This window comes from Myodes glareolus, chromosome 10, assembly GCF_982192425.1.
Source record: "Myodes glareolus chromosome 10, mMyoGla1.1, whole genome shotgun sequence".
NCBI lineage: Eukaryota > Metazoa > Chordata > Mammalia > Rodentia > Cricetidae > Myodes > Myodes glareolus.
This window is the reverse complement of record NC_142035.1, coordinates 18,235,091-18,453,799: the sequence shown is the minus strand read 5'-3', so window position 1 is coordinate 18,453,799 and position 218,709 is coordinate 18,235,091. Positions and strand designations below refer to the sequence as shown.

The window sequence follows — 218,709 nt, the reverse complement described above, 5'->3', positions numbered from 1 at the left end:
TTTTCTGTGTATGAAACCCAAACCACAGATTCACAGAACCACCAGGTAGCCTCAGCCTTAAGCTCCTTTCTGCCAATCTCACTTCTATAGTAAGTTGTCAACTTTGACATTCTTTTCTAAATATTACTTAAGCTGCATACAGTCATTTTCTTAAAGGGATTTTAAAAAATTAATTCTAAGAACTGACTTTTATTTCAGACCTTGGAAGTCCCTCCTTTAATGAGACATTCTCAACTTGTTTTGAACAAAAGAACACTTCTTGGAGAACATACTACCCTGAAATGACTTCACTAACACTAGTTTTGGATGCTTATAAGTAGTTCCCTGACAAATCAGTAAACAGAAGAAATTTAACAGACTTACCAATTATTTCCCACAACCCCAAGTAAGCAGCCTTTTCAAAATTACCAAATAGATATTTTTAGACTTAATTATGCTTACATATTATTTTATTTATTTATTCAGTTATTTATTTATTTATTTAAGAAAAACATTGAAATACTTAGGGAAAACAAGCGATCATCAGTTAACAATTGCAAAAGCTGGGGCTAGTGGTATAGCTCAGGTAGGAAGGGCACTTGGCCCTAGGGTCTGTCTCCAACACCATAAAATCACCAACAAAAAAAAAAACCTTCAACATAACTCCCAAAGCTGGATAGAGGCTCACTGTACCTACTGAATCCTTATGACATGTTTAAAACAATGCACTGATTGTTATGAAGACCCTTAGCATATATCTGTGGAAGACATGTCTTTGTCACGTTAAGCTATAAATTATGCTTACTTAGATTAAAATTCCCAGTGGCTGCATTTCTGCCCTATTTACTGTCTGGGTAGAGTTATAAGGAGTATATTTTTCAAACTCAAACTTCATGCTTACAATGGGTGCATCTTGGGGCTAGAGAGATGCCTCAGTGGTTAAGAACACTTACTACTCTTGGACCCACATGTTGGCTCCCAACCTTCCAGGCAACTCCAGTTCCAGGTGATCCAATAACCTCCCCTCACTTCCATGGGCACCAGTCACACAACTGGTGTACATACATACAGGTTTGGTTTTTTTTTAAAAAAAAAAAGGTAGGTACAACTTATGTGTAAATTACTCTTCAATAAGGCTAGGCTTTCAGAAGCAGCAAGAGCAATGTGCTTTGATAACATTGGATGATTCTCCATGTGGTTCTCATGGTAAAAAAAAGACAGACTCCAAGGTTCATGCAAAGTTTACTGGTAGGACTGCGAATGGGGGAATCACTATTCATAAATAAATGGCTTTCAGTAATACTATTCAAAGTATACATGTCACTAAAACCCATGGCATTTTAATCATGCATCTCTAAAATTTTGGTACTTCCTTTGCAGAAACACTCCTCGAATACCCTGGGGTACTCTTACTATGAAAAGGAGTTCACATCATTTGGAAAAGCTGTATCTTCATATATCTTCAGCACCTCTCACTTTGTTCTCTCCCCACAATCACTAACGCATCTAGATAAGGCCTTTCTTGCTCCCAGCACCTTTGTCATACTGAGCTTGGCATACAAGCATTTCTGTAACCACTTCTGCAACAGGCTTGATCTGTTCCTGCCCTGCTGACTCTAGAAGCCATAGTAGGGGTGTGTGTGCTGGAAGAAAGGGTAGGGGAGTAAAAAGCAAGGCCCCCGTGGCCTCAGTTTCCCCTGTCTTCCCTGCCACACTTTAGTGAACAGTCACTGTGCCCTGCCATTCCCAGATGAGGAGAGCAGATGGGAACAGTCAGACTACAGCAAAGCAGCTAGGGCTGTGCAGAGTCTGTGGAGCTGTTGGGACAGGTGTAGTTTGTAACGAGTAAAATAACATGAAGTTCCTTTAAGAGACTGAGAATGCAACTTAAGGAGGGAACCAGGAGATTATGATATTAGAAGAGGTGGAGCCATAGATGTGGGGGTCAGAGGACAAGAGTTTATACTGCAGGTTGGGGTGCAGCTCAAGGTTCACTGAGGGCAAGGTGTGCACTTTAGGAAGTGCTTGCTGTGTGCACACCCAACACAGTAGAGTAAATAAAAGGGATAAGGAAAAGAACAGCTGTATGCATGGATTAGCCAGACATTTCAAGTCTGTGTCTCCCTTTGTGAAAGGAGTGTCATCAACTATGCTTTTGAGTCACAACTTCTACAGTTGCTCAAGGTCATTCATGATAAGAAACAAATTACAAGTGTGTTAGCACTTGGTGCTAGCCTGCTGAGAACACCCTCTGTTATTTCAATCAAATACATATCCATGTGAGAATCTTTTCTTAAAATTTATTTCCAGGAAAATTTTACCCCTTTTCCAAGTAACCAGTTAGCAAACATTGAGAGTTATTGCTTTAGCTGCTAGAAAGTTCATGCACATTTGATTTTCAACCATTGCAACTCTGTCACCATATCAACCATATTTTGATCCCTCTTTTATAATCACATCCTCCATTGCAGTAACAGTATTTTTGTTCTTTTGTATTTAATTACTCTATTTTTCTTTAAGAGCTTGGTGTGGTGGTGCCTATTGATATTGATAGCTCAATTTGTGGGAGGTTGGGAAAACCTCGAATTTAAGGTCAGCCTGGGTTATACAGCAAGACTTCACCTCAAGAAAAATGTAGCCAACAGTTTGCCTGGTTCCCATTCAAAGAAAGACTTGTCTTCTGGAAGAGGTGTCAACAGAAAACCAGCTACCAGTCTCTAAGATCACAAAGAGCCATGAGGCTGAGGATGAACTTTACCCAGAACAATGAGTATACATTTGAGGCTAGTCCCTGGAGGTTGGTGAGGCTGTGCCCACTCCTATTTATTTCCTTCCTGTTCCCTCTACAACGCTGACCTTAGGGCTGCTCACTAATAAGCATTCTACCCTCTAACTGGCCAGAGTCAATATCAAAAAAAAAAAATAAAAAAACCCAGCCAGCAGGCATGCATAGCTGCTCACACTTGTAATCAATCCCAGCAAGGCTGAGAGGCTGAAGCAGGAGGATTGCTAAATTCAAGACTAGCCTGGGCTGCAGAGACTGTCTCAAACAAAACAAAACCCAGTTTTGGCAAACTTCACAAAATAAGTAGGCAGAAAATAGAGACAATGACATAGCTCAGTGGATAAAGGTACTTGCTGCTAAACCTGATGACCTGAATGCAATCCCTAGGACCTCCATCCTAGAAGGAAAGATCCAGTTCCCAGAAACTGTCCTTTGGCCTCTCTACACATGTGCCACGGTTTACACACACACACACAATAAATAAATGTTAAAAAAAATAGACAACAGCTGGTAGCAATGTTCAGAAAGGTGAAGACTCAGGAAAAAACATTGGTATTACATGGTAGGCAGCACAGCACTGACAGACGCCTGGCTGCCTGGGTTAGTGTTTATCTCAGACACCTGTTAGCTGTGTGACCCTGAGGTGGTGCCAGTTGCCCTTGTTGAGCTCGAACTCAAGATCCTCCTGCATCAGCCTCCAAGTTCTAGGACTTGGGAGTGTGCCACTGTGCTAAGAAAGGTCTCAGTTTTGTTAAATGGGGATTGACAGAATCTCATAGAGCTGTAATTAGTCACATTCATGATATGCTTACCACAGTACTAAGTGGTTATTAAATACAGTATCTGTGAGATCAAATCCACAGGTCAGAGGGGCAGTTGGGCAGTCTCTCAGACTCTACGCACAGGCTTGGTATAAGCTAAGGCATGCTGAAGCATGAGTGTTTCCAGAAATACAATCAAGCGGGAAGCAGGGCTAGTCCGAGTGATGTCACAGGCGGGTGCCTTGTGTGGTGCCAGAGCTGCTCCTCCCAGACAGCGCAAATGCATATGTTACCAGTGACACCTACGCATCCTTATATATGCTGAGCTGGGGGAAGCCCACAGTGGCCACACCCTGTGTGTGCCCTACTTTTCCCAAACTTCCTTTGGTGGAAGGAGACACCTAAGGCCTGGGAAGCTAATAAGTCCCATGAGGAAATGGGGCCCTGTTCCCTGATTACAGGCCTGGCAAACAAATCGCTGTTAGAAGGGATTCATGGAGCCACTGGGGGTCTTGTTTTATGTACACAAGAACAAAAGGTTTGGGCTGGACACTGGGAAGCTCCCAGAAAAGGATTTTAAAAGTGAATTGAAGTCTTATAGGCTGTTGGAGTTTGCACAGAAAGCTCAACAATTGTTATAACATTTAAGAAGGGCCTCTTAGGAGAACTGACAAGACCACGCAAGCTGCGAAGGTCCTATTCAGCCCCATTTGTTTTCTTGATATCATCCTGGCTTATCATTCCCCTCCACCGAGTAAACCCCAGCATCCTTTCTAGCCTAGGGCCTTTGTATATACTATTACTTTTGCCTGGAAAGTACTTTCCTCCAGCCCACCTTTAAAATGCATTTAATCTTCTTATATTCTTTGGTCTTTCTTGAAGCCCTATAGACATAGACATGCCTCCTCTTACCTACACTGATTGGGCAGCTAGTGACAGACCACCAAGATTTACCTCAGCTAGTGGCTCTCTCGTGAAACAGAAACACATGGAATCAGGTTCCACGAGTTACGTGGCCTCACTTCGTCATGCTGCTCTGAAACCTTATTTGAGGATAATATGAGCATTAGTTGTGTAAGCCAGGGTCAAGCATTGGGTCAATTCCAGTTCCCTCATTCCTACATTAAAGGCCTGTCACTAGGTGGCAGTCAGTCCATCTCAACTACCCCATCCCTTAGGACAAAATTCCTCACTATTACACTGAATTCTGAGATTCTTGAGGGCAACACTGGAGGGAAACAGCATACAGGTCACCACTTCAGCAAGGCAAAGCTGGAGGTGGCCCAGCTGGGTGGGTGGGTTTGCTGAACACACGTGCTCACAAGTTCTAGTCTCCTAAAACCCAGGGCAGTTTTTCAGTACCCGCGGGCTGTTCTGTGGCCCGCGATGCTACTATCCAGAGCTGCATAGTAGCTAGCTGCCCGCCTAACTGCTCAACACTGGCAGACACCCTAGGTTTACGGTGCTGTTCAGAGAATGGCCTTAGGAAGACAGGTTTTAAATATATTCAACAGCCGCCGACGGGTGGGGAGCAGAGCGAAGCGTCAGTGGTGAGAGATGAAGCAGGAGCGAGAGGCAGGGGGAGACAAGGACTGCTGGGCCATGAAGGCAGTGCTGATTTGAAGCACAGTGGGAATTCTCGTGCGCAGTAAAAAGGATCACAACTTAATTCCATTTTAGTGGTAAATCCTGAAGGATAGATGCAGGCAAGACCCAAGAGGACAGTGTACGGAGGGGGATGATGGGGCCTCGGGTTCATGGGCTGAGAGGAGAGAGCTCCCAAGTCAAGAGGGAAGGAAAAGCCTCAGCGGATTACCTAGGGGTGAGGCCGAGGAAAAGGGGCTCCCGGCAAAGTGAGGTCTTTCCACTTTACTGCCTAGCAGGGAGGGGTGAAGCCAGTGAAAGGAGCTATGTGATGAGGATGGCAAAGCTGTGGTGCCGATAATGGTATGCCAGGGTCGGGGGAGGTCAGGGGAGAGCCAGGATTGGCGTCACCTGTGTCTGCGCAGAGGCGAAGCCAGCGGAAGGGTCGGCTCGACCTGACAACTGGCCCAGCACTGAGTCCAGAGGACAGCAAGCTTCTGGGGCGAGGAAGGATCCGCGCCGGGGCAGAAACACAAAGCTGAGGAAAAACCAGTGTCGGAAAAGCATCCGCAGGTAGGGTGCGGGCGGAGCGTGAGGCGGGCAGCGGCTCACGCATGAGAGGCCGCGAAGGCCACAGAGCCCGCGGCCGAGGGTCTCAGGGCCCGACCCACGCCTGCAGGGTCTCTTCCCGCGAGGACATCATCGAAGGCCACCCTGGGACCAGTTCGCTTAACCCTCCTGAGAGACGCCTGTGGCGAGGGGGCGGGGCGGGCAGGCTGTCACTCATGGCCCGCTAGCCAATCCGCGGGTGCGCCCCTCCCCGGAGAGGGTACGCGGCTGGTCCGCCCCCGCCCCCGCCGCCGCCGCCGCCACCGCGGGTGTAAGGCGGCCCGCCTGGCGCGGCTTCCTCCGCCAGGCAGCCCGCCCAGGTAACCGGGTTCGGCGGGCGGGCCGGGGGTCGCGCCGCGCCCTCACTCCCCGAGAGACGTGCACACCGCGGCCGGGTCCGTGCGGGAGGGAGGCCTGTGTGCGCGCCTGACTGACTGACGGGCCGCAGCCTGTGGGCGGGGTTGCGTGCGTGACGGGCAGCCGTGCCCCGCGCCGTGTCAGGACCCGCGCAGGGAAAGCTGCGGGCCGGAGAGACAGGTCCTCCCGCCGAGGCCTGCCCTGGGTGGCGGGGCGCAGGCGCGGCGGCGGGCGGGGGTCGTCCCCAGGAGCGCCTTTGTTCCCGGCGCGCTGAGGGCGGAGCCTCGCCCCGCCCCGCCCCCGCGCTCAGTCCCCGCCCCGTGTCCGCCCGCAGGAGTCGCCACCGGGTCCCGCTTGCCTCCCTGGCTGCCGCCTCCGCCGCCCCGGGCCCGCCAGCCTGCGTCTCCGAGGTCGCTGCAGCATGGCGGGCGCCGCGACCCCTTGCGCCAATGGCTGCGGGCCCGGCGCGCCCTCCGAAGCCGAGGTGCTGCACCTTTGCCGCAGCCTCGAGGTGGGCACCGTCATGACTTTGTTCTACTCCAAGAAGTCGCAGCGGCCGGAACGGAAGACCTTCCAGGTCAAATTGGAGACGCGCCAGATCACATGGAGTCGCGGCGCCGACAAGATCGAGGGGTCCAGTAAGTGCGCCCCTGTCCGGCTTGGCTCGCGCCCGCCCGCTTCCCAAACACTTGGGTAAACTTTCGGGCCTCGCTCCTCGCGCCTGGTCTCCGCCTAGTCCCTGGTGAACACTCTGGGAGGGGGGCATCCGGGTCTTGGATCACCTGATAGGACACCCCCTCCCCACAGAGGGGAGTGTTCCAGGCACTTTGCCCCGAGGCCTAAAAAGTCCTCACTGTCTAGACAAGTGGAGCGGGATTCTGGCCCCTAGAACCGGGCCGCTGTCAGCAGCGGTGAGGGAAAGCCAGGCAGGGGCCCCTCACCCAGCCTGAGGACCTGGGGGAGCGACAAGGCCTTCCTGCCCACTGCCATTTCTCCAGAGAGTGCTGTCTGTGAAAGTCTGAGAGCTCCAGGACGGGCACAAGAACCCCTGGAATCCCCATGTAGAACTTAGGCAGATGTTGAGCCAGCTAGGGCTGGTTTTGGAGCATAGCGGGGCCTACTCATCTCCCTCTTGGAGACAGGGAAGAATGTGGTCCTTTGGGAGGGTGGGAGTAGAAAAACTGAAAGAAGACAGTGGCCGTTCCCCCCCCCCCCTTGCTTCTTTTGTCCCAAGTCTGAGTTTTGGAGGTTTGTGTTACTAGGCAGACATCCAGAGCTATCGCCTGGGCTCTTGGTAAAACGACGGGGACCCTTTACTCTTACAAGCTTGTAACAAGGAGCTTGGCCTCAGAAGGGCTCCTAGGGCCTTGGGGTCAGGTACTCTTGACAACCCTTTGTGTTGGATGTTCTAGTGACCTTAGGGGAGCCCAGAGTTGCTCCCCTGGTTTCCTGCCTCAGGCCTGAATTTGGAGGGTTTATACAAGTCTCTGCTGGGAAGAGTGAAGAAGAGGTTTTAAGAAACCTCAGCTCTTCTGAGAGTCATTCTCCTTGGTGTGGGGCTGGATGAGCATGCAGCTCTGGCCTCCCAGCTGAGATGCTGTCTTTGCAGCTCCAGGCTTTGAATTGGTTCTTGCAAGGACCCCCAAAGAGACTATGATTGGAGAGATCTAGTCTCAGAACCAGGTCTGTGTTGGGGTTTGGGGGAGGTCGTCAGGAAGTAATAACGGAGAGAAGGTTCCACAGATCTTCCTGGGTATGATGTACGTGTGCGTAGATGGGTGAGGAGATGAGGAGGAAGGAAGGTTTTTGTGGTAAGGCAGCCATTATCAACTATAAACTTCAGGTCTGACACAGCCACCAGACAGAAGTGGCACCTAGCATCAGGGCCTCATCAGCCTGACCTCCGCTGGAAGAACATTTCGGTGATTTAAGAAACCATGGTTTCGAGTGTTGTGGAATGGAGACTGCAGTTAGTTTGGGAGGTCATCATCCAGACATCAGGTTGCAGGCATGGCCACCTCTTACATTTCTAGTCTGTCCTCTGTTTAAGTGGAGGCATTAGTTCTCTGGTAGCTAGCTCTTGATAATAGCTGCATTGTAAGCATGCGTGTGAGCAGTCGGCAGTAGGTGTATATAGCCCAGTGCTTGAAGACAGGTGTGCATTTGATCAGTTTGTTAGCTCTGTGTCACCCAGCCGGGTACTCTCCTTCTCTCAGCCTTGCTTCCTCTGGAAGTTAGTGTGTTTACTGTAAGTGCTCCTTCTTGGAAGGGAGATAGTTGGAGTGAAGTAAGCGTTAACTATCTTATAGATGTGAGCTGACATTGCAGAGGCTTTAAAAACAGTTGTTAGTAGCAATGCCATGGTAGATGACGCTGTCCTCCTAGACCCTGGGTTGGGGCTCTGAGGGAGGTCTAATATGGCTCTTTTTTTTTTCTTCGAGACAGGGTTGACTTTGTGTATCTTTGGAGCCTGTTTTGCTCTTATAGCTGGCCTTGAACTCACAGGGATCCGCTTGCCTCTGCCTCCCGAGTGCTGGGATGAAAGGTGTGCGCCACCACCGCCCGGCCTCTAATGTGGCTCTTAAGAAAGAGCTGGGAGGAAGGAGGGCTGAGAGAGTAGAGTACACACCACTCAGCATAAAAGAATAAACTATGATTTTGTCACACGCCCGTTCACTCATCCTACACGTTTAAACCATGTTTCTGTAGAGAAAATGTTTGGAGTTTTGTATGTACATTGGATGTCTTTGTAAGTTGGAGCCTGGACAGAAATAAGAGGTTTGGGGTTTGGAGAGGAGACCAGCTAGTCCATTTTGTCCCACTCAGGTCTTTGAGGGCTGGAGACAGGAATGCAGAGGACCTCATTTTCCCAGACCTGCAAGGGTCACCCAGAGATATGCAGGTTTTCATTGAGCCTAGCCCTTTGCTCTTTGGGGCCCATTTTGAAGGCTGGGAGCCTGCCCCACTTCTGTCTGTTTGTACCTCACTACCTTGGTGGGTTCTCATCCTTGTAGCCTCCTGCAGATTGTAAGAAAGGTTGAGTTGCCAGCTGGGTCCTCTACCACCTGCTCAGATGCCTCGGGTGTTTGACTTTTTGCTGATAACCCTAGCCCTCCCTGCCTGAGGAGGGAGAAAGGCGGCCACTGCCTTCAGGGTGTTGTGGCCCTGAAGGACAGACTGCCATTCCCTAACCCTGTGTTCTCTCACTTTGGCACTAGTGAAACAAATGAACATCTTCTGATGTGAGGCAGCAGCATGGCTTGGAAGAGGCGGAAGGTGCTTTGTGTGTGTGTGTGTGTGTGTGTGTGTGTGTGTGACCAGAATTAGACTTGGGGTTGGCATTTATGTTGCAGAATTTCGGTGAGTTAAAAGCAGTCATAGACTTCCTGCCCAGTGCTAAAGAGACTTTTCACTCTGGCTGCCTGGCCAATCTTTACAGGGACTGTGTTCTCAGGTTGTGTTGGCAGCGGATCTTGGCCCCATGTTTTCTGTAACCTTTGTTGCTCCTTGTAAGAAGAAACCTCCATGTTTAGACGGTAAAGACCTCTGGAGCATCTGCGTCCTATACAGCTCTCCTAGGCTCTGGCTCTGTAGTTTTTCATACAGTGCCTCTGTAGTGGGACAGTTGAGACCCATGCTTAGTTGAGGACCGCTGTTGGTCCCGTAGCTCCAGTGGAGACTAATGGTATGCTGTGATTGCTGGGACATGGCTCCTGTAGTTGAGGGCGCCTGGCTGGTGAGGAATAGGCCTCTGCTCTATCACCTAGCTGCTCTTTGTGCTGGCTAGGTACTTCCAGTGAGAGAGCTCCAACAGCATGTGCCGGACGTTCCAGAGCTAGCCATCCCTGCCATGTGTTTCCTTTTTGTCTCATTTTTCCAGGGGAAGTCAGACCTCTTTCTGTTTCCTCAGTACCCCACGTTTGTCTGGTGTGAGTTTCCAGGTCTCCCGTCCAGTGGGGGCTTTGTTTTCTCTGAACCTGCTTCACAGATGACTAGCAAAGCTGAGCAAACCCAGAATGAGGAAGCCCGGCACCTCTAGCTTCTCTCAGGACTTTGTGTTGGGAAGGGGTGGTCTATGTAGATGCATAGGCTTGAGTGGGAGTTTAGAGATCTTGACCATCAGCATTGCTTCAGGTGGCTCTTTAGCAGATTGGCATTTATTTGTTCAATAGACATTGTTTGCATACCCCTTACTTGAGGAGACAGGACCAGAGTGCAGTGATGAGAAAAACAGAAGAGTGGGGCTGAGTGCAGAGTTGAGGAGTTGGCTGCACTGGGCAGCGAACTCCGTGCTCAGCTCACCTGCTCTGCGGTCTCGACCCTGTACTTAGCCTTCTGAGCTTCTCATCTAGGAACAGTTTGTGTAAGGAATGGAAGATTATTTGTGTAAAGTACTTGACATCAAGTGTGGTGTCTGTGGAATCTGACAGGAGAGAGGATTTAGTCCCCAGCAGGACCAGCTTAGAAGAGATGTGTGTGTGTTGTAGTCAGAGGCTGGTGCATGGCCATCAAGTCTTTTGGTAAAGGGCAAGAAGCTGTAGTTCTCAGCCGTGCCTCTGTGGTCGGTGCTTTTTGCTACCATGGGCATTTGCGCGGAGAAAAGACAGTTGGCTGGGAGCTGTGGCTTGGGTGAAGACATTGTGTTGGTTTGTTTCTGAGCCAGTTCAACATTGAATTGGTCTCGCTATCTGCATGATAGAGGACACCCAGCCTTCCAGGAAGTGCTCTGCCACAGCCCAGAGTGGTAGGGCTACATCCGCTTCTACTACCTCAGTGTTTCTTTCCACTCTGTCTCCTTTCCTATGGAGCATGGTTTCAAGGGCAGTGTATCCTAGGCTGAATATATCGGAGGAAGCGGGAAGTCCTGAAGTTATAGAAGCCTGCTGTTTGCTCTTGCTCCTCTCTGCTCTCTCATGAAGAGAAGTCAATGTGTAAACTTAGGAGAGTCTCTGGAGGGTGTGGGATAGGAATGAATGTTTTGGTGCACCGTGTAGTCACTGCCTTGGAGGAATCTCTGATAGTAACAAGGAATGCCTGGGTGTTCTTGGGCAGCGAGCCCTACCCTTGTGGTAACTGAGCTGTGACTACTCAGATGTGTTCTTCTGACCCTAGGTAAGTAAGTTACTTTTTAGCTTCTTGGCCTGTTCTATAAAACAATTCTTAGCCAGGTGTGGCAAGTTCAAAGCCATCTTGGCTACATTGTGAGTTATATTATAGACCAGCCTAGGCTACAGAGTGAGACCAGTCTCAAAAAACAAAAGACAGACAGCAGAATTCTTCTTCCTGGCGTTTAGGTTAAGGCTAACAAAGTAAGATTGTATATAAGATAAGAGATTTTTGTAAAAATGGCCAGCACAGCCTTTGATGCCTACGGACTCTTAGGTATGCCTTCCCTCCGCTCTCATCTTAGTCAACAGCCGCATTCTGCTTTCCACCGAGTGTTACTGGGAGCCCGTTGTCGCCTTGAGTTTGGGTACAGAGAACAGGGCATCAGAAGGATCTGGTATTAGAATGGTACGCGGTGCGTTTTCTCATTCCTAGCTCCATGCGTTCAGGGAAGGAGGAATTGTCCCTGTCGCAGAGAGAAGCAAACAGGTCCCGAGAGTGAGGTCATGGAGTAAGTTTACAGTTCAGTGTGGGATTTATAATTCCTCCTATAGTGTTGTTTATTCTCCCACTCTGGGAAACTAACAATAAGGTGGACCATTCTATAGATACGCGACCTCTATTCTGTGCTCTGGCCAAATGTGTTTACCCAGCCCAGGCTTTCATCTGTGGAGAAGCTAGATACTTGTCACCTCCATACTGGTGGCTCCTGCTCTTGTTCTGGCCAGGGGTACTTAGATAGCCATCTTAGATACCTAGCCTTTCCAGACCTTCCCTCCTACAGTGAAGGTACTGTCTACCATGGAAGCCAGAGCACCTCATCCCTGGACTTGCTCTCACTAGTTCCTGCTAACAGCCCATCAGCACTTCTCCCAAGAAAAAGGTCAAGAGGCACCTTCCCAGGGTCTCCTCACAACAGACTCCAGGGTGCCTGTACTCCTGTACACCAGGTGTTGGGTGGGCCTAGCTGCTATGTGCTGGGTACACTGAGCTGCCAGTTTATGGCATTAGCAGATCACTAAATGGGTTGCTCTTCATGGCAACACAGCCACTTTCCTTAAGAATGGAGGGAGCAGAGAGGCTGGAGAGATCGCTCAGTGGTTAGAGCAGTGGCTTCTCTTCAGAGGTCTCAGGTGTAATTCCCAGCACCCATGTGGTGTCTTAGCAGGGAATCTAATGCCCTTTCCTGGCCTCCATGGGCATTGCATGCAGACATGCATTCAGACAAATATTCATATATATAAAATAAGCACATATCTATAATAAGCATGCATTAGGGCAAATATTCATGTATATAAAATAAAAATACATCTCAATTAAAAAAAAAAAGAAGCCTGGCTTCCTTGGGCCTCACTGGATAACTAAGCAAGGCACCACGTGTGCTCTGACTTCTCGCTGTGGCAAGCATTGTTAAGTCTAGTAGCGAACGTACAGTTAGGGCAGATACAGCCAGACAAATAATTACAGGGTGTGGGGAGTGCTGTGCCGGGAAACAAGCATGGCCCCTCTGTCCAAAGGGTGGTTGAGGGCCTGCTGCAAGGACAAAGGCCCTGACCGTGGGCTGGTGGCTTTATGCTAGCTACACGTACCGTCCAGCTACGCTGTCACTGTCTTTGGAGAGTGGCCTCGGTGCTCTAGGTTAGCCCTGGGGTGCTGACCTGAACACTGTGGGCAAACTAGACTACAGAGGAATGGGGAGCCTTTCTATGTAAAGCTAGGTACCGTGTGATGACCTTTGAGAAATTCTTAACAGTTAGACTTTGAAGCCCTTATATAATGTCCCTGCCCTTAGACGTTACTTGAGTTTCCCCCTGGGCATCATCTGTTGTGGCTTTAGTGTTTCTCCTATAACTGCAGAAGTAGAGCATCTTAAAGCCTTTTGCATGACTGTTCCCACAGCTCCATGGCTTCATATGTGGAGCCTCCAGAGAGTTGGGAATCCAGGCTCCTGGAGGCTTCTAGAGAATCTGCTTGTTGGCCCCCAGAGAGCAGAGAAAGGAGTACTAGGCCATGAACTGAATCCTGGGGAGCTGTGGGGAGAGATGGTGGGGACAGTGGAGTAGATTTCAAGTGTCTTACTTGCAGTCCTGGCTCAGGCTGTGGTGCTCTCTCCCTCTCCTTTCAAGGAGAGTTTTGAGGTGGTGCTGGGGCTAGCCTCTTGAGAGGCTGTAGTGGCTTTGTGCCCAGCACAAGTATGAGTGCTCTACCCTCACCTCTTAGGAACCAGGCCCATCCTGGGGGAAGCAGGGAGGGGCTACTTTTTATAGCCCGCATAGAGGCTTTGTGTATAGGCTCTGCTGCTTCCTTCCGGCTCTGGCCCTTCCCGTGTTGGCCAGAGGCCCTGGCTTCAGCAAAATTCAGGAGTAAATGGGGTGAGGCTTTCTCCAGTAGAAGACGGGCATCTCCTTTATTGAACCCAGGCTAGGCAAAGAGAACTTGCTCTTGGGGCATTTGCCGTCCGGAACATGCAGCATATTTAATCTGGGCTGACATGAGGCAGTCTTGCTCATACACTGCTGAGGACTGAGCTGGAGGGCCCAATGGAGTTGGCCTCTCTCTCTGGCAGTTCACCCTGCTCCGTAGAGTCCCCTTCCCATTGACTGAAACATCAGCACTGGGTAGAGGCTCTTGTGATGCTTGGAAGCAGAACATAGACAGATGAAGAGTGCACTAGTCGAACTGGGGAGAGACCATGGATAGCCCACAGCCGGTGAGACACCATTTGTCTGTGGAACTAATTTTTCTTCAGCTCAGGAGGGGCATTCGTTTTGAGATTGGCTTCTAGGAGACAATGCTGAGTTGCAGTCTTGTGAAGTGATTCTTGAGGACCTGTACCGGAGGGTCGGAGTGTCCTTGGCTTGGCCATAGCTGTGCTAAGAATAAGGCTGTGTAGGTAGATGTGGGTGTATGCTGGGGAGATTCTAGCCTCAGGCTCAGCTAGTAGGCCTAAGTTCATAGGGTGATTAGCCTAAGAAAGGGGAGGAAAGCCTCAGTTAGTCACAGGTCCCACAGGTTTCTCAGCCTCTAGAGGTCATAGGTCAGCACAGTTCCCTCATTTGACAGGTTGGGGTATCTACCCAGGCAGTGATGACCCTTCTGAGACTCTGCAGACCCCCCCCCCATGGTTCCACCTGATGCTTCACAAATTGGAGCAGCTTTTTTCTTTCCACCCAGTCACTTCTCCACCCACAACATATCTACCAGGGAGGTTCGAAGGTGACAGTGGCACTTTGTCAGGGTTTTGTGGCAGTCCCCTCGAGTCCGGGAATGATCTGAGAGCAAAGTACCTGGTCCAGACTGCTCCCAGGAGGCTGTCCTCAGATTTCTGCACTGAGAACCTGAAGTTCTGTACTAGGATGTGCATCGGTGGGGGATGGGGTGAGAGGTTACTAAAACTGGGGGTAGGGTCACAAGGTCTCTCTTACTTGAGAGGCGGAGAGAATTTCAAAGGATCTAATCTAAGCTTCCTGGGTAGACAGAGAGTGAGTTCCCCTGTGGGTTGAAGACAGAGACTAGATCTTTCTCTGGGGCCTTGCTTCTTTAGGAATAAAAGGGGAGTGGCTTGGACTGGTAAGACCCAGGGAGTGTGGCAGGTGCTGTGGAGGGGCTGGGCCACACAGCTCTAAGACAGGAAAAACTTCTTGGGGTATAAAGAAATAAGACTTCTGCATCATAAGACATCACCAGGCCTCCAATTTGAAGACTTCCTTTGTCATTGAGATTTAACCCCTGTGACCACAGACTGACTCTACTTGCACAAGCAAAAGGTGAGAAAGCTTAACTGAGGAGTTTTGCCAAGAGAAGCTCTGAAGCTGCTGTACTCCTCTGTGGGACAGAGATCCCAGACTCTCCTTCCCCTCCTAACCTACTGCCTGTCCTCTGCCCTCTGGGAGGGCCTTGCAGAGCCGTCTGCAAGCATCAGAGGCTGGAGGTCTCACCTGCTGGGCAGGGGCAGGTTGGTCAGCCAAGACTCTGATTATAATTTCCTTTCCTTGCACCACATGTTTAATTCCTGCTAGGCATGGAGCAGTGCAGACATGGTTTATGTCCTCAAGGAATTTACAGAAAACAGCCAGACAGCCTAAAACACACTTGAGAACTGAGAGAGATATAGCTTAGTGGGTAAACACACTTGCCATGGAAGCCCAACGATCTTTAACCACTGGAACCCATAGTTACCCTCTGCCTCCCCAAGTGTCATGGGATGTGTGCACCCTCACAGATCTCACACACACACACACACACACACAAACCAATAAATTTAAAACAATGCACATGAGACTTTCGCTGTAAGAGTGACACAAAGCAGCATGTATGGTGCAGCTTGGAGTCCTGCCATCCTCCCTGTGTTGCTCCCACTTGGCGGCTTCCCACAGGGATCCCAAGGCAGCACAGAACACAAGCCCAGGGCACATGCAGCTTGGCACTGAAATATCTTTGGCTCTGCCACTTGCCAACTGTCACCTTGAGTAGGATCATTAGCCACTCTGTGCTCAGTGTCCTTGCTTGGAAAATGGGAACCCTAATACTTGCTTCATAGTATTAGTTGTAAGGATGAAATAACACAGTTTAATTAAGAGCTTTATGTAACATGCACAGCAAATGTGCAAAAGATTAGTGACAGGATGCCAGATGTCACTCTTGCTGTTGCTGCCCTCCCCACCCAACAGAGACAACGACCTCATCCTCTGTGCTTTGCAGTTTCTGAGAAATGTCTGTCTGTAGGCTCTGTTTAACATAATCTTCCTAGCACGGTATAAAAGCTTCAGCACCTTACATGATGTCCTTCTTACAGTTGCTCATTGTGAATGAAAGAGTCAGCTGAACTTGAAGGGTTGGATTGGGGGTTGGTGAGAAACAAAGGAATCAAAAAAACTTCAGAGCGTGTGTATGAAGTCAGGAAACAACTTGGGGGAGTTGGTTTTCTCCTTCCACCTGTGGGTCCTGGGGACTGAACTCAGGTCACCAGGCTTGACAATAAGTGCCTTTTCCTGTTGAGCCATATTGCTAGGCCTGAGAAAAAGAAATCTTTGAAAGTTTTCAGTTCATGTACCTGTTTGAATGGTAATATGGTATATCCAGAGAAGCCTAGGGTTTTGGATGAGAGAAGACAATATTTGGCTTGAAGTTTGTCTTTGGGGTATGTGTGGGTATGTGTGTGTGTGTGTGTGTGTGTGTGTGTGTGTGTGTGTGTGTGTAGGAATAGGAAGTGAGCAGTTGGGATGTAGTGCCAGACATTTAGAGGCTAGTGATGTTGTGTGAAGCAGAAGGAGTTACAGCCGTGGCCATGACTGGCCATGACTGTCACTGAGATGGCAGAACACCAGAAGAGGAGAGGACTCTGGCTCATGTTTAATGGCAGTTGGCCTGTAGCTCACAAAGAAGCAAGAAGGTCTGGGCAAGGTTGTGTGGAGAAAGTCAAGAGCAGAACACCAAAGAGAGGGGCGGTTGTGGGCACACAGCAGCACAGATGTCTCCCCGCTGTTCCATTCTCTGCATGACCTCATAGTTATCTGCTTCCCCATCTGTTTCCTTGTTAGGCTGGGATTTTCTGAGGGGCAGGAACTCAATGCCTATTGATATGTTTCCCCAGGACCCAGCTCAGGGGGCCTGGTGTGGAGGAGATAGATGCTGGTAACTAACAGTCACAGAACAAGTGAGTGAACCTCAAGTGACGGTGAGGTCTCTTCAGGCTCTGTCTTCTGTATGGTGCCGTCTTTCCTCTCTTCCCTCCCTTTGGGACTTGCATATGCTGTTACCATTGAAATAAGCTAGGCTTTAGGAAAGAGTGCTGCCTGCCTAGGCAGTGTGAAGCCCTCTGACCTTTCTTTTACTCCATATACCCAATACCAGAGTTAGCACTACCATGGGGACACTGCAGAGCCCCATCTGCCATGAATCACCATTTGATGAAACCCCTTGGGCCCTCCATTCCTCATTTACCTAAAGAGAAGAGTCATCTGGAATCTAGTCTCTAGGGGGCTTGCATGTTGGTGAGGATTGTGTGCTATGCAGCTGTAACCTGAAGCAATTTGTACATTGCAAAGCAAGGTCCCATGTAGGGATCCCATGGACCTCTATCCAGCTGTCTGAATGGCTGTTTCCTGTTTACCAAGGTAGGAAAGAAGCTGAATTCAGTTAGGCCCAGCTGCTCTTCTCAGTCAGGGTGTTGGAGGCAGTCTCTTGTGCTGTAACCTGGTTTGGCTAAGGTTCCAAGGAGGGGTTTTGTCCCTTTTGTCCACAGTTGCTGGTGTGGCAGCAGCTGCTTTTGCTGCACAGGCACAGGAAGGGCAGTGTGTCATGGTGCCGTCTTCCTTTGCCATGTGATCCCATGACCGTATATGTGGAGATATCTATCTGTGGGGCTGTTTAGAAAGTGGCTCTGCCGGAGGTGGGGAATTCTAGGACAAGAGCTCTGGCCCAGAGTCTTGGGTCTTAATTAAGGTTTTGGGTTTTGTTCCTTGGTTCCCAGGGTCTGTATACTGAAGATCCCTAAAAAGGGTTATTCCCTTTCTCTAGTGCTCCTCATGTCCTGGGTTGTAGACTGCTCACCTGTTGCCCATCTCTGCAGTGGATACACAGGATGACTGTCCTGTGCTGGGCAGGAGAGCTGACTGCAGGCATGTGCTGAGCCTGATGGCTGGGAAGTAGGGCCTGCCCTCAGGAGTTGGGCTCCACAGAGCCCTCTTCTCCACTTCCCAGCTTCAGGTGTATCTGCCATTTAGCTTGTCACTGTAGCGGCCCCATCTCTTCTGCTGTCCGAGGTGTGGGAGTCTCTTCTGCAGAAGCTGGTTCTCATCCAGCCCTGAGTGTTACCTTCATAGTGCTTGGGGTGCCTCAGATGAGAAGTCTGTGTAGACCCAGCTGTCTTGGGACCTACTCTGGAGGCCAGGCTGGCCTCGAACTCACAGAGATCACCTGCCTCTGCCTCTGAGTGCTGGGATTAAAGGTATGTGCCGCCCAGTCTTTTAAAGGGACACTACCTGGCATTCTTAGCATGTCCTGAAAGTTTGTGCTGTTTGTAAACCTCGTCAAGATCCAGATGCTGTGCACTGATCTTGAAGGCTACGGCTGCTCCCTAGTCTTCAGAGTCTCAGGTCAGAAGTCTGTCCCTGGACTGAGGAATACAGAGAAGACAGGAGAGGAGGAGATGGACAGGGAGTAAGTGGCCTTTTCAGAGCCTCTGGCCTCATTGTACACTTTGATTTTACAAATTTAGTCTTGAGTCATCTGCCTCAGATCTTAGAGATGGCTCCAAATGCCAGGCAGCAAAAAAACATTTCAACTCCTACCAAACCCAAAGTCTAAAAGATTGGAATGGTGGGGCCAATGGGGCTAATGCCCCAAGTGGGTGTTGGGGAGTGGCATGTGCACCCTCTCACTGATACCCTTATTATTGGTCTCTTTGTTTTTCTGGACTGTACCACTGAAATATACATGCCTTCACTGTAGGAGTGTGCAGGTTGGGGTGTTGCAGGCTCAGGAAGCAGGTTCTTAGCTCTTCTTTGCATATGCTAATCAGAACATGAGTCCTGCTCCCCACAAAGTATTCATAAGGCCCACTTGTGAGCTAAGAAATGGTTTCTTGGGTTCAGGAAGGTGGCCTTTATCTTCATAAAACTCCTGAAGGTTTGAGTTTGCCCTCTGTACAGAGTCCTAGCAGGCTGCTGTGTTAATCTTCTCTAGGTCTATTTTTTCATAAGCCCCATGCCAATAACACTAAGTATAAAGACATGTGCTTCCCAGCAAGGCCCTTACCTTGTAAAGTGGAGGAATCCACTGTTTTCCATTTGGGAAACTGAACCTGAAAGAGTGAAGGACTGCCAGAACCTCACAGCTGGACCTGAAGGGCCCTGTAGTTCTTGGTTTTCCTTGCTAGGCCTGGCAGCTTCAGAAGCAGATGATCAGAGCAGGCTTTCTGAGGGCGCAGGAGTAGGTAGATCTCCAGAGGGGCACCGAGGAGCACAGATACCCAGGATTCTGCCTGGTATACCCGACTATCTGACCTCAGAGCCACCGTGTGATGCTAGTCCTTAGCACAGGTGTGGGTGGTTCCTCACAATCCAAATCCCTGTGAAAAAAGCCTGTTCATAGTACCTCAAACCTGTGATCTCAACATTCTAAAGGCTAAATTCTGGAGAATTGCAAGATCCAGGGCTATCTCAAAAAAGAAAAACAGAAGTAACAAAACAAAAACTTTTTTTTAATAAGTTTTTTGCTTTCTTTTTAAGAGTTTATGAAGATTAAGTGTAAAGAATTGGGTGTCCCTTACTTCCCTGACAGCCGAGGCCATTCCTAAAGCCTTGGTCAGCCTTCTTACTTGGCCTGGAGCCCTGGTCCTTGGAGGAGTGCATCCATGGAAGCTCCCGATAGACTGTGCTAGCTAGGCTGTGCCCCTTCAGGTCAGGGTAAACCCTCAATTGGGCCATTGTCATCCTAGTTCCCCTGACTGTGGAAAATCTGCTTTTGATTTCAGAACATATCTTCTCTTCACTTTCCCAGCCCTTGGACATCAGGGACCTCTCAGTGTCCTGGATTTTCCTTTCCCCAGTGTTCCTCTTAATACTCTTCTTCCATAGTTTTTAGCGAGAAGGGAATGCTGGCTCATGCGGCTCCAGACATAGGGAATGAACATCCAAGCATTTGTACACACACACACACACACACACAGAGAGAGAGAGAGAGAGAGAGAGAGTCATTCTTGACATACAGAAGGTCTCACCCAGACCATGACTGGGCTGACAACTAAAGCAGAGGTATGTCTGATTAGGGGAGTCTCTTCCCTGTGTTGGTAGCTCCTGGGAACCAGCCTACACTCTCTTAGATAAGAAGAATGGCAATGTTTATCCTAGATGCAGGAGGACCAGTAGAGATTACACAGGATGTGCTTTCAAGGGTCTGGTAGACTATTTCTTTGCTGTTAGGTCTTTTCCAATCTGCTTCTGACTTCATAGACTTAGAAAGCATCAGGGTCATGCTATTGGAGGAGGAGCAGAGGGTCAGTGTGGTCAGTGTGGGCTTAGAAGGATGGTATGCCTGGCCTTCCTGCTCTATGCCTGCCTGCTCCTTGTCTAACCACTTGCCCCCTCTGACTTTGGATTGGACTCTGCAAATGTGCCTATAACACAGAGCAGGTTAGGGCTTTCCTGGGGCCCATGGACTTTGTGGACATATATACATATGTGCATATGTTTTGTACAGATACGTATAGGAGAACCACATGTAGTCTAACCATGAGCCTTGACTTTTTAACTGCCTGCCTATTGTATACATACATTATTATATATAGCCTGTGGGATCTGGTGGGCAGCAGCAGGAAAGGCCCTAACTGGATCATGCATAGGTGGGTGGGTGCGCACGCACACACAACACACACACATGAGAACGTGTGGGAGGGGAATGATAGCTTTGCACTGGAAGAATATTTTAGTTTCTGTTTCAAGGGGCAGAGTTTGTGGTGGTTGTGTGGTATATGATGTAGGCATTTCCCCCAATGGAAGCTCTTTGGTCACAGAAGGGGTAAGACAAAAGCTCCAGATAAAGCTCTGGGCCCTATCATGAGAACCTCAGAAGCTATAAAAGGAGTGGGTTCGTGGTGGGTTAGCAGTGGGTATCCTCAGGAGGGGAGTGTATGAGCCTATAGGACCAGGTGTTCAAATAAATGTTTTGTGGTTCAGAAGAGTCAGGAAGGATGGGGAGTTGGTGAGAATTCTTTGACCAACAGCAAAGTCAGGGCTTCCTGCTGGAGGAGAGACCTGAGGGCTTGGTGGGGGACAGAACTGGATCCAGGCAAAGCCAGTCTGTTTGTGGTAGCAGAGCAGGGGATAGGGCCACAAGTGATGTCACAGTTCCAGGTGGGACAGATGGTGGCTGCTGTGGCTGGCTCAAGGGACAAGACAGGAAAACTGCAAGTTGCTGATGGGGACTTTGGGATGTTCAGGCTATCCTGGTGTTCAGAACTAGAATCTAAGGGTAATTAGTCAGAAGGAGGACTGGTCAGAACATTTTAAGGCATTCCCAAGCTGAGGGAAAGCTCCGTATCAAGCCTGAATCTCCCTTCCTGGGCTGTGTTTGCCTCTTTCCAGGCTTGCAGCTCACTCAGGAATGGACTAGGTGTTCAGTTGGGGCAGCTGTGGCAGGACCTCTCACACCTAAAGAGGCTCAGAGTCCACACCAGAGCAAGTGATGGCCAAGGAACAGCTCCCTCCATGTGGTATACTTAATCCCTGCACTCTCAGCGTCACTTTGGTCTTGCCAGTGTCCTCTCTGATGCTCTTAGCACCTGCAGAAGTGGAGCAGTGGGTGCGGGACAGCTGTCACTCTGCCAAGACTCACAGTTAACCTGGGTGCATGCAGCCCACCACTGCACTGTCCTGAGAAAACTGAGTTAGTTGGTGAATACCAAGCCTCACCAGCACAGGATGCCTGGCATTCTTGGACAGCCTTGTTCTTAGCCAGAACTAGAACTTTGCTAAGACTGGTATGGACATGTCTTTGGGGTGTGGGTCATTTCAGGATTTGCCAGTTTTCTGGGCCTGATCCAAGGTTCTGTCTGGGACTCTGAGACCAATCTAGACTTGCCCAGCCTTGCCTCTAGGACTTACAATTGGGTCTGCATGTGTATTGTGTTAGAAAGTGATCCACAAGGAACTGCCTTGGATCCTTATTTTTCCTTCTGGAGTTCAGTTCTGCTCCAGGTGTAGGAACAGGTGTATAGCCTGTACTCCCAGCAATGGAACAAAGATAGGGATGGAATAACACATCTACCTCCCTGTCCCCAAAGAGTCTTAGCCTTAAAAAAATTAAAAAAAAAAAAAAAAGAAAAGAAAGCCTACTAGATAAGCTCAGCTCTTTCTGTCACCTAGGATAACCATGAGTGGGTTCAGTTTGTCTCTTTGTGTTCCATTCACTGAGTGGAAAGTGTGGAAGTAACTGAGAGGTACGGGTTATGAGAACCTCCACCTGACCTTGGCCTTTTACTACCTTCCCAGTTGATATCCGTGAGATCAAGGAGATCCGTCCAGGGAAGACATCACGGGACTTTGACCGCTACCAAGAAGATCCTGCCTTCCGGCCAGACCAATCACACTGCTTTGTCATCCTCTATGGAATGGAATTCCGCCTGAAGACCCTGAGCCTGCAAGGTGGGAGTTGGGCTTAGAGGACGTGGGGTGCAGGTAAAGAGGGAGGATGTGCCCTTAGAGCTCAGCTTTTGCTCTGCTCACAGCCACATCTGAGGATGAAGTGAACATGTGGATCAAAGGCTTAACTTGGCTGATGGAGGATACATTGCAGGCAGCCACACCCCTGCAAATTGAGAGGTAAGACTCCTCTTCATGTGGTTAAGACCAGATGTCTTGGAGCCAGGGGAAAGGAGGCAGAGACCTCTCCACAGACAGTAACTGCTCTTCTCCCCAGGCCTTCCCTTAATTGGAAAAAGACCTCACCTCGGGCTTCTCTCTGCAGGTGGCTCCGGAAGCAGTTCTATTCAGTGGATCGGAACCGTGAGGATCGGTAGGTGCTGCGCTGAGGTGTGTGCCCAGAGCAATTGTGCATTTGAGCCAGAGGGCCCACAGAACTGAGCTACCTTGAGAGAGTTAGGGGTTCTGACACAGTAGGTCACACTCAGAGAGTGGGATACATCTCTGGCTCTGGGTCCTAGGAGGGTGGCTGGCAGTGCAACCAGAAGGACCAAGAGATGGAGGAAGCAAAGATCAAATGGCATGCATGCTCTATATGCAGCTTGTATTGTTGCAAGGCTCTCTGATAGTTCTCAGAAGCTGGAAGTCATGGGAGGTAAAGAAGAGCGACCTGCTCTGGCTTAGAGTTTGCTCAGTGTCCTTGATAGCGTTTCTATTGCTATGATGAGACACTATGACCAAAGCAGCTGGGGGAGGAAAGGTTTTTTTCTGCTTACACTTCCATAGTACTGCTCATCAATGAAGGAAGTCAGGGTAGGAACTCAAGCAGGGCAGGAATCTCGAGGCAGGAGCTGATGCAGAGGCCATACAGAGGTGCTTGCTTACCTGCTTGCTCCCCATGGCTTGCTCAGCATGCTTTCTTTTTTTTTTCTTCTTTTTCTTTTTTTTTTTTTTCTTCCCCAAGACAGGGTTTCTCAGTGTAGCTTTGGAGCCTGTCCTGGAGCTCACTCTGCAGACCAGGCTGGCCTCAAACTCACAGAGATCCACCTGCCTCTGCCTCTGCCTCTCGAGTGCTTGGATTAAAGGTGTATACCACTACTGCCTGGCTCAGCCTGCTTTCTTATCGAACCCAGGACCACCAGCCCAGAGTTGCCCCCCTACCCACCCACAAGGGACTGGGCCTAATTCTCACAAGTATCACTAATTAATAAAATGACCCACAGGCTTGCCTACAGCTGCATTTTATGAAGGCATTTTCTCAGTTGAGGACCCCTGCTCTCCCTATGGCTCTAGCTTGTGACAAGTTGACAGAAAACTAACCAGCACACTCAAGATCCTACTGCTGAGTACAGGGTTAAGGCACTGTTCCACCGTTCTGGGTGGAGCACGAGAGGGCTTGGGTTGGAGTAATAATGGTAGGAATTAGTTGGATTTTAACTATATTGTTTAAAATTATATTAAAAAGAACTTTCTAATCTGATTTTTGGATGCAGAGAGAAGAGTCAGAGATTGAGATTTTGACTTGAGCAATTGGATAGTGAAATTGCCATTGGCTGAGACAGGAAGACAGTGGGAGGAACACATTGTTGGAGCTTGGGGTTCAGTGTGGGTGTAAGTTCTATGATGTGTAGTAGATGTCCAGGTAGAGATAAGGCATCACCAAGCAGGTAGGATGAGTCCAGATGAGGGGCTGGGAGTAGTAACACAGATGTGTGTACAGGTGGAGTGGAAAGTCTTGGGGTAGAGACAGTCACTCAAGGGACTCACATAGCAAGAAACATGGAGAGGCCCAGTGGCTGACTCCAGACTAGTACCACATGAGAAGCTAAGGAGCGGGAGTACGTTTACCCTCCTGATTGGTAACATTGTAGGAATAGCAGCTTCAGCCCAGTCAGGGCATAAAGGGAGTAAGTGCTGGTGAGTCTTGTAAGAGTGCCATGATGGAGGCAGCAACAGTTAGAGAAGCGGAGGGGAAGACAAAAGGAACAGCTGGTTTGTATGCAGATAGGAAAAGGTAAGAACCAAGTGTAGCCACAGGGCAATTGGTAATGAAAAAATCCCCAGACTATCTTGATACAAAATATACAGCTTTAATAAACAGAAGTAAGACTTACAACAGCTTACACCAGAATCCGCAGGAGCCAGGCGGAAAAAGAGAGCTAGCGGAGCTCGCTTGCTAGGTTTATAGGCAGGCTTTTGCCTGAGGGTGGCACGCCCCAAAAACAGAATATGATTGGCTGAACTCCCCTATCAACCAAGGCTTTTGTCTCATTGGTGGAAAATGGGACCTCTTGACAGCACCTACTTGGCTGACTTAGGTTCAAATGCCCCATGCAGAACAAACACTGACTCTAGAGCTGGGTCATGACCCCTTTGGGGGTCAAAGGGTCTTTTCACAGGGGTTGCCTAAGACCATCTTTATATTCGAGATTTACATTACAATTCATAACAGTAGCAAAATTATAGTTATGAAGTAGCAATGAAAATAATTTTTATGGTTGGGGGTCACCACAGCCTGAAGAAATGTGTTAAAGGCATTAGGAAGGTTGAGAGCCACTGCTCTAGAACATTCAACCCTATTGGTGCAGCTCTAAGCCTAAGGGAATTTTGGTCCTTCCTGCCTAGCCCTTAGGCCAAAGGAGGAAGTATGCCCCCAGTACACACTCCCCGGAGAGCATCCCTTTCCATCTTGTTCATCCTATTGACAGGTCCTTGTCCTAGCTCCCATGCCTAGAAAGTAGCTCTCTCTGACATTTTTTTCTGGAGCCAGCTCACTGTTCAGCCTCAGGAGTATGCCCAGGCAGCAGCAGTTACCTGTGGCTAAGCATGTCCATACTTTCCTCCCTGCTGTTTATTCTGGGGTGTAGGTGAGCCTAGGGGCTGTGGATCCCAGGATAACCCAGTAGGTGGTAAACATCGTGAGCGGGCACTGCCCTGCTCTTTACAGGCAGGCAAGATCAGAACTGTGGGCAGCTGCTGGAGATGGCTTATCCATCCCCTCTTGCCTGACTTACTTTCCTGAGCTTGATCACTTCTAGAATATTGAGCTTTTCTTTATTCACATGCAGAAATTGAGACCCAGAGAAAGGAAGACTTCCATCTGTCACACCATGAACTTTGACCCAGTGTTGCCCTTAGGACTGCAGGTTCCCAGAGTATAGCTGTTTACTTGTCCAGCCTCAGGTGTGCTCAGCCTACAGGTCAAAAGGATACTCTTTTTTTCCCTCAGTATATCAGCCAAGGACTTGAAGAACATGCTGTCACAGGTCAACTACCGGGTCCCCAACATGCGCTTCCTACGAGAACGGCTGACGGTAATGGACACTTGGGGCTATCTACTGGTGGGGCAGGGAAAGCCAGCAGCTCCTCATAAGGGGCCTGACTGGCAGTTCTGCTCTGTACCATGTAGGACCTAGAACAGCGCAGCGGGGACATCACCTACGGGCAGTTTGCTCAGCTGTACCGCAGCCTCATGTACAGCGCCCAGAAGACGGTGCATGAGCCTCTTGCCCTCCCCTGCCCTTGCCCCAGTTCCTCCCTCTACCTCCTAATCCTGCTGCCCTGCCTAGGGGCTTTTGTGCCATGCCATTACTCCAGCATCCCCCTTCCCCTGGACATCTGCTTCCCTAGCCTTTTCTAAGAGCCCCTTTCTTGCATGGTCTGCCAGAGCTCTCTCCCTGACCAGATTCTGTTTCCTGCAGATGGACCTCCCTTTCTTGGAAACCAGCAATTTGAGGTTTGGTTTGGAACTGCCGGTTGGGGTTCTTCTCTGGGTGGTTCCAGATCCAGTGGGAAGCATTTGGGGTGGGGGTGAGGCATGGTAAACCCTCGGGTGTCTCCATTAGCTGGGAGTTGCAAGGGGCCCCTTGTGGACTGATATGTCAGCCAGTTGCCAGGCACTTCCGTTCTTTCTCTGCAGGACTGGAGAGCGACCGGAGCTCTGCCGGGTGTCCCTTTCTGAGTTCCAGCAGTTCCTCCTTGAGTACCAGGGGGTATGACTGGGCCAGGGGGTGAGGCTGAAGGGTGGGTTCATCATTGGAGGCTTCTTCCATGACTCCTTCTACCCAGCAGGAGCTGTGGGCTGTCGACCGGCTCCAGGTGCAGGAATTCATGCTCAGCTTCCTTCGAGACCCCTTGCGAGAGATTGAGGAGCCATACTTCTTCTTGGATGAGGTGAGTTTCACATTTCCCACCATTCTGTTAGAGAAACAGGTGGAGTGACCAGAACCCTCCTGTGCCCTAGAAGCTGTTGCTGCAACCCTACTGCCCGTTTTGCCAGCACAGCTGAGAATGAATGCACTTTTGTGCATCCACTTCCATCCCAAGTATGGCAGCCAGGACATACTCTCTTTTTCCTCCACATCCATTCCTGTAGTTTGTCACCTTTCTGTTCTCCAAAGAGAACAGTGTGTGGAACTCCCAGCTGGACGCTGTGTGCTCAGACACCATGAACAACCCTCTCTCTCACTACTGGATCTCTTCCTCACATAACACGTGAGTATACCTCTCTCTGTTCATCCAGCCTCTTCCAGGGAGGAAGGCACACCTCATACATGTCTCTTCTTTCTTAACCAGATACCTGACTGGGGACCAGTTCTCTAGTGAATCCTCCCTAGAAGCCTATGCTCGCTGCCTGAGGATGGGCTGTCGCTGCATTGAGTGTGCGTTGGGGCTAGGGGTTGGAGAGGGAAAGTAGAAGGCCTGCCTGTTTGACCATGATGGTGTTCCCTAGTGGACTGCTGGGACGGCCCAGATGGAATGCCAGTCATTTACCATGGGCATACTCTCACCACCAAGATCAAGTTCTCAGATGTCCTGAACACCATCAAGGAGCATGCTTTCGTAGCCTCAGAGTAAGTAGGTGTGGAGGACATGAGCAACCTCTAGAAGGCCCTCTCACTCCTGGGACCCCTCACATGGCTTGCCCCCACTCCTGTCTCTACTATTCTTGCTCAGTTTTCTACGATCTTGCGTCTGTTCCCTGCATCTCTGGCTAGCATTCAAGTTCATTTCATCCTCAAAAACATTTCTATACCTGGTCTCAGGTCAGCTCCCTTCCTTTCATTGCCCAAAAAAGAATGTGTTCCCTATGAGCTGTTCTTAGTTGCTAACAACCACCAAGCCTGCAGTCCCCAATCTCTCAAAGCACAGAAAGGCTCCTCACGCCACATCTGGAGGCTGCTTCTCATCTTCCCTGATCTACCTGGTGTGGAATGTCTTTTGACAGGGCAGCCTCATAATTAGACGTAGTGCTCCCTTCTGCAGCACTTGCCACTGGTTCCCACTGCCTCCTTGCTGCTTCCTGATGTGCCCTCCACGTGGTTGCCCCTTTTCCGAGGGATCCTGTGGCTAAAAAGCTCCAGGCCCTTGGCTCCTATCATCCATCCTGTGAGGAACTATTTGGACTGAGGTCTGGCCTGGCATGACTGTAGCATCAGCGTCACTGTACATACCCTTTGTCCTTCAGATACCCGGTCATCCTGTCCATCGAGGACCACTGCAGCATTGCCCAGCAGAGAAACATGGCTCAGCACTTCAAAAAGGTGCTTGGCGACATTCTCCTTACCAAACCTGTGGACATTGCTGCTGATGGACTTCCTTCACCCAACCAGCTCAAAAGAAAGATCCTTATTAAGGTGTGGCAAAATTGGTAGGTGAAGCCCTGAAGTAAGAGATGGGACTAGGTATGGAATGGTTTTCTATGACCTGGTCTGCCTCCACAGCACAAGAAGCTGGCTGAGGGCAGTGCCTATGAGGAGGTGCCTACTTCTGTGATGTACTCTGAGAATGACATCAGTAACTCCATCAAGAATGGTATCCTCTACTTGGAGGACCCCGTGAATCATGTGAGGTCTAGCTGAGCCTGGACATGGTGGGGACAGGTGTTGTACTCTGGCTCACAGGTCTTTTTTGATCTGTCCCAGGAATGGTATCCCCACTACTTTGTTCTGACTAGCAGCAAGATCTACTACTCTGAGGAGACCAGCAATGACCAGGGCAATGAAGATGAAGAGGAGCCTAAGGAGGTAGAATTGTTCAGGGGTGTGGGTTCAGTCTGATGAGAACTGGGTAGTCACTGGGTATCTCTGCTCTTGTCCTTCTGTCTAGGCCAGCAGCAGCACAGAGCTACACTCCAGTGAGAAGTGGTTCCACGGGAAGCTTGGGGCTGGGCGCGATGGGCGGCACATTGCCGAGCGCCTGCTCACTGAGTACTGCATCGAGACTGGGGCTCCTGACGGTTCCTTCTTAGTACGAGAAAGTGAGACCTTCGTGGGGGACTACACGCTGTCTTTCTGGTAACCCACATCTAGCACTGTTCCTGTGTTTAGTCCATGCGTGTAATAGACAGAGCACCATAGATAACTAGTTAACATTTCAGCCTTGGGTCCAGGTTTTTGTTGGAACATAATTCTTTTCCTGCGCAGGCATTGTGTACTTAAACGTGTGTTTTTGATCTCTATGTCCTATAGGGCTGCCCATTATCCAAGGTTCTTTGGCCTCTGTTTTTGAAACTTAATGTCTTGCCTAGTTATGTAATATTTGGAGCTCTGACTTGTTTTTCATGCCTTTCTCACCCTGTCTTTCCTCAGGCGGAATGGGAAAGTCCAGCACTGCCGTATCCACTCCCGGCAGGATGCTGGGACTCCTAAGTTCTTCTTGACAGATAACCTTGTCTTCGACTCTCTCTATGACCTCATTACACACTATCAGCAAGTACCACTGCGCTGCAATGAGTTTGAGATGCGCCTTTCAGAGCCTGTCCCACAGACGAATGCCCATGAGAGCAAAGAGTAAGGAAAGAGACAGGGAGGTGAGTGGGGACTGGGTCATTCTAGTCAGGGCCTGACTCTGCTGGTTTTCAGGTGGTACCACGCTAGCCTGACCAGAGCTCAGGCTGAACATATGCTGATGCGCGTGCCCCGTGATGGGGCCTTCCTGGTGCGGAAACGCAATGAACCCAACTCATATGCCATCTCTTTCCGGTGAGGTCTGCTGGATGGGTGTGGGTTCTTGCTGGGGTCTAGCTGTCTGCCACACTAACTGTCCTGTCATTGTGAAGGGCTGAGGGAAAGATCAAGCATTGCCGAGTACAGCAGGAAGGCCAGACTGTGATGCTGGGGAACTCCGAGTTTGACAGCCTGGTTGACCTCATCAGTTACTATGAGAAGCACCCCCTGTACCGCAAAATGAAGCTGCGCTACCCCATCAATGAGGAAGCACTGGAGAAGATTGGGACAGCTGTGAGAAGGCTGCACGGGGGCGGGGGCATAACAGTATAGTTAGAGGACATCTATGATTTAACAGTCTCTTCATGTGCTAAAAATGAGTCCTGGGTATTTGGGAGTTCACATGGAGGCTCTGGGAGAAACTGGGAGCCATGATGTATAGCTAGAGTGAGTGGAACCCGAGCTGTGCCTGGGCGTCAGACAAGATTCTCTTGAGCGAAGAGGTCGGTACCAAGGTCTGGGAGCTTACATGGGGAGAGGTGTGCTGGGCAGAGGGCAGGCTAGGTACAATTGTATAGATGCCTCAGACCTGCAGGAGACTCTGGAGGGAAGACCCAGGTTTTCCAAGGAAGAGGGTTTGCTGGACCTCTTCCTGACCTTGGGCTCAACCATTGAACAACTCACTGAGGATGTGCTGGTGGCAGCTCAGCAGCAGGCAACTCAGGAGTAGTTGGCATTTGAGTCTTCAGGGGCCAAGGTGATGGATCTCAGGTATAGAGTACAGAAAGGAGGGTGAGGCCAAGTCCCTAAAGCCACCCTTATTCCCTTTGAGTCAGGGGGTTCCAGTAGGCCAAGTGCCAATAAACTGGGGTAGAAATCAGGCAAGTGGGAGCTAGCAGCTGCTTTTATCTCAGTTCTAGGGCATTAACAGATCATAATATGTCCTGTTTCCAGGAACCTGATTATGGGGCACTGTATGAGGGCCGCAACCCTGGCTTCTATGTGGAAGCAAACCCTATGCCAACTTTCAAGGTAAATATCTGACACAGGAAGCCAGGAGGAAGGAAGGGTCCCCTTCTGCTTGGGGCTTATATTTCTGTATTCTGGGCCTTGTGTGGTTTGGAGAATTTAAGTAGTGGTTGTGGTTTTCTGAGACTAAGAGGTTGTATGAGATGTGTGGCTGACAAATGACCATAGCTCTTCCAAGGTTGAACCACTCTCTAGTCCCTGGGTTCTGGCCTTTCGTCACTGTTCCCGCAGAATGACCTCTGTCTTTCATGGTAGTAGAACGGGCTAGATGGCACACTGGCCAGTCTTTCCCTTCATCATGAAGATCTGTTAGACTGGATCTTCTTGGTTTGTCCCTTATTCTCTCTCTTCAACAGCCAAAGTGCCATCAGAGATGAGTGAGGGTCCTGACTATGTAGGGAGGTACACAGGACTGCACTTATTCTCCTATTCCCCACCCCCTTGACTCCTAGGAGCAGGCCCAGGGCAGAACTCCAAAGGCTTCACCTCGGTGGCCAGGAGGTTACCTGGAGAAAGCCCTCTGTCTTCCTATCCCGCTTGCCCTGGAACTCCCCCTCAGGCTGCATTGAGAACTGGGTCTAGGAATACTTGCTCACAGTGATAGATCCCTCCCACTAGCATAAGCCCGGGCACGTGTGTGTGTACATTGCTGCACTGGGGTAAGTGATGGAGAGTGCCCATCTGCTTTACTCCGCACAATCCTATTGTCTCACCTCTGCAGTGTGCAGTGAAAGCCCTCTTTGATTACAAGGCCCAGAGAGAGGATGAGCTGACATTTACCAAGAGTGCCATCATACAGAATGTGGAAAAGCAAGATGGTGGCTGGTAAGCCAGGCCCTCCAGGCTGGAGATCCTGTGGCATGGTGGGATGGAAGTCCAGGGCCTTTGTGGAGCTGACACTGAGAGTACTGTGACAGAATGCTTTGAGAGTATCCGTCTCGTGTTCAGTAGTATTGTCTGACCTATCTGTGGGAGTTTGGGGTGGTTGCTAGAGTCCGTGCCCTATGGCTCCCACAGGTGGCGAGGGGACTATGGTGGGAAGAAGCAGCTGTGGTTCCCCTCAAACTATGTGGAAGAGATGATCAACCCAGCAATTCTGGAGCCAGAGAGGGAGGTATGTCTGGAACGACAATGTCACAGCTTTTCCTGTCCCCAGGAACTCTTTCGTGTGTCCTGTCACATGTGAGCCAGTCACACATCCTATGTGGCCACAATCCTAGTCTCCCTTGTACCTATGTCACACTGGCTGGTCATGAGCATATCCAAAAGACAGTCGTACCCACACAAAAATTCCCTCACTTGTGCATGCAGTAGCCATGCTGACTAGCCTGTGGCTTTGCTTTTTACAGCACCTGGATGAGAACAGCCCACTGGGGGACTTGCTGAGAGGGGTCTTAGATGTGCCAGCCTGTCAGATTGGTGAGTTCCCATTTCTATCTCTTGATTCCTCTGGTGTTGGGGTATCTTTGCAGTTCCCCCTGCTCCTGAGGAGGAAGCCAATGGCTGAGTCCCCAGAGACTATTATATTCTGGAAACTCCAGGCTCCCTTGTCATCCCCAGCTTTTGCTCTGCATGCTTACCCTGTGCCAGATACAGTAGAATCAGAAGTTGGCAGGGCTCCTGAGTACAAGCTGACATCAGTCCTAATGGTTTAGGCCATAGGGTTGTGACAGAGGCTTGAAGACGGGGTAGAGCAGGGGTTAAAAGGCCTGGCCCCAAGCAAGAGCTATGAGTCACAGCTGCATTGGAGCCTTGGTTCCACCACAGCTACTGTGACAGTCCGACTACAGTCACCTCTGTAAATTGTATCTCTATACCAGTTGTGCCTGCTTACAAAGTGTGGCCAGGAAGAAACGGAATGAATTCCTTTGAGCCAGTGTCTTAAGGCAGTGTCTCAACTGTGGGTCATGACCCCTTCGGGGGGGTGCTTATCAGACATTCACATTTCAGTTCATAACAGTAGCAAAAGTAGTTTTGAAGTAACAATGCCAATATTTTTATGGTTGGGGTCACCAGAGCATGAGGAACTGTAGTAGAGGGTGGCAGCATTAGGAAGATTGAGAACCACTGCCCTACAATGTGGGGGACAAAGAGAACATTCCTAGCCCTGTATTATTTACCCTCAACAGCCATTCGTCCTGAAGGCAAGAACAACCGGCTCTTCGTCTTCTCCATCAGCATGCCATCGGTGGCTCACTGGTCCCTAGATGTTGCAGCTGACTCACAGGAGGAGCTGCAAGACTGGGTGAAAAAGATCCGGGAAGTGGCCCAGACTGCAGATGCCAGGGTGAGAACTGCCACAGCTTGGAAGGTGGTGTTGGGGCCTGGGAGGGCAGCATTTGGGCCTGTCAAGGAGTGAAGGCCTCAACTCCTCTACCAGCTCCTCTGGAAGAGACAGCATACTGCTGGTTGCTGTTGTGGCCTGGCCTTAGATAAGGGACCCAGAAGAATAGACTCAAGACAGAAGTGTGATGTACATAGGAAGAGTTGAACAGGAGATACTCTGGATCACCTGAATGAGTCTTCATAAGCTCCTGGGCTGGCAGCAGGAATAAAATCAGGCTAGAAGAGATGAAGTGGTGAAGATAGGAAGAGAACTGAGGTAAACGTCTGTGACAGAGAACGTGCCTGGAACAGCAGGCAGAGAAATTCCAGTTCTCCATGGTTGTGGCCTGTGCTGTACTGAGGGCTGCATAGGTGCAGTAACAATCTGTAGTTATCCATTGGCTTTAGCAGCAGCAGATATTCCTAGTGACACTATTGAGGTCTGCTAGTGGCGTGACTAGGTTGGCAGTGGGTGGCAGGAAGTCTGGAGTGGCTAGCCATGAAAAGCTGGGAGTTGGAGTTTGTGGACAGTGAGTAGTCTACATTTACTTGGAAAGACCAGCTTTCTAGAGGAAGCCTGGCTTCTGCCATTGAGCCTGGTGAAGCACCTGCAGATGTACAGGACCTTCTGCTTTGAGGCTGCTCCTCTAGTGCATTTGGTGAGCAGATCTGTGCCTGATTTAGAGAATAGATACCTTGAGCCAAGCAGGGAAGGGCTGAGATGCAGAGGATTTTATCAGTGTTTCCTGGAGGGCAAGGCATTGAAAGAACCACTAGTTGAAGGGCTAGATCCTGGGTCTAGACTAGACAGAGAAGGTAGAGTATAAATAGAGGAGCCACTGATTGAGGAAGGTGGACACAGCAGAGTCAGGGGTCTCAGCAGGCTGCCGCTGAGCTAGGTCTGGGAGGAGGAAGATGGTGTTGCTGTGGAGGAACTGAGGTGGTAAAGATCATCTTAGGCACAGACATTGCCAAGTGGGCTTAAGGCCTAAGTGCTTCAGGGAATCAGAAAGCAGCGTTTTTGCTGAAGGATGAGACTGGGTAAAGAATGATCAGAAAGCATTACTGGGAAGGCCTTGCCCACCTTGAGCTTCCTGTGAGGTCATCTGGAACATAAGATATGGTGAGGCTTCTATCCCAAGAGGGTTGGGGAACAAGTGTGTCCTTGGGGACAAAGGAAAAGAACAATTTTGAGCTGAAACTGGGAACCAGTAGTTTTGTTTACTCTCTGATGATATTTGAAAGGTACAAGAGGAGGGGAGGGCCGCCCCAGAACACCTGAAGTATGGATGTACACAGGCTGGCATGAGCTTTCTTCTCACGGGCAGAGCTCTAGCCTGGGCCTTATATGTCTTACCAGCTCACTGAGGGGAAGATGATGGAAAGGAGGAAGAAGATTGCCCTGGAGCTTTCTGAGCTTGTGGTCTACTGCCGGCCTGTTCCCTTTGATGAAGAGAGTAAGGCGGGGTCAGATGTGGTGTGCGTGTGTACAGAGGGCTAGTGGTATGCGAGTGGTGTCTAATACCCTCTCATAGACAAACTGCCCAAGGAGTCTGCTCTGTACACGTTCTCACTGTTTGGCTTAGAGATTGGCACAGAACGTGCTTGTTACCGGGACATGTCCTCCTTTCCGGAAACCAAGGCTGAGAAGTATGTGAACAAGGCTAAAGGCAAGAAGTTCCTTCAGTACAATCGGCTGCAACTCTCTCGAATCTACCCCAAGGGACAGAGGCTGGATTCTTCCAATTACGATCCTTTGCCCATGTGGATCTGTGGCAGCCAGCTTGTAGCACTCAATTTTCAGACTCCAGGTGAGAGGGGCCTCAGTGGGTGCGGAGAGACACTTAGGGCAGGTTCACTGGAACACACTTATCCCACTCTTCCAGACAAGCCTATGCAGATGAACCAGGCCCTCTTCATGGCCGGTGGGCATTGTGGCTATGTGCTGCAGCCAAGCACCATGAGAGACGAAGCCTTTGACCCCTTTGACAAGAGCAGCCTACGAGGCCTGGAACCCTGTGTCATCTGCATTGAGGTAGGCGTATTAATCTGGTTACTTCAGGGAAGGGAAAGGTTTATGAGGGATATTGATACCAAACTTGCTAAGAAGTTGGGGACCAAATGGTTCCATCTAAGTGGGGAAGGGCACCAGAGCCAGAGGTAAGCAGCATTTTCTGCCTTGAGTTGGGGAAAGGAACTATTGGACTATTCTTTAAATATATATAATGTATACAATATTCTGTCTGGCATGTATGCCTGCAGGCTAGAAGAGGGCACCAGACCTCATTACAGATGGTTGTGAAGCCACCATGTGGTTGCTGGGAATTGAACTCAGGACCTTTGGAAGAGCAGGCAATGCTCTTAACTGCTAAGCCATCTCTCCAGCCCCTGGACTATTCTTGAGCTTGAAGCAGAACTATCTTAAATGGAAAGGTCCTCTGTGAGGGTTGGGATCCCAGAAGTCGTCGGGCTGACCATGGCCAGTTTTTGCACAAGAGTCAGGCTGTCCATTTAAGGCTAACTATGAAAAGTCACTACCTGGCTGGAAGAATCCGGTCAGAGTAGCAAAAATCAGGCTTGCGGGGGCATGTGATGAGCTAGGCTCCTGTCTGCAGGAGCAAGCAAAACCTGGTTTTTCCAGAGCACGACCAGCTGCCTATCTGCCATTCCCGGTCCCTAGAATAGAGCTCCCAAGTGCATGTCTGATAAAAAGTTATAACAAGGGTCAAGCCAACCCTTGTTGTGGAAATCAGCCGGGGTGGCCTGAACAGTGGAAAGAATAAGGACAGCGTGTGGCCTGGTTGACCCACCTAGGAGTACAGAGCCATAGACATCGATGGCCATGACTGCTACTTTCCAGCCTTTTTCTCCTATGGGAGTTTAGAAGTCCCACATCAGAACAGATGTGGATTTAACATGAAATGGACTGCAAAATGCATACAACACTTGGCTTAAAGTTCAAATTTTTATACCCAACAGCTTGCTCTGGATTGAAACAGTGAAAGGCCTAATGGGTAGCACTGTCAGGGCCCAGTAGGGGGCATACTGCCTCCATGGCACATTTGCTCCCCAGGCTTCTGCTGTGAGGATGTTGGGAGCAGGAAGGCTGTCATTACCCCATCTTTACTGCCTGCCTTACAGGTGCTGGGGGCCAGGCATCTGCCGAAGAATGGCCGAGGTATTGTATGTCCTTTTGTGGAAATTGAGGTGGCTGGAGCAGAATACGACAGCATCAAGCAAAAGACAGAGTTTGTAGGTCAGTCAGCGTTCCTCCATTACCAGTCATTCTCCTGGGGGTGACAAAGACCTCTCTCTACCAGTCAGCCAACCTCTTGATGTGGCCTGAGCTTTTGCCCTTGCTTCCACAGTGGACAATGGACTGAACCCCGTGTGGCCGGCTAAGCCCTTCCACTTCCAGATCAGTAACCCTGAGTTTGCCTTTCTACGCTTTGTGGTGTATGAGGAAGACATGTTTAGTGACCAGAACTTCTTGGCTCAGGCTACTTTCCCAGTAAAAGGCCTGAAGACAGGTAAGGGATCTTCCTTGACATGCTGTTCTTTGGTCTTACTGTCAGGGTGGAACTGATCCACTTGCCTGACACGTGCTGGGCTGAGAGCCAGGTGTTTCTCCTAGGATACAGAGCAGTGCCTTTGAAGAACAACTACAGTGAAGACCTGGAGTTGGCCTCCCTGCTCATCAAGATCGAAGTTTTCCCTGCTAAGGTAACGACAGCACAGTGAGCAGAGAAACCCACCCCACCCCCAGGTGTAGAAGAGACCTCAACTTCTGTGCACTTCCCCCTTGCTGAGCAGGAGAATGGTGACCTCAGTCCCTTCAGTGGTACATCACTACGGGAACGGGTCTCAGATGCCTCCAGCCAGCTGTTCCATGTTCGGGCCCGGGAAGGCTCCTTTGAAGCCCGATACCAGCAGCCATTTGAGGACTTCCGCATCTCCCAGGAGCATCTCGCAGACCATTTTGACAGTCGGGAACGAAGGTGAGGGTGGTGAAGGGGAAGTTGACCAGTGTGGGAACTTGGAGGAAGGGTGTTAGAGCCAGAAAGAACAGCACTATGTGTTAGGTCAATCCTTTGGCAGCTTTCTCCTGTGTGGAAAAGTGATAACTGTGTTTCTTTGGGTTGTCCTATCTGGCTACAAGGTCAGTAAGAATGCTTCACTTCTGTTCAGGGCCCCAAGAAGGACTCGGGTCAATGGAGACAACCGCCTCTAGTCGTGCCCCCACCTTGTTGGAGAGCAGCAGGTGCTGCCCATCTTGTGGAATGCCATGAACTAGGTTCTCTGGGAGCGGCCCACTGTAAAGCCTTCCTGGTCTCGCAGCCTGGAGCCTGGATTCCAGCGGTGAAGGCTAGACAAAACCAAGCCATTAATGAGATGTATTGTTTTGGGCCTCAAAGCCCAGCTCTGGGTGAAGGCAAAAAACTGTACTGTGTCTAGCATTAAGCACACATATCTGGCCCTGAATATGGAGGTGGGTCCTTCCATCTTGGGCCAGGATCAGGGCTGAAGCCCCTTGGAGAGAGAAGTTGCCACAGTTGGTGGCATAGGAGGCTTCAAGGAGCTGTTGACATTCCTGAGAGTGGAGGAGGAAGAAGAGCCTTGCTGGGCTAGGGAAACAAAGTTTACATTGTCCTGTAGCTTTAAACCCACAGCTGGTCAGGGTGAAAGAGTAGATGCCCTGCAGTTTGGCCCTGGATGGAGCCAGGACAGAAGAATGCAGGGCCTAAGGAGAAGGCTCTGCCCTGCCTGAGGAGGAAGACACAGCACAAGGGCACATTGCCCATGGCTGGGGATGCCACCCAGCCTGAAAGATACAGGGGATCATGATAAAAATAGCAGTATTATTTTTTCCTCTTCTTGGTGGTATTGTAACTAAGTTATTCAGTCCTGCCCCTCACCCTGGAAGGGGAGCCCCAGCATAGAGCCTTTGGAAACAGTTGTTCTATGGGGTGCAGGAAGAGAGAAGAGCAACGCCTACCCTGGTGAGCTTTTTTGTTTTATGGCAAGGAAGACTCAGTATGCTTTCCCTTAGTAATGAAATGGAGAATAGGTAGGTGGAATAAGGCAGTAGGTACCAAATGAAGCCACTGCTAGGCACAGCTTCTGTGTCACTGGTAAAAAGATGCAGAGGAGATGGGAAGGCTGGGAAGGCAGCCTTACCTCTGAAAACAGAGGCTGGGGTCCAGGCCCGTGGGCATAAAGGTGCCTCAGCATAGCCAGCATTCAGCACACACAAACCCACTGCCCACATTTGGGCTCAGGGTTGGCCATTTGCTAGTTCTGCTGCCCTCTTAAGATCTGACTGCCAAATAAATCATCCTCATGTCCTTTTTAACTTGTTTGTTTCTTGGGGGCTCAGGAAAGCATGGTGATTGACTGAGAATAGAAGCAAGTGGTATGGCATTCTTGGAGACTTCTGAAACACGAAGCTCTTCCATGAGTCTCTGAAATGTGAGGTCACCTCTGCCATTTCATCTTCTAGTGGTACAGCTGAAGTTCACCCCACCTAGGAGCAAGTTCAATCTCTAGTGCACAGAACCCTGTTTTTAAAAAGTAATGTTTGGATATGTGCTGCCAGTTGCTACTCTACTTGCCTCTCGACCTGCCAGCCTCTGTACTTACAACGTGCTGCTCAAAAGGCCTGACTATTCCCAGGGCTCTCCTACAGCACTTTCCTGGAGCGGGACAAAAACTACGGCCCAGTGAGCAGTGTGCACCCTGTGCTGAACTAGCTCCTTGGGTCACACAGCACTAAGCACCTGAGTGCTGGCTGGTCTTTAGTGGTCATCTAAAGCAGTAGTCTGAACCTGTGGGTTGTGACCCCTTTGGGTTTACATATCATACATTATGTAACAGTAACAAAATTAGTTAAGAAATAGCAAAGGAATTATTTTATGGTTGGGGATCCCACAGGAGGTACTGTAAAGTTTTCCTATACTAGCATAGAAGGGAAGAATCCTCCCCTACAAAAATAGTGAGTGGGATGTATCAGGAGCTTTGAGTTCACACTTGAGTCTGTGGCCCAGGAGAACGTAGGAGCCGTGTCTGTTGGTCCTCAGTGTTGATGTGCTTGCTGCTAAGCACTTTCTCAATAGATACCTCTATTTCATGAACAAGTCTTCCGGGAGAGGCTCAGCTCTGCCTTCCTTGAGCAGCTTCATAGACTGTGGTTCTCTCGTTTTGGCACCTTACCACATTTCCTTTCCAGCTGTGTTTTGATCCTTTCCTCAGTGGAACAGACTTAGGATCAGTTTCATCTCTTAAGTTCTTCAGGTGATCCTGACTACTGTTGACCAACACAGAACACCCAGCAAAGGGGAAAAATGTTAGAGAGAAATGACCTGGGCCTTAATGTCTTGGCACCTGATGCATGTTGTATGTCCCTACATGTGACAGCTTGTGTGACACTGCCTTCATCCAGTGGGTTGTGACCTGTAGAGTCTCAGCTATGTGGTGCTTAATCACACCCTCGGGTGCATCTGAGAAATACTGACACTGGGGCCTTGTATGGATATTCACAGACTCCTTGGGGCATGAAAATGAGTGCTCAGGGTAAAAACCACCGGCTTTGGCAGAAGAAACCAAAAGAGTGGGGTTGGAAATGAAGTCAGTGGTACTAGGAACACAAGCCAGGAGAAGTGTCCTTGTTTTTGGCTAGCAGGCCAAGGACAAGTAAAGAGGGGTCACTAGTGAACACTTACCAAGAGAGCACTGACTACAACGTCAGGGGCATTCTTCGTCCTGCCACAGACTGAAAACACGGGTTAGAAGGCAGAAACAGTTTGCAGCCTTTACTAAGAAAATTCATTTACAGGTAGCTGTGCCCTTAGCAAGAAGAGCTGGGGCTCACTCCTGGTCAGACTCACCCTGAACTTCAGCTGAGGACTGAAACTGGACAATCCTCATTCACCTTGTCCATTATCAGATCTATTGAAAAGTGGGGAGTGAGTGTGAAGTTACTTTACAAAACTAACTTAGTGACCAAAACAAGCCCAGCCTGCCTTATATTTTAATGAAATGGATCTGGTCCTTAGAGGCTTCTCCAGAGGACGTATGCCAGCCTGTTCTTACTAGGAATCGTGTAGCTCCCAGGTAGCTGCCGTCACTATCTCCACCCAGTGTGTTCTGGATCTGTCCACCAGGACCTCAGGAGACAGCTCCATGGTTTTACACTACCTTAGTCAAGTTACCTGGTCCTTTACACCCAACACAAAGCAGCTCCTTGAGGACCCAACTGGCCTTGGAAGGAGCAGGCCCTGATGCTGTTTAACTGCTACCCCTTGTTCTTTACCAGGTGGGTTTCTTTTAGGAGCCCTTTTTCCTTATGTGATAGATAGGCCAGTGTGGTCATCCCAACACAAAATTTCAGTTGCTTTGAGTCTTGGAGGTGTGGGTTTGACCCTGGTCCTCTAGAAGGTTCCTAGGTCTTCCTACCTAGTGACATGCCTTCCTTAGCAAATGGCATGTTCTGCTGACAACTCTTCTCACCAGAAAAAGGAACACAAGAAAACTTGCCCATGTCCTGTGGCTCTAAGATCAGACTTGGCTGACTCAGCAGGGTTTTAAACTCCATAGTTGTTTCACAGGGGGCCGCCAGACAAGTGAATGGAATGTCTTCCCGGGCGCTGAGGAAAGCCCCAACATCAATCGATTTTAAAGTTGGATTTGCAAAAACAAATAAATCAATAGAAGGGTTTTGACCTTTTTATTAATTCCCCCCACCACACACACATACACAGTCAGCAGATAAGAAATGTCTGTACATTTTTATTTAGGAACAGTCAAAAGATTGGAAGTACCACTGAGGCCAATTTCAAACTACATAAGCAGTTTTGCCCCTCATCCCATCCCTTATCCAAATTTGCAGATACAAAATCTAAGAAATGTGCAATTTGCATCTTAGAAATAGCAGCATCCCCATGGGGGACCTTATGTGGAGGTCAGCCACACACCTCCCACCACACACAGCCCACACCAAAGGCCAAGGCCGTCTTTCTATTCAGATGTTTCTCAGGGTAAAGGATTCCCACATTCCAGCAAGGTGTGGCCCATGCCTGCCTGTAACTCAGTGCTTGGGAGGCAGAGGCAAGAAGAATGTCCAAGTCTAAGGCCAGTCTGGTCTACAAAGTGAGTTTCAGACCAGCCAGGGCCACACAGAAAATTCCCACTCCACAAAGGCCTATGTGACAGACAAGCTATTTCTCAATTTCCTCTCATAGCTGGTCACAGTAGCAGGTGACTCTTGATTAGCACCAGGGTGATCACTTCAGCTGTTCCTGGGAGACAGGAAGCAGACCAAAGGCAGACTGTTAAGTCATCCCCCAGTCACAGTTCTCAGCAGTATGGCCCCTGAGGACAAAGCCATCCACACTGAGATCAGAACATAAAGCAGGTGCTGGAGGACCAGGAACCAGGACATTGTCAGCAAGGAGTCTGCAGGTCCTTGGCAGCCTCCCCAACTTCCCCAAGGGCTGTGTTAGAACAACTCAAAGAACAATAGTCAGCAGGGGCCAGAGAAAGGTTGGCCAGTTTTCTCTGTTTAATAACATTATGACACAGTCTGACCTTCCTGGCAAAACTGAACAAAGCAGGCTACTCAGAAGCATGGGCAAGAGATCTCTGCCCTAGTGACCACTGCTGCCCTCGGCCCACCCAATTCCACAAGGAGCAACCCAACTCACGCTGGAACTCTGCTGGCTCTCACTGCGGCCAACCTCCTCACATGGAGCCCTGACCCTGAGCTAACAAAGCCACATGAACAAGACTAAGCTGTGTGGGCAGGAGCTAGGGACAAGATCTCTAAGCACAAACTGCGGGTTAACAGGGACCACTTTATAATAGATTTTCACTGGATGGAAATGTCTTTTCGGGGACTTGCTTGGGAAGGATCAAGCACTGGCAACCCTTTCTATATTCAGTGTCTGAGCAGGCTTTATCATAGACATTTTACCTTCAACTCCACTTGTATAGAGTAATTCTAAATCACCCACCTTCCATAGAAGGGAATACGTGTCAAAAGACATTGGCCAAGAAAAGCTATTAACACACAGGTGCCCATCTATGTGTGCAGTACACCGCTCTCTTGACAAAAGAGGCACTGATAGCAGGTAAATGTGCAGGTCCCTGTTGGGTGTCCTGACTTGCCATCCGCCCACCCTTATAAACAGCAGGAAGACATCATGCAGCCAACAGTCCCTGCCAAATAGCTAGCTGTTTTCTCCCTGTTCTGCCTGGTTCCTGCCAGAGTAAGAGCAAGGTCTAGCTCAAGGAGGGCAGAGACAACAGAGCAGTAACTATACTGAACCCATTCAGCCCTGCAATCCATATAAGAGACAGAACCAAAGGAAGCAGGTACTTATTTCAGTCCTTCGGCAACCGGGGTCTGCCTTAGTCTCATTTCTACCCTTGCTCCAGACTTCAGAGGGCTTGAGAAGAGGTGTTCCTACTAGACCTGAGCTAGAAAAACCTGTATTTTTCAAGTCTAGAGGTCTGGATCCATAGGATTGCTGGCTAGTGTTGACAAGCATTCACACCCCAAAGCAGGTTCTCAGTCCTAAGACCATAGACCCAGTGAGCTTCATGACCAAGTGCAGGTTCTGGGCTCTGAGTGCACCTAGGTTTGTCACTCCACACAGCCACCCTTAGTGGCCAGGCACTAGGAACACAGACTGCAGCAAAAATGGATCCTGAGTACTCAGTTTCATTTGGATTCCTTCTGAAAACCCAGGTCGTGATCAAAACAGCGAGTAATCTGATCAGTTCTGTCACACCACTCAGTCAATGCCAAACCCGGCTGTTCCACTGAAGGCCCAGCAGCCTCATGAGCCCTGGAGTATACTGTGCAGTCATTTGCCTGCTCCACTGAACCAAGGCAGAACAAACTGCAGTGTGGCTAATTCAGGTTGAAGTCTAGGAAAGGGCTATGCTTAGAGAAAACCTGTGGGCTCCAGTGCTAGAACACATGGAAATCACCCCCTAAAGGTCTGGGAAGGATGGTGGTGAGCAGTGTGCTCTTGAGAAAAAGAACAGGGAGTTAAGTTAGGGATGCTAAAGAGGGGGTGGTTCCAGTCTGGAGTAAGGAAAACCAGGCACCTTGCTAAACCTTGGCCAGGATGAGCTAACCAAAGATCTTTGTGTATCTAGAAGACTTTCAGACAGATGAGCCTTGCGAATGAATTCCATATAAATTCCTACGCAAAGATGGATGGAACCAACAATCTTCTCTGGGAAACAGCCAGTAAAGGTGGGAGCTTTAGGAAAAACACAGATTCTAAGTTTTGTTTTAGGATTTTCTTCTTAGCTCATTTCCGAACTGACTTGAGCTGCTCCAATCTGAGGATTTTGGTCCATACAGTGACTAGGAAAATGAAAGGCAATGGCTCAAGACAGGGATAACTTAACAGTCCCCTGGGGGACAATACAAGAGACTCTAACCAGAAAGGCTGCCTCCCATGCTCCACACAAGGCAGTTGTGTGACAGGTGTCCTAGAGCCAACAGGGAGGAAGGGGCACAGGTGTGGCATTAGCTACTGACAGAGTAAGTAAACTTTCTGAGAGCTATCTGGGCCTGGAGAGTGCTAAGCTTCCTGGTAGGAGACATTTAAGGTCAGATGGGAACAGACTGGAGGGCACAGGCAGATATCTACTGGGTCTCACTCAATTATTCTGCTTCCAGAGGGAGGGATGCCTCAGGCTAAGGTATTCTGTTCACCTGAAAGCTGCTACCACTCAGCCAAGAGAAAAGTAAAAGAGCAGTCACTAGTGTCCTCAAAGTGCTGGCAAGCCACCCAGGGAAAGGGCTTCCCACGTTGACACACCCAATTCCCAAAAGAAAAATCTCTATGATCAAAAAATATTTGGATCAAATAATATACAAAACCTATAGTTCAGATTTCTGTTAGAATGGGATGTGGTTTAAAACTGATCTTACAACCCTGTGTAAGTAGAAAAAAATAAAACATAATACAGACAACAAAGAACACTTAGCGTTTACTGCCTCTGGTAAGTCCAAGTGAATGGTGAATGCAAATGATGTGGCAAGACTCATCTGACAGTGCAAGCTTTGTCAGGAGAAGCACATCCCATCCCACCTCTGTACAAGGCCACTGTGATCTATCACATAGCAGCCACAGACCTAGTAGCCGCCAGCTTACACCCTCCTTCTCTGTCAGTGCACTCCTGCTTGGTGCCCAGAGAGCTCTTCTCTGAAGCACCTGCTCCATGACCACCTACCTCCTCATAATTACCTACCAACATAAGGTCCAAGCCACAACTTCCCTCCCCCATCCCAAAGCAAAGGAAGAAACAAGGTCCATTTCATCTGTTTTGTTTCTTACCTGGGCAGTCTTGCCATCACCAGCTCTGAGAAAGGTATGCTGGGCCAGTGTTACTGCAACTTCCCATCCAGATGACTGCCTGGTGCTCTAGTCCAGGCTGCTATCTGTGTCCAGCATAGTGTCCACCAAGTAATTTAATTTTTATGTTCCTTGTCAATTGTTCAGACCTTTTCATAGACTCTACCATTCAGCTAGTGCAGCAGGGCTGTATAGGTGAAGCCAGCAGGCATCTGGGCTCAGGTGAGACACAGGTGCTTTCTTAGACAAGATGGCTTCCTCGGCTGCTCCAGCTGCCCAGTGTATTGTCATCTCTTCACACATAGGCTGCTTCCCCCTTGGGCATCCACATGAAACTCATGTGTATATGAGATGTGTTTGTGTAAGTATCAAATAAGTATGTGTACTGTATATGTGGATATGCCGATCTGCACGTAAACAAACACTGAAGGAAAACTTTCAGATGTCTGTTCTCTGAAGGAAAGCAGTCACTCACCATTCTTTCCAATTCCTCGAGGTTTGGGGCCAAATAATTTCTCCCCCCAAACGGAAAGGATACAAAAATAGACTGCAAAACTTGCCAAGTAGTCAAAAAAACCCCACTCTGAGACAAATGTGAGGTCATCCCTATGGGGACAGGAAAGGCAAGAGAAACATCTTATAATGGTTCCAGGGCTCTGGGTTCCAGAGAAAGCCCTCTTTCCTAGAAGGCTGAAGGCCGCCATGCTTGTCTCAGACTACGCAAAGCCTACTGCTCCCTGTGAGGGGAGCCAAGACAACACCTAGAAGTTAACCGCTGTTTCTTGGTCAAAATTCTTGCCCTGCCTGTGGCTCTACTGGTGGAGTTTCCAAGAGGTAAGTGGGGTCATGGATAACACATCCTGTTTGTTATCTTTGTCTCTCCCCTGCCCTGCTTTATCCACTGCTCTTGGAGAAGCCAGCCTTGGAGACACGGAAGCTTTAATATTTAGCACAGCTCCATAAGCAAAGTTTTCCATTGTTTCAAAGGCACCTTTTCTTGTGATTTTAATCCAAAGGACACAAGGCTTAGGCAAAAGTAAATTCTTGTTTCCCAGGTTGGGAATATAAATTTAAAACTTTAAAAACACCTCACAGGAACCTATCCAGTGATGTCCAGCACCTCTGGATCACGAAACCAGTAGTTGGTCAGGCCCTTGGTGTGTGGCAGGTCTTTGTTTTCAAGACCACTCCAGCTCTAGTCATTTAAAAACTCCCACACACTTCAGCCTCACTCTTCCTACCAGCCAGAGTGTACTTCCTTCTGACCCGCAGGAGGCATTGAGAGCACTATGGTGACCAAAGCCACAGCAACTGGCTCTACCCTGCCCACTTTCCTTTTTCTCTAAAGGAGTCTGAATTGAAGGGCTGAAGGGAGCATACAGGTCAGTACTCTAGGCTCTACAAAAATGGCCTCTTTAGCTGATCTGATAATGGAGAAGTTGGTCCATGATTCAAGCGCCATGAAAAATCAGAATTGCAGTTAACTAACGAGAGTGATAAGCATCCAGTAGTAATCTCATAGCTGGGCTGTTTTCAGAACTGAGGATAACAGTAGGCTCTATCAACCAGAACACAGGCAAGCCTTGCATGAAATGTGGCTTGCCTCCACTCAATGTTGCGGGTCTCTTCAACAGTTCTGTTCCCTTGAGAAGGCAAGAAGGACTGGGCCTCAAGCAGTTCTGAGCACACCCGTAACTCCTGCTCCTTACAGAAGATGTGGACCCCTATGGTCTCAGCTTCCCAGAGAACGGACATGGCATTGTTAGAGCTGTACTGCTTTGCTAACCCGAGTTCCTGTGGATTGAGAGTGTCTGTAGTTGGATGATTTATTAAATGTATATAGGCAGCTGTATATGCTAAAAACTTGATTCTAGGTCTATGTAATCTGAACTGCTTTGTCTCCGGGAGGCAAAGGAGAGGTCCTGCACAGTGGGAGGATGGGCTGATGAGAACCCCTTGCTACTTGCTTAGAAGTGTCAGGCAGAGGATGGTTAGGGCAGCGGCAGGTTCCAGGCTCAGTGAGGCCTCCAAAGTCTCTCTTGGGTGCCTGGCAGCTGGCCATCAAAATGATGCACGGCAGATTTGGCCCTTCCACATGGTAGACAGCATCCCAGACTGGTCGGTTCTTCACAGTAATCAGAACAAATTCAGTCTGTTTCTGAGGAGAAAACACATACCTGTCACTCTATGGCAGCTACAACTTGTACAGTTCCCAGGAATTCCCAGTCTGTCCTCACTCTCCTGGATAGTATCACTGGTCTTAGGGATTCCTTAATTCCATAAGTAATACCATGTCCTCTCATTCACCAGTCTGAGGGAAGGTAAAAGAGCAGAGTGTGGGTTAAGGACAGAGTGCTGGCTGAATCTGACAAGGCCTTTCGACTTCCTGGCCTCCTGTTAATCACCTAGCCCATCCCATCACCACAACCACAGACCCCTGATGCCTGCTACCCCTGTATTCTAACAGTTAATCCTGCATCCTGGCCCCTAAAAGCCCTGAGCTCTGGCATCTTGGTACCTCATATCTTCGTTTATAAAGGTCAGGGCAGCTGATCATAAGAATCTCATCCCTTATGTACAGATTGGGTCTTTCCACTGAGGCTGTGGAGGAGCATAAGAAGCCAGGGTACAGATAACAGAAGCCTTGGAGGCAGTGCTGCCACTAGAGTACGGCTGCCCTTACCATGTCTGCTCTGTTCTGCCATGCCTGTTATTTCCACCCTCTCATCCCATCTCCAGCCTAAAAAAAAAAATCTTGGTACAATATACCTAACACTAAATTTCTCATTACAGCCATATGGCTCAGTAGTATTATGTACATTTCAGTTATGAACCCTCACCGTTTTCAGAAAGTTTTCAGCACCATAAACAGAAGTTATGTATCCACTATTCAGTAACTACCAATTCTACTCTGAGAAGTAACCTGTATTATACCTTCAATTTAATTGATTGATTGATTGATTGAGACAGGGCATCATTGTATAGACCAGAGCTTGCTTCAAACTTTCAGTTCTCCTACTTCAGCCTCCAGAATGGTGATATTACATCTTTAAAAAGATTTTAAAATCTTTAAAAAAAAACTTTGTTTTGCTGTTTTGAGATAGGGTCTTGCTATATATCCCAGGCTGGCCTGGAATTCATAATCTTGTCTCTGCTTCCTAAATACTGATTTAGAGGTATGAGCCATCATGCATGCCTGGCTCAACATCTTCAAATGTTGATGTAGTCCAATTTATTTTTGTTGCCAGTGCTTTTGCTGTCATAATTAAGAAACCTCTGCCTGCTGGGCAGTGGTAGCACACACTTTTAAGCCCAGCACTAGTGAGGCAAAGGCAGGCAGATCTCTGTGAATTTGAGGCCAGCCTGGTTTACAAAGCAAGTTCTAGGACAGCCAGAGCTGTTACACAGAGAAACTCTGTCTCAAAAGAAAGGGAGGAGGAGAGAGGGAGGGAAGCGGGGTGGGGGGAGACAGACAGACAGAAGAAACCTCTGCCTAATCCAAGGTCTGGAAGGTTTTCATCTGTATTTTTTTAAGTGTTTTATCACTTTTGCTTGGCAGATCCATTGATCCATTTATATCTATTATTTCTATAATATTTTCCTTTCCCTAAACTAACCAGGACCTGACTATATCTTAGTCTAGCCTCAAATTTGCAGTAGGCCTCCTGCTTCCACCTCGCATGTGCTAAGATTACAGGCATGAGTTACCATACCTGGTTAAGTTTCTATTGATTTTAAAGTCTTCCATTTCCTTACTGATTTTGTTTGATTTCTGCTTCTTTGTGTGTGTGTGTGTGTGTGTGTGTGTGTGTGTGTGTGTGTGTGTGTTGAGAATTTCTCACTATATTGTCATGTCTAGTCATAAACTCAGTGAACTCAAGGGGATCTTCCTGCCTTGGGCCTATGCTATCTTACCTAGCTTCTTTGTGGGTTTTATGTTCAGTACCGAAAATTCAGTATAAAAGTCTCCAAGTATTTTTGCTTATTTCCCTTTAATTCTGTCCATTTTTTCTTTATATACTTTTGGACTAGTGTGTATATTAATAACTGCTAAAACTTGTATCAGACATTTTAACATATAATATCCTTATCTGTCATAAATGTTTCATTCAAAGTATTTGCTCTCACCATAATAAAGCTATATTGGCTTTCTCTGTACTTACTCTTTGTCTGACTATCTGAGGCAGGAAAGCACTGGAGACAGTTTGGCTTGGGACTCCATTTGGTTTTGATTATGCACACACAATACCCCGGTTGCAGTAATGCACTTGGCAGCCTAGTTCCTTCATCTGCATGTGCTATACACACATACCCTTCTCCAAATTGCACCTTACAACCTAAGAAACTTCAATACCCCACCTACATTAGGCTGCATGTGCTCCCATTTGAACCTTGGTATGCTCCCTGATGTTGATAGTTTCTATTCAGTCTATTCTCAACTTATATGGGTATGAGAGTAGAAGGGCCAGTCTGGCTTGAAGTGGTTGTGGGTGCATGCGCAGTAAGATAAAACTATGTCTCCTAGTAATATCTCATGGAGAATCCCCTATTTACCATTTCATGTCTCTGTATAATTGGTTGGGCATATAGTTAAAACAAATGAATTGTGGGAAAGGACATGCAGAGAAATGATTATATAGTCTAATATACTAATCAAGACAGAGAACCACCCAAGTGTACCTGTTAGTAACCAGCTTCTCCTTCTCTTGAACCCCATAAAGGAATCCTGGGACAACAATCAGGGCTCATGAGTGTTCTCACTTGTGTAGCGTGCTGTCAATCACGACAGTGTCTCCCTGGAGAACCTGCGGTATTGCTTTGCTTCTAATGAAGTTATCTTGCTGCTTCTGCACATCTGTGTGGTCCTTGATTTTCAGTTCTTTGGATAAAAGACCAGGAGCCTGGAAACATCTTGGCAAGGATCCCAACCACTGGTAATTTTCCTCTATCCTTTACCTTCCACTTCTTTTTTGTCCCTGTATTGTAAGTGAATCTCTTATAGATAGTATATAGATGATTCTGGTTTGGTTTCATCCAATCTACCAATCTTTGTCTTTAGAACAATTTAATCCATTGGTGTTGCACATGATTACTGATAAAGAAGGATTATTCTTGACATTCAGCTACTTGTTTCTTTCTTAGTGTTAATTTTTCAAACCTCCCTTATTGCCTTTTTGGATATTTACTTATTTTTCTCAGTGTACTCAGCTTGACTCCTTTATATTTTTGTTATTTTCTAGATTAACTTGAGGATTGTCACTAACACCTAAGACTTGAAGGAATCTAACCTGATATCACTCAGTTTCCATGTTTCTCCCCCCTTGCTATTCACTGCATTGTTATTAGTGACTCAGGCTTCATCTTCATGTTACTAACACAGATTTGTACTTTATATAAAGTATGCCTTTAAAATCATACAGGGAAAATAGAAAAATGCAAACCAACTTAAAAGTACAATGGTACTGGCATTATATTTACCTATAAAACTACTTTTATTATGGTTATTTTTTTCTTGTGGCTTCAAATTACTATTCAGTGTTATTCCATTTCAGCCTGAAGGGCTCTTGGTAGCATCTCCAGTAGGATAACCTATCAGTAATGAACTTTAGCTTTTGTTCATCTGGAAATGACTCAACTGCCTTCCTCTTTCAGGACTTCAGATGCATCCTTCCTCAACCATTAACCTTATTGAGGATCCCTTATGTAATGAGTTATTTTTCACTAAGTTTACCCCATTTGGGACTCACTAAATTCCTCGGGTGTTTATGTTCATATCTTTCATCTTATTTGTTAAGTTTTCTGCCATTACTTCTTTAGATAGTCTTTCTGCCTCTTTCTTTCTCCTAGAATCTTACAACACATAGGTTCATGTCCCACAGACCCCTTTAGTTTCTACTGTCCTTTTTGTTTTCTGTGCTTCTGAGTAATTTCATCATCTCTTCAAGTCCTCTGACCCCTTCCTTCTTGCTCAAATCCGATGAACAGCCTCTCTAGTCAACTTCTTATCTCAGTGATTATACTGTTTTGCTTTGGAATGTGGTGTGTTTTTATAGTTTGTACCTCTTTAGCTAAGAGTGACATTCTATTCCTCTCTGCTCTTTCCCATGGATTCCTGTATTTCACTGAACAGACAGAGGGTAGTTGAACTGACATCTTTAACCAGTAATTCCAATGCCTAGACTTCCTCAGGAGCAGTTATCTGTCAAACTTTTCTTGTTAAAAGACATACTTTCCTTTTTCTTTTCATATTTTGCAATTTTCTACTGCAAACTGGACCTTCTAAGTACAGTGTGTGGTATCTCAAAATGTAATTCAGCGTCCAGAATTGCTGATTTTTGATCACTGAAGGCTGGAACCATCTGAGATTTTTCCAAACTTCCAGTCAAGTGGGTACTCCTCATGCTGTAGGGTCATTGGAGTTTCTGCTGTTGCCTTTGTGTGAACCTAAGATTCTTTAAATGTCTGGATTACTAAAAGGAGGAAGGGCTCTTTTTAAATCCCCCAATGGCTAGGAACCTGCTTCAGCCTACTGGGTTGGGAACAATGACTGGCCTCTACAATGGCAAAAATGCAAAATAAGCTCCATGTTTTGGAGGACAAAAGTCATTACTGCCCACTGTCAAAAACAAGCATCATCAGCAACCTGGACCACAGTTCCCATAACTGCCTGTTGTAGGGGGGTGGAAAGAGGACCACTGCACAGGAAACAGAAACTTACCTAAGTAGGCAAGCCTCTCCACACTCAGTCCTGGATGCTCTGAATGTCCAGCAAAACTCAAAAGTTCCAAAGCAAGGTTTAAGCATACTTTGCTCGGGTTTTTTTGTTTTGTTTTGTTTTGTTGTTGTCATTTGTTTGTGAAGGGATGGGCTGTGTCCTGCTCTGCTGTCTTTATACCGTCACTCTCTGCTCATCGTCATCTCTTTGGATATGACTTCCTGGCCTACTGTCACCACACAAGCACAGAAGTGGGAATAGTGTATGGACACTTAGACCAATATATTCAAAGCCTTCCAGATAAAGGGGAGAGACAATATACTTTTCACTGGAAAAAAGAACAACCCAAACATTAAAAAGCCGTGTCTTATACTGTTGTCACTCCAGGATGTCACTAGTCACCCCAAGAAGTACCGTGGGGACTGAGGAAATGACTCAGCTGGTAAAGTAACTGCCCTATCAGCTGAGGACCCTAGTTCAGATCCCCAGAAACCATGTAAAAAGCCAGACATTGTGTCATACTCTTACAACCTCATCTCCAAGACAATTATAAGGGAAATATAATGCATGTCTGGATAATGTTACTCCTGAAAGTCTACTAAACAAAACCCCCAGTGCCAAATGTGAGATACCACCTTATGAGTTGCTCATGGAGTCAGAGGTACCTCAAATAATACAAGCCATTGCCATTTCTCTTGGTTGCTTGGAACTTAGCTGGAAGCTTTCCCCATGCTGGCTAGCTTCCATAGGGTTGGAAGATATATATGTGTGTGTGTATATATATATATATATACATATATATGTATATATATGCATATGCTGTTGAGGAAGAAAAGGCACCAACAGTCTTAAATAGCTATGAACCCTAAAAACTATAATACCAATCTGTAAGGCAAGATATATCCATTTATGCAATAGTGGCACAACAGGGTAAATAACTGCTTTCTGATTGGATTTTTGGTCCACTCCAGAAAAGGGAACTTGTGTCTGGTAAAAACTCATGGCTAAGGTAGTCTTAGGCCATAGGGGAAAACTTGTTAGTATTGTTTAGCTAAACTGCCATAGCACTGAGCTGCCTAATAAAATGGCTGCTCAAGGTGCTAAGAATAAGGGATGGTTGAGCACTCAGCCCTAAACAGGATGTTTCTACTACCCACTGGAAGGCTCACAGATCATCACAGAAGAGAGGGTAGGAAGAATGTAAGAGCCAGGGCACAGAGGAAAGGAGCTGTGAAATTCTGTCTTCTGAGCCTGGCATACTCAATGCAGTAATAACTTTATAGCAGCTACCTTCAATTGGTCTAAATAAGACTGGGCCTAGGAAGCTGGAAAGATGCCTCAGCAGTTAAAAATACATGATGCTTTTCAGAGGACCTGGGATCAGTTCCCAGCACCCACATGGCAGCACACAACCATCTGTAACTCTAGTTCCAGGGGAATCTGCTGCCCTATTCTGTCATCCAAGGACACCAGTCAAGCATGTGGTACACAGGCACACATGCAGGCAAAACACCCATACACATAAAATTATTTTTTAAGTAGGGGTTGGATACTAGTCCTATCAACAATCATGGATTGGGGAGGACCTCACAGGGCCCTGTTGAAGTACTGACTACTGATGGATTCTGGAGGAGAGGTGGTTATCGCCTTCAGTTGTGTGCCCACTGAGAAGCCACTAGGCTCGAATGGACAGTTCCAAGTCCATGGTCACACAGACTATCCTAGTTAAACTCAGTGGATCACCAAAACAGAAGGGACTGAATTTGTGAAAGTGACTGAGAAGGAGAGAGGATTGGGGTTATAGTAACCAATATGCTTTATATATGTATAATATGACCAAAGAACACATGCAACAAAAATGTTTAAAAAGTAAAGAGGCACACTCTGGTGGATTAGGGTAGGAGTGTGTAAAGAAAAGTAGATCCCTGGAACTCACTAGTCAGTCAGGCCTAGTCAATGAGCTTCAGGTTCAGTGAACAACCTTTTCTCAAAAAAAAAAAAAAAAAGTGGGGGAGTGGGGGTAGAGGATTGAGGGCAATGGAGAAAGGAAAAACATCCAATGTGGACCTCTGACTTCCACACCTGGATGCATACACAAACATATATAAACACATAGGGCTGGAGAGATGGCTCAGCCATTAAAGGCTTGGGTCACAACAGAATATACAAACCCACAGAAAAAAGAAGCAGGAGGCAAGGAGGGGGAAAGAAGAGGAAGAGGGAGGAGGAAAAAAAAAACCCACTGTAAGATATTGAAGTCATCCTTCCAGTAGTGGCTATGTGGCTAGAATTGGTGAGATCAGGGCACTATGGGCTCATACTCCTAACTGCTGACCAGAGACTGGGGTTCTACCAGGTGTTTGCTCCCTGTTTGTTTTGCAAAGCTGAGTTTTACCTTAGTGGGAGCATGAAACAGTCAATTTTCTGAACTGGGGTGATGACCCAGTAAAGCACTTGCCTTGTAAGCATGAAGGCCTAAATTTGATCCCTAGACATTATACACAAAAGCCAGGAGTGATGGCACACACTAATTTCAGTGCTGCTGGGGAGGTGGAGACAGGTGGAGCCCTAGAGTTTGATGATCTACTAGCCTAATGGCCAAGCCCCAAGTCCCAGAAGAAACCTTGTCTAGAAAACAAGCTACATGACTCCGGAGGAAAGATACCCAGGGCTATCAGGCTGATGGTGGTGTATACACCTTTAATCCCAGCACTCAGGATGCAGAGGTAGGTGGATCTCTGGATCTCTGTGAGTTCAAGGCCAGCTTGTTCTACAAGAACTAGTTTCAGGAAAGGAACCAAAGCTACAGAGAGAACCCCTGTCTCAAAAAAGCAAAAAAAAAAAAAAAAAAACAACAACAAAAACAAAAAAAAACCCAGGGTTAACCTCTGGCCTTCCACAGGTACGCATACATGAGCAAACACAAGCACATACCTGTGTGCATGCACACGCGCGCGCGCGCACACACACACACACACACACACACACACACACACAAAGAAAAAGAGGACACTTTTTGCAAGTGTTCACTGGTGGCAACCCTCCCCCTAACACCCATCTACTTAGAAATCCCCCTTTCCTTAAATAAGTGAAGTAACATCATAGTCTTTCAATAAAGGTATTGAAATAAATTGGGCTATTTAGTGAAAGGCAAGAATTTTGTGACTCAAGTAAAAAATAAATAGGGCAGGGAAACCAGGGTTCCTAGATTAAAGCAAACAAAAATGTCCAGGCATTGTACGCAAACAATGCAAACTGTCCAGGAAATACCCAAGGATCTCAGGGCAGAGTGTTGTATTTGGTTGGGCCCCACACAGAAGCAGCAGTCTCCAGGACCAGCTGCACAGCTGTCCAATCCCACAGACACTTCCTAGTCACCGCGGCCCTCCTGCCCCAGCTGGCCAGGCTACATCAGCTTCTGAACACTCTTCCCTCCAGACTGTTTGTTCTGGCTGCTCTGGGATGGGGCGTTTCATCAGGAGACAAATGTGAAGGGATAGTGAAGGAACCGAAAATATAGGAAATCAGAACCTGAAGATGTGACCTTCACAACTGTGTCTTAAAAAAAATCTAATGTTACTTCTGAATACTAAGACACCACCATCCAGAAAAGCCAAAGGATGAAATTCAAGCTTTGGATTTCCTATTTCTTAAAACAGAAGATGATTTTCCATTATGATAAACATTTCTTCCACAACAGGAAAGACAACACAAACCTAAGATAAGATTTTCATTAGGAAACAAAGAGCACTCTGTGGCACCAGAAATTAATCATCAGCTAAGGGCATTTGCTGCTATTGCAAAAGCCCCTGGTTTGATTCCCAGAACCTACATGGCAAGTCAGAATCACCTGTAACCCCAGTTCCAGGGGATCCAGTGCCCGCTACTGACTTTTTTGGGCACATGCATATAAATGAGACCATTAAAGATTCTCTTCTGTCTGCCAATTTGAGTTAAATTTCCTCTGAACTCCTAACCCTGTCTTCCACATAGTGACCAGGATCTTTGTGACTCAGATGACATCTTAATCAATGCTAAGAAATGGCAAAAAAAAAAAAAAAAAAAAGTGTGAGTCCCTTTAAGTTCATTATGTCTCTCCCCTGCACGGATTTAAAACAAAAACACCACCACAAATAAACACAGGAACCAAAACAAAAGTTCAGTTCTCAGCCTTTTAAAAACTTCTATGGCTTCTATTGCCAGCCGATCCCTGGAATTCACTCTTCAGGAATGAATTGCCAGTAGCCTTAGAGGCAACAGTACCTGCCATCCGTACCCACTCTGTGACTGCACCCTCCTTCAGATTCAGAGGACGGCCATGCATGGATCCCATGAGCCCCTTACCGAGCTGACGTCCAGTCTGGGGACTTGAAGTGTCAAAGAGCTCTGAGCTGGCCTCAGGAGCACTTGGCTCCCATGATTCACTGTTCTCAGACATCTCTGAATAGGCATCACCCAGCACTCTATGAACTGCCACAGGCTCTCCAGTTCCAGGGCCCTTGTCCTCACTGCTTGTATCTGCCACAGCCCGGGTCTCTTCACCCATTTTCTCAGCAAACCATTGCTTGACCTGCTGGGCACTCATCTGGGTCTTGTCACAGAGGGTCTGCAAGTCTTCCTCACACAGCATCTTGTGTGTCATGTAATAATCTTGCAGCAGCTCTCGGTTGCCAGGGGCAATGATGAGCAGACCTGGTGGGAAGTTGCCCCTCTTGTAGTCTTCGTACCACTTGAGCTGGCCATTCTTCAGGGCATACCTGCTATCTCCGAACCAGCGTACCACCTCTGGCCGGGGCAGCCCTGTTTGGGCCATGATAGAGTCATAGTCCTGGTTGCTTGGCCACTGTGTCTGGACAAAGAGCTGCCGTAGCAAGTGGCGTTGCTGTGCTGTCTTTTTGTAGCTCACTTTGCCTGGTGGCTGTTCTACTAGCTTGTTTAAGCCATCTTCCTCAGGCTCACAGACACCCAGCCCTGGAAGCTCATTCTTGCCACTGGCTTCAGTGACCCGCAGGTTCTTGAGGTTGATTTTGATGGGGCTGACCTTCCTTTCTGCCAAGGTATGGCTAAGAAACATTTCAGGAGAGCCATTTTCACCAGGAACCCTCAGCTCACTGGCCAACTCTTCATCTCCACCCTCATTTTCAGCACCCTCCTCCTCCTGAGGTACCTGCCCATCAGCCTTCTTGGTCTCCTCAGCATTTACTTTTTTCCGTCTCTCTGAGAACCAGCCATCAATTTCCCTTCGGGTCATTTTGGTTTCACTTCTCAGGCGGTCCAGCTCCTCCTCAGGGGGAAGCGGGTTTTGTGCAAAGCTACTTTCCAGGACTCGCAGCTGCTCTGGGGCTCTCTCTTTGTATTTGGTTGGCGTGAAGTCTGGGGTCTGGTGCCAAGATTGTCGTTTGGTGGCAGGGTGGCTTGCTAGTGAGGTTGCTGTTGGGATACAGGTCACTTCCGGAACTTTGGATGACAGGGAAAAGGGCACCTCTGGCACAGAGTCAATGAGAACAGGGCCATGCTCTCCAGGCATCATGGCCCTAGAGCCCTTCAGGTTCCGGCAGTGGTATCTCCGGTCACTGAACCACTTCCGCACCTCTCTGGTACTGAGACCTGTCACTTTGGTCAGGTGCTCTACTTCACTCTGCCCAGGGAACTGGTTCCGACAGAAGCTTCCTTTCAGAGCTGACAGCTGTTCATGAGACTTCTTGTTTTTGTAGATGCTTGCATCAAGGAAGGCTTGGGAAGTTATGCTGGGGCATGCTGTGAGAAGTGACTGGGCTGCATTGACTACCTTTACAGCTGATGCTGTATTTGAACACACGGTGTTGATGGGTGCCACAGTTGGCTTGGGAACAGATGCAGTTGTCAGAGGGAGAGACGAGCTTGATGCTTGTAACCCATTGGCCATCAATGGCTGAGTGACCAGGAGGCCCCCTGCTGTGCCCTCTGGCTGTCCCACAACATGGCCTGGGAGAGTGGCCTGGATGAGATGCTGTACATTGCCAGTACTGGCAACAAGGGGGGTGTTTAGCACTGTGATAGTGGGTTGAGGCACAGACTGGATGACTGTATTGAACATCTTTTTCCGGGCATCTTCAATCTCCTCAGGAGACCAGCTGATTCCCTGCTTCAGCCTCTGGGCTGTGAACCAGATCTTAAGCTGTTCTTCTGGATACTTGGTCACTACAGTCAAGTAGCAGAGCTCAGCTTTGGTTGGGTAGGGGAATTTGTGGAAGGAGTTTTTCAGAAAGCTGTTGGAGTCCATAGCTGCATTATATGTCGGGATGCTGCTCAGGGGGATCATGACCTTCGGAAGGGCCTTGGATGTGGGCAGGGGCTGGTGGGTATGGTGCTGGGCATGCACTGGGGGCTGCTGCTGGAGGGACAGGAATTGTGCTATACCAGCTGGCAGTACTGGCACCGTTCCTATCAGGGGCCCATTGGCAGCATGTGTGGGCTTTGAGGAGCTAGCAGGTGCCTGACTGACTGGAGCCGCCCCATTGGTGAAAGTGTGGTCCCCCTCTTTAACCTCTGCCTCCCCAGCCAATGGCTTTGGCAAGGCCTCACCCACAGGCTGATTGGGAGCGTTTTCTTTAAGCATATGAATTTTCTTGGCTTCAGCTTTGCCTTTCATTATCTTCATGATTGGTGTCTTGGTAATAATGATTTCAGCCTGTCCATCAGTCCCATCAGTAGTAGACTCACCAGCTAGGTCAGATGTGCTAGTGTTCTCAGGGACATTTTGTTCCACCACTACATGATTGTCTGGCCTGGTCACATTCCACAAAAAGCTGGCTTCCCCTGAGTGACACTTGGCATTGTGTAAGGAAAGCCCCTCAGGGGTTTTTGCCAGGAAACTGCACCCTGTACATATAAAATGTGGGTCTTTATTAAAGTCTGTGTGCTCTGAGTTCATATGCCCTACAAACTGAGTCATGTCCTGGGACCTGAAGTCACAGTCTTTACAGGAATACACATAACCATCCAAAGTGCTCCGGTGCCCATTTGCCAGGGTAGAACCATCAGTGATGCTGGAGTTTGGGGCTGCCTCGCTGCTGGCATCAGGGGCCTCTGAGGGAAGATCCTTCTGGGGACCTTCAGGCAAAGTTTCCACAGGCTGGACCTCTGTGCTGGCACCTTGTAGCACCACGGTCTTAACTGGGATCATGCATGGGGTGGTGGACTTCCTCTTACTGGCCATGGTGACAATCACTCTGGGTGATCAGCAGGCAAGCAGGGCCTTGTAGTACAAATTTCAGCTATTCCATGAGGGCCTGAGAAGTGCTTCTAAAGGTGGCTTTATCGGTTATTTGCAGAAAGCTTCTTTTCCTTGTTAAGCCTGAGGAGGAAGAAAAACTATGATAAAGATCTTGCAGTCTATGAATCTGTTTCTCAGGTCACCACTCATATACCTACTGCTCGCTTACTATCTTATGGGTCTTTTCACAAGAAACTCATGCGTGTGCTTCTTAGCTGTGAGTTCTAAGGCAGGAGTTCCTTGATGTGGGATTCTCCTCTGTATGCTGTGATTACCGCTAATGAATAAAGAAACTGCTTTGACATCTATAGCAGGGCATAATTTAGGTAGGTGGGGAAAACTAAACTGAATGCGGGGAGAAAGAAAGGTGTAGTTAGAAGCCATATAGCCCTGCCGGAGATAGATGCAGGAACTTTTCCCAGTAAGCCACAGTCACGTGGAAATACACAGATTAATAGAAATGGGTTAAATTAATATGTAAGAGTTAGCCAATAAGAAGCTACAGCAAATGGGCCAAGCAATGATTTAATTAATATAGTTTCTTTGTGATTATTTCGGGGCTGAGCAGCCAGGAACCAACAAGCAACCTCACTTCTCACCAACATTCCTTGGAAGCTGTGCTAAGAATGAGCTGGGATGTTCTGTATCATTTGATAAGCTTACATTATATAATTTTTGTTTCTTTTGTTCCCTTTTGCATTTAGTAACTCAGTTTATAAAAAAAGGGGGGGTGGGAAGGAAAACCACCCTCTTTGTATCTAAAAATTAATTCTGACCATTTTGGACTGAGAACAAAAGACCCAGTGTAATTCCTGTTTAAACATTTAAGCCAACAAGGGTTTTCCTTTTCATAGTCTTCCCACATACAAGAACATGAAAATGCCTCTGTCTCCTTCAAACCAGGCCCAGAGACCAAGTCAGTTTCATCCAGGCCTTGCCTTTCCTACCACCTGGATTCCCAAACAAAGCTGTGGTTCCTCCATGTACTTAGGACATTGTCACTTGTGAATTCAAGGATCAGAGGGTCAGGATACCCACATACTCAGTTTGGGTGCAGCAAATAAAGGGAGGCCTCCTTTTATATTCATGTAGTTACTCACAAGAATGTACTTCCTTGTTTTGTATTTTTCATTTTTATTTCTTTTGTTCTTTGTTTGTTTGGTTGGTTTTTTTGTTTGTTTGTTTTGAGACAGGAATTATCTGTGTGGCCTTGACTGTCCTGGATGGAACTCACTTTGTAGACCAGGCTTTTTTTCTTTTTTCTTTTCTTTTTTTTTTTTTTTTTAAAAAAAACTATTTTTTTTTTACTATTTTTTTTTACTATTATATTTACTTACTATTAAATCTTTGATGTGCTTGAAGTTAAACAGAGGGCTTACTTACATGTAAGATAACTGTAGTGCTATTTCAGGAGACACCCTGAGAAGGTGTCCCTGTCACCCTGCCCTGTCTGTTAACAGTCTGTCATCAAGGCCTGCTCTTGAGGAGCCACATCCTGTCTCTGGTGTGCACTCTCTTGTTCCCAAGGGCTTTCTCTTCCTACTGATTCTTAGCTTACATCTATATTCATTTTCTTTCTAAAAGTCTGGCCTTTAAAAATATATATATATATATATATACATCACTATCATTAACTTTCTTTATAGCAAATGTTCAAGCTATAATGACTATAAGTATAGTGATTCTTATATTAAATCAAAATTAGTATCAGTGTTTGGATTTGATATAAAATGTACTTAAAATTTAAACATCTTGATTCAAATTCTTATTAAACAAAGATAAGAAACTATTTTTTGGTTGCTAAATCTAGCCTGATGATCATGATGATAAAAGTAACAAAAATTAAAAAGGCTATGATAAAATAAACACACACCCAGGTCTAACCCTTGTCACTGTTTCCACTACCAACCTATCAATGTCAGGAACAAAGTTACTGAATTTAATTACAATTATATCAATAGTACGTGGAGTTTAAGAAATAATACTACCTAATAATAATTCAATATTTGTGTCTAAATATACACATTTTCAATCATAACATATGTATTTCCTTTTCCTCACACTATCACACACATCTTCTTTGTATGGCTTTCATAATTAAAACATTTACTAACAGTCTAATAATGTGCTGCAGTGGACTTAACTGAATCCTGTCAGTGTCACATGAACTTCAACTTCCAATCCTTAGGGGTCACTGTACAAGAAGATCTCAGCTCATACAGAGTATTTTTCCTTCCATAAGTTATTTCCTGAGGGTAAGTGCTCATAAATAGGTTTATTAGCTTATTTATATAGTACATAATTTCTAAGTACCTTTAAATAGAATTAGCAAATATCCTAAAGTGCTTTAACTAAGTGACAAATATAAGAATGGCACACAATTCTGCTTCTCTAGTGAGCACATCAGCCTTTTGTATAAGCCATGGAAGGCCTCAGACAGAATCAAAGTACAAGTAAAAGAAGAAAATGACAGATCAACAGATTCACCAAAAGTAAAAATGGACTTCAACAGTCACTGTCAATAAAGTTACAAGGTGTGGCTGGAGATGAAGATAGTGTTAGAATGCTTTCTGACATTCATGAGGAACTGAGCTTAAACCTCAGCACAAAAAGGAGCTTTGAAAATAATATATCTGATAAGACATACCTGGAATATATATGAAGATATTTTACAACTTAAGAAAAAGACAATCTAGTTAAAAATGAATAAAGGATTTGGTCAGACTTTTCCCCAAAGACAAACAAATGAAGTGTAAGTACATTTAAAGGAGCTCAATGTTGTCGGAGGCTGTTCGTTCATTTCCCGACCACCCTGACTCGAAATAATCACACAGAAACTATATTATTTGTAATACTGTTTGGCCAATAGCTTAAGCATATTTTTAGCTAGCTCTTATATCCCAAACTAACCCATTTTTATTAATCTGTGTATTGCCATGAGGTCATGCCCTATCGGCAAAGTTTTGGCAGGCTCCAGGGGAGGCGTCCTCTGGCGGTGGCTACATGGCTTCTCGCTCACTCCACCTTCCCCCGACCCCAGCATTTAGTTTAGTTTTCCCGCCTAGCTCTGTTCTGCTAAGCCACTGACTGAAACAGCTTTATTCATTAATCAATAAAAGCAAAACATAGACAGAAAGACTTTCCACACCACTCAGCATTGGCAAACATGGTGGTGCACATCTTTAATCCCAGCACTTGGGAAGAAGAGGCAGGTGGGTCTGTATGAGTTCAAAGTCTGTGTGATCTACAAAGTGAGTTTCAGGACAACCAGAGCTACAGAGTGAGACCCTGTCTCAAAAAATAAAAACAAAACTAATAATAAAATAATCCCCTGTACTGGGCCAGGACAACTACAGCCACACTGTACAGAACAAATACTGATGAGAATGGGAAGAAACTGGAGCGTTCCCTGTTACTAACAAGAATGTAAAATGGTGTAGCTACTTTGAACAAAAGATTTTGGCAATTCTTCAAAAAGCTACATACATAGTTGCTAAATTTATCCAGCAGTTCCACTCCTGGACATACCTAAAAGGGAATGGACTGCCCACACAAAAGCACACACAACTTTACTATCCTCTCCCTGTGGCATCCTTCCTAACGGTAACCGATAAACGGGTCAATGGGTGAAACTTCCAGGTAATAGAATTTTTTATGCCATAAAAGCGATTGGCATTTTTCTGGATTTTGTTTTACTCTTTTGAAGCATGATTTTGCTATATAGTTGGGCTGGAATAAAATTCATGATTCTGTCTCATCCTCTTATGTATTTGCCATAATATCTGGTGGAGGAGAGGTTTAATACATACTGAAACATAATAAACCTGAAAACATTATACTAAGTGAAAGAAAGATGGAGATCCATCAACTGGAAGATGCACCACCAGCTAGAAGAGAGCTTGGGCTCACCACAAGCCCAGACAGCCAGCAGAATTCAGTATCAGGTAATGCAGGACCTTGTCTCCATGACACAAATGCAAAGGCACAGGGTCAGTGCTGCTCTTTGTGATGGGGACTACTGGGTTTCATTGAGTAGCAGGTAAATAATGTCTCCAGTGTTTTATTTAAAAACAATCGGAGCAATAGTACAAGTAGGGGAAGGTGCATGAGCATGTGTGTGTGTGTATGTGTGTATGTGCACGTGTGTATGTGTGTATGTGCACGTGTGCATGAACTCCCAAGGTTGGCATCACATGTCTTCATTGTTAACATTCTACCTTTATATACTGAGGCAGGGTTCCTTGCTGAACCTGGAGATTGCTGTTTTGGCTAGTTTGGCTAGCCAGCTTGCTCTAGGAATACCATGTCCATCACCTGTATGATGTGATTACAGGCTACTGCCACAGTCACCTAACTTTCATGTGGATTTTGGGAATCTGAACTCTGGTCTTCATGCTTGCATGAAAAACGTTTTACCCAATAAGAAATTTGAGTAAGATGATTAAATACATTAGCAATACAAATAAATCATAAATTTCCCCATATGACAGAAATGACTGGTTAGAGAAATGGAGGGAAAGTTCATTTACATTAACAATCAAAGCTCTAAAACTTGAAAAATAAGCACAAAGCTTTAATAAAAACAAAAAAGGAAACCTAGTAAGAGTCAAAGCTTATACCTGAAAGTAAAGATTCAGAACTATAGTGATAGCAGGACTTTCCAGAGCGATGTTGGATTTCAGTGGACTATATATAATCAGTCAAGATATCACCAGACAAATGGAGATGTTGCTGGTATAATCTAGGTGATGAGTATGTGGATGCTTTCCCTATGTCTTTCAATTTTTTCTCTTTGTTCAACACTTTATTTTTAAAAGTGTTGGAGAGAAATGTCCTAAGAATTCTTCATGGAATTTGACAAACTGAATCAGAATTGTCCTTTCAGGAGAAAGGGTAAAAAACAGCTTTACATTTTTGAGACAGAACAGTAAAAGGGGCTTGTTTTTAGCCAGAAACTGAAATTTAAAACTGAATGACTAAAGAGGCATGTTATGAAGATATTTTAACAGATGAAGGGGTTATTAAGTTACTAAATGATCAATATTGATGGATACTTTCTTTTTTATGATTTATTATTATGTATACAACATTCCTTCCATGTACACCTGCATACCAGAAGGGGGCACCAGATCTCATTACAGATGGCTGTGAGCCACCATGTGGCTGCTGGGAATTGAACTCAGGACCTCTGGAAGAGCAGCCAGTGCTCTTAACTGCTGAGCCATCTCTTCAGGCCCTAGGTTACAAAGAGAATAAGCATGATTGTTGGTGGTCATTGGTAGCAGTGGCTAGCACTGTAAACTACAGCTATAAACACTGGACAAAATTCAAGGGTCTATCTCAAGACACCTGTAAAACGTAAGATAAAGTAAAAGGAAAAGAAGTTCAATTGTTCATGAAAAGAAACAATCCCTATGTCTTCATTGCCTTTTAGGCTATCATGGGCCTGCATTTACCGGCCTTGCAAAGAAAAACAGCAGCTGCAGGTGTCTGTGAGAGCTGCAAACACCAGAGGGCTTGCTCTAGAGTCCTGTTTCCTGCACTTTCATCTGTAGAAACTTCTATAGAGCATATATTTTTCCTTTTCTTAGACAAGATGGCTCGCTCATGAGATAGATGATCCTTCTTAACCAAACAAAAATTAGCTCATCAAAATGATACTGCTGGCTGGGTGTGGTGATACATACTTTTTATTCCAGCACTTAGGAGGAGGAGGCAGGTGATTTCTGTGAGTTTGAGGCCACCCTGGTCTCTACATAGAGAGTTCCAAGACAGCCAGGTCTCAGCACAAATTCAAGTCAGACAAAAATCCCAGCACAGAAAAGGGGGAGTGAACACAAAATCCCACCCTTAACCAAGAAGCTGTTTGCAATTGATACCTGCTGGAAGAAGGAAAATTGAGCATTCTCTAATGGAGTGACACTGGATCTATCAACCACACTACAGAAACGCCCCACACTGAAGAATAGTTGGCCAACACAAAATGGAATCCATGACTTTGTATGTTCTTTTTGTTATGCTTTGCTGTTTTTTTGTTCTTTAAATATTTTGATTTTTTTTTTTAGAGAGTGTGAAAAAGAGCATGAAACTGGGAGGGTAGGGAGTTTGAGAGGTTCTGGGAGAAACTGAGGGAAGGAAAGAATATAATCAAAATATGTTATATAAAAAGTTAAAAAGAATAAAAATTATTTTTTAAAAAGAAAATCATAATGTTTTAAAATATCCTTATGTGGCCACCCAGATGGTTCAGTGAGTAAAAGCATTTGTGACTAAAGTCTGACAACTTGAGCCCAATTCCCAGGACTCGGGTGGTGGAAAAGAAACTGACGCCTGCAAACTGTCCTCTGATCTCTACATGCAAGCCATTACATGTGAACACACGCGCGGTGTGTGTGTGTGTGTGTGCAAGAAAATAAAATAAATTCAATTTTGGGTTTTTTTATATTTATTTACTTTTCGTATATGAATGTTTTGCCTGCTTGTCTGTATGTGCACCATGTGCAGCAGGTCAAAAGAGGGCATCATATCCCCAAAGACAGGATCTAGGTATGTGAGCCACTGTGTGGATGCTGGGGCTCAAACCTGGGCATCTGCAAGAGTAGCCAGTGCTCTTAACCTATGAGTCATTCCTCCAGCCCCAATCCAAATGTTTTTTTGTTTGTTTGTTTTTTAATAGTAATCAAAAGAACACTAATAAAAAGGCACAGAATAGGCTTTTAGAATAAGTGCTATGTTCATAATAAACAAAAATTTCATTTGCAAATGAGCTACATCTTATTTGGACTCTGATTCTAAAAAACTAAGAACAAAAAACATTTTTTTAAAAGATGATTTATTTTTATTTTATGTGCATTGATTGGTGTTTTGCCTATATATGTGTCTATATGAGGGTGCTGGATCCCCTGGAACTGGAGCAACAGACAGCTGTAAGCTGTCATGTAGGTGCTGGGAATTGAGACCAGGACCTATGGAAGAGCAGTCAGTACACTTAAATGCAGAGCTACTGCTCCAACACCCCCCAAACCATTTTTTTTAAACAGTCAGAACAATATATACTGGCACTTTAGTTTATTATCCCATGTTTTTTAAAAAACACTCAAAACCCAGTGGTTTAAAGAAAACAGTGTCTTCCTCATGATACTGAGCAGGCTTAGCTGGGAGACTCTTCTGTTCATGGAAGGAAATCTGGAGACCAGGACACAGCGTCCTCTCTCACGTCAGTCACTCCCTGGCTGAGATAGTTAGGACAGGATTCACTCTTCTTATATGGCAGCTTGGGCCTTTCCACAACATAGAAATTAAGAGTAGTCAGAGTTTTTGTATCATAGATGACTTCCAAGAGAGGAAGCTGCCAGTCATCTTAAGAGCTAGATCTGGAACTGCCAGTGTCACCTTTGATACACTCCACTGGTCAAAAATAAGTTATAAGGCCAGTTCCAATTAAAGGGGAGGGGAAACAGATTCCACCGCCTCATTTGAGGGAGAAGCAAAATTTTTATACAGGGAGCAAAGGTAGTATTTTTTCAGCCCCTCTACCAAAATTGGACATTATATGGCATTATGAAACTACTTCTAATGTCTTTGTATGTAACATTGGCATTTTAGTTATGTCAAAACAAAAGTTCCAAATTGGTTAGTATGACACATAAAAATATGAGCAAAACAATCATGTCATAGTGTTTACTTAAGGGGGAAAGAAGCACAAAAGAAAATGGGGACTGGGTATAAATAAGTCTGACCATCCTGCTTCTGCATATAGCTCATTTTTTTTTCATAATAAAAATAAAAATTGAGTTGGGCAATGATGGCACACGCCTTGAATCCCAGCACTCAGGAGACAGAGACAGGCAGATCTCTGTGAGTTCGAGGCCAGCCTGTTCTACAGAGTGAGTTCCAGGACAGTCAGGGCTATTACACAGAGAAACCCTGTCTCAAAAAACGAAACAAAAAATAAATAAATAGAAATTTAAAAACCTGACATAAAAATTTGTATGATCAAGCAAAGCCTTTATATCAACTTCTGAAAACAGTTTTGTTTTAAATGTTTATCTTTCCTTTCCTGGAAATTACTAATTTTAGCCATGACAACCAGATACCACTACTCACCTTCCCACTGCCCAAGCCAACCCTACACAAATCGAATATCATTTTCTGGGGATTTTCCACACTACCAAGAAAACCAAGTTAATGACAATTCCACCATTAAAAAAAACACGATTCTCTCTCTCTCTCCTATTCTATCCTCATTGCCTCCAGGGGATTATTACTGCTCCAACCCTCTTATAACACTGAGAGGCTACTAAGCAAGAAGGGGGATAGGATATGCCTGCCCATCACAGCAGATCTTCATTCTAAGTCCATTTTCCTTTTAAGCTACATTTACCCCGGATCTCTACTAAACAGCAAATATAGTCCCTTTATTTTTACATTTCCTTCCAGGTGGTTCAAAGATTTTACAAACTGAATTAATTATTCCAGTAGCTTTGGTGGGTAACAGTCATTCTTTGTTTTTTCTTTTTGTCATTTTTTACTTTTTCTCTCTTCTACTTTTCTTTTAAAAAATCATAAAAGGGTGCCTTGGTGTTATTATTGTTGAAACACACCATGACCAAATGCTACTTGGGGAGGGAAGGGTTTGTTTGGTTCACACTTGCACATCATAGTCCATCACTGAAGAAAGTCATGACAGGAACTCAAACTAGGTAGGAACCTAGAAGCAGGAGCTAATGCAAAGGCTATGGAGAGTACTGCTCACTGCTTGCTCAGCCTGCTTTCTTATAGAACCCAGGACCACCAGCCCAGGAATAGTACCACCCACAATGGATTGCGTCTTCCCCATCAATCACTTATTAAGAAAGTGCGCTAGGGGCTTTGCTATAACCCATTCTTACAGAAGCAAGTTCTTGATTGAGGCTCTCTTTTCTCTGATGACTCTAGCTTATGACAAATTCACATAAAACTAGCCAGTACAGTATCTATGTAGCCAATCTTACTTTTGTGGGTTTTGACTGATTTTATTACCTTGTAGCCAAAAGACGCATAGGTGCTGAGGCTTCCTTCTCCTCCTCCCACTTAAGCCATTTCAGTGCTCTAAGGTTCCTCAAAGACAGAACCAAGTGCACACAGCAGCCCCAAAATGCCTTACTTGCCTCCTTGTTCTGCTGCCTCCCAGGCCAGTAGACTGAACATAACTGTGATCCTGAAGAGTTCTGCGAAATGTGGAACTTTATCAATAAGGTATAGTTGATCCCAATAGTTTGGCAAAAGATCAGAGTGGATTTTGTAGACTTATCTTGGCTCTTAAGTCATAAGGGTGATCAACCTATTGAGTGGCATTTAATATTGGCTATCAAGAGACAGCAGTAACTTCCTGATAAGATACTAACATCATTCAAAGTATCACTCAAGAAGTGAACATTTATTTAAGTATCTTAGGCCTTCATTTCCAGGCTGAGCCCTGGGCTCTTACAACTTTTCCCCATGCTCAGGCCTGGGGCAGTGCCCTCTTTTGGATGACGGATCTGGAGCTTTTTCATTAGAGAAGACATTAAAAAGCTCAATAGCTTCCTTTCCTTTTTGACAAGTAGAATAAATTTAAAATTTGGCCTGTTGAGTTTACTTATAAAGAAGAGAACCCAAATGACATTAGGAAGGACTTGGAAGCAAGCTTGAGTGGGAGCTGGTTTAATGACAAGAACTAAAAGGACTAGCTGACAACACCTGCAGGTGCTGACCCACTAGGGTCACAGGACTGGGGAGGGAGGACTAAGGAGAAGCATAGGTTTGCTCCCTGAGGAACTCTCACGTCTGCATTGTTCACAGGCACCAAGAGGCAGACACAACCTAATGTCCACTGACAAAGGAATAAAATAAAATAAAAATAAAAGTTATGGATATAGAAAGTGAAATATTATTTAGTCTTTAAAAGGAATGGCACTGCGATACAGTATTGCAACACAGAGGAACCTTGAGATAGCTGAGTGAAATGATTCAGACACAGAAAGGTCAGTAGTTTTCATACCTAAGTAAATTCCTTGTTAGTAGTATTGGTAAAATGATCAATGTGCAGATTGAACGTAATTTTCATCTGCTCGAACTACATTCTGAAATAGGACTTTAACTCATATGAGTTATATTATGAGGCAATACAGATAGCACTGTAATTATTAGAATTCCTACCCTATTCCTAGATTCAATTTATCCATGTATTTAATAACCAAAGACTATCGCTATATGTCAGGCATTATGAACATGGTAGAATTCAAAGAGAGAAAAGGGCAGAAAGTCCAGAAGTGTTAGAAATGTATGCCTGAATACTCAAATGGCCTTATGATAAGATAATCCCAGTTTGCTCAGTCCAGTGGGGGTTCCTTAGCTTACTGGGTCACTTCACCCCATATTTCTCCTCTGAGAGGGGAAAAATGAAACAGAAATTTGACATAGATATGGGGAATAGTCATAGGAGTTGCAAAATGGCAAACACAATTCCCATTAAATTCTCTTCTGGTTGGGCTGCATCTTGAGTGCTTTTTTCGTTTCTAATTGCCACATTCTGAAAAGATGTGCACAAATTTGAATGTGCTCAAAGAATTGAGGATACCGCTTGGTGATAGGATGTGCTCAAAAGAACTGGTCTCCTGAGAGACTGCAAAATGAACTGAGGGTGCTTACACCGTACAGGCAGTTATTAAAGGGTGAGATGATGACCTTCAACCATGAGACAAGGTCAAATAAAGAAAGAGCCTGTTGGCCATGTAGTAAACAGATAACTTTATTCTGCACCTACAAGGGGAGATCAACTAAGACAGCAAACATCACAGCTGGAATAAGCTCTGAGCCCTGGTGACACAAGAGACTGCAGAGAAGGTCAGTAAAGGGGCCCCACCTAGTTTCCCATCTCTGTCACATATCTGGAATGGTCTCGGACTTGATCCCACTACCCCATTATTTTCTTTTTTAAAAAATTTATTTAACTTTCTTTTATGTGCATTGGTGTGAAGGTTTTAGATCCCCTGGAACTGGAGTTACAGACAGTTGTGAGCTGTTGTGTGGGTGCTGGGTATTGAACCTGGGTCCTCTGGAAGAACAGTTAGTGCTCTTAACCACTGAGCCATCTCACACCAGCCCCCCTATTACTTTCTTATTTATTATTTTTAACAACTAATAGTTTCTGGAAAATGTGTCATTTTAGAATTTAGTTAAACTTAACTTTTTTGTTTTGAATTCAAAGAATATTCATAATGTTCAAAAGAAGGCTCATGAAGGCAAGGCTTTCTAGGTCTCACTACTTTATCTTCAAACCAGGAGCAAACACTGACTTGTTTCTCATGATTTTAAGTGCTCATGCACATGCACACACACACATGCACACACAAGCACAGAGTTGTATTTGTATTTTAAAACATATTAGGATTATCTCCTGAAGGTTAGTTTAAGGCAGTATCGAATGCACGCCCCTGTTATTCTTCACAAGTGTGTATTATTCCACTACCTAGATATGCTATAGTTGATTTAACTAGTGAGTGCTTAGGTTGTTTCTCATCTATTGCTGTCCCAGTGCTGATCGTGTATTACATACTTAATATATGTGTGGACTTATCAATAGAATGTGCTCCTCAGCAGAGTGGCTGAGTTGAATAAAGGAGAGAACTTCTATTTTTGTTCGGGGGATCTTACAAAGAGTGGGTGAGAATGCCTGTTTCTGAAGCCCTTTTCCACTTAACACAACGTCAGATGTCTCAGGTTTTCCCAAATAAGCAAAAAGAGAAGCAGATAATTGTTTTCCTCACATGGTGACGAAATGAAGCATTATGTGTCTGATCATGTGAACTTTATAATAAGGTCAATGAAGAGAGTCATCAATGAGACTAAACCTGGAAGTAGGAGGAGGGACACTGGATCTGCAGGGTGAGCCAAGGAAGGGTTTTTATTTTTCTAAATGAATGTTCTTCCGAGGTTCTTGTAAGCATGCCAGTCTACAAGCTATTTAGCCTGTAAACTATGTGGCCTACACTGGAAAAATTCAATTAAAACAAAACAAATGTAATTTCAGAAGTAAAACCACATCCAGAACCACTTATAATGCTTTTTAAAATTTTTAGTTTAAATTTAATAAAGTAATTTACTTTTGTATTTGAAACAAAATTTAGGATTCAAGTCTGTTTCCCGGTAACACATTAACTCTGAAAGAAGCTTTCTCACACCTCCACAGAATGAGTCCTGGACACTGGCCTCTTCTGCTACCCTAGACTTGCTCCCAGCCCCACCTCAACCCCATAAGTCTCACCCCACTCCTATATTTTTTCTGTGGGTTTGAGAGGGTTTTGGCAAAGATTAGAATCTTTTCACTGGGGACACTGGCATTTCACAGCCTCCCTGCTCATTAGCAGTCTGGCCCATTAGCTCCCTCAAACACTGTGAGGAAAACCAGCTCAGTCTTGTTTTCCCCTAGAACAGAAGCCCATTATCAGCAGCCCGAATCTCCTTTTGCATTTTGCATTGCACTTACTAGTTCCACATATGTTTTGGTTAATTGTAATACCATCTTCCTAGTCACTAAGTTGAAGTCTCTGTTTCCATCCATGTAGATACAGCACACATACCCTGTACTTTCAAGTGTTTCCAGAACCCAGCTACCCCTCATTGTCTCCATTTCTCCCAGCCTGATGCCAGCCACTGTCATCTCCTGCCTGGACTACTTTCAAACCCTGATGGGTGTCCCTGTGTTGCTGGTTTTCCTAGCTTATTCTCAGTACAGCCAGTGGAGCCATGCTGAACTGAACATGGGACAGATACTGTCAGTGCTGTATTTATTGTCCTCCTATGGCATTGCCTGTCTCAGAAAAATTTTAACACCATAGTACCCCACCTCACCCCGACAGCTCTTTCACCTCTTCACTTCCTGCTCTCCCTCTACCACTTCTACCATTTCAACATCTGAATGTCAGCTGGTACTTTTGCCTGGAATATGCTTCCCCACATACCCAGATGGTTCACTTCTCCATGTTCCAGTCTATGCCCCAGTGCTGGCGATAGAACACAAGGCTTTGTAAGTGGAAGGTAAGTGCTTTTCCATTGAGCTACATGCCCAACTCCCAGCTCCTCTGTTAGGACTCAGGAGTAGTCGCTATCTGAGACAGTGCCAGTGACCAGGCTCCAGAATAAATACTAAAACAAAGGTGATATTTTCCTGAAAGTGTCCCCTGGAGGTTACATATTTTCTCACATTTCACCTTGGGTAGACAGGCAATTCCAATGGTCTAGGAGAGCAAGGCCCAGGGTATTGGTGAGGAGCCTATTAACCACAGCAGACTGTTGGTTTCTTGAGTTCAGGGATGGCATAAACTTAGTAAATCAAACATACAAGAAGATAATTTTATGTGTGTTCACTACACAACACCATTCTAAAACACCTTTCTATCTGTTGCTAGGTGCTAAGTTCTTTTATCTCTGGAGATGTTCAAATGGAGACTATTTTAACCACCAAGTAGTGGAACACTGAAGGACCCTCACACAGAGATGGCTTGTTGAAATGTGTCATTAAGTACCCTTATCCAGGGGTCTCAGTATTTATACGATGCTCATCCTTCTGAGACTGAAGAATAACATAGCATTTACTTTAGAGGTAATAATATCTGACTGGAACAGGCTATTTATGCTGGTAATTTGTTAGTAACAAAAATTAAGGGATAAAGACAAGTAGAAAGCTTCAGCCCTGAGCCCTCAGTTGAATTACAAGTTTTAAATGCAGAAAAGTATTAAGACCTGTAAGCACTCTGTGGTTATTTTAAAGAAAATGGCCTCTAAAGGGAGTGATGCTATTAGGGTATGTGACCTTGCTGGAGTAGGTGTGGCTCTGTTGGAGGAAGTGTGTCACTGTGGAGGCAGGCTTTGAGGTCTCATATATGCTCAAGCCACACCCTGTATCTCAGACCACTTCCTGTTGCCTGCACAAGATGTAGGACTTTCAGTTCCTTCTCTAGCACCATGTCTGCCTGTATGCTGCTTTGCTTCCAGCCATGATGGTAATGGATTAAACTTCTGAACTAAACTTCTGAAGCGAGTCATCATGATTAAATGTTTTCCTTTTTTAAGAGTTGCTGGAGTCATGGTATCTCTTTACAGCAATAGAAACCCTAACTTAGACACCCTCAGAGGGCAAAACTAATCCAGCTCTGGGCTTGACAGTTCTTTACCATTCACATACATGGGGTTGAACAGATTTGAACTTTGTCTAAGTTCTTTATTTTCAACAGAACTCTGACCACTCCAACCAGCAGACCTGCTGTGTTGCCATAGTCTTACCCCCACACATTCCTGACAGAAGATGTTTTCCTACCTATGCTGTTTGCTGTAGAGTGCTGCTGACTCACTTAGTTTTCTCACTTTGTCCCACTGTGACAGAGTTTTGATTAGATGTAAAAGGAAAAATATAGCTTGCATTCTTATTATTTTATAATATTATTGTTCTATTTATTGATGCATGGGAATGCACACCCAGGAATGACATTTTGTGGGAGTTGTTTTTTTCTTCTACCATGTGGGATCCAGATATTGAACTTGTTAGGCTTGGCAGCAAGCTCCCTTACCTGCTGAGCCATTTTGCTGGGTCACAGCCTGTCATCTGATAATAGTAATAAGCATTGTAACACTGTTATACCCTTTGTGCTGGCTAGTTTTATGTCAAACTGACACAGTTAGAGTCATCATAGAGGAGGGAGCCTCAGTTGAGAAAATACCTTAAGATTGGGCTGTAGACAACCCTTTAGGGATTTTTCTTTAATTAGTGATTGGTGGGGAGGGCCCAGTCCATTGTGGATAAGGTCATCCCTCAGCTGCTAGTTCTGGGTTATGTAAGAAAGTAGGTTGAGCAAGTCAGTAAGCAGCTCTGCTCCATGACCTCTGCATCAGTTCCTGCCTCTAGTCCTGACTTCCTTCAGTGATGGACTATGATGTGGAAGGGCGAGCCAAGCAAACCCTTCCCTCTCCAAGTGGTATTTGGTCACAGTGCTTCATCACAGCAATAGTAATCCTTACTAAGAAAGGAACAAAAATCTAAGACTCCAACAACTAATGAAGCATACATACTCCCATCTCAATCATTGTCCTACATGAGTGTACACATATTGGCACATGCACAAACACATATACACACTCATTCAACAAGAATCTAGAGACAATGTTGAGGATGAGTTCACACAGATACACACACATGCACACTCACACACACTCACCCAGTGGATGAGTCAACTTCCTCAGCAAAGTAGCATGCACTTATTTCCATTCTCTGACATTGAAGGTGCCTCAATCACAAGTTTCTACTGGGCACAATGACCCCACTTGTAACCCCAGAATTTTGAAGAACAGGCAGAAAGATCAATTGTTCGAGGCTATCCTGGGCTATACAGTGATACCCTCTCTCAGAAAAAAAAATAGCTTCTAAAAAATTTCTCTTAATTGTATGTAAGGGGTAGGGAAAATGGCTCAGTGGTTAAGAGCACTGGCAGCTCTTGCAGAGGACCTGGGTTTGGTTCCCAGCATCCAAATGGCAGCTCACATTGCCTGTATTTGGCAGACATTTGGGCAAACATAAAAACTATAAATAAACCTTAAAAATATTGATATTACGTGTCTGCTTTACAAATCCGGCAAAAGTTATATTTGTTTATCTGTCTTTAAATAAAAGGTGTATTGGTTTGTTACTGTTTCAATGATAACCTTAAGCATTAACTAACTTTACTTAAAATACCACTTAACTCCCATAAAACCCAAAAAACATTCCCTTCTATCCTTCCTCTCTCCTATAAACTCAGTCAGCTAGCTAGCCACAGTCCCATTTATTTAACTTCCCTGCTCAGCCTCTAGCTCACTGTAGGAACTGTTCCCTTTTCCCATTCTAATCAAACTACTTGCTCCAGGGGATGTTAAGACCCATACTTGTGCAACCTCACCCATACCACGACTTGGAGTCTTTCCAGATCCGGGTGACTTAAAAAAACACTGGCTCCACCATTTCCACCTACCATTGATAGGTTCCACTCTGACCTGGGTACTTACTCCTCTAGGAAACGAAACAGAAAAACATCCAGGCTTCATTTCTAGAGCCTGGATCTTTACTTCACTCTCACTATCTGTTATAGTCAGTTTGGGTTGCTGCAACAACGATGTCACATGGCAGGTGGCGTATAAATAGAAACTAATTTCTCCCAGCTTTGGAAACATGGAGATCAATTTGAAATCACACTATCTGGTGAGAGCCTGCTTTCTCACAGTCATCATCTCATTATGACCTCATGTGAGAGGAGTCAACGGAAGAGTGTGTGTGGCCTCTTTTGAAAAGGACCAATCCCACTCACTAGGCTTGTCTCCATGGCCTGCTGGCCTTCCAACTGCTCCACTTCCTCATCCTATACTGGGAGTTAGGATTTCAGTGCATAGCTTTTGGGGACACAAACATTCAGACCACTGTACAATCTATCCAGACGTCCAGGAAGAGATCTCTGCATCACTTCCACATCACTTAACCTGCTCTCTTCTTTCCCTTATGTGCTGCATTAGTCAGTTTTATCATTTCTGACAAAAATGGCTGACCAAAACAACTTCAGGAAGTGAATTATTTACTTATCTAATTGCTGTGACAAAAGCACCTTCAGGAAGTTGACCTTGGCTCACAGTGCAGGGTTCAGTCTATCACTCCATGCACTGACTTTTCAATCTGCTCAATATGTCCCTTGATAAGGAGAACTTGAGATTCTGATGTAGTTCAATTTGTCTGTTTAATCACCTTTTGTTTATTCTTTTAGTATCATAAATAAGAAATCATTGCCTAATCTAATATCATATGTATTTTCTCTGTAAACCATTTAAAGTGTCTTATAGTTTTAATTTTTCATTTTGGTCTTTGATCCACACTGCATTTATTTTTTACATATGGCCTAAGTGTCCAGCTTTATCTGCCTGCATAGGGATACCCAGTTTTCCCAGCATCATTTGTTGAAAAGATTTTCCTTGTTCCATTGAAAAGAACAGGTTAGGGGCTGGAGAGATGGCTCAGAGGTTAAGAGCATTGCCTGCTCTTCCAAAGGTCCTGAGTTCAATTCCCAGCAACCACATGGTGGCTCACAACCATCTGTAATGGGGTCTGGTGCCCTCTTCTGGCCTGCAGGCATACACACAGACAGAATATTGTATACATAATAAATAAATAAATATTAAAAAAAGAAAAGAACAGGTTAAAGTTCATCTATGTGTATAATAGTTAATTTCTGGGCTCTCTATTTTATTACATTAATCTATACATTTTCATTAACAATTTTAATATTAAACACACACTGAAATAATATTTTAAATAAATTAAATAATGCTTGAAATTAATTTTGTCTGTTTCCTTTTACTTTTTCAGTGTAACTCCTAGAACACTTAAAACCACACATATGGCTTCCATTCTATTTCTGCTAGTTCTACCATAGATGCTCTAAACAGGAGTCACAGGCAGTGTGGAAAGCAGTTGGAACACTGTAGGATAAACTGATTCTAAGTTCTCTTTCCCTTCTGCTGGCTTGTCATTACAGAACTTATAGAAAGAAAACCACTATGGCAAGCCAGGCAGTGGTGGTGCACGCCTTTAATCCCAGCACTCGGGAGGCAGAGGCAGGCAGATCTCTGTGAGTTCGAGGCCAGCCTGGTCTACAAGAGCTAGTTCCAGGACAGGCTGCAAAAGCTAAAAAAAAAAAAAAAAAAAAAAAAAAAACCTGTCTTGAAAAACAAGAAAAAAAAAGTAAAGAAAAAAGAAAACCACTATGGCTAGTGAGGTTTTTGAGTGGGACAAGGTCAGGCTTCAGAACTTCTTCAATATAGCAGCCATGTGCTACTACCAGGCACTTGAAATATAGTCAGTGTCAATTCAGATTTCTGTAAGTTGTAAAATGCTGACAATACTTCAAAAACTTAGTACAAAGAACAAAATATCTAAGAAGTTGTATCAATTACATATTAAAATAATATGTTAATAGATATGGCTAAATATATAATTATTGTTTGTATTTATACTGTATTTGTATTGTGTATATTTGCACATACGCACATGCATATTTGTAAAAGAAAAGAGATGTGCTTCTGTGGGAGTATCAGAACACTACTTTCAGGACTTGGCTCTGCCATTCCACCATGGGTTCCAGGGGTTGAATTTAGGTATTCAGGCTTACGTGACAAGTACTGTTACCTACTGAGATATCTCACCAGCCCATAATACATATTATTAATATTAACTTATTAGGATTTTTCCTTTTTTCTTCCATGTTATTTCCTTTCTCTCTCTTTCACACACTTCTTTTTCTTTTCTTTTTCTCTTTTGAGACAGAATGTTACTATGCATCACAGGAACTTGCAACTTCCCCACCTCAGTATTAGATTATAAGTATGTGCCACTTTACCCAGATCTATTTTGTTTGGGTTTGTCTGTTTTTCTCAGACAAGTTTTCATGTAACCTAAAGTGGCCTTGAACTCACTATATAGTCAAGGGCGACTTTAGACTCCTGATGCTCCTGCCTCCATCTTCTGACTACTGGGATTACAGATGTATTCCACCATGGTTCTAGCTCTGATGTTGGATGTCCTTCTGTATATGTGTTGCTTTTATTGGTTGAAATCTAAACAGAGATATATAGAGAGAGGGTAGGCAGACTCAGAAGAGGTCATGTACTGTTGAAGAAGACAGATGTGCCAGGAAACTTACCAGTAAGTCACAGCCTTGTGCAGATACATAGATTAACAGAAATGGAGTAATTTAAGGTGTAAGAGATAGTTAATAAGAAGCTAAGCTAATAGGCCAAACAGTGTTGTAATTAATATAAATTAATATAGTTTTGTGTTATTATTTGGGTCTGGGCAGCCGGGAAACGAACGAGCAGTTTCTGCCTACATGGCTCTGCTTATTTTTTTAGTGCTTAGAATTGAACCCAGGGCCTCACTCATGCTAAGAAAGCACTCTACCATTGAGCTCCAGCCCTAATCTTAGAGCTGTAGATTCACAGCAAAATTAAGGAGACAGTACAGTGGTTTCTCCTATATCCAGTCCCTATTCATATGAGTATCCTATAAGTATCCTCCACCAGAACATTACATGTGCTATAACTGATAATCACACAGACCCTGCAGTTTACACCAGGGTCTACTTGCATACTCTATGAGTTTGGGTAAATTGGCTGTATTCATTATTACAGTATCATGCTGTGTTCTACCTATTTATCCTTTCCTGCCCCTGAAAACCACTGATCTTTTTTTTTTTACTATTTACACAATTCTGTCTTTTCTAGACTGCCATAGAATCATAGAGAATGTGGGCTCTTTGGATTGGGTTCTCTGATTAATATGCAATTAAGATTCCCCTTTGGTCTTTTGTTTTTATTTTTGTTTTCCAGACATGGTTTCTCTGTAAAACAGTCCTGGCTGTCCTGGAACTCACTTTGTAGACCAGGCTGGCCTTGAACTCACTGAGATCCGCCTGCTTCTGTCACCTAAATGCTGGGGTTAAAGGCATGTGCCACTACTGCCTGACCTTCTCAGGTCTTTTTACGGCATATAGTTCATATTTATTTTTACTTTAAAAATATAATCTTTTTAAAAGACTTTTAATTATTACTTTTCATTGTACGTACATGTGTGTATGGGGGTGGTTGAAATCTAAACAGGGGTATGCATATGAGTGCAGTGCCCATGGAGACTAGAGAGGCAAACTGGATCTACTGAAGCTGTAGTTACAGGTAAGTTGCCCAAAATGGGTGCTAGAAACTGAACTCAGGCTCTCTTCAAGAATAGCAAGCACTCTTAACTGCTGAGCAATCTCTCTAGTTCCTCTTAAAACATTTAAAACGATATATTCATCTCATGTTATGCTATGGTTGGATGCTCTTTGACTTGGTGTGGGAAGTTTTTCAGAATGTCATTTTCCTGCTTCTCCAACTAGTCACTCAAATACAAACCTGTCATAGTTAAGCCTCTGCTTACTGAAAGTGCTGGCCTCTTTGCTTTTACCTGCAGTAGCATCTTCTTTAATTTACTAAAATCCAATTCAAACAGGACATGTTCAATGAAGGTTTTCAAATTCCCACTGCCCTTAAACCATCTCTTACAGCATATCCATCATAAATTTTAAGCATGTGCCATCTACATTTACTTCCAGATTATCAGGTCCTTGAAGTCAAACCCTACATTTTACTCACTTTTTTCCATCCCCAATCTCTAGCATAGAGTAGAACACATAGTATACCTTCACAGATGCTAAATCAACAGTGACTAAAATAGAAGACAGGATTATCGTCTCATAAAATAAAAGTCACAACAGATAGAAAAGGCTCTCAAAAGTAACAGGCTAAACTGCAAAGTCTATTAACTAACATTTCAATCCAATCAATACCTTAATCAAAAGTATTTAAAATGTGTTATGGTAAAGAGATAGAGAAAATAGACCCAACAGTCAGCACACTGAAATTGACTTGGAAACATGGGGACTAGCCATGGAAATAGGATGACTAAAACCACATTCGATATCCATTAAATGCTGATGGCCTTCCCTACCAGAAAGAGGCATTCAAATGAGCCTTTGATGTAGTTTCCTCAGAAAGCCACCAACATGATTAAAGGGTTTGAAAATGAGATTTATGGGCCATGGCCAGAGGAACAGAGACAACTTTGCCTAGACAAAAGAAAAGGCCGAAGAGTGACTTAATAACCATTTCAATCATTGTTATTACACAGACGACAGTAACCAGATGGTCTCCATTTCCACCAAAGAAAGAATATTGAAAAGTACTTAAGCTGTAACGACAACAAAAAAAGTTTTCTAGTTTTAACAAAGAACCTGACAGTTAAGAACTGAAATACAGTGAAACAGACCCAGGGAGTATGGAGTGTGGCATTTCTGAACCCCTTTATTAGGCTGGAAAGCAGCAAAAGAGAAGGGTGTGTTCAGGCAGTTCTTTGTTGAGAGCAAATTCTCAACTGGCTGCTCCTCAAAACATGTTAACAAACAACCATAAAAATGAAAAAGAAGGTATGAACATTGAAGCACAGCACCCTCTGGTGTACATAACTGTCCTACAAAAACATTCTTGAAATTGTACTTCTCAAAATCTGAGATACAAACTATGACAAAACTTAGACAAATGTACAAAGTTACTAATAGGATCCATTTATCACTGTATCTTCCATTATCAAGCACTAACTACGTACTTCCTTGGGAAGTAAGAAGTACAACAAAGGTAGCCTCAACTCCCAAACTTAGTAAAAACCGGTATCACCCCCATCATCTTTTGGATGCTGCATTAAAAGATTTTGATACATCAGTGGTACCAAAGTCAGCACAAGAACATTCCAAATGTTGAGGTATGATAATACCATCTGCCAAATAATATGACTTTGCCAACATTTGAAGTATATTTATCACATACAAAAGTAATGAAATCACATTCCCCTGTTCTGCTGGGTATAACCCAGCCCTTACTTACTACTTTCTGTGTGCTACCACAATCTTCCCAAAAACATATGATAAAGTCTATTACATAAATACCCTACAACCTGGGATCATTTTCTGCCTTAGGGTTTTAATGCTGTGATAAAACACCATGTCCAAAATCAATTTGGGAAGGAAAGGGTTTATGCCATCTTATGCTTCCAGGTAACAGTCCATCACTGATAGAAGTCAGGGCAAGAACTGAAACAAGGTAGAAACCAAAGCAGAAGCCATGGAGGAGTGCTGCTTACTATCTTGCTCCTCATGAATTGCTCAGACGGCTTTCTTAAGTCATCCAGGACCTGCCCAAGGGCTGGGCCCTCCCACACCAATCACTAAGAAAATGCCTGATTTGTCTATAGGCAAATCATATAGAAGTATTTTTCTCAACCAAGAGTCCCTCTTCCCAAATGACTCTAGATTTTATCAAACTGACATCAAACAAAGCAACTGACTACTTCCTGCATCACAAATACCAATAGGTTAGGTTTACATCTTCCTGAGCTATATGCTCCAAAACTTTTCCCATATCTTTAAGTACAAGAGACATTCAGCCAGTTCAAAATGCCAAAAAATAAGCCAAGAACCTTCTGCAAACTACGTGAAGTGCTATATATCTGAAATGCTAGCAACTGGGAAACTGAGGCTAAAGAATCATCAGTTCAAGGTCACTCTGGGATACGTAGACTCTTTCTCAAGATGAATAAGAAAGAACTATTTTTAAAAATGTTTATTTTTATTTTATGTGTTTGAGTTTTTTGTCTGTCTGTATGTATGTGACCACATTCATGCCTGGTACCCATGAAAGCCAGAAGAGGGTGCTGGACCCCTGGAATTGGAGTTACAGAAGGCTGTTAGAAGCCATGTCTGTGTTGGGAATTGAATCCAGATCTTCTGGAAGAGCAGTAAGTACTATTAACTGCTAAGCCATCTCTCCAGCTCCTAAAAATAATCTCTTACAGTCCTCTCCATATCTTTAGTCATCTTGGTATCAGATGGGAAGTTCATTTTCATGACATACACACTTCTTTCAAGTGACTCACCTTACCAAGAAGATGATGTGTCCTAAATGACATAGTCACAGTTTTGTGAGGGAAACAGATACAGGTTAAAACAGAAGCTCGTAGTTCTATAGGCTAATGGAAAAGGAAAAAACAATGGCAATACTAGAAAACAATTAGCAAGGTGTCCCTCAGGGCATCAGGCAGAGTTCATATCCTAAGAGAACAAGCTCAAATGAATGACAAGGAGTTATACAGGCAGGAGAGATATGTTTTATTCTAGGTGTAAAATCACCAAGGTTTAAAAACAACTAGTCACCTTTGGGAGAATGGAACCATGCAACACACTTTGCCCTATCCAGTCATCTCCTGGGAGGGGGCATAAGAAGAGGACCTGGAGAACATGAACTTGCAAGTAGCACAGCATATGCCTAAGAGACAAACAACATAACAATCATGACCTAGATAGGCTCTGGTTCCACAGGCAGAGAATAGCTGCAAGCACACAGCATGGCTGGGGAGGAATTTCTCCAACATACTTCTCAGTGCCCTTCTGTGGTCCAACCAGCAGCCTCATCCCAGGCCTGTCCTCCATTTCTGTTGCACTGACAACCCTACCTCTGACTTTCTAGTATAAACTTCCTCCCCAACAAGATTTGCATGAAGTTTTATGTCTCCATTACACTATACACATGGAGCTCAAGCAAAGCTTGAAGGCTAAGCTAAGCCATAGCTGACACATGTGACTAGGGTTTCAGGAGCATCTGTGAACTAGACACCACCCTCTGTCTAGTTGGCCTGCTTTGCTCTTTCTCAGTAGCATCTATCCTGCTTTTGGCTAAAACTTTTCCTAGCCCTCTATTTTATATTCATAAGCTATCTTCCACCCTCCAAATGAAGAGAAGGGACAGATATTACTCTCTTCAGTTCAGAGTGACCTAGGTTAAAGTGAAAAACACCAAGCCAAAGAGGTTAGCAGGGAAGTGTCTTCTTGAGTACTCAAAAGAATGTGAGAGTCCTACCTCCTGAGAGAAAAAAGAAACCCAACTCAATTACTGTAAAAATAGGTCACTCACTACTTGAATAGATGGCAGCAAGCCCATTTTGTTTCTGACTCCAATGTCACAAGAAAGGGACTGCCCAGTCTTAGAATAAGTGTTCCATGACCAGCTGGCCACCTTGGCCCGGCCTTCCAGTTGGCATTCTAGAAACAGCACACAGGCCAGGACAGTGTGGCGCTCAGCAAGCCTTTGTCACTGCTGACATGAAATAGCAGAGTTGGTAAGGTTTTTCTATTTTGTTTTGAACAAGTTGAGAGTTCAAGGCTGTCTTGTAAGTCTTTCCTCAAACTTAGCAGTACTTTATTAATAGGGATACAATGAAAAAGAGTTCAACTAGATCACTTCTGTGTGTCCAGACAGCCTTGGTTGGTACAGTATCAAAATTTGGGCTCTGTGGAGGAAAAAAAGCTATTTTGCACAAAGGGTGGGGGAGCTAAGAATTATTGATGGAGAATACTGAATATTGGTAGAACAGTAGTAAATAATGAACATTTTTTGGTAGAAACTTACATAATGCCATTAACTTTTGTTCTCTGTGAAAAACACATGACAAAAAACTAAGTTTGGTAGGTTTACCTAAGTTTATATTTAATCAACCAAACAACAAGTAAAGCCAAGTGTGGAGGCTCGCCTGTAACACCACCTCTTGGGAAACCAAGAGTAAAATCTTGTTTCATAATAAAACAAAAAAAATCAAACTTTAAAAGCATCAAAATATATAGGCAAGTCATTAATTTGCAGAAATGTGTTCTCACAAACAATTTGTGCCTTGCAAAAGTGGAATCCTTCAAGTCCCCAGGCTCCTTTTTCATGATTATAGTCACTGACCTGTTAAAAATTAAAGATTATATATCTACCAAATACCATATGGATTCCAAGTCACAAGTAAGAAGCCCAATTTAAGATGGCCCAAAATAAGGGATGATTCTGGCATACATATGAAAGAAAGTTCAGTGTTGGGTGGCTTCAGTTTGATTTAAGAATTTTGTGATAAAAACAAAGGCTTCTATTTTGTTAGTCATATCCTAAGAGTAGCTTCCCTAATCATGGCTAGCAAACAACTGTCCCAGGCTTTATATCCCCCAACATCTAGGTCAGAAGAAAGGTTGGTTTGGGGGGTAGACCTCTTACAAGACTGAGGAGTGTTTTTTTTTCCCCCAAACTCCTTAGCAAACTTTCTGAATTTCTGGATCATATCCAGCCCTGAAATCTTCTTCTGGCACTAGTGCTACTGAATTCACCTGGAGTAACATGTAGGGTGACATGATTTAATTAAGTAATGAAGACCCAAGGCATGAAGCTTGGAGTGAGACGAATCCTTTTCTTATGAAGATGAAAACAAACATGTCTTGCAGCTGCAGAGAGAGGAGAGGTAGGAGGGATGTGGTGAGAAAGACAATTAGAAAGTTCTCTACCCTTCACCTGGTACATAATTTGACCCTCAGAGTCCTAATAATGAAAGAAATATGCTTTTGAGTGGTACTATTTTCATTATTTAATAAATATTTATGTCTGTACAGAGGCAATTCCTTCGGGGGGGACACTCAAATAGAAGCATTCCCTGGAGCTAGTGTAAGAGAAAACAAGCAGAGGTACAGTGAAATGGATGCAATGGCCATGTGTGCATTGCTCTCTAGGGAATGTAAGGTAGGGAACAGACAGTAGGCTGTTATCAAGTGATGCTGTTTCAGTAGATGGCTCAAGTGATGTGGTCCAGATGCTTCCCTTCAAATGATCTCACTTAGGATCTGTAAGGTAAGGCTTGGCCTATCTTAGACTCCCTATTAAGAATAAGACTCAAGGGCTGGAGAGATGGCTCAGTGGTTAAGAGCATTGCCTGCTCTCACAAAGGTCCTGAGTTCAATTCCCAGCAACCACATGGTGGCTCACAACCATCTGTAATGAGGTCTGGTGCCCTCTTCTGGCCTGCAGGCATACACGCAAAAAGAATATTGTATACATAATAAATAAATTAATTAATTAATAAAAAATGAGACTCAAACACTAAAAACACAACCTCAATTGTTTCAAACTATTGTTATTTCAGACAATCCTTTCAATGGGTACTTCTGTGTAAATATATGTATCTGTCACTTATTTCAAATAAAAAGTTTTAGTGTTACTGGATATTTAGCTCAATGCCAAGATATATGGTAGATGAAGGAAGAATTCATAGCTAACAAAGTACCTGTCTTCAAGCAGAACAACCACTAAACAAAATCACTGTATGCCCTGACCAACTTCCTTATATTTGTTTTCTCATTTGACTTGAGCTTTACAATAATGCCAGGAATTAGATATCAACACAGCTTTACATAATGGGATGCTAAGGCTTCAACAGCTAAGTAACTGTCCCAGATTTCAAAGCTTACATGTTTAACTCGCAGCACAGGTTACTTCTGGCTGACAAGAAGAGAAAAACAAACATCCTATAATAATAAATAGTACAAGAAAGTATATTTTAGTACAGAAGTAAGTCCTGAGATGTAGCATCTACTCTGGGAAGTCAAAGAAGCAAATAGGGTGAGGAGGTACTCCATGTGTTTCTAGTAGCCATGTAACCCCTGTTGATGCTAATGCCTAACCATCAGGCATATCTGTCTCTGAACTCTGACCCTAAAAAAAGATACTGATAAAGTTGAAGATAAATATTTCATATGCTTTAAGGCATTTTTAAAGTTCTTTTTAAAGATCAGCTCTTCCTCTCATATGCACAGACTTCCTCTCTGTTCTAAAGATATAGCTACCCCCAATGAGGTTAACTTTGAAATTCTCGGAATAAATGCTAGATGGGATTTAAAAGTTTATATGATTGTTACATCCCTTTTTCTAAGAGTATATGAAAATGTTTTTTGACTATGTTATCAATTGTGACTAGCCTGCTAATGCTATAGAAAAGGTAATTTATTTCAATATTTGTCTGGATAAAAGGTAATACCATTCCAGTGGTCTATAACCTGTCTCTCTCTCATGCCTCAGCAATTTCACAAAACAATTGACTTTGGTCTAACTTCAGGTCAATGCAGACCTCCTAACCTTCAGGATATGTTTTTAATGTCTTAGTATTCCAAGAAAGGAAAAATGTTTCTACAAGAAATGGCAAGCTGAGTGTAGTGACTTCTAGCAGTATACTGCTAGAAGCTTGAGATCACCCCAGGCTGCGTAAGATTCTGTCATAAAACAAAACATTAGTCACATAGGGGTTGGTGTCCCATGCTTCCATGGAGTAAGGAAAAGCACTAATACTTTGTTTTTATTGTTCATCTATTTATTTTATATCACAGCTACAGCCTTCCCCATCCTCACCTCCCAGTCCTTATCTCCCATTCCCACCCCACCCACCAATCCCCTCTTCTTCCATCTCCATCAACACTAACACTTTTTAGTATTTCTATAGCAAAGGGGATCACGCTCATTAGGTTGACTATTTGGTAGCAACCGGGAATCAAGGTCACTACTACTAGACAATAACAAACAGTGACATTTTCTGTGTCTGTTAATTATCTACTATCTGGAACCATGGCTTCATTTTCCAGTTCTATAACACATTTGAATGTGATAGGCTCATTGCTAATGTCTTTTCATAGTCTCAAACAATCTGAGGAAGCCAACATTGTCACTGTCTTCCTATGTGGAATCTAAAGGTCAGGGAAAGTATAAGCTATGAATCCTTTGCTCTTTCCTCAATGTGCCCCCTTACTCTTCTAATGCCAAGGTTTGGGCCCTTGGAATATTTTTGTTTTATATATATAAACGTTATATAACAACAGCATATTGAATTTGGTGGACAATAATCTGCATTCCGATCAAGCTATTATTCTGCTCTCAAAAGAACAAGTCTTTGTGAGGGGCTATCAAAGCAACAGTGAGAAGGGCTGCAATGAGTGGACAAGGCAGGTAGAAACCTAAGGGAGGACCCACTCTGACTGGGTAAGAAATGAAGGAAGCCTTAAAGGAGGTGAGACCATCAGGGAAAAGGAGCAGCTGCTGAGGTTAGAAATCTCATTAATGTGACAGAGGCAGGCAGGATGACACAAAAAACCCGGAATCAGAGCTTCTCAACCTTGTTATTAATAAAAAATTAGGAACAGGAAGCTCTACATCTGGGAGTAGGGTGCTGTACTGTACACTGTAGTGTATGTCATCACATCCCTGACCTCTACCCATTAGAAATCAGTAGCTTCCCATAACCTCCAGGTAGTGACAATCAATCAAGGTTTGAGACTCTCCCAAATGCCCCAAGGGTATGATTATTTCTTTAGGAAAAGATGTATCAGATAAAGGGTGGCCAAATGGGGGTGGTCTGAGCAGGTGAAGAGAAAGGAGAGGCCTAGAGCTAGAGGAAGGTGAACAAATGCTGCTGCAAGAGTTCTCCCTCACCAAAGTCCTCCAAAGTGGACTCTGACAATGTGGAAGCACACGGAGCCTCAGAAAGAACCCAATATATACCTATTCAAGGCAACTCGAGAAGTAGGCAGCCTGGCAAAATCAAATCCTCTCTTTTGTCTTTTAAGTAAAGTGATATAAGAAAAGAAGACATGGTAATGCTGCAGTAGAGTCAAGAGCCTGGGACTCGTACACCTATTTGGGAAATTTGAAGGTACCAGGATTAGGATTATTGACCTAGGATATGCTTATGAGAGTGATCCACTCTTATCTTCTCAGGCTAGCTCCTTCCTCCCATCTCTCATCCTTAGCCTGTTGTTGCCCAGGAACAGCAGAAAAGGAGTGTGGATACATACTCCTGGGAGGCAGAAAGGAAAAAAAAGGAAGAAGGAGAAGATGAGAGAATTTTGAGGTACTGGATATATAATGATGGAGTTCATGAATGGGACTATATTTCCCAGCAAAAAGAAAAGATGCAGAACTGGGACAAAGGCTGAGAAGAGGTAAATGGAGGAGAAATGAACATTTGCAAATGCTCACCAAGTAGCAATATGGGGAAGGCACATTACATAAGTCACTACATCTAGTGTTGACACTATCACTTAATACCCAAACATGGAACAGACATTAACAGGTTTTCATAACAGAAGTACAAAGAAGCAAATGTGCAAATTAAGGGACCCCACAGTATGACCAGTCTCCCAAGCTTGTTTAGTGGGTTTCTCCTTGCTGTGTCTTTTCACTCCAGTACACCACAAGCCTTTTGTGCCACATGAACTGGCACTGCTTGTGTACAGGTCTGTGAGCTGCCGTGAAATAGAGTGTCAGGCTGCAGTTGGGGTTCCTTGTTCCCAGTGTTCTCTCATGCACCAAGCCTCACAGCTATCAAGAGAGCAAATGAGAGTTAACACTGAGGTAGACAAAGGACCACAGAGGCCCAGCTGTCTGAATTTACAGCAGTACCAATGAGCACTTGCTTACATAACTGCCTCTCCTGCTATGCTCACTGGCCACTAGAGGAAAGCGGAATTGGCTTTCCACTTCTGAGCTATATATAATCCAGACTTTGAACAGGAGACTATGCTACAGCTACAGCTCTGCCAGGTTTGCTTTTGCTTCTTTACTGTCTATCTCCTAGGATCTAACCCTGGAATCTATGTCATCATGACTGAAGGAATAATGAAGCAAACAGAGAACTATTTATTTGTCTTGGGGTTGACAAAAGCTGAGCTCTACAGAATAATCCCCCCTTTTAAGATACAGTTACCTGAAAACTGTGTTTTTTTGAACCCTCTTAGTGCATGTATTTATTAATCAGTGATCCCACATCCTTTCTATTCATGTTAGTCTTAAATGGTTCTTCAGTTTCTGAAGGCCAAAGTGTGTTATTTTCATAAATTGTTACACATACACTGAACATTAAAACTTACATATTTTAGGGCTGGTGAGATGGCTTAGTGGGTAAGGGTGTTTGCCACCAAGTCTGATGACCTACCTGAGTTTGATAACCAAGCACACATGGTGGAAGGATAAAACCAACTGGACAGTGGTCTGCTAACCTGCATACTCACTGTGACACACATGCTCATATACAAAGCAAAATAAAATATAAAATTCAGTCTATCAGTAACATTCATATTTTGCCTGTTTGATTGGGCCTTTTCCCAAAGCAATTCTTACGTAAGGGTGAAATTTCAAGAAATAAAATCATGCTGTTTTATATTATAATATTTAAGAATAAAAAAGCAGATAATCTAAATGTTTCTTGTATTAGCATTAATGCTAGCATCTAAGTATTACTAGATGACTATTTATAGGTGCAAACTCCCAGAAAGAATGTATACAAACTAGACATTTTGAAGCAAGCCTGTAAGTACAGCACTGGGGAAGCAGAAGCAGAGGCAAGAGAATCACTGAAAGTTTGGGGTCAGCATGGTCAACATATGAAGTTCCAGATTAGCCAGGAGCATGGCCCTGTCTCAAATATATATATTGAGACTTGTTCAACACTGGGCTGCTCAGCTGTATCTAGTCCCATCCAAGAATGGGCATACCATTATATTTGGAGTCAGATAAAACTGAGTTCCAACTCTGACTTGGCTGCTTCCTCATACAGGCCACTTGGGTTTGGGGAAAGTATTGAAACTCCCAAATCCCAGTTTTCATTGGTACAATATATAAGCGTAGACGTCATTTAGTTCACTACATTAGACATGACAGTGTGTGTGAGTCACTGACAGCATGTTGTTAGCCTAGGAGACTTCCTGTCTCCTGTTTCCTCCCTGTACTCCTTCTCCACCAAGGTCAGCCCCTAAGCAATGTCCTCTTGTTCTTGCTTGCTGCAAAGACTTCAGCGATCTACACTACCTGCCCCGTCCTCCCCATGAAGTTCTTTATGTCACAACCATATTTGCCTTCCCAGAATTTAGACCACTGTCTCTAGTGACTCCATGCAGGAATCACTTCAGCCTGGCATCATGGTCTTTACTTAGTTTGGTCCAACCTAACATTTCTAGTCTAGTAAGCACAAACCTATTTTTTCTCATCCAATTCTGCCCCAAATCAATCTGCAACTTCTGGTATTTCACAGCTTCACTGCCTATAGGAGAAAATCTAGGTTGTCTCATGCCATGACAGCGATGCATAGTGCACAGTCCCTAGCCATTCCTAGTTTCTCTCCCTTCCCTACTTACTTCACCAGATCCGAGTGTAATTCTACTAGTACCACAAATCCCAGATTGTGTCATTGGTCCCAAACTTTAAACCCACTCCTATTTGACCAGAAACTTTTTTTTTTAAAGGAAGAAAACTTCTTGAGTACACTCCAGGGAACAACACGCTAGGCAATAACCAGGGTTGCTCCAGAACCTTCCCACTGGCCATCTGGCAAACTCCTAAACAGTCTCCAAACCTTATTAAAATGCCCTTATTTCTATCATCCACTATATGACATACTGGGATTTGTGTGCTTTCTGTTACCACTACACCTGCCTCACAGTTGTGTAAGCATGTTTCATGTTTTCTTCTAATTCACTGGCTGCCATCAATGTTTTCCCTCAAGGATGGGCTATCATTCAGCCTTGCAAGATGTAATCAGTCATGGAATGTCTGTATGCTGAGCAGAAGCTGCTCCCATCCTGACAGGCAGATCAGATGAAATGTAGGAGAACATGCCATACATAGTCTGAGGGGACAGTGGAACAGCAAAAGAGAATTTCACTATACTCCTGTTTAAATAGTTAGAATGTTACGTCCACCAGAGCACAGGAAGAAAATCCTTTTCATGTAGTGGTCCCAACTCACTCTAGAAAGTCAATTACATTTACATAAAATCAGTGAAGCTCAAAAGCATGTTTCTCTCCCCAAAACCTCATTCTCTTATGAGTCCTTTGCTCTGTGGAATGAACGTGGTCCTGCCGATGCCAGTTTATGGCTGTGTTTTTCTGCTCACTGAACTGGCTCATTCCTTCAAGAGAACAAACTGTTCTGCGCTGAAGCAGGAATTGGCTGGGTTCTAACAAAAAGATCCCCCCCCCAGTGTTTTTGCAAAAGACCCAAGTCAATTTATAGCCAAGTAACAAAAGGTCAGAAAGGTTAGTTAAGCAATGGGCGTAATTCCTGTGTGTCACAGCCAATAAAGGAAATGGGTGGGAATAAATAGTATGCAATTTTAACCTGAAATCGTTTGTACAAAACTACTATTGTAAACTACATAAAATGGTTCCTGACTTCCAATGTTAGCAATTTCTGATTTTTCAAAGGCGCATTTACAGTGGAAGAACTGAGATGACCTCAAATCCCTCATCTGAAAGAAAAGAATGTAAAAAACACATTTATAAAAAATTGTTTTTCAAATAAATTTAAATGTACATAAAAATTAAATATCTTACAGTTAACTGATGGATACAATTTGCATGGTTGAATTTAAAATAAAATTCCTGTCAAAAGGGAGATGACATTGATCAAAAAGCTAAGAAAAGCCCCTTACAAAACTAACAGTTTGTCTGTCTTAACTTTCAACTCTCACATGTATTATTCATCAAGAGTAAGAACAAGGAAGGGCTGCTTTTAAAGCAGACATGAAAAACACAAACAGCCAAGCAAGGGGAAAACAGTTGATTAAACAGTCTTCCACCGGCCTGTGGAGTAAGAAATCTTTTCAGACCCTAAGGCTACTGCAAAGCCTCCCCAAGAAGCCCCCTGCCCACTTTATAAAGCTTAAAATTGTAACCATTCAAAATAATCATATTATCCAAAAGGTGAATGGCCAAACAGAATAGTGTCATGAGCCAGACAACAAAGATAAGCCCATGAGCTCACATCTTACCTACCTCCTCTACAGTACAATGGGAGCAACACAAGAGTCAATTGAAGGAAGTTGAAAAGACAGAGGAAGGAAGGTGAATGGTTAAAAACCCAGAAACAACACACAGCTGTGCATGTTATGAGAACCCTCCATCATACAACAGAAAAAGGTGGCAGGCTCAAAGTTTCCCAATCCCCAACCTAGCAACAGAAGGCAACCTAAGACTAAATGGGAGCTCTATTGACAATGCTAAGCCAACACCAACTAGCAGGATACTTCAGGATCAGCCGACAATAAATTAGTCTAGGGAAATACCCTCACCTTCTCTACAGGGTCCCCCAAAAGTACCCTTCATCCCAGTGGGACATAAACCTCTCCTCTCCTACATACAGGCACCAGGCAGCATGGCCTTGGGAAACTTCTTACTTAAGATTCCCCCAGCAACACCACAGAAGCTAAGCAAACCAAAGAGTTTGCAATCCACTGGGACTGCTAAACCTAAACAGGGTGACTTAACAGCAGACTTAAATAAGACTCAGATTCTCCCAATGTTATAGAAAAACTGTTCACAACAGTGAAAATCACTGGTCATAACCAGAACCAGGAAAATCACAACCTGAATGCAAAAATATAATCAACTGATACCAAAGCAGACATTTGGTGTAGTAGGTCCTTCTTTTCTTTGTGTGTTGCTCAGTCTCAGAGTTAAAGTGCTGAGTGTGGCTCCTATCTGTCAGCCCCAGAGCTAGCAGAAAATGGTACATCCTCCATTTTGAAATTGGAGAGAGGTGGAGCCAATATCCAGAGCAGCCCACCACTCTGTAGCTCAGAGGCACAACTGATTCAGAGTCACAAGTGGCTCCGCCACGTTGAACTAGGCAGGGCAAGCCCACAGTACCTGTTTTTGACCTAGGAATGTCACAGCTTAGATTCTTAAGTGCTTAGCAATTTAAAAGCACAAAGCAAAAATGTTCCTGGACAGTAAAGAATTACAGACAATGCAATAGGACAGATTCAGACATAAAAGACTTCTAAATGGGTCATAGTATTAGACATACGTAGGCTTAGGAGAGAGAAAAAAAAAAGAATATAGAGAATAAAGTTAATGCCTTAAAAAAAGGGGGGGGTAAAGTCTTTAAAAAGACAGAGTACAGATAGTCATAGATTAAAAGAAATAAAAATAAGCCACATAAAAATGGAAAATTCACAGTCTGGATTATATTTATTGTGTTTTCTTTGAATTTTTTGACTGCAAAGGAGTTAAATACAGAAAGATATTTCATTGTGTGGTCTGCTAAGCTGAACCAGCATATATGTTCTAAAGGTATCATGACTTACAAATTTGGGTCTGAGGATATGGTGCTTTGGAAAAGAGGTTCTTCTTTTGTTTTCACAGAGGATGAGACCCTATGGATTGCTTCTATCCCAATATGGTATGATAAACCATGCCCTCCTGAAAGGGTGCATTGAACACCTTCAGAAAATTACTTCACCCAACTGATGACTGAGATGTACCTAGCACACAGGATACACCATGAAAGACCTGATTAACAGCACCCCCATACAGCAGGAAGCAGTTTGGAGAGAAATAACTGTGCCCATATTTCCAAATATTGTTTATAAATGTTCTTTTACATTTAAAGGGGGATATGATATAGATATGAATAATTTGCATTGGTATAAATTTTGCTTTGTTGTTATAAATTTAAGGTCAATCTTGTTATATGTATATTTCTGCTCTTGATTAAGATATTGTGATTGTGTAATTCACTTAAAAATGTAATGTATAATTAGAAAATATAGGTTGTTAATGGATAATCATTGATAATTGTCAAGCTTGTAGTCATGTTAATTAGATTTTCTAGATATATAGAGATATATTTCAGTTAAATAGGCATTCTTCATATCTTTCAAAGACTACAGAATATGGCATTTAATGTTTTAATAACTTAGGGCTTTTCATGACAATGAGACACATCTGCTCCTGTCAGCACCAATCTACTTCAAGAGGAAGATGGGCATCGGAGAAGCTACTTATGGAGTTTGTTAGCCATTTGGGCAAGAAACTGCTCTTGCCTGGACTGTTGCATAAACTGGACATAAAGAACCTGCAGAGAGAGGACTGCAGAACTTGCCTAAAGGTGAGATGGTTTTTTGGAGTTCCTGATTCATAAAAGAGTCTATGAGACATTCTGCAGGATACAAAAGAAAGCGACTGAACTATCTTTGAAATTTCCTGCTTCATAGAAATGTCTGCTGGATACTAGGGGCCTGAAGGTCGAAGATGGATGCCCCAACGGTACAGAAAACCTTTGGGTGTCTATAAGGAAGCGAGATGTCTCTGTCATTTCTAGAGTTTAGAAGTTGCTTCTTGTTTACTTAAGTAATATTATATCCTTCTGAAGTCTTTGATGGAGCTGAAGAATAGATAGCTATAGTTTTTCTTTGTTATGATAAAAGATAAAATAGATATAAATATTGTGACTGTAATTCTTTCTTGATAACTATTTTGTTATATGTAATTTTACTATGTTAAAATTAAAGTCTTTCTTTTTGTTTAAACAGAAAAAGGGGAAATGCATAGGAGGTCCTTCTTCTCTTTGTGTGTTGCTTTCATTGGTTGAATAAAGAGAATGCCTTTTGATAGGGCAGCCCTTATGTGGGCAGAGTACAGAATGCTGGGAAGAAAGGAAGTGTGGCAGATGCCATGGCTCTCCTCTCTGAGACAGACACTGGTTAAACTCATGCCGGCAAACCACAGTCAAGTGGCAATACACATTAATGGATATGGGTTAAACTAATATGTGAGAGTTAGCCAATAAAAGGTTAGAACTAATGGGCCAGGCAGTGTTTAAAGGAATACAGTTTCCATGTAATTATTTCGGGTAAAGCTAGCTGGGCGACCGGGAGCCGGGCAGGACAAAAAGCAGCCTGCTCCCCTTTTACAACAGTCATTAGAAAAACATCTCAGCATGCAATTATAAGGGCTCCTTCTCTTTATGACAAGATCTCACACAAGTTGTTTTCTGACCTCCATTTATGTGCCATGGCATGCAAAGCTCTCCCTTTAAATAAACACAAGATATAAAAACCTGACTATAAACAAACACTGACTTCTACTTCATGATATGCACAGAAATACTCATGGGAGGGAATGAATCAAAAACACAATGGTTAAATGGTTGAAAAAATGGGGTGAGAAGTACATGAGAAGAAATAATAACAGGTTAGACACAGAAGTAGATACATGGTTTCTCACCATTATATTCTTGCAACTTTACAATGAGTTTGAAAGTTTTTATAGTAAGATGTTAGAAAAAGATCATACTGAAAAATATGGAAGGTGCTCAATACACCTTACTTTACCTCTTACAGCTTTTCCTATAGCTTTCATGCATTTACTCATTCATCTACTAAATCATACTAGGTCATACTGGGACATTGCCTAGCACAATGTTGTTCAACTCCAACCCCTCTGAACTTCAGTTTCCTCACCTACAGTATAATTGTATGTACCTCATGGTGAGAATGGGTGAGGTAATATATAACACAACCCAGTGCCTGGCACATAAGCAATATTCCATAAACACTAGCTGCTGGTATGTGTCACACAGTGGAGAACATGGGCACTACCACACACATTCCAAGTAGTGCTTAAAAGACCTCTATCCCAACTTCATACATGGCTTCCAAATCCAACCCTTTGTGGTTTTAGGCAAAATCTTTAACCTTTCTGTGCCTCATTTTCTCATCTGTGAAACAAGATTATGTGCTATTCTCACAGCATTATTATGATAAACAATAATAAATGTAAAGTGTTTAGGTGATAGCTAGAATGTTAAGCACTGATGTTAAGAAATTCTGGGCACCAGAGGACAAAAAGATGAATGTAAACATCTCAGTCACGTCAGGATAGGAGATGGCCATGTTGGTTAGTCATGGTTTTTACCTGTCACCTATGGTGTGTGCTCCAGGAGAGGCACTATACTAGGTTTGGAAAACTCAAGGGAGAGGCATATGGGGTAAAGAAGGCCAGAATCAGGAATGGTGGCACACACCTGTAATCCTAACACTTCAGAAGTAGAAGCATGAGTTCAAGGTCAGCCTAGGCTATACAGTGAGTTTGAGGCCAAAGATGGTTACATGAAATTATGCTTAAAAAACCCCAAAGATGGGGGGTTGGTGAAAGAGCCAAAGAATACTTCACAGGGAGGATGGTGATTGGAGAACCAGGGCTTGCAGGATGGCATGACAATAGCTCTTAGAACCTCACAAGCCAAGGTGGGCTATCAGATTCACTGCTGACAAGAGGAGTGGGTCAAAGCTCAACTGATATACTGATGAGCTTTGCCCTGAAAAACTAATTGGAAAGAACGACCATTGATTAAAACACTCTGGATGTGGTATTTCCCTCTGTATGCTGTGATTACCATTAATAAATAAAGAAACTGCTTTGGACCTATAGCCGGGCAGAACTTAGGTAGGCAAGGAAGATGGACGTAAATGCTGGGAGAAAGGAGGCGGAGTCAGAGAGAAGCCATGTAGCCCCTCCAGAGCCAGATGGAACTTTAGCCAGTAAGCCACAGCAATGTGGCGATACACAGATTAATAGAAGTGGGTTAAATTAATACGTAAGAGTTAGCCATTAAGAAGCTAGAGCTAATGGGCCAAGCAGTGATTTAATTAATACAGTTTCTGTGTGATTATTTCAGGGGTCTGGGTGGCCAGGAAATGAACAAGCAGGCAAGCAGCCTCCTTCAACAACACTTAACAGAACTGCAAACTATGTCAATCAGTGATGGATTCTTGATTTTTCTTCCTGCTTCAGCTTCTAAAGTATGGAGTGCTAGGATTACAGAATGGGTCTTAATACCTGTCTCTGACTGTATCCATGATTTTGAAAATTTGTAACATCCATGTTTTCTAACTCAAGATATGAGGGCATAGCTTTACTAGATGAAAAGGTCCAGAAGACTCCAACAGAAGGGCCCAGGAAGAGGCTATTAGTGCTGTGGAATCGGGTTGGCAGTACTACTCTAGTTGGTTCACTGCTTTGAGTGAGGTCACAGCTTGGAATCTGACCCAGGAGATTTAATCCAGGAAGAGAGAAATGTCCACACAGCAACAGGGAGAAGCTGGCTCCCTCTGGATGCTATCAGCTGGCCACACTGCCTCTTAGACCTCGCTGGACCTTAGTAAACACATTTTGGATTGTCATATGCACTGAGCAAATCCACTAATATCTTTAACATCATAGTCTGAAGGGAGCAGTCAGGATAAGGGCTGGTTTTATGATCAAAGAACCAAATGTTGCTTCAAAATTATATAACTCAGACTATACATGAAAGGATCTTTCCAATGTTCCTAGAAGGAAGTTAAAACAATAGTTCATTTTAGTATTAAATAAAAAACACATTTATAGCCATCCAGGGCACTTCTAAGGAAGGCAGATGAGCTGGCTGATACAAGTTAGGAGGAACAGTTTCATTGCTTGTGAACCCCATGAGGACAGGACTATGACGAGCTTACTTGCTGCTGTATTAACAGGACCTAACACAGTGCCTGGCATGGAACTATAGCTCACAAAACACCAATTCAACCAAGTATGTCTAATTCAGCTTTCTTAAGTCCAGATTCTTTTCTTTTAGTTCAGCAAGAGATTAATCAAGTCACAACTACGTAGGGAAGAACTGGCTAAACAAGTAAACTCAAGGAAACAAAGTAGACCCCTCAACTATGAGAGGAGATATGATTTCTTGGAGCCTCATTGTTATGTCACTTACCCAGAACCTCTGGGAAACAGAATTTCTGCTAGGCTGCTGCCTCAGAAACAAATTCAAAACGCCTTAAGATCTTCAACCTGTATATCTAGCATGCTCAACTTCACAGAAGCCAGAATGTTTGCCCTGGGTCTGACTTTTCTCTTCTCATGGATAAACCAGATGTTCTGATAGACCCCTCTTCCCCAAATCCAAGACTCCACACAGACTCCTAGGCTGCTCTCCATCTAGACCATGACGTAAATATTTTATAGACCCCTGGCTTTTCAGATTTTTCTATATATAGTGATTTAGTTTAGTTACTTCCCAACAGCAAAGGAGGGACTTCCTAAGCTTCCAGAAGACAGTGTCTTGTCACTTCTGCATGAATATGCTCTAGTTTTCAAGTCATCTTGATCTCAGCAGCAAACACAATATTCAGAGAATTCCATGAAGCTGAAAGAGGTCTTGGAACTCACGGTTCTGTGTAAGTGTGGCTTGGAATTTTTTTCTATTAGGTGCATTATCTTATAATGACTAAATTCATGATCACTTTGCTCTATAAAATATTTAGAGATATTTCTTATCAGCATGGCTTTTCATTACTAACCCTTTAAAAGGGTCTAGAAAATGAAATGGGTTAGAAATGAGCCTAGAGGCAAGTCCATGGAAAGTTACTGGTAGCATCTACTGTTACTGACAAGGATTCAGTCCTAAACTTTCTTTCATATTCTTCAGCCAGTTTCTACTAAGGACCAAACAGGTCCTCTAACCTCATAATAAATTTTCACTTAAAAGATGAAGAAGACAAAGACACAGAACTTTTACTTAAAAAAATCTTATATAGGCTTCTTTTTTCTAAACTTTTTTGATCAAATTTTAGGCCTTTTGAAAGTTACAATAGTTCCATTTCCATACATTCCTGTTGTAGCCTCCCCAATGTTAGTATCTAATATAGTACAGTATATTTAACAGAGCAATTATAGCACAAGGACACTTACTCAACTATGTCTAAAACTATTTTATTCCTAATAGCCAGAAACTGAAAATAACCTAGATATCCCTAAACCAAAGAATGGATAAAGAAAATGTTCATTTTTTAAAAAAAAAAAAGAAAGAAAATGTTCATTTATACAATGGCAGTTGTTAAAAATAATGGCATCATGAAATTTGCAGGCAAATGGATAAAATGAGAGGAAAAAAAAATCACACCGAGTGAGGTAACCCAAATCCAGAAAGAGAAACATAATATGTACTCACTTATAAATAGATATTAGCTGTAAAGTAAAAAATAACAATGCTACAATCCACAAACCTAGAAAGGCTAAGTAATGAGGGCTTATGGGTGATGTAAGGATATCTCTGGGAAGGAGAAATAGAACAGATGTCCATGGTGGACTGGGTGCAGGTGGGATTGGGAACAGGAGGGATCAGGTGAGCTGGGAGAAAATACTGATAGAAACAACTGGAATTGGGGGAGCATTTTAGGGGCAAGGTAGAAACCTAGTGCAAGGAAAGTTCCATGGAATCTACCAGAGTAAACCTAGCCAAGACTCCTAGGGGACATGGAGCCTGATCTGGCCATTTTCTGTAACCAGGCAAGGCTTCAAGTGGAGATACTGGGACACCAACTGAGCCACAAAACCTTTGACCTATACTTTGTCCTGCCTGCAGAGTGTTCTGGGACCAGAGCCTAGCAGAACCATCATAAAAGAGACCAGAGAGACTTCATGCAGCAACTGATGGGAGCAGAGGCAGAGCCCCACCCCCAAATATTAGGAGGAGCTTGGGGAGTTCTGCAAAGAACGGGGAGGAAAGATCGGAGGAACCAGAGGATCAGGGACACCACAAGAACAGGGCCCATAGAATCAACTGATCAGGACTCATGGGAACCAGTAGGGGTCTGACTTAGGTCCTCTGCATATATGTTATGACTGAGTAGTTTGTTGTTCTTGTGGGATTCCTAATAGTGGCAACAGGAGTTGTCTCTGACTCTTTTGCCTGCTTGTGGGTCCCTTTTACCCCTACTGGGTTGCCACATCCAGTTTTGATGCGATGGTATGTGTCTGATCTTAGTCTAGCTTGTTATTCTGTGTTTGGTTGATGTCCCTGGAAGACTTGTACTTTTCTGAGGAGAATGGGAGTGGGGTGATGGTGGAGCAGGAGCAGAGGGGAGATGGGAGGGAGAGACTTGGGGGAGGGGAGGGAGTGGAAACTGCAGTCGAAATGTAATATGTGAGAGAATAAAAATTTTTAAAAATAAAAATAAAAAATAACCAATAGCTATGCATACTGCACTTGGAGGGAGGAGGAGGCTAAAGCTACATGAAACTTACCACCACTACTATCACCCCACCATAAAATAAAACTTTTTAATTAAAAAAATGTTTCACAGTAATAAAAACTAAATATGGCTGTAACAACTCAGGCATTACAGTCTTGTAATTGACATAGTAAGAATTTTGTTAAAATATAGACATACTTCTTGTCCTTGGGAAAAACATTTTTCTCACTTCATCATCCTTTCTAGGTTCCCCTTCATTTTTCTGCAGTCCTGTGGCATCTTTAAAGAGTCATTTATTGCTTCTGCAGTTGCAATTCAGTCCTGTAAAAGAAGTATCACACCATCACCTCATGAGAAAAGAAATCACATTTTAGGAAGCCCAGTTATCTAGTTTCGTTAATCCTTCCTAATTCATTTTCACAGCTCTACTAGGCATGTATAGCTATACTAGGCATGCAGAGAAAAGTGAGAAGATTTACAAGTACTTCAGGGACACTGATGTGAGCTCTGCCCTCTAAGAGCAGAGGCTGGAGCATGTGAACACATTAGTGTTCTCAGTCATCAACACAGGTGATTCATATAAATCTCTGCATCTCCCTGTTCAGTTAAGCTTCAGGTGGCTTGGCAGCAATACTGCATCAGCTGATTAGCATGTGGCTTGACACACACCCCAAGGATGTGCTAATTGTTATGTTCTTCCTTCAAAGCCCTGGGGTTTTTCTGGTATAGACTAGAGACACATGAATGCACACATGTATTCATACACATTCTAGGTTAAGCAACTCTTTTCTCTTTCTCCTCCCCTCTGATCCATGTATCTACATCACTCCATTTTGCCCAGGAGCAATGTTAGGCACCTGGTAATTCTTAGTGAATAAATAAAAGAAACACTTTTCAACAAAATCCATCAAAGTGCTTTATGAGGTCTTAAAATTACTTTAAAAAGTCTTTAAAAAAAAACAGTTCTCTTGAGTTCTATACTCCTTTACCAAAATATTCTCCTCTGTTAAAATGCCAATTAGCAGTGAAATCAACGCAAAGTGAGAATACTAGTAGAAAACTTGGAATTTCCTGCAGTCACACCTTGCTACATTACCAGGGATCAGGACTGTGAACTTCTGTGACTATGAATAGGTTTGACCCTCACAAACAAATCACTAACCAAAGTAGTTACGAGTTATTACCAGCATTCTTGCATCCTTAACATGCACACATGCCTTTCCCACTCCATCAAGCCTTGTTCACAGAGCTTCATCTATGTTAGCATATACAATCTTTATCATGACCTTAGTATGAAAATCCTATTGTTCTAATTACCCAGATGATAATACTCAGGCACAGAGAAGTTGAGTAAATTATTCAAGCCATGTAGTGTGTGCTATGCCACTTTTCATAGGCATGTCTTTCTAAGAAATTTTAATTTTAATTTTCCAGTAAGTTAAAGATTCATCCCTTTTAACTTTTGTTTCCTTGCTCTGCTGGTATGTTTTCTTAAAGTAACTGTCACCAGATTTCTTTTCTTAATTTACAATTTATTAAAAACCTAATTGATAATTCTCCATCTTTTTTATTTTAAAAACTTATCCTATGGGCATCAGAAAAATAAAATCTAGGGGCTGGAGAGATGGCTCAGGGACTAAGAGCACTGGCTACTCTTAGAGATGTCCTGGGTTCAGTTCTCAGAACCCACATGGCAGCTCACAGCCATCTGTAGTTCCTGTTCCAAGGGATACAACATCTGCTCCTATGGGCATCAGGCACACATGTGGTACACAGACATACATGCAGGGAGACAAGACACTCACACATAAAATAAAAGTAAGTAATTTAAAAGAAAAAGAAAAAAGAAAATCTAATGATGATGTGGGAGAATTGTCTGTATTCTGTCAATCATATTTTAATAAAACGCTGATTGGCCAGGCAGGCAGTATAGGCGGGAACACCAGACAGGAAGTAGAGGTGATGCAATGAGAACAGGAGAATTCTAGGAAGCAGGGAGGTTCCCCTTAGCCATTCCTGCGCAGACCATTGAAGAGGCAGCATGGAACCTGCCCTGCTGAGAAAGGTATGGAGCCATGTGCTAACATAGATAAGGATAATGGGGTAACATAAGTTATAAGAGCTAATAAGAAGCCTGACCTAATGGGCCAATCAGTTTATAATCTTATGGAGTCTTGTGTGTGATTTTTGTTGCGAGTTGCCGAATGTGGGGTACCGGGCAGAAAAGATACCCCAACAAGCCGGCCCCCTCATGTTACATATGGCTCCAACGTGTGGACAGCTGTATCTACATAAAGCCTAAGACAGCTTGGAAAGTATTTCTAGAACAAAATAACAGCATTATGCATGGTTTCTTCGTAGCAGCAATTTCTCAGGTCTGCTCTGCTTGCTAGAGGCAAGCAAATGCTCTCGTCTAAGAGAGGCTTCCTGACTCAGCTTTAGCTGCAAAACTTTGTAGCTCATTAAGAGGTCCTGCCATGAAACACTTACACGGTGTTGGTGAAAAACTGAACACATGCTTTTCGGTTTTCAGCCGTAGAAGGAAAAAAGCTGCACTGTTTTAAAATGCCAGCTTTCTGGGCTGTCCTGCCGGGGCAATTTCTGACTCTTTCAGGCAGGCAGTCCGACTGAATATGGTCTGTGAGCCGAATGCTACAGCTTGCTTACTGGCAGGGACCTTGAACCGCCACAGATATGTGGCAATAAAAATGGCTCTTGCGATCCTCTGCCACGAGGCTGTAAAGAAATGGGCTGGATCTAGCCGTCAAAGCCATGGCTCTCCATATTGCAACCCCTAAATGGTTTACCATGTGTTAAAAATATATGCAGGCTAAAGATTAAAGTTCTTATAAATAAAAAAAGAAAAAAGGGAGTAGTTGGATATGGTGGTACACACCTTTAATCCCAATGCCTGGGAGGCAGAGGCATATTGACCTCTGTGACTTCAAGGGGTAGAGGTAGATTGACCTCTATGACTTCAAGGTGTGATAGTGCACACCTTTAATCCCAATGCCTGGGAGGCAGAGACAGACAGATCTCTGAATTCAAGGTGTGGTAGCACACGCCTTTAATCCCAGCACTGGGGAGGCAGAGACACTGAAACTCTATAAATTCAAGGACAGCCTGGTCTACAGAGTTATTCCAGGACAAAGATAGACAAAAAACCTGTCTCAAAAAGTAAAGATAAAAATAAAAAAAGAGGTTAAAATAAAGCCACATAAAAATAAAAAATACACAGAAAATCTTGATACTATATGCTATTATGCTCTCTTTGAATTGTTTAAATGCTGAGAAAGGAGCAACAGCTGCTAAAAGACTTTTGTTTATAAATGGTGCTAAATTAATCCAATATAGATATTTTAAAAATATCTTGGCTTCAAAATTGAAGTCAAAAGGTATGTTACTTTAGAGAAAAGATTCTGCTTTTGTTTCCACAGAAAACGAGAGGCTCTGGATTTATTCAAAGTTAAGAAAAATCACCTTTGACCAAGGGAGGCTACCTAAAAAATCTCCGACAGTAATAGATGGCCCAGATGTCTGAGTTCTATATCCAGAACAGATTCAAGGCTGCTGCCTGAGATGATCAAGACTCCCAGAATACTTCAGTCAGGACTTGATTATAACTCTAAATTTTCTTTAGGTCCCCATAAGACTATCAGCGCCCCCAACCAGCAGGAAGTAGCCTGAAATACTACGCCCACATTCCCAACAAATGGACTATGGGTATTTTCCTTTGTTTAAAAAAAAAAAGAGGAAAATGGTGGTATAGGTGGGTCAACCAGACAGGAAGTGGAGGCAAGGCAATGAGAATAGGAGAAGGCTAGGGAGGAGGAAACTTCCTCAGCCATTCCTGCGCAGACTACCAAAGAGGCAACATGTAAGCTGTCACACTGAGAAAGGTACTGAGCCCGTGTGGCTAACATAGATCAGAATAATGGGTTAAGATAAGTCATAAGAACTAATAAGTAGCCTGACCTAATGGACCAATCAGTTTATAATCTTATGGAGTCCTGTGTGTGATTTTCCTTGGGAGTTGCCACTAAGGGCCAATCAGCTTTATAACTTAATGTAGACTCTATGTGATTTTTCTTTGGGGCTTGCCGACTGTGGGGTACCGGGCGGGAACAGAAACCCCAACAAGCCGGCCCATCATGTTACATATGGCGCCCCACATTGGGTGCCAAATAACGGCGAATCAATCCCACACCAGTTATGTTTTAAGGGGTTATTTATTTTGGGGGGTAAAACTTACATACACCATAAACCGTCAGGAAGGGAGCCTAGTCGCTGGAGCAGGAGCCGGGAGCAGGAGCCCGGACCAAGCACCGGAACCAAGAGGCCCGAGCCGAGATCTGTGGCTCTTTTTAAAAGAGAAATATACCACACCCCAGTGGACTGGTATTTCAGCGGCTATTGGCTGACGGAGCGGAAGGCCCTCCCGCAGCACTGTGGGCTCGTGCTTCAGCGACTATTGGCTGGGTATTTTCCTTTGTTAAAAAAAAAAAAAGAGGGAAATGATGCGGGAGAATTGTCTGTATTCTGTCAATCATATTTTAATAAAACACTGATTGGCCAGGCAGGCAGTATAGGCGGGAACACCAGACAGGAAGTAGAGGTGATGCAATGAGAACAGGAGAATTCTGGGAAGCAGGGAGGTTCCCCTTAGTCATTCCTGCGAAGACCACTGAAGAGGCAGCATGGAACCTGCCCTGCTGAGAAAGGTACGGAGCCATGTGCTAATATAGATAAGGATAATGGGGTAACATAAGTTATAAGAGCTAATAAGAAGCCTGACCTAATGGGCCAATCAGTTTATAATCTTATGGAGTCTTGTGTGTGATTTTCCTTTGGGGCTTGCCGGCTGTGGGGTACTGGGCGGGACAGATACCCCAACAAGCCGGCCCCCTCATGTTACATAATGATATGAAAACCAGAAGCAATTATTATCTTAAGCTATTATACTCACCTCTCTGACTTATTCTATTTATTTTAGCTATTTTGTTATGTTTACCAAATAGCCTCTAACTTTAAAGTCACAAAATAAGCAAGACATTTCTTTACTCCAGTTCAGCTGTCTTGGACACAATGCTTACCATGTAAGAAGCTGCCATCTTCGTTCACTACAGACCAAATGAATACTGTTTGCTTCATAGCTCTAGAATCTTAGAATCTGGATGGTGTATTTGAGTCATAAAATCCATCAGATGGGAGTACACAAGACATTAATGTAAATACATCTAAAAAGGCAAGGACTCAAAAAATAGAACAGTGACTATAGGCCAGAAGCCACTGATGTATTCATAAAGAAAAGCTTCATGACTGACACACATCTGTTTCTGTATGAGAAGCTCTTCTCGCCCTCAGCTCCACCTGACAGAGTGCAACTTAAAATCCAGCCTTCAAAAATTCGAAGCAGGTGGAAGATAAAGAAATCAATGTGTTTAAATTGTGCATAAACTCTCTTGGAAGGAACTGAAAATAGGCTTCCTTATTCCCAGCACCAATTCTACTGGTAACAAAAAGCACTCACAGTGGTTGTAAAGTAACACAAACATTTCTACCAGTGTAGCACAGAAAGAGTCACCAAACATCACTGCAACTTCCTTTCTTACTAAGTCTTTAAGAATTTCTATACACTTTCATAAAATCAAAATTTGCTGCATCTCCAAACAATACAAAATTGTTTTAGACATCCCTTTCAAAGTTAAATAAAGATGATCAATGTCAGACCAGACTACATTTTAAATCATTTAGTCCAGGGTAGAAGCTTTCCAAAGTTAAGAAAATAAAAATGATATATCAAAACTACATTTGTGAGATCACAGAAAGTATATGACATAATTATCTATTCATTATGACATAATTTTTAATTGAAGCAAAATGTGCATAATGTAGTATTAACTACTTTTGAATGCACAGTGTTAGACCATTCACAGTATTGAACAACGATTACTTCTACCTCATCACAAAATATTTTCAACAATTCAAAATGAAACCTGGCACTCAGGTACTTCTAGTACCCCTCCTTAATCCCTAGAAATCACTAATTTGCTTTATTTCTTTGGGTTATTTCTTTTTGTGTGTTGTTCTGGAACTCACTATGTAGCAGACTAGAATAGAACCCACAGAGATCCTTCTGCCTCGTTCTCCTAAGTGCTGGAATTACAAGGTGTGAGCCATGATGCCCAACTTCGTCAGAATAATTCATATAGATGTAATCATGCAACGTGACCCTCCATGCCTGTCTTCTTTCACTTAATTTCGTGTTTCATCTAAATTGTATTATGTGTCACTACTTCATTTATTTTTATGTAAAAAAACATTTGTATGAATCACAATTTTTATTGACTCATGTATTAATGAATACTAGATTATCTCCATCTTTGACCACTGTTAACAGTACTGCTGTTACTAAAACTACTATAAACATTAAATATTTGAAAACATGTTTCCAATTGCTGGGGCACATGATAATTCTGCATTCACCTTTTTAGGGAGCTAACAAACTGTTTACAACAGAAGCTACACTATTTTACATTCCTACCAGCAAAGTATGTGGTGGGGACTCTTCACATCCTCACCAATACTTATAACTTTGAGGATTTATGTTCTGTTCTGTTTCAAGATTGCATTCATCCTACAGGTATGAAGTGGTATGTCACTACGGTCTTGCTGTGCATTTCCTTAATGACTAATGGTGATGACTATCTTTCCATGTGTATAGACATTCATGCATCTTCTTAGGAAAAATGTAATCAAGTCCTTTACCCATATTTTAATTGGGTTTTGTTTTTCAGTTTTAAGATTACAGATAGTTAGCCCCTTAAAAGACTTTCAAATTTTCCTCCTGTTCTGTAAGTTGGTGTGGGACAATTGTATTCTGTCAATTATACTTTAAATAAATGCTGATTGGTCAGTAGCCAGGCAGGAAGTATAGGCAGGACAACCAGACAAGAAGTAGAGGTGGGTCAAGGAATTCTGGGAAGAAAGAAGCCCATTCCTCTGCAGTCCTTCCCCGCCCCCATCAGAGAAGAAGCAAGATGTGACTGCCCCCCTGAAAAAGGTACTGAGCCATGTGGCTAACATAGACAAGAATAATGGACTAATATACATTATAAGAGTTAATAAGAAGCCTGAGCTAATGGGTCAATCAGTTTATAGTTAATGTAGACCTCTGTGTGATTTCTTGGGGACTTAATGATTGCGGGAACTGGGCAGGACAGAAACTCCGACAACAATAAGTTATTTTCATTTACTTGATAAATTATCTCTTGGTCCACAAAAGTATTAAATTTTGATGTACTTCAATTGCCAAATTTTTATTCACTGTTTGGATCCAAGTTCAACAAAATTTACCCATAACCATTAAAATGACTCAAAAGGTAACAGCACGTGTTGCCAAAATCTAACAAACTGAGTTCAAGTAGTAGAACCCACAGTGGGCAGAGAACAGAATCCTAACTGTCCTCTCATCTCGACACTTTTGTCATGGCACACAGATGTTTACCATCACATATACATACAAATAATATTTTTAAATTTTTAAAGATTTGCCTTTGGGGTTGGAGACCTAGTTCAGTATTTAAGAACATTTGTTACCCTTTTAGAAGACTATGCTTGGTTCTCAACACTCACATTGTGGCTCACAACCACCCATAACTCTAGTTCCAAGGAATCTGATGGCCTATTCTGGTCTCCATAGGCACCATGCATGCATGTGATACATGTACATACATGCGGGCAAAACACTCATATACATAAAACCTTTTTAAAAGAGATTTGCTTTATGTCTACTTGAGAGAATATCATTGATTTTGCTCTCATAACTGGGTCTTTGATTCATTTACTATTTAGCATATGGCATTTTGATACAACCTATTTTACATAAAGATATTGAACTGTCTTGATGCCCTTTATTGAAGACAGTATCCTTTCACTGTTGAATACTCTTAACATCACTTTCAAAATTCAATTGGCCATATACACACAGGTTATTTCTGAATTCTCAGTTTTATTCTACTTATCTACATGCCTATTCTTATATCAGTACCACATTGTTTATTATAGCTTCATAGTTAAAGTTGAATCTGAGACATGGAGGTCTCCCAACTTAATTTTTCAAGATTGCTTTGACTATTCATGGTCCTCTGCAATTTCACACAAATGAATAGTCCTTGAAACTCACAGACCAACTTGCACCACTAGCACTTTTAACTGCTGAGCCATCTCTGGCCCCAAGGAAGGGTTTTTCTTTAATTGTCAAATAATAAACTTAATCAACAATAAAAGGAGATTGTTTCTAGATCTAAAACATTAGAGTCTTCTCTGATTAATAAGAAGGGTAGAGTGTGGGGGTGTATTTCAATATTTCAATTACAAAACCTGTTTGTCTATTTTTATTCATTCTTTAAGAACTTCAACAATGCATTTTGATCATACTCATATACCCTACTATTCCAACTCCTCTCAGATCCACACTCATCTTGCTTTTTTGTTTTTGTTTTTCAAGACAGGGTTTCTTTGTGGAACTTGCTTTGTAGACCAGGATGGTGTTGAGCTCACAGAGATCCTCCTGCCTTTGCCTCCCAAGTGCTGGGATTAAAGGCATGCAACACTACACCCAGCTCATCTTGCTTATTTTTAATGACTCATGAAGTCCTATTTGTGCTGCTGAAAAACTCACAGGTATGAGGCCATGCACTGAAGCATTGATAACCTACAAAGAGCCACACTTAAAGAAAACTGACTCTCCTTCCCTAGAAGTCAACTGTTAGTAGCCCCTCAGTTGGAAGCTTAAGAGCTGCTCCCTCCCAACTCCATGCTAGAATGTTGATTGGGTTGATTTTGTGCAGGTCTTATGCAGGCAATCACAATGTCTATAACCAAGAGTTATAGGCTGTTTTGAGTTGCCTGATGTAGATGCTAGGAATGAAACCCAGGTCCTCTGCAAGAACAAACAAGTGCTTTTAACCTCTGAATTGCATCTTCAGCCCAAGGGAAAGCTCTTTTAAAAATGTTTTCTGAAACATTTTTGGCTAAGGTCTGTGAGAAAACTACCATTTGATATTATAGATATTCCTAGGGCTGAACACAATCTGTGTCTTGTTCTCACATCAAAATTTAAACTGAAAGAGATGTGGTAACATAGGAAAAAATAACTGAAGTGCTTTCTAAGACTAGCAACTTCAAGGAAATTGTATAGTCCCCAAAGCACAAGTCATCTGAGATCGGAGACTGGGTTTGTGAAGCAAGGACTGCTGCTGCACCTGTGTCTGGTGTCAGCTTCCTAGAGGCTCCAGAACCAGAGAGTCCTCCTGGCACAGGAAATGGAAAGGGCTGTCTGGACCTGCCACTACCTAATGAGGTCTGTCTTTGGTCAGCCACAATTACCCTCCCTGTAACAATGCTTTTAACAAGATAACTTAGTTGTACCCTGCCTTTCATACTCCGCTACTATAGATGCACTCAGCTCACCTGAACTTAATGCCAAGACTCTGGAATGGGTGAGACATGAGGCTTTCTGGTTAGTGGTAGAACAGAGGAAAAGAAATATTTTATTTATATTTATGCAAACATATGTGTATCTGAAGTATGCATGCACACATGCAGTTACAGGCTGTTGTGAGCTGCCCGAACTCTACAAGAAATGAGCCTAGGTTTCTCAAACCTACAACTCAACCTCTAATCTGGGGTAGTCTGAAGTACCCTAACACAGGAAATTATTTGAGTCTGTGCTTTTCATTTCCAGGAGTTAAGAGTGGGTTTTTGTTTTGCTCTTTAATTTCACTTCTGCTGGAAGGGTAGACAAGGACTGCACAACCAGGGTTTCAAGCACTAGTGATCTCAACCCAAAAAGCTACAGCAGAAGGGAGCCCAGATCAGGCACTCTGGAACACTGGCTAGGGCTGGCTAGGGATCCTTCCAGTGTTGTGACAACTGCTGGGATTTAAATTCATGCACTGGCTTTTCTATTGGATGGTACCTGGGATAGCTTCTTGGATCTTAGCCCTTCCATTCTTTTTCCTTTCTTTCTTTTTTTCTTTCTTAGTAATTGGAGCCCCTCACTGATTTGCAGGCCCACTATTTGTTGTTTAAAAGCTAAATTGCTGATGTGGCCATCTGGGACTTCAGCTCTCTATGGTGGTCCTTGTTATAAGTGTCTGAAAGCCAACCCTTTATTGCAAGGCAAATGCCTGGTTTGCAAGCCCCACCAAACAGGAAAAGGAAAGCAGATGGCATGCAGAGATTTGTGAAACAGCTACAAACTGATCAGGCTCAATGTTAAAGCAGCCAGTATTTGAGTAGATATATGGTCAGTCAACATGAGAATGGATAGACTGTGGTAAAAAAAAAAAAAAGCAGTGGATACTACTCAGCAGTAAAAAATACATACCTAATACATATATCACAGATTGATCTCAAAATCATATTGAACAAATGATCTTAGACCTAAAAGAAAATACAGAATTTTGTCTTATAGAATTTTATGGAAGACCGAAGTAATCTCCGGTGGTAAAGTTTAAAGAGATTACATGTAAATGATGACAAAAGAGGTATGAAAGATCTTTCCCAGGGTTACAAAAATGTCCTACATAATATAGCTTGAGAGTGTGATTACCTTTTTCAAAACTGCACAATTCAAATCTGCATGTTTTCTCTATGTAAATTATATCTTAATTATTAAAAATTAAAAAGTTCAAATATCTTTTTAAAAAAACAACACAAGGGCATTTTTATCATTACTATATGTTTAACAGAAAATTATATAGTCTTAGATCTTCAAGGTCAATTAGATGGCTCTATGAGTGAAAGCATTTGCTACCAAGCCTGACAACCTAAGTTTAATCTCCAAGACCCATGTTCTAGAAGAAGAGAACTGACTCCTGAAAGCTGACCTCCACATGAATTCTATTGCATGCATACACACAAACACACACACAATGAATGCAATTACAATTAAAATACATGGAGCTGTAGAGTTTAACAAGAGGTTAAAAGCACTTCTTGTAAAAGACCAGGGTTCAATTCCCAGCACCCACATGGAAGCTCACCGCCTTCTCAGGCATCTGCATGTATGTGATACACAGTCATACATTAAGGCAAACATATACATAAAAATAATAAGTCTAAAAAATAATATATATATATATCTTTAAGTGAAATGATAATACATCTCTTTAAAGTTGTATGGAAATTTATCCTATTTAATTAATTATTTACTGTGTGTGTATGTGTGTGTGTGTGTGTGTGTGTGTGTGTGTGGTATGCATGAGGGTGCATATGCAGAGACCAGAGGTTAACATCAGGTTTCCTTCTCTATCACTACCCACCTTATTTTTGAGAGTTTCTTTTACTGAACCCAAGGCTCAGCTGTTTCATCTAGAATGGCTAGGTAGAGCTCCAGAGGTCTACCTACCTTGTCACCAATCGTGGAACTGAAGTTATAGGTGAGCACCACAGCATCCAGTTTTTATGTAAGTACTGTGGATCTAAATTCAGGTTTTCATTATTGTGCAATCACTATAACATTGAGCCATCTCCCATTAGCTATCTCCCCGGCCTTCATTTAATAAATTCTAACTTAATTACAAGAACATTTCTTTCCAGTTTCTCTAACTCTAACCTTCCTTCCATGTCAAATATTTTAGGTGTCTTTGAAAGTATAAAGTACAGTATAGAGGATAAACATTAATTTGACTTTTAATATACATAAATAAAACAGAATATAAAGCGAGTGGTCTATATGGAAAACTGAGAGATGCAAAAGTGTACTTAAGTCTATAGAAGGGTGCTCGGTGATAGTCAATTTTGACAGATTTTAGAAACATCTGTATTGGTCAAGCGGTGGTGGCACATGCCTTTAATCCCAGCACTTGGGAGGCATAGACAGGCAGACCTCTGTAAGTTTGATCTACAGAACAAGTCCCAGGACAGACCCCAAAGCTACAGAAGAAATCCTGTCTTGAAAAACAAAACAAACAAAAAGAATAAAGAAACATCTGTATCGGTAAAAATACATCTCTTAATGTTTCCAGAAGCAGTTAGATCATAGAGACTATCACTTGGGATTTATAGTATGGAGGCAGAAATCAGTTGAAGAGGAAGAAGGTGACATGCCCTTAAAGCCTATCTGCTGCCCTGAACTCTTCCTGTATTCCCCTTTCTGCTTCTACTTACCAAGAACAGTCTCTGCCACACATCATGTCATGCCAGATATGTAGAGTAAAACAACCATAACTGACACCATTGAAACTGTCCTAGTCAGGGCTGACATTGCTGTGATGAAACACCATGACCAAAAGTAACTTGGGGAGGAAAGGGTTTATTTCACTCACAATCCCACAGAACACACAGTCCATCATCAGAAGCAGTGAGGGCAGGAATTCAAGCAGGAAGGAACCTGGAGGCAGGAAACTCATGCAGAGGCCATGGATGGGCTTGCTTACCATGGCTTTTCCAGCCTGTTTTGTAATAGAACCTAGGACTGCCAGACCAGGGATAGCACCACCCACAATGGGCTGGGCCCTCCCACACCAATTAATTACTGATTAAGAAAATGCCCTAGCTGGATCTCATGGAGGCATTTTCTCCATCGAGGCTCCTTCCACTCCCAATTAGTCTAGCTTGTGTCAAGTTGACATAAAACTAGCCAGCACAGGAACTATAAGCCAAAATAAACCTTCCTTCCCTTGTTACTGTCAGACATTTTGTTACATCAGTGAGAAAACTGAATCATAATAAAAATCAAAGCAAAATAAGAAAATTAGGGGGCTGGAGAGATGGCTCAGTGATTAAAATTACTGACTTCTTTTCCAGAGGACCACCCCAGTTCAATTCCCAGCACCCACATGGCAGTTCACAACTGTCTGTGACTCCAAGATCTGACACCTTCACACAGACATACATGGAGGCAAAACACCAATTAAATAAAATAAAAATAAATTTTAAAAATTCAAAGGTTAAAGCAATTCCAAAAAATATATGCTACCTAGAGATCAGTACTGTCAATATTTGATCTCTCTCTTTCTCATTCTCTCTCTCTCTCTCACATACACACACACACACACACACACACACACACACACACACTCAAAACAACTAGATAATGTATAGAGTGCTATTTTTACTTTAATGTATGTGACTAACACTTTCCATGTTGTTGAGTATTTTTAGCATGCTTCTCTGGTTAAATATTTTCATGTGATTTTATCATCCACACATTTCTGTGGAACAAGTAGACAATATAAGAATTTTATTTTTGATAACCATATACATATACTTTAGAAACACAGAAAATAACAGAAAGCATAAGGCTGTAATTCAAACCATAATAACAACTATTACTGTGATGTCTCATTGTTCTTTTTACTGTGACTCAATATACTACGGGTATTTTCTCACTCAGCAACATTACACAAACATCACCTCTTTCGTTGCAATATTTTCTTAGCTTTGCCTTATTTGCTCAATTTTGTTAGTTGCATGGATTTATCATAGTTAAAAATTACTACTGTGATGGCTATTATTGGTTGTCAGCTTGACTATATCTGGAATTAACTAAAACCCCAAAATGAGGGAATATCTCTGAGGTATTTTGCTTAGTTTAAGGTGGGAAGACCCACTTCTAATCTTGAACTTCAAGGTAGAAAGACATGCCTTGAATCTAGATTTTTTGAGCTGGGAAAAACCACCTCTAACCTGGGTCACATCTGCTGCTGGAAACCTAACGACGTGGAAGAAGGAAGCTTTTGCTCTTCGTCTGCTTGCTCTCATGCTCACTCTCCCTGGCAAGTCCGTTCCTTCACTGGCATTAGAGCCAACTTCTTCAGGACTCCAGGGTATCCTGAAGACCAGCTGAGACATCCAGCCTCACAGACTGAACACCACTGGATTCTTGGACTTTCCATTCACAGCTAGCCATTGTTGAATTAGCTGGACCACAGCCTTTAAGTAATTCTAATAAAGCCCCTTTATATGTATGTGTGTGTATGTGTGTAGACAGAGAGAATACACACACACTGGGAGAGAGAGAGAGAGAGAGAGAGAGAGAGAGAGAGAGAGAGAGAGAGCGGGAGGGAGGAAGGGAGGGAGGGAGGGAGGGAGGGAGGGAGGGAGAGAGGGAGAGGAGAAAGAAAGATTCATTCTGTTACTCTAGAGAATCCTACTACAACTAAACATCTAAACATGTTTGATTTGGGTTTTAATCTACCTTGTATCATTTTTGCATGTAAATTACTGTCTTCATCCATGATTATTTCCTTAGGATAGGCCTCAAGAATTTGAAGTCAAAGCATTTCTACAAACATTTTTAATACCCATCTTCCCAAGCTACATTGTGGCAGTTTTCATTCCACAAGGAGAATATGAGAATGTCTTCTTACACTCTTGCCTGCATGCAATGTCCTGTTCTCTGTATTTCACACTCTCCACCCCTTCATACACTCCCTACCATAACATCCACACCCATACACACAAACACATTTTGCTAACTTGATACAAAAAAATAGCAGCTTACAAGTGCAAATGCATTTTTTATTAACAGAATGAAGTTGTTTTTCCATTTGGTTAAAATACCCATTGCTTCTCTTCTGTGGCTAGTATGCTAAATTCCTTGGACACTTCTCAGGATAATAAAAAGTGTTAGGAATTTCTGATTCAGCATGTGCAATGTGTATACAGGTGTATCTACCCAAAAATGCATATATGAGGCCAGAGGTGGACAGCTGGTGTCTTCTATTATTCCCCACATTATTTTTTCAGACAGGGACTATCCCTGAACCTGTAACTTACTGTTTTTCAGTTTAACTGGCTGGCCCTGATATCCACCTCACTCTGTACCCATGACATACCAGTAGGGATTACAGACACAGGCCAGTCCCAAACTCTCTACATAGTTTATAGGGCTCTAAACTCATGCTGCACAGCAAGCACTTTATCAACTGAACTCTCTCTCTCCATTTCTTAAAATGCCCCATGTAACATACTAGTTATTATAAGAACAGATATTATAAAATATAAAAGGATGATAGAGTAGCACAGTGTAATAGGGAAAAGTTATCAGAACAGAATGATGACTAAATGGAGGGCTGACTGAGAAGCCAAGGACAGTGGCACTGGGTTTTGATTCTACTCCATGTACTGGTTTTGTGGGAACCTAGTCTGTTTGGATCCTCACCTTCCTAGACCTGGATAGAGAGGAGAGGACCTTGGACTTCCCACAGGGCAGGGAACCCTAACTGCTCTTTGGACTGGAGAGGGAAGAAGAGGGGGAATAGGGGGAGAGGAAGGAAAATGGAAGGAAGGGAGGAGGTGAAAATTTGTAATAATAATAATGATGATGATGATGATGATGATGATGAACAACAACAACAAAAAAGAAAACAAGATATAAAAAACATAAAAAGCAATCAAGATCATGTAGAAAAAACCTCAGTCTTAATCAAGCAGAAAGAAAGGACTCCTAAGACTGTATTTACCCAAAAATAAAAGAAAATTGCTTACCTATGTCCTCATTTATAAATGTTAATAGAACCATACTAATAATCAAACACTAAGAAAAACAGTAGATTAAAAAGTGAGGGCTATAGTTGGTACCGTGCTTGTTTAGCGTGCACAAAGTCCTATATTTGATACCCAGGGCCACATAAAACTGGACATGATGATGCATGCTTGTAATACTAGCATTTGGGAATTGATGCAGAAATATCAGAAATTCAAGGTTATTCTTGGCTACATAATGAGTTCAAAGCCAGCCTGGGGTACAGGAGATGGAAATAAAGAGAACAAGAATTTGGGTTCAAATAAGAGAGAAGGGAAGAAAATAGTAACATAGTTAGCTTAGGTTTCCAAAAAGACCACTCTGGCTTAAATGTCAAATGGATAAGAGTGGAGGCCGGAATACAAGCAGAAAGAGAAAGCAGATGGCTGTTGCAGAAGTCTGCATTAGTGCCACAGTAGACTGCTGGCAATGGAGAGGGTTCTCTGTGTGCTGAAAGCAGGAGGCATCAATAGGCTTCTGGTAGGCTGCACATAAGGAACAGTGTTTAAGGATAGATCTCAACTTTGTGGCTTTAATTACTAAAACCAGGACAGTACTGTTTTACAAAAATGGAGATCACAGGTCAGTTCTGAAGACATCAAAGAAATGTCCAGAAACTTCACAGTTCTTTTATTCAGGATTAATTTTTCTAGATCCTGCAAATATACCAAAGGCAATCATATGATTTATCTCAGCATTCCTATCAAGTATCAATCTTCCTCAACCCATATTTTTTACGTACATTTAACACTAAGATTAATGCCCCAGATGTCTTCTAGGCTTTTAATACCTCTAATGAGGGTCATAGATCAGATATACCCTAGAATACTAAGTCCATTACATACAGTAAAGCAGGACTAGTAGAAACATTTAATACAATTAGCAATTACGCATGGCTACTATTCACTAATATTACCTAAAGATTACTCTTAACTCTAGAAGTTGGTGTGAGTATACTAAAATGTGAATGTATCTCAAAGACACATCACAACGCCTAGATGTTCCATCTCGTTGTGCAGCTACGTGTCTACATACACTCATACACCAGTGGTTTTCTGTACCATGGAAATGGCACATCTCTCCTCTGCATCTGTCCAGTTCTGTAGAGATTCCCAGAGTTCATAATGCAGGGCTTCAGCTTTCCACTGTGAAGCTGGATGTCCTATAACATCAAGACTGTTCATCATAAAGGGCAAAGGTAAGCACCTCTTCCAGGAAGACTAGTCAATGAACACTAACAAAACATATCTATGAGCCAAAGGCAAGCATGAAGAATCACAATCTCGAAGCTCCACAGGAGCGGGAGCCGATCCAGTCCAGAGACATTGGTGGACCAGGATTGAGCCAGCCACCTGGTTCAGAGCAGACCCGAGACAGCAAATTTCACTGGAACAGGTACAGGGGAGTAACGGCTGAGCGCTGAGAGAGTGAGCCAGAGCCAGAGATCACTGAGGGTCCGGACATGAATCTGGGACCTTCAAGAGAGTAGACCTAAGCCAGGACCCCTGAGTCTGGGCATGAATTTAGGAACTCTGAGGAACTAGGCCTGAACCAGGACCTCTGCTGGTCTGGGGGTGAATCTGGGACCTCCAAGGGAGTAGGAAGGAACCAGACATCTCTGCCAGTCCAGGCATGAATGTGGGACCTCAGAGGGAATAGGCAGGAACCAGAAACATCTGCAGGTCCAAGCATGAGTCTGGGACCTCTGAGGGAGTAAGCCCGAGCCAGATCCTCTGCAGGTCTGGGCATACCCAAGCCTGGGAGTTCTGAGGGATTAGACCGGAGCCAGAGACCTTTGCAGGACCAACTGCAAGCCAGGGACCTCTGCAGGAGGAGATCAAGACCAGGATTTACAGAAACAGATCAAAGCCAGTAACCTAGGCCAAAGTAGGCCTGAAATAGTAAACTCCAAGGAAATGGAGCAAAGCCTGGGAGTGCTGAGCAATCTCCAGGAACACGGAATGACCAACAGGGTAACTAGCACTATGGTGCTGACTGTACCATGAGGAACAACCATCCGAACTTTGGATTCACTGGCACCTAGAAGATTAATCAACAGGCATCTCAGACAGCCCCAACCACACCTATTAGAAAAAAAGATGAGTAGAAAAGGTAAGAACACACACAGCACCAGTAAAACCTAAAGACCCTACAACAGCAAAACTTGAACAACCAAATATAGATGAAGCAGAAGAAAATTACCTTAAAAAATAACTTCAGGAGAATGTTTGAAACTCTTAAAGAGAAAATGGGAAATTCCCTCAAAGAAATGGAGGGAAAGACAAAAAAAAAAATATTGGAAGACTTCGGCAAATCCCTTAAAAGAAAACCAAGAAAAAGCAATCAAATATATGAAAGAAACTATTCAAGACTTGAAAACTGAAATAGAGACAATAAAGAAAACACAAGCCGAGGGAATTATAGTAACAGAAATCATGAGAAAACAATCAGGAACCACAAACACAAGCATGAACAACAGAATACAAGAGATGGAAGAGAGAATCTCAAGTGCTGAAGATACAATAGAGGAAATAGACTCATCAGTTAAAGAAAACATTAAGTCTAACAAAAGCTTAACCCAAAATATTCAGGAAATATGGAACACCATGAAAAGACCAGACCTAAGAATGATAGATATAGAAGGAGAAGAAATTCAACTCAAAAGCATAGAAAAAAATGTATTTAACAAAATCATAGAAGAAAACTTTCCCAACCTAAAGAAAGATATGCCTATGAAAATAAAAGAAGCTTACAGAACACCAAACAGACTGGATCAAAAGAAAAAAAAGAGTCTCTTTGCCACATAATAATCAAAACACTAAACATACAGAGTAAAGAAAGAATATTAAGAGCTGCAAAGGAAAAAGGCCAAGTAACATAAGAAGGCAGACCTATCAGAATTATACCTGACTTCTCTTTGGAGACAATGAAAGCCGGAAAGTCATAATCAAGCATTATGCAGATATTAAGAGATCTCGGATGCCAGTCCAGACTACTATACCCAGCAAAACTTTCAATCACCATAGAAGGACAAAACAAGATATTCCATCACAAAACCAGATTTAACAAAGACCTACACAACCACAAACCCAGCCCTACACAAAATACTAGAAGGAAAACTTCAACCCAAGGAAGTTGGCTACACCAACAAAAACACAATTGACAGCCTCACAGCAGTAAACCACAAAGAAGGAAAAAACGCACAAATTAACATCACCAACAATGAAAACTAAATTAACAGGAGAAGGCAATCAATGGTCATTAAATCCCTTAATATAAATGGACTCAACACACCTATAAAAAGGCACAGGCTAACAGATTGCATACAAAAACATAATCCATCCTTCTGCATACAAGAAATATATCTCAACCTCAAAGACATACATCATCTCAGAGTAAAGGGTTGAGAAAAAAAATATTCCAATCATATGGACCTAAGAAAAAAGCAGGTGTAGCTATTCTAATAGCTAAGAAAATAGACTTCAAACTAAAATCAATCAAAAGAGACGAAGAAGGACATTTCATAGTAGTCACAGGAAAAATCCATCAAGAGGAAATCTCAAAACTGAACATCTTTTAGGGTTTACAAGAGACTTGATTATAAAGGGGATCCCAGGTCCAAGGAGAGATCCCCAGATTGTTCTCTGGACAGAGGAGAGGGTGCCTGAACCGGCCTTGGCCCACAACCATACTGATGAATATTTTGCAGATCACCATAGAACCCTCATCTGGCGATGGATGGAGATGGAGGCGGAGACCCACGTTGGAACACTGGACCTAGCTCCCTAGGTCCAAACGAGAGGCAGAAGGAAAGAGAACGTGAGCAAAGAAGGCAAGAGCAGAGGAAACCTTCATCCGACGTTGTATGGCAATACAGACGGAGACCCATATTGGAGCACTGGACTGAGCCCTCCACGGTCCAAATGAGGAGCAGAAGGATGAAGAAAATGAAAAAGAAATCAGGACTGCGAGGGATGCGAGCACCCATTGATACAAGGGGACTGATATAATGAGAGTTCACCAAGGCCAGTTGGACTGGGACTGAATGAGGACGTGATCCAACCAGATTCTCTGAATGTGGCTGGATTCTCTGGATGTGGCTGGCCTGGAGCCTTTCTGAAACGCCACTGACAATGACACTGGGACTTGCTTCCTCTGCATATACTGGATTTTGGCGATCCAGTCTGTTTGGATTCTCACCTTCCCTGGACCTGGAGGGAGGGGGGAGGAACTTGAACTTCCCACAGGGCAGGAAACCCTGACTGCTCTTAGGGATGGAGAGGGAGGAGGAGAGGGAGTGGGGGGAGTGGGAGGGTGTTGGGAGGAGGGGCGGAAATGGAAACTTTTATAATTTAATAAAATTAAAAAAAAACTGAACATCTATGCCCCAAATACAAGGGTACCCTCATATGTAAAAGAAACACTTCTAAAGCTTAAATCATACATTAAACTCCACACACTAATAGTGGGAGACTTCAACACTCCCCTCTCGCCACTGGACAAGTCAGACGGACAAAAAATGAACAGAGAAATAAGGAAACTAACTGATGTTTTGACTCAAATGGACTTAACAGACATCTCTAGAATATTCCATCCAAACAGAAAAGAATATACTTTCTTAGCACCTCATGGAACCTTCTCAAAAATTGACCACATACTCGGTAACAAAACAAACCTCAACAAATACAAAAAAATTGGAATAACCCAATGTATCTTATCAGATCATCATGGTTTAAAACTAGAAGTCAACATCAATACCAATTCCAGAAAGCCCACAAACACATGAAAATTAAACAATGCTCACCTGAATCATCAATGAGTCAAAGAAGAAATAAAGAGAGAAATTAAAGACTTCCTAAAATTCAATGAAAATGACCACACAACATACCCAAATTTATGGGACACAATGAAAGCAGTGTTAAGAGGAAAGTTCATAGCACTATAAAGAAGCTGAAGAAATCCTACACTAGTGAATTAACAGAACATTTGAAAACTTTAGAACAAAAAGAAGCAAACTCACCTAAGAGAACTAGACGGCAGGAAATAATCAAATTTGAAGGGGCGAGGTTGATCGGTAGTTAAAAATTAACCAGACTAGCTTAATATAAAAGATATAGCTTTAATAAACAGAAGGAAGGAAAACTTACAATACCGGGGTTCCAGCAATCTGAAAAAACGCAGGGAGCAAAAGGGAGGGCGCAAGTGCACTTTGATCTTTTATTTGTTTTGTGTGGCCCCAGGGGGACACACCCTACGCAGCAGAATGTGATTGGCTGAGGTTCCCCATCACAAATTGAGAGCTGAAAACAACAAAACAGAAACAAAACAATATAAAGAATTAATGAGACTAAGACTTGGTTCTTCAAGAAAAATCTACAAAATAGACAAAGCTTTATCCAAACTAACCGAAAGGCAGAGAGAGAATATCCAAATTAACAAAATCAGAAATGAAAAGGGGGACATGACAACAGAAATGGGGGAAATCCAGAGAATCATCAGGTCATATGTCGAAAACCTGTACTCCACAAAATTGGAAAACTTAAAGGAAATGGATAACTTTCTGGATAAATATCACTTACCAAAATTAAATCAAGACTAGATAAGCAAATTAATCAGACCTATAACTGTTGAAGAATAGAAACAGTCATCAAAAGTCTCCCAACCAAAAAGAGCCCAGGACCAGATGGTTTCAGCTTAGAATGCTACAATATATTCAAAGAAGAACTAATATCAATACTCCTCAAATTATTCCACACAATAGAAACTGAAACTCTTTTTTTATGAGGCTACAATTACCCTGATACCCAAACCACAGAAAGACATTACTAAGAAAGAGAATTACAAACCAATCTCACTCGTGATCAATGATGCAAAAATACTAAAATACTAGCAAATTGAATCCAAGAACACATTAGAACTATAATCCACCATGATCAAGTCGGCTTCATCCCAGAAATGCAAGGATGGTTCAACATACAAAAATCTGTCAACATAATCGACTATATAAACAAACTGAAAAATAAAAATGCTGAAAAGGCTTTTGACAAAATACAATATCCCGTCATAATAAAGGTCTTGGAGAGAGCAGGGATACAAGGAACATACCTAAACATAATAAAGACAATATACAGCAAGCCAACAGCCAACATCAAACTAAATGAAAAGAAACTCCCAGTGATCCCACTGAAATCAGGAACAAGACAAGGTTGTCCACTCTCCCCATATCTATTCAATATAGTTCTTGAGGTCCTAGCTAGAGCAATAAGACACCAAAGGGAGATCAAGGGGATACAAATCAGAAAAGAAGTCAAACTCTCACTGCTTATTGATGATATGATAGTTTACATAAGCCCAAAAATTCTACCAAGGAACTTCTACAACTCATAAACACTTTCAGTAATGTAGCAGGATACATGATTAACTAAAAAAAAAATCAGTAGCCCTTCTGTACACAGATGATAAAAGGGCTGGGAAAGAAATCAGAGAAACAACACCCTTCACAATAACCACAAATAGCACAAAATATCTCAGAGTAACTCTAACCAAACAAGTGGAAGACTTGTATGACAAGAACTTTAGATCTTTGAAGAAAGAAATTGAAGAAGACATCAGAAAGTTTAAAGATCTCCCATGCTCTTGGGAAGGTAGAATTAACATAGTAAAAATGGCAATCTTACCAAAAGCAATCTACAGATTCAATGTAATACCCATCAGAATCCCAGCAAAATTCTTCACAGATCTCGAAAAAACGGTACTCAACTTCATATGAAAAAGCAAAAAAAACCCAGGATAACCAAAACAATCCTGTATAATAATAGATCTTCTGGAGGCATCACAATCCCTGACTTCAAACTCTACTACAGAGCTACAGTACTTAAAACAGCCTGCTATAAGTATAAGAACTAACAGCAGGACCAACAACTGAATCAAAGACTCGGATATTAATCCACAAACCTTCAAACACCTGATTTTTGACAAAGAAGCAAAAAATATCAATGGAAAAAAGAAAGCATATTTAACAAATGGTGTTGGCATAACTGGATGTCAACATGTAGAAGAATGAAAATAGACCCATATCTATCACCATGTACAAAACTCAAGTCCAAATGGATCAAAGACTTTAACATAAAGTCAGCCACACTGAACCTTATAGAAGAGAAAGCGGGAAGTACACTTGAACGCATTGGCACAGGGAACCGCTTCCTAAATATAACCCCAGCAGCACAGACACTAAGAGAAACAATTAATAAATGGAACCTCCTGAAATGGAAAAGCTTCTGTAAAGCAAAGGACACGGTCAACAAGACAAAACGACAGCCTACAGAATGGGAAAAGATCTTCACTAACCCCACATCAGACAGAGGTCTGATCTCCAAAATATACAAAGAACTCAAGAAACTGGTCATCGAAAGAACAAATAATCCAATAAAATATGGAGTACAGACCTAAACAGAGAACTCTCAACAGAATAATCTAAAACAGCTGAAAGACACTTAAGGAAATGTTCAACATCCTTAGTCATCAGAGAATGCAAGTCAAAAAACTCTGAGATTCCATCTTACACCTGTAAGAATGGCAAAGATCAAAAACACTGATGACAAGTTTTGCTGGTGAGGTTGTGGGGAAAAGGGAACACTTCTGCATTGCTGGTGGAAATGCAGGCTGGTATAGCCCCTTTGGATGCCAGTGTGGCGATTTCTCAGAAAATTAGGAAACAACCTTCCTCAAGACCCAGCAATACCACTTTTGGGTATTACCAAAGGATGCTCAATCGTGCCACAAGGACATGTGCTCAACTATGCTCATAGCAGCTTTGTTTGTCATAGCCAGAACCTAGAAACAACCTAAGTGGCTCTCGACTAAAGAATGGATAAGAAAAATGTGGTACATTTACACAATGGAGTACTACACAGCAGCAAAAAATAACGACATCTTGAATTTTGCAGGAAATGGATGGAGCTAGAAAACATCATTTTGAGTGAGGTAACCCAGACACAGAAAGACAAGTATCATATTACTCACTCATAAACGGATTTTAAACATAAAGCAAAGAAAACCAGCCCACAAATCACAATCCCAGAGAACTTAGGCAACAACGAGGACACTAAGAGAGACTTACATAGATCTAATCCACATGGGAAGTAGAAAAAAAACAAGATCTCCTTAGTAAATTGGGAGCATGGGAACCTTGGGGAAGGGAAGAGGCAAGTAAAGTAGCAGTGCTCAATAAAAATCAAATTTCTCTTATTATCAATAGTAAATAGAAAATCATCTTAAAGGCCTTCAGGGGGACAAAAGACTAGGAGAAAGGTCCAAGTGGACAGCTTTTTACTCTCTACACACATATGTATTTTTGAATATATTAAGCATATATCTGTGAATTAAATGCACAATTTTAAAATATATATATAATACAATTTTGTCTTCCTATAGCAATAGAAATTGTATATGATTCAACTACAAAATATAAAATTCTTATTGCATAATGACTTCTTAAAAATACAGCTATTGATTAAATAAATTAAGTGCTTACTGCATTTGATATTTATAAGGCACCAAGAAGCATGCTACACTAGACTCTACTACTCTCAAGCCACTAACTGTTCTGTGCTCATCTATGCTGTTATAGTTGCTTCAGGTCTCACCTTAAATGCTAGCAATGCGCAAAGCCAGCTTCTTCTCACCATCGGCCAGCTAGCTGCACACTGAATATCAGCTCTTAGATAATCCATTTCCTCCAAAGTTCTGCTTGTCCTAAACCAGATTCATCCTCTCTTTCAGAACTGATTGCCCTTTCCTCCACTGCCCACCTCAGTGTATAAGCAATAACAAAATCTATGTCTTTCCATTCCCACCAGTACTCAATACCCATTAGTTTCCCTTCCTGAAATTTTCATTAATATGCTGGCTATTCAGTTACATCTGTTCAAAGACACAGCCCTTCTCACCAAGACTCCAGTCTCCACCCTCTCTGCATTCCACTCTCTACACTATTCTTGACTTCTTTCCTCTCTTTCTCCCTCTGTCTCTTCTTCCAGTTTTTGGGATTTTGCATCAATCTGACTAAGCAGCCCAGGATGACCTAAAACTAGAAATCTTCCATCTTCAGACTCCTGATTGAAGGTGTGTGTAGGTTTGATATTTCCTGATGGAAATCTGGTCAGTTGTTTTCTTGCTACATAGTGTTCAGGCTCCCTTTCTCAAAACCACAGCATCAAATATATGAATGTTACCATCTGAATCCAGGCTCCTCCCCACCCTTCCCAGCCTCATAGTCCACCAATTTAATCAACACCAAGCTCCAGCTCCACCCACCTACCCCCAACCTGCACAGCAAGTTCTTGCCAGGTTCCTCGGGGTCCTACCACGTTTTCCCCCTGAGTTCTAGGCACACTGCTTCCTCTATATACACTCTCACTTCTCCCTCGATGTGGTTCGCTCTTACTGGTCCTTTAGGCTTGAGCTCAGGCACTTCTGTCTCCAAACATTCCCTAATTACCTCTGCTTCTTCTCTCCAAATACTAGTTTGGTTGTCCTGTTGATTTGTTTTCGCCACTCTGGGGAAATCTGGTATGCTGACCTGTAATTTCCTCTTACTCTTCTCATTCATATCAACTGTACATTACTTGAAGCCAAAGGCCCTGTCTACTGTCCTTTTCCACGGAAGACACACATAACAATAAACACTGGTTATACCTTTCCTTCCTATGATCACCTCATTACTGTCCAATGTAGATGGAAAAAAAGGTGAGGAATAAAGACTAGTCCTACTTCATCTCTGTCTTTACTCCCAAATTTTTCTGTGCCAAATGTTTTAAAACTTTGTAAAAATAAGCCTCCTGAGATGTCATTAATAACGTATTCATTATAAAGCTTTTTAGCTATATAAAGAGCATCCATCCAGCATGTTGAACTCCTTTTCCCTTAGAGAATGGGTAGAAGTGAATTATATTCTGGACATTATTATACTCTAGTGATCCATGGGATAAGAAATTTCCAGAAGTGGAGCTAGGACTGTAACTCAATTGGTAGAGTGCTTTCCCAGCATGCATGAAGCCCTAAGTTTGACCCTCAGTATTGCAAAAACCAGGTGAGAACAGACTAGGCTACATGAGGCCTTGTCAAAGAAAAGAAAATGGTTCTCTGATCCTTCCTCTTCCAGAAACAGCCATATTTTCTCACTTAGTGCCAGTCTCATCCCTAAGACACGATGGTGAGGATCAGAGTAAATAAATTTGACTTGATGAGCACAGATCTCTCAGACTGCCATCAGCTCTGGCAAAATGGACATTGTTACCATTGGTGACCCATTTATTGACCTCAATTACATGGTCTAGAAGTTCTAGTATGATTCTACACAACACAATTTCCACAGTACAGTCAAGACTGAGAATAGGAAACTTATCTTCAATGAAAAGGCCATCTCCATCTTCCAGGAGAGAGATCCCACCAACATCAAATGGGTGATGCTGGTACTGAGTATGTTTTGGGACCTACTGGTGTTTTCACTATCACCAAATAGGTGGGGACCCGCTTAAACTATAGAGCCAAAATGATCATCATCTCTGCCTCTTCTGCTGATACCCTCTTGTTTGTGATAGGTGTGAACCACAAGAAGTATAAAAACTCACACCAGACTGTCAGCATTGTCTCTTGTGCCACCAGCTGTGTATCCCCCACTGCAGGATATTTTATCACATTGTGTGAAGATGTGTCACTATTTTACCTACTAAGACACCTGATTGGTTTAATAAAGAGCTGAACGGCCAATCGCTAAGCAGGAAAGAACATATGGGACTTCTGGGTAGAAAGAGGAACTAAAGGGAATGAATCTATACATACATGCAAGAAATGCCAGTGAGACACTGAGGAAGTTAGACATACAATATGGAGGAGAGGTAACTAGTCATGCGGCAGAGTGTAGATTAATATAAGTGGATTAATTTAAATCTTTTTTAAAATTTATTTATTTATTTATTAAAAATTTCCACCTCCTCCCTGCCTTCCTTTTTCCTCCCCCTTCCCACCTCCCCCTCCCTCTCTAGTCCTAAGAGCAGTCAGGGTTCCCTGCCCCACGGGAAGTCCAAGGTCATCCCCCTCCATCCAGGTCTAGAAAGGTGAGCAGCCAAACAAATCAGGCTCCCACAAAGTCAGTCCACGCAGTAGAATCAAAACCCAGTGATTAATTTAAATCTAAAGAGTTATTTGGGGAAAAAAAACTAAGCTAAGACCAAGCTTTCACAATTAATGAGAAGTTTCCATGTCATTATTGGGAAGCTGAAGGTCCCAAAGAATGTCCAATAAGAAAGTTCAACTACATTCCCCAAGGGTCAAGGTCATCAATAAACAACTTTCATCATTGAAGAACTCATGACCACAGTCCATGCCGTTACCATCACCTAGAAGACTCAGTGTACCTTCTAAGAAACTGTGACATAATAGCCTTGGGGTTGCTTAAAACACCATCCTTAGCTGGGCAGTGGTGCCACACACCTTTGATCCCAGCACTTGGGAGGCAGAGACAGGTGGATCTCTGTGAGTTCGAAGCCAGGCTGGTCTATAAAACAAGTTCCAGGACAGGCTCCAAAGCTACAGAGAAACCCTGTCTTGGACCCCCCCCTCCAAAAAAAAAGAGAACACCATCCTAACATTCACTGGCTCTGAATTCTGAATGAATCCAGAAATAAAAGGGAAGTTCACTGGTGTGTCCACTATGGATCTGACCCACAACCTGGAGAAAGCAGCCAAATATGATAATATCAAGAAGGTGGTAAGCAAACATCAGAGAACCCCCTAAAAAGCATTCTGGGCTACAATGAGGTTCAGGTTGTCTTGTCTCCTGTGACTGTAAAAATGTCATTTGCTCCTCTATTTTTGATGCTTGATGCTGGAGCTGGCACTGCTTTCAAAGACCACTTTTGTCAAGCTCAATTCCTGGTGTCAATGAACTTGGCTACAGCAACAGGGTGGTGAAACCTCATCATCACATGCTCTTGAAAGAATAAGAAACCCTGGACTATTCATCTCAGAAAGAACATGAGAGAAAGAGAGGCTCTCAAATGCTAGAAAGTCCCATCAACTCAGGCTGCCCCAACTCAGCCACCAACACACTAAACATTTCGCTTCACAATCTCTATTTCAGACCCTCAAAAGAAGAGGAAGGGCTTAGGGAGTCCCACTCTTGCATATACTACCAATAAAGTTCACTGTGCTCCCCAAATAAGAAAGAAGAAATTCAAGAAGTATTTTTAAATGATTGTACCCCCACACTTCTTACCAAATGAGTAGAGTCAGGTGACTGTGCTTTTTTTTTTAATGCCACAATTAAGCTATTAGTGGTTATAATAGCACTGGGACACACATTTACGTGAATAATAAAAAAAAACTTTAGGGCTGGAGAGATGGTTCAGACAGATAAAAGAACTGGTTCCTCTTCCAGAGGTCCAGAGTTCAGTTCCCGGCAACCACATAGTGACTCACAACCATCTGTAATGAGATCTTGTGCCCTCTTCTGTCACGCAGGTATGCAGGCAGAACACTGTGTACATAATAAGTAAATCTTTAAAAAAAAAACAAAAAAATTTTAACTCAATCTTTCCATAACTCTTCCATTTTTAGTTTCTTGTGAGATAAAAACTTACCAATTTGTTTAAAAATATTTAGTCATTCTTTGAATTATAAGATTGTGGTGCAGGGAACTGAAAATGAGACATTCACATATAAACCATGACATCATCAGTTATCTAAACTGTATACATGTACAGAGAATGTAAGAACTCAGTCATGCAATGTCTTTTAGATGTTCTACTTTCTATAAAATTTTTGCCTGAATATTATATATAATTCAATATTATTGAAATATATGTAAATAAAATTTTCCATAATGGTATCTAGAAGTACTTTGTATTTTCTTATAGAAGTTAAAAATATAGTTCCCTCAGAAATTATAGTCAAAATTTTAAAGTACTTCAAACTAAATAGTCAAGCATGGTGGTGGGCACCGCTGTTAGTTCCAGCACTCGAAGGTGAGGCAGGCAGATAACTGTGAGTTTCAGGCCAGCCTGACGTATATGGTGAGTTCCAGGACAGCCAGAGCTATATAGTGAGATTCTGTCTCAAAACAACAACAAAAAAAAATAAATTAATTAAATTGGCTTGTTATGAATACCAGCTTATGGAATGAGCAGGTCTGGACAGAACATTAATTTTCTATGTTATTCTAATAAACTCCTGATATTTTTTTTAAGTAAATACTCAGATTTTAAAGAAATGATGCTAACATTAGCGTCAGGATACCTGACTCCCTGGTGTTGCTGTCACTGGCATTTAAAAGGTTGCTGCATAAGTACAGACAAGTCAGCTAATATGCCTGAGGCTTGGTTTCCTCATTTAAATAGTAAAAGAGAGGAACTAAACCACTAACAAGATGATATTACGTTTAGTAAGAAACCATCATCAAAGTATTTTCCAGGAAATCCTGGGTCAATAATCCTATCAAAATAAAGTCATCAAAAAAGACAGAAATAATTTTGCAGTTGGAAGTATGAGATCCAGGGTAAAGTCTGTCCTCTTGTTCTGGCTGTGCTGCCCAATAGCTAGAATCACCTGCTTGTGCTTCTCTATAGGCAGTGCCACCATCAGAAAGTTATGGAACTTTTACAATGTGAGTTTTTTCATTTGCAGAACAGAGATGGCAATGGGGCCTATCTCACAGAATTGATGAGAGCTAGGAAAGGGAATACTTATAAATGCATAGCAGTTTACCTATCGCAGAGTAAAAATTCATCAGTGTTAACTATTGGTACAAGTTGTATTAGCTAATAGAGTCCTTACATTGAAACAAGTAAAAAAAATTACAACAGCATCAGAAAAATAGTCACTGTTTACAATGTACTTTCTGTACATTTGTAAAGTCCTTTAAAGTAAAAATGCATAAAAAAGACCAAAAAAAGCAATAATTTCTGCTTATAATTGGACACATTTAAAGAGACAGCTGTTGTCAATGTGACAGGCTGTAAAATGGCATCTTGCAACCCATTCCTTCCTTTTGCATTCATTTAGGGGTTTGCTACTTTAGGGGTTTAATAATGATCAGTACATGCTAAATTTCTTGGTATTTGTCTGGAAAACCTGTCACCTACACTTACAAATGATAGTTAGCTTGCTATCTAATAATAGTGCAGCCTGAATAATGTCTTAGATAACCTGTCAGATCTTGAATTTGCAGACAAATGGATGGATATAGAAAACATCATATTGAGTGAGGTAACCCAGACTCAGAAAGACAAATATCACATGTACTCATTCAATAGTGGCTTTTAGACATAAAGCAAAGAAAAACCAGCCTACAGTCCACAATCCTAGAGAACCTAGACAACAATGAGGACCTTAAGAGAGACATACATGGATCTAATCTACAAGGGAAGTAGAAAAAGACAAGCTCTCCTGAGTAAATTGGAAGCATGGGGACCTTGGGAGAGGGTAGAAGGGGAGGGGAGAGGAAGGGAGAAGAGTGGATAAAAATATATAGCTCAATAAAAATAAAAAAATAAAAAGGAAATAAGACACTCTCAGTCAGTTCTTTCCTTCACAAAAGTGACATGTTACATTTCCTTATGTCTCACTCTCTGTTAGGCAGATTTTGAGACGGTCCCTAATGATCTCTGCCTCTTGGTATTCATGCTCTTATGTAACCTCTGACGCAATGTGGGCCAGGCTTACTGACTCACTTCTAACAAATACACCAAATGTGGTAGAATGTCACTTCCAAAACCAGGTTATAGAGATGCTCTGGCTTCCATCTTGGGTGTTTTCTTTCCCTCTTCCCTGGATCATGCCTCCTAAGGTAAGCCAACATGAAGTCATGAGACAACCTGGGAGATGGGTGCTTGTGAACAACTAAACCTAGCAACAACAACATTTAAATTCAAATTTAGAGCAAAACAAACACTTTTTTTTCCCCATTTGAGTCTAACTTTAGAGTCTCTTATTGATGAACTTGAAATCTTCTGGATGGTGGTAACTTTTACTCAGTGCCATCATCTCTTTAAAGTGAATGGAGCATATTTGCTCAGTTTTTGTTTTTTTTTTTTTTAAGCAAGCACACAGTTTAAACTATACGCTAATTACAATTTACAAGACAGGAAAAAAGACTTAGATTGCCAACATTTGCTGGAAGGACAGCAATACACAAGGTTATAGGCAGAAATTAGCCTACAAAAGGCTAGTCTTAGCAAGCTAGAACAGTATCTGGAAAAATTACACTGACATAGGCACAATTTGTCATTGATACTCCAGTCCTGTTTAGTTATTGTTGTTTTGTTTTAAAGAAATATTTTTTAAATTATGTGTATGTAGGTGTACAAAGCAAAGCTATGAGGTGTACAAAAGAAGATGTCCAAGGTTGTGGTGGTTTGAATGAAAATGGCCCTCATAGACTCATAGGGAGTGGCACTATTAGGAGGTTTGGCTTGTTGGGGTAGTTGGCTTTGTTTGAGGAAGTGTGCCGTTGGGGACAGGCTTTGAGGTTTCAGAGACTCAAGCCAGGCCCAGTGTCACTCTCTCCCTTCCAGCTGCCTTCCGAACTAGATGTAGAACTCTCAGCTATTTCTTCAGCACCATGTCTGTCTGTATGCAGCCATGCTTCCCACCATGATGACAAAGGACTAAATCTCTGAACTGTAAGCAAGCCCCCAATTAAATGTTTTCCTTTATTAGAGTTACTGTGGTCATGGTGTCTCTTCACAGCAATAGAACACTAACTAAGACAGATGTCCTGGAGCTGCAGTTTCACGTGGTTGTGAGCTGGTGCTGTGAACCAAATTTAGGTCTTCTGCAGGAGCAGTGCTTACTCTTAACCACTGAACTATGTCTCCAGTTCCCTACCAGTCCCACCTTTATATTATCTCTCCATGCTCCCCTTAGTCTATGCCTAGATATTCTCCATCATTAAGGAATGCCTTGCTCAGCCTTGATGGAAAGAGAAGGAGGTTGGTCCTGCCTCAACTAAATGTACCAGGCTTTGTAAACTCCCCATGGGAGGCCTTATATTTTTGGAGGATTGGATGGGGGTGGGTTAGGGATATGCGGGGAAGGGGAGAGCAAGAGGAGGAATGGAAGAGGAAATTGTGGATGGTATGTGAAATGAATAAAAAAAAAATTTTAAAAAAAATGTTCAAAAATAGGTCAACAGTATTTTAGCTCTAGAAATGCAGCATTCTAAATATCTGTAAAGTTCCTTTGAATTTCAGAGTTCTGCAACATTGTTAATTTTGAGTATATATTTTGCAATTATTTAGACTCTTGGAAGAAATGAGAAGCACTTTTAGACAAGTTAATTAATGTATTCTAGAAAATATTTCTAAACATATAACTTTTCAATCATTATTACATCACTGTTGAATGATAACCTAATTCCAATTGTGTTATCCAATGTCAAATCCATGGATGAATGGTTCCAAACTCAATATCAGTCCAATAGAGAGGAAATAAAGACATTCCTTGTTTCACTTCAAATCTGTAAGGAGCTGGTTATATCATGGCACTGAATACAGAGTGATGTCTTCCATTTTGTCCACAAAGCAGGTCTCTGTCTTCTGTGGGTAGCATGCCAAGGATACAATCATGCTGTACCAATAAGGAGTTTGGATATGTCTACCATGTTCTAAAATTTGCCTTTTCCTTTTCAGCAGTTTAATCAATGTTGGTTATAACTGTCACAATTCTTAAACAATCCAATAAGCTCATGAAAGCTTTTTGCACTCCAGGTACAAAGTCACAGAGAAATGAGCCTAATTTGCTCACTATATTCCAAGTGCCTACCAGCAAGCTGAAAAAAAAGTAGCAATTTAAAATCCTGAGTAAAAAGATAAATAATTTTACTCATGTAGGAATTTACCTCCATTCTAATTGCAATTATAACAAAACAAAGAATTCTCTAAAGCAATTAGATAATCCATTAATCAAATAACAATGGACTGTACAAAATAAGTAGATGTACTCAATAGGTCTGCACCTTGGCATAGTAATTATTCTTTGAAATAATAAAAAATTATTGGTAGATCTGGGGATGTACTCAATAGCATACCTACGGCTTAGAATACACAAGGTTCTCTGTTCCATCCCCAAACACACACACACACACACACACACACACACACAAATACAGTCTTAAATGCACTGTTATCTGCCTTATACAAAGAGCAAACAGAAAACACTTTTCTCTCAAGCTAAAAGAGTTCAAAGTTGGCGGGGGGAGGGGAGGGGACATCAGTACTTCTGACCTCTTGTCTTATGTTCTAAAGAATTCACTTGGCTAATCTCAAAGGCTATCATCTACATGAGTATCTTTTCAGTTCAGGAATGTTATTTCAACAATGAATCCATTTTATACAAATTCCAGTAAAATAAAAAAAACTGAATGGCATTAAGATTTCTTATAAGAGAATTTTATCAGTAACAGCATCCTTTATAACCAAATATTTTAAAACTGTTTAGAATAAAGATATAGCTCAGTGATAGAGTGCTTGCCTAGCATGTTAAAGATCCTGGATTCAATTCTCAGTACTACATAAACAATGTTTTTATCCTTTTTGGTAACCTTCTGGTATATGAAAATATTTCCAAAATCCAAAACAAACAAATAACCCAAAACAGTATACATGAATGTTTATCAAATGTCCAAATGACTAGCAACTTGAAAAGATACTGAATGTATAGGATGTAAGAGCTGTTCTGCTCGAAGAAAGAATCCAAATGAACTGAGAAGTGGATATCTCTTAAAAACTAGTGAAATAGCATTCATCTTGTATTCTTTATCGAGTGAGCATCAGAAAGAATCTTCTGAGGGTTTCTATAGGAACTGCTCAGCCATCCAAACACTGATATATTTGCACTCAGGAGCAGTTTAGTCCTGCTACAGGAGTAAGAAGACCCCACAGTATCAGTTTACCTTTGAGAAAATTTGTTACTAAGGTGTAATCTCAGTCTATACTCAGACTTAATCAGAACCTGCATTGTAACTAAATTCTGAAACACATGGAATTGGGAAGTATTGGCAATTTGGAGGGAGGGTTACATAATGTCCCTCCTTGGGACTTCCCTAATGATGAGATATTGAACAGATCATCAAGCCCCAAGTGACACTAAAGTAGAAGAAGGCAACATACACGAGCAATTTGTAAAATACCAGGTTTGACAGTAGCTTATATACAAAGACATAAGCATCCAGGGATTGCTCAACAAATAAAATAGCAATGCACACTTGAACAATTACTGTAAATTACACCACTTCTGGGAAATCTGGCCATGCATGTTATAGTGATTAATAGCCAACAACGGTTATGAGCAATGAAGATCAAGAGAGTCTATCATGAGGAACAGTTGACTAAGAAGCCATCAGGCTGCAGAAGAGCTATGAGTAGACTGTAGTACTAGTCACACATTTCAGGACTGTCTCGGGACATTTCATTCTGCAAATGTGTTTCTGAGCATCTGCTATGTGCTGGGCATTATGCCAAGAATAAGGCTATAGAGATTCAAAAACAAACTACTCTGATTTTTTGGAGGTTTCTGCTTAATGAAAGAAATTTGACTACTATTCTGGAAAAGAGAATTCTAGCCAGTCAAAAGACATTCAAGGAAGCCCCTTCTGTCTGGGTTATAGCTTCTACAGACCTTAACAGACAAAAGTGACTCGGCTCCCCAAGCCTGGAAGGAATGGCTAAGGGTGGGAGAAACCACAACCAGGGCACAGTGCAGGGGACTAGCAGGCCAAGATTAATATTCAAGGGTACAAACTCATGGAAGCTGAACAGTCAACTACTGAATCACCCCTGGGTCAAGGAAGAAATAAAGAAAGAAATTAAAGTCTTCCTAGAATTTAATGAAAATAAAGACACAACATACTCAAACCTATGGGACACAATGAAAGCAGCGCTAAGAGGAAAGTTCATAGCACTAAGTGCCCAATTAAAGAAAATGGAGAAAGCACACATTGGAGACTTAACAGCACACCTGAAAGCTCTGGAAAAAAAAAGAAGCAGAGTCACCCAGGAGGAGTAGAAGACTGGAAATAATCAAACTGAGGACTAAAATCAACAAAATAGAAACACAGAAAACAATCCAAAGAATCAATGAAACAAAAAGTAGGTTCTTGGAGAAAATCAGCAAGATTGACAAACCCCTACCCAAACTAATCAAACGGCAGAGAGAGAACATGCAAATTAATAAGATCAGAAATGAAAAGGGGGACATAACCACAGACACAGAGGAAATTCAGAGAATCATTATATCTTACTACAAAAGCTTATATGCCACAAAGTTGAAAAATGTACAAGAAATGGACTTGTTTTTAGATAAATACCATTTACCAAAGTTAAATCAAGACCAGGTGAACAATCTAAATAGACCTGTTAGTAGCGAAGAAATAGAAGCTGTTATCAAAAACCTCCCTAACAAAAAAAGCCCAGGACCAGATGGTTTCAATGCAGAATTCTACCAGAACTTCCAAGAAGAGCTAATACCTATACTCCTTAATGTATTTCACAATATAGAAACAGAAGAGTCATTGCCAAATTCTTTTTATGAAGCTACAGTTACCCTGATACCAAAACCACACAAAGACACAACCAAGAAAGAGAATTACAGATCAATCTCACTCATGAACATCGAAACAAAAATTCTCAACAAAATACTGGCAAACCAAATCCAAGAACACATTAGAAAAATTATCCATAATGATCAAGTAGGATTCATCCCAGAGATGCAGGGCTGGTTCAACATACACAAATCTATCAATGTAATCCATCATATAAATAAACTGAAAGAAAAAACCATATGATCATTTCATTAGATGCTGAAAAAGCATTTGACAAAATTCAACACCCCTTTATGATAAAGGTATTGGAGAGATTGGGGATACAAGGATCATACTTGAATATAATAAAAGCTATTTACACCAAGCCGACAGTTAACATCAAATTGAATGGAGAGAAACTCAAAGCCATTCCACTAAACTCAGGAACACGACAAGGCTGTCCACTCTCTCCATACCTCTTCAATATAGTGCTTGAAGTTCTAGCAATAGCAATAAGACAACATAAGGGGATCAAGGGAATTCAAATTGGAAAGGAAGAAGTTAAACTCTCATTATTTGCAGATGATATGATAGTGTACATAAGCGACCCCAAAAACTCTACCAAAGAACTCCTACAGCTGATAAACACCTTTAGTAATGTGTCAGGGTACAAGATCAACTCCAAAAAAATCAGTTATCCTCCTATACACAAAGGATAAAGAAGCAGGGAGGGAAATCAGAGAAACTTCACCTTTCACGATAGCCACAAATAGCATAAAATATCTTGGGATAACTCTAACCAAGGAAGTGAAAGACCTATTTGACAAGAACTTTAAGTCTTTGAAGAAAGAAATTGAGGATATCAGAAAATGGAAAGATCTCCCTTGCTCTTGGATTGGGAGGATCAACATAGTAAAAATGGCAATTCTGCCAAAAGCAATCTATAGATTCAATGCAATCCCCATCAAAATCCCATCAAAATTCTTCACAGACCTTGAGAGAACAATAATCAACTTTATATAGAAAAACAAAAAACCCAGGATAGCCAAATCAATCTTATATAATAAAGGAACTTCTGGAGGCATTACCATCCCTGATTTCAAACTCTATTACAGAGCTACAGTATTGAAAACAGCTTGGTATTGGCATATGAACAGAGAAGTCGACCTATGGAATCGAATAGAAGACCCGGATATTAACCCACAAACCTATGAACACCTGATTTTCGACAAGGGAGCTAAAGGTATACAATGGAAGAAGGATAGCATCTTTAACAAATGGTGCTGGCATAACTGGATGTCAACCTGTAGAAGAATGAAAGTAGATCCATATCGATCACCATGCACAAAACTCAAGTCCAAATGGATTAAAGACCTCAACATTAATCTGTCCACTTTGAACCTGATAGAAGAGAAAGTGGGAAGTAGTCTACAAGACATAGGCACAGGAGACCACTTCCTACGTAGAACCCCAGTAGCACAGACAATAAGAGAATCAATGAATAAATGGGACCTCCTGAAACTGAGAAGCTTCTGTAAAGCAAAGGACACTGTCAGTAAGACAAAAAGGCTACCTTCCAACTGGGAGAAGATCTTCACCAACCCCTCATCAGACAAAGGTCTGATCTCCAAAATATACAAAGAACTCAAGAAACTAGACACTAAAACTCTAATTAACCCAATTAAAAAATGGGGTGCTGAACTGAACAGAGATTTCTCAACAGAAGAACTTCAAACAGCCAAAAGACACTTAAGGTCATGCTCAACCTCCTTAACGATCAGAGAAATGCAAATTAAAACAACTTTGAGATAACATCTTACACCTGTCAGAATAGCTAAACTCAAAAACACCAATGATAGCCTATGCTGGAAAGGATGTGGAGTGAGGGGAACACTCATCCATTGTTGGTGGGAATGCAAACTTGTGCAGCCACTGTGGAAATCAGTGTGGTGGTTTCTCAGGAAACTGGGAGTCAACCTCCCTCAGGACCCAGCAATTCCACTCTTGGGAATATACCCAAGAGATGCCCTATCAAAAGCATTTGTTCAACTATGTTCATAGCAGCACTATGTGTAATAGCCAGAACCTGGAAACAGCCTAGGTGCCCTCAACAGAAGAATGGTTAAAGAAGGAGTGGAACATATACACATTAGAGTTCTACTCAGCAGTAAAAAACAATGACATCTTGAATTTTGCATGCAAATGGATGGAAATAGAAAACGCTTTACCAAGTGAGGTAACCCTGACCCAAAAAGAGGAATATGGTATGTACTCACTCATAAGTGGATTCTAGCCATAATTAAAGGTCTTTGAGCCTATAATTCATGATCCTAGAGAAGCTAAATAAGAAGGTGAACCTGAAGAAAATCATATAGTTATCCTCCTGGATACTGGAAGTAGACAAGATTGCCAGGCAAACTTGGGTGCACGGGGGGGGGGGGGGGGGGGGAGGAGTAAGGGGAGATGGTTAGAGAGAAGGGGAGGATTGGGGATAGCTTGGGGGAATGGGATGGGGGGAGGGAGGATGGATGGATATGGGAGCAGGGAATTATATATCTCAACTAAGGGAGCCATTTTAGGGTTTGCAAGAAACTTGATTCTAGAGGGGTTCCCAGGTCCAAAGAGAGGTCTCCAGATTGTTCCCTGGGCAGTAGAGGAGAGGGTGCCTGAACTGGCCTTGGCCCATAATCATACTGATGAAGATTTTGCATATCACCATAGAACCTTCATCTGGCGATGGATGGAGATAGAGACAGAGACCCAGGTTGGAACACTGGACTTAACTCCCTAGGTCCAAATGAGAAACAGAAGGAGGGAGAACGTGAGCAAGGAAGTCAGGATCAGAGGGAACCTTCGTCCGACGATAGATGGAGATTGAGACAGAGACCCACATTGGAGCACGGGACTGAGCCCCCAAGGTCCAAATGAGGAGCAGAAGGAGGGAGAACATGAAAAAGGAAGTCAGGACCGCGATGCGTGCATTCACCCACTGATACAAGGGGATTGATCTAATGAGAGCTCACCAAGGCCAGCTGGACTGGGACTGAACGAGCATGTGATCAAACAGGATTCTCTGAATGTGGCTGACATGGGGGCTGTCTGAGAAGCCATTGATAATGGCACTGGGACTTGTTTCGTCTGCATGTACTGGCTTTTTGGGATCCTAGTCTGTTTGGATGCTCACCTTCCTAGACCTGGAGGGAGGGGGGAGGAACTTGAACTTCCCACAGGGCAGGAAACCCTGACTGCTCTTAGGACTGGAGAGGGAGGAGGAGAGGGAGTGGGGGGAGTGGGAGGGTATTGGGAGGAGGGGAGGAAGTGGAAATTTTTATAAATTAATAAAAAAAATTGGCAAATAAAAGAACAAATGTAAAAAAATAACTGGGGACAATATCATTACTTTAATATAAGATTAACTAAGAACTGTCACATTTAATTTAGCCCAAAACAATGTTTTTAACTTAACCATAGTTCAGATTATCAGTTAGATTTTGTATGTAAATGATATGATGTTAAATTTCCCTTTAGCAATCATTTTTAAAACTTAAAACTTCACATTAACATTTTAAGCAACCATTCTGCTTCCTAACTTAGCTAGTCTCGCTTCTCCCAGCTACCCTTCTACAACCACTCCTCATGTTCCTTGACAGCTTCAGAGCTCTTCACCCACTCTTTAAGATCTCCTAAGGAAATCAGATCTCTTTCCACCCATAGAGAGGGAGGGTTTAACTAGATGCCATAAAGAAAAGCAGCATGTTCAACAAAACAATCAGTCCTTTCCGGAGAAGATTATGATTAATTTTGAAAATCTAACAAGTTTTTAAAAAGGTTAAAGTAAACAATAAACCATTATAAATACTTTTGCAGATTATATAGCAACATGGGAAGTACTTATAGAGATAACCAAAAGGTACAAAGTTGTATAACTCCAGCCTTGTAAAAATTATACATGTAAGAAAAAAGGAGGAAAAGGATATAATTTTAAAGTTATTTTCAAGTGTATTAGGGTATTTTCTTTTTATTTAAAATTTATTTTGGGGGAGCTGGAGAGATGATTCAGAGGCTTACTATTTGACATTCTCATAGAGGACCCAAGCTCTGTTCCAGTACTCATACGGTAATTCATAATCATCTACAATTCCAGATCCCAGGGATCTGATTCCCTCTTCTGATCTTCAAGGGCACCAGGCATGCACATATATACATGCAGGCAAACATATACAAAGAAAACAAATCTTAAAAATTAATTTTTATGTTATTTTAATGAGAGTGATGGGAATTTTAACTCAGGTCCTCATGCTTGCCACCAAGCATTCTTACTCTTCTAAGTAAGCCATCTCCCTAGCACCTTACCTAGAATTTCTGTGTCAGCGTTGCTTTTTTATTTTTTCAAAGAATTATTTACTTTTACTTTATGTGTATGGCATTTTGTCTACATGTGTATCTGTGACCGGCATGTGTACAGTAAATGTGGAGATCAGAAGGAACTCTAAAACTAGAGTTATAGACTGTTGTGAGCCATGTGGCTGAGAACCAAGCCTGAATCCTCTGCAAGAGCAGCAAGTGCTTCTAGCCACTTAGACATCTTTCCAGCCGTATTTTTTTTACTTCCAACACATACTTTTATAATGAAAAGTCTCAGGAAACAAAATAAGAATAACTCATTACTTAGTATAATAATTTTTACATTAATAAGAAATAAAGTGGCAACACTGATGTAACTGATCTTCATGTTTGATTGGGTCTTTGCCCTTTAAATATCTACATATCTGGTATGACATAATGTGTGGCAGAGACTGTTCTTGGTAAGTAGAAGCAGAAAGAGGAGAATACAGGAAGAGTTCAAGGCAGTAGATAGGCCTTAAGGGCATGTCACCTTCCTCTTCCTCTTCAGCTGATTTCTGCCACCATACTATAAATAAGAATACTGACTGCTCTTCCAGAGGACCCATCCATGTTTTTTATTCCCAGCACCCACATGTCAGCTAACAACTGCCTGTAACTCTAGTTCTGGAGGATCTAATGCCCTCTTCTGGCCTCTTTGAACACTACATGAATGTGGAGCACAGACATACATTCAGGCAAAACACTCATTCACATAGAAAATTTTTAATTAAACAAATATTTTTAAAGATCTTTAAGTTTAGAAGCAAGTAAAAACTAAAAAATAATGTCATTCATGTTGTTAGAAGAGGAGGAGGAGAAGAACTCAAGCATTTGTGGGAAGTAAAAAGGACTTTGTTCGGCAACCGCCCATGAACTCTGAGTAAAAGCAAAACTAAATTTCTGGATTCTATTTTCCTTTTCACCTTATTTGATCTTGCTTAACATCACTCATGCCAAGTTGAGTTTTTTTTCCTCCTCTTTTTCCTTGCCCACAGTTAAAAGACTTGAAAGAAGAAAGTACACAGCAGTTCTATTACAGCTCCCTGTCCCCCGGAAATGCCTTGAAATAGAGCTTTCTGGGATGGGGTAAACACCACCCATCACCACCAGAATCACAAGGACTAGCTGAGACTCAGGAGCAAGGTATCTGGGTTGAAATTCTCCACATTTGTAACAAGAAAACAACATACTTACCCCAAAGATAAAATCCTAAGAAAGTCCCTAGTGTATGGTGATGCTCAAGAAATGTTTATCTCATCCTTTTATCCCACTTTCTACCAAAAACACACATATATTTCCCCCACTGTAAAGCATCATGAGTCCTTACACCTTATGTTATCCATGTATCTTCCTTTATCCTTCTCTCTAACATACTCAGACCTTGTGCCCCAATTGACCACTAATGCTAAGTCCCAGAAAAGGCCAAGAGAAGGAAATAGGGGATGAGGAAGGGAATAAGGCTAGGGGAGTTCACTGCATTTCATCTGCTTGCACTCCTCATCCAAAATGTACAGGATCCTCTCAAAGAACCCTCCTCCAAATAAAAATCTCTTCTGGCTTCTTACAGGCACTTTGCATCCACCGTCCCTTTTCAGGTAGGGTAGTAACAGCTCCTCCAGTACCTGAAGTTACTATAATATCTTTATGGTTTCTTCTATAGACAACCTACACCCCTCTAAGATACTTCTCCTGGAATTAGCCTCAGTTGAGAATAACAACATTTCTTTTCAAAATTCCAATAAAATCCCATGCACAGCCTTCCATTTGATATCAAAGGAAAGAAACACTTCCCCTAGTTTGGCTCTAGGCCTCTATAATACATTGAACTTTGACTGGTTTAAGATGAGCTTATAAAGCCTGGAGTGACTGTAGTCACTCAGGATTGAGAAAGAGATTTGACCTCTTTTTACTGTGTCTTGAGACATAGCACACCAAGGGCCTCAACTCTATCAGCACCCACCATGTGCATGCTGCTCCTCTAGATGACCTGGTAAGTTGACAAGAATCTGCCAACATATTTTTTTTTAATTTTTAAATGACATTCCAATGAAGAAGATCAGAAAGCTAACCACTGCATGAAGCACAAGAGAAGAAAGTTGTACAAAGAAAGGAGTGAATAAAGTAGTGGGAGGCAGACTGGGAGCTTGTTGCCTATAAACTATGGGGCAGTCTCAACCTTTCTAAGCCTCTATTTTTTTATCCTTACTAAAATGAGGTCAGTAACATTATACCTGAATGATATTATTATTAACACAGGGCTGCTGCATGGTACTAATAATATCTGTAACAAACTGGTTCTTGTCATCAGACTCAAGTGACATGGGTAAATGAACTCTAGCAGGAAATCAAATTCTATAGCTTTACTGGCATTTTCCCTTTACCCCCCAATTTTAAAACATCTAATTTTTTTAGAGGTAAATATATTACAATATTACCAAATATAATAAAACACACAGGAAACTTGCCAGTTAAAACTCCTGAAATAAAAATATTCCTGGCCTGCAAGATGGCTGAGGATGTAAAGACACTAATCACCAAGCCTGATGACTTGAGTTCTGTCCCCAGAACCCACATGCAGGAAGGAGAAGACCAACTCCTCCAAATTAGCATATGTACCATAACATGTGTACATTCACACACATATGCACAAAATAAATATAATTTTTAAATTCTCTAAGTAAACATTTTGGAAAGCTATACTGACAAGAGTTCCATAAGGGTGGGTTTAAGACAATTGTAAATCAGCAAGTGATGGAGAAAGCAGAAGAATCTATTATGATGACAGTGTAAGAGTCAGAGTAAGAGGGAAGGTTACATTTGCAGAGACTATGGATTCGAAGTGTGGAGAGGAAGACAGGGATAAAAGAGGAGATGATAGCTTTAAGTATCTAAAAGGTAGTATATGGTTGAACAACTAGCTATGAAAAGTGGGTGAATCAAAGTTTCCAAGATAGAGGCTGGTTACCTTTGAGGAAGAATGTTCTTGAGCTAACAGGGAAACATCAGAGGAATTCTCAGCATATCATCAATGGGCATACTAGAAAACTCTATGGTCACTTCCTGAGTGTCTATAATTCCAATGTCTAGTTAAGTCACCAGAAAGAAATATAAGTGATAATAGAAAATGGCTCACATGTGCCAGCATTTCTTATCAGGATACCAACAAACACTTAAGAGAGTAGAGGAAGTGCTCTGAGTTAGTCTGCTGCGTTACAGAGAAAGTTTTACTCCATTTGAGTTATTCTAGCAGCCCTGCAAACAGAAAAAAAAATCCAAGCCAACACTACACTTAAAAAGCACAAGTACAATCTGCTGCACTATTTTGTGTAATGATTCTAAAAATTTAATCAAAAACAAGATAATCTTAATATATATTGATATATTATATAGTAATATGATGTGTTAATATATTAATATATAAATATTCTAAAAATTGTAGCCACTAAAAAGAAAGAGATTCAACATTGTATTTTCTTTGTTCTACCCTCTCTCCCCCAACAAAAAAAAAGGTAGAGTGGCTTTAGAACTAAAAGACAAAAAGAGAGGATTCAAAAGAATAGAAAAACATTAGAGTGAGGTACATGAGTTCAGTGACATTAACTAAACCTTACTGGACTTCTAAATGTTGGACTTGTACACTTGTACACGGACACAGCACCATCTCTGCTCATCTCTTCTCTTTCCCTCTCCACAATGAGCTGGTTAGCAGGAGGCAAGGACATAAAAGAAGAAGCTCATCTTTCATCCAGAGTGTTTGCTGCTTTCCACGGCTATCACAATTCAGCACAGAACATTAGTGCCCATCACCATGGAGGCAATTGTAACGTCAAACCCAGAACTGTGAAATCACAAAATACAAGACACAAGTTCTGGAGAGTGAGCAAGAGAGCAGAGATACCAGTAAGGAACATAAATCTTTACAAGTTCTTTTGAAACAATTCAGATTTTTAAGTCATTTTGTTCCTTTCAGAATATAAAGACAATATCTGATTATTTCAAATTAAACTAATTTCATCTGTCCACAGAAGACATTATACCCAAACCCCGGCCTTTAGACTCAGTGAGAAAAGAATGCTCTATTAAGGGCCATGCAATTAAAAGCAGACACCTTCATAATGAAGTGTGCCTTTCACCTGAAATGAAGAAAGTAATCTTTGGCCTAGATCATGAAGTATTTTGTTGTAATACTACCCTTTGTGCACTATTAGCTGGGCAGACAAACAAGTAAGCCAGGTACTAAGTGCTACAGTAAGTATCCAGTTTATATTATCCAAGAGAAACGAAAGAGGGGTGGTACTTGACACAGTCAGAGAGGTCAGGGAGAGACCTCAAAGGAGGGTCAACTGAGACAGAGCTAGCAAGGCCTGATGGAAAAGAAGTTCATTTTTAGCAGAGGAACATAGGAAATTCAGAAAATTCGGGGCTAGAAGCCTCAAGAAATCGATCATTTCAGGACTGTTCTGAGAACTTAGGACCTGAAAGGTCACAGGCCTGAGGGCCAAATAACAAAAGCATTAAATGGGAAAGCAGCTCCAGGCTGGAATTGCTACAGTGAATGCCCAGGACTTAGCAACCACAAAGAGCCCTGGGTGGCCCTTGCCTGAGACATTTCAGGGAGTTACAGAGTTAGAGAACAGAGGGCTGAGCCACAGGAGGTAAGGAAGTAGAGACCATGGATAAGGCTACCCCCAGGAAGCTAGGCTTAGAACAGACTGGGCTAACAGGAAACACAGATCACATTCTGTTTCCCAGCCAACACCTCTTCTCTGAGCTCCAGACTGGCCTTTGAATTGTTCTTTTCACCTATCTACTACATTGATTTATAGTCTGGCCTCCTCTCTACCTATTCTTCATTCAACAGCAAGATGGGATGATCTTTTCAAAATACAGAAAAGACCATCTTATGTATCACTCAAAATGTATAATAGCTTCCTGCTGCCCTTGGAGTAAAAAAATCTCAACTCCTTGCCAAGTTTGTAAACCCTTGGATGATCTAGGTTCTGCTTCCCTGTCATCTTCTCATCACCTCTCCCTCTTACCTGATCTTACCAATCTACTCTTTTCAAACCCGGAACGTTCTAAGCAGGTTTCACCTTAGGACCCTTGCTCAGACCACTTTTTCCACCTAGAAATATTCCTCTTTTCTTATCCTCCCTCCTTCAACTAAAGCAGTCAAAGGGGAGGTCATCTACAAAGATCTTCTTCTATCCCATGTCCAGGAGGTTCACCTCCAGTCACTTCAACTTTGGCTTCAGTAGTCCAGTCATTCAAGCAGGATTTTCCTGGTTCTCACACTACAGACTTAACTCATTTTTCTCTGTTGCCTAATAGCTGCGTGGGCCTTAAAGGGCAACAGCATCTGCCTCCAGAGCTGTCTGGAAGGTTTCTTTAGAAGGTACGTGAACACCCTAGTTCTCACTTCGATCCTGACTTTTGCAACCACCTGCCTCCACCCAGGAGCCAGTCTTAGGCTCTACAGTCCTTCCCAATCCTCATCTATCCAGGCAGAAGGCCCTCTTCATTCTGTCTTGAAACTGGAGTGAGGTCCTGCCTCACTCTTCCTGGAGTCCTTTCCCACTCTGGGCAAACATTCTTCCTATCCAGCCTCTTCTCAGCTTTTTCTCATTTGGATTTACTCACCAGCTTCCATCCTAAGTGCATAAAAGCCTCAGTCTGTTGTGGGAGTAACTTCCGCTGCCTCAACCAATAGTCGCTGAAGCATGAGCCCACAGTGCAGCGGGGAGCGACTTCAGCTCTGTCAGCCAATAGCTGCTGAAATACCAGCCCACTGGGGCGTGGTATATTTCTCTTTTAAAAAGAGAAGCAGATCCGCATCAGGCCCTCTTGGTTCCGGCTCTTGGTTCCGGTGCTTGGTCCCGGCTCCTGCTCCCGGCTCCTGCTCCAGCGACTAGGCTCCCTTCCTGACGGTTTATGGTATATGTAAGTTTTACCCCCCAAAATAAATAACCCCTTAAAACATAACTGGTGTGGGACTGATTCGCTGATAATTGGCGCCCAACGTTTGGTGTGGGATTGATTCGCTGATATCAGTCTCTCCCTCATCTGTTGGTCACTGATACCCCAGTCAACTTAGAAAACCACAATTTGAAGCCAGCACATATTCATAGGAGTGGGTCTTCTCTTCCACACTATCTGGATTGTAAATGAGTACAAATATGTCTATTTTTTTATCACTGAGGTTTCAGCAGTGTTGTTTATTATATAAGCTAGTGCTTCTCTACTCATAAACTGAGTTTAGGTATCTGAGAGAAGGCAGAGGATATAGCGAGGAAGAAGAAAATTTATACAAGAGCCTGGTGTAAGGATTAGAAATAGCCTAATGGCACAGCATCTATAAATTACTAAACCTCATCAAGAAACTCTAAAATAAAGTTTCTCATTTGACACTCATCATCACCACTCGCTGCTGTTGTTATTATTACAAAGGGTTATAAGTGAAAATAACTTAGAGGGTGAGTCACTAGTAAATGGAGGAGCCAAGACTGAACCACAGTTCAATACATGACTCGCATCAGGTCTCTCAAATCACATTCTAGTGTTATATCAGAGGTACTCTTGGCTGGTGTACAAAGGAGCTGGGATGAAGGGAAAAGGATAAGTAGTCTTGTAGAACTGATCAAAGACTGTGGAAGTCTTTAAATACCAATCTGTGGAGTGTAACTTTCATCAAACAGACAATAGGAAGCAATAACCAACTCCCACTTCCAAGTTACACAACAGTAATTCGATATATCCTCCTTCCTTCAAAGACCTCACTGTACTATCTGCCCTTGACCAGTTAATACCAAAGGCCCACCCACTTCCAAAACAAAATGACTTTTACAAGGGTAAAACTTCAGCTCCTCCTTCCCACAAAGCCAGCACAGTAATCAACCTGGCTCTCATGAACCTGCCAAAGGAGTAAAGATTCACTCACAGGAACACACTCAATCAGTGAGAGAGGATTCACTCTAACAAGATTTTTTTTTTGAGGCAGACTGTAGCACAAATAATAAAAACCCAAAATAGATATTGGGGTTCAAGCTGAAAATCAGAAAAGCAAAGCAGCCAAGTCACTAGAGAGCTCTTACCTCTACCAAGGCTCAGACAAAGCGGCGATCCTGCAATGTTCTCCAACAACCTCATACTCTACACTCCACTAAATTCCTGTCTCTTCCCCTTTATACTCCTCTCTCTGCCCAGCCATATGGTTCCTGTCTTCACCTCCCTAGTGCTGGTATTAAAGGCAGTGATCCCAAATTCTGTGGGAGCTCTGTTACTCTTTTAGACAGATTCAATCTTGTATAGCCCAGGGTGGCCTTGAACTCACAGAGATCCATCTGCCTCTTCACCCCCACACATACCCCACCTCCACACCACCCCCACCTCCACCCCCCCCACAAGTCCTTGGATTAAAAGTGTGTGCCACCACTCCCTAGCCTGTATGGTTGACTAGTATGACTGCTTTGCCCTCTGATCTTCAGGCAAGCTTTATTTATTAAAACACAAATAATATACCACTATAGCGGACCACACAGGAACCAAGAACACAAGAGCTCTCCTGAACAGTGCTTCGCAACTTTTCTGTTAGTCCCTTTGTACTTAGCCATCCTAGAGCAAGAAAGGTTCGAGAGCAGCTGACCCACCCTGCAGGGCTCCATCACCAACCATTCCATTATTTTGGTTTTCCAAATAATCACAAAATCACGAGCCACATCATGATGTTTCGGTCAACAATGAACTGCATATATTATAATGGTTCCATACGATTATGATGAAGCTGAAAATCCCAACTGCATGGGGCTCAGACTATACTTTCAGTTTAAACACACAAATGCTACTGTATCATAGTTACTTCTAGTATTCAGAATGGTAGCATCTGTACATTTTTATAGCTTAGGAACAATAAATTATATCATTATCTTAATCACTGTTCTATTACTGTGAAAAGACACCATGACCAAGACAATTCTTATAAGGAAAGCATTTAATTGGGGGGGGCTTGTCTAAGGTTTTAGGGGCTTAGTCCATTATTGTCACAACAAGACATATGGGAGCAGGGAGCATGGAGGCAGCAGGCAGGTGAAGTAACTAAGAGCTGCATCCTTCTCCGCAGGCAGACAGACAGACACTGGGCATGGCAAAGGCTTTGACTTCAAAGCGCCCCCCACTGCACCATCACCCTTCCCCCCCACCCCGTGACACACTTCCTCCAACAAGATCACACCTCTTAATCTTAAAAAAAAAAGTTCTTTGAGAACCACCACCACCACCTTCTTCTTTAACACCAAGATGCCTGGTACATACCAGGCATTTACAAAAATTGCTTTGCAAACTGAATACTCTTGGTAACTCAAGCATTACAAAGAGTATCACAAAATGGCAGTTTCTGAGGGTTTTTGAACTCTGGGAGAAAAGAAGTGTGATACTAAAAAGATATCAGACTGTTCACAGGCTTTGTCCAGTGTTCCTCTGCTTTAGGAGAAAATGTTTTTCCAAAAGGGAAAGAATACTGTGACTTCTAGGGTTTTTATTTTAAGACAGAATATTTTTATTTTAAAACTGAAAGTTCTTATTACTTGGCATTTGCTAAACTTCCACTACCATTATTTTCTAGGCCTCTCAGTGCATAAAAACAACTGGGTCCCTGAAGTTCAATGGTAAAGCGGGGGAGGGGAGAAAAAGGAAGAGAAGAGGAAGAGAGGGAAGACTGAAACTCATGACTGAAAGATGTGGAGGGTACTGGAATGCAGCTGAGATGTTAACTGGCTCATTAGCTGAAATCTTGGTTTATCTATCTAATAGGAAATAGAAATACAACACAGAACAGAGCAAATCAAAGTTTTAAGCTCAAGGCCCACAGCATCCACTTCCTACAGTCATGGCTGCATTCTTCCCCCAAAAGCTTCAATGTTTGTGTATGACAACCCAGGTGGTAGTTATAGAAATAAGTATCTAACAGGACAGTTCAAGCTCAAAACCTCCTCACAAGGAGTAACAGAAGCTTCTAAGCAGTCTGTCAAGGAGTTCCATTCCTTACAACTACTTGTTTGTAGTGGTCCTCTTGTCATGGAAAAAAAAAACAAATATTCTTAGTAGAAATAAAAGAATAGGGCAGCATGGCTACTGGTATCATGATACTAAGTTCTATTCATATATACATCCCTTACTAATAAAATTCCTTGTGTCTTTGGTATGTTATTAAGTAAATTTTTCTTTTAATCCAGTACCTTCTAAGACAGAATTGAGCGGTTTAAGTTAACTTTATGTGGATCACTAAATTACTAAAACTTGCAAGTCTGTGATAAAAAGTTTTCCAAATTGCACTATTCTTTCCTTGTTTATGAACAAACCAAGCCTGAAGAGCTATTTGTTTTGAATGGGATAACAATAATGATTCATGAGCATCCTTCAGTTAATTTGATAAGCAGAGTTGTTTCTACCCTTACCTGGGTCCCTTCCAGTATGGGTGCCACTAATGAAACATTTCCCAGCTTCTGCTATCAGGTGAACTGTGGAAAATGAGCTACTGAGAGTCAAGGCAAAGGCCCACTACTTCTGGTGTCACCTCTTTTAGACCCAGCAGTCAGCTTTCAGATTCACAGCTGTCCCCCTCCCTTCCAACCCGTGTGCCTTTGTGTGTGTGTGTGTGTGTGTGTGTGTGTGTGTGTGTGTGTGTGTGTGTTTCAAACAGTTTCATGTAGCCCAGTCTTGCTTGAGCTCTACATAGCCTAGGTTAACTTTGGACTCCTGATTCTTCAACCTCCACCTCCTAAATGTGGGATTATGGGCAACCATATTTTTGAAATGCTAGGGATGGAACCCAGGGCTTCGTGTCTGATAGGCTAGCACTCTATCAAATAAATTACATTCCTAGCACTCACATGTTCTTAATCATCATGGACATACTACCCCAAAACAACGTAATTATAAAGAAGTGCCAGGCATATGTATATGGGAGAGGAGTGTTAAATATATATTCTCAAATTCCTCTCCTCCAGATAGTCCCCTGGACCTATGATAGAGTCTGGTGTGTGTGTGTGTGTGTCTGTCTGTCTGTCTGTCTGTCTCTCTCTCTCTCTCTCTCTCTGATTTTGTTTGTTTGTTTGTTTGTTTTTTCAAGACAGGTTTTCTCTGTGTAGCTCTGGCTGTCCTGTCTACTCGCTTTGTAGACCAGGCTGGCCTCGAACTCACAAAGATCCACCTGCCTCTGACTTCTAAGTGCTGGAATTAAAAGTGTATGCCACCACCACCTAGAAGTAGCTCTTATTTTTAACATGGTTTTTATATACATTCTAGAAACACAACAGTGCACGTCACCAGGGCAGACCATTTGAATTACAATGAACTGGGTCAAAACTGACTTCTCCCAGAGACTTTACATCTTCTAGGTCAGATTTTTAACACCCTCCTTTGAACAGAATCCACTGGTAAGTTGAGGCTCCTACATACTAGTTTTAACAGCCCTTGCCTCTTCTACTACTGGGACCTCTATCTCACCTCACTTCCTGAAGACCTAGCTCTTCCTTCTCTCAGTTCCATACATGCTGTCATCCTTCTAATGGCTTATCTAGCCTTACAGACAAATAAAGCAACACTTCAGCTGCTCAGTTATTTAAGCTCCTTGGCATCAGCCATCTTCACTGAGTTCACTTCAATGGTTCATGTCTGTTACAAAACATGGTATCTGTCGTGCCCACTGATTTACTTCAGATCTGAAATCTCCCATGCCCATGTCACTCTAACCACATCCTGTATTATTTGTCACTCCAAACACTCATTCCTTGACTTCATCAACACCTCTAGTCCTTTCTCCTTGCCATGCAGCCTTGACACCCCATCTGTCATGTTAATCACTTTCTGACCAATACCCTCAGTGCCACCTGCTTCACTGTCCTTCTGCCACTCACCCTTAGCAAATCCCAACTCTGGCTCAGTCCAACCATATGCCTTCTTTGTTCCCTAAATTAGACAGTTAAATGCTACTGGTGTCCCAATTAATCAATCTTCTCTCATCTTGATGCTGCCTAGCAAACACAGACATGGTTTCAAACTCAGTCTCCATCCACAACTGGTTGCCAAGATGTTTCTTTTTTCTTTGGCTTCTTCCCACTTATTCTAAGGAAACAACTCCATTCTTTATTGGTTAATTTCTATTGTCAACTTGGTTAGGTTAGTAAACATGTAGGTTATCAGTGAGGTACACATTTCAGTCTGTCTGTGAGGATCTTTCCAGAAAGAATTAACAACAGAGGAAGGCAGTTAGTGAATGTAAGCAACACCCTCACATGAACTAAAGTCCCAACTTAATTAAAAGGGGAAATGGAGAAAGTCAACTTTATGCCAAAATGCATCTTTCTTGGCTTCCTGATTGTGAACTCAATATAGTCGACTAGTTGTCTACACTCTATATCACCATGCCTTCTCTCCATGAAAGACTGTGTCCCTTCTTAAACCTAAGTTGCTTTTAGACAAGTATTTGGTCACAGCAATGAGAAAAGTATACAAAAAGGGTGGAAGCCATTATGCTATCACTCACCTATAAGCAATCCCACTAGAAAATACAACCATGCTTAGAGAGTCCTATCCTGAGCGCTGCCAACTTCATGATACCTGAGCTGGTCAGTTAATGGGGCCCTGTTCATTCGATGATTTGAAGTTCCCTGGAGGAACTGGAGCATTCCCGAAACAAACAGTATGCTGGTGGATAACTTTCTAATGTTTTTATTTTATTTCATGCATATGAGTGGTTTTGCCTGCATGCATGTATGTGTACCATTTGTATACCTCGTGCAGGTGGAGATCAGAAGAAGGCATTAGACCTCCAAGGACTAGTAACAGCAGATGACTGTGAGTCACCATGTGGGTGCTAGGGACAGAATTCAGGTTCTCTGGAAGAGCAGCCAGCTCTTAACCACTGAGGAGTTCTCCAAACCCCCAGTGAGTAATGCTCTAGTAAGGAAAAATAAAATAGAAAAAGTTCTCTCCTCTAAGAATCTTAAAGTCAGAGATGAGTTTGTAAAAAAATAAAAGGGGGAGGAAGCTATCTTGTCTTCTAAGCATAAAACAAGTTTAAATCCAAACATAAAGTTATCATGAATACACAGAATAATTACAAATCCTGATTCAAAACCAGGGTTAGTGAAAGAACACAAAATTATTAACTGTGCATCTTTCATTCTCAACCAAACCATATTTGTAGGTGAGACTACAAGACTTTCCTCCCTTATAATTGATAGTGATTTTCTTGTGTACAATTCTGCTCTTCACAATGACCCTCTAAGATGAGAACTATCTTTTTTCTTTTATATTTACAGTTAAAAAAACTTTTTTTAAAAAAGAAGGGCCAGGTGTTGGGGTGCACACCTTTAATCCCAACACTCTAGAAGCAGAGGCAGGTGGATCTCTATGAGGTTAAGGTCGGCCTGGTCCACATACTGAGTTCCAGGCCATCAGGGTGAGAATCTGTCTCAAAAAAAATGTGAGGAGCAATTAAGAAGGATACTCAAAGTCCAATTCTGTACTCTATACCAACATAAACACATATGTATTGGTATATTCGCACACGTGCAGACACACACACACACACAAAGAAACTTCCCAGAACTACTTAAGACTGTAGCCCAAACATTCTGTTTTTATCTCGCATACATCCTTAAAAACACAACATGAGTAGTATTTAACTATAAAGATCCCAGCATTCCTTGTGTTCCTCATATGCATTCTTCCCTATATTCATGTCAAATGTAGAGATGATTAAGATGAAAGGATGAAAGATCATGTGGATTAAAATCCCAACTCTAGGGGGCTGGAGAGATGGCTCAGAGGTTAAGAGCACTGACTGCTCTTCCAGAGGTCCTGAGTTCAATTCCCAGCAACCACATGGTGACTCACAGTCATCTGTAATGAGATCTGGTGCCCTCTCCTGGTCAGCAAGCAGACAGACAGACAGAACACTGTATACATAATAAATAGAATATATCTTTAAAATAAAACTCCCAACTCTACTACTTTCTCTACTGTGTTACTTTAAACTCCATTTCCTCAATACAAAAAGAAATAGTAACTTAATTATCATTGGACCTTACCAGGTTCTCCCAGTGATTTAGAGTAATGTGTGAATACTTAGCAGTGGACCTTGTACTTAGTAACTCTCAAAAAAGTCAGTTATTATAATCATTATTTAATGAAATTAAAACATTGACCTACAGGATCCTACAAAGAGAGCTACACACCAGAGCCATGCCATAACCAAGGCAAAACTTTCCTCACCCACATACATCTTGCAATCTATTGGGAAAGGGACAGTAAAGAAAGAAACAAACATAAATGAATTTTTGGGATTTTAGTGAAGTGCCTATCAGGAAATGTCTACGTACTGAGATGGGACAATGAGAAGGAAGCTACTATACAAGGGGCCATAAGTAACTGCCATTCTAAAGAAAGTAAATCTTAACCAAGGCTAGATGCTTGAGAAGGAAGGACCTTTCTGGAAAGAGCACCAGGCAGAAAGAAGGTACAAACAAGGAGGAGAACTTGAAATATACGAGGAACTGAAGGTGTTCAGCCTGACAAACATGAGCCATGAGCAGGGACTAGAGAGGACAGCAGGGGCTGGCTGGCACCTCAGAGTAAGCACAGATGTGATTCTACGTATAGTGGGTAGCCACTCAACAAAGAGGTGGTCTGCCCTTGCCTTTTCTCTGGATGCTGTAAAAGAAAGCACGAGTGAAGCTAGAAGACCAGCTAAAAGGCACTGACAGTCCTCCAGAGCTAGGAGAAGAGAATGCCAGATTAGGATCTAGGAGAAAGGATTTAAAATATTCTGGGATGGGCATGAGGGATGGGTCAAGAATGAAGACTATAAATGTGGAAGTTTGAAGAAAGGAAGATGGAGATACCAAGTTGGGTGTTTTGGTGCTTGCTTAGCAAATTCAACGTCCCAAGTTATATCATTAGCATTAGAGAGGAGTGGAGAGACCAGGCAAGTTGTGGACATGTGAGTTTGAGGCAGCAAGCAAAGACAATAGAAAAGCCTGATAGATTAAAAAAAAAATGCAAGCCTCAAGCCAGAAAGAGTGGGAGGCTTAAAGAGGGACTTGTCTCTTTTTAGGGCATACTAAAGACTCGGGTGAGATTATCTGGGGTATGAATATGATGAGAAAAGAATAAAATTCAGGTGTGGTGGTTACGTATTTTTACTCCTAAAACACATGAAGCTGAGGCAGGGGGATTACAAGCTCAAAGCTATCCTGAGCTATATAGTGAGTTCAAAGGCAGCCTCAGCTATATAGCAAGACCCTGTCTCAGAGGAAGAGAGGGCAATCTGAAGTTGAACAGGATTAAGCAATCTCTACAAAAGCAAACAGACCTTTCCCAAAATACATTCGCAACAAATGTCCACTGAAAAAATAAGAATAAAGTTTAACATATTTCCTACAGGCCCTCAACTGAATAAAATTTCCACTTAGGACATACACACTACACCACCACTGAGTTCTTACATATCTGGATTTCTATGACCTCTGTGATGTATTGTTCTAGGCATCATTCAGAGAAAACAGCAAATCTTTTTTTCCCAAATAGTCAAATAAAATTAGCCTATCTGGAGTTCAAACCTTTAAGAATTTTACACCCAACAGTAGACAGTCTTCAAAATTAAAGGAAGCACAATGTCACATTTTCCTACAGATGCTGTTTTCCCCTAAAAGATGAAGCTGGCACGTTCAAATAGTTCAAAGGTTACATGGGAGATGGAAAATACCCAAAGGTCAAGGATTAATTATAAAATGACTCAAAAAAACAAGTAAGCAAGTAAGTGCACCTACAAAGCCATCTAAAAATGATAGGGAGAGAGATGAAAAGAACAGAACTGCCAAGAAAGTAAGTAAATATAACAGCTACTCCCCAAGTGAAAACACATCGAGGCTGTAATTACACCTTTGGGTATCTGAGGACACAAAAAGCTCACTATGCTCTTGAGGCTTACACTATTGCTAAGAACAACCAAACTGGGACACTTTAGGCTTCTCAAAAATTCCCAGTGTGACACAAAGGATAATGCATAAGAAGGAAAATCAGCAACATTTGCCAAAAAATGTTCCTTCTCTCAACTATTCAAGTTAAATCAAGGTTTTCTTTTTTTAGATTTATTGATTTTATGAATGTTTTGCCTGCATGTATGTATGAGCACTGTATGTGTTCCTGGTACCCATGGAGGTCAAAAAATTGTCAGTTCCCCTGGGGCTGGAGTTACAGACAGTTCTAAGCTGCCATGTTGGTGCTGGGACTCAAACCTCAGTCTTCTGCAAGAGCAACAAGTGCTCTCACCTGCGGAGCCAACTCTCCAGCTCTTTTTCCTAATTGTATTACTTTTATTTTATGGATGTTTTGTCTTTCAGTATATCTGTATATCACTCATGTTCCTGGTGCCCACAGATGCCAGTGGAGGGCCTTGGCTCTCCTGGGGCTAGAGTTCCATGTGGGCACTGGAAATAGAATCCTGGTCCTCTGGAAAAGCAGTCAGTGCTTTCAACTGCTGAGCGGTTTCTCCAGCCCCTAAGACTGTCATTCTTTTTAAGATCCCAAGACTCACCTCACAAAATTTTCTAAGATATGTTAAGGAGAGGAAAGTTGCAAAGTTTAAGAATTTGTTATTCCATCTAGTAGCACAAATTCTAATTGTTCTTAATAATAAAAACTTGGTGGCTGAAGAGATGGCTCAGAGGTTAAGTGCACTGGCTGCTCTTCCAGAGGTCCTGAGTTCAATTCCCCACAACTATGCAGTGCCTCACAAGCATCCATAAAGAGATCTGGTGCTCTCTTTTGGCCTGCAGAGATATATGCAGGCAGAACACTGTATACATAATAAAAATATAAATTTAAAAAAAAAAACTCTGAGTCAACTATGAGGGGGTGAAAGCTGAAGGGTCAGAGAAGCAGAGCAGCCAACCACTAGAGAGTCCTTACCTCTACCAGTGCTGAGACCAAAGAGGCGATCCTGTCCTCAGACTGCATCCTCGGACTGATTGCTGCTCAGACTGCTCCTCAGACTGACTGTTTCAGACAGGTGCTTCAGACTGTTTGCTCAGACTGCTCTGAACTCCTGTCTTTTCCTGCCTTATATTCCTCTCTCCGCCCAGTCATATCATTCCTATCTCCACCTCCCTAGTGCTAGGATTAAAGGCATATGATCTCAAGTGCTGGGATTACCTTTGTGTGAGCTCTGTTTCTCTTGAAGATTGGATTAATTTCCAGGGTGGCCTTGAACTTAAACAGAGGCAGAGATCCACCTGCCTCTGTCTCCTGAATGCTGGGATTAGTGTGTGCCACCACTGTCTGGCCTCTAGGGCTAACTAGTGTGACTAGCTCTGCGTTCTGATCTTCAGGCAAGTTTTATTTGTTAGATCATAAACAAAATATCACTACACACCTCATGATATAGCTACCTATCTAGAAGGCTACCAGCAATGTCATATAAATAGATGGACAACTAGTATTCTTCAACTTATTCACTGGGCAAATATTAAGCGCCTATAGTGGGCCGGGACTGTTTAAAACCCTGAAGGTATTTCAGTTAAACAAGGTCTCCTGCTTGCTTGTGAGATAGCAAAGAAAACAGACAACAAGTCAACAAATAAATACTACAAGTGGTGATAAGTACAGCACAGAATGGAAGACAGGGGTGGACAGGAATCCTGAAGAGCTGCTGGGGAAAACCTAAGGACCTAAAGCTAAGGAAACCCACCTTAACTTTATAATATCCAGGCCAGCTGTGTGCACAGAGGCACCGAGGCTGGAGTAAGACTGAAATTTGTAAAAAGACAGCAGAGATCAATTTGGCCGGGTTGGAGACAGGTAGCCCAGCAGGCCTCAGGAAAGTGACTTTCCTGGAGGAGTGCAAGCAGAGAACTCCCATGGCCCAGATTTCTTCCTAAAGGAACGAAATCGGGTAAATGGTTCCTCATGAAAGCAAGACATACCCTTCATCATCTATTTATAGATGGAAGGAAAAGTACATGATAAAAATCATATAGTCTGGTAGCACTTTGAGAGAGGAGAGAGAGAGAGAAGAAAACACATATAATTGGGAACAAAAGACTGAAAAAGGTAAATGCCAAACAAGTTCACTGTGATCATAAGGCTTTTTCCCGTCTGCCTTTGTTATTCAAGTTTTCTGCGTCAAACACAAATCAGAGACAGAAAAACAGAGAAATGGCTTCACACAAGCAAGTGCACACACAGACACGCACACACACACACTGCACCCCCAGTCATGGATGAAGCTAGTCTGAAATCTTACTTCAACTGAAGTGCGGGAAAAACAACAGTGGGAACTTTTTTTTTTTAATTATCACACTTCCCAAGCAATGTTTGCCTGCCACGAATCACTACACAAATCAAGAATGGCCCCGATGTAGCGAGGTCACAAACTCAACTTGGTTAATATGTTTATCATTACATGGCAGCCCTATGCCTTAAAGCAACTTTGATACCATCTCTTGAAGGCACACGTACAAAGGCCCTTTTCGCTCATGTCCTAAGTCTCTTTGATACTCCTTTTCTGTTTCTGGATTTTTCCACTGTATGTCTCTTAGAAGCAAATTAAGCCCGAATCAGTTGTTCCAACTAATGAAGTGTGCTTTTGGCTCTTTTCTCCTCGGTTGAGAATTATCCGGCAAGCTACCAATTGTTTTAGAACACATTTTTGTTAGTTTTGAAATACTGCAATACTAAGTTACCAAAAACAAACAAAAAAATCAAGATAGCAACATATGAGAACACGTATATAAATGGAAAGTGCCATGTTCCTTTTTAATTAAAAAATGTGTGGCCACCTCATGCATAAACATTTTAGGCTATCTAGATAAATATATGTGTTGGCAAGACACCGCTAAAGGCAGAAAGAAACATGCCTTCTCTTCAATAATCCCCTACCCTACCCGAATCACTTAACAGTTTCCTACAGGGCACAATACCACGGCAATCACTGTTCATAAATGCAACTCAAAATGACTCCAGCTCTCAGACTTTCCACCTAAGCCCCGCATCCCACCCACTCCTCAGACACTTCCAACAGGTTTCTCCGAATGAGAACCACCCCCCCCCCAACCGGCAAGGCTTAACAAGTCCCAAACTCTGCTCACACGCCCATCTAGGTATCCCGGAACCCTGGTGTTTCTGCGTGGGGTAGGAGGATTCTACAGTACCCCTAGGTGGTTCGAGTCCCGACGCGCTCTTCCCCAGCGGCACGGGTGGCAGCCGTCCGCAGCGGCCCGCCCGAGTGCGGAGACGCGCGCCCACGGCCAGGCCTCCACCTCCCGCTCCCGCTCGCTCTTCAAACTCTGCGCCGCGCGACCACCTTGACCCGGGACTCCCGGACGCCGAACCCACAGCGAGCGCGGCGCTGACAGATGGGGAGGGCGGGGCGTCAGGGGGAAGGGGCGGGGCCGCTCGGAGCGGGGGGGTTGCTGGCGGCCGGCTGACAGGGCCGGGGCGGGAGCCGGGCCTGGCGGGAAGGGGTTCGCAAACACACAGGGGCTGACAGGCGGGGAGACGCACAGACACGGGGTACTGACAGCTAAGGGGACGACGGGCCTTGGCGAGCGCTCACCTGGCGACGGCGGCACCGGCGGCCCGGCCGCTCTCCCCGCGCTGCGGGCCTCCCTCCCTCCCTGGCGGGTGGGCGGCCAGCCGGCGCAGGCCCCGCGGAGGCGGCAGCGGCGGCAGTGGTGGCGGCGGCGGCGACGCCAGAGCCACGGACTGCTTCTGTGGCGGGGACGAGCTGCACCAACCGACTCCCGACCGCTCGGCCGAGCTCGGTCGTGCTCGGAGGCGTTCGGCTCCGATCGGCCCCTCTCGATTCGGCTGGGGGCGTGGCTCGTTTCCCCTACCCCTCACCCCCCAGCCCAGGTCGCCTCAGGCTTTAGGGGGCGGGGCTTTGGGAACGGGCGCGATCCCCCTGACGTCGCAGGGAGCGGGCCTTATCCAGAGCGCATGCGCCGGCCAGCCACCCGCCTGCCTTCTCTGTGTGGAGGACGAAGTGGGTAGAGGAGGCGGATACGGAGGCGGATGCTGAGGCCCTGTCGGTTCCCTGCCTTTGTGCTCCATAGCCTGGTCCTTCTAGAGGGCAGTCTGGGCAAGGATCCCAAACCCGTGCGGCCCACCTCCTCAGTGCAGTTATTCCAAACCACCAATATTAGGGAGATTTTTTATTTTGACACCGCAAAGGTTTCACTGCAGGTTGTAGTGTAGTAGCCTAAAGGAACTTATGGTCGCCGCTTCCCTAATATCTTAGGATACTAGAGCTTTCAAACACCTGTCCCATCATGTTCATTTTTCACAGCTGCTGTTGGCCTGGGATAGAATCCTGTTTCACGTTCCGGGCTTCTTTTTTATAACGGAACCCCAGTCTGTGGCAAATTTGTTCCGAAAGTAGCCCTCGCCCTTCGAACCCTGATAAACAAACAGCTCTGAAGACTGACTGGGTCCCAATCCCAAACCTGCTTATGTCTAACATCAATTGGCCACAATCTGCCACCCACGAAAGACAGTGAAATATTAGGAGAGATAGGGTAAGTGAGAGGATTAAATGGCAGTCTATATAAAACTTTCTGCACCGCATCTTGACGTTGAGTGTTTAAAACAAGACTGAATTTACAGCTGTGTGTGATGGCCCACAGCTGTAATCTCACTCGAAGAGACTGAAGCAGGAGGATTTCAAGTTCGGGTCAGCCTGAGCTACATAGTAAGACCCTGCCTCAAAGGGGGAAAAAAGTCTGAGTTTATTACAGTTAGTAAACGTATGCAATGTGTCAAATTTAACATGTCCAGAGTCAAACACTAAAACTTGCTCCTTAACATATTGCATATGGTCATCGCACAACCATTACGGTTCACGTCGAGTCTGGCATTTGTAATGACCCGGCCAAACCCGGTCGCAGCCACCTTTCACCTCTCTCTCTTCCAATCATAGCCATCTCAGTCATTAGCAAGCCTGCTGGCCCTACCTTCAGAAGTCTGTACTGGGGATACTACAGGAGCTTTTCCCTTCCCGGCTCCCCTTCGTTACAGCCTGTGCTCAACGCAGCAGCCACAGGGATCCTGCTAAAGCCTAAATCATTTCTATATTGGACATAGTAAAAATCAAAAGCTTTATTCCAGGGGCTCCTAGATCCCATGCAATCTGCTCTTTCTTCTGACAAGTACGTCTCCTTCCTCCTTCCTCAGCCAGCCACACTAGCCTCCTTCCTGCTCCTGCAACAGGAAGGATCTTTGCACTTAGTCTGTCTTCTCCTGGGCACCAGAAAGATGTGTTCTCACTTCAAATTTCTACCCAAAAGGTATTTCCTTCCACGGACGTCAAGCCCAAATTTCCATCACCCTGTCTCCTTTTGTTCTGCTTTACTTTTCTTCCTGGCCCTTATAACCCCAATATTCATCTCTTGTGTCCCTCGGGGCAGGAATGTTGTTTTGTTTATTTTCAACATCTGGAACATGGGCAGATATGTTCAGGAACCGAATAGCTATTTCTTGAATGAATGAGTATATACAAGAGGTTGTGCTCCAATTTATTTTCATTTATTCAACCAACTTTTCCAAGCACCTTTCCTGGTCCAGGTACTCTGGGCATACATAGAAAGGCATTCTCCCAGATGCCAAGAAACTGCATATTTCAGAAGAGACAGAAACGGTATGGATCTGGAAAAAAAATATGCAAATATCAACTGCTTTGGGAAACATGGCACAGAGGGTATACTTACCAGTGTGTGGCAAGCATGGTGGTATTTACATGCAATCTCAGGTATTCAGGGGCTAAGGAAGAAAGATCACAAATTTGAGCCAGCCTTGGCAACTTTAGCAAGACCTTGTCTTGAGATAAAAATTAAAAAGAGGCCGGGCGGTGGTGGCGCACGCCTTTAATCCCAGCACTCGGGAGGCAGAGGCAGGTGGATCTCTGTGAGTTCGAGGCCAGCCTGGTCTACAAGAGCTAGTTCCAGGACAGGCACCAAAAAAAACCTACAGAGAAACCTTGTCTCAAAAATCAAAAAAAAAAACAAAAAAAAAATTAAAAAGAGGAGAGAGCTGCAACTGGGGTGCACAGTGCTTGCCTGGCATAGTCAAGGCCTTGAGTTCAATCCCTAGTACCAGAGGCAGGGGAGAACAACCAAAAGGCCAAAGAAGATACAGGCCAGCATGGAAAGGGTTCCCAATGGCATTGGAAGCTGGAAGCTGAATCTAGAGAGATGACAAGAAGTGGCTTCAGGAAAGATGATGTGGGGTTCCCCTCAGTAGGCTGTGATTACCATTATTGAATAAAAAAACTGGCTTGGCCTGTTAGGGTAGAACAGAGCTAGGTGGGGAAAACTAAACTGAATGCTGGGAGGAAAAAGGCAGAGTCAGAGAGAAGCCATAGAGCAGCCAAGGGAGACAGATGCACTGAAACTTTCCTGGTTGGCCACGACCTCATGGTGATGCACAGATTAATGGAGATGGGTTAAATTAAGATGTAAGAGCCAATAAAAAGTTAGAGCTAATGGCCCAAGCCGTGATTTAAATAATATAGTTTCTGTGTGATTATTTCAGGTCTGAGCTGCCGGATGGCCGGAATGACTAAGTGGCCTCCTTACAACAGAAAGGCAATAAGCAGCACACACGTACTAGTGGTAGGGAGGTATGTCAGAAAAGGGGGAGAAGTTATTGATGATATTTAATCAAAGAATCAAATTATTCTTCTTAGAAAGAAAAGGGGCCAGTGAGAGGGCTCAGCAGGTTAGGCGCTTGCTACCAAGCCTGAAAATCTGAGTCCCATTCCCAGAACCCACACTGTAGAAAGCAAGAACTGACTCCTGCCAGTTTTCTGGTCCCATAAAGAAATAAATATAATTTAAAAGTTGTTTTAAATTAAAATGTCCTAGGAAGGTGGCTCAGTGAGTAAAATGCTAGCCACTCAAGCTTGAGAATATGAGTTTGGATCTTCAAAACCAATTTAAAAATCTGGGTGTGTTTGGGGGAGAAAAAAGTGGAATTTAGGTATTTACCCAAAGGACTCCACATCCTACCATGAAGATGCTGGCACAGCCGTATTTTCACTCATCTATTCACAGCTCAGATGCTCACCAATAGACAAGCACATAATGGAAATGTGGTTCAAATACACAATGGGATTTTACCCCGCTGTAAAGAAAAATGAAATTATGAAATGTTCAGGGAAGCAGGTGGATCCAGAAAGTATATTAAGCAAACTCAGAAAGGAAAAATCCTCACAGTCTTTCTCAGATGTAGATTCTAGCTTGCAATGCGTCTGTGTATGCATGTGAATTAGTGTAATGGGTCTAGAGAGAAGGTTCAACAGTTATGAATTAGTACTGCTTTTGCAGAGGACCCAAGTTCAGTTCCCAGCACCCATGTCAGACAGAGCACAACTACCCGTAATTCCAGTTCCAGGGAATCTAGCACCCATGTGAACATACCCACATGTTCTCATGCACATATACACATAAATAAAAATAAGGATTGGAGAGATGGCCAACAGTTACAGACAATGACTGCTCTTCCAGAGGACCTGGTTTCAATTCTCAGAACCCACGACTGTAACTCCAGTTCTGAGGGATCCTACACCTTCTTCTGACTCCTGAGGGCACTCCACACATGTGGTACACATACACACATGCAGGCAAACAATCATACACAAAAATTTTAAAAAATAAATTTTTTTTAAAAATCAAAAGCTGGAGAATCTAGACTCTCTGAGAGATCATCTTGGCAAAGGGGTGTGGGGATCGCAGGGTAGTCATCTTCCTATACAAACCTTAATGATTGGGTCTGCCGCATGAGTGGAGAGGTGATCCCAAGAAGGCTGATGAACTTGAGAATATTTTGCGAGCCCTAGAAATAGCATATATGGGATAAGACAAGACAGCAAGTAGGCTGTAGAAAGTGTTTTGTGCCTTTGTAGTGAACAAGGTAACTGAAGCAGAGTTTTCCGCCCAGAAAGAACTTGGTCTTGAAAGAGCTACAGATAATAAAACATGGAAGAATCTCATAAAGAGGGACTGAAGAAATAGTTCAGTATCTTAGGTGCTTGCCGTGTAAGCATGAGGTCTTAAATTCAATCCATAGAAGCTTGGTTAAAAAGCAAAGTACGGTGGCTCACACTTGTAATCTCACTAGTGGTAGAGACTGGCAGATCTCTAGGACTTGCTAGCCAGCCACCCTAGCTTAATCTGTGAGCTCCAGGCCAATGAGAGACCCTGTTTTAAGGAACACTGTGGACAGCTCTTAAGGGACAATATCCAAGCTTGACTTCTGACTATACGCATACACATACATACATATACTACATACACACACACACACACACACACAGCTGTACATGTTCATCCACAGGAACACCACACACACACACACACACACACACACACACACACACACACACACTTACCCAGACTCTCAAAGAATGTTGAACCAAGCAAGCCAGACACAAAAGATATACCTTATAAAAAGTTCATGAAGCTCATACTCTGACAAAATCAAACCTGCCTTTGTCCCTAGAACCCTCTACCACTTCTTATGGCTAAAGGGAAAGTTCTGTAATACAAAGTGGACAACCCCCCAACCCTCTGCTGGAACATCTGCTTGGAGAGGAGGAGAAACTGTCCTGCAGGTGAGTGAACAGAAGAAAGCTATGGGCACAGCTCTCTGCTGTAAATCAGAAAACAGGCGTCCATCGTGATAACATTTGTGATGTGTTAATCAAGTCCAAGCTAGGGAGTCGTTTCGACTGTGGTAATATTCACCTACTGTAGAGAAGACTGTTCTTTCCTTTCCCTGCCGCCCAGACCCGAATAATCAGATAAAAACTATTATTAATTACAACATTGTTTGGCCTATTAGCTCAGTCTTCTTATTAACTAACTCTTACATCTTAAATTAATCCATTTCTATTAATCTGTGTATCGCCATGAGGTTGTGGTTTACCAGGTAAAGTGCTGGGTGTCTTTCTCCTTCGGCAGCTACATGGCGTCTCTCTGACTCTGCCTACTTTCTCTCTACATCTCTGTTCAGATTTCCCTCCTGGCTTTGCTCTGCTAATCCATTGGCCAAAACAGTTTTATTCATTAACCAATGATAATAAAACATATTCACAGCATACAGAGGGGAATTCACATCACCTTACCCTGAAGACTAAGATACAGACATAGAATAACAGACACACAGAAGTTCTGTGGTACAGTATACATTAGCAAAATGTGTTTCCAGCTATGGCAGGGAATGTTTTGTTTTGCTTTGTTATTTTGTTATTTTGGTTTTCTTTTCTTTTCTTTTTTATTTATTTATTGAGACAGGGCTTCTCTGTATAATAGTGTTGGCTGTCCTGGAACTCACTCTGTAGACCAGACTGATCTCAAACTCACAGAGATCTGCCTGCCTCTTCCTCCTGGGTGCTGGGACTAAATATGTGCTCCAACACCAGTTAGCTAACAGCAGGGAATGTGTACAAATAGGGTCATACAGTTTTGAAAGAGTTGTCTTAGTCACTCACTGTTCTCTGGCTGTGAAGAGACACCACACCAAGGCAAGTCTTAAAGTATTTAATTGGGGGTTCGTTTATGGTTTCAGAGGCTTAGTGTCTATTATCATCAAGGCAGGGAGCATGGCAGCATGCAGGCAGGTGTGGCTCTTGAGCTAAGAACTTTACATTTTGCTTCACACATAGGTAGAAAGAGAGCCTGGGTCTGGTGTGGGCTTTTGAAACCTCAAGTTTCACCTTCAGTGACACACTTCCTCCAACAAAGTCACACTTCCTGATTCTTCTAATCCTTCCAAACAGTTCCACTACCTGATGACTACACATTCATATATCAGTCTACGGCAGCCATTCTTATCCAAACCACCACAATAGTTATTCTTTCAGATTTTTTAGGGGGCCCAAACATTTACCCTTATAATCATGGAATTATAGTACCTACACTGTATGTGTAAATATACTGTTTAACGTTTTAAAATTTTTTTAAATTTTTATTTACTGAATATGTACATAGTGTTCCACCTGCATGTATGTCTACATGCCAGAAGAAAGCACCATATCTCCTTATAGATGGCTGTAAGCCACCATGTGGTTGCTGGGAATTGAACTTGGGACCTTTGGAAGAGCAGCCAGCGCTCTTAACTTCTGAACCATTTCTCCAGCCCTTAAAATTTGATGGTAGGTGTTAAACATCTGCCCATTTGTATGTGTGTGTGTGTGTGTGTGTGTGTGTGTGTGTGCTGATCATTTTGAGACACACTGTATACATTCATTATCCTAATCAATATCTTGCATACCCATGCGAAAGCTCAGACTGAACACTTTAAACATGTATGGTTTACTGTACATTAATTATGCCTTAATGAAACAGGAACGTTATTTTAAAATCTCTTTTACTCTTTTCCCCACTTTAACTGTAAGCCCCACACTTGCTGCAGTAGGTACAGCTAATCTATGGGGGTTTGGGGTGGGGGTTGATTGTTTTTACTACCATGCAGGATTTCAAGGCCCATGTTTTAGTTTCATTTCTGTTGCTGTGATAAAATTATCCTGGCAAAAAGATCCTAGGGAAGAAAGCAGGATTTTCTTTTCCCACTTATAATTTCAGGTTACAGCCCACCATGGGGAAGTCAAGGCAGCTAGTCGAACAGTTATATTACATATAATCAAAGGTAAAAAGAAATCAACACATTCATGCTCGTTTGCTTGCTTGTGCTTGGTTAGATTTCCCCACAGTTTGGGACCCCCTACCTAGGGAATGGTGCTGTCTATAATAGGCTGGACCATCCACGGCAGGAAATAAGCTGTGCCAAGTTGGCAAAGCAACAACGTCCATGTGCAATCCTTTGTTTGCTCAATCACTAGAGCTCCTTTTACTCCAAACCCCACCTGTCGCCAACAGATAATCTCTTTCTATTTTTAAGGAGCAAACTTTCTCAGAGACCACCCCAGAAGTGAGAATGCTACACTGTGAGCCATGTGCACATTTGATTTTTTTGTTTGTTTGCTTTTTCTTTTGTTTTTCGAGACAAGGTTTCTCTGTAGCTTTAGAGCCTATCCTGGAACTCGCTCTGTAGACTAGGTTGGCCTCGAACTCATAGAGAGTCACCTGTCTCTGTTTCCCAAGTGCTGGGATTAAAAGCATGTGCCCGGCTTTTTTTTCATCTTTTTCTCTTTTTTTTGGGGGGGGGATACATATTTGATTTTTACCAAGAACTGACTCCTATATTACAGAGGAGATGAACACTTTGACAGTCCCACCAGGTGGCTGGAGAATTCTCTATATTTGGATTTCAGACCTTCATACTGCAACTAAGGGATGGACGTTGGTTTCTAGTAGGTCCCACCCATTTCAATTTGGTACTGACCTCGCGGTCACTGACAATTCTTCAGGCTGTGGCCATTTCCTGGTGATTTAACAAACGGAATTTCTTGCTTATTTTTGCTTGTTTTCTAAATTATATTTCCGAGGAAGGGTGCAAATGCAAGACGGGAGTTCTTTGTTCTGTCTTCCCTGGGTACTCTTCGGCAACCCACAAAGGTTCCACCTCCATGAAAGAACTGGTCCTCGGTGCTTGGGCCAGTGTCCTAAACGGCAAGGAATGCAGTGACTCAGCTAGTCACTCAGGGACACTTTGGTGAGCAAGGCCACGGGAAGGAAATCATTACAGACAGCTGGACTGTAAAAAGCAAAAATACTCCACACACCAAGCTCCACAAGCCAGTAGAAGCCGAGCGTTCCATGATTCAACAGGCCTGTTTCTGCCACGTGGCTCATGCTCATGGTACGTGGCACATAGCCCTGGCTGGCTGCTGGCTGCTGCTCTAAGCACAGCTAGGAAAACCGAGAGAGCAGGGACCTCAGGAAAGCTGTGAGTGCCTTTTCTCCCCACTCTGACTGTCTGTCCACTTGTCTGCTCCTTGTCCTCCTTTGCTGTCCCTTTACCCGCTTATCATAACCCTCAAAATCAACAATAACAATAAGCTGGAATTAATCGTTTCACACACGCTGGCAACTTGGCAGGGATACAAGGTCAAACAACCAGTATCCTCTCAGGGCCCCAAGGTGGGCAGACACCCGACAAGTCTTGCTCCCTGGGGTAGGTTCCAGCATCCTGGGAAAAGAAGCCAGTAGCAGTTCCAAGGGACTGAGACTGGGCTGGAGACAGGACAATCGAAGATGTGACTACAGGTTCACTTGCTTTTACTGGAGGCCTAGTGTGTGTCAGACCCCGGTCTTACGCTCAATTAGTGAGGACAGACCAAACATCCTGTCCTCCCAGGGTCCACATTCCCGTGGAGGGGGGTCAAACACCAGCTAGCCTCAAGATGTAAGATACAATAGCACGTGAGGGAGTGATTCTTGTGTGTGTATGTGTGTGTGTGAGTACTCACCCAGATGAGATACATGTGTATGTGTGTGTGTGTGCGAGTATTCACCCAAATGAGATACATGTGTATATGTGTGTATATGTCTGTGTGTATAAGTACTCATCCAGATGAGATATATGTGTGTGTATGTGTATGTGTGAGCACTCACCCAGATGAGTTACATGTGTGTGTATGTGTGTGCGTGAGTATTCACCCAGATGAGATACATGTGTGTGTGCGCACATGAGCACTCACCCAGATGAGTTACGTGTGTGTGTGCGCGTGCGCGCGCATGAGTACTTACCCAGATGAGATACATGTGGGTATGCTCACTCGTGTATGCACATGTAGAGGCCAGAGGGTTATCTTCCTCCATTGTTCTCCATTTTATTCTTGGACACAGTTTCTCTGTTTTCATTTTGGGCAGTCAGTGAGTCCTGAAGGTTATCTTTCTTTTTTAATCCATTTAGTGCCCACAGAGGCCAGATGAGGGTGTGTGATCCCCTGAATCTGGAATTACAAATGGTTATGAGCGGTTATGTGGGTGCTAGGAACTGAACCCAGACCCTCTGGAGAGCAATCAGCGCTCTTAACAGTTGAGAAGCCTGTGAAGAATTTTTTTTCTTTTAAGATAAAGTCTCAGGCCAGGGATGGTGGCACATGCATTTAATCCCAGCACTGTGGAGGCAGAGGCAGGTGGATCTCTGTGAGTTCAAGGCCAGCCCCTGATCTACAAAGCAAGCTCCAGGCCAGTCAAGGTTGCATAATGGGACCCTGGGACCCTGTCTCAAAAAGAAGAAGAAGAAGAAGAAGAAGAAGAAGAAGAAGAAGAAGAAGAAGAAGAAGAAGAAGAAGAAGAAGAAGAAGAAGAAGAAGAAGAAGAAGAAGAAGAAGAAGAAGAAGAAGAAGAAGAAGAAGAAGAAGAAGAAGAAGAAGAAGAAGAAGAAGAAAAGAAGAAGAAGAAGAAGAAGAAGAAGAAGAAGAAGAAGAAGAAGAAGAAGAAGAAGAAGAAGAAGAAGAAGAAGAAGAAGAAGACCTGGAATTGTTCATCCTCCTGCTTCTACCTTGCTCAGTTTTATGAACAGCTGGGGTTTGGACCCAGGGTCTTTTGCATTCTACCGACAGAGATGCATCCCTAGCCTGCTGGGGAATTTTCTTTCAAGACACGGAAAGCTCCACTTTACACAGTGGTCTTTCGGGTTTTCCTCATTAGGTCAGAATTCACTGTCAAATTCCGAAAAGGCTCAGCCATCTGACGTTGTTCCTGAGAGAGGCAGTTGGAGCCCGCATACTGCCAGGCAACATGGCGAAGCCAGTCAATCCTCAGCTGGCACCACAGGCTTTTCTCTGGCAGGGGCAGCAGAGGGAGAGCCTAGAGGAGACAGGGCCAGAGAAGCTGCTTCCCAAGCCCTTCCCCTTTGCTAGCCGTGGAAGATCAGGCCTTGCACTCAGAGCATGGGCTGGGCTTCGGAACCTTTAGCCTACTGGTGGATGTAATTGAGAGTCGAATCTCTGTAGATGCCTTAGAGGCCAGAGGCTCTCTTGATCTGAGGGATGGAAAGGCCCAGCACCCCTTGGGTCTTGCTCACCCTCTTCACCCTCTGTTTTCCGAAGTGCTCTTTTTACGTAGAAAAAATATATATATATTTTTCAAATATTGAAAATCCAAATATATGGAGGGCTTCCACGATACCCACCATGTTTTTTCCTTTGCTCTTAGGGCAGGGAATATCACAACCACCTTCCTCACCTTGCTTCGCCAACACGGAACTACTTCCAGGTAGCACCATTTGGCCTTCCTATAAGGTAAGCCCCATAATGCTCCAATCATCTTCTAATTTGAACTGAGTTTTCAGGCCTACATATATCTTAGAGAAAGCTCTCTGAACCCCTTAGCCTGGCTATGGGCTCCTGCAGCCGTACTCACCTTAAATGGTAGTTGATTGACTGGCACCTTCTTAGACCCAGCACCCATGACTGTGAAGCCCATATGGCATGCCCAGGGCCGTCTTCGGCCCTAGTGTTCATAGGTTATAAACAACCTACCTGAAAGCCTCCACTGTGGTTTAATCTCTGCCTGGGTGGAGATTTACACATTTCAGATCCCTTATTAGACCAAGTGTCAAATCAAGAGTTCGGAGAGAAGGAAAGGGACTTACGTAAGACACTAACAACTGCCAACCCCCCTTCAAAGTTTCTGACTCACTAGGTCTGGCAGGTGGGTAGGTGGAGAATGCGCATTCCTAACTCAGTCCCAAGTGCTACTACTGCTGCTGGCCCAAGGAATTCACTCTAAGTAACACTAGCTAAGACTGGGGAGCGGCAAAACCAGGAAAGTGCTTGCCTTGCAAGCGTAAGGACCTGGGTTAAAAAAAAAACAAAAAAACAAAACTTAAAAAACTAGGTGTTGATGGACATGGTGGCACATGGCACATGCATTTAACTCTATCACTCAGGAAGCAGAGGAAGGTGGATCTCTAAGAGTTTGAGGTCAGTCTGGTCTCTATATGGAATCCCAGGCTAGTGTGGCAGGTGTGTGTGTGTGTGTGTGTGTGTGCGCGCGCGCACGCGTGTGTGTGTGTGTGCATGTGTGTGTGTGTGTGTGTGTGTGTGCGTGTGTGTGTGTATGTGTTTGTAATCTCAGTTCTGGGGAGGCAGACACAGTTGGATTCCTAGGGTCAATGAGATATCCTGTCTCAGAAAAGAAGGAGAATGGCTTCTGAGGAATGGCACCTAAGGTTGTCCTCTGTCCTCTGTAAGCATGTGTACACTCATGTACTCATCCACACACAAATACACACAGGTGCACACAAAATAAACAAATAAATACATGGTGGCAGTTTGAATGACATTAGCCCCCATAATCTCACAGTAAGTGGCACTATTAGGAGGTGTGACTTTGTTGAAGTAGGTGTGGTCTTGTTGTAGGAAGTGTGTCACTGTGGGGCAGGCTTTGAGGTCTCATGTATGCTCAAGATACCACCCAGTGTCTCAGACCACTTCCCGGTGCCTACAAGATGCAGGACTTTTAGCAACTTCTTCAGCACCACGTCTTCCTGGACATCACCATGTCCCACCATGATGATAATGGACTGAACTTCTGAAACTGTAAGTGAGCCACCCCTATGAAATGTTTTCCTTTATAAGATTTGCTGTGGCCATGGTGTCTCTTCACAGCAACAAAAACCCTATCTAAGGCATATACCTTAGAGCACCTGTCTTTTCATTGGTAAATGGAATTATTATGGGCTCCTGTGTCTTATGAGAAACCAATGAGAATGAAACCAATGGGTACCTGGTGCCTACACCCAGTAGGTGCTCAGTGAACACATGGGTAGACGTGGGAAAGGGTTTAAGCAGGTCAGCTGGGCTTGCAGAAGATCTGAGGCCAGGGAGTCCTGGTTACACTGTGGAGGCAGATGGGAGTCATGCGTTGTTCTGAAGCTGGACTAAGGAAACTGAATGTGGCAATTTGTGTGTTTTTTGGGGTGTTTTGGGTGTTTTGTATGAATTTGGGTGTTTGGGCAGATGCTGTGAACTTAGATATTTGGGCAGACACGGATTTACCAGATTTAACAACAACAACAACAACAAATGAAAACATGCAGTTAATCTTGAATTTTAGGCTAATAATGAACGTTACATGGAACATACTTACGCTAAGAAATGCGTATCTGAAATAGAAATGTAGCTAGTGTCTTTTGGTTTTATTTGCTAACAGCAGCCATACACGGGTTGCCTGCCTTCCACCCCTAGAGACTGTTCCCTGAGACGAGCCAATTCCGGCTACCCCTGCATCCGGTCCCACTAGGACTGGTGGAAGCTCTGGTCCTGGCAGCCAGTCTTGCCGCTTATGACATGTGATCACAGCTGCGAGCCTGGCTCAGAGCTTCCATTCACCTCAGGCTGGGTTCACCCGCAAGGAAGTAGTAGGACAAAGCAAGTAGTCACTGGACCTGCCTGTGGATGCAGAAGCATTTAGGCTACCTAATTTCAACAAGAAGGCAGGCCTGGTTATGCTACGCTTGGATTACTAAGAAACCAACAGCCACCAGTGGTATAGGATCCAGCTAGCAATGGACCTAGGAAGAGGGGGGATGACCTAACCTCTAACTTCAGAAACAGGCAAATGCCGTCCACAGGGTACTTTCAGACTAAAAGGACACCCCAGGGTGGTAACACAAGCTACAAGCTGTAGCAGGATAGTCCTTGCCTTGGTCAGCTTGGCGGGGTGTTAGGATAAATAAAACCACCAGAGACTGCCTCTCACCTCCTCACACCCGTCCATGCTTACCAAATTCCAGGTGATTCAGAGTTCCTGAAAACAAGCTTGGTGGAAATCCAACTTCTGTGATAATCTTTATGTGACCTTTCCCCCCAAACCAAAAAAAGAAAAAAGAAAAGAAAAGAAAACAGCATGAGTTTCATCTTCAAAGCTGGGAGATTAAAACTGGCCGTGGGGCTGTGTGCCACTATAGGGGCTAAGGCCAGAGAATCACCTGAGGCCAGGCGTTTGAAGTCATCCTGGGCAACAGAGCAAAACCCTGCCCCCCAAAACAAACAAATTCACATAAAACAAAAAGAAAGGGTTGGGAGTGGCTCAGTGGTAATAGCTCTTGTTCTGCAAGCATGAAGAAGAGTTCAAATCCCTAGGATCCATGTAAAAAAAAACAGTCAAGGGGGTTGGGGCGATGGCTCAGCAGTTCAGCGTTCGGGCTGCTGAGCACAGCTGTTTGATTCACAGTGTCCACAGGGACTCTCACAGCTGCTTTAACTCAAGTCCAAGGAGATCTACTGCCCTCTTCTGGCCTTTGTGGGCACTGCACCCAGGTGGTTTACAGATATATATGCAAGCAAAACACCCAAACATACAAAATTATAAAATAAAAAAGAAAGCCAGACTTGATGACACATGCCCATTGAAAAGAAAAGGAAAGAAGAGAAGAGAAAAGAAAAGAAATTCAGTCACTGCTGTGTATGACTATAAGCCCAGCAGTGTGTGACACAGGAAGATTCAGAGACACCACTGGCTAGCAGAGCCCAGAAAGCAAGCTTCTGGTTCAGACATAGGCCCTGTCTCATGGCACTGAGGTAGAGATCTTAGAGATCTGCTCCGGCCTCCATACCTACCCAGTCACCTCCTAACACACACACACACACACACACACACACACACACACACACACCAAACACCTAAACAATGATAAGCATTATTGAATGCCTAATATGTACCATGCACTGTGCTCAGCATCTATTTAGCTCAATAAAACTACATGGGGTTGAAATCTCAGTGCCATGGAGTCAGCCTTTGTCAAGGCCATGAGGATTTAGATATGCAGCCAAGACTGAGGACCACCGAGTATTAAATCTTCACAATATAACCCTGCAAGGTAAATTTTGTCACCATTTTGCAAGGGAAATTAAAGATCAGAAAGTTAGATGTAGGCTGAGCATGGTGGGGTACACCTCTAATCCCAATACTCTGGAGGGAGGCAGAGGAAGGCAGAGCTCCAAGAGTTGAGGCCAGTCTGGCCTAGGTAGCTACACAGTGGGGCCCTATCTATCTTTCGGTCTGTCTATCTATCTATCTGTCTGTCTGTCTGTCTGTCTATTGAGACAAGATCTTTCTACATAGTCCTGGCTGTCCTCAAATTCACCTTGTAGACCAGGCTGGCTTCAAACTCAGAACTCACAAAGATCAGCCTACCTCTGCCTCCTGAGTACTGAGATTAAAGGCACGCGCCACTGTGTCCGCCTGTGAGACCCCACATCTTTAAATAAGAAAAAGATCAGGCTGGAGAGACGGCTCAGCAGTTAAGAGCACTGGCTGTTCTTCCAGAGGTCCTGAGTTCAATTTCCAGCAACCACATGGTGGCTCACAACCATCTGTGATAAGATCTGGTGCCCTCTTCTGGCCTGCAGGCAGAACACTGTAAACATAATAAATAAATAAACCTTTAAAAAAAAGAAGAAGAAGAAGAAGAAGATCTACTCTTGCTTCAGAAGCCCCAGTCTGTGACCCCTCCTACCTCTGTCACGGTGTTCTTTAAGAAAGAAGTTCCTCTTTCCCAGGGTTTTACCATCCAGTATAGCCGTTCTCTCTAACAGTGCCATGGACATCTTGTGGCACGCCACAGTCGCCAGGGCCACCCTGAGAATGCTCTGCTTTCAGCACGGCTCCTCTAAGATAGCAGCTAGACACTACGGGAAGGGCAGCAAGAGTCAGTCATTTCTAAACAGGCCCTGTCATCTTGGATCCCAGCATGGCAACCGCTTTGCACTTCTCACCTCCCAGTCCTTTCTACAGCAGGCCTGACTTTTATGCCTTTACCTTAAAATAAATAAATAACACAAAACGTTTATTTAAAGCAGTGTTTCTCAAAATTGTGGGTCGTGACCCCTTGGGGGAGTCAAATGACCCTTTCACAGGGGTCACATATCAGATATCCTGCGTTTCAGATTCAGAACAGTAGCAACATTATAGTTGTGAATTACCAATGAAAATAATTTTATGGTCGGAGGTCACCACAGCATGAAGAGCTGTATTAAAGGATCATGGCATTAGGAAGGTTGAGAACCAGTGACTTAAAGTAAGTGCACAGTGTATACACAGTCTGCCTGGAACACCTTGTAAGTGTAGATTAATTACAGTTATCCAACTCAGAAGCAAGTGCCTTTACTGGTTTGAGTCCCTTTTTGTTGTTGTTAGTCAGTTTGTTTGTTTGTTTTTATTTTTGTTTTTGAGACAGAGTCTCTCTGTACAGCCCTGGCTCTCTAGACTAGGGTGGTCCTGAACTCAGGGATCCACTTGTCTCTTCCTGCCAGTGCTGGGATAGAGGCTTGCGCGGCCATGCTGGGCTGACTGAGCCATCTTTAAAGCAAAAACTGCCTGTGCTTTTCAGAACACCTTCAGCTTTTGATCTTTTCCGGCACATCTTTGCAGGGGCCAGACCTACTTACAGGTAGTCCAGAGGTCTGTGAATCAGGAAAGGCAACGAACCACTGATTCAAAGTCAATCCTGGCTTAGCCGGGACCCCTTGTCATTATAACGTACAAATCTGCTCACTTAACCCGCTCTTGACTCTGTTGGGTGGCGAGAAAGCGTGTCTGGGTGAAGTCTGGTCACCATCTGCCCTCTGCTGGGCCGAGGTGGTATTGAGTGTGTTGCCCTTCCACGGACGCATCTGATGGGTGATGGAGCGGGTAATTACTGCAATGGCCCTGAGCTCGAGAATCTGTCCACTAGAAGTTCAAGTTCAATTAAAGAGAATATTTGGAGCTGTGTGGTGTAGTGGTGGTAGATCCCATTGAGTGTAGCTGGGATTGATATCAGCCTGGCAAAAATAAACAATGCTGACATTAATAGAGCAAATAAGAAATTTTAACTGTGAGCACATGGGCGGTTGGATCTCGGCTAGAGTGAAGTGTGAAGAGCCAAGGAACGCTGTTCCTAGGATGGGAAATTTGAGCACCAAGCACCCCACAAACACATTTCACGTCCTCTGGCAAATCCTACAAGTAGTTTTCCTTTTTGATAAAACAAGAACCGGCGGAATTCGGTGGAAGATTAGCCCAAGGTCACAGAGCCAGGTGGAAAGGACATGGGTAGACACGGTTCCAAAGTCCTTGGGTCTCTGGTGTTCCTGTCGTTGCAGCTGGTGGCCACGCAGGCCTCGGGTCAGAGTCCTGAAATCAGCTGCTTCCCAGTCTCACTGGAAGAAAGGGTGCCCTTGAGTGTGAACACGGGACAGGGGCGGGGTCTTTTCGAAGGGAGGGGTGGAGCCAGGACCGGTAGGGGACAGCGAAGGCCGGATCTGGTTGGTGGAAGGAGTGGAGCCCGGATCTCACCGGGTCCCAGAGAAGGCGGAAGTGCCGGGACCTGGAGACTTACCTGTGGAACCTCTGCGTACAGGTAGAGGCGGCGTCTCTGGGTCCCGGAGATCCAGGGGAGAAGGAGAATTCCTAGGTAGGAACCTAGCTGGCTCAGGGAAGAAAAATGTTTCTCTCCTGTTCTTCTATCTCATCTTCATTTACGTTCTAGGGCCAGAGTCCATCTGGAGGTCGGGAAAGAGTCGGGGGAGGGATGGCCTCATTTCCTCTCCGCGACTGCGAGCTCCCTGGATAGCCGAGACTAGGAAGCTGGAGAAGCTGGAACGTTTTATGTTGGCTACCTTGGACTGACTGTGTGTCCTTGGTACTGAATGTCCTCAGCCGCCAAGAAATGCCCGGCCCTTGTCTGGCCTGTCTTGCGAATCAATGAGAGGAGCCGAGGCGGCGCTGTCCCTCTCTGGGACAACAGAAGTTGCTGCCCTATGCTGGGGGAGTTGCAGCTTTGTGGTAGAGAACTTCGCTGGGATAGGAGGGACCCTGGGTGTCATCCCCAACACTGCTATAAACAAGCAAACAAAAGTGCTTACTCATCTACTCTCTTTGGTGGCAGATGGAAACTCATCCCCACTTCATGACTCCCCCACCCAATCTGGGCACCCAAGAAGGCAGAGATCTCAGGTCCAGGACAACTGGTTCTAGCTTCCCTACGGTAGAGGTGGACTAGAGGTAGATGCCTTGTGGATATTTCTAGTCTGGCTTGATCAAGGCGCTCCCCAACACCTGGAATTCACCCGTCCCTCTTATAGTGAGGTCCCCACTGTTCGGGATGTTGAGGGCCAGCTGCTGTGTTTAAACTGTGAACTGCAAGTCGGGCTGCCCCACCGCACTGCCCACAGCCTGGGTAAGTGGGACCTGCTACGCTGCTGGTGCTTCTTCTACTAGATGACACATATGGGCACAGCGCATACTGTACAGCATTAGACGCAACCATCAGGCATTCATACCTACCCACTTCAAGAAGCTGAAATTAAGACTCAGATAAATCAAGTGATCTGCCCAAAGCCATAGCTGGGAAGTGTGCCGATGAGAACTCAGGCATGGTGGTGTTCTCAGCTATGGTGCTCAGCTGATGAAGTCTTAACCTAGACAGCAGGAAAGTCAGGGAAGGGACAATTGTATAAGGCAGCAAGCAGAGCTCCAAGCTTGAAAAGGGCAGAAAAGAAGGTTCCCCTTAGGGGTGGATGTGGTGTGGGGCAAGATCAGGGGGTTTTTAGTTAGAGGCAAATGGGATTCTAGACTCCTTTGACCTTTGAGTAAGATGGGTCTAAATTAAGGCCTATATTGTATAAGGGAAACTGAAGCCTGATGCGGGAGAATTGTCTATCTTCTGTCAATCATATTTTAATAAGACACTGATTGGCCAGGCAGGCAGTATAGGCGGGAAAGCCAGACAGGAAGTAGAGGTGGAACAAAGAGACTGGGAATACTCTGGGAAGCAGGAAGCTCCCTCTGCCATTCCTGCCCAGATCACCAAAGAGGCAACATGTGAGCTGTCACACTGAGAAAGGTACTGAGCCGTGTGGCTAACATAGATAATGATAATGGATTAATATAAGTTACAAGGACTAATAAGAAGCCTGACCTAATGGGCCAATCAGTTTATAACCTTATGGAGTCTTGTGTGTGATTTTCCTTGGTAGTTGCCGGTTGTGGGGTACCGGGTGGGCCAGATACCCCAACAAGCCAGCCCTCATGTTACAGAAGCCAGCAAGTTGCTTGCCTGAGAATACCTCATGAACAGATCTGAGTAACCCTAGTGACACTGCCTCCCATGTACCCATCTCTGCCATTCAGCTCTTTTTCTTACAAGGAGACATTTGGTTGTGTTTGCAGTGTTGGGGGTTGAGCCTAAGGCCTTTCATGTGCAAGGCAAGTGTTCTACCACAGGCCTACATCCCTAGCACCTCTAGGAGGCATTTAATATCACCAGACAATGTGGCCATCACCACCTTGGATGGGAGCTGGGGGCCCACTGGGTACCTAATGGTCAGAGACCAGAGACACGGTTTTACGATGTACCCTGCTCAGTGCGCACACACACACCCTAAGCAAACCACGCCTGCCACCCAACCCTGGGTCTCCAGTGCTCACTCCTTTATTCCTGAAAACACCTGGGTCTTCTCTCCCTTTCCTGGACTCATTGGCCTAGAGCCCTGCTCAACAGACAGATGACAGATGTCTGTCCTGCCACTCTGTCCCCTTAGATCTGTAGTCACTGCGCTCAGGGCTAGCGAGCAGAATGAAGCTTCTACCGAGGTCACAATCAATAGGTCTCTTGCAAACAAAACTGTGGTTGGATTTGAGTGGCATTAGGGAGCCACAGCATTTAATTTCACCCTATTTTTTACTTAGCCTCCTGCTGTCTCGGTCAAGGCTTTATTATCAGATGCCGAGATCATGAATGATCACAGGGCATTGTGGGTGAGGGTACCAAACTGCCTGAGTGCTAATCTCCACTCTGCCCGTGACTGGTTATGACTGGGCAGGTCACGTCATCTGTCTGAATTTCCGTTTTTGTCCTCTGAAGTGCACCACCTGTTGACACGAGAGAGGAGAACACCTGTGCTCTGTCTGGGATGGCATTCCCTCCAAAATGTCACCCACTGGGGTCCATCACTCAGACTTTTCCAAAAACCCAGCTACAGCCCTGGGAACACTGAGCTGTCTCTCCTCAACACTCAAGGATGCAACCACTGGGGAAGTTGTTCTGATGTGCATGTGGACCCCTGCAGGCTGAGTCGGACCTAAGTTTTCGTATCTCTAACAAGCTCCCCAATGACACTTACGCTGCTGATTCATGGACCACATTGCAAGCTCAGTGCATCACAGAGCTGGGCCGAGGAGGCTGCTCTCTCTGCAGACGACTGTGGTGTGGTTTGGGGACTATAGACTAATTGAGGAGTCAGGAAACCTGAGTCACAGCCTCTCTCCTGCTTCCCCCGCCCCCATCTGTGCTCTATTAGCGCCGTGAAGCTTGATAAGTGGCTTTAGCATCTTTGAAGGATGATCCCGAACCCGTGTCCTCCGGGAATTCTTCTGCAAGATCTGAGGGAGGAGGGTGACATGTGGAGGTGCCCTGGGTCTTGTTCTCAGTCCTGGCAGCCAGGGGAGCATTAGGGGCACTAGCCCGAGAGCATAGCAGGTAGAATGTGCTGGATCTGGTAAGGGTGGAGTAAGGCGAGGGGATACTATGTCAGCTCGGTTATGACTCTTATTATAGCCCTGGCTTTTCCTTGCTGCCTCAGAAGCCTCCTGCCTTTGCCTCTCCCCATCCTGCCTGAGGCAGGAAAGCTAGAGATACCAGTCTGCCTGGGGCTGAAGAGCAACACTGGCCTAAATGGACATCAGAGATCTAGTCTGAAGCTAGGGACTGAGAACAATGACCTCAACTCCATGAAGTAGGGCTGGGGCCTCACCTGCCAAGTGGGCCATAGATGGACATCTTACCAGGAAAAGAAAAGGGGTGTGTGTGCAGAGTTGGAGTGGTTCCTTAAGTTACCCAGAGACCTTACTGGGTGTCTGGTCTAGTAATAGCGCTCAGTAGAGTAATTAGGCCCCTGGAGTGTGTAAACAATTTCTAGGACCAGGAAGCAGCAAGCTCTCTAGACCCATTTCTCCAACGGAAGACTTCCTCTAGGATGCCACCCTATTACCTAACAAGGCTAGCTGTATTTGGAGGCTCTCCCCCACTGCCCACAGTGTACTGTTTCCACGGTGAATATTCCTCTTTGTTTCTGCCAAGGGTTCTGGACATGAGTCACACAGACCTGGACTTGACCCTCAGGTTCTCTCCTTACAGGTGTGAGACCCTGGGCAAGCCACTCCGCCTCTCTAAGCTCCGACCGGCTCGTCTGTAAACAGGGGCAGTCACCCTGCTCTGCCAGCCTTGCAGGGTTGTTGTGAAGTTTAGGTGAGCCATGCCCATGGAGTGCTCACAGGCATCACCATGAGTCATAGCATTTAGAGGCTCGGGCACCCGGCTGTTGTCTCATCCTGAGTCCTTATTTTTACAGATGCGGAGATTGGCAGCAGGACAAGGCAGCTGGCCGCCCAAGAGATCCACAGTAGGTCGGTGGGCCAGCCACGGCCAGGAGGCCCAGGTCTCCCGAAGATCGTCCTACCCCACAGCTGCCGCTGCTGTACAGACACAGTCTCTCTTCACGGGCTAAACACAACCTAAGCTTGGGCATCCCAGCTCTCGGCCAGCAGCAGCCATGAACTATGTGGGGCAGCTGGCAGAGACCGTGTTTGGAACTGTTAAGGAACTGTACAGGGGCCTAAACCCTGCCACGCTGAGCGGCGGCATCGATGTGCTGGTCGTGAGGCAGCCAGATGGCTCCTTCCGATGCTCACCCTTCCATGTTCGGTTCGGCAAGCTAGGTGTCCTGCGGTCACGGGAAAAGGTGGTGAGTGCTTTGGCCTGTGGTCTGGCTTCATCGGGGTGGGCTTTTGAAGGCAGCGTTATCAATCACTACTGTCCCAGAAAAGATTTGGCCTCCATAAATGGTGAAGGTGGAGGTTGGGAGTGCCTATCCTGTTTACTTTCTTTTATATTTTCATTGAATTTTCTTTAAAATTTTATTTTATTGTATTTATTTTGTGTATGTGTGTATATGTGATTGTATGTTTATTTGTGTGTACGTGTGCATTTGTGTGTACAATGTGGGAGTCAGTTCTTTCCTTCCACTACGTGGGTTCCAAGGATTGAATTCCGATTGTCAAGCTTGGTGGCAAGGGCCCATTCCTGCTAAGCCACCTCACTGGTCCTCATTGTTTGGGGGTTGGTTTAGGGCTTTGATCCAGAAGATTCTCATTTGCTGAGGTAGGAAGCCCAGTGGAGTAGAGCCGGATTCTGTGGCTACCGGGCCTTCCTCAGCTTACTGAGGCCTTCCCTGTGTCCTTGCTAATCATTTCACATCTTCAAACCTAGTCATATCACCTTTAGGAATGGGCAAGTTTTTATATGCTTGATGCTAGCAATGGAATAGTTTGGGACAGTAAACAGGAACAGACAGTGTGGGCTTAAGGCCAGGTCTTTGGGGACAAGGTTGTAGTCCCTTATAGGGCCACATCAGCTTCCTCAGGTTCATGACAGAGACTTCATTTAGCACCATGTGTGAGCAGCAGTATAGTGAGCCCAAAGCCCATTCAAGTTGAGGTGACTGTGAATTTTTTAGAATCCTAGTAGGAAAGTATCATTTGTGAAAGACAGTGTACCTCAGAGGTAAGAGATTGGCTGTAGGGCTGGGCAGATGGCCGAATCAGTGAAGAGCTTGCCATGTCCTGAGCTGGGGTTCTTAACAAACTTTTCCCACATAGACAGCAAGGTGAAGAAGACATCTGTAACCCTAGCCCTGAAGAGGAGAGGCAGGTAGATCTCTGGAGCTTGCTACCCTGCCAGCCTCATCAGTTGTTGGGGGATCCTGTCTCAAAAAATAAGGTGGAGCGTGACTGAGTGTAGACACCTGAGGTTGGTCTCAGACACCCACATATGCAGGCACCCACACAAATATGTATACACGCATATGATACCGCACACAAACACACACAAAACAAAACAAGGAGATCGGGGTGTAGTTGAAGACCTTTGGAGCTTGATAGACTCTGCTGGGAGGGCTGGCCCTCACAAATAGCCTACCCCCACCACACACACACACACACACACACACACACACACACACACAAGCCTCAGTTTCCTTGTCTATAAAATGGAGATAATGATGAGCTACTACAAAGGGTTGTTGTAAAGTTAAACAGGATCCTCTACAATAAGTGGTAATTCTCGCCATTATTCATATAATCAACACGTGTAGTCACAGTGGAAGCTGGGGAGAAGTAGAAGAATGAGGTCACAACAATGTTCTCCTGGTAACCAAGTGATAAGCAGCCAGGGCCACGGGAGTCTGGAGAGAGCTGGAGGCAGCCGGGGTCGTGGATCCAGTTGCTGGATCAGGACCTGAAGTCTGATGCCATGGCCCAGTCAGTCCCTACCCACCGTTCCCATTGCAGGTGGACATTGAAATCAATGGAGAGCCTGTAGATTTGCACATGAAGCTGGGGGACAGCGGCGAGGCCTTCTTTGTCCAGGAGCTGGACAGCGATGAGGTAGGGATCGTCGTCACCCCTTCACTGGTGCTGCCCAGGAAGGAAGCTGGGATCTGCCATTATCCCTGGCCTCAGGGACATCTCTTCAGCAGAGGACTGATGTAGACGGTCACTTGAAGCTAGTTTCTGGGGAAGGTTTCTGAAGCTGGAGCCTTCTGAGCTGAGTCCCTGGGGAGTGAACGTTGGCCTGGCTGGGAGTCTCAGAATACAGGAGGGTGAGGGGACTGTAAAGAATAAAGCCTGGCTCTTCGAGTCTGTGTCAGTACCATACAGCCAGAATGGGGGGGGGGGGGGGCGGGGTGTAAAAAGAGGAGTGTTTGCAGAATGGTTTAGCCCAAGGCAACAAAAAAGTTTTACTGCTTGAATTTGATAAACTTTAACTGAGCCCCTGTTGTATGCCAGACACTATGCAGCAGACTCAAACAGGTAACTCCTGTACCTTCAAAAGGAGCAGGTGAGACGGCTCAGAGGTTAAGAGCACTGGCTGCTCTTGCATAGGTCCTAAGTCTCATTCCCAGCAGCCACATGATGACCTACAACCATCTATAATGAGATCTGGTGCCCTCTTCTGGCATGTAGTCATACATGCAGGCACAGTACTATATACATAATAAATACATATTTTTAAAAAGAGTTCCAGACAAGGGCTGGAATACAGGCCCATAAATATCCACGGATGCAGCCTCTTGGTCATTGCAAGGAAATGCAGCCTGAGCTTCCTGGAGGAAGTGGCACCTGGCTAAGTTTTAGAGGAGAAATGGGTGCCACCAAGAGGCAGTGAGAGGCTGAGTCCCTGACTGTTCTGATGGAGCTGCCTGGACTGCTGCCTCCCCTCAGTTAGAGGGGCTTGCGGCCAGTGTGGGTTGCTATCACCTCTGCTTCAGGTCCCGAGCCTGTCCCTACATGAGCTCCCTGTGGGGTTCTGGATAACCCGATGACTGTAGCACCTTCAGCTCTGTGCCTGGCTCTCCCCACAGGAAGAGGTGCCTCCTCGCCTGTGCACCTCACCCATCCCCTGGGGAGGCCTGTCAGGCTTTCCCTCAGACTCCCAGCTGGGCACAGCCAGTGAACCCGAGGGCCTCATCATCACTGGGCGGAGAAAGAGGCGGCGCAGGAGAAAACCCAGGCGCAGGGAGGATGCTGTGGACTCCAGTTCTGAGGAGCTGGAGGCAGGTGCTGAGAGTGAGCTGCCCTCGCAGGAAAAGTTGACAGCAGAGTCCCCAAGGTGGGTAGGAGCCAGATAGAGGCTGTGGGGAACACTAGCCTGGGTGGAAGCGTTTCTTCTGTGAATGCTGTGCAACTCTGGACAAGGGCCTTGGCGTCTCTGGTCTACTGCCCGAAGTCCGGATAGCCAGATTTCCATGCCTGTGACTGAACATTTCTCTGTGCTCACTAAGCAGTGCTCAGGAGGAGGAGGAGTCCTCACCACAGCCGAAAGACATCTACCCTTACTCTGATGGCGAGTGCACCCCGCAGGCCAGGTAAGGGTCCACTGGGTGACAGGCTGCCCTGAGCAGCTTTATGCCTTTGTGTTGACGAATACCTCAGAACCCCCTCAGTGTGTCTGTTGATATCTGTAGGTCTCCTTGTAAAACATTCAGGTTTGGGGGCATTTTTTGTTTTATTTTATCTTATGTTTGGCAGTGGTTGGGATCAAAGCCAATTTTTAAATGGTGGCAAAACATCCTTGACAGGAACTTTACCAGTTTAACCAGTTCAGAGTGCACAATTCAGTGGCACGGAGTCTGTTCACAGTGTTAAGCGACTGAAGCTACTCTCTAGTTCTAGAACTTTCCTTCATGCTGAAAAGTCACATCTTTGGGGCTGGAGATATGGCTCCACAGTTAAGAGTACTTGCTTCCAGGGGATAAAATTCAGTTCAGAGCACATATTAAGCAGCTCACAACTGCCTGTCATTCCCGCTCCAGGAGATCTGACGCCCCCTTGTGGCATCCACAGGCACTGCATCCATGTGCACACATACACATATCTTAAAGAATTCCCATTTTGCCATCCTATTTGTTTTGATTTTTTGAGACGGGGGTCTCACATAGCCAAGGTTGGCCTTGAATTCCTTATGTAGCAGAAGATGATGCTAAGATTACAGGCATGTTTTATGACATCTAGCTTTAAAAAAAATCGTATAACTTATTGTTGATTTATAGGAGTTCTTTATATATATACATTTATATATGTATATATGTGTGTGCGCGCACACATACATATTCTTGAATATTTTGGATTCAATACAGGCATAAATACCTATTGAAAAAAATTTCTATGTTGGGGAGTAGTAACGGGTTGACTAGTATTTTCTCTGAATGCGTATCTTTGCAGCCTCTCATCGGGTGACCTGATGTCCCCTAAGAGTGACTCTGAGCTGGAGCTGCGGTCCCTGGAGCCAAGTCCCCTGAGAGCTGAGTCTCACATGCAGTGGGCCTGGGGGAGACTGCCTAAGGTGAGTTCCTCTGTGCTATCCCTAATTCCTGCCTTTCGGGGACTCCCTGGGCCCTCTGCATCAGGGTAGAGTTGCTGGGATGTGAGTCTTGGGAACCCCCATGCCCCAGGCTGTGTCTTCCTGTGTTTATCTGATTGAAGGTGGCGAAAGCTGAGCGACATGAGTTGGCTATGGTCCTTGACAGTATGGCCGAGGCCATCTCTGCTCTTCCCGGGGAACCTGAACCTAGCCCTTCCTCCTCTGAGGCTGGTGTGGACATTTCGAGACTCCCCATGCTACAACCAGCAGCCAGGGAGGACACAGTGCTTCCTGATGTGGAGACACATTATGAGGAAACTCTAGTGGGTTCTCCCCTTGCTGCCCGAGAGACTAAGGAAACCAAGACTCAGAATTCTAGGGGTGCGGGTCACCCTCCTGCCACTAAGTCATGGAGCTGGGCCACTCTGGAGAGCCACATTCCCTCTGGGCATCCAGAAGTCTCCAAGGGAAAAGGTGAGTGATGGCTGGATCCTCTCACTGCATCCCTGGCTTCAGGTTATGTCCTGGGTGGACTGTAGGTACAGTTTGAGCAGCTGCTATATACCAGGCCTTATGTTTGGCCACTGTTCACAGGGCCCAGTTCAATGGAGGAGCCAAATGGGATATGTGTGAACAAGGAAGGGCATGGCATAGACCACACAGAACAGCGTCATTAGTGTAAAGTCACATGGTCATGGATGGTCTCTGTGAATAGTGAGACTTGTAACTGAGACATGGAAAAGGAAGACTCAGCCATGGAAGGAGTGAAAAAAAATTCTAGGCAGAGGAAACTGAGTGAGTTAGGCCAAGGTGGGAGATGTTGCAGACCTAGGACCGAGACGACTGTCTTGAGTGAGAAGGGATGGGTGATGGGGTAGGAAGGCAGGCAGGCCAAGTAAGGCTGGACCACTCTCAGCTCCCAGTTTGTCTTTACCAAAGTGTGGGTGGGAAGGCCCCTGGCCTGCATTGTCCAAGTTGGTAGCCATTGATTTATAGGCAGCTAAATTAAATAAGTAAGGCCTGGAGATGGCATGCTGTTGGCGGAATGCTTGACTAACATATAAGCAGCCAGGGTTCCAGCCCCAGCCCCGCATAAACTGTGTACAGTGCTCCAAGCTTTTAATCCCAGAATTTGGGAGCTATAGGTGGTGGGATCAGGAATGCAAGGTTGCCTTGGCTACATAATGAGTTCAAAGCCAGCCTGAGGTACACGAGGCCCTGTCTCAGAGAAACAACACATGGTGGTTCAGTGGGTAAGAGGCTTGCTGCCAAGCCTGAAAGCCCAAGTTGGATCCCCAGAACCCACCTGGTGGAAGCAGAGAACTGACCCCCCACAAGCCACCCTCTGACCCCCACTCGTGTACTGTGGTCCTCTGACGAAAATAAATAAAAATGTTATTAAAAGATACCAATAAATCAGTAAAAAAAAATGAAATGAAATGATTAAAGTTATACTTTAAAATTCCACTTCTCTATGACACCAGACTATCTGAGGTGTGCTTAGTAGCCACATGTGGCTAGTGGCTGCCATACTGAACAATACAGATAAAGAACATTTCTGTCATGGAAGAGTTCTAGTGGACAGCATCAGCTTAGGACATTCAGAGGCAATGGGCTGCATGTTGCTCATGCCACTGAACCCATGTTTGGTGGTCGGGTGTCCCCTCCTTCACCCTCAGGTTCCCTGAAGAGAAACCACCATCTGGGCCCCAGTGACATCTACCTGGATGACCTGTCCTCCCTGGACTCTGAGAATGCAGCCCTTTATTTCCCCCAGAGGTGCCTGGGCTCTGGGTGACAGGGAGTTTGGGACTGGGGCCTGTGGAGCCAAAGGCCTCCTATCAAGATCCAGGGAGGAAAGGGGAGCCAACTCCATCTTCTGTGTTCATGACATTGCTGGCCTCTTTGTCTTCAGTGATCGCGGCATGGGGCCCAGGAGGTGGAGTGAGCCCAGCAACCAGAAACTCTTGGAGAACCCCAACTCTGAACACGTAGCAGAACCCACCCTGGACTCAGTGGACAAAGTAGCATTGTCCCTCTGTGGTGGACTGGCTGAAACCCGAGACATCCCCCTGGGTATGTTCAAACCATGTTGCCACCCATCCTGAGGATTAGTGCGGAGTTAGGGACCAAAGGAGGATGGGGAGGATCAGAAAAGGGATGAAGGATTCTAGTGATGGAAGGAGGTGAGAGGAGAACAGATATGACACTCAGGAGCCATAGGAGGACAGAGATGACCCCTTAGGGCCAAGGAAGAGCAGGGAAGCCCTCCAGAAATCACAGCAGGGCAGGGAAGACTTTCGGGAGCCAGGAGAAGTCAGGGAAGACTTTTGAGGGTGGGGTAGCCCAGATGTGAGGCTGCCCCGTGGTACCCACTCTCAACCAGCATCTTTGACACAAATGCTTGATAGTAAGTCTTGACCTAGCCTGTAGATCCTGGAGTGGGAACAGGTGCAAAAACCACAGGAAGGGGGACATGTTGCTAGGTCAAAGACCTGGCCAACAGGAGGTCTGTAGGACAGTACGGGGCCAGCAGATTATGTGGGACATGGCAGTATCAGCCCTCACTCTCTGCCTCTGTGCCCAGAGAAGTTCAACCAGCACATGGTCTCCTATGAGGACCTCACTAAAAATCCTGGGCTCCTGGACGACCCAAACCTCGTGGTGAAAATCAATGAGAAGTGAGTGGCAGGTTGGGGGTGGTGGATGGCCACAGGCACCCACTCTGTACCCGCAAGCTGCTGCAGCTCTGACATCTCGTCCTGTCCTGTCTCTCTAGGCATTATAACTGGGCTGTGGCTGCCCCCATGATCCTTTGTCTGCAAGCCTTCCAGAAGAACTTACCCGAGGTAATACATAGAATACCACTAGGGCCATGGCCTTAAAGTCATAGCCTTAAAGAGAAAGTAGATGGTGAACAGGGATGGATCATGGACCCTATGGCTGTAGGCTACTCTACTGGGATCACTCTGGAGACAGGAAACAGAGGTCCTCAGGGTCTCGCCCATCCTGTGTGGACAAAGCCCATCATTCCCAGGGTTCTCAGCCACGGCTGGGTTCTATTGGGTGTGGTCTTCTCATCAGAGGAACACAGGTGAAATCAGAGCGGGATAAAGATCCAACAAATGGCCAAACTGAGACAACCCTTCAACAGGAGAGTTTGGGATCTGAAAGATAAGGCTTGGGAAACAGGGTTCCACTCTGCTCCTCCTCTGTGCTGGACTGAGGGGCAGCTGGTTCCTTGGTCAGCCCTCATCTATTGAGTACCTATTATGTGCCGTATCTGGTCTGAGGAGTCATGAGCCACACAAAGAGTCATCCAGATGAGCATCAAGTTCAGCCGAATGCTGGGGGTGAGCAGCCTTGGTGCTCTGGCAGCTTACTACAGGGCGTTTGCTGAAAAATTGCTCACTAAGCCAACCAAACAGGTGATAGTCCTGAGCAGTTCAGGCAGGGAACAGCTCGGATGGGGGAAGGGAGCCAGCATTCATCTCCCTTCTCAGAATCTCCACTTGGCCTTCTGGGGCTACCTGCCCTCTCTGTGAGGTCAGCCTGTGACTGTGCCTGCCCTTTCTGTCCTCTAGGAGGCACCCTGGGCCCAACTCTGGCTTTATCCGTGATTCTTCACTTAATTGGGCTTCCTCAAAGGTTAAATGCTGATGGCATCTCTTTAGTGACATCTGGCTCTATCAGATGACAACAGAGATAGGATCTAGAGCCTGTGGGAAGGGAGTCACTCCCCTGTTTGACTCTCCTCATTTTATCCAGGCAGACCCACCACCTGAGGCCTTTGAGAGACCCCCACCCAAGCCTGTTGGCACTCAGGCTGGTTGAGGCCAAGCTCCAGTCCTTCTGACTTGAGTTCTGTAACCTGAATCTGTAGGGCGTTGATATGTCACGGAGGCAGGCCTTGCCCTGGACTTTGCTGGGTTATCCAGCATCTAATCAGCTTTTCTTGCTTTTCTTCCTCAAGGCCTGCCCCAGTCTGGTACTGATCAGAATACAAAGAGAGGGGTGGGTTAGGATCACTGACTTCAGGAAGTTGTCTGTGTCTACCTTGGGATTGAAGAGAATCCTGATTACCATCTGTTCCCTGGGCCACTGGGAGGCATCAGGCACAGAGTACCTATGCCTAAGACTCTCCCAACACAGCTTACCTTCAGCAGCCCAGGAGGCCATGGGCTCATGAGAGCTGGAAGCTAGGCTAGAGCCAGGAGCTCTGGTGAGACAGGAACGGCCCTTGGTCTCCTCTGCAGAGTTAAGAGTCACTCCTGAGCTCTCAGGAGGAAGAAAAGTCAATATTTTCTTCAGCCTCCAGATAGTACCATTCTCTAGGCTGGGCCAAGATTCCAGACTCAAGGGGTTTCCAGCGCCAACATAAGCTAAGTTTACAGCTTGCAGAAAGAACTTGTGGCCGTTTTCTACCCACAGAGCAGTGTGGACAAGCTTGAGAAGGAGAAGATGCCCCGGAAGGGTGGCCGATGGTGGTTTTCCTGGAGACGCAGGGACTTCCCAGCCGAGGAGGTAGGTGGGTGGCCAGTGATCAGCAGGGCCAGCACAGGGCCAGAAACAGAATTTGCTTATGGATGTTCTTCCCACAGCACAGTGCCCAGAGGGAGAAGACCGCAGCCAGGGAGCAGCAGGGGTGAGTTGGACCTGTTGGCAGGGCTTGGGGCTGGAGCCTGGTAAGAACCACCCTGGTTGGGTGAGGGGTTCCAGAACCTCTTCCCCAGCCATAGTGGGTGTCAATTCCCAAGCACTTCATTTTCCTGAGAAATGTTCCCACCTCCCAGATGGGAAAACTGAGACCTAGACATGCCAAATGTCCCTCTGGTAGGAAATAGCAAAGCTGAGCTGGTGTGCAGACTCCTAGCCTGGGTAAGGGCTGCCTGGGTCAAGGGTCAAGGGTCTCTCTTCCCCAGTACACAGGGACTTGCTTACTTGGCTCCCCCGCCCTCCTTTTTAACCTTGGAAGTGACCCAGCCATCCAAGTTTGGGGAGCGAGTGACCAAGGGTGGGCCAGCTGAAGCCAACGCAAGTAGGACTTGGGATACATTTCAGAATACATGTGTTCAGGAAACCCTCTCCAAGGTGGACATCCCAAGGAGGCATCCTGAAGTTAGGAGGACTGGGCCTCCGTTCCAGTTTGGCTCTCACCTCCCTGGGAGGACGTCCCACACAGGTGGCACTTGACAGGAAGGCTGTCTCTAGAGGGACAGGGACAGGCCCTGGGTGTAAGCAAAAGAGGGACTTTGGACTGGGGGAGGTGGCTCACATGCCAGCATTAGCCACAGAGAGAAGATGGAAGTCCTAAGCAGCGATGACGATGCCCCAGACAGTCCTGTGATCCTCGAAGTGCCCCGACTGCCACCTCCCACTCCGGGCTGCATCCCTACCTACAAGAAGTCCCTTCGCCTGTCTTCTGAGCAGATTGTGAGTGCGGAGATGGGCCGGGCTGTGTTAATTCTGTTCAAGTTGCACAGGGCCAAGAGGAGATACAGTTCACCACAGGCCAGTCTCTGTTCCGTAGGCAGCTTCCCTGACAGCCTGTGCTTGAACAGCCGTGGGGGCTCCCTTTTTCGTAGGCCAGCTCATGTCTCTCAGAAGCTCAGATGGGAAAAACCCTCTCACGTCCTAAAATATCTACCTGCAGTGTCCTGCAGTGTCCCTTGGACACCTCATTGAAGTCACCCATGCTGACAACAGCTCTTAAGATTTTTGACAACCCCTTCCATCCGTCACTGTATGGATTCCCTGAGATCTGTGGTCCCACTGTCAGGATTTGACCCGCCTGGTACAGGATAGCAACCTTTTGCCTGGTACCCTAGAGTACTTGTCTACTTTTGGATTAGCCAGAACACGGAGGTCACCTAGCTATGATGGAGAACAGCTACCCTCATTATCTATGGATCACATTCAGGGCTAGGTCTCCCTCCAGGGGAATATTGATTCAGGTATCCCCAGAAAGCAGCTTACTATGATGATCCCAGAGTGCCCCAGCCTTGGAATAGAGTGTCTCCCTGTCAAAACTGGCCCTCACCTTGGGACTGACCTAGACAGCCAGGCAGAGAGTCACAGACATAGCCTGTCCGATGTGTGTCATGGAGAGTCGAAGGGAAGTCAGGGCTCCTATGACAGGCACTATGCTGGTCCCTGGGCAGCACAGATGCCTTCTGCCCGTGTGCATGTATCCATGTGTGGCTACCATGAGACTCCTCAGAAAGGAGCTCTGAACTAAGAGGAAGCAGAGAAAGAGGCTCGTGGGGGATCAAAAGCCCCAGTCCAAGTAGAGGGTGGTCGGGGACCATACCTTCTCCCTTTGCCTATCCCCAGCGGTATCTGAACCTGCACGAAGGAGCTAACGATGTCGTCTTCAGTGTGACTACCCAGTACCAAGGCACCTGCCGTTGCAAAGCCACCATCTACCTGTGGAACTGGGACGACAAGGTGGTCATCTCTGACATAGATGGCACCATCACCAAGTGAGACCCAGCTGCCTGTGAGGAGCCTGGGGGAAGTGCCTGGGCACTTACCTCCCTTCGTTCTGGGTGTTGGGGAGCATTATGAAATGCCTTCTTCCGGGTGGGCTGAGACACGTTAGGCCACACCCGTGGAGCGTGGGAGCCGTTTGGGTAGCCTAACTGACCTTTCTTCCCTGGTTATAGGTCGGATGCTCTCGGTCACATTCTGCCCCAGCTGGGGAAAGACTGGACACATCAGGGCATCACTAGTCTCTACCACAAAATCCATCTGTGAGTGCTGAGCTCTGGCTGGGCCAGGGCTCCTATCTGGACAGAGGGAGTCAAAGGATATGTTAGGTCACCATAATGTGACCTTGAAAACCAGTCTTGGGCACCACTAGAGCTCATAATAGAAGTAGCCTGGCAGGTCCATAAAACACTGAAACCTTCCTGGTCCTTAGTTCTCTTGTGAGCCATCTACCTGCTGATCTCAAGGTAGCAGGAAGCCCTTCAAACAGTGTTCATGTTCTAGCTGGGATAGCTGCCGAGATCACCTCTCAAAGCCTTCCCAAACTCCTCTGGGGTTGAAGGCCAGAGCCCCAGAGTTGAGATGAGCTTACAGCCAAGGAGCAACGAGAATGTGGAGGTTGTCTCTGATTGGCTTTGTCTCTCCCACCTCCAGAAATGGGTACAAGTTCCTGTACTGCTCAGCACGGGCCATCGGCATGGCTGACCTCACCAAGGGGTACTTGCAGTGGGTGAGCGAGCGTGGCTGCGGCCTTCCTAAGGGCCCCATCCTGCTGTCTCCCAGCAGCCTCTTCTCTGCCCTCCACAGGTAACCACCATCACACACAATCCCCGGCCCCTTGCAGGGAAAGGCTAGAGCATCTTCAACCTAACATACAGTTGCTCACAGACGCCAGCCTAGCAAGCATTTGCTCATGGGTATCCAACAAGGCTGGGTCAGACATATCTTCTGACCCTCTGGTGTCTTGCCTTTCCTTTTCCTTCTTCCCTGCCCACGGTCATGGCCATTCCAGAGAGGTGATTGAGAAAAAGCCAGAGGTGTTCAAGGTTGCCTGCCTGAGTGACATTCAACAGCTGTTTCTGCCCCAAGGACAACCCTTCTATGCTGCCTTTGGGAACAGACCAAATGTGAGTGCCCCCCTCCTCCCTGCCCGCAAGCAGGCTCAGACAAGGCCCTAACCCTTTCTGTCTCTTGTAGGATGTTTTTGCCTACCGGCAGGTGGGCCTCCCTGAATCTCGGATCTTCACAGTCAACCCCCGGGGAGACCTCGTTCAGGAGCTCATAAAGAACCACAAATCCACGTAAGGGCCATATGTCCCCCACGCCTCTCCCAGGACCCCAGTTTCACTTCCTCCCCTGAACAAATCCTGGGCTGCACCAACTGTGAAGGCCACTGCCCTGTGGCAGCTCAGACTCAGTGCAATCCGTTCTGCCCCACAGGTACCAGCGGCTCGGGGAGGTGGTTGAGCTTCTTTTCCCACCCGTGGTGCGTGGCCCCAGCACAGACTTGGCCAACCCTGAGTACAGCAACTTCTGCTATTGGCGGGAACCACTGCCACATGTGGACTTCGATGCCCTGGCTTGAACCTGCCCTGACCATTCTCCTTGCTCTGACCCAGGCCTGATGGGTGCCAAGGACGCTGAGGATTGGAAGATGAGTGAGACGGGGCCAACCCAGCAAAGGGGCAACACGCTGGTGGGCAGCCACAGACCTTCCCTTCTTCTTGAAACACAAATGCTGTTGTCTTTGGTGTGATTACTCAGTACCAGGGCACCTGCCACCACAAGGCCATCTACTTGAAGAAATGGAATAGCAAAGCAGTCATCTCTAACACAAATGGCACCATCATCATCTGAGGCCCAGCGGGCTGTGGGGAGCATGGGGGATACCTAGGGACCATGCGTGTGCCTAGGACCTACCTCCCGACCAGGGGTGGGGCAGCTACCCCCAGGCCTAAGTACAGCCCTGACCTCCAACAATTAAATGTATCGCTAGACCCTTGCAGGATTCTCTATCCCCCTAGGTCAGTGGTTCTCAACCTGTGGGTCATGACCCTTTCATAGGGGTCATATATCAAATATTCTGGATATTTACATTACAATTCATAGCAGTAGCAAAGTTACACAATTAATTATGAAGGCGTAAGAACAATAATTTTATGGTTGGGGAGGGGGTCACCATAACACGAAGAAACAGTTAAAGGGTCACAGCATTAGGAAGGTTGGGAACCACTGCCCTAGGTATATCTGTCACTGTGGCCTTGCCTCAAATTGTGATAGAACAGAGGAGGTGGCCTCATGAAAACTCGACACCTAGATGGAGAGTGAGTAAGGGTGTCACCAGCAGGCCCCTTTGCATCCAGCAACAACCCCTTTCTCAGTGTCTGGCTGAGTGCCTCGTGGGAACACCGCTATCCCATCCCTTCCTGGGAGCCCAGACTACCCTTCCAAAGCCAGGTGTTCCTATACGCCCATAGTTCCTGATCCGCACATCACTTTTTCCTCTAAATGCTTTGAACTTTCAGCCCAAGCCAGGATGGTCCAGAGCCCCTCTGACAAGAGAAAAGAGGGACGTGCGGGGGTGGGGTAGGCTGGGGTTTGCAGAAGGGCTTGTGAAGTGTGGTTTCTGCCAGCCTTGTCCCTGCCAAACCACTGCCCAGCCGCTCTCGACCCCTTCCAAAGGGCTCAGCCCAGTCCTGGCTACGGCAGATGGTGTTTGCTGACCATTCTGCTCTGGCTTCGGCTGGTCAGTCTAGTGTCCAGTTGGCTGCATGAGCTATCATCCAAGGCACAGTGGGACACAGAATGACATGTCAGTAGCCTACCCTCCCACTGCTACTAGTGAAGAAAACACCATTAGACCAGTTCAAAGATTTAATCTCCGACCTGCTTTCCAGCCACACCAGAGGGGAGGGCAAACATTGAATGTCCACAAGCCAGGATGCAGGACTGTGGGGGAAACAGCACAGCAGGCTCAGGCCGTGTTGGGGGAAATTGAGGCCAGGGGTCAGTAGAGACCAACAGTCTCTAAGCACATGTATTTCCAAGTTGAGCCTTGACAGCTCCCTACCCCACCTTCTCTCCAGCTTATGAACCTCCTGCCAAGGCTGTTGTAGGATGTTAAAAAGCAAGGTTTTGACTCCTTTCCATCCGGCTACCGCCTCTTTCTCGTGGTCTGTCTCAACAGACTTTCTAAGGCTGCTCTTGGCCAGAGGTACTGACCTGGGTGGCAGGGGAGAGATTTTTCCTCTAACTGGAAGGACCACGTGGGTGTATTTGTGAATTCAAAGAAAATGATAAATTGGGGTGGGGTCTCCAAACAGTGCTTGGATCCCTTCTTTTCTCTGGGAATCTACAGCTGCCTACACCCTCGCCACGAGGCAAGATCAAAAGGAATGCAGAGAACTGGCTGGGCTGCTGGGCTTTTGTTCTGTCCTGAAGGACACAAGGGGAGTTGGAAACCTCAGGGGGCCTCTGGTCTGTGGTTCAGATATAGCACCTATGAAGCTGCCAGATAGGTCCAATGGGCATCATCTGCCTTCCATACCTATGGATGGAAACCCAAGGGAAGAAATGCCTTCAGAGTTGACTGGTCCCTGGTTGGTAAAGGGAACAGTGGACAGGCTCTCTGAGTCTTGGCCTGGAAGCTTTGCACAACCGCTAATGCCAGTGTGTCTGCAACAAGAGCAAGTGCAGACATTTGCAGCAGGCCACGTCAGACGTCCAGCTTTGTCTTCCGGCATGAGGTGCTTGCCTTGGCTCTTTTGAGACAGCATCTTGTTGTGTAACTTGTCTTGCCTGTTACCCTGAATCATCCAGACCGCCCCACTGAGGATGGCTTTCCACGGCTGTGACCGTCACGCGGAGCAGGACCAAGGCCATCCATCCAGTGGGAAGGCTGGAAGGTGCTGCTGGGTGGGGTTGGTCTCTGGGATGATATTCCCAGGGTTGGTGGGATCTGGGCTTTAGATTCTGTTCAGCCATCCTAGTCAGCTTGCCCTGGCCTCACCTCGGCCAGCTGGGCTCTGCAGGCCAGCAGGTCGTCCCGGAGTCGGGCAATGTCCTGCGTGTGCTGGGCCAGCGTGTGGTTCAGCTTGTCTATGTGGCCCCACAGGCCCTCCCTGGACCTCAGCTGCTCAGTAGGCCAATTGTTCAGGTGGGCCGGCAACAAGCCCAGCCTCTCATAGGCTCCCTCCACTTGAGCCACCCGCTGGTCAAAGTGGCCCACAGTGTGCTGGAGTTCCTGGGCTGTGTCCCGGCAGCGGCTCAACCCTCCAGCCACATTGGCCACACCAGCCTTGAGCTTCTCCAGCTCCCCTCGCAGGTTCAAGACCTGCCTCTGGCCAGCCTGAAGCCTTGATCCTTGCCGGCTGACCTGTTCCTGGATGGCGTGGACGTCAGCTTCCACCTTTCGCTCTCGTTCATCCAGGGATGTGTTGGCGGCCAAGAAGGCGTCAGAGTACTGGCTGACAGAGTCACTGAGGCCAGTGAGTGATTTGCTCACCGAGTTCAAGTTGACCTTCAACAAAGTGATCTCGCCTTGGAGCGAGCTGCCTGTCCCTTCTGCCAGCTGCCCCTGAACTTCGGCTACCGTGCCATTGAGCCGTTGGAGCAGAGCGGTGTGACTGGCCACCTGGTGTAGGAGGGCCTCACTCCGGCTCTGCCAGGCCTTCACCTCTGCCACGAGGTTGTCCAGGATGGCCGAGGTGGTACTTGGGGTACATGAGGTCTCCAGGGAGACCAGCCGTTGTTCCAGCACGGCTAGCTCTGTCTGAATGAGCAGCTGTGCTGATCTGTCTGGTGTGGCGCTGTGGTGGCTTAGCTCTCCAGTCAGAGCTGCCAGCCGCTCCTCCAGGCTCTGCACGCGCTCTTCCAGCATAGACCCGAAGCCGCCGACACCCCAGCCCCCCATCTCCGTTCTCAGACAGCAGCCCCTGGCTCCATTCTCGGTCCCATTGATGGTCTCTAGACCCTCAAGCAACCCCTCCGCACCTCCCTGGAGCATAGCAGCAGAGAGGCGCACTAGCTCATCTGCAGCCAGGGTGCTGAGGCCGCCTTGGGCCTCCGTGACAGCCTGCAGGTTCCTCTCAAGGCTGTCCACGCGGGCACTGATCAAAGCCAGTTGACCGCAGCAGGTGCCTCCGCCAGTCAGAGTCAGACCTTGCAGCTGAGTGCCCAGCTGGGAGAGCTCCCTCCGCAGGGCCAGTTCCCGGCCGTCAAGGCTCTGGTGCAAGCGCTGACTGGCTGCTTGGCCCTCCTCGCACTGCTGCCGCATCTCCTGCACGCGCAGGTCACACTCACTCTGGACACCCTGCAGTTTCTGCTCAAAGCCATCCAGCAGGCTCCCCCAGAGTCGTTGGAGCCGCTGGTCCACATACTCCTCCAGCAGTGCCAGGGAGGTCAGTGGGGACGGTGGGGCTTCCCGTAGCCGCTGCAGGTGAGCCTCGTGACCGAGGGCCAGCCCGCGCACCTCATCTAACAGCTGCACCTTGGTCTGTAATGTGTTGCTCACCTCTGTCACCTTGCTCAGGATTTCACTCAGAGGAGGTATGAGCGGTCCTCTGCCTCTGTCTTCTGGGTCCACCAGGCCCTCGGGTATGACCTTAAAGCCTATAGGCTCACCAGGAGCTCTGGGGTCACCTGTGATCCTATTGGGATCCTTATGACTAGCCACCAGACCACTCAGGGTGCCATAGGCTTGTGACAGGCGCCGAACATCACCCTCCAGCTGTTCTAGACGCTCGCCAAACAGCCCTTGGCCTTTTCTTCCTAAGGAAGAAGAAAGACCCCAGGAGCACCCTTGGCCCTCCAACATGTATGTCCTCCTCGTCCCTAGACACAGCTTCCTCATCTTTATGATGGGGTTTGGGTGGGGACGGTTAGGGCCTGACAGTCATGTCCCACATGAGATGTACCTCCCCACCTCTACTCCAAGATCCATGACAGCTTAGGCAGCCTGTGACAGTCCCCTTCCCACCCCGCCACTAAGCCTAAGAAACCTGACTCCCTCTGGAGGACATCCATGGACAGACTCACCATGGGGGCTTGGGGCCTCTCTGTTGTAAGAAGAAGGCCTGGGGTCTGGGACCTGCTGCCCTGAGGGAGTCTGCGGCTCCGGCTCTCGGTGTGGTGGGGTAGCTCCAGGGTCTGTGAGGTGTTCAGGGCAGCCTTCTCCTGTAAGACCAGGGCAGCAGCGCCAGGCCAGATCTGTCACAGTCTTGTAGCCAATCTTGTATCTGGGTCTGAGCACAGAGCGGTACCTGGATCAGAGAGAGAGGGCAAGGGAGCAACTTCTTGTACCTGTGGGCTGAGATTTCTGCCCCCTAGCTGGCATTCCAAACAATCTGCACTCCGGGGGGGGGGTCTTTCCTGACCCCCTAGGTGACAAAACCATATGGTGGAGTGGGCCTCACAGACGGAGTAAAGGACACACGGAGAAGCCCCATGTGATACTGTTTGCTTAGAGAGTGTTACTAGGGACTTAGCCCCAAGACGACTACTAGGTCCCCATCAGTTCCTGCTGCCATAGGAAAGACCATAAGACCATTCTGGATTTAACGGATCCCGAGGTTTGGAGAAGATAGTGCACCAGAGCTGCCGTTGCAATCCTTCCACTGCCCCAGGCTTCTGGCAGCTCCCACCAGTTGCTTTTCTTGCCACCCATCTCTGGCTTACTCGGGGAACTGGGCTTTGCTCAGAAGCTGGTATGCGGCTTCTGAGCTCTACTCAGAGGCTAGTGTGAGCAGGAAGAGAAGGCCCAAAAGTGCAGGTAGGGCTGACTGGGGACTTGCCCCCCCACACACACCTTTACCTGATCATGCACCTGCTCACTCTAGTCGAGCCAGACATAGGTCTGTTTGCACGCATACACATTTAAACTCTCCAAATGTAGACAGCTATATCCCATCACCTGTCTGGCCTCCTATGCTGGAGCCTCTGGCTTCCATCTTTGTCTCACCTTCTCCTGGTCACCAGAGCCTACTTCACAGTGCGAGGGGGTGGGGGTGGGATGGGGTGGGGTGGGGAATGGGAGATGGGACGACGACATAGTATCAACCTATCCTCTCCTTCCTTAACCTCTGCCTCCCTCACATCTTCTTAGCCCAGCCTCCCTCTTGTATCCCTGAGGTTTCTGGGCTCTATATTGAGCCTGTCCTTGTCTCTGCAGGGTAAGATCAGCTGCAAGTTTAGAATTGCGCGCGGGGGTGGGAGGGGTCTTTCATGACCTCTTTCAGGGATCCGGGTCCACTCTAGGCAGCACTACGGGCTCTTATACGTCCTGGGTACAGCAGCCCTTTGTGGAAATGGCTCTGTTCTCCGCTGGAGGCAGCGCCTGGGGTTGACTCACCTGACCGTGGAGGGGCAATTGGGCCCCCACCCACACTGGCGGTACTCAGCCTTTACATAGCTCTCTGCTCCCTCCTGTAGGACGCAGGTCACATTCCTGTGCACCACATAGGCACAGAGGGACCTGGAGGGGTAAACAGTACCTCTGGAATATTTGGCCCAAGCCCCCACCTGTTGGTCTCAGGAGACCCCCATGTCTCTTTTATCTATTTGTGTTCTATGAAAGCCTGGACCATTGCCTGGGGTCCAGATCTTCTGTTGGGCCCAGGTCCACTGCTGGGCTCTGATCTGTCCTTGATGGGTGTCTGCTGAGCCAAATGCACGGGATGGCCATCTAACCCTCCTAGAAGGCCTTCTCAAGCTCCCCCGCTCACATTCTGCTTCCTCTCCCACCCTCCAACTATTTCACTATTTCTAAACTCCTTATCGCGGCCTTCAAAGCTTCTGAGGGCACAACTTAGTCGCTTCTTTTTAAATCACGCTTCCTCCCCTCACCCCCCCCCCCCCGAAAAAGCTCTCTGGCCTCTGCGTTACCATTTCCTTGCCTTCCCTTCTAGGAAGCCTGCTCCGATGCTCAGGGGCTCGCAGAGCGTGGTTGTGGGCTGGGTAGTCGCCCACAAGATCTTACATTCCATTGGAATACAAATTCGGGTATAAACCGACCACTGTGTAAGTCTGTTCTACAGTACAAGCCCAGGACCCACAAGTTCTCACGAGCTCTGTGGTTCAGCCACCTTGGGGCTCCCACAGGGTTCCGGGGGGCCAGACCGTAGGAGGGGAGAAGCGACTACCTACAGTAAGCGTGGGTCTATCCACAACCGCGCGGGGCAAAGGAGAGACAGAAGGCAAGGGTTGGGGGAGCCCCGCGTGTTCCAGGCGAGGACAGCCCTGCCTCCTCTCCCTCCACCTGGTCCGCTGTGCCTGGAGTTTGCTCGCAGAGCAGCTGGAAAATGTTACTTCGCTGGAAAGGTTTCCACGGGCACTGCCAGGATCCCAGCCGCCGCGCCAGGGCCCCTCCACTGACTTGTTCACCAACCCCGCAGCCTCCTAGAACGTGGGGCGCCCGCCCGCGTAAAAGATCGCGCTGGGGGAACCGCCCCTTTCGTGGTTGGGGTCCCCGGGTCTCGACGCCTTTGCGCGGGTCCTGGCAGGTGTGAGTGGTGGCGCGCCACGCGCCACTCCCCCCCCCCCCCCCGCGTTCCGGCCGCGGCCGGGCCCCGCACTTACTTATGCGGCCCCGGGCGAAGCCGAGGACGCCATCCTGTCGTGTAGAGGCTGTAGCGGGAGGCACCGGGCTGTGCTGGCCGTGCGAGGAGCGATGTGCCCTTGGCCTGCGCCTCCGAGAGCAGCGCCGCGACGGCGCACAGCCACACGGGCAGACGGTGACCCATCGCGCTCTGTCTCCACTCGGCCCCGCGCGGTGCCTCCCGCGGAGGATCCTCCGCTCGCCAGCCCGGCTCCCGCCTCCACTCGGCGACCCCCAGGGCGCTCTTGTTCCGCCGCCTGGAGCTGCGCGGCCGCTGCGTCCCGCCGAGTGGCCGGGGCTACTCGCGGCTGGGGCCGCGCAGGGGAGGCTGGAGGCGGGCTCTGCACGGATTAGCATAAACTTGGGGCCGCGCCGCGAGCTCCGCCAAGCCCCCTCCCCGTCGCCAGCCCCCGGCCCCAGATCTGAGCTGACGCCCGAGGGGCCCCCTGTGCAAACACGAGGGTTTTTTTTTTTTTTTTCCTAGACTCAGGGTGCTGAATTCCAGGAGAGTCCTCAAACACGCGTAACCCCTGGTACCTCTAGGGTTGCCGGCAAGAAGCAGCAAAGCCTGGAGGCAGACCTGGTCTCCCGTGCTGGTATCCCCAAACCCACTCAATATCTAGCCGGATATACTAGTCTCAAAAGTCTTACTTGCACATGAATACTTCAGGCCCTGAACCAGGAATGACCGTTTTTAGGGGCACACCAGGAAACTTTTTCTCAGTCACCTTCCTGAAAAAAGGTTCCGACTGTCTACTGCCCATGGGCTCCCCCAGGAGATCTAACATCTGCAGATTTCCCTTCTCAACAACTTCCCGCAACCCGCAACCCGCAACCCGGGTGGAGTGGTCAGGCTGTGTATCTGGGTTCAGTGATGGGTCAGCACTGTGTTTCCCTTAGGTAAGAGCTGCACCCAAACACCCATAACCTCTCCGACCCCGCCAAGAATAAACTCACATTCCCCTCCAACCCCCTTCCCCGCCCCTGCCCCGTGTGTCTCCAATAAAACCTTTTAAGCAGGTGGGCCACGGTCTGGTGTCTGCTTCATTAATTATTAGCTTCTAGTCAGAGAATATTGCTACGACATCCTCACGATGTCAGGCTTCCTGCATGTTTCATTCATGAAAATGACTCTTAAAACCCGAATTGGTCTATATCGTCCTTCTTATTGGGCATCATCTTGCTAGCTGCCTTCCCTGCAAGAAGCCTTCTGAATCCCGATTCTGTCATCCAAGAGGACCACTTCTTTCTAGCTTTGTCTCATCCTCACGGTTCACAGCACTCTGAATCTGAACCCCTATGGTTCAGGAGCCTGCTTGGAGATCCCTGACATCCCCCCACATTTCGGTGTGTTGGGGGTGTGTGCTGTGAATATGTGCACATGCATACGGAGCTGAGGTCAACCTCAGGCGCCATTTCTTAGCCACCACCCACCTTGTTTCTTGGAGACAAGGCTGCTCACTGTTCTGGAGTCTGCCAAGTAGGCTAGGTTGGTTGGCCAGTGAGCCCCAGTGACTCCAATTCCACCTCTTCAGCACTGGGTTTACAAGTTCTCGCCACCATGCCTGGCTGATTTTTCTTTCTTTTTTCTTTTTAAAACCCGTTTTTTAGAATCAAATTGAAGTCTTCATGTTTGGACCGCAAGCAAGCATTCCACTGACTGAGCTGTCTCCCCAACTCCAGTTTCTTCCTAAAGTAACTTTGAGGGGCTGGAGAGATGGTTCAGCAGTTAAAAGCATCTGTTGCACTTGAAGAGAACAACTCCCGAGGACCTGACCTCCTCTTCTGGCCTCCTTGGGCACCGGATATGCAGACAAAATAACCACACATAAAATAAGTGATTTTTTAAAAAGTATTTTTGAGGTGTGAGTAAACCTATTTGGTATCCAAGATGCTGGATACTGGAAAGAGCAGTTCTGAACCCACATCTATGCCCTGCCCTCTCCAGCTGGTCCCTCAGGGCAGGCAGCTGACCTAAGCCAGGCTGATTGTCTTTTCTGCTGCCCCCAGTAATTGTGGGACACAGATGACTGCGATCCCCTTTAAGGTGTGAGTGTTTTAGTTTCTGAACTACCAATTCAAGTGGTTGAGAACGAACACCATTTTATGGGACTGGAGAGATGGCCTAGTGGTTAACAGCGGGGTCAATAGGGTTGTGCACAAGTCTCTGTAACTTCAGTGCCAGGATATCCAATGCCCTCTTCTGGCTCCTTCCAGATGTAGACACACACTATGGTACATGGACATACTTAAAACAATATAATAAATTTAACAAAACTGTTTAGAAACGACAGCGATTTATTGTCCCACATTTCTGGAGGCTTAACAACCAGAATCAAAGTATTAGCTGGGTCATTCCTCTAGGAGGAATCCTTCTTTGCCTCTTCCAGCTTCTGATGGCTTTGAGCGCTCGCTGGTTCATGTCTGCAGCGTTTCCATCTCTGCTTTAGCCTTTCTCTTGGTCTTCGCATGACCCTCTTCTGTGTTTCTGTGTTCTTATAAGGACAGCAGCCATTGAACAGCCTCATCTTAAGTAAATATATCTGCAAAGACCCTGTTTCCAAATAAGGTCACAATCTGAGGTTCTGATGGAACTAAATTTTAGCAGGACGGGGCTCTATTCAAGCCACTACAGGAGCTTTGGGAGGTGAGAAGACACCCCCGGGCATGCTATGCCCACAGTCTGTGCCAGTTCGGAGTGAGGAGAGTAGCCTAGAAAGAGAAGCCACAGTGCTTGGCAAACAGCCATTTGGTGACAAGCCATGGCTTCCTTGATCTGCTTCTAATAACCCACCATTTGAGCTAGCGTCAATGGGTCAGGCAACTCTCCAGATACACCCAGTGCCTCACGTTTACCAGAGATGTTAGGAGCCATTTTGCTAGTACGGGGTCCTCGTGCTCTTGAAGCCATTGACTTCTTGCTTTCCAGAAAGTGGAACGTATGAAGGGCAAAAGAGCAGAGCCCAGTTCCTCACCCTGCTGGCTTCTGACTGCTCGCTCGACAGCACCACTCGGCTGGCTCTGGGAGAAAGCTCCCCCACTCCAGAAGCTGTGATCTTTTTCCAAAGGGTCCCACCCCTTCATCTTAGTCCCTTCCCCAGCCCCAGATGTGGGGCCCACAACTCACAGGAAGGAGGCCGGACCCTGTTTGAACTTGAGAATGTCCATGTTGAACGGGGGGCTAGAGGACTGATGGGTCTCACTTCCCCTTCCCAGGTGGCTGACATAAAAAAAAAAAAAAAGACTCCTTTAATTGGAACAGTTTGGGGAGCCAGTGCCTGGGCCTCATCCCAGTGGAGGAGGGGTACATTGGCACAGGAAGATGCTCAGGGGCTTGGCTGGATACAGTCAGAGACTGGGGTCTCCCTGTGGAGGACGAGGCCACGCTGCATCTGCCAGACAGGAAACCTAGGGAGGCCAGAGGCAGGAGAGGGAGGCAGACAGTCATGTCCTCCCTGACTCAGAAGGGAGTCTCTCCACCTGGACGGAGACTCCAGAGGCACCACACACAGAAGCACAGTTTCCGGTCACGTGACGTGTGCAGGCACCTCCAGACACAATTCACAATTAGCTGTACTGTCTCACGGAAATATGCACACCCCACAGAGGCACACACATCCTCTACCTCTATAACTCTGGTTAACAGGCATCCACAGGGATGCTATCAGGAGGACCCAAGCACCCTAGAGGGATGGCGAAGTAAATGTTTGCACTTAGAATGCTTCAGTGGTGTTGGGTGGGGGGAGGTGGGTGAGAACCTCTACTGAACTCGGTGGACCTCCTCCTGAGGCGGAAGAAAAGAGAATGGGTACAGAGAGGTGGGCTTACCTAGTGGTGCGTGAGTCTGGGGCCCTGATGCTTGGCATGCTGTATGCTTTGGGCCCCTCCCGTCTCCATCTCCATGCCCTCCTCAGAAGTGGGTCCCAACCCAGGTGATGGTAGTGCACACCTTTCATCTCAGCACTCAGAAGGCAGAGGCAGGAGGATCTCTGTGAGTTCAAGGCCAGCCTGGTCTACAGAGCAAGTTCCAGGACAGGCTTCAGAAAAAAGAATAAGGAAGAGGAGGAAGAGAAAGAGGAAGAAGAAGAAGAAGATGAAGAAGAAGAAGAAGAAGAAGAAGAAGAAGAAGAAGAAGAAGAAGAAGAAGAAGAAGAAGAAGAAGAAGAAGAAGGTCCCTGTCTTCTTCCTAGCCTCCTTCTGTCTCACCCAGGGTATATGGCTCCTTGTTTATCCAAAGATCATCACCTAAGATTGTTTAAAGCCACACAGTTTACGGAATGTAGCTCTTCTAGCAGACAGAAATAGAATGCTCAGATTTGGCCAGCTGTCTGGCAGGGGCCCTCCCTCCTGCAGATGAGCCCCTGCTGCTCAGAGAGGCACAGCCCCTGCTTCCCTAAGCCAACTGTGGAGGTACCTACACTAAGGTATGGGGTCTTGACTCTACCCAGACCATCACCCATGCTCACCATGCCTTCCCAACCTTCTTCTTTCTACACACGCATGCCTGGGCCTCTCTGTTAAAAGCTGTTTACAGCTTTGTGCTCCCAAAGTCCATTGTAACCCATTTGGACCACACATGCACCACCAAAAAGGGTGACTGTCAAATGTATGCAAGTTCCTGGGGCAGCAGCTTGCAGTGGCACTTTCCAGGTAGACAAAAACCACTTGTTCAGGACCCTGAGTATGTAGACGTACAGCCTAGAGGTGAGGATCAGGGAGAGTGTCCAGAAATCATGAAGCGGGACTCCGCAAACCCCAGATGGACTCTCATGGAGTAAGAGTGGCTTAGAAACACCTTCAGCATTGCGCAGTGCTGATGGGGTCTCCATGTGGACACATGCAAGCCAGATGCATTTCTTATGTAAATTATATGCAAAATGCATGTGTGGGCCTCTCAGCTTGCCAGTGCCAGATGTGGCCCTTGGGGACTCTGAATTAAACTGAGCACTGTTGTAGGGTACAAGCGTGACCCAGCTTCTTATGGTTGGCAGGGGGAGCTGAATTCAAGGTTACTCCCACAGAAGGCGCTGAAAGCAGCCAGGGAAGAAATTGCCTGTGTTTGAATTTCAGATCTTCCTCTCACAGTTATATCATCTGTCTGAGGTCCCATCGCTCCTGCCAGCCTGTACTGCCACATGCAAAGTGACCATTATGAGGACTAGATAAGAACGGTGGCCTCACAGTTGGGAGCACAGATGCCCAGTGAGTGGGACAGTGCTCAGGGGAGAGTCTTTCTCTGGAGGAGAGTGGGCATCGGTCCCTGTGAAAGCTCCACTGTGCTCCCTTGGGCTGCAGGTAGGCCCCTCTCCCAAGGCAGCAGGCCCATGGGAGGATGGGATTGTTAGTGTTGGGGGAGCCAGTATCCTCACTCACTTCTTGGTCCTTCGGAAACCCGTCAGAGGCTCCACACCACAGGGGGCACTGTTTGTACCCTGCATACACACCCCAATCTGGCCAGTGTTCCCACCCATCCTCTTCTAGGTATGATAGGTCCCTTTGTGCTGTGAATCATCCTGGCTGATGACAGTCACATCTCCAGGGAATTCTAGAACCTTCCTCCACACAGGGACACAAAAGACAGACTCCTTGCCTTAGAGCACAGGTTGGCAGCACAGCATGGCTTATGCTACAGAGCCCCTGGATTGGGTTCTGTCTGACCTCTACCTGACATCTGTTCTGTATTCCTATCTTCTTCCTCTTCTTTTCCTCGAGTGTGAGTGTGGTGTGTTTGTGTGCGCGTGTGAGGTGTGTCTGTGTGTCAGTGTGTGTGTGTGTGAGGTGTGTATGTGTGTCTGTGTGTCCTTGAGAGCACTTCCCTCACATCCTAGTAAATCACTAGAATCTAGACCCCTGGCTCAGGCTCTGGTTCCAGAATCCTGACCCAATTCGGGGAGATAGATACGTAAGCAGAAGAGTCCTTGACCACAGAGAGCAAAACAGTTAGACACCTGGGCTTAGTGAGTGAGAGGGTGTGTCACAAAACAGGTCCTATGGAAGTCACCGTGTTAGAGGAGAGCACCAGGTGGTACTCACAGCACGCACATGACCAAGATACAGGAGAGAGCTCGGTGTGTTTGGTGGACACTGCAAGGCTCTGAACCACCCGGGTCCCAAGAGAGCTTTCTAGGGACAGACAAGAGGCATGTTGAATATCCTAATGCAAAATCGCAGGTTACAGCTGGGAATGACACATCAGAGAGCTGCCACTGCCAAGACCCCAGGCTGCTGGTGCGTGAAGTGGGTGCAAAAGGCCAGGGACCAGCGAGGCAGCCACTGCCATTCTCAGTTACCGGCACACCAGAGTGGATGCCAAGGCTAGACCTCATAGGCTTCCAGGGTCAAGAGTCAGCAGGCCCTGGAGGCTGATCTGAGGCTGTAGGTGTGGAAAGACATCTGGAAAGTGCTAGCAGAGAGGACACGAAACTCTGGGACCGAAACTCTGGGACCGGAACATAAGTAATGGATGGGGGTGGGGGCTGTCGAGTTCAGAGAGGGGGCGGGACCCTGCGCTGTCACTGTTCTTCAAGCAGAGCCAGAGCCAGAGCAAGCCTTTAGGGAACAGGTGTGTGTGGGTGGAAGGCTGATTCTAGTCAGCGCTGGAGTTGCTCCTGTCTGAGGGGTCAGCATCCTTCTAGGGCTTGGGATGGGGACAGGCTGGAGGGGAGCAGAGCTGCTCAGACGCTGAGTCGGGGATGGTTGGGCCCTGGGAACGGTTTCCGCCCATCTTGTCTATTCACAAGCACTGGAGTAAAAATGTACACTGGATTATCATTCAGAGAAGAGACAAGGCTATGTGATAGGAGGGTGTGGAGAGGCCAAAACAGACAAGAGAAACAGCTGCCTTGGTGGGGTGGGGAGCGTGCCTTGCTGTTGCCATCGAAAATTCATGCTTGGGCAGACAGAACCCGACCTTCACCCCAACTGTCCTTACCACAGACCCGCTCTGCTGCGACTCCTCAGTCCGCTGAGACATCTGCTGGGCACTGCTTTGGTGTGGGAAGACAGACAGGCTGTCCCCAACGCTCTGGACTGAGAAGCAGAGGCAGAGGGGAGCTGGCAGATGTAGCAGGAGGAATGTCCGGGGAGAAAAGTGTCCTCTCGTCAGGGCGAAGGGATTCAGGTGGGCATAGACCGTGTGCAGCCTGGAGACCAGAGGTGGTGTCTAGACACTCTTGGTGTCCAGCCCCCCCATGAAACCACTGGAGACTCCAACACCGCACAGCCTCTGTGTGTCCCTCTGCTGTGCTCCATTACAGACGGGCTGTTCCAGACCACCTGAAAAATGGACCAGTCATGGGTTTAGATGGTCATTCTGTGTGTGTGTGTGTGTGTGTGTGTGTGTGTGTGTGTGTGTGTGTGTGTGTGCGTGCATGAGCCAGCTTGGCTGGATCCTGGAAGAGCTGCTGCTGACGGGCAGGAAAGCCATTCTGGAAGGAGAGATGTCAAGTTTCAGAGAACTGACCGGGGTTACGTCAGGACTGAGGTCAGCATCAGGGTATGGTACTCTCATCCCGAGGGGCCCCAGCCTCTATCTTATGCTTAGGGCTAGATAATATATTTGGCATCTGTTTAGAAGGGCTCCCTGCCAGGGCCTGGGTTTGCACTGGGCCCTCACTGTCCAGTAGCCTGGGTTCTGCTCCTGCTACCACTATGTGACCTTTGGGGCCTCCCCAAGGTTAAGCCTCAGCCGTGAAGCCTTCTGCATTCCTGGCTACTCCTGCCTTGGCTGACAGCCCCAGTTCCTTAGGGAAAGAGAGGTCAGGAGGCTCCCATGGTGAGATGTTATTCCATTAGTCCTCTGCTCTGGGGTTCATGCTGGGCATCTTGATCCCTGGCTGCCTCCCATTCCTGTGCCCATAGCTGTCTCTCATCCCTGCCCCAACGGCTGCATTCCATCTCCATGTGTCTCCCCTTCCTCCCTCCTTGCCTCCTCTGCTTTAGCCTCTTCAGTGTCTGGTCTCTCAAAGGGCCTCATTATTGCCCAAGCTGTTCACCATGGGGTCCCTGGACAGGTGTGGGAGAGGAACACAAAAGCTGGTTAGAAGGATGTGTGAGCCCAGTTTGAGGCGTCACCTCACGGTCCTGGGCACGGGTCCCGGTAAGGCTGGGACCTTGTCCCGGGCAGAGGCAACTCAGACTTGAGTAGCGCACCACCCTGCACGTTTGAGTTGAGTAGAGCACCACTCTGCATGGTTGAGTTGCAGCGCTCGGGAGGCTCACTGTTCCAAGATGGCCGGGCAGGCAAACAAGGATGTGAAAGTACTACAACCTGGAAGAGATCCAGAAGCACAAAGACAGCAAGAGCATCTGGGGGATCCTGTATCACAAGGCACACAATCCGACCAAGTGTCTGGAAGAGCATCCTGGTGGGGGAAGAAGTTCTAAGAGAACAAGCCGGGGGCGATGCTACTGAGAACTTTGAGGCTGTTGGACACTACTGACGCACGAGAGCTGTCCAAAATGCACATCATCAGGGAGCTCCACCCAGATGACAGATCAAAGAGAGCCAAGCCTTCGGAAAGTCTTATCACTACTGTGGACTCTAATTCCAGTTGGTAGACCAACTGGGTGATCCCAGCTGTCTCAGCCCTGGCTGTAGCCCTGATGTATCGCCTCTACATGGCGGAAGACTAACTCACCTCTCCAAATCAAGGAAGGGGAAGAACTGCCCCCCAGAAGGGAGAAAAGAAGTGTTAATCATGTTTGCTGACAGACACCTTCCACTGAGAACATAATTGTAATATATCTGTTTCCCTTTCCTTCCATGTTAGTGGAACCAACGAGGAACTCTGTGTACTCTTCAACTTGGCAAACGTGCCTTTTTCATCAACTTCATTTTGATGTTTCTTCACTACATAATTTACTTATTGCAAGCACGATCTTTTTAAAATATATCTGGCTTTTAAAACAAAAACAAAAACAAACAAACAAAAAAAAAAAAACAAAAAAGAAGGATGTGCGGGTGTCCATGACCAGGCCATAGAGAAGGGCAGGAGCAGAAAACATCTGGAGTGATCTGAAGTAGTACTCAGAGCCCTGTGAGGGGCTCCAGGGTGACCACTGGATTCTTGTCCCTCTGCTGAGACAGTAGAGAGAGGTGGCACACGTTTGGAGGGAAGTCAGCTATTTCTGTTGGGCGCCAGATGTAGCACGAATTCTAATTGTTCTTAATAAAAAAAAACCCGAAGTCAGATATTAGAGGGTGAAAGCTGAGAGATCAGAGAAGCAGAGCAGCCAGCCACTAGAGAGACCTTTTATCTTTGCCGAGGTAATCCTGTCCTCAGACTGCATCCTCTGACTGCCTGCTTCAGACTGCACCTCAGGCAGGACTGCAACTGTCTCCACCAAACCTCAGACTGAATCTGAGCTCCTGTCTCCTCCCTCCTTATCACTTCCCATCTCCACCTCCCTGGTGCTGGGATTAAAGATGTGAGCAACCACTACCTGGCTCTGTTTCGCTTAGAGACTGGATCAATCTAGTGTAGCCTAGGATGGCCTTGAACTCACAGAGACTCGTCTACCTCTGCCTCCTGGGATTAAAGGTGTGTGCCAGCACTGCCTGGCCTCTAGTAGCTTAGCTCTGCACTCTGATCTTTAGGCAAGCTTTATTTGTTAAAACACAAACAAAATACCACCAGATCTGTAGCTACAAGGAAGGATTCAGGAAGAGCAGCTGGAGATGAGAACGCATCAGGCCTCCATAAAATACCTGGGGCTGGGCGGTGGTGGCGCACGCCTTTAATCCCAGCGCTTGGGAGGCAGAGGCAGGCGGATCTCTGTGAGGCCAGCTTGGTCTACAAGAACTAGTTCCAGGACAGTTAGGGCTGTTACACAGAGAAATCTTGTCTTAAAAAAACAAACAAATAAACAACAACAACAACAAGATACCCTGGAGGAGACTGACCAGGGGCAACAGGCTATCTATAGCCTCGGGTCCCATTTGTCCACTGCACTTCAAAACTTGGAGTGTTGGGGTATGCTTCAGGTTCAGGTTCTGGAGGCTTGCCCCATGCAAGTCCTGGTATTCAGGGCTCCTACTGGAGTCACAGGCAGATGGCTGGCTGTTGGTCCTCTCCCAGACATTTGTCAAAGACCTTGGTCAGAAGGCAGCCCAGGTGGTTGCTGACCCCAAGGCTGTCCCTCTCTGTTCCACTGGCCTGATGCGTCCCATCCGCACCCCCTTCTCAGCCCTTTCCTAACTCTTCCTGGGTGTCCTTCCCAGGGCCCTTCACCATCCTTCTTAAACCTCACTCTCCCATAATCAGGAAGAGCCTTGATTGCTCATTATGTTTGGAACCCAAATTGTCGGCCAATGAGAAACTAATTTCCCCAATTTAGGCATTCAAATACCAGTTGGACTGCATTCCTGGGAAGAGGGGGAAGTGTCCCATTCCACTTTGGGGAAGATTGTCTTAAGAAGAATAGAATCCGCAGGGTGGTGGTGGCACAGGACTTTAATCCCAGCACTCCCAGAGGCAGAAAGACCTCTGAGTTAGAGGCCAATCTGGTCTACAGAGTGAGTTCCAGGACAGCCAGAGCAACACAGAGAAACCCTGTCTCAACAACAAAATGAGGGAGGAAGAGGGGGAAGAGGAGGAGTGGGGAGAGCAGGAGGAAGGAGGAGAAGAAGGGAGGGAATGGGAGCTTCCAATGAAGTGGGAGATAGAGGCAAAAGTGTTTATAACAAAACAAGTAGCGTTTCAAAACCTGTGCCATCTCTTTACCAGAAGCTGGAGAGAAATGAACTTCTCTGCAAGAACAGGGAAATGAAGGTCTCCAGAGGCATTTGTGTGGCAAGAAGCTATCTGGAGACATTGCAGACAAAATCCAAGGGAAAGGTATTGGGGAAGAAAATCAGAAAGATGTGATCAGGGACTCATGGAGACAGACAGCAGCCAAGCCAAGGAGGGTGACGTCTCTGAGCCACACAGAAGCAAGGACTGGGGTGTCCTTGCCTGGGTTGGGCTGGATCAAGGAAAGGGTGGGCCGAGAGTTGAGGAGAGTTAGAAATTCCGAGGGTCCCGAGGGAGTGACTCCCTCGGATGTCACTGGATGTGATGGAGAGTTGAACTAGGCAAAAATATTAGAGAGAGGGTGGGTGGGAGGCAGAGAAAGAGAGAGAGAGAGAGAGAAGGCCTTGCAAGCAACAGACCTAGATCCAAGGGAGAAGGCAAAGGATGAGGGCCATCAAAGCCAGGAGGCAGAGGCCTGTGGATTGGTGGGAGTTTTGGGGTGGAGGGTGGCAGGAACTGGGAACGGTCTCTGTTGCACGAGACTTTCTCCTGAGATTTGGGGTGGGGATGGAGGGATATTTAAGTGTGGGTCAGGAGAGGTGAAAGTCTGAGGAAGGGCTAGACACAGCATCTGTTCACAGCCTTGATAACTTGCGGGTGGAGACAAAAATCACATATGTATAAGACATAGGGAGGGGCTGCAAAGGCAGATGGGCTGAGGTGAGAAAGCCTTGCAGGAATAAAGATCAATGCTCACAGAAAACAGAATCAGGGGGAGCACACTTGGCCCTTCGAGTACCACCTTAAATACATATGCAAATTACAAAGCACGATTCTGCTATTTGTTTTATGGCTGCTATGGTTTTGGATACGGTTTTCTTGCCAAAACCCATGTTGAAATTTGTTTGCCAATGTAATGGTGTTCAGCGTGGGCCTTTGAGGCTATTTCTTGGAGAATGAGCTCAGTTCTCTGGGGAATGGCTGAGCTGGCACCAGGAGAGTAGGTGGTTATAAAATGCTCCTCTGTCCCTCCTTCCTTCACATCATGCCCACTGGCCTTTCTGCTGTTTGGAGAACCATGTTACCCACCGTAAAAGCCAAGCAGCAACCAGGACCATGCTCTCAGAGTTCACACTGTGAGATAAAACAAACCTCTCTCCTCCAGAACTTTTCCAGTCTCATGTGTTCTGTTATAGTAACAGAAATGGATCTAAAATGCAACAATGGCAAAAAGACTTTAAAAAAATTAAAAGTCACATTTTCACTGAGAAAGAAAAAGAAGAAAAAAAAAACCCCAAGGAAAATGGGAACATTTGGGAACGACTCAGCTGCTGCTTGCTTTCCACGGATGGTTTCCACCCCACCCCTACCATTTCCTCCCGTCCAGCTGGCCTGCCTTGGTTATTGCTGTTCTTGCAAATTTTCCTAATGGTTTTTACTTCCTAAAGTCTTACTGAAGGGCAGCTGTGGTTTGATTGGCTTTAGAACAGTCTTATTGAGGCTGGGGCCTGCAAGCATGAGGACTTGAGTTTGGGTCATCGTCACCCATTTAAGTCAGGCACAGTGGTGTGCACCTGTACTCCCAGCATTTGGGAGGCAGAGACAAGAGGGTCCCTAGGGCTTGTTGGCCAACTGCTGGAGCCAAGTTGATACGCTCCACATCCAGGGAGAGACCCTGCCTCAAAAAATAATGCATGGCATCATGGAGGTTGACACCTAATGCTGGCTCTGGACTCTGAGCACACATGGGCACCTGCACACATACATGAAAACATAGGGTTAAGTGAGAGAGACCCACCCTGAAGTGGGTGGCACCATCCCACGGACTGGCAGCCTGATTTGAATCAAAGGGGAAAAGAGATGGCTAGGTGATTTCTCTGCTCTCTGATCTGCTCAGACGGGAGCAAGCAGCCTCGTTCTCCTGTAACCAGCCTGCCCTGTCACTCCATGCCTGGACACGAGTCCTTCCTCCCTTAAGTTGCACAACATCCGGTATTTGGTCAGAGCAATGAGAAAAGCAACTAATACAGGTTTCTACTAAAAATTTATTTGTCCCAATCTATGTCCTGCTGCTGTAACTATGAACTGGGTAAATTATACAGCCTAGAAGTTTAACTGGAAGGTCCACACCTGTATCGAGGTGAAGGCCCACTTGCTGTATGGAAGGCATCTCATGGTAAGGGACAGAGGGAGAAAAGGAAAGGAGCCGGGAGGGAGAGCCAGCAACTAACCCGGTCCTGTGATAATGGCCTTATCTGCTCATGAGGACATGGCCCTTCTCCCATGACCTAGTCACCACTTATATACCCTGCCTTTTAGGACCTTCAGAGTGAGCATCACCACACTGCACATTGAACCAAGGGCCTCCCACAAGCAAGGTAAGCACCTGAGTGCTCAGCTCCATCCCCAGCCCTCATTTATTTCTGATTATTGTTGTTTGTTTGTTTTGTTTTGTTCTTTTTGAGACAACATCTCATCAAATTGTTCCAGGCTGGCCCTTATAGCCCAGGTGCTGACCTTAAACTTGCTATCCTCCAGCCTCAGCTTCTAAATTATCTTAGATTATAGGCCTGTGCCGCCAGGTTAGGCTCCATATAAGTTTCTCAGGAGACAGCCAAACCACAGCGCCAGCTCACCGTTCTTCATCATGTGGAGTTGGTTAGACACAGATTGGTGGCTTAGTTCACCCTGGCTTCCTCTCACTTCCTGCCTAGGTTGGTGAACGGCAGCCATACACACCACTGTATGGTTTCCTAACAGATGGGGAGGAGATTCATACAGTTAGCTTTGACCCTTCCCTCCCTCCCTCTCTCTTTCCCTTTTTTTTTTTTTGTTTGTGTGCAGGTGCACATGTCTGCTATGCCAGAGGTCAACCTCAGCTGTCATTCCTCAGAGGCTGCCCATCTTGTTATTATTTTTTGAGTCAGGGTCTCTCAGTGGCCTGGAGCTCACCAAGTAGGCTATGTTGACTGTCCCGTTGCATCTACCTCTCTGGGGCTGGATGACAAGCAAGGGCCACCATGCTCAGTGTTTTACACTTGGGGCTGTGGCTCCAACTCAGGCTCCTGCCCTTGCAGAGCCGGCACCCTGTGGACTGAACCTCACACAGAAAGCTGCCCTGCAAGGAGACATCCTCCCTCCCCCATTCTTTGCGACTTGTTCTCTCCGCTGGGACACTTATGTGAACTTTTCCTTTAATCATGGAATTTCAGGCTCTTCCCTGGCGTTGCCTAGTTGTGAGTCTTTTTTCCATCATTTCTGCCTGGAAACCAGTGAGCCTTCCAATCTCCAAAGCCCAGGGCGTTCTTCAGACCACGGAAACTTTTCCTTCCCACTTAAACAATGATGGCTTCTCCTCCGTTTGCTTTTTCCCTTCTAGGAAGCTAGACTTGTTTCTGCTCTGAGCACAGGACACCCCTTCGGGCCTGCTCTCCCAGCGGGCACTGGTTTTGCTCACTCGCTTTGGGCGGTTGCATCCTCACCTCCATGTGGACTCCCACATTCCCACCTTTTCTCCAAATCATTTTAAAGTTCAAACCACGTCTCCTAAAATAATGTTTAGGAAAGATTTTTTTCCCCTTCCTTTTCTGCCTTTTTTCCCTTTCTGACAAGGTCACATTATGTAACCGCTGGCTTTGAACTGGGGAATTATCATGCCTCAGTCTCCCAGGTGCTGGAGTGACAGGTATGTGTCACATGGACTCCCAGGCTTTGCTCTCTCCGGCTTGCCCCCCATCCCCTTGCAAGAGACAGAGAGAGAGAGAGAGAGAGAGAGAGAGAGAGAGAGAGAGAATGCGCGTGCGCGCGCACACACACACACACACACACACACACACACACACACACACACATCATGCTTCATGCTTCTTCCTTTCTACTGTGAATGGTATCTTCCTGTGGCTCCCACAGTAGACTGCTCTCAGGCTCTTCCCTTTCTAACTTCCGGAACCCCTCCACTGGCCACCCATTTGCCTCCCTTTGTCCCCTGGGATTCTCATCATCCCCAAGGCCCATCCCCGGCCAGCTGACAGGCTAATTGGGCCTCCCTGTGCTCCAAGACCAGCGCTGTGCTTTGGGAGGTGGTGCAGTGGAACTGCTGGGACCACCCAAGGCTCTGGCTCTGCCTCTCCTCTGGTGGGTCCTGGGCCAAGTTCTCCCCTGCAACTGTGGGGATCTGATTCGCACTCAAGGCCCTCTTGTGCTCAGTGTCCCTACTGTCTGGCACAGAGGGAGAGTGAATCCTGAGCCAGCCCACTCAGCACAGCCCTGCCCCACCTCTTAGGCCTGGCTGCTGGCTGACCCTGGAACTCAGCCACAGGAGCCAGGTTTAACGCTGGGGAAAGAAGGCCATGAGACTTCTGAGATGCCATTGTTGGGGATGTTTAATTAGAGAGAGGTTCCTGGGTTCACAAATGTTGGTATGGGTCATAGAAATAAACCAAGCTGGGGGTAATGGTTCCATGCAGTACTTGCCTAGCGTGCATGAGGAGAAGGGCCTGGGGGCAAATCTTCGCACCCAAGGAAGAAAAAATATCAGGAAAAACCAACTAGTAAAGCACAATTTGAATGCAGCCCTTTGTTAGGTCAATGATGATGCGCGCACAACAACACTAAGTGGGAAGCCGGCGGCTTGGGGAGTTCCTGTACATCTTTCGGTTGTGGTAACGATGACTTTGGGGAGGGAAGGAAGACAAACCTGCTTTCAGCCCTGCTCCTAGCTGGACCGAGGAAAGCATTCCCAAACCTCTGGAGGCAGACGAGGCAGAAGTGTGAGCCGGGCAGCAGGCAGCTCTTTCCTGTGGCACAGGAGGCTGCAAATGGACCACTTCACGTGTCACCAGGCTACAGGAAGCTGCCGCAACGACTCTACATATCCTGTGGGTGACAGAGGAGTGAAATACAGCCACCATTTCCAAACCCAAATTATCTTTTGTTTCAAATTTCCTTACCGCACGATAATGGTCCCAGGAATTTTTCTCTAGCAAGCTTCAAAGTGAAACCATAGGCGTTTTCCTTGTCTTGAAAAAGCCGAAAGCGATCACCACTGAGTGAGATGATGAGGTTTCCAAGGCCACGTGGGACAGCGCAGACAAACTGTGCCAAAAAGCAATTCCTAAGAACTTCAAAGCCAGAAAACATTTCAGATAAAAAGAATTTCTGGAATAAAACAAATGAAGGCAATGTGGAATATGCGCTTCTCTGACTTCATTGGTGAAAATATTAAATTAGGATTTGTGATAAACGGTGTGGTCCTGCACTCTCTTTCTTTTTTCTTTCCTTTCCTTTCCTTTCCTTTCCTTTCCTTTCCTTTCCTTTCCTTTCCTTTCCTTTCCTTTCCTTTCCTTTTCTTTTCTTTTCTTTACTCTGGCGACAGGGTCTCACCTTGGGTGGCCCAGAACTCCATTGCAGACTTGGCTGGCCTTCAACTCACAGAGATCCTCCTGCCTCTGTGTCCTGAGTGCTAGGACTAGAAGTTTGCACCACCATTCCCTGTAATTCGTAATTCAACTATTCACATTCCTAGAAAGGATCATAGCAAAGTGAAGCAATTTTTTTTTTTTTTTTTTTTTTTTTTTGGCCAGGGCCCATTCAGGTGAAAGATCAAGACTCAGACAGAGCCGCATGCTGACTTGATTTGTCTCTTGTGGCTGTGATAGAAATACCTTGACAAAAGCGACCTGGAGAAGAGGAGATCATTTCAGCTCAGAGTTCCAGGTTACGATTCAATTCAGGGAGTCACGGCGGCGGGAGCCTGAGACATCTGCTCAGGGCGCATCCACAGTTAAGAAGCAGAAAGGAGGGCTCCGTGATTATGAGTACTAGCTACTCTTCCATAAGACCAGGGTTCAGTTCCTAGCACCCACATGGCAGCTCACTCCTGTCTGTAACTCCAGTTGGCATGCTTCTGACACTCTTACACAGACACGCATGTAGGCAAAACAAAAATAAATTATAAAAGAAAGAGAAGAAGCAGAAAGGAATGGATTCATGCACGCATGCTTGCATTCCGCTGGCTCTCTGTATTCCCGTACAATACAGGATCCTCTGCTTAGGGAATGGGGCCATCCTCAGTGGGAAAGTATGTATTCTGGCCTCAGTTAAGGTAATCAAAATCATTTTCCTGGCTCCCTGAGTTGTCCACAGGTTAACCTAATCTTGACAGTCCCTCCCTGAGACTCCCTTCCCAGGCTGTTCTAGACTGTATCAAGTTAACCATCACACACATGTAAAAATGTGGGCACCCCAGAGGCATTTGGATCTCACAATTGAGAGTGTGTTTCACAAAACTCCAAACATACCGCTTCTTCTATGATCAGCAGGTTGGCTGGTCTTGGCTCTTGGTGATTTGGCCATCATGGCCACCCACCTCCTTACTCTCGGCTATTATGTGTGACTGACCGTGAAGAGCTCTCTTTCTCCTGCCGTAGCCCTGACATCCACTTCTGATGTGTCCATGGAGAGGCCCCAGACCTGACAGCTGTCGAGAACAGATCATAAAGCACATAAAGTAAGCATTTAACAGCCAATTGTTAAAAAACAAATTGCCCCAATGCCACAGGGTGCAATATTAACCATCAACAAAAAGGGACAGGACATCATGGATAAATTTCAGGAGCCTTAGACTGGACAAAACCAGACACACACACACACACACACACACACACACGTGCACAAGTGCGTGCACACACACACACACACGTAGTATCTGTACAGGTGCTGGGCATGTGCACAAGCCTGAGGCAGACACTGGGTATCTTCTCTATCAGTCACTCTCTGTCTTACTTCCTTGAGACAGAGTCTGTCCCTGAACCTGAAGCAAGCCATTTTCAATCAGGCGGGCTGGCCAGCAAGCCCCAGGGGTTGCATCATGGCTTCCCTCCGCAGACTGAGGTTACATGCACAGATGGCCATAACCCTTTTAATTTTTTTTAAAGATTTATTCATTTATTATGTATACAGTGGTGTTCTGTCTGTATGTATGTTTGCTGCCCAGATGAGGGCACCAGATCTTATTACAGATGGCTGTGAGCCACCATGTGGTCGCTGGGAATTGAACTCAGGACCTCTGGAAGAGCAGGCAGTGCTCTTAACCTCTGAGCCATCTCTCCAGCCCCATTTTCATTTTTTTTTTAAAAAGGTTTTTATTTGTGTGTGTGTGTGTGCACGTGCACACGCATGCGTGTCCGTGTATATGTGTGGCAGGCAGAGGATAATTTGTGGGGGTCAGTTCTTTCCTTTCACTAGGTGGGTCCGAGGGATAACACTCAAGCCAACAGACTTGGCAAAAGCACCTTTCCCCACTGAGCCATCTCATTGGCCTGGGACCAGATTTGACGTGGGTTTGGAGGATCTGAGCTCAGGTCTGCAGGCTCGTACAGCCTGCATTCTTACCACCGAGCGTCTTTCCAGCCTCACCTTGTTTTCTGAGACAGAAAACCTCAGCCACCTACCTGCCGCGGCCTCCTCAGCACTAGGAGTACAAGCATGTGCCACCACACCCTGGTTCTTACATGAGGACTGAGTTCAGGTCATAATGATTGCTATACTGGCTGGCTTTTTTTTTTAAGCTCCTGATTTTATTTCTATGAAATCTTGGAAAGACAATTCCAGTATCTTTGTTAGGAACGCCAAAACCAATTACCACAGTCTGGCTGCCTTAAATGACAGAGATGTGCTTGCTCTCAATCCTGGAGGTTAAAGTCTGCCATCAAGGAGTTGGCTGAGGGTTTTTGTTTTGTTTTTCCTGAGGGAAAAACCCCACGTCTCCACATGGTCTTCTCTGTGCATAGCTATGTCTTACTTCCTCTTTTCATAAGGACACGATCACAAGGAATTAGGGATTACCCTAAACTTCCTTTTTACTGAATAGCCTATCTTCGAGTACAACCACACTTTGAAGTCTTGGGGAGGCACTGAAGACTTCAAACAACTGAGTTTGGTGACTTCTCATCTATGGTGGAAATGAGCAGAGAAGTACCTGTGTCTGGGAAGGGCGAGGGTCCAAGTGCAGGGCGGGGGAGGCTGAGATGCTGTGGGCTGATGGTGGAATACCATGAAGAATACATGATGCTGGAATACCATGAAGAATACATGATGCTGGAATACCATGAAGACAGTGTGGCACTGCACAGACGTCTACACCACACAAGCTCACTAAAACAGGGAACACAAAGCTCCTGGATTTCACTGTCTGTCAACTTCACCTCAAGGAAACCCAGAAACGGGCTGTTGCGAGGGCTCAGTTGGCAAAGTGCTGGCTGGACAAACCTGATGGTTTGAGTTTGGATCCCCTGAATACACATCTAGCCAGACACAGTAACACACGTATGTGATTCCAGTGTGTCCCTAAAGGGAGAGAAGCAGCAGGCAGAAGAGTTGCCAGGAGTTCCTGGTGCAGAGGTGAATGAGAACCTGTCACAGGCAAGGTGGAGGATGAGGATGGACACTCGAGGACGCCCTCTGACCTCCACATGCTTGCCCTGGCACACGCACACACGCACACACACTCTCACACACACTTGCAGGCACACACAGTAAAACCCAGAAACAAGTGATTTGCACAGAGAGTGCCAATGGCATAGAGTGAACTGAACACCTCCTATTCGCTTTGGGATAGACAGAAATGCGTGATCACCGACCCACCACGGCACGGGTGGCATGTATGCATGCTTGTTCTATGTGCAAGTTGTTAAGATCTTTTTGTAGTTTTGAACACTTTAATTATAAACCGCTGGGGGAAATTTTAAATGAGAACTTCCACTTGGAAATGCCAGCCAGACATTTCTTTAAAATTTTGGGGGGGGGGTGTTGTTTATGTGTATGGATGCTTTGTCTGCATGTATATATGTAGACCACCTGTGTGCCTGGTATCCTCAGCAGTCAGAAGAAGGCATCACACCCTTGGAATGTGCAAGTTATGGACGGCTGTGAGCCACTATGTAGGTGCTGGGAACCAAATCCAGGTTGTTTGCTAAAGCAGCCGGTTCTCTCCACCACTGAGCCATCTCTTCAGCCTCGAGCTACAAGTTCTTGTTTCTCAATGTTCAGTTCTGAGGCAGAGTCTCACCCAGTCTAGGCTGGCTTTGAACACATCAAGTAGCTGAGAATGACCTTGAGCTTCCACCCCCACCTCTGCCCCCCAGAGGCTGAGAATATAGGCGCACAGCGGTTTTATGTGCTGCTGAGGTCTCGTGTATGCTAGCAAGCATCCTACTGATGCAGTTACACCCTGAGCCCCAACCAGATGTTTCTTATAGAGACTCTTGACTGATAGATCCAGGTCCTCTCAGAGAGTATCACTTATGCCCAAGGCATTTGTGCCCCCATTAATGTGTCCAGGGAGGATGGGTAAGGAGAATGATTTGAGAGCGGCCTGAAGGTGCTTGGAGGAGCTCTGTGTCTAAGGGTGATCGGGTTTGGAATCCTGGAGACTGATGTCCAGAGTGCTGCTGTTCAGTCAGGGCAGAAGGCACCACACGCCCCCTTCTGGATTCTGTGGGTACTGCATGGACATTGTACACAGATACACACAGGCAAAACACCCATATGAATGTAACAATAATAAAGTTATAAAAATAATAATCCAGGATCATTCAGGCTCTCGCTGTTTTCATATTTCTCTCCTTCTCTCCCTTTCTTGGGTTTCACTGTGCTACTCAGGATGACCCTCCCACCTCAGGCTCCTGGAGTAGCTGGAAACAAAGGAGCATGCCAGTGTGTTCGGGTTGAGGTGTGTGTGTGTGTGTGTGTGTGTGTGTGTGTGTGTGTGTGTATGTGTGTGCCAGGTACATATGTGAAGGTCAAAGAACAGCTTTCTGGAGTCATTTCTCTTCTTCCACCCTGACTGGAGGCAGGCCTCTCTTGTTTCTGTCATGTTGCATACTCCAGGTGATTCTCCTGTCTCCACCACCCATCCACCATGAGAGTACGAGGATTATCAATTCACACCACCCATCCACCATAAGAGTACGTGGATTATCAATTCATACCACCCATGCACTGTGAGAGTACCAATGCACATCAGTCATTCACCCTAAGAGTACTATAATTACCAATTCACACCATCCATCCACCATAAGAGTACTAGGATTTCCAATTCACACCACCCATCCACCATAAGAGTACGAGGATTACCAATGCACACCACCCATTCACCCTAAGAGTACTATAATTACCAATTCATACCACCCACCCACCCACAATAAGAGCACTAAAATTATCAATTCACACCACTCACCCACCATTAAGAGCACTAGGATTACCAATTCACACCACAATATCTGGCCTTTTAAATGTGGTCTCTGGGGGTCAAACTCAGGTTGGCAGACTTGCGAGGCGAGCGTGTTTACCTAAGGAGCTGCCTCCTGGTCCCTGAAGGCTGGGAACAAATGGTTTACTGGAGAACCTAGACTCACCAGCAGGCAGTCCTGGGGATTGGCGTGTTATTGATATGGAGATAGCAGCACACAGTAGGCATGCAATTTTCTGTGTAAATATTCAAATTAATTTGGAAAGGAAGCTTGCAAACAGGCAGACAGCAGAAGCACTGTGTGGTGGTGGGGTGTCTCTCTCCCTGTCTGTACCTCAGCCCACCTCTGGCCCCTCATCTTGAGAAACAGACCGAGGGGAGGCCACTTGTTCCCTGGGTTCCTGGACAGCCAGGGGGACGGCGCTGTGCCACATTCTTAGGAGCAAGTATATCCAAAACAATTTCTTTTTCTTTTTCTAAAAACTCGGTGCTAAAGGGTTCCAGATGGCCGTTTGTTATATAATGGGGTTTGTTTTAATAGCGTCAACTTCCAGATGTGCAGGCTGGAATCAAGAAGCCCATTGGCCCCCTGAGGACACTGTGAGCCAAGCTGAGTGCTGCCCAGGGGAGGAAGATGACCGTACATGCAGAACCAGGGATGGGAGACAAGCCGGAGGTGCCTGGTCATCACCCACTGTTCCACTCGGTCGCCCAGCAACCGTCCCAGGACTGAGAGATGGGGAGGGTGACATGGTTTCTAGTTATCAGCCTGACTCTGAGCAGGGACCCCAGGAGACAATCAGAATTGTGACCAGTGAGGAGTCTGCCTGGATTCCAAGTCCTTGCTGGGTGCTCCTGGTAGTCACTTAGCTTGTGAATATTTTTTTTTTGTCTTAGAATGTGAAATAGAGAAACACCATTCTACCTGAAGGGAGTCAATGTAAAAAGAGAAATGAGGTGAGAGGAACAGAGCGGCAGTGGTGGGGGGAGGGAGGGAGGGAG

The 218,709-nt window shown here is 45.1% G+C and overlaps 4 protein-coding genes, 4 long non-coding RNA genes and 1 pseudogene across 15 annotated transcripts; 4 read left to right on the top strand and 5 right to left on the bottom strand.

The window, feature by feature from the left end:
* Positions 1-5,962: 5,962 nt before the first annotated feature.
* Positions 5,963-37,976, top strand: Plcg1 (phospholipase C gamma 1). Of its 2 annotated transcripts, none has more exons than XM_085697091.2 (33): positions 5,963-6,038; positions 6,410-6,713; positions 22,173-22,325; positions 22,409-22,502; positions 22,648-22,695; positions 25,552-25,636; positions 25,732-25,815; positions 26,024-26,058; positions 26,242-26,314; positions 26,394-26,495; positions 26,698-26,816; positions 26,898-26,983; positions 27,055-27,175; positions 27,790-27,958; positions 28,046-28,168; positions 28,247-28,348; positions 28,431-28,618; positions 28,913-29,113; positions 29,186-29,305; positions 29,383-29,563; positions 30,224-30,301; positions 31,020-31,123; positions 31,316-31,412; positions 31,648-31,717; positions 32,428-32,585; positions 33,984-34,080; positions 34,210-34,434; positions 34,510-34,658; positions 35,765-35,879; positions 35,992-36,153; positions 36,258-36,346; positions 36,437-36,621; positions 36,812-37,976. In XM_085697091.2, the coding sequence occupies exons 2-33, from the start codon at positions 6,497-6,499 to the stop codon at positions 36,852-36,854; spliced, it is 3,873 nt and encodes a 1,290-aa protein (XP_085553217.1). In that variant the 5' UTR covers positions 5,963-6,038; positions 6,410-6,496; the 3' UTR covers positions 36,855-37,976. The 2 variants fall into 2 exon arrangements, with proteins under 2 accessions (XP_085553217.1, XP_085553216.1); XM_085697090.2 differs by having other exon boundaries at positions 26,391-26,495.
* Positions 37,977-54,343: 16,367 nt separating this feature from the next.
* Zhx3 (zinc fingers and homeoboxes 3) lies at positions 54,344-141,530 on the bottom strand. The gene is given in 4 exon segments (XM_085697092.2): positions 54,344-55,010; positions 55,013-58,046; positions 98,470-98,592; positions 141,383-141,530. Coding segments are annotated over 2 exon segments (2,949 nt in total). The 5' UTR covers positions 57,909-58,046; positions 98,470-98,592; positions 141,383-141,530; the 3' UTR covers positions 54,344-54,957.
* Positions 102,482-108,722, bottom strand: LOC148120582 (uncharacterized). The gene is made up of 2 exons (XR_015739136.1): positions 108,665-108,722; positions 102,482-102,758 (listed from the first exon to the last, which is right to left on the bottom strand). It is a non-coding gene; the product is annotated as an uncharacterized LOC148120582 (long non-coding RNA).
* A 23,006-nt stretch (positions 141,531-164,536) lies between the features above and the next one.
* Positions 164,537-168,273, top strand: LOC148120581 (uncharacterized). Its single transcript, XR_015739135.1, has 3 exons — positions 164,537-164,672; positions 166,892-166,977; positions 168,100-168,273. It is a non-coding gene; the product is annotated as an uncharacterized LOC148120581 (long non-coding RNA).
* Positions 168,274-172,982: 4,709 nt separating this feature from the next.
* Lpin3 (lipin 3) lies at positions 172,983-190,129 on the top strand. Of its 7 annotated transcripts, none has more exons than XM_085697088.2 (21): positions 172,983-173,138; positions 176,862-176,972; positions 177,076-177,468; positions 179,072-179,167; positions 180,145-180,392; positions 180,565-180,648; positions 181,505-181,625; positions 181,766-182,117; positions 183,323-183,422; positions 183,559-183,719; positions 184,231-184,324; positions 184,423-184,492; positions 186,075-186,167; positions 186,245-186,288; positions 186,938-187,076; positions 187,977-188,125; positions 188,309-188,395; positions 188,787-188,939; positions 189,145-189,259; positions 189,330-189,433; positions 189,573-190,129. In XM_085697088.2, the coding sequence occupies exons 3-21, from the start codon at positions 177,277-177,279 to the stop codon at positions 189,715-189,717; spliced, it is 2,547 nt and encodes an 848-aa protein (XP_085553214.1). In that variant the 5' UTR covers positions 172,983-173,138; positions 176,862-176,972; positions 177,076-177,276; the 3' UTR covers positions 189,718-190,129. The 7 variants fall into 7 exon arrangements, with proteins under 7 accessions (XP_085553214.1, XP_085553209.1, XP_048296895.1 ...); XM_085697083.2 differs by having other exon boundaries at positions 186,932-187,076; XM_048440938.3 differs by having other exon boundaries at positions 172,984-173,138; positions 180,568-180,648.
* An 864-nt stretch (positions 190,130-190,993) lies between these two features.
* On the bottom strand, positions 190,994-197,171 carry Emilin3 (elastin microfibril interfacer 3). Its single transcript, XM_087911048.1, has 4 exons — positions 196,707-197,171; positions 195,481-195,603; positions 194,169-194,392; positions 190,994-193,901 (listed from the first exon to the last, which is right to left on the bottom strand). The coding sequence occupies exons 1-4, from the start codon at positions 196,868-196,870 to the stop codon at positions 192,118-192,120; spliced, it is 2,295 nt and encodes a 764-aa protein (XP_087767174.1). The 5' UTR covers positions 196,871-197,171; the 3' UTR covers positions 190,994-192,117.
* Positions 197,172-199,006: 1,835 nt separating this feature from the next.
* On the bottom strand, positions 199,007-204,036 carry LOC146892765 (uncharacterized). The gene is made up of 2 exons (XR_015004270.2): positions 203,657-204,036; positions 199,007-199,945 (listed from the first exon to the last, which is right to left on the bottom strand). It is a non-coding gene; the product is annotated as an uncharacterized LOC146892765 (long non-coding RNA).
* A 918-nt stretch (positions 204,037-204,954) lies between these two features.
* LOC125404725 (cytochrome b5 pseudogene) lies at positions 204,955-205,387 on the top strand (annotated as a pseudogene).
* A 6,435-nt stretch (positions 205,388-211,822) lies between these two features.
* LOC146892764 (uncharacterized) lies at positions 211,823-212,961 on the bottom strand. The gene is made up of 2 exons (XR_015004002.2): positions 212,408-212,961; positions 211,823-212,333 (listed from the first exon to the last, which is right to left on the bottom strand). It is a non-coding gene; the product is annotated as an uncharacterized LOC146892764 (long non-coding RNA).
* Between the last annotated feature and the right edge of the window lie 5,748 nt (positions 212,962-218,709).

Excerpts from the sequence above, each read along its gene's own strand:
- Plcg1 (XM_085697090.2), top strand. The coding sequence starts at position 6,497 with ATGGCGGGCGCCGCGACCCCTTGCGCCAATGGCTGCGGGCCCGGCGCG. Across the intron at positions 6,714-22,172 it reads CGACAAGATCGAGGGGTCCA|TTGATATCCGTGAGATCAAG; the intron begins GTAAGTGCGCCC and ends CTACCTTCCCAG. Across the intron at positions 36,347-36,436 it reads TCGAAGTTTTCCCTGCTAAG|GAGAATGGTGACCTCAGTCC; the intron begins GTAACGACAGCA and ends CTTGCTGAGCAG.
- Lpin3 (XM_085697083.2), top strand. The coding sequence starts at position 177,277 with ATGAACTATGTGGGGCAGCTGGCAGAGACCGTGTTTGGAACTGTTAAG. Across the intron at positions 181,626-181,765 it reads CCTGGGGGAGACTGCCTAAG|GTGGCGAAAGCTGAGCGACA; the intron begins GTGAGTTCCTCT and ends ATCTGATTGAAG. Across the intron at positions 188,396-188,786 it reads CTCTACCACAAAATCCATCT|AAATGGGTACAAGTTCCTGT; the intron begins GTGAGTGCTGAG and ends TCCCACCTCCAG.
- Emilin3 (XM_087911048.1), bottom strand. The coding sequence starts at position 196,870 with ATGGGTCACCGTCTGCCCGTGTGGCTGTGCGCCGTCGCGGCGCTGCTC. Across the intron at positions 195,604-196,706 it reads CTTCGCCCGGGGCCGCATAA|GTCCCTCTGTGCCTATGTGG; the intron begins GTAAGTGCGGGG and ends TTACCCCTCCAG. Across the intron at positions 194,393-195,480 it reads AATTGCCCCTCCACGGTCAG|GTACCGCTCTGTGCTCAGAC; the intron begins GTGAGTCAACCC and ends TCTCTGATCCAG.